This window comes from Canis lupus, chromosome 25 (assembly GCF_003254725.2).
Source record: "Canis lupus dingo isolate Sandy chromosome 25, ASM325472v2, whole genome shotgun sequence".
NCBI lineage: Eukaryota > Metazoa > Chordata > Mammalia > Carnivora > Canidae > Canis > Canis lupus.
In genome coordinates this window covers 29624704-29913061 of record NC_064267.1, presented here as the reverse complement: position 1 = coordinate 29913061, position 288358 = coordinate 29624704, and the positions used below count along the sequence as shown (strand labels likewise).

Here is a 288358-nt window from a genome sequence, read left to right as displayed (position 1 = left end):
CTGGTTTCTCTGCCTCTGGGCTGGCCCTGCTCTGACCCATTCTCCATGGTCTTTCACAATGGGGAAGGCTTTCTAATGATAATTAAATATCTAGAAACCGAAAAAGAAAAGATTAAGAAACTCAGTTATTGGGATCCCTGGGTGGCGCAGCGGTTTGGCGCCTGCCTTTGGCCCAGGGCGTGATCCTGGAGACCCAGGATCGAATCCCACGTCAGGCTTCCGGTGCATGGAGCCTGCTTCTCCCTCTGCCTGTGTCTCTGCCTCTCTCTCTCTCTCTGTTACTATCATAAATTAAAAAAAAAAAAAAAAAAAAAAAAAAAAAAAAAAAAAAAAAAAAAAAATTTAAGAAACTCAGTTATATAAAAATAAAAATTTTCCACATTGAAAATATCCTTTATGCAAAATCCAAAGGGAGATAAAAAAAAGTGGGATAAGGGTTTGCAACTTACATCGCAGACAGAGCTAATAATCTCCCTAGTAGCAGAGGTCCTACAGATCAAGAAGTCAAAAAGGTTGGGAACAAAGAGAAAACGAAATACAAATGGCCTGTAAGAGAATGATGAATTTAACTCTTTTTTTTTTTAATTTTTATTTATTTACGGTAGTCACAGAGAGAGAGAGAGAGAGAGAGAGAGAGAGAGAGGCAGAGACACAGGCAGAGGGAGAAGCAGGCTCCATGCACCAGGGAGCCTGACGTGGGATTCGATTCCGGGTCTCCAGGATTGCGCCCTGGGCCAAAGGCAGGCGCCAAACCACTGCACCACCCAGGGATCCCTGAATTTAACTCTTAACAAGAGAAATGCTCCCAAAGGGGTAATTTGGCAAATTTATCCAAATTACAGTGCACTTCCTTCTTTAAACCAATAAACCCCTTGTGAGAATTTATCCTGCAGATTTATCTGCACATGTGTAAAATAATGCTAAACAGTGTTATTGATCATTAATTTCAACATTCCAACAGATTGGAGTCAATCCAAGTGCCTATCTAAATGGGACTGATTAAATAAACTAAGATACATCTATAAAATGGAATACTATATAGATTTATTTTTTAAAGAAAGAAATATATTGGGATGCCTGGGTGGCTCAGTAGTTGAGTGTCTGCCTTCGGCTCAGGACATGATCCTGGAGCCCTGGGATGGAGTCCCCCATTGAGCTCCCTGCATGGAACCTGCTTCTCCTCCCTCTGCCTACATCTCTGCCTCTCTCTCTATCTCTCATGAATAAATGAATACAATCTTAAAAATAAATAAATAAGTAAATAAAATAAATAGGGGATCCCTGGGTGGCTCAGCGGTTTGGCGCCTGCCTTTGGCCCAGGGCGCAATCCTGGAGTCCCGGGATCGAGTCCCACTTTGGGATCCCGGCATGGAGCCTGCTTCTCCCTCTGCCTGTATCTCTGCCTCTCTCTCTCTATGTCTATCATGAATAAATAAATAAAATCTTTTAAAATAAATAAAATAAATAAAATAAATAAATAAATAAAATAAGAAATATATTAATAAGAAAGATCTCCAGGACATATTAATGAGAAATCAAAATGCAGGCCCATGTATACATATAAAGGGCAGACACTGGCTAGTTGTTTTCCCAAATGTTTCCTCTTTTCTCCTGGTACAGCTAAGCAACAGTTTTCAGCCTCCATTGCAACAGAGGTGCCTATTGATTCAATTCTGGCCATTAGAATGTAAGCAAAAGTGATTTAATGTGACTTGCAGTCCTGACCCATAAAATTGTCCCATGGGCCATTCACCATTCTTTCTCTTTTTGTACCTACTGTTCAGGTGCATAGGATCCTATAGAGCTTTCCAAAGTTTTAGTGGATGGTAGAAGTAATAATTAGAAGCAAAGTTCTTGAAGGCCTATATGATCTGCCAACCAATACCAGATTGTTGTGAGCAAAAAAATCCCACATAAAGCAAAACATATTTTTTGAGATGTAGGGACTTTTTGTTATACCACGCACCACACATTGATTATGCTACTATGCTACTAAAGTAGTTACTTCTGTGCATCAACTTGGGTAGGCCATGCTCCTCGGTTATCTCATCGAATACCTGTCTAGAGATTGCTATGCAGGTATTTTTTAGATTGATTAACATTTACATCAATAAAGACTGTGATTAAAGTAGGTTACCCTCCATAACTCAGGTAGGCCTCATTTAATCAGTTGAAAGCCTTAAGAGTAAAGACTCTCAAAGAGGAAGGACTTCTGCCTCTTGACTGCAACATAGAAATTTTGCCTGAGATTGCAGCCTACTGATTGAAAATTACAATATCAACTCTTTTTTGGATTTCTTGCCAGCCAAGCCCTACAACTGCTGAGCCAATTCCTTAAAAAAAAAAAAAAAAAAAAGCGTGTGTGTGGGTGTGTGTGTATGTGTTGGCTGAGATGTCTAGTAATGGTGAGCCACACAAAAATGGCATTAGAGCTGGTGGCAGGGGAAGCCCAGTGGTTGGCTACATGAATGGGATTTTATCCTAATGGGATTGAACAAATAAGCAAATAAATTGAGGACAATGGGAGTCAGCTTTCTAGTTGACAGAGACTGTAAATATGAAAAGGGGGAAAGGAAGAATGAACCCTGAAGTATAGATTGAAATAGAAAGTATCAGTGTGAATTCATGATCAAACAGATTTATCTTACAAGAACCAGATAGATAGATAGTAGATAATGGACATGTAAGGGATACGTGTGTGTATCTCCACTGAGAGGGAGTCCACTGCACCCCAGCAGAAATGAGCACATCTGGCTCTGACATCTAAATGGCCCTGACCTTTAAATACCTCTCTCTACTAAAATGAACAAGGAATTCATGAAAAAATGTCTGATTCCAGGGCTGGAGCAATGGAAATACAAGATGAGCCTGGAACTTAACTTTTCTTTTTTCTCTTTCTTTCTTTTTTCTTTCTTTCTTTCTTTCTTTCTTTCTTTCTTTCTTTCTTTCTTTCTTTCTTTCTTTCTTTCTTTTTCTTTCTTTCTTTCTTCTTTCTTTCTCTTTCTTTCTTTCTTTCTTTCTTTCCTTTCTTTCTTTCCTTCTTTCTTTCTTGTAGTACCAGAAATTAAGGAAATTCCCAAAGAACAATGGGAAGATGTAAAAGGACATGGAAACTAGCTTGCAGGGGCTCCTGTGTGTCAAATCTAGAACAATTTAATCATCAAAACAATGATATTAATAGATGTTTAATCCATTATTTAAAATAAGAAATCCACACTGATATATGTAAACAAACTAATAAATAGATTGCAAGAAGAGAAACCTCTTCCACATAATGAAATGCCATATAATACATACAAAGGAATAATGAAGTTTAAAAAAAAACCCACTTCACCTCCACCATAGGAATAATTAAATCAGACCAAAACAAAATTCTTGGATGTTAAAACTAGTAGGTGAGAGTGGAATAAGAAATAGAATAATCACATAGTCTCAAAGGATCACCACACCAAGTTTCTTTTTGGTACAAAGTAGGAAATATGTAGATTTCCAGTGGAAAAACCTGGCAAACACCATCTTAATTAAGTGATTGAAACTAACACCACCAAGAATGGAACAAGTCAACAAGTGAAATCAAATAAGGTGTAACAAGAACACAGCATCACTTCTGTGCTATTCCTGACCTGCAAAATGCATAATCTGTGTCTAATCCCAAGGAAATATTGAATGAATCCAAATCGCAGGATCTTCTACAAAGGCTGGCTTTATAATCCTAAAAAAAATACACTCCGGGTCTGAAATTCAAGGAGGACCTGTTACAGACTGAAGGTAACTAGCCAGGCATGACAGCTGGGTGTGATGTGTACCCCCGGACTGCACTGGGGCCAGTACTAGAATATCACTAGAGCAATTGGTTTAACATAAATGGGGGCTCTGGGTGACGTTCTTCGTAGCATTTTTGCAACTTTTCCATAAGAACGAAACTGCTTCAAAATAAAATAGAGATATAGTGTAGCTACAGATACAGGGATAGGTGTAAATGTAGATATAAACATCAGAATAATTTTTTAAAAACCCAAGTAAAAAGTGATAAACTAAGGCACCAGGGTGTGGGAAAGGGAATGGTTGGAGTCAGGGACAAGGACAAAACTTCTCAATGCATATCTTTTGATATAATTTTTATTTCAAACCATGCAAGTATTGATTAAAATAAACCAATTTTAAGAAGTCTGACCATGTCCCTACTCTGCCTAAACCTCATCGTGGCATTTAGTTTGGTCTGTCTTCCTATCTCAAGCAAGCTTCCTTGCTGTTCTCATCTCCAGTCACACCCCTTCTACCCTGCCCCCTCAGGCCGTCCCTCGGGTTCTATTACTACCATGAACACATGGGTACTCAGTAGGTACTCAGATTGTGCTGAGCACTCAGCAGGTACCTTATCTAATAGCATGTGCTTCCCCTCCTATGGCCTTCCTTCCATGAAGACCCTCTACCAAGAATGTTCTTCCAGAACTAGTGAGTTCTACTTTAAAACTAAGCTCAAACTCAGCCTTCTCTGTGGAAGCTTCCTTGGCCCATGCTGGTTAATCGCCCCCTCCCCTGGGCCCTCAGGGAACTTTGTCATTTGATCACTTGTCACTGTGGATGTGTCTACCTCCAGCAACTTCAGAAGTGTCTTTGGGGAAAGTTAGCTACTTCTGCAGATCCTCAAGCAAGACGGGAAAGGGTCAGATGTAGTGAAAAATTTACCTAATTCATTTGGATTGAGAAAAATGTTCCCCAAAATGTTAGACCAGCCGGGAAGATCTTTCTGGGCAAACAATGGATTTCAAACAAATTTAGGTCTATAGTTCTTCTACCTGAACAGAATCCCAGAGAGCTCAGAAGTTTAAGGAACTCTCACCAGCAACATTGTTCCCGAAACTTCAGCTGGACTGTTGGCATAATTGCAGGCCCACCCCTTGGGCGATGCAGGAGTATCTCTTGGGAAAAGTATCTAGAACAGTGAAATAATTCATTTAAGCTGCAAAAGATGCAATACACAAGTGTAAGCACAGCTTTTCATCAGCTGAAGACAGAAGGACTCTGGGTGGAGTGGGGAGATGCCCCACGTCTCCTCACCCTCCACTAGAATTCATCAGAATTTCACAGCACCCAGATGACTGGATAAAAGCAAAAATCTCAAGCTTTTACATTACATTCTCTCCCCTTCTTTGAAGTAAGGTGTCTATACTCCTATAACTAACTTCAGAAACACAGAAAATAATTCTTTTTTTAAAAAAAAAAAGATTTTATTTATTTATTTTATTTTAGAGAGAGAGAGAAAGAGAGAGAGAGGCAAGGAGGGACAGAGGGAAAGGGAGAGAGAGAACCTCACACAGACACCCGCTTAACCAACTGAGCCACCCAGGTGCCCCAGAAAATAATTCTTATGTTCTCCTGAAAGGGAAAGAATAATCATTTTCCCTTCCTCTTAAATCAGCTAGGCTCAGACACCCAACAGTCTCCAGACACAAGTACAAGATCATTATGTTTGGAATGTCACACCTTACTAAGTATTTTAATGCCAAGAGAAGCTAGTTCCCCTGCAAGAAGAAATGCAGGTTGTTCCACTCTGGGAGATTGTTAGGCAGTGGAGGTTTTGAAGACAGGGTTTTGAAGGGCAGCATGTGTGATCCTGTCCACACAGGGAGGACGGGGCGGGGGTGGAGGGGATGGGAGGGGGTGGTGGTGAGTGAGGATTTCTTCCCTGACTGGTAAAGCTCAGGCTGTGTGATGCTGAGTGAGTGGCTTCGCTTCTCAGGGTCTGCGCTCCCATCTGTTTAATGTGCATACTAGCAAAGGAGTCTTAAGGATTGAAAAACACTGTACCTGGCACAGAGGAGGCACTTAGTCAATTCCTTGTAATTGCTTTTTCCCCTATGCTTTTTACGTTTTTGCAGCTAAAAAAGCAAGTTTGGCCCTTAGCAAATGAATTGTCTCCATTCCCAACTGCCTTTACGTAGCCAACCCTCCTCACTTGTTTGAACTTCTGCTACCAAAACGTCTTTAGATTTAAGAGATAAAAGGCATAGTCCTTGCTTCCTGGGTACAAATAATTGATAACTATTTACTTTGAGAAGTGTGAAATATAGATAATTCCAGAAAACCAAGGAACACAGAGAAAGAACAGGTAACTCAGCCTGCAGCAGATCAGAGAGATCAAAGCCTTCAAGGATGAACAAGGCCTTGGCTGGCTCAAAGGATGGGAGGGCACCTAGAGGACCTAGGTTTGGGGTTATGGAGATTACAGAGAGAAGGCAGGGGGCTCCAAGGCTGGGTATCCTCTGGGTGAGAAAGTGCACCTGACCCTGGTAAGCTTAGGTCAAGAGGTGCTGAGCAGCCCTGGTAATGGAGGCTGGGTCTCCAGCCTTACCCAAGTCTCAGAAGATTCCAGGTGAGGCTGATGGTTTGGAGGCAGCAGAAGCTTGGTGGAGCCACGGTCACTGCCTCTGGCCCCAGACTTCTTTGTTCTTTGAGCATGAAGGTCAGGTCTTCTCAGCACCATATTACGGGGTGGAAGATGCAGAGGGAATAGGTGCCCTGGGCAGGACCTCATTCTCTCCCTGACTACCATCCCAGCCCACAGGATAGTTGGCTTGCCAAAGCCTACCCCTTCCCTTATCTCTTCAGCAACGCCAGAACTCATGCAGGAAAAGGAGGGATTTGTCCCCCAAACCACTCTATTTTCAACCTCTCGAATGAGACTGTTGCAGGTCCTTACTAAGCCATGGCCGAAAAATAGCACCTTTTGGTGAATCTTGTCTGTTCTCCAACTTTGGGCCCTGATGGGCCTGGAAGGTGGGTGGATCAGTCCTTTATAGATATGTGTATGGGGTGGGAGTGGGGAGTGAGGTAGGCCATTCAGTCTGTGCCCAAAACTGGGTGGATACCAATTTTGGGGAAGCCTGAAGCTGATACAATCTGTCAGGACGCACTTTTAAAGAAGAGGAACACAACATTGCAAATGCAAAAGTATAGACCTTAGGTATAAGTCTGTGCAAGTGACTTGACTCTACAACTTAAGCATCATTGACCTCATGCCCGCTAAGATGCTCACCACACCCTCCACCCACTGTGCGTGGAGCTGGTGGGGGGTGGGGGAAAGAGGGACACAGGATGGATGCTACAAAGAGAGTACAGGCTGTGGAGTCAGGATTCTGGTTCCAGTTCCACCTTTGCAATTCCCTGGATGGTGAAATCAGAGCACACCTCTGTCTCGCTCATCTCTAAGGCCCTTTCCAGCTTCATTCATTCATTCATTCATTCATTCATTTCATGAGCAAGCCCATTTATTTATTTATTTTTAAAGATTTTATTTATTTATTCATGAGATACACAGAGACAGAGAGAGAAGCAGAGACACAGGCAGAGGGAGAAGCAGGTTCCACACAGGGAGCCCGACGTGGGACTCGATCCCCAGTCCCCAGGATCACACCCTGGGCTGAAGGTGGCACCAGACCACTGAGCCACTGGGACTGAGCCCATTGAGCCCATTTAAAAGTCATCCAAGCCCCTGTTACTTTTTTAGAAGCCCCCTCCAGCCTCACGTTAAATACAGCAAGATGCATTCATATCACCCATTAAATATATACTCATATGTGCTGTAAAATTTAAAATATTTTTAAACTTTTTTTAAACTTAAAGCTGAACTTTTTCAACTTCACTTTTGAAAATTTCGTTCATTGAACAAATGTTTTATTGAGCGCCTAGTATGAGCCAAGCACTGCTCTAGATGCTGGGGTGCATGGTTAACAAAATCCCTACCCTTATGGAGCCTATGTGGAATCGAGCCCAATAAATAGACAAGAAATATATAATATGGCAGATGGTGATAAATGCTAGGGAGAAAAATAAAATAAGAAGGGAAAAAAGCAAAAAATTTAGAAAACTGAAGCCAGAATGGGGGCAAGGTTGGCTTATTGCCCATAAAGTTCCCTGGGTTTCAGGGGTTAGTGGCTCAAGGCCATGATTAATAATCATTGAAATTAGCCCTAGTGAGATAAAGTCTGTGAGACTGAAGGTCTTGCCAGGAAAAGTCAGGATCCTGGAGCTCAGCCTTGACCCAGAGATGATTCAGATGTTGTCTGGCTTTGATGAACTCAATCACGATTTCTCAATAATCGATGTGTATTGCTAAGTTACAAGTTTAAAATGGAATGTTTATGAGCGCTCAATCTAAGCATAAGGAAGGGATCCTAGTATTACATTTGTAGACATGAGTTAAGTAAATATATTAGATTGTGCTGGTTCCTATTTTAATCTGGATTCAGACACGTGTTTTTAAAGGTCTCACATATTTTGTATGCCCTGGAAAGCTCACCAGAAATCATCTTGTTAATGAACTCCGCATGCTGGGTAGCGGCTCCTGTGGGTGTTGGAGATGAGTAAAGACCCAGGCAGGCTCTGCTTGCAGGGCACTCATCTTTTATGTTCATATCTACTCTGGGCTGCTGCATTCATGAAAGAGAGATCATCTCCACCCCTCAGGACAGTGTGAGGCTGCAACAAGATCACTCCTGCTCCTCAACAGACCCGCCAACTCTCTGTGACTTCCTCTATATTATCCACAGCAGTTCTTCTTGAAAAAACAACCACCAGCTCCACTGCTAGGTCCTGCAGCTCCCCACAGGCCTCAGCCTCATTCTTGAAAGTCTGACTCCCAGAGCCCTGCCATTCCAGCTTCATTACTGTGAATTTCCATTTACTCTCAATGTCTTTCTCTCCTTTGCTCTTTTTCCTTTTCTTTAGTCAAAGTGGCTTTCCTCTGTCCTTTGGAGACATTTGGGGAACCCACTGCCATCACATTCTAGGGCCATGTGGGAAACTGCCTTGTTCCCTGCTACAGCATCCAGACCATTAACCCATTGCTGTTCCCCTGCTCCTCCTTTGAAGATCATGCCATCTGGCTCTGGAACTTTCCCTTTCATCTCCAGTGACTCTGGCACCTAGTATGTGGGCCTGGTGCCCTGACCGTCAGTGGTGCTCACCTGCATAGGGATGCCCCCACCTGAGCCTATTCCCACCCTCTTGACGTCTTCAGCAGCAGACAGCACCACTTCCCAGGCCACACGTCACCCTACTCTGTGCATCTCCTCCTCAGGGCCGTCCCTTTCCTACCATAACCAAACTCACCTCTCGTTAAACCACCAGTCACATAACCACCCCCCATCTTCCCCAGTTCACACCTCCCTTTGTTCCACCTGATTTCCATCCCCTGGGGACTGGAGTCCCTGATCGCCTCAGCCTCTTTGGTGTTGCCCCCACAAATGGCCTAAACTCACCTAAATTTCCCCCTTCCTTGCTGTATTGTCAGTCCTAGACTATCCTGTCTTCTTTCTCCTTTCCTGCTCCTTGGCTGGGAGTTGGCTGGTGGAGAGGGTTATCATTCCATGTTAAATAGACCGACTACAAAATCATCTTAACTCTACTATTTCCTTTTGGCAATCTGATGCATTTCTCATAAAAGCACGCTTTCATTACTCTAGTGGGTATTGCAACCTTGCTCCTTCATCCTTAAATTCTTAATCCCACTCATTGCCAGTTTCTGAAAATTACTTCATCTGCCACTTTCTGGAAGCTGATCATTAAGAGCTTTGTTCTCCTCTCTGTAATAAAAATGCCCTCCTTGTCCCAGCTGGTTACTCTCATCCCCTCCAAGTTAGAACTCCCTGGCCCAAGCAAATGACATTCCAGGTACTGAAACCTTGCAAAGGGAGGTCACCCAAGTGTTATTTGTGAACTCAGAACTCATGGAAGGCAACAGATTAGAAGGTGGAGTTCTAAATTTCTGAGAGTCTAAGGTGATTTCCTACAACCAACCATAGGTTTGGTGAGTTTGCCATCATCTCTGGCAGAATGACTACAGGGCCACTTTATGTGATGTAGAAAATGTTACAGCAATTACTAGGAGCCAGTACAAGTTCTCTAAGTCTCATTTTGACAAGGTTGCTGAATGAGTAAATCAGGAAAGTGTCATAAATCCATTTAATGTGGATTTCAAACAAGGTGTTTTCTGATACTCATGTGAGCAAGTAGAAAAATATGGTCTGTATTAAAGTAAAATTAAGAGGATTAGTTACTGGGCTGCCTGGGTGGCTCAGTGGTTGAGCGTCTGCCTTTGGCTCAGGGCATGATCCCAGGATCCGTGATCGAGTCCCACATTAGGCTCCCTGCATGGAGCCTGCTTCTCCCTCTGCCTGTGTCTCTGCTTCTCTCTGTGTCTCTCATGAATAAATAAATAAATAATAAAATATTTTTTAAAAATAAGAGAATTAGTTACTGGGAGGCTGTCTCCAAAAAGTGCTAAATAATTAATTTCAATCAGAAAGGATGGTTCTAGAAGTTTGCTAAAGGTACTAGCCTGAGACCTTCCACATTTTATGTTTTCCCAAATTTTTGGATTATAATATAGAAGGAATGTTTTTTTTTTGTTTTGTTTTTTTTTTTTGTTTTTTTTATAGAAGGAATGTTAACAAATATGTAGGTAATATTTGTAAAGGGGATTATTTTGGGGTAAATAATTAAAACCAGAAATAAGTGAGTGGACTCTCACAAGATATCTTTAATGGGGAAAATTCATTAAACACATTATATTAAGTAATGAAACAAAACCATAGGAAAAAATTTCAATAAGATTCCAAGTGATTGTATCTTTCTATGCACTCCTTTGGGTATTTGTTACGTTTTACAGAAAAAAAAAATCAATCCATCCAACCATGGGTCTAAAGTCTTCGAATCCAGATAAACTCCCCAAAGTCCAGAGAGTCTAATCATCATGATGTGTGGAAAAGACTTTGGGGACTTAGCTGACAGTGTCAGTCAAAGAGTCAAGTGGTTGAGACTACATGATCCACCCCTGCTTGGTCCAAGCCTCTGGGGCCAGGGCCATGAACCATGAACTGTTAGGAAGCTGCTCTTTACATGGGAGTTAGGCAAACTAGGGAGTGAGGGGCACTTGCCCCATGTGATGTGATGGGTCATCCTCTGTCCTCAGATGCCTGTTTTTTTCTGCTAATGGGATGTTTAGGCACAGTCACAGGGGGCAACTGACATGTTTCAACCTTTAAAGGCTGTTCATAGAAAAGGAATTCAACCTGGCCTGGGTGTGGCTCCAGAAGACAAAATGTTGGATAGAAGTCACCATGAGACCTGTTTGGCTTCATGAGTAACTTTCTAATAGATACATGGCTTTAGATCTTTTTTTTTTTTTTTTTTTTTTTAAGACTTATTTATTTGAGACAGAGAGCATGAGCAGGAGGGGTAGAGGAAGGAGAGAGACTCTCCAGCAGACTCTGTGCTGAGTGTGGAGCCCAATGCAGGGCTCAACATGGGGCTTGATCTCATGCCCCTGAGATCACGATCTGAGCAGAAACCAAGAGTCAGGCACTTAACCTATTGTGCCACCTAGGCGCCCCTAGATAAATGGCTTTAGTAAGTACTGGGCTTCCTGTCTCCAAATGCATTCATGCTGACACTGGAAGAGTTCTGTTACCGGATTTCGTAAAGGGCACAGAAGATCATAATCAGCTTAGGTGACCTCCAAGGTCCCTTCCAAACTCCACTGGCTACATTTCTATGAAAATCCATAATTCTATGAAACCTGTGCATAAATGCTCACGAGGGAAAGCTAGAAGCTGAATCCGAAACAATAGAAATCTGTTTTTAAGTGTAGGCATTAGGTTTTGACAGCCATTTTCTTTTTAAATCAATACATGGAATTGGTTTAGAAGATTCAGGCACCTTCTACCCCACATTCTAAGATTTCAATGACAAAGAGCTTTGAGACCCCTCCCTCCCACCCACCCACGCACCAAAGCATAGCTTTTCCAGATGTGCTTCGAAAATCTTGGTGCTGGAGGGATCCTGGAGGTCGTGTGTTTCTCCACCCATACAAATGCAAGAACACAGTACCGACTCACAAAGGTGACAGCTGGAACTACAACTGCACCTACGCTGAGACCTGTGCTATTCCCTCCTGCCACCTGCTGGCCCTTCCCTTCAGGTCTCTTTTCTGCAGGACACTGGTGGTGTCTGCCCAGGAGAATTCATTTCCAGGAGGCGTCTGGCATCCAGAAGTCCTAGAGGGGAAAGGAAGGAGTTTCCCCTGACTGTAAGAGGAAAGCTTGGATGACTTCCAGTGGTTCTTATTCAATCTAAAAAAATCGGAACTTTGCAGATGACAATGATTGGAAGAGACCCTCAAACCTGTTCTAAGCCAGCCCTCAAGTGAGAGCCCACAGACAGGCCTGGTTTGGCTCAGGCGTGTTGAATAATTCTGAGCTAACATATACAAATTTGACTTAAAAATCAGATGCATGATGTAATTTGCTATTGGATATTCACGAAGTTGTAAAGCTCAGAGCAGTATGTAGGTGAGTACACCCACATTTCAGTTACAAGACACTCCAATAATGAGATTACAATAGTACCAGTCACAAAAGGCCTGAACCTGTTTTATCTACCTTTCTAGCCTCTGCTAGATCCACTGAGATCACTTCAGCTTCTAAGAGCCAGCCTCTAGGGAAGAGAGAAGCAGCTGGAAGAGGTAGTGACCAGTCAGACCTAAGCTAGCAGGTGAGTTGAAGTTTTGAATTATATTTGGGATTCAAGTTTTGATTTAAATGATAACATTTTTTCATACCTAAAAGGAAGTTGTAATTTTGAAATGGAACGTTCCTATTCTGGGCATTTGATCAGAAAGTCATGGAGTCTGACCTATTGGTCCAATACGTCATCAAAAGGTGGACAAGAGAACCCAGAGTTCTGCTGAAGAAAGGCCTAGAAGGAAACAGCCACTTCTTGTTTCCTGTTCTATCAATTTCAGCCCCTCTGATGAATCCATTAATAAAATCTTGTTTCCCCCTGGTGATTGTTGGCCAGAGCTGAGAAGCAGCCACTCCCTTCAGAAGCTCACTCGTGGTGTGTGTATGTACTTGCCCGCCTTGCCGGCCCTTGTTCCCATCACCTGCCTGACCCCCATGCACTGGAATTTACCCTGCTCTCATCCTAGTTCTCATTTTCCAGTGGGCAAAAGGAAGCCCAGAGGGGACAGCTGACTTATGCTGGGTCACATAGAAAAGGAGCTGAGTTTTATCCTAAAACCCCCACTCCTAAAGGTAAAATCTAGGCATGGAGGGATGCCTGGGTGACTCAGTGGTTGAAAGTCGGCCTGCGGCTCAGATCATGATCTGGGGGTCCTGGGATGGAGTCCCACATCAGGCTCCCCATGGTGAGCCTGCTTCTCCCTCTGCCTATGTCTCTGCCTGTCTCTGTGTCTCTCGTGAATAAATAAATAACATCTTTTTAAAAAATAAAAAATAAACAAAATCTAGGCATGGAAATGGTGTACAGTTCCCTTTCCTTCACATTCCTGTGCCCATCCCCACCCAGACTAGATCTTTCCTCCCTTTCCTTCTGTCACAGGAGGAAGAAGCACTGGGATGCTGGGTAGTGAAGGTAGCAAGTGGTGGGGGCAGTCACAGGGGCATTGGGACAAGGACATCTTGAGTTGCTTGAGGCCAGTTTTGTCCTCATCACCTCCTCTACCACCCCAAACTGAGATGAAAGCAAGCAGATCTCTTCCTTCCTTGTGTTCCTTCTCCCCTGAGCTCAGATTGAACTAGAACACAGGAGTTCATCAAGAGACAATCTGCCCTTTTACTTGGTGTCCAAGCAGACTTTGTTTTGTGGGTGGGGACACCAAGGCACTCCTAGTCCTCTTGTTCCTCTCCATTTCGGAACTCATTACCTGGCCTAAGCCCCAGTAACCAGGTGTGATGTCTGGGAAGTGGCTAGGCATTTTGGATTAGGTGCCCCAGGAGGCAAAGGTAGAGAGAAGCCTCTCCTCCCTCCTTAGCTGGACATAGTCACCCAAGAAGTGGGCAGAATTACCAAGCCGGCCTGAGTCCAGACAGAGAAATTCTACCTTTGATAAAAAACAAAAAACAAACAAAAAACCACCCCAAAACTGGTAACATTGGTTGCCTCCAAGAAGGAACTGAGAACACATCACTCTGTACCCTTTTCTTCTCTTAAATAGTGTTTATTTGTTAGAGTAGTTTTAGGTTCACTGCATAATTGAGCAAAGATACAGAGCTTTCCAATTTCCACCTACCCCCACACCTACACACAGCCTCCCCCATTATCAACTTCCCACCAGAGGGGTACATTTGCTACCATTGATGAACATCCACTGACACGTCATAATCACCCAGAGTCCAGTTTACCTTATGGTTCATTCTTGGTGTAGAGTCTACGGGTTTGGACAAATGTATACTGACATGTATCCACTCTAGTTATCATACAGAGTATTTTCATTGACCTAAAAAAATCTCTGTCCTCTGCCCTTTTACACCTTTTGAATTCTGAACCCTGTGTACCTAATTCATAGAAATGCAAACATTTTTTAAAATATTTTATTTATTTATTCATGGGAGGCAGAGGGAGGAGAAACAGGCTCCATGCTGGGAGCCCGATGTGGGACTCAATCCCAGGACCCTGGGATTACGCCCTGGGCCGAAGGCAGATGCTCAACTGCTGAGCCACCCAGGTGTCCCTGAGTAAGAACATTTTAAACATTCTTCCCAACTCAGAATCCTAGGAGATCCTGGGGGTGGGGGGCCCTTCTCCAGTGGAGATCATTCACAGCGCCTGGAGGCAAGAGTGGGCAAGCTGAAGTGAGGGAGGGTTTGAGTTTCCTGCACTTTCTTAATCCCTGCTATATGAGCAGTTGTCTGAAAAGTGAGGAAGAAAAAGTCCAGGTAATCACCATGTTGTTCTGCTCACCAAAGTTTTACTCTATTACAAATCTTCAATCATTAACTGGTTTTAAACATGGCGGATAACGGTTTTCACCATGGCAGAAGAGGGACCAAGCAGAGCCTCACTTTGGGGGTGAGGGGACAGGAATATGGACCACCTTCTCCCTTCTTATTGAAAAAAGAAATATTTTCTAACTATGGGCATCCATAAAGCTTTCTCTGTGACCAAATTTAAGCTTTGTCTATTTGAAAACTTCCACCCCTTTCCAAAGACTTTTTTTTCCCCTCATGAAGCATTTTAATAACATCCCAGAGAAGGCCAGGGAGAAGGAATTTCACAGTGTCTGAGCAGAGAGCCATAACTTCAGCCCCTCCTGCAGCAAAGGCAGTAGAAAGACCAGGCTGACCCTGGGAAAAGGCAGGGGCAGCAAAGACCAGGCCTGGCAGGGTGGTGGGAGAAGCCACAAAACTTGCCACTTGCTAGGAGCTCCGGAAGCACCTTTGGGGAGGCTGGGACATGATGGTGGGTGGGGTTGCTCAGGGGATGCTTTCACATCCAACATTCACACCTCTTGACAGCAACTTTGGGAAGTCTCACGCCCATTTTGCATATGAGGAAATGAAGCCTCTCAGAAGTGAGGTGGATAGACCAGCAGACAGCAAAGGCAAGGAGAGGAGGGCCCACACAGTTTCATGTGAGGTCGGAGCAGAACTGTCAGCACAGGGGTCCCCACAGTGACATCCTCATATAAGCCAATGTATAGTGGCCGGCTGAAGATGGGCCGGTTGCTGTACTGGTTGATGTAGGTGATCTTCCCTTTGGCATAACCAACATGGTCAGGCACTCTCACTGGCAAAGAGGTCAAAGTCATAGTGGTGCACCATCTCAGTCCAGGGCGACAGCCCCCTTGATGTGAATGTCGCTTTCACTTGGACAGAGGGAGGGGAGATATGAGGTACTGGGAGTCATTCCCTACTGGTTATACCTTGAACATGCTGTCCAGGCTCAAGCTGCTAACTCTATACAGTCCTCTTCCCAAGGGCCATAGGGCAGGGATGAAGGAACAGTGGAGCTTAGAAACCCTGCCAGAAGAAATGGGAGTTTGGAGAGGTTGATTAAGCCACCCAAGGTCAAACATGATGTTGGAGGCAGTGAGGATAAAAGTCCAGGCCCAGCTCTCAGGCTGGGGTGCCTTCCAGGCTGAGGGAAGTGGGGTCAGGGCATCCCCTGATTGCAGCTCCAGTGCAATTTGAGTTACCAGAGCAAACAGAGAGGGTAACGCTGAGCACTCCAGGGCCAAATCCGAGTGGATACTGGCAGGTGAGGCCAAGCAGGGAGTTGCCCCGAGGAGTGGAGTTTTGAACTGGCTTATGAATGAAGGGAAAATGAACTAGAAGAGCTCCAAGACTTTTTTTTTTAACTTTTTTTTTTTTAAAGATTTTATTTATTTATTCATGAGACACTCACACACACACACACACACACACACACACACACACACACAGAGGCAGAGAAACAGGCAGAGGGAGAAGCAGGCTCCATGCTGGGAGCCCCATGTGGGTCTTGATCCAGGGACTCCAGGATCACGACCCCCGGCCGAAGGGAGGCACTAAACTGCTGAGCCATCCAGGGGTCCCTCCAAAGGCTCTTAAAGCAATTCTAGTTTAGGCTAAGTTACATACGTCTCACGTTAATACTGAGGACATTAACGATATAAAAGAAAAAGTCAAGTCTTAAAGGGACAGAGCAAAGCTGAGGGCTTCACCACAGAAGAAAATTCTGGGAAGACTGAGCTGGGTAAAGGGCACTGCCTCTAACAATATTTTTCTCTTGACCTTTTTCAGTCTGTGGTTTAGACCTGCTGACCCTGGATTTGGCCGAGGAGCTAGAAAGGTTCAAGACTAACGGACCAGCCTTGAGTGGCTGAAAGATCCTATTCTCCGAACAGATCCCAGGAATCAGAAGCAAAGGTTAGCTTGTTCTATGCAAGGCAGACTGCAGAAGCAGAACCCAAAATACCAGCAGGAGAGCGGGCGCCTAAGGCCTCAGCCAGGCAGGATGTGAAATGTCAGGCCATTAGTCTTACATTTTTACTGCAGTGGTTACAGGATGGGGTTGATGTGGGAATGAAAACACATACTGACCTAGGAGATTTTTTTTTTTCAGCCTTAAATATCGACGCCCACTCACCAGTTGGAAACAAGTAAACATAAGATAGGAAGGGTGAGCCTTCATTTCCCTTGGCCTCCATTCCTTGGCTATCGACAGACAAAGGCAGAAAATGCCAGGTCAGTGCCAGTCCGGTGCCTGCCAACAGCAGAGAAGTTTCTTATTTCATCTGGCTCCGGGGCAGAACTACAGTCACAACCACTAAGGTGGGAAGTTCCTCAAGTAAGTGATACTGTGAAATCAGAAAGAATGAAGCAATCAACGTGAGCCAGAAAAAGAGGTTAGATCTATTTTAATTATAAACTGCAGTTACCATATGGTGTAAGATGGGTATTTGTATTTTCAGTGGACTCCCGAGTCCACCAGGTATATGCATGGATCTCTACAGTTTGGATGTAAGAATTCTGGTTTCAACCTATATTCCCCGTATCAGTTAATTTACTCAGAAATTGAAATCCAAGAACTTTCATAGCTAAGGCAGTTACAACCAAAAGTAAGCATTGCCCCGACTAGTGAGAAATAGGACTCAAATGTCTTCTAATAATCATTTAAGAATTCATATATGCAGGATCCCTGGGTGGCTCAGCGGTTTAGCGCCTGCTTTTGGCCCAGGGCGCGGTCCTGGAGTCCTGGGATCGAGTCCCACTTTGGGATCCCGGCATGGAGCCTGCTTCTCCCTCTGCCTGTGTCTCTGCCTCTCCCTCTCTCCATCATGAATAAATAAAAAAAAATCTTAAAAAAAAAAAAAGAATTCATATATGCTTTTGCAGCTGAGAGCGACACTTGACTGTTTCTGCAGCTCCCTCCACCCCAGGACTTCTCCCTGCAGATGCATTCAGGCACAGAGCAAGCACCAGCACGGAAAGGGTGAATCTGTAAAGAACACTGGTCCAAAGCCACTACATTCTTTTTTTTTTTTTTACATTTCTATTTATTTTTTTATTTTTATTTTATTTTATTTTTTTGTTTTTTTAATTTTTTATTGGTGTTCAATTTACTAACATACAGAATAACCCCCAGTGCCCGTCACCCATTCACTCCCACCCCCCGCCCTCCTCCCCTTCCACCACCCCTAGTTCGTTTCCCAGAGTTAGCAGTCTTTACGTTCTGTCTCCCTTTCTGATATTTCCCACACATTTCTTCTCCCTTCCCTTATATTCCCTTTCACTATTATTTATATTCCCCAAATGAATGAGAACATATAATGTTTGTCCTTCTCCGACTGACTTACTTCACTCAGCATAATACCCTCCAGTTCCATCCACGTTGAAGCAAATGGTGGGTATTTGTCATTTCTAATAGCTGAGTAATAATCCATTGTATACATAAACCACATCTTCTTTATCCATTCATCTCAAAGCCACTACATTCTTTACGGGTACCATTTCAGGGCGCCTGGGTGGCTCAGTTGGTTCAACTTGGGACTTCAGCTCAGGTTATGATCTCAGGGTCCTGGGATGGAGCCCCACCACAAGCTTCCTGCTCAGTGAGGAGTCTACTTCTCCCTCTGCCCCTCCCCGACTTGTGCTTTCTCTCTCAAATAAACAAAATCTTAAAAAAAAAAAAAAAAAAAAAAAGATACCATCCCAGCAAGTCTTCACATATGTAGCCTCATCCTGGTTAAAATCTCAGCAGACCCCTAGGAATTCGAAGGCAGGGTATCAAGTTGTAAATTTCAAATAACAGTGCTCAATCCTGGCCCTTGAGCTCCAGGCTCTCTGCTTCTCTTCCTGGAACTCTTGGGCAATCTTCCCTTCACCCTGATGTATTCCTTTCCTCCTGCTAAGAAGCAAACCTGACCATTTAGAGGGTGTCATTTCAGGCAGCCACCAACCTCCTTCTTCTTACTCATCTAAAAGAAGTATGCACATCCCATCAGTGAGGCAGAGGCTTGGGGAAGCAAAGTGAAAAGTAAAATCACACACACACACTTGGTTCTACTCAAACTAAAAGCTTTTATTGTATTTTACATATTGCTCATCTCGGATGTGATGGATATGTAGTTGGCATCTTCTCGTTCGTGAAATGACAAGAGTGCACATAAAGCCTCCTGCCCCGTGCTGGGCCCACGGGTGCCGAGCAGAGAAGAGGTCTAAGTGAAACTGGAACGGGAGCCTGCTTGGGCGCTGGCAGTGGTGTCCTCATTTCTGAGCTGCCATACTTATTGCAGTTAGAGGGGTTGAGAGGAAATGTAGCTTGGAATTTCAGTTTCTAATTTTACACTTCCGATTATATTATAGTTTGATTGTTTATAGGCTTCTTTAAAATCAAAGTTTGCCCACTCACTTGACCATGATCATTCTGAGCATGGGTTTTGTCATTCACGATGCCATATTTGAAATCAAACAGAGAAAAGGCAGGCTTCAATATCACTAGAAGGGTGTTCTATTTCCCTGTCCTGTGAAGTTTCCCCTAGAACCTATTCTAGCCCAGAGACCAAGGGCTTTGCCTCTCAGAGGCGAAGATGGGGGGTCCAGGGGAGAGCTCTGGTCCAGAGCTGGAGGCTAGAGCTGATGTCTTCCTACTCCTGCCCTGTGTACACCTGACATCTTCCTTTTTTTTAAAAAAAAAGATTTTATTTATTTATTTATGAGAAAGAGAGAGAGAGAGAGGCAGAGACACAGGCAGAGGGAGAAGCAGGCTCCATGCGGGGAGCCTGACGTGGGACTTGATCCTGGGTCTCCAGAATCACACCCTGGGCCGAAGGCAGGCGCTAAACCGCTGAGCCACCCGGGCTGCCCCACCTGACACCTTCCTTTCTGAGTGGGGCAACCCCTGGCTCTGAACAGTTAAAAGGCTCAGCAAAAGCTGTGCTAGGAGAAAGAGTTAAATATAAAACAATAAAAATAAACAAGAGCTACTGCCTTCAGCTAGTTTGTTGCCTATTCTGCTAATGTCAAACAAAACCTTCCATACTTTGGTAAGTAAGCTTCCCCATATGCGTTTCAGCACCAGCACTGTGTCTGATCTCCTTCGGCCCAAGATCTTGACCCCAGATCAACAAAGGCTGATAAGAAATGGATTCTACAGCTGTTAAGAATAAAACAGAGGCGACTTTGTTTAACAAATTAAACGATAATGTGAACCTCACCCGCAGCCTGCAGATCTGAGTAGGGAAATGAGACACAGTTAAAAAGAGACACCCTCAGGACCCATGGATCTGATCAAGGGCACAGCTCATCAAAATAATGATTAGGAATTTTCCTATAGGAAGTATAGTTAACAGGCCACTAGGAAGAAAGATGGCTTTAGGGCCAACAGTGTGACCTGTAACGCCCTGTACGGAACCAACACCCTCAAGAGAACAGGTCCTTGCTTTTCTTTTTTTTAGGAACATGGGTGCTGGGGAAAAGACTGCCCAATACACAGAGCCACTCAGGAAGCTTGAGAGCTAGGAATTCAACTAAGAGAATGCAGAGGAGAGGCTCTGACATTTTAAACCAGTGTGAGGTGATAATTAGGATATGTTCAACATTTAGACCCCAGGATCTCTCACACTACACTAAAAACAGTCATCTATTTCAAAAGCTCTAACCATATCTGCTGTCATGGCGGGGGTGGGGGGGGCCATGGTACAGGGGAGTCCTTCAGCAGCAGTGGCAGGCTGAGGGGACACAGGTGATGCCAGAGCCAAGATCCCCCTGTTCTAGATGTTTGCCACAGTGTGAAAGATGTGCCTCTGGTGGCGGGCAGGGGCCGTGTGCGTTTCCACTCAATCCAGAGAGGGTTTGGGAAAGGTCATCCCCTCGGACCCCGTGGGCATCTGAGGGAGAGACACACGTGGCAGTGAGGGAGATAGAGGATAGCTTCTAGAAGCTGCCATGCTGAGCTAAGATGGATGAGGATTTTTTACAGCCAGGTCACCCCAGAACCAGTGTGGGGATGGGGATAAAGAGCACATTCTAAGAGTTCATATATTAATGTCCTTCCAAATAGAAAATGATTCTTTATTTTTACATTTCTAAAATCATGGAACTCCAGGCTGAATGTTATTAGACACAGACACACACATACACACATACACACAATCACTAATTTCTGGAGTCATCTCCCATATCTCCCCTCTCAAAATCTGGCTGAGGTATGCCTCAGGGCAATTTTCCAGTTCAACCTCACACACCAACTTGGGATAAATAGAAACACTGAAGTCTTTAGTTTTACCCACAGTTCCAAAGTGCTCTTACAGGTAGAGTATTTGTTGGAGAAGGATAACTTTTGCTGGGCTAGAATACAGTTAAGAATAAAAAGTTTGTGTAGAGTTCTGGGTGTGGTTAAAATATGAATTTGTATGCCTCCTGACCTGCAGGCTTTTCTTCTTCCCCTTTCATGTTTTGTTTTATCTCTTCCTACAGGGATTGCAATAAAAATACACCTTCTATTCAGAATCCCCCTGGAGAGTAGGTGGTTCAGATGAGGAGTCCTGTTACCTATTACATTACTGGACCTACAACTGAGAAATCTGAACTCTGGAGATACAACTCAAAGTAAATATTATTTCAAGGTAAATAAACAAGTTAATTTGTTGGCTCGTAAAATGCCTCATTCTTTCTAAAAGTATAACCCCAATGTGGGACTTTCGCTTTCTGCTGCATCCCCAGGCAAAAATCAGGTAACTTACACATTCTGAAAATGATTCAGATCATGCTTCCCCATATCTTCCCTTGGCGCTGAGACATGGCTCTGGAGCCTGAAGTTGTACGTATGTGGCTTGGGTTACTAGGTGCTCGGGTAAACACTGCTACATGCTCAACTTTGATTAAGGTGGACTACTTCTCTAAGCATGATGGTACCTAGGGGGAGGCCCTCGCTCAGAGAACGGATGTGCAAGACAGAAGCCAGGACAAAATGAGAGCCGCGGACAACTCTGCAAAGAGACTCACCCGGCACAATGGGACGAGAATGCTGAAGCCAGCAATCTTCTGAAAATATCACTATCACCATCAAAACCCATAAGCATTTTTGTTCTAGTCAGGAAATGAGGGTTGAGGGCAACGTTCGCATATATTGCTCACTGATACATTCTTCTTAACAGAAGTGAAGCTATTTTAAGAAATATGAAAAGTTTTTCAAGACATCTGTTTTCAGGGACAGATCACAGGAACAAATACTTTGCAGAGCTGGTTTGTTCTAAAGTCTATCCCAGAAATAGGGGCAGCCAACTTTCATGAGGTACCAAGACATGTTTCAGCAAAAATATTTTCACTTTCCTAAAGTTATATGCTGTTTTCAAGTCCAAATATATTATAAATATCTGATCCTTTTCTGTCAGCAAAAAAGGGAACACTTTTTTTTTTTTTTAACTCCAACGTTGGTAGTATTTGTGCAGAATGAAGGTAGAATTTGTTTTTTTTTGTATCTCTGAATACAGGTGAAATCAGACCATCTGAAACTGTCCTGCAATTCACATCTTTCAAAGGTCCTTTCCTCCATTCACATGAATTCATCAGAGTCATTGCCGTCCTGTAGAAAACAAAAAGGTGAAACTGTAAAAGCTTTCAAAATAAATAACTCAATTTTTAAAATGTACACAATTATTAAGTAACAAGCTTCCTTATGCGTAACTGCAGAGTTCAGAAAGTAAAATCATTACATGCACTCACCACCTCTCTATCTTAAAGTAGGAGTTGAATTTCTACGGTGTCCTAATATGGCCTGAATTACATATAGCAACAAGTGCCCGACGGTTTCCAAATTATGAAGTAAAGGTTCACCTGGCCTAGGATAGGGCGTAGTAAGTGTGACACAAAGAAAACGGATTGCTCCTTCAACAAACATACCAAAATATGAATCCAAGCAGATCCTGCCTCATATCCTTATGCCACCAATGCTGCCAATAGGCTAACACATTTTTTACCTGAATTCCATTATTTTGAACCTCAAGGTTGTCACAAAATGGATATTTTTCTTCTTCTTCTTTTTTTTAATAGAAAAAGTGATTAGGAAGCCATAGGCTACTACCAAGTTAGGTGGCCTGACAAGTTTAATTAAAAAATCTTACATGATATGTGTGTATATATATGTATATATACATATCATATATATATACTGATATATATACACATTATACACACACACACACACACACACACACACACACTGATATATATAATCAGTATAAAGGCACTGATTTTACTGTGTGGCTTAGAGACAAGTCCTAAAGACCAAGGACAAGAGTAGAGCTCCAGACTCCTTTCTGAGCTATTGCACACCCTGAAAAAACTGCTCTGGATGCCAACATTCACTAAATGTCTAAGTCTGGGACATTTGCTTGCAAATGAACTTATCCCTTATCCCTTGCTGCAGCTTCTCTTACCCATGGCCTGATACCTGAGCTGTTAGAGAAGGGGAGAGAGGGCTCAGGGTTCCAGATGTATACACTCTGCTCCTTCTTAATAGCTCTTAGTAAAGACAGAAATATAGGCAGGAAACGATGGTTTCTGAAGTCTGGTGTGATCTCCAGTTCCCTTCAATGAGCACAACGAACTGAGGCCACAGTAAAAATGCTTTTGATAGTTGTATGAAGAGCGAACTAATTGGTGTTCTATACAAGAACTGGAACTGTGACTGTCCTGGAGTCAGTCCTAAGCAGAAATCCTAGCATTAAAGATGTTCAAAGAGTCACCATCTAGCATGGAAGGTAAGTATTAGATCCCAAACACTGGGAAAAACACTCTTAAGATAATTTGGGTTGGTGACAATGAAAGTCTGTCACTCCCTAGGCTGTGAGTCAGATTTGCAGGGTGTCTGTCCCACGTGTCTGCTGGTAGTTGGGGATTATGGTATCTTTTAAATATACATTTGAGGGATCCCTGGGTGGCGCAGCGGTTTGGCGCCTGCCTTTGGCCCAGGGCGTGATCCTGGAGACCCGGGATCGAATCCCACGTCGGGCTCCCGGTGCATGGAGCCTGCTTCTCCCTCTGCCTATGTCTCTGCCTCTCTCTCTCTGTGTGTGTGTGTGTGTGTGTGACTATCATAAATAAATAAAAATTAAAAAAAAATAAATATACATTTGAGATTCAAGACTTAATGTGAACTCCTTTTTTGTTGTTGTTGTTAAGAAAGAGAGAGCATGTGTGAGAACAGGGAGTAGGGAAGGGCAGAGGGAGAGAGAGAATCCCAAGTAGGCTCCAGCATGGACATGGGGCTTGATTCCATGACACTGAGATCATGACCTGAGCTGAAATCCCAAGTTTAACCAACTGAGCCACCCAGGTGCCTCTATTTGGACAATTTTTACATTTACCTTTACTTTAAGAGTCAATATGTTTTTCAATACAGCAAGACAAGCTTCCTGTCATCCACCTATAAAGTGATTAGCAAATAAAACTGAATTGAAAGGAACTATTTACTAATACCAAATTTAGAAAGATTAGGAAGAAGTTACCGACTGAAGAGGATTATTCTAAATAGGAGAACAAAAGCTCAAAATTAAAATCAACTTCAGAGTGGAAGATTAACATTTTTCCTGATGATTTTATATAAGCCAAATTAAAACTCAAATCCTACCTTACATAAACACAAAGCTGCATCTGAAGATCAAGTGATCATGGAGGCAAACTGAATAAGGTCTGTATCCCCTAAACAGAAGATGGTTACAAGGAGAATTAAGACCTATCCTTTTGGGGATGCCTGGGTGGCTCAGCGGTTTGGTGCGTGTCTTTGGCCCAGGACGTGATACCTGAGTCCCAGGATTGAGTCCCATATCGGGTTCCCTGCATAGAGCCTGCTTCTCCCTCTGCCTGGGTCTCTGCCCCCGCCCCCCCTCTGTGTCTCTCATGAATAAATAAATAAAATCTTAAAAAAAAAAAAAAAAAAGACCTATAGACCTATCCTTTTGACGTATGGGGGAAAGCTGTTAAGAGTCCTTCCATTGCGAGAAAGAGTAAAAACACCCAATGGAAGACTTTCTTGGAAATGTGAATCTGATTGAAACCTGGAGCTCAGGAGAGGAAGAGGAAAGGTAATAGTAGTCCTTTGGTCTACAAAACTGACTTGCTAACCCTAGAGCTTTTAACATCTGTCGCTAATGAGATCATGTATTAATGTGTATACAGAACATGTGTGTGTGTGTATATATATATATGCATCTGTATTAATTCCAGAATGTCCATATTTTTAAAATCCACAATGATGGAAATGAATATGCCTCAGATTAACATAATACAGGTGCCAGATTTCTGCTGGAAAATAGCCTCTACATAAAAGAAATTCTGATAAGCAACAATAACCCACAACAAAGACATTAGACTGAGAGTATGTTAAAGAATTCTGCTTCACTGTGAAGCTGTTTTAAGAGTTCCAAGAAATCTAAGAGTAGTTTTCAGAAGGGATTAAATACATATCATCATTAATCCTGAAACTCTGTCCCACAAACAGCAACTAAAAACTATAGTGATAAGAAATAACAATGACCGTTTCTATTCAGAGATAACTTTCACATATACATCTTTGTTTATATTTTAGCACAGACCCAGGAAGTAACAGGTCCCCCTTCCACTGCTGATGAATAATCCCTCAGAGAGGTTAAAGAACTTTCTCAGGCTTATCTACTTAATAAACGACAGCTTAGGACTCTACCCTTCAAATTCAAGGCTGTATTTAATTATATAATGCTATTCCTGAATTTTTCAGGAATAAATTACAAAGCTACATCTCTGACTCTGACAAAGGAGCCTCATAAATTCAGAGATAGGAATAAGAATATTGTTCTTATGAACAAGGTAAAATCCTACTAACAACCCCAAGTGATGAATTACCCTATGGGGTTTGACTAGATGACCTTTAAGAGAGCTTAAATTCTGTTAATTATTTCTAAGCATCTAAGGCAGTAGTGTTTAACGCTATTTTCTGTGATGGTGGAAATGTTCAATTTCTGCACTGTCCAATATGGCAACCACTGGACCACAAGTGGCTACTATGACTGAGAAACTGAGTTTTTAAAGGAAATCAAATTTTAATTACATTTAAATGACCACATGTAATTAGAGGCGAGTATCCTGAACACCACAGATCTGAAGTGTATAGAGTTGACTCCTGAACAACATGTGTTTGAACCACATGGGTCTACTACTCACACAGCTTTTTCAATAAATATGATTTGGGGCTCTAAATGTATTTTCTCTTCCCTATGATTTTATGGTCTTTTCTCTAAGCTGACCAGATTGCGTGAATATGGTACACAGTACACATAACATACGAAATATGTGTCAACTGACTGTTTACGTTACAGGTAAGGCTTCTGGTCAATAGTAGTTAAAGTTCTGGGGAAGTCAAAAGTTATATGCAGATTTTCAACTGTGTAGAGGGGGTTGATGCCCAAACCCGTGTGTTGTTCAAGGGTCAATTGTATTTATAAACTATGCTACATGCAAAGTAACAGCAAACATATCCACCCAGTTTCAATTTTTTGCAGCTTGTTAAGTAATAGCTAAATTGTGCGCCATCCATTTCAAAATAGATTTTCAGAAGATAGTACTCTGGGACAGTAAGTCCCTGACATAGTTCCAATAAAATTATTAGATGCTGATGCTAAGAAAATTCCTTCAGTACTCTAATATGGAGCTCCATGTCTCCTTATCTGAGGTCCCGAAGAGCATGAAATCAATGCTGTCACTTAGGCTGCAGGTAAGATCTTGGGGTTAATATTTTGATTTTATCTTTTAATTGAAGGTGACAATTTTGTTTTCAGTTGTTATAATACAGAATTTACAGTCACATTAATATAGAATATTAATAAGGGCACTTCTGCATGTAGCACTAGAAAAAGGGAAATAAGGTTCAGGAAAGTGCTGGAACAGACCTGCACTCCACAACAAATTCCAACAGTCTTTTTCCATGAGATGACCTACTTAAAAACACGTGAGAAGTCCGCAGGGAAGGAGGGATGGTGCCTAATAGAATCCACTTGAATGTTTGATGGTTGCCAAATCACGCCAAGCCATCAGCAACATGTGAATCAGTATTGACTAGTCACCCAATTATTAAAAACTCTTAATTATTTCACAGCACAACACTGAAGCAAATAACGTGAACATACCTGATTTGAAGACATGTTCTCAACTTTCATCAATGATGAATAGCTCCTAGAAGAAAAAAACATTTACATTGTTTATCCAGAGGTGCCTGGGTGGCTCAGTCAGTTAAGTGTCTGACTCTTGATTTTGGCTCAGATCATGATCTCAGGGTCATGAGATTGAGCCCTGCGTTGGGCTCTGTGCTAGGCATGGAGCCTGCTTAAGATACCCCCCCAAAAAAAAGATTCTCTCCCCAAATCCCTCTGCCCTTCCACCCCCTCTCTAAAAATAACTAAATTAATAAAATAAGGCTGTCCAGCCAGAAGTATTTCGTGAACATGTGCCATGAATCCAGCACTGTTGAGGGTCTTTTGGAGGAAAATACGATCCCCGCCCTCAAGAAGATTGCAACAAAAAAAGGGTAGATATCTACGAACAGTAAATAAGATGTGTACTACATGTGATAGTCTACAAAGTGCTTGCTCATACTCATTTCATGTCACTTCCACAGTACCGTGAGGTAGATGACATTATTTAGATGAGGCAACCCATCTATGGTCAAGAGCAGACAGGATCCCTAGCTGGGGCAGACTGCCCAGAATGTAGAGGCTACAGGAACTCATGAGGAGATGAGTCAGCACCCAAAGGGAGCCTAACCAGTGTGGAGGATGATTGAATGATGGCAGAGACAGATCCAGAGAATGGTAGGAGTGAAGACAAAGAGACAGTATTTGTAATGATGTCTCAAATCAATTCAAGAATCTGAAGGCAAAGTACTGAGAAATTTGTCTGGATATGTGGGCCCAATTATGCTGTCCTATGTGTGAGCTAACACAATTGGCAAGAAGTTACAACATAGGATGGAGTAGAGAGACACGTGAGATTTAATACATATTTACTGAATATCTGGGATGTGTAAAGCCCTGTGCTAAGCCTGGGTGAAGGAAAGATGGGAAGAAAACAGAAAATGATGAATAAGACAGAGCATAGCCTCAAAGAGCCTACCAGGAGGGGAGATAGGACCTATTCAGCCATAACCATGCAAAAAATTCAACTAAAAACACACAGAGGGACACCTGGGTCGGTCAGTGGTTGAGAGACTGCCTTTGGCTCAGGGTGTGATCCTGGAATTCCGGGATCAAGTTCCACATTGGGCTACCTGCGGGGAGCTTGTTTCTCCCTCTGCCTGTGTCTTTACCTCTTTCTCTGTGTCTCTCATAAATAAATAAATAAAATCTTAAAAAACAAAACAAAACAAAACACAGAGACACAGGAAAGTGATCCCATAATACCAGTGTTTTAAAAAGAATAATCTTGGGGCGCCTGGGTGGCTCAGTTGGTTAAACATCTGCCTTTGGCTTAGGTCATGATCCTGGGGTCCTGGGATTGAGCCCCATGTTAAGCTCTCTGCTCAGTGGAGAGCCTGCTTCTTCTCCCTTTCCCTCTGCCTGCCACTCTACCTGCTTGTGCTATCAAATAAATAAATAATAATAAAAAAAAAGAATAATCTGTATCAGATAGAAGGGAGAGAGAAAGGAAATTAAGGCAAGGAGAGAAGTTAATAATAATAGTACCTACCATTTAACAAGCATCCTTTATTTGCTAGACCTGTTCTATATACTTCATAAATTACTGCTAATCAGGCAACTGCCTTATAAGGTGAGGGACAGTATCCGGCCTACTGAAGACACAGGAGGCAGTCAGGGAAGTTAGGGAAGTTGTCCAAGGTCTCCCAGCTAACTAGGGGGAGAAGCTAGCGTCTGAACCCACCATCGGACTCTTGAGCAGCTCACACTCCTGCCAACATGCCTCAGTCCGCCGCAATGTCCCCAGCAGAAGGCATGAATCCATGCTGTTAACAGCTGTCCTGGTAAGAAGGGATAAATCTAAGAGGAATCGACGAGGATATCAAGGTTTCTAGCTTGGGTGGTTTGAAGGAAGTAATGCTACAGTTGAGAGAAATGGGAAGGTGTTGCAAAGCAGGTATGCTTGGGTTGGGGCATGTCGCATATGAAGTAATGGCAAGACATCCAAGTAGAGAATATGAACTGCCATTTTACCAAGTAGAGAATACGAAACGGAAAACTGAGGAGAGGGAAGGAGAACTGTCCCATTTAGAGACAACCATCTGGGAGACATCTCTCTGGGAGAGATTAGGTGATGCTTGTCAGAGGAGGTGGTATCTATAAGAAATACACAGGTAAGATCGACAAGCTGCATGAACAGAAAGAAAAGAGGCATACTGAGCACAAAGTGGATAGAGCAGGGAACCTCAATCCTGGCTGCATTTTAAAACTGCCTAGTGAAGATAGGCATCCACAAGCCATGTTCAAGAACCACTAGGTCTGAGTGCTCACTTCAATGAAAGCAACATACAGATTTAGATTTAGCCTTGTTAGTCACACTTTTCCTCTGAGTGACCTGTCTCATACATCCAACTGCCTATCTGATGTTTTGGATACCTCAAGATATTTTCAGATTCATATATCCCCTCACAACTCATGGTCCAAAAGCAGTTTGGTTCTTTCCCAGTATTCCCTCAACTCAAAGAATGGTTCCACCATCCATTCCTGCTCACACACCAGAAACCCAGGAGTCACTCTTTTCCCCTGCCCATGGCCCCAACCCAACCTAGCTTCAAATCTTCTAACTATTCACACATTAACAATCTTGCTAAAGTAATCTTTGCCTCCAAATCAAGCTCATGTTACTGTTGAAACTGATGATACATTCAGTTGTGACTTGCCATTTTACTTGGGTCTTGTCCTGGTCTTGACTTCCATCACCTGAGTCTTGGGTTCAAATTCCGACCTCTCAGACTCCCAATTTTTAAATATCTCTATCTCAGGTAGCCATAGTCCCCACCTTTTTCTTTTCTGATCTGTTATTTACTTATCCTCTATTAACTGCCTTCCTCTATTATTTCTTCTGGTTTAAATACCCACATGTTGGAAGAGCTTGATTTTGATGTTGGTGCTTATTACACGATACCACAAAGCCCAAATAAATAAATACAAGATTGACCTACAGCAGGTGAGCTTTCATTTGGATCCAACCCCATGCATTCCACTGAGATGAAACAACAGGGTTAGAACACACCGAAGGGAGTCAGGGATGCTTTTCCCTAGCACCTGCCAATAAATGGTGTCTGTTGGGAGACTCATGGGTAACCTGCCTAAAAGATTTCTCCAAATGCCTGCTCTCTCAAACCAAATGTAGACCCAGCAAAAGCCCTTCTGCTTCTCTTGTTCTGCAGGAAAGGTCACACCTAAGACAAAAGACTACTCTGAAAACCTGTGTTGGGTCTCTGGTTATCTTGTCTTACTTAATGCATGCCTTACAGTGCAGTGGTTATGGAAAGGAAGGAATGTGTGAGATTTCTTCCCTACACCTGAACCCTACACAAAGACTCTCTAAACCAAAACCCCATGAGTTCCTGGGCTCACAGGGCATGTGTTAAGGAGCTAATGAGTAAGATGGGCAAGTGAGAATTAATATGTGAAGTCTAAGGAAGGGGAAATTTTCACAATGGTTAAATGAAGAAAATAAATGGTGAACAGAGGGTGTTCATATACCATCCTTCCAACAACCCAAATATTTCTAAAACCTATCGAAAAGGATGATCTTTACGGAGACCTATTTACATTGTCAAACAGATCGTTATGGTTCCTGCATGCTGAGAACAAGGAGTAAATCATCGGCAAGAACAAGATGGAGTTCTGTCTCCAGGTCTACCGCTCTTTGCCTCTGAGCAGAAGTTGTGTCTTCTAAGGGGTGGGCTTGGCTTTGTTCCTTGTTGAGCTGAGGGCTGACAAGATAGGGACCAAACTAGAGCTCAAAGAACTTGAGATTTTACAATGGCAATTCCATCCATTTTTTTTGTCACAGTAGACATTAGAAATGAGAAGCTTATTGCCATTCTTGCCCAAAAACTTGAGAAGAGAAAGGAGACTAGAGTGCAAATAATGGTTTTAGAATTGGAGGGAAGTTGGATATCCCCGGATATGAAGCTGTTGAATATTTCTTTGCTGAAATCATCTGCAAGCATTGCGGATAACTTCTGGGATGAGAATATCTTCTTGGCTTCTCTACAGAATCCCCTGCAGATTCAAAAGTCGTTTCTTAAGCAATCGCAGCAACTGAAGTGGATATATGCTACCAGATGGTCCAAATAAAAGAACTGACTGCTGGTGAAAGTTAATGAAATTTTCATTGTCAGAAAGCCAAGTGAAAGACTTGAGAATGAGAAGATTCCGTAGGCCCAGCATTTGATCTCTTGGGTGGGAGAGTCAAAGAATAGAAACTAAGGTGATAGATGCACCAGAAATTTTTTTTTTTGCACCAGAAATATATTAAAACAAATTCTAAGACAGGTCAGAAGCAAGCACTGGTAGCTGGAATTTCACAGAAGTTGCAGGACACAGCACGCAAACAAGCAAGTCCTTGGTCTGTACCTGCATGGGTTCCCCACTCTGCAGCTCTGCCTCACATCCTTCTAGCTCCAGGAGCTTAGAAAAGCAAGTCATTGTTGAGGCACAGGTCTCAGAAATAAACACATCAGTTGTTTTTGGTTTTTTGAGATCCATGATCATTTATTAAAAAGAAAGCAGCAGGGACAAAACTGTGTAGAAAAACATGGGACTAGAAAAGTAATTTTTCCATTTATTCCATTTACATTTTCCTTTTGATATATATGTACCAGAGCAATGTAGGATAAAAATTTGTGTCTGAGAAAACAAATGGAAAAATTACAAGGGACTAGGGACAGCTTAAAAAATAGGACTGGTTAGATAAATTTGTTTTTGAGGCAAATATTTCATTCAATTAACAATGAGATTTTTCCCCCCCTCAGCTTATTTAAATATTTTATGTGTTCTTGATACTACAAAAGAAAACCTGGGAAATATGAACATTGTGTTTTATTTTAAACTAATAGAATCACACATACAAAATCCCCTATTTACTAGTACGCAGCTTGATTTGAAACAAAAATGCATTTTAAGAAGATTACTCTATCTATAAATTACTTGATTCATATGGAATAAATTTTACTTAGTTTTTAAAAATATTTTATTATTTATTCATGAGACACACACACACACACACACACACACACACACACACACACAGAGGCAAAGGGAGAGATAGCCTCCATGTAGGGAGCCCAATGAGGGGCTCGACCCCAGGACCACCACCTGAGCCAAAGGCAGACGCTCAACCACTGAGCCACCCAGGTGCCCTGGAATAAATTTTACTTTAACGCCGAATAGACTGAGCAGAGGTAGAAGAGTGGTAATAGCATGTGTGAGCTTAAGACTCATACTAAACTATGTGTGACTTTGTACAAGCTACTTAACTGCTTGTCAAGCTGTTGCCTCTTCTGGAAAATACAAATAATAACAATATTTGTCTCATAAGACTATTGTTGGGATTAAATGAGATAATGCAGCTAAACACAGTACAGTGTTTGCAGATGACAAGTGTCCAAAATACTAGCTATTCTTTCCTGTTAAGTTTTTAAGTAAATTAGGTGGTATTATATTCCCAACATATGTTTCTAAATAAAACTGTTAGCTTTGTAAAGGGCACAAGAAGGTATGTTTTCAATCTTCTTCCCACACCACACAAAAAACAAAAATGAATATATTACTCTCCATCTCATATTGCTCAAAATTCCACACATCTTGTTGCGCTGAGTTGATAATTTTTCTTTCACTCACAACACAAAGCAGACTCACAATCTAGGTCAAACCCAAATCTGTAAATTTGTTTGTCTTGTGTTGACAGATAACTCAGGATAACATTTCCAGAGTTCTCCATTCGAATACTGTATTTTAAATGAAGCCACTTATCCCGTTTTCGCAGAACCCCCAAAGGGAGCATATGCATGCAGATAACTGAAAAATACCAGTACTTCATCATAATACCTATGTTCTGACCCAACAATCTAATAATTCAGTGTATTCCAAGAAAACTGAGTCAGGACATGGCAAGACAGCTCATTTTGTTCCTATATACTATTCGCAAAGGCACAACAATATATTTTCTTCTCCTCTTTCTTTTTGGTATACTTAACACAAATGGCTATCTATGGAGAATTGTGGGAAAATCTAGAAATTCAATGAGTAGAAACTGCAGGACTAAATTTCTTCTGTGACAAAGAAAACCTAGGAGTACCTTTAGGTATAACACTAAACACATCTACTACAGATTCACTATGGTGGGCAGAATAATAACCCAGAGATGTCTACATCTCCAGAACCCACAAATATGTTACCTCATCTGGCAAAAGGGACTTTGCAATGTGGATCTTAGATGGAGAGGTTATGGATTGTCTGGGTGGGCCCAATGTCATCACACTGGTCCTACACAGTAGAGAAAGCTGTGGTCAGAGATGGGACTGCAATTATGGAGGGAGGGTCTCAGAGATGCCATGTTGCTGACTTTGAAGATGGAGGAAGGGATGTGGGTAGCCTCTAGGAGATGGAAAAGTCAAGATTCTCCCCTAAAGCTCCAGAAAGGAACACAGCCCTGCTGACACCTTGATATTAGCCCAGTGAGAATCATGTTGAACTTTTAACATATGGATGGATGGAACTATAAGATAATAAATCTATGTTGTCTGAAGCCACTAAATTTGTGATAATTTGTTATAAAAACCACAGAAAACTAACAGAGTCAATATTCTCAGGATCCAAATTGTATACTAACTACTATTTATTATCTTACTTATTTGTATTTATTTTTCAAAGATTTTATTTTATTTTATTAAGCAGGCTCTACACCCAATGTGAGGATTGAACTCACAACCCTGAGATCAACAAGACTCAGAATGAGCCAGCCAGGTAACCTCTACTATTTATCATTTTAAAATGTAGTGCCTTTATATTACATTGGGGTAGGCCACATTACATTAATTATTTCCAACTTTCAAAATACTGAAAAAAAGGGGGGATTATTTTTTAATTTAAAAAAATATTTATTTATTCATGAGAGACACAGAGAAAAAGGCAGAGACACAGGCAGAGGGAGAAGCAGGCTTTCCACGGGGAGCCTGATTGGGAACTCAATACCAGGACCATGGGATCACAACCTGAGCCAAGAGCAGACACTCAACCACTGAGCCACCAGGAGTCCCAAAAGGGGGAGGGGTTTAAAAACAGATTTTAAGAATTACTAGCATTGGCCTTCAGAGCTAAGACAACCTTATTCAAATACCATAGCTAGTCAATGTTAAACCGCTAATATACCGCTTTTTCTTTTCCTGAAGAGGTTTACAAACTGAATGCTAAAGATAACCTCTGATGGTTTATCTAAGAATAAAATGGGCTCTTTTACTGCACACGCACTTATACCCTGCCTCTACCAAAGGGCATCAATTGACCAACACTCATTAGTACAACCACCTTCTCCGAGGCTACTCAGGCCCTGAGTGTGTCCTGCATCCCACCCTCCACCAGTATATCTTTCTATGGGCTGGTCCCTGATGAAAATCAGCAGCAAGGAGCCTCCAAGGTTGACACCAACACTGCAGCTCCGACATACCTTAGTTCGTCCATTTCTCGCTTCTTCTTCATCTCTTCCTTTTCTCTCCTTTTCATCTCCTGAATTTGGGCTTTTTTCTCATTCCTCTCTTCCCGGTCTCTGCATTCCTTCTCTGCTGCTAGGTCAGGGAACCGCTCCATTTTGGTCTTTTCCAACCGGTTCAGGATCTCATTCACTTTCTTCTCCACAGTCACAATTTTCACCTTTGAGGGGGCCAGGAACAATATTGAATCTTTATTGTAGATTTTGCCCCCAGAACAGAGGAGATGCTTTCTAGGGGCCAGAGCAACCCAGCTGAAAGGGATTTAGAAAGCAGGCATCATGCTGAGCCTTCAGCAATGCTGGCAGGAAACAGAAAAGCCCAGGACTCCACTCCACCTCCTCTGGTGGTACGCAACACTTACATCCTTCTGCCTGTGAAAGCCTATCTGTCCCACATCCATGTCAGCTGTTTTCTTCAGGTTAGCCCACGGTGTATATACCACATTAACGTTGTTCATCTTGCAGCCTGCCAAGAGAGACTATCTTCAACATGCAGGTAGGAGGATACTGAGTAATGCACTCCCTCACCCACTGGCAAATTACCAAAAGCCAATGAAGGGAGAGGCTTAGCACAAACAGTCATCCAATGATTCAAATCACCAAATACTTTTTTTTAAAACACACCCACAGGGATCCCTGGGTGGCGCAGCGGTTTGGTGCCTGCCTTTGGCCCAGGGCGCGATCCTGGAGACCTGGGATCGAATCCCACGTCAGGCTCCCGGTGCGTGGAGCCTGCTTCTCCCTCTGCCTGTGTCTCTGCCTCTCTCTCTCTCTCTCTCTCTGTGTGACTGTCATAAATAAATAAAAAATAAAAAAAAAAAACTTTAAAAATAAATAAATAAATAAAACCCACCCACAGAAGGAAAATGGTAAAGGTGACCAACACAATTCAAGCAAATGTATTACAAAGGAAAGCAGGAGTCTGTGGATTAGATTAGCTTCAGGGATTTCTGAGACTCCCAAATATTGAAGGCAAAATTTATGATATGCACTTTTTTAAAAGGAGAAATGAACCAAACAAGAAAGTTTCATCAGTTCCCAAAAGAGTCCTTGCTCCAGGAAAGACTAAACAGCAAGATAAAGCAAAAAGCCATGGTCTAGGATTCAAAAGTCCCACACTCTACCCTGGCACCAGCACAAACCAGCTGTGTCATTTAGGCAAAATCCCCATGGCTCCCAGAATCTCAGCTGAAACATGAGGAAATTGGACTAGTTCAGTAGAGTTTAATTGTTGTTGCTGTTTCTTTCTCACATGGAACCTTTTTACCAAAGAAAACATCAAAGTCATAAAAGTGGAGATGCTCTGGATGAAAGGGGTACTGGGTACTCCATTCATTCCTCCTCCTACCTCCCTACTACCTCCACCTCACATTTTCCCTCTGCCCCAGACTGCTGCTCAGACAGCTCTAAGAATTCCTGTTTAATCACTGGTCCAACACTCTTCAAGGCCCTTTTCAACATATTTCACAGTTTATTAAATCACAACATACACTGGAGAAATCTGGTGAACACCTCAAGTGATCAAAATTAATGTCAACAAAAACGGGGCAAAATGGCACCACATGCCTCCTGACTGTAATGCACAAGATTTCCCTTATCCGGTATTCCTGCCTGAAAACGCATGTGGTCCTTTCTCAGATGGAAGCATCAGACCAACCCAAATCACAGGGTATTCTACAACTGGTCTCCATTCAAAGTGTCAATGTCTTGAAAGACAAAGAAGTGTCTTTAGATTAAAAGAGACTAGAGACTTGATGTATATAACATATGTTCTTGGATCAGAAAAAAAATGCTATAAAGGGACAGTAGTGGGGCAATTGGGAAAACTTACATATGGACTATATAGCAAATAATAGTATTCTATTCATGTTAAATATCCTGAATTTGGTCACAGTAATGCAGTGACTCTTGTTCTTCGGACATGCTAAGGAGTAATAAGATCGAGAATTTTCCATCAAATGGTTCAGTTAAAAAAAAGTAATAATTAGATTGTTATATAGAAAAAGCAAATACATACAGAAAAATTGTTGAGGGCAGCCCGGGTGGCTCGGCGGTTTAGCGCCGCCTTCGGCCCAGGGCATGATCCTGGAGACCCAGGATCAAGTCCCACGTCAGGCTCCCTGCATGGAGCCTGCTTCTCCCTCTGCCTGTGTCTCTGCCTCTGTCTCTCTGTGTCTCTCATGAATAAATAAATTTTTAAAAATCTTAAAAAAAAAAAAAAAGAAAAAATTTTGAATACAGGAGTCATATTTTTCTTACAACTTTTCTGTAGGTTTGAAAATTTTATTCTCAAAATTAAGATTTTAGAAAATCTCCATGTGCATGCTGCTATGGGACATCCAAACATAGATTAGACAATGGGTCTTGCCTTCCCAGACTAAAGGAAGGCAGATAAGTACATAAGTAGTTACAGTGAAAGGCAGAACTCATCGGGCAACTGGGTAGCCCAGTCATTTAAGTGTCTGCCTTCAGCTCAGGTCATGTTCTCAGGGACCTGGGATTGAGCTCTGCATCTGGGTCCCTGCTCATTGGGGAGTCTGCTTTTCCCTCTCCCTGCCTCTGCTCCCCACTCGTGCTTACTCCCTCTCTCTCCCAAATAATAAAATCTTAAAAAAAATGCAGAACTCGTCAAATGATATTGGAAGGGTACAGATAAAGTGCTAATGTAGCTCAGAGAGGGCAGTGATCACCCATACTGTAAGAAGGGAAAGGCTCTACTGGAGAGGTAATACAGTTTAGTGGTAAAGATAGAAGACTTTCATGTCAGATTGTCTGACTTCAGATGCACCCACTGCCATAATTCAGAGCTCTGAGACCTTGGGAAGGCTCCTTAACTACCTTAAGCTGAGCTCCCTCATCTCTAGAATGAAAGTAGTAATGCACATCTCGGAAGGGTTGATAAATGAAATAATCTGTAGAGTTTTTAGCACGGTGCTAGGCATGTAATTAATGTTCAAGGTTAGCTATTAATGTTCAAGGTTAGCTATTACTACCATTACTACAACTACTGGGTAGGCCTTGAACCATAGCTTGCATCTAGACATGAGATGACTTGAGAAGCAGACAAACTGAGGGCAGAGGAGATAACGTAAGCAGAAGTATAAGGTAGGAAAACAGTAAATATGTGCTTTGGCTGGAGTGTGAAATATGTGATGGGAAAAGATGCCTGTAGTCAAAGCAGAGATGCTTAACTTCAGCTTAAGAAATCTGGACTTAATTGCACAGATAAGGTGAGGTGTGCCATAGAAAATATCTAAGTTTTAGAAAGTTTAATCTGGCAAGATTCTATGAATAAACTAACTGATCAGATTCTGTGATGACAAACAAGTTTAACCTAACTCCCATGGTTCTGAGAGTCAAAGGAGGGGAAATATTTTAACAGCGACGCAAATGTAGTATCCCCAGCATTCTCTGCTGTCAACTCAGGAGTGAGGCTCCTGGGCTTAGTTCCTTATTCTGCTAAAGAGCTCTCTCATTGTGAAAGGCTGAAGTGGAGAGCAGAGGAAGGCTGTGGCATGACTCTTCTGCCTTTTCTGTTTTCTCTAGAACTAGTAAACTATAAAGAGATTAAGAAAAAAGAGGCTGGATTGAGGATAAAGAGTCCAAAGATCCTTTAATAAAGCCACATCTGCTACCCAGGGGCATGGAAAGGGGACAAGAACATGTGAAAGAGGTTGCAACACACAAGAGGATAATGATTGTTTTAATTTTATTATTTTTACTTTAATAACTGAAGCTCTTAACTGGAAATCTTAAGAACCCTGTTCTGTTCATAAAAATGGAATGTCTTAAAACTAAGTGCAATTTAATAATTTAAGGAGTTGAAAATCAGTGACTCTGCAAGACCAGACTTCTACTTTCTTTGGCTAAGTATCTGACCCAGCTTTAATGAAAGCTGCCCAACTGAGATTTAGGAAACACAGTCTAAGTGATGAGGAAGGGATACACTGGCCAGCTCTTATCCTGTATTCACCAGCCCTATTACCTGTTATCAGCTATGTGTCTGCCCTCTCTCCAAACCATAATTTATTTCTAACCGTCTGGATCATCCCTCAACCTCACATCAAACCAAACTTACCTTTACTCTATCTGCTCTATGTCACACACCCCAAAATCCTACCTACTAGCTCAACCATTCTTAGCAGAACACCATCTCCTGGCTCTCCTTTTTTAACTCCTATTTCCTCCTCCCAAATTGTCTTTCTTGACCTATATCGACTAATGACAGATTGAATCTACTACTGACAGCAGAACTAAACAAATGCCAAGCCCAGAATTACAGGCCTCACCTAAAACAGGCCAATTGTTCTCAACGGTCTGTGTATATTACAATCTCCCAGAGAGTGCGGTAAAAATACTGATACTCATGGATCACCCCAGACCAACTAAATGAGATTCTCTGGGAGATGAAAAGATCAACAGATTTGTTACCTTCACAATACACAGAGAGAAAAAAGTATGAAAGAGAAGGAGAAAGATTAAGTAGGAAACAGGTATATAAAGACCTGAGTTCTAGAATTTAAGGATAAATGATAGAAAGACATCACACAATACTAAAAATAACCTACCCTTATTTCCAAAAGTCTTTTTTTAAAAACATATTTATTTGATAGAGAGAAGAAAGAGAGAGAGAGAGAGAGAGAGAGAGAGAGAGAGAGAGAGATGGCGTGCGTGCGCATGTGTGTGGGAAGAGCAGACAGGGAGAATATTCAGGCAGACTCCCCTCTGAGTGTGGAGCCTGACTTGGGGCTTGATCTCACGAAGCATGAGACCTGAGCTAAAACCAAGAGTCAGATGCTTAACAGACTGAGCCACCCATGAGCCCCCAAAAGTCTTTCAACATATAACATCAAGTAGGCAGATCTAGACAAGCTTCTAGTCCAGGTAAGGAAACATGATAGAAAGAGCTAAGAAAGGACCATGAACATTAGAGGGGTAAAGAGATTAGTTTTCAGTTCTTTCATAGGTAGCAGAACTGCCACCTTAAAGAACAAAACAGGGGAAAGGCATATTACATATTATTTGTCTGACTCAAGCCAAAGTCACTGACAGGTTCTCTAAAACGTATTCAATTTCAGACACAGAATTTGGTGTTAATTCTGAAAACACCTCTAGGAAAACTGACCTTGAATGCTATTCGCCTTCACAAGATGGGCGCAGTCCATCAGGACTTCCTTTGGAATGTCTTCTATCTTCTCCCCCTGAAACATAAAAATAAACAAGATGGTCCACCACCTTGTTACTGATCAATACTGGAGCACTTAGAAGGCTTTAGTGCCTCGGCACAATTCTATTAAAAGCAGAGGCTCTTCACTCTATCTCAGGACATTAAAAAATGAAGTCTATTATGGAATGTCTGAGAGAAAGCAGTACAAGTAATATGGAAAATATTAATTCTTAATAAGTGGGGAAAAGGGTATTAAGGGAAACCACCAAAATATTAACTGTAATTATGTGCCAGGAACTTTACCCCCCTTTCTTGTTACTTCTCTTCACTCTTCTGGAAACTTTGTGGGAAAATAGTGCCTATTTTTGATAATAGTCAAGTCTTCTTTGCTGAGGTCCCTACGACCTTCCTCTCAAAGAGATATCTTATTATCTTGGGTCTCAAACATCGTTTGAGGTAGGTCATTGATCAGCCTTAATTAGGAGCCCAGCTCTTGGCGTGTTAGATATATACTACCCACCCTAAGGGAAAAATAATATTGACTCAATTTCTGTGTAGATACTATAACAAAGTCAAAGCTGAATAAGCAAAGCCATTCCAAAAGAACAAAAATATTTCAAAGGCAGGGCAAGTGGGAATCACCTCAGTACTCGTCCCAACTAGACATGGGATTAAAGAAGCACTTCTGTATGGGAATGAAATGTTCTACCTACCTAAATAACCTGAAATAAATTAAGCTTATTCCATGATGTTTTTGAATTTTTTTGTGTGCTTTAAAATGGGGATCTCTCAAATAAACACATTTTGACCGCCCCCCCAAAAAAAGTGATTTAAGTTTTCCACTAATTTAATGACATATCTCATGCTGTGCAATTCCCTGACCACCTGCAGAAAGGATTCTGAACTTAACACCTTGATAACACAATGTCATTACTAAGAATATCAACCATTACACCAGGCCATATGGTGATAGTGATGCCTTCTGGATCTTCTAAAATACACAGAAACAAACCGACCCTATACTAAATAAATCAAAATGAGTAATTATAAAACAAAATAGCTATTGCTTTTTAAGTGCCCACTGTATGCCAGGCACTAAGTAAATAGCCATATAACATGGATAATATTATCTTCACTCTAGCAATGAAGGAAATGAAGCTTAGCAAGGTTAAGTAACGGGGCAGGGTCCCCTCAATCCAGCAAGTGACAGAGCTAGAGCTGAGAGATGAACCCAGGACTAAAGACTGTAGTAACTGACCTGAGTATGGTACTGATGGAATTCTTACAGAAACATAGTTTTTTGGTCCTTGATGTCAGGCTACATCCTGATATCCCTTACTACCTGCGTCTGTCACTATTCCTAAAGCAATCTCATCTCTCTGCTGGCTACTTCTAATATAATATGAGCAGACTTAAAAACAAACAACAATCATTCAACTTAACATTATGCATAAAGTCAGAGTGAACTCAATACATAAATCTCAAAATTGTGACTGTGGGCTTTGTGCCCTCTGTGTTAATGAAATAAGAGAGACCTCTAGGTAAGTGAGGTTTCTCTGTGGGTTTTCAAAAATCAAAGAAGCCTAGGAAAGAACACTGCTGAAAATCTATGATCTTCAAGGTCTGGGTTGAATTCAACTGAATTCAACAACCAAAAAGTTAACATATAAGATGCTTAGCATGTGCCAGGCATTATTCTAACTGCTTCAGTCATGCTAGCTTATTTAATCTTCACAATGGCCTGAGAAGATAGGTACTGTTAGCTCTCTTTTACAGAGGAGCAAACAGGCACAGCTAGGTAACTTGCTCAAAGTCACACAGCCAGTATGCAGGAAAGCCAGGATTCAAATCCAGCAGTTTGGGTCCCCATCCACTTGGTTTTACTCCATCTCTAACACTTACTTAGTACCTACTAACCACAAAAGGCTACGCCATTTACTGCAAATCGACCAGGTAAACGTTCCCTAAAGTGCACGTATTTTTATTGAGCATATTGTGTGCTTCCAAAAGAAAATGAAGTTAAACTTCTTTTCAAACATGGGGTAAATAAATGGTGGTAATATGGACTTGGGACAACCACTGTTATTTCCATTTTCTGACACAGCAGAGTCTAAAGGAAAAAACTTTAATCTGAACCAAAAGGAAACTTGGTAACACCATACTCTATTTTCTCTAAACTTAAAAATAGTTCCAATGGCAAAGAAGCTGCCAAGGAGAATCCAGACTTTTGTTTCAGCACAGAGTTCCCAACCTTCCTCTTTTCCTTTGCAACATAAACAGTATAAATAAAGATGGGGCACAGTGTTTAACCTTGCTGGTAAATTAAGAAGTTGAATATTATAATTATAATGAAATAGCATTCTATTTATTTTTAAAAATTGCCAAAAGGTTGCTATTTTTTTAAGTTATAAAGTCCTAGGAAGGGTTTGGAAAACCTGTGTATATCAGGTAGCATTTTAAACTAGTGCAATTATTTTTAGAGTGCAATCTGGCCTCTGAAACATTTACCAAATGTTTCTATCTTTTGGCTCAGTGATTCTATTTCTGAGAATTATTGTAAAAAACTTAATTCGAAAGAAAAACAAAGTGGTTGATAAAAAAACTTCTTGTTAGAGATTCATAACGCTGAAAACTGTAAACAACTTATATTCTGACAAGGAAGGTTTCGTAGTTAATTGTGGTATACTATCTTATCAACTCAAAGTGGCCAGTCAAAACAATAAATATGAAAATAACTACAGTAAGATTAAAAAGTCTATCAAACTGTCACTTTAAAGAGTAATTCAATTAACTAGGGGAATCATCAATTGTAATAATATAACACAATGGAATGTAAACTGAGACCAAAAAAAATCTAAGTGCATGGCATAAGATCACTGAAAGGTCATGAGGTTAAAAAAAAAACAGCTTACAAATAACTTTGGAAAACAGCATTTTGACTGGAAACTAAAAGGCAAAAAGATAAAAATAATTGCACATAAACACTGTACTTTAGTTGATAAAGTTGTTTTGCATGGGGAGACAGCTTAACAAATGTGAAACCACTTACACAAATAGTGGTGTCAAATAAGCAAATAGATGGTGAGTGGTGGGAACCAGACTTCTCAATGAGAAGGAAGTAATAGAGAAGCAAGGAGAAAAGGCTAGAATGGCCTCTGTAATAACAGATTTGTCATAAGACATTAGTATGAGCTCACATTAGCTTAACATAGATACAAATGGAGACACAAAAACAATCATTTCTATGAATTACTAATGTGTCTTAAGTATACATACATGTATTTCCTAGCTCTGTCTGCTGAAAAGGCCTAGAGGCAATGACACTCCAGGAACCGTGAACACACCAAGTCCAGATCTTGGCTTCTATATACCATTCCACCCAAAAAAGGAATCAATGTTCCTTGGTGAAAGAGTTGATTCTAGGACTGGAGCAGGGAAAATACAAGATGAGCCCACAGCATCTTAACAGTGCCAGAAAGTAAGCAAGTGCTCAAAAAACAAAATGACAGGAGCATATCAAATGACCACAGGAGCCAAGCTGAAAGAGCTCCAACCAAAGCTGGGACAATTTCAACAACCACATAATATAGAACTGGATTATATCCCAGAGTATAAAATAAATGAGTCCACAGTGATATAAATAAGCTACTGTATTAAATATATAGGGGAGAATGTGTAAATACTCCCCACTGTAAGAAGTGGAGCTTAATTTCATCCCTTCCCCCTTCAGTATGGGCCGGACCTGGTGACTTGTCTCCAAAGAACAGAGTATGGAAGGTGGAAGAAAAACAACATTCCAGTGGATAAACCCAGCAAACACTGGCCTGGCCAGGACACGAAGGTTAGCAACATTAGTGCTAAGTTCTATTAGTGCATGTACCCCTGACATGATGTGATGAGGAGGATGCTCCACTCTGCTATTCTTCCTCTAAAACCCTAATCCTAACCCCAGTCATGAGAAGAACATCAGATAAACTCAAATTGAGTGACGTTCTGTAAAAATATGACCAGTGCTTCGCAAATTGTCATGGTTCTGAAAAATAGGGAAAGTCTCACGCTAGGTAGATATGACAAACACAATGCGGGACTGGACAATATAAGACATTAAAAAACCCCCAGTAGGGATCCCTGGGTGGCGCAGCGGTTTGGCGCCTGCCTTTGGCCCAGGGCGCGATCCTGGAGACCCGGGATCAAATCCCACGTCGGGCTCCCGATGCATGGAGCCTGCTTCTCCCTCTGCCTGTGTCTCTGCCTCTCTCTCTCTCTCTCTCTCTCTGTGACTATCGTAAGTAAAATAAAATTAAAAAAAAAAAAAACAGTATACATAACAAGTATATACATCCTATGATTCAGCTGTATAAAATAAATGAACTTAAAGGCATTAGAAAAACAGTGCTTTTATGTTACTAGGAACCACTGCATGTTTTCCCTTTCTCAAAGAAGCCCCTGATAATGGGAATATCTGCCCTTAGTGAGGCAGGAGAATCACATGAGCACGAGAAAAAAGGAACCACACATGATTTCCACTGGAGAAGACAGAAGGTCCACAACTGTCAAATGAAATGAAAGGGAGAGAAAAGCAGAGGTGACCAACAACACACCTGAACTGGCAGGATAATTACGGCAGTGATGGCAGTGGTTCTAGCCATGGTATATGTACTATGCCCCCTTCCAAGTATCAAAAATCACCAGAATTTCCCTTAGTGATTGGTGGGGTCAGGGGTAAGACATCCCTTCATCAGCTAATTTTTTCAACTTTTGTACATAATTTATTACTTTACGAAATTTAAATCGCACAAAAAGGACAGGGGACAAGATAGGATGCTCATCATAAAGAAAAAGTTATGAGTCCATGTTTAAATCCAGTTACCTTATGTAATCGAAGGTATACATGAGCCGAAGAGAGTTTGTCCACATGAAACCTACAAAGAATGAAAACCACTTTTAGCAAGAGGTACAAGACAAGCATCTCCTCAGGCCCCTTGCATTTAAAGCATTCCAATCCAGAAAGTATTAGCTCAGTGCTTACCACATGCCAAGCATCATAGGGAGTATAAAAACACAATGATTGCCTCCAAAGGCAGTTATCAGCGGGAGAGGCAAGATAAACATGGAAAGCTCTGCAGCTGTGTGAGACTAAGTGCCAAGATGTAGAGACAATGGAAATGCCCCAGAAGGGGTGATTTTTCGAGTAAGAAAGAACCATCAGTGACCAAAGGCTTCACCAATGGACTGAGTTCTAGAGGGTCCCTGGCTGAAGCACAGGATTTAGAAAAAAAACAGGGAAGGGTATTTTAGGCGAGGAGAGAAGGGAATGAGAGAAGTCATCAAGACGGCAGGACCACAGAAAGAAATATTTTACAGCTGGAGAAGACACCAGTTTGGGGGGAAAATGAGAGGTTTGGTTTGGGACACCCTAAGTTTCAAGTGATGACAAAATAATCCAAAGAGAAGCACAGAGTTATACGAGTCCTGAAATGGGGCAGACCAACAATTCATCCTGCTTCACACTTGACAATGGCATCTTCTGGGAAAGCATGGGGGTTGACCTTTATGATAGTGTCCTGAAAACATGTGGAATGCCCTTCCATTCCATTGCCCCAAATTTACCTTTTATTAAGGCTCTCTCATCCACCAATTTAATGAAGTGTTTCTAAACTTAATTCCTCTCTCATCTAGTCTAACGTTTTGAGATATTAAGCTTTTCATATTTATAATTCACCAAATAAAGTTGACTTTCTCTTTCCAAATTCCAGAGATGGCCCCAGGATTCTAGGACCAAACAATGTAACACATAATGGTCACTTTGGGATTCTGTTAACTTTAGTCATCTCTTCTTTAGTCTCTTACCTTTCCAGGCTGAAGAGTTATAAGGAAAATCCTAAGGAGGTACCACTACATCCCATTATATGCTTCTCTAAACATTTTCTTAGCATTAACGTATCCTTTGGAGGTGAAAATGGTCACACAATCATACCTAGTTACAAGATGCAGACAGTGTCATTCTATATAAATATTAAGATTGTGGTGTTCCTAATGCCCTCTTCAACATGTTAAGCATCTTGTTAGTCACTGTGGATACAGAAAAATATTACACATTTTTGGCAGTCTATGATGACTCTAGGTTCTATTATTAACGATTACTGCTAGCCAGAAGTGGACGTTGATTTATTTTTCCCCAACTGGTTCATTTATACATTTGCATTTCCATATAAGATTCCTACTGATTATTGTCTTTAGCTTGGCCTTTTCCACCAAAAAAAAAAAAAATGTGTTTTTGCAAATCTAGAAATTAAATATCTCATTACCTGCTTTCAGGATCTAAGGAAAAGACTTTGTTAGGAAGCAAGTTCAGTTGAGATGTCTTCTCCCATTCCAACTTGTTTTAAGCCAGTTCTTTACTGACTACAACTTTTTCCTACATACCCACAGTAGCTCAACTATATTGTGATTTTTCTTAAGGTCTCTGACACACAATTTTGTCAAAAGAAATATACAAATAATTCAATGTATATCTAATGAAGTGATACATAAGTCATCAAAATCCCAAAACACACATGGGAATATCATTGCTGATACAGAGACCAACTCCAGGTTGGTAGGTACTTCAACAGGACACAGGGAATTTGGGGGAGGTATGGGGCTTTGGCTGAGCTGTAGAAACACACAAAAAAGCAAGCTCTGTAAATAAACTATCATGAGCAAGTTTCCTTAAGAAACCTTTACAAACCTTCCTAAATGTTTACTACAAAAAGTTCAAATTATGGCCAGTAGTTCCCTAGTTCCTTCTTGACCTTATTATCTTCCTCACTCTTCCTCACTACTTTATCACTGTTTTCTTTACTGAATGCAGAGACTAGAAAGCTCAATCAATGAGCATCAATGACCAGGGGATGCAGAGATATGGGCCCTCGGAAGCAGAGTCATTTAACTCCAGAAAGTGGGGTCCCTGGAAATACTGTTCATTAGGGAGTTTGGAGGCAGTAAACAGATACTATTTCTGTTTTCTTTTGATTAAAGATAAATTCAGTTCTATTCTCATTTTGTCCTGGGAAAATCCTTTGCTTACAGGTGCCTCAGAAAGTTTTCTGGTATAAACTGAGATGCTGATATTCACACACATAAAGTTCCAAAGTTTACCTCAGAGAGAAGCAGGATGAAAAATTGCTCTGGAATGTCAATCAACCAAATCATTCCTAGCATGCCCATGAACGTTTCCAGGATTGACAGAATGGTTTTGAAATTTAGGGCTGGCTACTCAACATCACATTAGGACTCGAATAGCTTCTGAAAATAAAAGTCAATCACTTCCAACAACAGTCATTAATCTCAAGAGTGTCAAGATGGGTATCAAAGTATCTGTAGACACTGACTTGGTTTAATAGCATTCCAGAAGACAGCCAACAATAATGAAATTAAAAAAAAAAAAACCAACTCAGAACATATAGGGTATAGATTAGAAATTTCTCTTCCACTTATTTATTTAAAAAAAAAAGTCAGGTAAAAGGCTGTGGTAAATTGACTTTCATGGTGCATCTGAATATGTAACATTTACTATGCAAGTATTTATGCCTCAAATCTGACATGTAAAAAATTCATAGCAGATAACTACATAACATATGCAGTCATCTGAATCTCCCTTGACAGGATCTGGAGACCTTTGGGTTTTAAGGACAACTGAAATAATCCAGTTCGGTGACAGGTGCTCCAAATGGAGATACCAGAATACAGTTGCTGTGAAGAAATGTCCAGTAGAGATCATTGCCAGTGAGGCAGAGAGTTAATTAGGAAGTCAACAAATATTTATTGAATGTATACCAGGTGCCAGATCCTATGGTAGGTAACGGGATGTGGTAGTTAACAAAGTGATCTGAGATGAGAGGGTACCAAGTAGCATCTACTTTGATGACACTTGATATTTGGGTTGAGAAGACAGATAGGCCACTTTACTGGAAAAGGGGGCTGATTAAAAAAAAAAAAAAAAAAAAAAACTTTAAAATTCCACAGGTTGATAGTGTCTCTTGGTTCCTGGAGTGTGGACTTTGGAGAGGGCAGACAGGAAAGCACTTCCTCTGCGTCATGAATTAGCCCTGCCACAATGGGGGCAGGCTGGAGCAAGAGAGGAGGCGCCCTTTAGTGGGTACCTGTGGCCAGGCTCGGGGGTTCTGAGGATGGCCACGTCTGGGGGGAAGCTTCAGTTAGTCTCTGTGCGATAGTCTTCCTATTAAATGCCTGATGCTGTCCACTTTACTGAAAATCAAGCAGCTCTTCTAAAAAGTGCCTCACCTCTGTCTCTGTAGGGAAATAGGTGAAGGATCCAGGCCCACCCTTGGAGAACAGAGGTCCAGAGAGAGCTGTGGCAAAGGCTGGAAAGGGAAGGAAGTCACCCTCAGCCAAGAGCAGCAGCCCAAGGGAAGAAAAACAACCGGTAAGTCAGAACTGGAGTTGACTGGGGGGCCAGCAACAATCAGAGCACATCTGTTCAGTTTCTTTTAGCTTCAGTTTCTCCATCTGAGAATGGGCACACCACCAGTAACTCTTTTACAGGACTACTGTTGAAATTAAATGTATCAATAAAGTGAACACCTACCAGTATTTGACATATAGTTATTCAGTAAGTGTTCACTGTTACTATTGTAAAAGCAAACAGGATCTGTGCACTTATCTTCAGGGATAACATGTGTAGGGGGGAACCGAGGGTAGAGGGGGAGGCAGTCTGGAGTTCTGGAGACCACACCCCGCTCTATATGTGGGATTCAGCTCCAGGAAAGACACATTACAAGAGCAGAAGCTGGAGACAGAACAAGAGGAAACTGAGCCCAAGAGTGTTACATCAAAGACATAGGAGTCTGGGTCCCCTAAAAGGTTTGAGGTCTGAGTGGTAGCAACACCCATATGGCATTCTAAGGCAGTTAGAAAAAGAAAAGAATTCAACTAAAATGAAGGGCTTCTTTGTCATTGTTTTTTTGGGGCTGGGTTTTGTGAGCAGCAAAAATTATCTTGGAAATAAGTGAAGAAAGTATAATTGTTATTTTTTAAGTTTCCAGAAAATAGTTTAGAAAGAGGGAGAAGAGGATGGATCACAACAGGGCTAACCTCACGAGGCAGCTGAGACGACAAAGGGAACCTAACTCATGTTTTCTTTCAAGCTGGACCTGGTCAGATGCTCTGGCTATTCCACGTACATGGAAGCTTCTATTTTCCTCACTGCTCCCTGTGAAGCCCTCATCCATTCTTTCTTTTTTTTTTTTCATCCATTCTTTCAAGAAGAGTGGTCTGTGTGTGTGAGTGTGGTGGTCTCACCAGCCCACTATAAGAAGACACACACAAGGTTAAAGAAAGCCTCTGGTTCCAGAGGCCTCTGTGGTCAGGCCTGAGATCCAGCTCTAAGACATCATCCCTAGTTTACATGGTGATTACAAATGAAGGGCACCGGCAGTCAGTTACTTACCACTGAATATTCATAAACAAAATGTAAAGCATGATCCCAGGTTTCATCACAAAAGTCAGGTGGTTGGCCAAATCTGAGAAGATAAATAATGCACAGAAAACAGAAGCAAAATTGTTACTCACCAAATATCTTCAGGCCAGCCATGCTTTATTAGATCTTCATCTACAGTGAGATACAAGGAAACAAAGAAAAGATTAAGAAAAAAAAAAAAAAAACCCATCAGGTGAAGATATATATGCCAGAGTTATAATAAGCTGGGGAGTGGAGAAAAGGTCATTCAGAGAAGCTTTGATGCTGAAAATAGGGAAAAGTTTTGTGTTTTTTTTTTTTTTTGTAAAAATGGTTTTTATATTTGGGCCATCATAATTGTTATTATTTTTACAATAATACTTACAGGAAACTTCAAAGATATTTCTATTAAAAAGTAGTAAAACTTCAAATTAGGGCAGCTGAGAAGTTGGATGAGGTCTTAGAAGACTGATATACTGTAAGAAACTTATTTGTTAAAATGGTTTTGCTAATCAGTGGACTGCATTTTACTTTTTTTTAAAACACCATTGCTCAATTATAAAATTGTAGAACCTTAGAAAATAAAACCACCAGAACTATAAAAAAGGAAATAAATATCATCTAAAATTCTGTCACATGTAAAAAGAAAAAGAAATGGCTAGAAGTTAAAAGAAACTATCTCTGTGGGATGGAACATTGGTGTTGGAAAGGATAGGGTGAAAAACTGATGTTTACACATTCTATAACTATTTCAATCTTTAAGCTATGTGTGTTAGTGTAAGATCAAAGTAAAATAAAAAATGAAAAAGGTCTTTGGAAACAATGACTACTTAATTCTATCATGTGAATAAACTTTTCTACTGTCTACATTTGGGTTGTTTTTACTTATAAATGCTTTGGTAAATATTTTTAAAGTAAATATATCCATTTTGCCTGATTATTTCTTTCAAGCATATTGATGAAAGGTGAATTATTAGATCAAAATGTATACTTTTACATTTTTAAGGCTAATAATATATATCACTACAGAAACTTAATATCAATATATACATCTAATAGTGACATTAATAATTAGAAAGTAATTATGTTTAATACAAAAGCATTATTTAAAGTATCAGATACAAAATTAAAAACTGTAAGGTAAAAAAAAAAAAACTGTAAGGTAAACAAAATGACTAATATGATGATTTAAAACATACCCAAGAAAGTATAATCTTTTTTTTTTAGAGAGATTTTATTTATTTATTCATGAGAGACACAGAGAGAGAGGCAAAGACATAGGTAGAGAGAGAAGCAGGCTCCCCATGGGAAGCCTGATGTGGGACTTGATCCCTAACTCGGGATCACACCTTGAGCTGAAGGCAGATGCTCAATCGCTAAGCTACCCAGGCATCCCCAAGAAAGTATAATCTATCTAACTTGAAAGGGGTATTCATTTTCCAGAAAAACAAAAGGATAATATACCTTGGATAAAGATACTCTCAGAAACTGCAGACACTATTAATTTTCTGAAGGGCTTTCTATTAGCTTAAACAGAAAGCTGAGCCAATAGCTAACAAGTAATCAAAAAAAAGTAAAGAGAACTATAAAAAAACCTATTTTCCTCAGTCAGACAATGCTTGGCTCTCCAGTGACACCTGCTGGCTAATAAAAAGAAAACATCTGAAAACTTTTTTGAAAGTAAATTGCTCATTAAAAAATCATTTATGTTCCACCCAGTCATTTGTCTGAAATCATCAAAGTTATTAGAAATAAGTATGAAGTGCTGGGAGCACTAGAGAACAGGGTGGTTTAAATGTGTAATACCTTTCTTACAAAGCAAACTAGGAAAGCTGACCTCTTCAAATGATTCCAAGAGGTCCTGGGGAAAAATGTTCTACACATAGATCTTTTTCCTACATACATTAAAAAAAATTTTTTTTATTTAAATTCAATTTGCCAACATATAGTATAACATCTAGGGCTCATCCAATCAAGTGCCCTCCTTAGTGCCCATCACCCAGTCACCCTACCCCCCCCCACCTTCCTCCCTTTCCTCCATACATTTTTTATTTATTTATTTTTAAAATATTTTCTTTACTTATTCATGAGAGACACAGGGAGAGAGGCAGAGACATAGGCAGAGGAAGAAGCAGAGTCCTCGCAGGGAGTCCGATGTGGGACTCGATCCCAGACCTCAGGATCACGCCTTGAGCTGAAGGCAGGTGCTAAACTGCTGAGCCACCCAGCTGTCCCACCTACATATATTTTAATGGCAGCAAAACACCACCCTAGTATTTCCAGTGGGCTCTGGAAAGAATCTAAATTTATACCTGTGGGAGGTAGCCCGGGTGGCTCAGTGGTTTAGCGCCAGCCTTCAGCCCAGAGCCTGATCCTGGAGACCCGGGATCGAGTCCCGCATCAGGCTCCCTGCATGGAGCCTGCTTCTCCCTCCCTCTGCCTATGTCTCTCTCTCTCTCTCTCTGTCTCTCATGAATAAACAACTAAAATCTTAAAAAAAAATAAATTTATACCATATAGACTGTATATCTAGATTTGTATCTTTAGACACAAATTTCTACAATGGACATTCAAAGGATTCTACAATCAAGCCCATCCTAACCCACTCCTCCATGAGGCCTTCTTGGTTCTCTTCAAATCACACTTACTCTCTGCCCCCTCTGTTTCTCCAGCGCTTATTAACATGGCTTCATTTCACCCATACATTTTTATTTTTATTTTTTGTTAAAGATTTTACTTATTTACTCATGAGAGACAAAGAGAGAGAGAGACAGGTAGAGGGAGAAGCAGGCTCCATGCAGGGAGCCCGATGTAGGACTCAATCCCGGGACTCCAGGATCATGACCTGAGCCAAAGGCAGATAGATGCTTTAACCGCTGAGCCACCCAGGCATCCCTCACCCATACTTTTTAAAATAGACATTATTTTTTGGAGTTTTTAGGTTCACAGCAAAATGACCCACTATTTGTTTTTGTGTACGCCTCTCTATCTTACATGCTGTGAAAGCACAGACTGCATCTTCCCCTTTGGATATTCAGAGTGGCTGGCATACGGCCCCACGCAGCAAAGTCCCAGCAGACGGTAAACTAGAATGGAAGGGAAAAAGAGACACGGTGGCCCTGGCACAGTTGCCTTAAGTCAGTACCACTGGGAGCCCATCAGTGTGAACCAGTATCAATGCAGTCCTTCACTGTGAGAAAGTTCCCTGCCCAGAGTCACACAGTGCAAAACCCACACAAGTGTATGTAGCAGCTCTCCTCTAGGTGCTTCTCAGTTACCTAAGTCTTGGGTTTGTATCCTTGATGTGGTAGAAAGTAAAGTAGGTTTGATCAGGTGTAGCTCTACATCTACTATACGTAACCATGACTGGTTATAACCGTGCCTCCTTGCTCAATGTAATACAAGGAGATAGCATCCCCTTCTCGGCCACATTCATCAAGAGAATGATATGAAAAATATACAAATCATCCGTGATGATGTAAGAGTTACTAGGAAAAATAGAAAACTCAAGTATTAATATATCGCAGACTGCTCCTCCTATTAAGTCACACCAGAGACAATGTCATAAATTCATTTTAAGGGAAAACTTTTAAAATTAGTTATTTTATTCTGCTGTGTTTTTCTCTCAGCTAGGATGTAATAGTTGTGCTTATTCTGATTCTGCTTTATGGCAACCAGTATTATTGCAAAATTTGAAACCATTTATATAGATCTGATTAATAACTATATATATTTACACAGCTATTACATATAGCACATTACATATTTTATATGTGTTACACTATGTTATATTAGATATGTGAATGTATTAACTAGAGTTATATATACCTATATATATGTACCTATACAGTTACATGTAACATTACTGTTCTTTGACATCTTTTCATTTTTTGGCTTAATTTTTCTGTTGGTGTCAAATGTTTCATACTGGAGACTATTATACTTGCCTCTTTTAAAATAATCAAGTTTAAAATGTTGTCAGTTTCAACCTGCACCTAAAACAAACACTGATGGTTTTGGGTGGGGGTGGGGGGAAAGCAATATCTGAAGGCTAAAGATAAATAACTACAGGGAATTAGCCAGCTCTCGGACTACTGAGGTGGTCATCCAGCCCTGGAGTTTTCCCAGGAGAGGGAGGAGCCAGCTCTGAGGAGCTAAATAAGCTCCAGCAGTGACCGCTACCATTGCTTAGAGCTCACCCTGAGCCAGGCACTCTAGTCAGGCTCTTTTATTTAACCTTCACACCCCTGCAAGGCAGATACTATCCTATGGTCCTCTTTTCACATCTCAGCAATATGAGGGTTGGAGAGGTGAAGTGACTAGAGCTATTCTGTTAAGAGCTGGGATTTTTTTTTTTAATACATATATATTTTTAAAGATTCATTCATTCATCATTCATTCATTCATTCATGAGAGACACAGAGAGAGAGAGAGAGGCAGAGACACAGGCAGAGGGAGAAGTAGGCTCCCTGTGGGGAGCCTGATGCAGGACTCGATCCCAGGACCCTGGGATCATGACCTGAGCCAAAGGCAGATGCTCAACCACTGAGCCACCGAGGTGTCCCAAAAGCTGAGATTTTAACCCAGATGGGCCTGACTTGAGAGCAGCCCTTTTCAAAACATTACACTACCCCTGTGAGAAGAGCCACTGTTTTCTCCAAGCTTGAGAAAGAGTGGTCCTGTGAGGTCTCCAAGCTCCCCTGTTGCAGATCTTTTCTCCTTCAGCTCAGTGTTCCACACCCCAAGGGCCAGTGCTGTCAATTCACTGCTCCAGAGCAAGAAAGCTCAACTTTGTCACCCTCCTCGCTCCTGTAGTCAGAGGCCATCCCCTAAAGCAGTTTTTCCTTTTAAACTTTAGTTCACACTCATTAGTGGGTCCAAAAATCAATTTAGCAGGTTGAGACTGGCTTTTTAAAAATAAAACAAACAGGGCAGCCCCAGTGGCTCAGCGGTTTAGTGCCGCCTTCGACCCGGGGTATGATCCTGGAGATCCAAGGATCGAGTCCACGTCGGGCTCCCTCCATGGAGCCTGCTTCTCCCTCTGCCTCTGCCTCTGCCTCTGTCTCTCTCTCTCTCTCTGTGTGCCTCTCATGAATAAATAAATAAAATCTTTAAAAAAATTTTAAAAAAAAAATAAAACAAACAAATGAGGGTATAGCAGAGTATGAGTATTTTTTTGGTAAATTTTTGTTATAGGTTGCATAAATGTGTACAGTATGGAATACTGTATTTCATTCTGTGGGGAGCTTATCTCCTTCAGATATGTCCTTTCAGACATTTTCAAAGTCTGAAAAAATTGTTAAAATTTCATGACTCAAAAGGAGCCTTCTCCAGCCTGAAAAACCCTAAAAATATGTTTCCTTTATTCATAAATGTGGTAAAATGTACAGAAAATTATCTTTTCAACCAAGTCACAGATTTCTACTTGACATAAATTAGTACAGGTTAACCTCTGACTGACATCGCCCTAAATCAAATGATTATGACAAAACTCTTAAAGTTTCTAAGTAGCAAAAAGTGGTCTAATAGGCCCCAATATTACTTAATATAACTAAATTCAAGGAAAGTTACTCACTGAAGTTTTGTATAATGGGCTTAAGTACTAGTAGTTAGTTAAAAACTCATAACCAACCAACCATGGGGGCTGGGGGAGGAGGCAATTAACACTTACCTGCTGGAAATTTCAAAATCAATGCTTTTGAAAACTTACTTTCATATTTATCTTTTCCCATGTAAATAGTGTAAGCTGATGAGTTAACTAAGACAAAAACAAAAATATAAAAAACAGTTAGATAACTTCACTCCCAACAAAACTGCTTCACAGGAAAAGCAAGTAACAAATGCTTAGATTAGGGGTAGGCAAGACATGGCTTGTAGGCCAGACCCAGTCAGCCTCCATGCTAAGAAATTACTTCTATATTTTTTTTAAGAGTTGAAAACACAAAATGAGGAAGAATAAAGCTACAGAGACTGGATGTGGCTCACAAAGTCTAAAATATTTACCACCTGGCCCAAAGAGGAAAAGTTTATTGACCCTTATTACAGAATAGCTACTTCTCTACTTTCATTAGGGATATAGTTCAATACAATTCCAGTCCTATACTTCTGCCTTCTTCAAAAGAGTTAAAAAAAAAAAAACAATCTTCACTTCCACCACTTAAAAATAGGTTCTTATACTTAGCTGAGTTTTTTCATAATTTTATTTAGCAAATATTAGTTATCGTCCAGTGTGCTGCATATTATAATGGACTCTCTATCCCATTCTGGGGAAACATGATTTTCAAACATCTTCTAAATCAGACTCTAAACCCTAATTATACATTAGAATCACCTAATTATGTCCCAGCTCCATTAAGACTAACCAGATCCAAATCTCTGGTGGGTAAGCAATGGTGTTTGTTTGTTTTAAGGATCTTCAACTATTTCCAATGTAAGGTAGAATGTTAGGAACCACAACTGAATATTCTAGGTATGGCTTACATTAGAAACGACATATGCTTTACTGAGCTAGTGTCTTTTAACATAGGCATCCTCCATCTAGGGTCAAACAAAAAGTTAAGTTTCCTAACTGAAATTCTTTCTGGGTACTGGGTTTCCAAGCTAGTCTACCAAAACTTGTTTGGCTCCATCTGCATCTAAACTCCTGAATTAATAGTCACCAGGCCCTCAGTCTGGACAGCTTATTGGCTATTGCTCCAGAGGACTAAATTAATACGTGTGAGTGAAGCTCTAAAGGCCAGGGAGCAGCACTTGTTCGTTCATAAATTCTTAAATTCTTCAATAAATTGCCTTGCACTTTCAGTACTGAGGAGCTCCTTAAATTATCAATTATAGTTGCCTCTCTTGGGAAGGGAAAAATCTCATTTCCTTCAGTCAACACTTATAATGACTACAACCCAAAATCACTTGGAAGTAGTTGAGGGAACTGGGAAGGAAAGAGTATTTGCATGGACTTGTTGAGAGAAATACTTGTCTATAATTGAGCATTACATTAGCTTGCTAAGCCTCAGCATAGCCAGAACAGCCATTATAATAAATGCCAGAAGTGCAGGAATAAAACCATTTCAGGTTCTCTCTGTACAACCTAGCATTCTATGTGTACGCTCTTTGATCCTGTAATACTATATTTTTACTATAAGTACATACTATAATTACTCAATCAAGCAGTAATGTTCTTTTTACAACTCAAGCACTCATTAATTAAGACTGGTTAAACACACTGTAGAACATCCGTAAACAAAATACCATGTACCCACTGAAAAGGCAGAAATTAAATAGCAGTATTACATACAGCAAGATTCAATGTGTAAAAAGTGAATATATAGTTGTACACACATTTACAACTATATGCTTAATATACGCACCTATTTTCTTTTTATGTTTGGGGAGCTAGACATATAACTGTTAACAATACTTACCTTGGCTAGCTTGCTTACCAGACATATAGATGGCTTTTGTAATCAGAATGAAAGTAATTTTTCAAATGATTAAAATAAAAGTGTCTGTGCAGGCTAAGCTGTCTAAATTACAGTCAAGAGAGTGACAGACAATTGTTTGGATAGGTGACCTATAAAATGAGGTGATTAAGCAAGCACATAACTCCAATGCAAACCGAGGGGCACTTTACAAAAAAATTCTTCAACAACAGTGTCATGAAAGACAAAGACTGAGCAACTGCTCCAGATTAGAATAAAGAGTAATGAGTGCCAATTGAACACAACAATGATTTGTAATGTTCCTTTGTTATAAATGTATTATTAGGACACTAATGAAACCTGAATATAAAGGCTGATTAGATAATGGTATTGCTGCGATGTTAATTTCCTAATTTTCATAATGAGGAATGCTTTTTGATAACAGAACATCTTTGATTTTAGGGGGGAAAAACCCTGAAGTATTTAGGGGTAAATTGTGACCTACCAACAAATGGTTCAAGAAAAAGATCTGGGGTTGGGGGAGAAGAGAGAGATGAAAAGAGGAAAAGAAATAAGTGAAAATGTTAGAATTTGGGGGATCTGAAAGATTACAGAGGAAATCTTTTATTCTTGTTGTAACTTTTCTGAAAGTTGAAATTAGTCAAAATAGAAAATTCAAAATAAAAAGGAGCATGACCGTGGAGCAAGAAGTCAGAATGAAGTTCCTGTCTATGTTAATAGGGATAAAGGAAACATAAATTATTCTAGTACTTTTGTTAGTTGTGCCCAAAAAATAGGGTTGATTAGTATGGGAACTAGTTATCTCGAAGGTACTGGATTCAGGTGTAGTGACCAATCCAACTTTAGTTGCTCTGTGATTAGTTCTTAATTTACATAACAAGCTATCCTGAGGTAGATGCAATTAAAAGGTACTAAAAGCACAGACGGACTTGATGGGCCAAGTGCAGATACTCTGTGGGTCCATAAACCAAAGGGTCTTGAATTTGACAGCAGCAATAGTTAAGGCTAATGTTTCATCATTCCATTAGGACAGAGCATGAAAGAGGTATAAAGCTGAAGAGATTTAGTCAGATACTAACTTTAAAAGGAAAGGCAAAAACTTTCTATTGAGATGTTCTCTCCATTTTAAAAATGTTTTCATACTGTTAAACCCTAAGTTGGTTGAAAAGCTTGGCTAGCTATATGAAGTCATTTCCTGAAAATTCTGCTTGTTCAAGTTGTTTTCTCTATAGGAATATGTAAAGTTTTACTACTATTTTACTGACAAAGTTATGATTTTTTCCATTAACTTTGCAATTTTATTTATTTATTTATTTTTAACTTTGCAATTTTAAAAGATTTGCCGCACAAGTGTGTTTCTGTTAGACTTAAAGGCCAAATATTTTTCCAACAGGAAGCAGTTCTGACCTTATAATGGAAGCCAATGAGAAAAATATGACCCATAATCTGCTGAACGACTGTTCAATTACAGGCATCTGTCTGTATGAAGAGTGCTCAAAGAATTCAGAATGGCTTCAAGAAGAATAAAGCAGCTAACATAAACTACATCTAGTACCATACATCCTGCCTGTATTTTTTATTCCATTGTTGGGTTTGTATGGGTATCTCTGTCGTTGGGAACTCTCAAGAGTGGAGAAGCTAAAAAGAGATGTTAGAGTTATGACAAAGTGAGCAAACAGAAAAGAGGGAGGATGAAAAGGCCTATTACGACTTTTCAGGCAAGTGTGTATATTGTTTCTGCTAATTTTAATAATACGAGTTAAGACAAACCAAACCTATAAAGGCAGAGAAATGGCTATGGCACACGGTGGAAATCTAGACTACTGATAAAAATAATGAGATGTGGGGATCCCTGGGTGGCTCAGCAGTTTAGCCTGCCTTTGGCCCAGGGGGCGATCCTGGAGTCCTGGGACTGAGTCCCGGGTCGGGCTCCTTGCATGGAGCCTGCTTCTCCCTCTGCCTGTGTCTCTGCCTCTCTCTCTATGTGTATCATGAATAAATAAATAAAATCTTAAAAAAAAAAGAGAGAGAGACAGGAAGGGTCGGGTGTGTGTGTGTGGTGGGGGGGGTGGTCTCTGGCTTACAAATTCCCTGGGCCTTATTGTTCTCATCTCTCAAGAGAAAGTATCACCCTACTCAAACCCACGCAAACAACAAAAGGGCTAACTTGGCATAAAATCTCACGTTTAAGGTGCAAGCAGAGAGAGCGGCAATGGAATAGTACCTGCTAAGACAAAGTCAAAAAAATACCATTAGTTTGTTCAACAAGCATTTATTAACTACTGTGGGCCAGGCACTGGTCTAAGGAAACAAGGAGATCCTGCCCCTGTCCTCAAGGAGCTTAGACCCCAGGTCAAGCAGGCAGCATTTAATATCCTATGATAAATGCAATACCAAAGATACACACGGGGCGTCAAGGGGGGGGTCCCCCAAAGAGGCCCAGCTAAGCAATCTCTGGGTGGGAGTTAATGGGACTGATCAGGCAAAGGGAACACATAGGCAGAAAAAACAGGGTCAAGACGTAGCACTTCCTGGGAACTAAATGCACCCCTTCCTTGGCTGCCAAAGACCAATCAGGAACACTATCATACGCCAATATTTGAGATATGGGACAACTCTGCCCAGCGAGGGGCTGCACCGCCACTCCAGGGTCCATACTGTTTTCTGTTGCATTCCGGGCCCTACGAGGCTATCCTAGCAGGGAAGGGCGCGCTTCCTGTAAGGCAGTGTGGTTGGCAGGTATCTCCTTTCTCCCTCAAAGTGGATCATTACCAGGACGCAGCCAGAATAAAGGCGAAGGGGATGAGGAGGAGTCTCGAGATGGGGATGTGAAGAAGCCCACGAACTCTGCCCACTTCCAGGGAGCAAAGGGACGTCTTTTGCCGAGGGAAAGGAACTCCCGGGTGCAAAGACGGCAGGGGTGATAGACGATCCACACGACCCCCAGGCCCTGGCACGAGCCAGACGGGGGCGACAGGGGCGGACAGAGGCTGGGGACCGAAAGGGCGCAGGAAAGAAGCGCCCACTGCCGAGGAGGCGCTTCAGGATCAAGTCCAGGCTGAACAGCAGCTTGGGAGCCCCGCCGTCGAGCAGGGACCGAGGAGGTCACGGCGCCCACTCACCGCTGCTGCTGGTGAAGTAGAACACCATGATCCCGGCGGCGGCGGCGCAGCGGCTCCAGGGCGGAACAGCAGCACTCAATTCGCCAGCTCTGGAGACCACCGCGCGGAGGCCTCCCGGTCCCCGGAACTCCTCGCGCACTTCCGGCGGAAGTCGGAAGTCGGGGCGCGTCATAACGCCGGCCCGTCGGCGCCATTTTTAATTCTGGCGAGGAGGAGTGTGTAGCCGGGCTCGGGGGCTTGGTTGGTTTGGGGGTTGGAGAAAGAAAGAAGATGGAGGTAGGACAATTCATGGTCGGGAAACGAAGCGGGGAAATTGTATCTTCCTAAAAGAAAAATGCCTTCGGCTGACCATTTTGAGACTCTCCACCGAGTGGGCGGTCTTATCTTGAAGTTTACCTGTTGGTTGTGTCTCCTACCCATCACACCCTGGTGGCGCCCCTCCCCCCCTCCCCGGACTGCAGGAACCCTTGGCCTTGTTCACAGATGGGCGTTCCCTGCGCCAATCACAGCGCTTCTTGGCACGTAGTAGGTGCTCATTTTATTTTAAAATGAACCCGAATTCTTCCACTCTGCACATCCTTACCTGGCTCCGCCACTTGTAAGGTACTTGTGGGGCACATTCTGTGCGTCCCTTCCATCATCAAAGTGGAAGATGAACAGAGCAGCTAACTCATAGGTTGTATTGTGAAGGTTAAATAGGTCAACAAACGGAAAGGGTTTAGAACCTACTGAGCGCTCAACTAAAGTGATTTGTTAACGACATTCCCCAGAGGCATATGCGTCTTGGGGTTTGGACTCTACATTGTCCTGCCTTTAAATCTAAGATCTGCCATCTATTATTATCTGTGTGATAGGGCACTTCCAAACCAATGGACCTCCGAAGTCTGCTTTTGTCAAGTGGGCATAATCTTACTCCTATAAAGCTCCCCAGCCGTTAATTTTGGCCTGATTGTTTCTCTTCACTCCGACAGACTAAGTTCTTTTTATTCTTTTTTAGGATTTATTTATTCGTGAGAGACAGAGACAGAGACACACACAGAGAGAGAGAAGCAGGCTCTTCACGGGGACCCTGATGTTGGACTCCATCCCTGCACCTCCGGATCACGCCCTTGTGCCCAAGATCGCGAATCCGAGAAACCGCCAATGCAATGCAAGCCGACACCGATGCAATCACACGAGGGTTTATTACAAGCCCGAACCTGGGTCCAAGTATACCCCACGCAGCGGAGCAGGGACTTGAACCCCGAGACGAAGAGGCTTAGCAACTTTATAGGGGCCAGTGGCCAATGGGATACGCAGAAAGTTGCACAGTCATGCTGGTCCGCTGAGCAGGATTTCCGATTAGGGTGTGCCCTGGTCTTTGATTAAGGCGGGGCAGTGCCCTAAGTAATAAGCAGGTCAGCACAAGGCAGGTGCAGCCCAAAATAGAGTCAGTCCTGCTCTGCTTGTCCAGGGGTAGGGGATTCTGTTAAATTTCCTGGGTCCCACACCCTGAGCAGAAGGTAGCCGCTCAATCATTGAGCCACCCAGATTTCCCTCGAGAGACTAGTTCTATGACGTAAAGTGAGTGCATCCCTTAACTAAATTTATTTAGAACTAGAAATGAACAAAGACTGTAGCAGGATCTGGTGACACAGAGAATAAACAGTAGCTGACAACCCGTGAGTACTTTAAGAACACTACGGCTTCCCAGAGCAAGAACTCAGCTATCTCCTATAAATACTAATTGTTTGCAGGCCCCCAGTTTTCATTTCAGTGAAATGAGAACGATAATCCATATCTCAGAAGTAAATGGAATAAACCTAGTAAAGCGCGTGAGACTGCCTGGCTGGCACATTACAGATGTTTAGTGCCATGATTTAATTTTTAAATTTAAGTTGGAAAATTAAAAAAAAAAAAAAAAAAGAACTAGGAATCTAATGAATAATTAATAAAAATGTTAAGCTGATGAACAAAGTTTCAAATGTGAAAGATAGCCGCCTGGAGAATCTTGCGGAGGCTACTTTACAAAAACATGCTAAGCCACGTGACCCCAGAATCCACCTCGACCTCAAGCGAGTACCTTTATTCTGCCGAAAACTACAATTCCCAGAATGCATCTAAACCAGACCTCGGGAATGGAGCCCGGCGCTGCCGCAAGGGATTATGGAAGGCGTGGATCCCTAGGCCAGGAGAGACCGTTTCTCCTGCCCAGGGCGGGAGAATTCTGGAGACCGCCTCCTGGGTAGGCGGGGCAAGTGCTAGTGAGCGACCAATCAGCGAGCCAGCCCTTGGAAGGTCCGAAAAGCGGCGAATCAGAACGCAAGCGGCTTCAACCTTCACGGGCGCGCGGTAATTTGAATACAGCGGAGGAGAAACTGGCTCCGCCGAAGAGAGGTTGCGGGCTTGGAGACTCAGGTAAGTGCTGCGCGGGGCTGCGGGGTGGAGGCGTGGGGCGGAAGGCGGAGGAGCACGGGGGATTCTGTGGAACGTGGGGGTGAACGTCAAGGAAAACGAGCTCTAGCTCAGGGCTTGGCGCCTCAGCAGCTCGAGACCGAAGCCACGCAAGGGATTCTCCGCACTCTGAGGTCAGCGGGTTTCCATCTTTATGATTTAGGATTGCCTTGTCTCTTTCTGCCATGACTGGGTTCGGGGACAGGCGCGCTTTTCTGCCACACATTTCTTCACTCAGCCTCACAAGAACCTTCTCTTCAGCCGCGGTTCGACCTTGAGTTCCAGAGACCCTGGTTTCCTGTTTAACCTTGAAATCATGCTCGTGAATAATAATAATAATAATAATAATAATAATAATAATAATTACTATTATTATACCTGCTCCGAAAGAAGGGGAAAGGAACGTACCAGGCTCTCTGGTGCTCGAGAATTAACGTGCAGGGTTGTGTTTATTTTCAGCAGCCGAAGGAGGTCCTCGTATCTCAGGAACTAGGAAACCTGCGGCTTGCTCTAGGCTCCTCAGGAGTAAGCTGGGAGGCGCTTATGCCAAACCCGTTTCCTTGCTGAACTCTGAAGAAAAAGCTAGAAACAGCCTCTGTCCTCATGGAGCATTCAGGCTGTTGAGGAAGACAGTTAAACCAACAAGAAAATGTGTCAAATGGAGCGTGAAGGAAGTGTAGGGTCTGCCGAGGGAAATCACAGAAAGATATCCCCGCAGAGTATTTGAACTTGGTATAAGTTAATCAAAGGGGGAAAATGTGCCCTAAAATCGAGTTTTTAAAAAAAATGCTTCCTCCTTGGTAAGATCATTTACCAGCTTGAAACAGATGTGCTAATTCTACTTTTATTTCTTGTTCTTCATTGCCATGGTAAAGTGTTTTTCCCTTTTTTTTTTTTTTTTTTTTTTTTTTACCTTCGTGGTTTAAATGTTTATTAAAGTGATTTGCTTTTTAAAAACCCTTCACTCGGGCAGCCCGGGTGGCTCAGCGCCTTTAGCCCAGGGCCTGATCCTGGAGACCCGGGATCAAGTCCCATGTCAGGCTCCCTGCATGGAGCCTGCTTCTCCCTCTGCCTGTGTCTCTCTTTCTCTCCCCCCCCTCCCATGAATAAATAAAAATCTTTTTTAAAAATTGCCTTCACCCATCTAAAAGCTTTTTCAGACTCTGCAAGTATAATTTGATATAGTGATTTTTATATGTTATTGGATAAATTTGGTTATTATAATTTTCCTATTGCTTTTAGGAGTTCAGTTAAGAAGATGTCAGCTTTTACTCTGAGAAAAAGGAAACAGCCTTTGAACTGTGACAAGTGAGTCTCATCCTGTGTGTAAAAACTCTTAAAAAAGAAAAATCCATCTCCTTGTGTTTCTTATATTCTCTTTTCTGTTTCTTAAAATTTCTGTTATTCCACTTGTCCTTTCTTGTGGTTATAGGAACATTTTATATTCTAATTCTAATCTGGAAATACTGTAAGCTTTCAACCTTAGTTATTTAGTGTCTTTGGAGAGAATCAGAAAGAGCTGTTTTCTATGACTTGGAAATGTATGTCAAATCTTTTATTACCTTGCTCCTTTTTCTTATATAATAATTTACAAAGTGTTTTTCATACAGTACTCCTCCTCTGTGAGCCATCCTAGATAGTGTGTTTACTCAGTGCTTAGTACATGTCCTAACAGGGTATAAATTATTCCCCACAGAACAAGCTTGAGGGAGTCAGTTTATTACTTAGAATTAATACTTTTAGGGGACTCACAGTAGCCAGTAAAGCCAGATGAGCTATAAGTATATGGCCAAAACTTAGAAATAGGTCTTAAAGCATATACACAGGCACATGCGCACATGATGTCAAAGGTTCTTTCTTAACAGTGTTTGTTTTGGCAAGCGTTGTTGGGACTTACTTCTGAAAAATATTTCATTGCTTCGGTATGGACACATTTTGAGAATCCTGGTAAACTAATAGAGAATGTGTATGGATGGATGTTTGGTAGAGAGAATGTATTGTTTTTAGTATGATCGACAAGTATGGTTGTTTATTAGTTGTAGATTGGCATAAAATTGAAGCAAAATGATACTAATGTACTTCATTTCTTTTCATAGCTTATTATCAGACATTCCATCGAAGAAATTAATTTTGGACTCTGCTGAAAATACATTTCCATCACCTGATGAAAATTACAGTGATAGCAATGAAAAGAAGGTTCATTGCTCTCAGCAAAGTCATTTCCTTTCAAATCCATCCGAAACAACTAAAACCAGATTGCCATCTGCAAGTCAAGGTTCACCACTTAAATCTACTATGTCTACTGTATCCTTTTATAAGAAAGATAAGTGGTACCTCAACCCATTAGAGAGAAAGCTGATAAAAGAAAGTCGACCCACTTGTCTAAAAAGTAATAATGAAGACCAATCTTTTCCTGTTGTGACAGAAAAAATTCAGGGAAAACCAGTCTGCTCCAAGAGGATGATTAAAAGGCCACAAAAGAGTTTAATTTCTAAATGTCAACCAAAATACAAATGCATCAAGCCTCAATCAAAAAATTCTAAAAGTTCCAAGCAAAATCGAGTGGCCTATAAGCCAATTGTAGAGAAAGAGAATAATTACTATTCAGCTCAAGATAATCTGAATGCTCCTCGGGTTCTAAGCCAAAAAGTCAAACCACAAGTTACACTCCAGGGTGGAGCAGCATTTTTTGTTAGAAAAAAGCCCTGTCTTAGAAAATTGTCTCTGGAAAACAAGCCATTACTGGAACTCACAGAAAAGAATATATCAAAAGTGATCAAAGATTCTTATGCAGAGACTGCAAGGCAAGTGCCAAAGAGCTTGTTACTAGAAAAAGAACCAAACATTGAGTTGCTTCATACAAGAAGTAAAAATGAAGAGAAATTAACAAAGGTAAAGAAAACCAAATATGTCACTTTAAAAACTAAGTTGACTATATGAATAACTTCAGTATACATAATACATATAACATGGTTAAAAACTTTTTATTTTCTTTACAGTCCAACGGACTGCTTTTATGAAGCCAAATACTATATTTTAATCACTATAAAGAATTTAGGGGCAGAGTGGGATAATGGGACTTTTCTCTTTTGGCTTAAGGAAGCCTACATTTTCTTGCATTAAGGTATGCATTTCATTAAAAATTACTAAAATCCGGGGAGGCTTAGTAATTTTTATTTGGTAGTATTTTAGAAAGTAGAAATAACAACACAAGTAGTAGTTTTTCAGTATATGAGCATTTTTTTTTGTTTGTTTCAGGTCATTATTTAAAGTACTAGATTATTTTGGAAATTTTAGAAAAATTTTAGAGAAGAATTTTTTTTTTTATATCTTGTTATTGCTGGCTAAGCCATGACATTCTGATTTTACTAATTCTCTTATTTTTTTCTGCCGAAAAACACCCCCATATCTTGACTGGATTTATTGGTATGAGTGTATAATTTTATCAAAACTAATCATTGTATATTTTACATCTGTGGATTTTGCATAAATGTACCTCAATTTTAAAAAATGCACAATTCATGCTAGAATTCTCAAATTAGTAAAAATGGCAGGGGGAGAAGGGTGTCCACATTTCTACTCATCCATCTCCTGGTTAGTATTCTCCCTATCTGGTAATAAAGATACAGCCTTTATACAGTGACATGATGAATTCTCCACTACACTCTCCCTCTGCCTTGTTTTCTTCTCTGAACTTCATTATAAGGGGCATGATACTGAGTTCTGTCTAGTTTTCAGTAATCTTTGAGAAGCTGGGCTTTTGTGCACCTTACGTTTGTGAAACTGAGCTCTCTGCTCAAGTTAAATATCACTACTAGGAGTCCTCTCTCCTAGCCAAGATGAATCCTGTCTTCTTTAGAGAGTACATCATCTTTCCTCAAATCCCTGTGGAGCCCTGAGAAATAATAGTAAACTGATGCATTGTCCCATCTCTACTGAGATATAATGGTCTTGAATAGGAGTTCTACTTTAGTTGAAAGGGGTTTTTGGGGATCCCTGGGTGGCTCAGTGGTTTAGCGCCTGCCTTTGGCCCAGGGCCCGATCCTGGAGTCCCGGGATCGAGTCCCATGTCGGCCTCCCCACATGGAGCCTGCTTCTCCCTCCTCCTGTTCTCTGCCTCTCTCTCTCTATGTCTATCATAAATAAATTAAATTAATTAATTTTAAAAAACTTTTTTAAAAAAAGAAAGAAAAGGGTTTTTTTCCTTTCCTCCCAAGCTATATGTATTTTCTGAGTCTTACCAAATTAGTAGTGTTAGTGAAATACTTCAAAATGTTTTCTACTTTTTCCCCCTTCCCTGCTGCTGCCCAACAAGTGGGATGTAGAAGCCTCTCAGCTACTCCAGAGAGTTCTTTTTCTTTCTTTGGCTGCCTGTTTTTGTTGTTGTTTTTTAAGATTTTATTCATTTATTCATGAGAGACACAGGCAGAGGGAGAAGCAGGGTCCTCATGGGGAACTGTTGTGGGACTCCATCCCAGAACTCCAGGATCACGTGCTGAGCCATCCAGGTGTCCCTGGCTGTCTTTTTTTTTTTTTTTTTAATTTTTATTTATTTATGATAGTCACAGAGAGAGAGAGAGAGAGAGGCAGAGACACAGGCAGAGGGAGAAGCAGGCTCCATGCACCAGGAGCCTGATGTGGGATTCGATCCCGGGTCTCCAGGATCGCGCCCTGGGCCAAAGGCAGGTGCCAAACCGCTGCGCCACCCAGGGATCCCCCTGGCTGTCTTTTTAAGGCTTATGACAGGCTGTCCCTTCCAGTTTGGTGGCTGCTCGGGAAATTTTTTTTGCCATTTTTACTTTTTTTTTTTTAATTTCATGATCATAGAAAGGATGCTTTATAATCGTCATTCTACCATCTTTATCAGGAAGTATATCTTATACTTCCTGATAAAATATAAGTATATAATATACTTCCTGATATTATATATTATATTTCAAACGTGTAATATGTTTTTGACAGGATGACAAATTACAGTATTTTTTTTTTTTTTTTTTTTTACAAATTACAGTATTAAATATGCCCACTCTCTTTTGAAAGGTTATGTACATTTAGGGGAAATTATCCTTAAAGTAGTTTGAAAATTGAGGATTTAAAATCAGTTTAGAAGTGTAATTTATGATAAACTAGATATTTTGTTTTAGAAATAGATCTATTGGGATTCATTCATGAGATAGAAAATAATTAAGAATTATAGGTTTCCTTTAATTTTCTCTATTCATTATTTCAGGACTCATTTGGTGGAGTAGTTTCTTTAAGAGAATGTAAACCTAATGAAAATGCGTGTTTTCCTTCAGAGGATTCTCTCAGTAAAAACAAGGCGGGTAAGTAAGAGAAAACTTCTCAAAATGAGTTTATTTATTTAGAGTGATAATTCATTACATGAGTCAATATGCAGTTATATACAATACTGTGTTGGTTTTTTTTTTTTATTCAAGTATGTGGTGTGCTTGTGTTTGTGTCTTTGTGTTTATCTCAGTGACACCTTTTTCTTTGATAAGCAACATGGTGCATTTTAAAAACAAGGGAGACAGAGGAGAGCCGGAGATGTTAGGCAGGAATTTTAAATACGGATGTATGATTGGTTCATGAGATGTGGTCAAGTTACTTAAGCTCCCTAAAACGCAGTCTTCTCATCACACCTAACCTACTTATCTTACCCAAAATTATAGGAAGGAGTAAAAACAATTTGTGTTACATATTTGTGATCAAAGCCTTATTGTAAGATAATTTACAAAGCCATAGAAAGGACACTGAATTGGGCATCAGGAACCTTGGGATTTTGTTTAGGTCTACCACTAATTAGTTATGTGATCTAGGGAGGAGAGCTCTAAAGTAAGAGGTTAGTCTTCATTTTTATATTTCTCTTCCGAAATCCCATTACTAACTTGTGGTATCATTGTTCGATTAAACAGTATTTACTAAACTATGAATATATAAAGAGGTTAATTAACATTTTGTTTTACCAACCAGATTCTTGGTCACTTTACTTTGTTGGTTATATCTGTAAGTTTGGAAATAAATGAAAATCCTAGGAGTATATATGTTGATTGAAGTGAGAAAACTGCAGTTCGTAGGAAGAAAACAAAGATAAAACTAAAAGCATAATCTGGAACAATAGTCCTTAAGAGGATCTAATGATATATATAGAAGAATTGTCAATAATGATAATTCTGAGATACACTGCTAATAACTAATATTTACTAGGTGCTGAATAGGTACCAGGCAGTGCTAAGTTTTAGTATGTGTCAGGCTTCACATGGGTTGTGCTATTACTGATATAATAGAACATGTAACAGAACAATAATGGCTTTCTCTTTACAGTATTTATAAAGTTTTTTTTTAATAAATTTATTTCACTACACTAAGTTCATTTAAAGAAAACTAATGAATAAAAAATAATACAGATGGTATAAGGATATGGCAAAATTGATAAAGGTAGTATACAAATGGCAAAAGTTTATTACTTAATTACAATTTATCTTTTCTCACAACAACCCTTGGAAATGGATTTGTATACGCATTTTATAGTAGAGGAAACAAACTTACGTTAAGTAACTTACCTACAGCAGATCAGACCTGTCTTGTCTTTATCTAGAGAACGGGCTCTTTTTCTTTTTCTTTTTTAAACGGGCTCTTATTTTTCAATGGAAAGTTAAAAGTTTGCTTTTTACCACATAACCCACTTGCAATATATTTTTCTCTAGTCAACTGCTATTTTAACTTTGGTCCTTTTTTAAATTTAAAAATTTTTTTATTTTCTTTTTAAAGATGATTTATTTATTTATTCATGAGAGGCAGAGACATAGGCAGAAGAAGAAGCAGATTCCTGCAGGGAGCCCAATGTGGACTGGGTCCTGGAACTCTGGGATCATGCCCTGAGCTGAAGGCAGACATTTAATGACTGAGCCACTGGTCAGGCATGCCTGGTCCTTTTTTTAAAATAGGCTTTTTATTGTGCAGTAATTTTAGATTTATAGAAGAGTTAAAAAGACAGTGCAGAGGGACGCCTGGGTGACTCAGCGGTTGGGTGTCTGCCTTTGGCTCAGGGCATGATCTTGGAGTCCTGGGATTGAGTCGCATATCAGGCTTCCTGCATAGAGCCTGCTTCTCCCTCTGCCTGTGTCTCTGCCTCTCTCTCTCTCTGTGTCTCTCATGAATAAATAAATAAAATCTTTAAAAAAAAATGCAGAGAGCTCCTGGATCTCTCTCACCCTATTTCCCCCCATTTTTTTTTTTTTTAATTTCCCCCCATTATACCATTTTCTATCTCCATGGCACGTATGTTAAAACTAAGAGACTGATGTTATTAGTACATTACTATTAACTAAATGCTAGCCTTTATTTGGAGCTCACCAGTTTTTCCATTAATGGCATTTTTCTGTTCTAGGATCCAGTCCAGGGTACCACATTGCATTTAGTTATGTCTCGTTTATCTCCTCTGCTCTGACATTTACTCAGTCTTTTGCTTGTTCCATGTTTTTCATGATTTGACCTTCTTGAGTACTAATTGGCCAGTTATCCTATACAGTGGCCCAAAGTTTGGTTTGTCTGATCCTTGTCTCATCAATCGACTGGACCTTCCGGTTTTGGGGAAGAATGCAACTAAGGGGAAGTACCCTTCTCACCACACTTAGTTGGGAGGGAGTACTGATATCCAAATGACATTACAGATGATGTTAACCTGTCATTTGATTAAGATCAGGTTTGCAGTTTTTTCCTATTCCTTTTCTTTCTTTCTTTCTTTCTTTCTTTCTTTCTTTCTTTCTTTCTTTCTTTCTTTCTGTCCTCCCTCCCTCCCTCCCTCCCTCCCTCCCTCCCTCCTTTCCTTTCCTTTCCTTTCCTTTCCTTTCCTTTCCTTTCCTTTCCTTTCCTTTCCTTTCCTTTCTTTTCTTTCTTTCTATTTTATTTATTCATGAGAGACACAGAGAGAGAGAGGCAGAGACACAGGCAGAGGGAGAAGCAGGCTCCATGTAGGGAGCCTGATGTGGGACTTGATCCCGGGACTCCAGGACCACACCACTGCTGAGCCACCTGGGCTGCCCTCATATTCCTTTTCCATACTCTATTCTTTGGAAGTAAATCACTAAGTCTAGCCCATCCTTTCAGGGAGGGGATTTCAAGCTCCATCATCTGGAGGGAGAATTACTTGCATATTTTATTTGGCATTCTTCTATAAAGAAATGTTTTCTCTTCTCATTATTTATTCGATCTTTAAATAAATGGACTCATGGATACTTACTAGTAGGGACACATTAATATTTTCTATTTTGGGTGATAATGGCATACTACATTATTCTACTGTTCAGATTGTTCTAGCTTTGACCATGAGAAGGTCTTTTCAGGTCCTTCTCTTTGGCATGTCCCATCCTTTTGTTTTTTTGAACGCTTCTTTACTTTCCGGCACTTCAGGGTGCTCCGGGCTCATCTTGTATTTCCCCTGCCCCAGTCCTAGAATCAGCCATTTCTCCAAGGAAACTAATTCCGTTGGGTTTCTATTTAGAAACCAAGATCTGAACTTGTGCTCACTGTTCCCGGTGTGTCATTGCTTCTATGCCCTGTCAGCAGACGAAACTAGGAACTAGATGTATATATACTAACCCATATAAACCCACGTAAACACACATGTCTGTAGCTGTTCTTATGTCTCTCCATCTGTACAGATACTAAATACAAGTTCAAACCTAATGTCTCTGACTCTAATCCAGTACCATAACGTGTATCCCTTCCTTGCTTATTTATCCATAGCTTCCCACAGACGGTGGAAAACCTGGTTCCTACTGTTCACCATCCACCCATTTAATTGTTCAGTCCCACTACACCTGCACAATAATTTCAGAATTGTTAATTTACACTCCTGTAAGAAATATATACCAGTTAAGAGTATATTTTCAGTCCTTTTGTCTTTAGCCTCCTAACTTCTAGTTAAAACACAGTTTTGTCAAGTCAGCTGCCCATTCTTCCCATACTTCTTTCATTGCAGTTATCCCATACAGTTCTGATACAGTTAGATTCACTTGTCACAGTCTGCATTTCATCTTGGGATCCCTTACCATCACGGCTAATGTTTAAATTTGATAAAGTTCAGCTTAATATTTTCTTTCATGTATTGTGTTTTTGATGTTATATGTAAAAACATACCCATAACATAAAAAAATCTTTGTTCATCTGGATTTTTCTCTTATTTATTTATTCTTTTATTATTTTATTTATTTATTCATGAGAGACACAGAGTGAGAGGCAGAGACAGGCAGAGGGAGAAGCAGGTTCCATGCAGGGAGCCTGATGTGGGACTCGATCCCAGGACCCCAGGATCACACCCTGGGCAAAGACAGACGCTCAACCGCTGAGCCACCCAGGCGTCCCTCTCTTATGTTTTCTTCTAAAAGTTATATAGTTTTACATTTTGCATATAGATCTGTGATCCATTTTGAGTTAATTTTTTTTTTTTTTAAGATTTTATTTGAGAGGGAGAGAGAGACGGGCAGAGGGAGAGGGACAAGCTGAGCATGGAGCCCAAAGCAGGGCTTGATGTTACAACTCTGAGATTATGACCTGGGCCCAAACCAAGAGCCAGATGCTTTAACCCACTGAGCCATCCAGGAACCCCCCATTTTGAGTTAATTTTTATGGAAAAGTGTTCCCAGGATTTTTTGCATATGACTGTCCAATTGTTCCAGCACCATTTGTTGCCCATCCTTTCTCTGTTTAATTACTTTTGTCTCTTTGTCAAAAATCAGTTGGCTGTATTTGCGGGGGTCTGTTTGGGGCTATTTTGTTCTGTTGATCTAGTCCTTTTGACAATACCATACAGCCTTGATTACTTGTTAAGTCTTGAAATGAAGTGATTGGGATATTTTTATCATATTAACCTTTAAAATTTTATGATTTAAAGTTTTGAGTTTATTTTCTAATATAATTATTGTCATTTTCCCCCTGACCAGTTTCTCCTGAGTCCATTGTCTATCCTATCTTCAGTGTGTCTTCAGTCAATACAAAAAGGTAAGGATGGCTCTTGTTTCAGTGTTTAAAGTTTACTTAATTTTGAGTTCTCAGGGATCCCTGGGTGGCTCAGCGGTTTAGCACCTGCCTTTGGTCCAGGGCGTGGTCCTGGAGTCCCGGGATCGAGTCCTGCATTGGGCTCCTGGCATGGAGCCCCGCTGCCTGTGTCTCTGCCTTTCTCTCTCTCTCTCTCTCTCTCTCTCTCTCTCTCTCTGTGTCTGTCTATCATGAATAAATAAATAAAATCTTTAAAAAAATTTTTTTGAGTTCTCTGGGTATCTTTCTTTCTTGCACTATTTAATTGGGAGAGTATTTTTAGACCTCCCCACCAAGGGGATATTGAAAATAAGATGAAATCAGGCCCTCTCATAGAAACTTTGTAAGAACCTAAGGGTTGAGAGAAGGGAAAAATCTTCATGGGTTTGAGCAATAATAATTGCTAAATTATTTTTTTTTTAAGATTTTATTTATTTGAGAGAGTAAGAGAGGATGAGCAAGGGGGAGGAGGAGAGGGAGAAGCAGACTCCTTGCTGAGCAGAGACCCTGATGCGGGGCTCATTCCCAGGACTCTGAGATCATGGCCTGAGCCAAAGGCGGAAGCTTAACCAACTGAACCACCCAGGTGCCCCATATTGCTAGCATTTTTATACAGTACCTAGCCCATAAGAAATAGTTTATATCGTTTATCTCATTTGATTCTTAAAACAACCTAGAAGGTAGATCCTATTAATGATTCCATTTTCAGTTAAGGAAACTGATAGTAATCCAGTTAAAATTGCACAGCTTTGAGGTGCAACAGCTCTTAGCAGCCATGACTAGAATCTGTATCTGGATTAAAGCCCATTCAGCTATATTGCCTTTACCGGGTGACTACATATTAATAATAGTTAATGTTTGACGAGCATTTACAACCTCCTGATGTAGGTACCATTATTATTGCCCCCATTTTATAGACTAGGAAACTGGTGAGAGGAGTAACTTATAGCAGCTCAGTGCTGTTATAAATCCCAGCTGAAGCTGCTGCTATCTTAGGAATGGGTGGGTATGAACAGAATAGATGGGAAAGCTCTGGAAAAGATGTTTCTTATAGCCTTAACATCTTCCTGAGTGGCTTTGGTCCTTCTCTCTCCACTTGATGATAAATAACTAGAGGTATTGAGCAAGGAGCTTGTAGCTAAGTTCTACTTTTCAGAGCACCTCACCATAAATTAACTGAGATTGGGTTGGGTGGGCAACTTTCCCTCTTTAAAGGCCATATTTCTAGGTTTTTGCACCTTTCCATTTTTTTCCAATTTCTGTCTTTCATAACTATTCATTGAGGATTGAAACCTACCACAATTACCTGATAACAGTGTATAAACTAATTTAATCTAGCCTAAGGAGATATTAGGATATGGTTGGTTAAATTATTTGAAGTTTCTCTTTATGCAGGACCCAAAGGTCAGATCTCCTCATTCTCTTGTGGATTAACCTATGACTTTTACTTTAGATAGGTTACAGATTCTCCAGGCTCTTTGTTTACTCTTTTGGCAGACATTTATAGAGAACTACACGGTATTGAACTATTACTGAGTTTTGGAGCTGTGAAGATAAAATATTGTCCTATCATGGAAGTTATTATGGTTGGAAGAAGACAGGCATTTAAATGAATGCATGTAATGAAGTATTAAAATTACTAAGATAGAAATAAAGAGATTGTGGTCATATGTGCAGGGATGGGAAGAGCGGAGTTCCTTAGTAAAGGAACAGGAGAGGGCCAAGCAACTAGAGAATGTGTTTTATATTATGGGCATGTACCATAGGTGGTTTGTCCAAGCAGTTTTAAACCATCATATCCAGAATCTTTAAAGTGGAATAATGCATCTCTCACAGTAATTTATTTACAGTAAATTATTTAGTGAAACTTCTTGGTTTTTAGTTTTATGTATATTTCTGTATTGGTCAAAATGTAAAATATATTTCTTACCATAATGTCAAGTCAATTTGAAAGACATTCTAGTCAAATACAGGATAGCTTGGCTTAGTCTTGAAGCACTGGACAGATTTTTTTCCCTGTGTGTGTGTGTGTGTGTGTGTGTGTGTGTGTGTGTTTAACTTGTTTTTTCTGAATCTCTTACTTTGGGCACCTTTTTTCCTTGCCAGTTTTCTTTTACCTTTACTCTCCACAGATTTTTTTCCTTTTGTCCTTGGAAAACCAGGGTCTTTGATGATAAGACAAGTTTATAACTCAGGGCCTTCAGAGATTGGGTGAAGAGTGGAACCAACTGAAGAATGTATACCTCATCTAAAAACACATGCACTGCTGTGTTAATTACATTCTTTGAAGAAAGAATGGTCTGGTGATCTTACAGTGGCTCTTGCAATATTGGAAATACACATATTTAAGTGAAATCTCTAGGTATTGAAATATTGGTAGCTAATCCAAAGTTTTGAACACTGTGTAAGCCAATCAAAACATACCTGCTAGCTGGATTTGGCCTGAGAGCCTCCAGTTTACAACCTCTGTAAGCCAATCCCAACATTCTTTCCTAATGAGAACAGGTTGTCTCAACACCATCTATCCAGCCAAAATATTTTTTTCCTAAGCATTTGAGACTAGTGGGGTGGTGCATTAGGTATGAGGACCAGTGAATATGTTAGCCTCACCCAGCTGCCCAAGTAGAGCTGTTGGATCATAATATTCCTGGTGGCTGATGTCCTGTGGAACTGTGAAGTTCAATAATAGAATCTACTTATTTGCTCTGCTGCTACTGGAATTTCTTTATGTCTACATGGGTAAACATTGCCCTAAAGTTGGCAAAGCAAAAAAAAAAAAAAAAAAAATCACTTTTTAAGAGAAGTAAACTTGTGACTGCATATGTGCATCTGGTAGTATTAATGAGGGTCCCTTGGACTTGGAGTTAGAAGATGAGGATTTGTGTCTAACTGCCATTCTTTACTAGTTAATTTACTTGGAGTAAACTACTGATCCTCTCTGGGCTTCAGGTTTCTTATTCTGAACCCTGTTACTTCAAGTTACTGTCAATAGAGCAATAAAAATTGCAAGGTGCTCTGCAAATATGTACATATCTATTCTCATTGTAATTCCTCCGACATTTTTAGTTTATCAAGTAATTAAATAATATAGTAATAGTTTATTAACTTTCATTTCAAAGATCTTTAGTTGAAGAACAGTCTTCTGTGGGATCCGTCATATCTGCTAACTTGAAACAGATCAACATGCAGAAAAGTACTAATGCCAGGGATACAAATAAAGAAACAGAAGACCAGCTCATCATTGTGAGTAAATTTAAAACAGCTTCTCTTGTGCATGTGGCTTAGACATGTTGTCTTACCATAGTTAACATGGTTTACAGACATTCTGAGTTTTGTAAATGCCAGCTTTGTTGTAGTGATAGCATTTAAAGATAGTCAAGTAGATTTTCAAACTCATAATGTTGGACAATGCTAGTAATTTAGTAAAATGTTGATGAATGAGTGGTCTTCATATAAGGACAATTCTTGTTGATCCACAGAATATTTAATGATAATAGCTACACTGTATTAGACTTGGGTTTGGCATATTATGGCCGTGGACCAAATGGCCTATAAGCTTAGAATAGCTTTTATGTTTTTAAAGGGTTGGAAAAAAGAAAAAGAGAAGAATGTGAGACAAAAAAAGCCTAAAATGTTTTCTGTCTGGGCTTTTGCAGAAAAAGTTTCCCAGTCCCCCTGTATTCATTCGGAACTTGGTATTTTCAGTAGCATTAAACAATACCTCATGAGATAGAATGGAAGTTAATAAGCCAAAAAATGGAATATTCCTGACTTTCCTGTATTCATGAATTTATGCTTTTTCTGAACTTTTATTATATATTATATTTTTTATCAACTCTTGCAGCAAATAATTTTAATATTCTTAATCACTTAAGGAAAAAATACTATATGATAAATATATAAGTCCTGAGACTTTTCCCCTGCCTCTTTGAAACAAGGCCTTTTCCCCTGCCTCTTTGAAACAAGACTTTTCCCCTGCCTCTTTGAAACAGATTTAAGATCTTAGTAAAGAAACTATTATTTATCTTAGCTATTATCTTTATGATTTAATTTGATTCCTTCTAAAATTGTGGGTCTGCCAAAGAATCTTCTTTTTTTTTATACCATTAAAATGGTATAATAAATAGAAATTCATTTCTTTCATCAAGTTCTCTTCTCATTCCATTTTGTTTAGGAGATGGGGGAAGAGGATATAGTAACCAGACTTTCATTTAGTATTTTACTCGTACCAGCACAAAAGAAGAATTAGGGAGAAATATGAATGAATGGTTACATGAACTAAATACAGAGCTATTTGTGATATGTTTAAGATGGACTTTTTCTTTTCCCAATTACAGGATGCAGGTCAGAAACATTTTGGAACCACTGTGTGTAAGTCCTGTGGCATGATCTATACTGCCTCCAACCCTGAAGATGAACTGCAGCATGTTAGGCATCACCACAGATTTCTGGAGGGAATCAAATACACAGTAAGTAAAAAATAGGCTTTCAATTTGTTCTAAAAGTAAAACTGCTTTAAAAGATACATTTCTTTTGCTTAAACATTGAAAGGTTTGTATATCCATAAATACCATCTGCAGTTGTGTTGTCTTTATACTTGAGGTTGATGATATTTAAAAGTTAACTTTTAATAAAAGTGCTATTTCAAACTTTCTATCCTAATAGAAGTATTGTTCTAGGTTGAGTGAACACCCTTCATCGTCAACTCTAGCCTTTTGAGCAGAGCTGAACAATTTAGAATACAAAACTTAAAGAGTTAAGGAGACTCCACTTCCCTGAACCTCCTCACTTTACTTTCTTTCTTGTAGATAGGATTAGAAAAACGCTTTTCTGTGGCTTCTGCAGGCTTTTTCTTTTCTGTTAAGAGAGGTTCCACCTTTTTATAAAGCACCTTTCTACTCCAATACATTCTATTGTTGGCCTTTGTGATTTGTGCCTGCTACTCAAGTGGATTATCTTTTTTCCTATATTTTAGTGTGGTTTATTAAAACTGCTTATCTTAGCCCTCTTCCACCTTCCTACTCCTAATAATTCATCTTTTTTTTTTTCCTATATATTCCTATGAAGGGCTCTTTAATTGATTTTGCTTTATTTTGTAGTGGAATTATGTACATATCTCCTTCTAGAGTGTCAGCTCTTGAGGACAGGCACTTTATTTTAGGCATCTTTTATTTCCCTTTTCGTATCCCTTTAGATAAATTGTGTCTTTTTTCATATCCTTCATTGTTCATCTTTTTGTTCTTTCCAGACTATTTAATGTTTCTCTCCCCCCTCTTCAAATTAAACTGTGACTTTTTTCCTTTGGTCAGGGCTGGAAAAAAGAACGTGTTGTAGCAGAGTTTTGGGATGGGAAAATTGTGTTGGTCCTGCCACATGATCCAAGTTATGCTATCAGAAAGGTATGGAGCATTTGTTTTTTAATCCTTGTTCTCCTCCTACTCCCTCTTTCTCCTCTCACCAAGAAATCAACGTAGTTTGACTTATAAAACACCTTTCCTGAGAGCTAATCCACTTTGGTGCTCATGCAGGGATGACTTCCATAGTGGTTTATATAAAACTAAATTTGGAATTATAAGACAAAGTGTCAGTCAAAGATTAAAGAAAACAGTTATCTGTTTTATCCTTTACCTTCATTTTTACTTGGAAAAATAAACTAAACTTTTCAATATTGAGACATTAATGGCCCCAGAATATATTTCTCTAGTGGTGGTGTTTGTTTCTTGGGCTAGATGTTGAGCCCCCAGTGAACATTGGATAAAGCTGAAACAAAATCTGTTTTGGCACTTTCCACTCCTAATTCCCCCAGGAGTCTGCATTTCTTTCTGTTGAAAGTGATCTGTAAAATATGTTTTTCAAACCCTGTTTCCAAAGTGGCAGATACATGCATCAATAGTAAAGTAATTTGAGGAGTGTGTAAATTTTAGGAAATAGAGGTAAAAAGCTAAAATGATAGTAATCACAAATTTTGTATATATAAACATAGATTTTTATATATTTATTAAATACATATATAGTTAGTTTCTATTCTTTTTAAAACAAGTTAATCTCTTTTGGTTTTTAACATCGTTAGGTAGAAGATGTCCAAGAACTTGTTGATAATGAATTGGGCTTCCACCAAGTTGTTCCCAGATGTCCAAACAAAACCAAGACTTTTCTCTTCATATCTGATGATAAGAAAGTAGTTGGGTGTTTAATTGCAGAGCCCATCAAACAGGTATGGTATATGTCTTAAATTATTAGTGTAATGTGTGAGCAAAAACGTAGTTGGGTGAAATCTCAAGCACTTAAGAATACTATTAATGACTTTTTCCACCTCCAAAAGTATCCTTGGCCATATCAATAATTGAAGTCATTTAGTTCTATTATATTTGGCATTTTGTCATATGTAAGAATAAGTCAGTCAGTCTTATGTTCATGTGGTCATTTCCATACCTGGACTATAAAATACAGTGATTTTAAATAAGCAAATCTATAGAGCCCAGATATTGTACATGTGATTTAGTGCAGGTTAATATATTTGGCAAAATAATTATTGTTCCTTAATTAGAATCTATATTAGGTGCTAATTAGCAATGTTCTGGACAAGGAGTTGGCAAACTTCAGCCCCTGGACCAAGTTTGGCCCACTACCCTGTATTATAAATAAAATTTTATTAGAACACAGCTATGCTTATTTCCATATCATCTGTGGTTGGTTTTTGTAACAGAGATCACATGGCCCAAAGAACCTAAAAGTTGCCAACTTTTATTCTAGAATAAAGAGATACAATTTTTGCCTTCAAGATGATTACAGTATAATCTTTAGCTACAGAGAATTATAGTTCAAGTGTGTTCTTTTTTACCTGACTTTATAGTATCACACACTGATGTCGTCTACCTTTTAAAAATATTGTCTTAAAATGTCTTAAAAAGATATTAACATAAATCATATACATAAATATGTATAAAGATAACATAAATTTATCTTACACCTTTGTGTAAGTGCCTCCCTTTCTCCTCTCACTTCTATCTTTTTTTTTTTTAAAGATTATATGTATGTATTAGAGAGAGAGAGAACAAACAAGTGGGGAAGGGGCAGAGGGGAGAGGGAGAAGCAGACTCCTGGCTGAGTGGGGAGCCCAAGACCCTGAGATTATGACCTGAGCCAGTCACATAACTGACTGAGCCACCCAGGTGCCCCTCATTTCTACTCTCTTTATTGCTCTTTCATATTTTCTCTTTTTATATATATATGTGTGTGTGCATATACACACATATATCACATACATAAATCACACACATATATATATATACACACACACACATATGTATGTACACACATAATATAGTCTCATGTGTGCTTATCAACAGTTGGGGCAAAAAAATAGCTGGTTTGTATTAATGATCAATTTGGCCTTTTATTTTAAAGAAGTAGACTGTATATGTAGTGATGATAGGCAAATATAGCCAACATATTCTCTTCTTTTTATTTCAAAAGCAGTTTTCTTGATGGTAAAAATTAAGTACCCAGCTATCAGAGCAGCTACACTAAAAAAATTGTGACAATACCAAATGCTGGGAAGGATGCAAGGAAACTAGGTCTTTTGGACATTGTTGGAGGGAACATAGAATGTTAAGACTGTAAAACATTTGGCAGGTTTTTTTTGTTTTTTTTTTTAAAGATCTATTTCAGAGAGAGGGAGCAGAGCATGTGTGCACACACAGTGGGAGAGGGGCAGAGAGAGGAGACAGTCCAAAACAGACTCACGCCGAGCACGGTGCCAGCGCAGGGCCCAATCTAACGACCCTGAGATCATGACTCAATCTGAAACCAGGAGTTGGAGGCTCAACCAACTGCACCACCCAGGCTCCCTGACTGTTTCTTTAAAAAATTAATCATTTAAATAGAATATTAAAAAATAATAATCCTATGTTTTTCGTATGACCCAGCAATCTTACTCCTGGGCATTTATCCCAGAGAAATGAAAACTTACTCCACACAAAACCCTATACCCTAATGAGGATGGCAGTTTTATTTGTAGTAGCCTGGAAACAATGAAAGTGTTTTTCAGTAGGCAAATGATTACACAACTGGTACATTCACTCAATGGAATATTACTTAGCAATTAAGAGGAACAAACTGTTGATATATGCAACAGCTTGGATATATGTCAGGGGCATGGTACCAGTGAAAAAAAGCCAATCTCAGAAGGTCACATGATGTATGAGTCCATTTATATGACATCCTCCAAAAAAAAACAGAATTATAGAGGTAGAGAACAGATTGAAGTTGCCAGAGCTTAGAGATGGTGAAGGGGGAAAGGTGGGTATGTTATACAGAGGTAGCAAAAGATCTTTGAGATGATAGAGTAGCTCTGTATACAGGTTGGCTGTGGTGGTGCTTAAATGATTATGCAGGTATGATGAATTGCTCCATGACATAGAACAATATGCCTATGTTAATACCTGTATTAATTTTGGTTTTGGTATTCTAGGTTAGTTACAGAGGAAACTGGGTGAAGGATACATTATTTCAAATAGGAAGTTTAAAAAAGTCCTTAAATGCTGACCAAATTTTATAGTTAATATGCAAAAATCTTCTTTAGTGTTATCAGTTTCTTAGGATATCATATAGTTTAGGCTGGAGAGAATGGGAGAGCTTTATGTACTATATTAAAAGGAAGAGTCTGATTTTTATAATTTTTTTAATCAGAAGAAGGAAGTTTCATAATGGTATGTAATACACTAGAATGTGGGAATATCTCAACGTCACTAGTATTTTTTTAAGCATTGTGTCACTATAAATGGATAAGAATTCAAAAAGCACCAGAATTTTAACATTTTTGGTGAAGGTATAAGATTAATTTTAGATACTTAAGTCTTGTTTAAGGAATGATTTTTAAAGAGAAATGTAAACTCAACTGTATTGCTAGCTCTATATGCATCTGTACATTATTGCAGGCCTTCCGTGTCCTTTCTGAACCAACTGGTCCAGAATCTGCAAGTTCTAAAGAATGTCACCGGGCTTGGCAATGTTCAGATGTGCCACAGCCTGCAGTATGTGGAATAAGTAGAATCTGGGTCTTCAGGTTGAAACGAAGAAAGCGCATCGCAAGACGATTGGTAGATACTCTCAGGTAACAAATAACATAAAATGGATCTAGGCCCAGATTAGCTTTCCTAGAACCTTTCCTGGCTCATGAGTCAAAGGGAATGATGGATGATGTTAAGACACTTCTGTTTAAGTACTATCAAAGTCAGGCAAAGGCAAGTGTTGGCACTTGAGGGGAAACTCCCCCCCCTCCCCACTAGATGTACTCACTCAGTTTAGGGCACAGCATTCCAAGTATGAACATTATAGCCCAGTGCTAATCAAACTACCTGCAGTGAAAAACTAGTTTAGTTATAGACCAACACTTTAATAAAATGAGATGAATTGCTAGAAAGTGAAATAGAAAAATAAAAAATGGAAGATACAAGCCCAAATTTTTATTAGACTCAGCAGATATAAAAAAGTTAACATGCACTAAATATAATTTATACAAATAAAATATAAGTTTATAAAAAGAACTACAGAAATTGCACATATTCATGAACTGGTATGTGATCAGGTAATTAGCGAAGACTTACTATAACTCATATATATAACTAAATATAAAACTGAATTAGTGAGGCAACCCACAAAATGGGAGAAAATATTTTTCAATTATTCATCTCATAAGGGTCTAGTATATCCAATATATATGAAAGAATTCTTACTGTGCAGCAATAGAAAGCCCAATTTCAAGATGGGCAAAGGATTTTAATACACAGTTTTCCAAAGAAGAAATATATATGGCTGCTATCGAGGATTTGCAAATCAAAACAATGATGAGATACCGCTTCACACTCACTAACGTGACTATAAATTTTTTTTTTAAAAAGGGAAAATAAGTATTGGTGAGGAACAAATATTGTGGAGAAAATTGGAATCCTTGTATGTTGCCGGTAGGAATGTAAAATGGTACAGCTGCTATGGAATAGTAGTCTGTAGTTTCTCACAAAACTAAACTGTTAACCATATGACCCAGTAATTCTACTCCTAGGTATATACTCAAAAGAAATGACAGCAAGTGTCCATATAAAAACTAGTACATAAAGTTTTATAACAGCATTATTTTTTTAAGAGCCAAGAAAGTGTAAACAACCAAATTTATGATTAGTGGATAAATACAATGTGGCATTTCTGTACAATAACACAATGGGATATTATTTGGCCATAAAAAGGAATGAAGTATTGACATCTACTACAACATGGATAAACCTTGGAAACAGTATGCTCATTGGAATAAGCCAGTGACAAAAGACCCTGCATTGTATGATTCCATTTATAGAAAATATCTAGAACAGAAAAATCCATAGATAGAAAATAGTAGTTTCCAGGGACTGAGGGCAGGGTAAATGGAGAGTGACTATTGATAGGTATAGGGTTGCTTTTTGGGATGATGAGATGTTCTGGAACGGATATTGGTAGTTCCACAGTTGTGTGAGTATACGAATAACCACAGAATTGTACACTTTTAAGAGTTTTATGATGTATGAATTGTATCTCAGTAAAAAATAAGTGATTTGCCATTTTAAACTCCCAGGTGCACACTTTCAACTAACATTTAATTACTTGAAGTTTCTTAATGTGACAAATGAACTTATTTCTTGCTTGTAAATGTACCTGATGTAGGTTTGCTTGAATGAGTTTCACACAACTTACTCTCTCGACTTCTATACATAAGAGGTTACAATCCAGTGACCACACTTTGAGTAGTGCTATTCTAGCCTTTTGAGTCCTATGCACTTTTTAAGAAAGAACACCCAAGACCATTGTGGGATCCAGTGTTGGGCCATAATCCTAGTCCCCTGTACATGCCTTATAAAGGGGAACAGTGAGAAAAATTAGTGTCTGTAAAGATTTTTATTTGATGGTTAATGATGAAATACCTCTATTTTCTATATTTTTTAAAGGAATGCATAAATTTGGCATGGGTAATACCAGTATCTAACCTAGTTCCACCAGTCTAGTCTGATGTTTCTCAAACTTAGAAGTCTGTATGAATCACCTGGGGATCTTGTTAAAATGCAGGTATGATTCAGTCGGTTGGGGTGGGACCTGAGATTCTGCATTCCTGATAAGCTCTGAGGTGATGAAGAATGTTGCTGGTCTGTAGATCATACTTTGGGTACCAAAGCAATAGGTTATCTATAAGCAATAATGAATAAAAAATTAAGTTACCTTTAACAGAGAAATAAAAACATTCATTTGAGAACACATCTCTTCTCACATCTGTGAGTTGGAGATACAGGTAATTGGCAGCAATCCTGTAATGAGGAGCCTTAGGTTCAGTTCTCTCTTGTCTGTACAGGCAATATATGTTTAATCCTCATAAGAGTAGAATATTGTTCCTAGTTGTTTGATATAGGCAACTGAGGCTCACCTGGGGATTATTAGTACACATCTATACTGACAGGCAAATGAAATGACAGGACTCGAACCCACAGATCTGAAATTCTTTCCATAGCTGCTATCACTTGTAAAGACAGTAAGATCTGTTTAATGAAACCAATGTTTTGCTTTGGATTCTAGGAAATTTAGCAATAAACTTTGTACAAAATTACATATTATCATATGCTTATATCTATCTTCTCACTGAATCCAGTCTTTAATTTTATATTTTTTGAAATCACTTCAAACCTATAAAAGAGTAGCAAGAATAGTAAAAAGCCCTTATTTACCTTTGCCCAGATTCATCAAGTTGTAACATTTGCTTTCTGATTTATGTGCGTGATGTCCCTTTAGCCCTTAGTGCTTCAGCGTAATTTCTTAACACCAAAGATAGTCTTTTACATAAGCACACTTCAGTCCTCATATATGGGATATTTAATGTTAATGGAATGCTTTTATCTGACATACTGTCCATATTTCAGTTTTGTCACTTATCTCCAATGTCCTTCATATTCATAGCATTTTTTTTTCCTGCCAGAATCACATTGCATAGTTGTCCTAGCTCTTTTGTTATCTTTCCTAACTTGGAATAGTTTCTTACTTAGTCTTTGTCTTTTATGGCATTGAAGAATCTGAAGAGTACTGGCTACTTTATGGAATTTCCTTCAATTTTGTTGAATTCTTTTTTTTTTTTTTTTAAAGATTTTATTTATTTATTTATTCATGAGACACACACACACACACAGAGAGAGGCAGAGACACAGGCAGAGGAAGAAGCAGGCTCCATGCAGGGAGCCCTATGTGGGACTCGATCTCCCATCATGACCTGGGCCGAAGGCAGCGCTAAACCGCTGAGCCACCCGGGCTGCCCCTGTTGAATTCTTTTTTTTTTTTTTTTTTTTTTTTTTAATTTATTTATGATAGTCACAGAGAGAGAGAGAGAGAGAGAGAGGCAGAGGGAGAAGCAGGCTCCATGCACCGGGAGCCTGATGTGGGATTCGATCCCGGGTCTCCAGGATCGCGCCCTGGGCCAAAGGCAGGCGCCAAACCGCTGCGCCACCCAGGGATCCCCCCTGTTGAATTCTTTTAACCGTTTCATTGTATTACTTTTAATCCTGGCTGAGCTGGGTCAGGAGAGTTGTGGTCAAAATGCAGGTTAGTTTTTGCCTCCTTTAAGCTCCGAGTGTGTGGTGTGGTTGAGGAGAATAGTTGTTGGTTAAAGTTGTTGATGGTGAGTTTTTGGTTTTAATGCACTATTGCTTTTAGTCAGCAATATTACCGCCTGTTTGTCGCTCATTACCATGGATCCTCTCGAGTCAGCTACATAATTTGAATGGTTCCTTTTGCATCTCAGCAGAATTTTTTTCTGGACCTCAGTGTGCTCATGTGTGAAATGGTATCATTAGACTTCCACCTCTAAAATCTAAGGCATTAAATCACTTTATCACTTACTAAAATATTTTTTATTGTAATCAAGAGAATTTAAAGAAATTGAAATTTTATATATGAATTGCTTTTTCTTGAAGGAGACAAAAATATATATATAATTAGAATTTTAAGTTGATTTCATTGTTAAATTGTCTTTTCTTTAGGATTAAATTGTCTTTTCCTCTTCTTTAGGAACCGCTTCATGTTTGGCTGTTTTCTCAGGACTGACGAAATAGCATTTTCTGACCCAACACCAGATGGCAAGTTATTTGCAACAAAATACTGCAACACCCCTAATTTCCTTGTATACAATTTTAATAGTTGAGCCCAGTGTCTACTATAGAACAGTTACTATGTGGATGACTTCAGACACATTTGTTAAATGTGAACTATTTAACAAATATCAAAACAAAAATACTAAGATGCACACAGAGACACATAAACCTGTATCAGTTTTGTTCCTTATGAATTAAAAAGTGAGAGATAAATTTGTTGAAAATTATCTGGGTATTCAAAAAAAATTCTGTCCAGCACTGGAATCCTTAATTATGAAACTTTGTAGCTATAACTGGAAAATGACATGCCTACTACATAAAAACATTGACAAAACAAGGTGGTTTCCACAGATATGTGACCACTTATCTTTTATAAAGCAGACTTTGGCACCAGGATTATCTCATGCCCAATCAGAGGCAAATAGCAAAATTTAAAGACAGGCAAATAATTTCCATGCCCTGCCTTTAAAGGTAATTCCTGAATTCTGTACACAAAATTCTCACTTTATAGGTGTTGGCAAGAGCAACTTAGTTTGAAAGTATTTAGAAAGTGTCTTGAATTTTTAATTTTTAAGAGGACTCTCCCATCTTTATTGTAAAGAATGAGTAAGATTTCCATATCCTTTTATGTAACACAATTCTGTAGCTTAGGGTTTTAATCCTTTTGAAAAACATACCTGTCTTCAGACTTAATTACAGTTAAACATAATAGTTGCACTATTGTCATTTCATGAATTTCAGTGTGTGAAAATGCTGATTGTGCTACTCACCTTTAGTGCGCTTGTCACTGAGGATCAGTGTCATTAACAAAATGGATCCCCAGTTGGATTAGATGATTCCTGTGGTTACATTCTTTAAATGTTTGAATGTTTAAGATATATCTTGCTCTGAGAAGTCTGGCAAACGTTCTGACAAAGCGAAGAGTAATATATAACTGAGGTTAGTAAATAAATGTATCTAGCCTGATGGGCCAGAGAATGTAATGACATTATATAAATACAGCTCAGTATGTGCACATTTTTCTAGTATAATTCTTGGATACTTACTTTAAAGAGCAAAGAATTATTCATATTGTTTTGATTTTAAAATTCATATAACTGCTTATCTGGCAATAGGACTCTAGGGAAATTTTCTGTGTTGTGACTCTGTAGAGTCAGTTCATCTGCATTCTTTTATTTTCCTATAAGTCAACATGTTCCCCAAGTTTAAAAGCCTGGATTCCAAAAAGAATGTGGAAGTGTTAAAATGTGTGTGATTATGCCAACATTTTAATGCTGTTTTCTGCACTGCTGTTTTTGTTTTAAATATTTTATTTAAAATTTTCTATTAACATTATTTTGCTTGCTCAGTGCTTTGTGATGAGTCGATTAAAATTCCTTTCAATTGTCTGTCTGTTCTTATATAACCAAATGCACTGATTTTCTTTCTAAAGTATTTTTGTGATTATAGAAACCGTATATGCTCTTTGATTGTAAAAACCAATGATGGGAAACATATCCACACAAAAACCTGCACACTGGACATTCCTAGCAGTTTTATTCATAATTGATAAATCTTGGAAGCAACCAAGATTTCCTTCAGTAGTTGAGTGTACATCCAGACGATGGGAAAAAAGGAATGAACTATCAAGCCCCCAAAAGGCACAGAGAAACCTTAATATTACTGAGTGAAAGAAGCCAATGTGAAATGGTTACCAACTGTGTGATTCCAACTGTATGATATTCTAGAGAAGGCAAAACCGTGAAGACCATAAAAAGATAAGGGGTTCAAGGGGAGAGAAGAATGATTGGTGGAGCACAGGATTTTTAGGGCAGTGAAACTACTCTGTATGACACTAAGGGTAGCTCCATCTCAGACGTTTGCCCGAACCCCTAGAATGGATAACACCGAGAATAATCCCTAATTTGTCAGGGTGGTTCAGTTGCAACAAATGTCCCATGTTGATAGGGAGTGTTGATGGTAGGGGAGGCTGTGCATGTGAGGGGGAAGGGAGTATATGGGAAATCTCTGCTTCCTCCTGATTTTGCTATGAACTTAAAACTGCTCTAAAAAAAAAAAATCTTACAAAAACAAAAAACCCAGTAAAGTCTGAAATATTATTATAGCCAAGGAGACATGACCGCTAAATGTAATGTAATCCTGCATCAGAAGAGGACGTTGGGTGAAAACTAGATAAATCTGAACAGTATATTTAGTTAATATATCAATATTGGTTTGTTGGTTTGTTAATTGTGACAAATATACCAATATAAAATGTTGATAATAGGGGAACCTAGGTGTGGGATATGTGGGAGCTCTCTTTGTTGCAATTTTTCTGTAAATCTAAAAAATTTTTTAAAGTTTATTTTTAAAAATGTACATAAACTTTAAAAAATGTACATCTCAGTTATCAAACACCTTCATAATTACTACCCAGGTTAAAAAAAAAAAAAACACTGCCAGCTCCTCAGATGTCTTCCTCATTGTTCTCTTCAATCATCATTTTCCTCAAATGTAACTACCTTTAAAAAAAAAAAAATTACAGAGAGCACCAGCAGGGAGGGGATGGGCACAGGCAGAGGGAGAGAGAGAAGCAGATCCTGCCACAGGGAGTAAGACACTGAGGCTCCATCCCAGGACCCCAGGATCATGACCTGAGCTGAAGGCAGACACTTAACCACCTGATCCACCCAAGTGCCCCAAACTACCTTTTGATGTCTAAAATTGTAGTCTGTTTTTGAACTTGATATAAATTGAGTATGGTGTCAAGATGCATCCATGTTATTCCATCTATTGGAACTGGTTCCATTTTCATCGCTGTATATTCCATTATAGGAATGTACCATAATTTATACTACTGGTGAGCATTTTGGGTTGTGACTACTCGACTCTCTTGCCCTTTTATCTATTTTTTATTATTGATTTGCTGCCTTTGTTCATAGATTGTGTCCAGCGTATGTCCAACCCACTAGCCTTGCAGGTTTTCCTCATGCCGGTACCACATTGTGTTATATTCTTGTTGTGTATTATAAATATTCCTACCTTTTTTTCCTACAGGAGTTTTGGGTCTATTCTTGGTCCTTTGCATTTGTGTGTACAGTTTACAATTCAGTTTAAGATCCTCCAAAAGACATCACCAATTCAAAAAATATCTGTTGGGATTTTGCTGCAATTGCATCAGATTTATAGGCCAGTTTGGGAAGGATTGATAGTAAAAGCCATTTTATCTCTTTTTCTGTGCACATGGGCACATGGTGTCTTTCCCCATTTATCTAGTTTCTCACTAATTCGGAGTGTTTGGCATGGAGTTCTTACATACTTTGTTTGGATTTATTCTTAAGCATTTGATACTTTGACCCCACTGGAAATAGTTAATGTTTCATTTGCTGATAATAAAACTGACCTTTTTTTTTTTTTTTAAACTGACTTTTCTATATTTGACCTGCACTCAGCAACCTTTCTAAACTGATTTAATTCTAAAGGTTCATAGGTAGATTCTTTTGGATGCTCAGTTTTGAATTAATATCTCATTTCATTTTTCATAGGAAAAGCTTTCAACATTTCACTGTTGTCTTAGGCTGCTGTAACAAAAATACTGGGTGGCTTACACAACAGTTTATTTTCTCAGTTCTCGGGGTTGGTAAGTCAGACCAAGGCGCTGGCGGATATGGGACCCGGTGAGAGCCCACTGTTTGCCCTGCAGCCTTCTTGCTGCATCCTCAGAGGGTGGAGAACGTATCTCCATCAGGGACACTAAGCCCAATCTGAAGGGCTCTCCTTCATGACCTAATCACCTCCCACAGGTGCCTCCCCTCCCTTCCAGATACCATCACATCAGGGATTGATTAGGCTTCAGCGTGAATTTTAGGAAGACATAAACTTTCTATCCATAGCAACTATAAAATGTTATTTATAGCTTGTTAGATGTGGATACCCTAGGGAAGTTCCTCCTCTCTGCTCCGAAGTTTCTTGGAGGTTTTTGTTTTTATTCTCTAAGAAGCTTTCAAACATTTTTAACTGGATTTTCTTCTTTTTTCTAATATATATTTTTTAAAGATTTATTTATTCATGATAGACATAGAAAGAGAGAGAGGCAGAGACACAGGAGGAGGGAGAAGCAAGCTCCATGCCGGGAGCCCAACGTGGGACTCGATACTGGGACTCCAGGATCTTGCCCTGGGCCAAAGGCAGGTGCTAAACCGCTGAGCCACCCAGGGATCCCCTAACTGGAATTTCTCAAAATTTTTCTTCTTTGGAAATTATTAGATTTTCTTCATTGGGTGATTACATTCAGTCAACCTAGTCTTACTGAAATAATCTCAACTTGGCCTTGAAGTTTTTATGTTACTGGTATTGGTTCACTAATACTGTTCATGAATGAGATTGGGTATCTGTAGGATATGCACCAGTGTCCTTTTTCATTCATGATAGCTTTTTTGACTCTAGATGACTCTTGTTAAGGCTTATTAGGCTTATGAATTTTATTTGTATTTTCAAACACAACCTTGGCAAAGCCTATTATAAATTTGTTGTTTTCTGTGGTAGATTTTTTTAAATTTATGCTCATTTCTTCTATTTTGTTTTTCCTATATTCCTCGCTTGCCAACTTTTCAGGATTTTAATAGCATTTAAGACTGTATAGAGCACAACTCTAGCTGCATCTCTCAAGCATTTATATATAATTATTTATTTAAAGATTTCTTCTAGGGGTGCGCCTGGGTGGCTTAGTCGGTTAAGCATTTCTTGGTTTCGGCTCAGATTGTGTTCTCAGGGTTGTGAGATCAAGCCCTGCATCAGGCTCCGTGCTCAGCAGAGTCTGCTTGAGGATTCTCTCAAATAAGTAAATCTTTGAGAAAAATCTCTTCAATCTTAATCTACAAATAGTGGATTAAGTAGGAAGTAGGAGGCAATAAATAATCCATGTTCCTTGAGCAACTACTGATCTCCATTTTCTAGAGGTGCAAACAAGCTCTTGGAGGCCTTACCCTGATATAGCAAAGGGAGATTTTCTGGGAGGTGCGAAAGCGACTTGGGATAAACCTGTTTGGATTTGTCAGTTATGATTACTTCAGCAAAAAGATTATTCCTGCTGTATCCTCCACCTAATCACATTACTGTTCTGAGAATAAGGCAAGTGGCCAAAAAGAAGGTAACGTGTGAGACTTAAAGAGCAAGTTCCAGAACAAGGTTAAAAAACTTCCTTGGAGTTGGCAGCAGATAGTCTGCAACTTCGTGTTGAGGACAAGGCCCTATCCAGACACGGGGAAAACATCCGGGAACATTTTACAATGTCTGCCATAACAAGTGCCATGAATTCGTTGACCTAGTTCTTGGGCATTAGTTTGTTCTCATTTAGATATTCCAGCTATAGCAACTGGAAACTTCTCAAGGAAAAAAGAATTACTGGATTGTGTATTAAAAAGAATGCAATTCAGGAGAGAATGGGCCAAGAGACACACTGCTTTGTCACCTTGGCAGACCTGATGAGATCATATAAAACTCATGTGAGGGTAACTAATGTCAACATGCAAAATTGTATGTAAGATTTTCCTACGAGTCAGCTTTCAATTTACTATGTCACTTTACTGCTATGCTGATAAAAGATACACCCATAAAGTACTATTGCTTGATACAATCTCATTCTAAAAGGAACCTCCGGTGAATCCTAGAATTGTTTAAACTCAGCGTATAATGGTTCCTCATCTTTCCAAGCTTTCCGAAGTGCCAGTAATTTTTAAAACTTTCTACAGTCAAGTCCAGGTATTATCACCTCAAGTCACAAACATAATTAATTAAAAATGCTCGGGGGATGCCTGGTGCCTCAGCGGTTTAGCCCTGCCTTCTGTCCAGGATGTGATCCTGGAATCCTGGGATGGAGTCCCACATCAGGCTCCCTGCATGGAGCCTGCTTCTCCCTCTGCCTGTCTCTGCCTGTCAATCTCTCTCTCTCTCTCTCTGTCTCTCATGAATAAATAAAATATTTTCAAAAGTAAAAAATAAAAATGCTTGGGGAGCGGGGGGAGCCTGATGGCTCAGTTGGTTAGGCATCCAACTCTTGATTTCATCTCAGGTCATGATCTCAGGATCCTGGGATCAAGCCCCACGAGCCTGAGCCTGCATCGGGCTCCCTGCTCTGCTGGAGATTCCTTCTCCCTGTGACCACCCCCCACCCTAAATAACAGACCTTAAAAAACAAATGCTGAGGCAGCTGTGGCACACAGAAATCACCCTCGTCTTATAGGCCGTTAAGAAACTCATTCACTCACATTCATTCAATACATTTAATGGTGACTCTCAAATTAATAAAATATAAGACACCTTCTGGTAACTGAAGTCTCCTTTATTCTATATCATCCTACTAGGATTTTATTTTTATGCCAGAACTACAAAATGCTTAAGATATAGATTACTAAATAAAAAAAATATTTCAAAACAGAAAATACATCTAATAAAGTGAAAGCCAAAGACCTGGGGAGAATGGAGAGAGCAAGATAAGCCTTAACCAAAAACATCTAAATACCCAGGGAAGCTAGTCTTGTGAGCCATATTCTCTCAGCTTCTGGTGACCATATTTAATAATAAGCACATCAGCCAAAAAAGGCCAGGAAAAAGTTAAATGGCTTAAAAGATAAGCAAACGTGTAGACTTCTTTTTGTATGGCATAAAGTGCTAATTTCAATAGATCATTAAGATAATATTTGAGAAACAGTAAAAGTGATGGGTCACTCGATCCAAATTAATGTTAGGCATAGAGTTTATAGCATTGTATTACTGCTAGTGTTTTATATATATATATATATATATATAAACGTTCAAATACATAAGTAGCTAGTTTCCTGAACTTAATAGAAAACCTATAATCTCAAAAAAAAAAAAAAAAAGAAAACCTATAATCTCAAATGCTTATCATCAGAAGCATATTAACAAATACAACTGTTTAAATGTTAACTAAGCGCTGTGGTCCTAAAGTGGGTCACTTCCAAAAAGTCTAAGAATTACAGCTTATCATAGTAACTCTATAGTGTATTAAACAGAACAGTTCTATACATGAGCCACACGTAAAGGCAGTAGTCATGAATATGCGGGGATCACTGGACATCTATTTCCAAAGCTTCCACGATGTGTGCGGCAGAAGGACGATCTTTAGGATCTTCGTTAGTGCATACAGAGAAAAGTTCAATTACTTTCTGGTACGTTTCATCCAGTTCTTCCATATTAACAGGTGGCCTCGTCCCCAAAGCTGCATAGTATGCTTCATCATCAAAGTCGCTTTCATCAAAAGTTTTATCTGTTTGTGAAGGAGTTGAAACAAACAAAATAACTAAGTCATGGAAAAGCTTAGCAACTGCTCAAACTCACCCTCCTGAAACAACTCATCATCCAGGATGCTTTTCATCATATATAGGTGGTCTCTTCAATACCCGGCCGTGGTGGAGATTAGCTATTATCATGGTTTATAGGTCATGAACCCCTCCCCTCTATGTCTATACAGTATACTGTAGGATAGCTTTCCAATCCTTTCCTTAGGTGAGGAGAGTTTTTAAAGAAACTTTTTGCTCTGCAGGGTCTTCTCAATTTATCTCCCTATTATTGTCAATTAACCTACATCTCATTTGTAGGAGATTAAACAGATATTGCACCAAATTAGTCAGTATAAATATAATCCATATCTCATGCCATAGATTGAAAAACTTCCTCAAATTTTAACAATAGAAAGATGAAATATAATTTTATCAGCTAATCTTTAGTTCAAACTGAAGAGACTGGGGTTTATGTTAAAAAAATATGGAGTGATACCTTCATCATCATCATCATCATCTGGAAGATTAATGTGTGGAATAGACAAAGTCATCATTTCCCACAGAGTCAGGCCAAAGGCAAATATGTCTGCCTTGTCAGTAATAATGCCATTCTCTTCCAAAGCTTCCTTGGGTTTCCAAGGCTCGGTGCCAATGTAACAGGCCTCAGGATCAGTCACTGAGACAAGTAAAACACAAGTAAGATGGTCATTAGGGCAAGCACTAGAAAATGGGCAAACGATTTAACAGGTAGTGTAAAGGTTAATAAAGGTAGGCAATAAACATGAAAATGCACTCAACGTCATTACTAAGAATTATTTTTTTCCTTATCCGACTATTAAATATTCAGGAAGCTGGCCAGTTGGCAAGAGTATAGAGAAACAGCACTTCTCTCAGAAGATGGCAGGGTGCCTGGGTGGCTCAGTCGGTTAGGCATCGGACTCTTGACTTCAGGGCAGGTTGTAATCTCAGGGTCCTGGGATGGAGCCCCACGTTGGGCTCCCTGCTCAGGGGGGAGCTGGCTTGAGATTCTCTCCCTCTGCCCCTCCCTCCACCCCTCTTTCCCTCTCAAAAAACAAAAAAAGGAAAGAAAAGAGGAAGGAATACAGACTGTGGATGTCAAGAGCACAGACTGGAGCCAGACTGCCCTGCCTGGGCTCAAAGACATTTGTGAGCTATGTGACCTCGAGCAGTTCACTCAATCTCTGGGCTTCAGTATGCTGTCATTAGGCTCAGAGAAGTACCATTTCTTTCCTTCTGTAATTGCTAAATCAGAGGAAAGGGAAGGGGTCAAATCACACATTGGCTCCAGGAGTAAGAGGCCCACTCACATTGTCACTTACATTACAAACAATTTTTAGAATTTTGACTGGGATTGTGTTGAATCTCTACATCAATTTGGGAAGAATTAACATGTTAACATGAGTCTGCCAATCCCCAATCATGATTACTCCATTTCTTTACAACTTATTTAATTTTCTCAGAGGTCTTAGACTTATTAGAATTACTCTTAAATATTTTATGCTTTGTGGTACTTGTAATTAAAATTTTAAAAATTTTCATTTTCCAATGATGTCCTGCTAACATAGAAATATAATAGCTAACTTCACTTATTAATTCTAGTAGTTTTATAGATTCCTCCAGATATTCTACCTAAACACTCAGGTCAACTACAAATATGAACAATTTTATTTCCTTTCCAATCTTGATGTCTTACTTTTCTCTTGCCTTACGTCAATGGTGGGACTATAAACAATGTAACACTGGCAAGAGCAGGCAAACTGGCCTTGTTCTCTTGGTTGTGGGGTTGCCTCAAAGTTCTCTGTATACATTTTCTGAGGCTAAGTTCTGTTCTGTGTCTAGATAGCAAGAGGGGTTATTTGTTTTTTTAACTATGAATGGAAGTTGGATTTTGTCAACACTTCCATCAGCTATTGAGATGACCATGTATTTCTCTCATCCATTAATATTGTAAATTCTGTTGACTTCTGAACATTAAAATAACTTTTCTTTCCTGGGATACGCCCTAGCCAGTCAGATGTACTACCCTTTTTATATATTGTTAAGATTCATTTGCTAATATTTTGTTATGGATTTTTGCATCTATGTTTGTGAGAGAGGTTTCTTGAAGTTCTTTTTTCATTATTTCTCAGGTTTTGATACTGGAGTTATGCTGGCCTCAGAACAAATTGGGTAGTGATCTTTACTCCTTTTCTGAAAAAACTGTATAAAATCAGTATCATTTCTTCCTTGGATGTCTGATAGAAATGAACAGTGAAAACATCTAGGTCTGTATCTCACACATTTTGATATGCTGTATTTTACCTTTTATTCAATTAAAAATATTTTCCAATTTCCCTTTTCATTTTCCTTGATGCTAGGTTATCTGAATCTGTGTTACTGAATTTCCAAATACTTGGGGTTTTCCTAGATTATCCTACTGTTGTTTTCTAACTTAATTCCATTGTGGTCAAAGATATGCTATTATTTCTTCCACATTCTTATACATTTTCCTTTTCAGATTGAAAACCTTTACTTCTGGGGCACTTGGGTGGCTTCAGTGGTTGAATGTCTGCCTTTGGCTCAGGTCATGATCCCTGAGATTGAATCCCACATCAGCCTCCTTGCAGGGAACCTGCTTCTCCCTCTGCCTCTGCCTTTTTCTGTGTCTCTCATGAATAAATAAATAAGATCTTTAAAAATAAATAAGTAAATAAAAATAAAACCTTTACTTCTGCTAAGAGTACAATAATGTCAAGCTCTTGAACATTTTACAAGGCAAAGGTAGATGTATTAACTAAAAATGGAAGTTTTCAGTATTTGATGCTATAACTTTCATTTCTCCCTAAGGTTAGTATGAAAACAAACTGAATTGATATAATTTGTTTTCAAACAATACATAGGAAAAAAACAGGGAGCATGTTTAATGAAAGAAGCTTCTCTTCAGAACTAAATGAAAACTCTGTCTTGAGGGCCTCAAGAAATGTACAGGGAAAGGAAAAAACAAAGAAACTAACATATAAAGAACAAAAGGCAGGAAAGGGAAGGAAATATGAGAATCCAGCAGTCAGGGAGGAGCCAGTAGACAAACATTAACACTAAGGTTGGGGATAGACCTAGTAAGTACGTACACTATGAAAACAGAGAACAAAGATGCCAAACTAGGGGAGTACCCAGCACTGGGCAGCAAGAACAAAAGCTGTCTCTAGGACAGCCTTCTTACTCAAATCTGCTTTAGGAAAGTAGTTTGGAAAGCAGTCATGTCCAGTATAAGCTCCCTGAAGGCTTTTCCCCATCCCATTTGAATTTAAGAGGCACCTAATGAAATGTACAAGGTAAGAGTATAGACATGGTTTTAACAGCAGTGATTCTGTGGTGGTAAGGAGGCACACCTCCCTCTAAGTCAGTCAAATTCCTACAGAAATGCACCAGGCCAAGTAGCTTTTTAGAACTCTGGATCTAATATATGAGCTCCAATTGGAGATGCTAGCCAAGTGCATTTCCTATATGTCTGCTTATATTTGTCCAAGTGTGAGATTAGAATTTAAACATAATGGAAGTGGTTCCCCCTCATATGTTACTGATTAAGACTGCTTCTCTGTGAAGATGGGTTGTTCTGACAAAAGTTGGGCATCATCATATATTGATAGGTCACTCATTCCTTTTTGTCAATACAGAAACAATTGATATTTTATTGTCCTTTGCTACCTTCAAAGACCTTAAGCAGACATTACCTTATATCTCATGGACACTATATCAAATTGAAAAATAATTAAACTGGAGCTTCTCCTCATCCTTCAATTTTTACCCAAAACATTATTTAGGGAGGCCTTTCTCAATATCTAGGGTGTGTTAAGTGATGCTCTCATGTTTACATAATCCCTTTTATCAAAATAGTCATTATACTTTAGTATGAATCATTCAAGAGCAGCTTTCAATCCTAGATATGAACCCTAAAAGGGTAAGAACTGAAAAAACAGAAGAGGAAGGAGAGCTTCCAAATATATTCTATGAGGTCAGCATTACCCTGATACCAAAACCTTACAGAGACACAATCAATAAAACTACCAGTCGATATCTCTGATGAGCATTAAGTAAAAATCCTCAACAATGTATTAGCAAACTGCATACAATGGTACATTAAAAGGATCATTCACCACAATCAAGTAGATTTTATTCTGGGGATGCAAAGATGGTTTAAGATGGACAAATCCATCAGTGTGATACACCACGTTAACAAAGGATAAAAATCATATGATCATCTCAATAGATGTAGAAAAAGCATTTGACAAAACTTGACATCTGTTCATGATGAAAACTCACAAAACAAAGTGGATTTGGAGAGAGTATACTTCAAAGCTACAATGGAGGCCATACATGAAAAACCCACCGCTAACATCAATCTCAATAATGAAGAACTGAGAGCTTTTCCTCTAAAACCAGGAACAAATAAGAATTTCCTTCTGTGCTACTTTTATTCAACATAGTACTGGAAGTCCTAGAGGTAGTAATCAAGAAAAAGAAATAAAAGGTATCCAAATCAGCAAGGAAGAAGTAAAGTGCAGATGACATGACACTATACCCCTATAAAGACCCCACCAGAAAACTATTAGAAGTAATAATGAATACAATGAAGTTACAGGAGATAAAATATACAGAAATCTGTTGTATTGTTGTGCCCAAGATCGCGAATCCAAGAAACCGCCAAGGAGCCGACACCGATGCAATCTACGAGGGTTTATTACAAGCTCAAGCCTGGGTCCAAGTGTACTCGACACAGCAGAGCAGGGACTTGGACCCGGAGACTAAGAGGCTTAGCAACTTTATAGGGGCCAGTGGCCAATGGGATACACAGAAAGTTGCAGTCATGTCGGTCCACACGCAGGTGGCCGATTGAATTACATCTTACCCTATAGTATCCATTTGAGCTGGCCTATTACTTTGGTCAGAATTGGCGCACAGCTTTGGCGGGCACAAAGCAGGGTTACACTGTTATGAGCCGATTTCCAATTAGGGTGTGCCCAGTGGTTTGACTAGGGTGGGGCAGCGCCTTAAGCAATAAGCAGGTTATGTGGGGGTCATACAGGAGGTGGCAGGTGTAGCACAAAATGGAATTAGTCCTGCTCTGCTTGTCCAGGGGTAGGGGATTTTTGTTAAATTTCCTGGGTCCCACAGTATCTCTATATGCTAATAACAAAGTAGCTGAAAGAGAAATTAAGAAAACAATTCCATTTATAATTGAATCAAAGAGTATATAAAACGGGGTGGCCTGGGTGGCTTGGTCAGTAAAGCGTCTCCCTTCAGCTCAGGTCATCATGATCCCAGGGTCCTGGGATGGAGCCCTGAGTCAGCCTCCCTGCTCAGTGGGGAGTCTGTTTCTCCCTCTGCCCCTCCCACCTCTGCTAGTGTGCAATCTCTCTCTCAAATAAATAAAATCTAGGGATCCCTGGGTGGCGCAGCGGTTTGGCGCCTGCCTTTGGCCCAGGGCGCAATCCTGGAGACCCGGGATCGAATCCCACATCGGGCTCCTGGTGCATGGAGCCTGCTTCTCCCTCTGCCTGTGTCTCTGCGCCTCTCTCTCTCTCTCTGTGACTATCATAAATAAATAAAAATTAAAAAAAAAAAAATCAAATAAATAAAATCTAAAAAAAAAAAAAAAAAAGTAAAATAGCCAGGAACAACCTTAACCAAAGAGGTGAAATACCTGTACTCTGAAAACTATAAAACAATGATAAAAGAAATCAAAGATGACACAAATGAAAAAATATTCCATGCTCATGGATTGAAGGAATATTGTTAAAATGTCTATACTATCCAAAGCAATCTACAGATTCAATGCAATCCCTATCAAAACACCAACAGCATTTTCACAACACTAGAACAAATAATAGTAAAACTTGTATGGAACAACAAAAGATCTCAAATAGCCAAAGCAATCCTAAGCAAGAAACAAAGCTGGGGATTCCTGGGTGGTGCAGTGGTTTGGCGCCTGTCTTTGGCCCAGGGCGCGATCCTGGAGACCCGGGATCGAATCCCACATCGGGCTCCCAGTGCATGGAGCCTGCTTCTCCCTCTGCCTGTGTCTCTGCCTCTCTCTCTCTCTCTGTGACTATCATAAATAAATAAAAAAAATTAAAAAAAAAAAAGAAAAAAGAAAAACAAAGCTGAAGTTATCACAATTACAGATTTCAAGATATACTACAAAGCTCTAGTAAAACAGTATGGTACTGGCACTAGCAGACAAACGGACACATAAAGGAACAGAACAGAGCCCAGAAAGAAACCCATGCTTATATGGTCAATCTATGACAAAGAAGGCAATCAATCAATGGTATTAGGAAACCTGGACAGCTACATGCAAAAGAATGAAACTGGGCCACTTTTTTTTTTTTGGACCACTTTCTTATACTACATAAAAATAAACTCAAAATGGCTTGAAGACCTAACTGTGAGACCTGAAATCATAAAACTACTAAAAGAACACATAGGCAGTAATATCTTAGACACTGGCCTTTGCAACATTTTTCTAGATATGTCTCCTCAGGCCAGGGAAACAAAAGCAAAAATAAACTAATGGGCCTACACCAAGACAAAACACTTTTGTACAATAAAGGAAACCATCAACAAAACAAAAAGGCAACCTACTGAATGGGAGAAGATATTTACAAATGACATATCGAATAAGGGGTGAGTATACAAAATATATAAAGATTCATAAAACTCAACATAAAAAAACCAAACTATTGATTAAAAAAAAAAATGGCCAGAAGATCTGAATAGAACTATCTCCAAAGACACACAGATGGCCAACAGGCACATGAAAAGATGCTCAACATAACTAATAATGGGAAAACTGCAAATCAAAATCACAATGAGATACCACCTCACACCAGTCAGAATAGCTGGTATCAAACAGATAAGAAATAGTAAGTGTTGGTGAGGATGTAGAGAAAAGGAACCCTAAGGTGCTGCTGGTGGGAATGCAAATTGGTGCAGGTACTGTGGAAGAGAGTATGGAGGTTCCTGAAAAAATTAAAAACAATTTCCTTATGACCACTAATCCCACTACTGTTTACCCAAAGAAAACAAAAACAAGAATTCAAAAAAGAAATATGCACCCTTCTGCTTACTGTAGCATTGTTTACAATAGCCAAGATATGGAAGCAACCCAAGTGTCTGTCAATAGATGAGTAAATAAAGATGCGGTATATATACACATATACATGTACATGTACACGTACACACACACACACACACACCATGGAATATTACTGAGCCATAAAAAAGAATGAGATCTTACTATTTCTGACAGTATGGATGGACCTAGAGAATATTGTGTTAAGTAAATTAAGTCCAGGAAAGACAAATACATATAATTTCACTTATATATGGAATTGATAAAACAAAACAAATGAACATACAAAAAAGCAGAAATATACCTATAAATTCAGAGAACTGATGGTTGCCAGAGGTGAGGGGGTTGGAGGGATGGGTAAAGGGGAGTGGGAGGTACAGGTTTCCAGTTATACAAAGAGTAAGTCATAGGGATGAATGGCACAACATAGGGAATAGTAAATGGTATTGTAACAGCATTGTATGGAGACAGGGGTAGTTATACTTGTGGTGAACACAGCATAATGTACAGACTTGTCAAATCACTTTTGTTATACACCTGAAACTAACATAATATGATGTTTAATTGATGTCTAGATGCTATAGTCACTAAAAAATACATATAGGGCAGCCCGGGTGGCTCAGCGGTTTAGCGCCGCCTTGGGTCCAGGGCCTGATCCTGGAGACCCGGGATCGAGTCCCACGTCGGGCTCCCTGCACGGAGCCTGCTTCTCCCTCTGCCTGTGTCTGTGCCTCCTCTCTCTCTCTCTCTCTCTCATGAATAAATAAATAAATAAATAAAATATTTAAAAAAAAATACATATAGAAATTTTTAAGACAGACTGTATCTATCCCATTTTCCTCTATATTCTTAGTACCAAGCATAGAGCCTGACTATTCAGTACTAAAAATATTTGTTCAATCAATCTAGAGATTATCACTGATAAAATCAGGCTTATCAGAGAACATCTTATATATATTATAGTTGTAAAATGTGAATGTATCACCTATTAAAACACAAAAGTTAAAAATACGTTTTAAAGATTTAGGTGTATTTTTTCCAAATGTTTCTTAATATGTACATATTTAAGTGTTATTTTATGATGTGTTCATTTAACTCCATATATTTGGATATACCATTCCTACAAATATACACCTATATAATTTTAATGATATTCTATTGTGTGGGGCTCCAACAAATTAAACCATCCTTTATTGATGGGCATTCACTTAAAGTTTCACAGACTGTTCTGCTACAAGGTGTATTTTTGTGACTAATTTACTGCATACACAATTAAATATAAAGAGATTAATTTTTTTTTCCCAGTGCCTGTTATTTTTAAGTGATCAGGAATAAACTTCCTCATAAAGAGAAAACCTTAGCCCAAGAGAAGAGAAATGCCTCCTAATGCATGGCTGGTTTGGTAGCTTTTAAGTACTACGCTGGGGAGCCCGGGTGGCTCAGCAGTTTGGCACCACCTTCGGCCCAGTGCCTGATCCTGGAGACTCGGGATCAGGATTGAGTCCCACGTCGGGCTCCCTGCATGGAGCCTGCTTCTCCCTCTGCCTGTGTCTCTGCCTCTCTCTCTCTCTGTCTCCCATGAATAAATAAATGAAATCTTAAAAAAAAAAAAAAAAAAAAAAAAGAACTACTACACTGACTAAAACCTGAGAGTGCCAGGAAAGGAGCTTCCCCAAGCTTACAAATTTTTTTTTTTATTGAGAAAGTCAGATCAAATTTTTAATTTTAGTTAAAAGTATCTATTGAGGGCAGCCTGGGTGGCTCAGCGGTTTAGCGCAGCCTTTGGCCCAGGGTGTGATCCTGGAGACCCAGGATCGAGTCCCACGTCGGGCTCCCTGCATGGAGCCTGCTTCTCCCTCTGCCTGTGTCTCTGCCTCTCTCTTTCTCTCTGTGTCTGTCGTGAATAAATAAAATCTTAAAAAAAAAAAAAGTATCTATTGAAAATAAATGCCCCCAGGGAAGCACAAACGCAGGGTTTATAGCCACACAAGATGGACTGATGCTGGGGGCCAGCGAAAATTTCATGTTGTAGTATTTTTATCAGGATTGTTATGTTTTTGTTACTGCTTCGTTTTCAAAGCTACATGGGTTTTGATTCTTCTGTCTCAATGCTGTTTCTTCTATAAGCCTACATCTCTTTGGTTTTGTAGAAATTAATGTATCAGGTTATTATAAAAAAATGCCTACGCTGCCCGATTATTTTTTGGAATATGTTCCTGGGAATTAATTATAGGATCAAAGGGCATTTTGAAAGGGTTTTATTCATTTTTAAAAAATACATATTTCCAAATTGCCCTACTGTAATACATATTTCCAAATTGTAACTACTGTAGTAGTTACCAGTGCTGTTCATCAATTAGTTCATCTTCTCTTCCTTCAAGACACACAGAAGGATTGCACTTTCTGGCCTGTCAAGTTTGGATGGAGCCATCTGCCTAGTTTGGGTCAGTGAGTTATGAAAGAAGTGACTTGTGTCATTTCTAATCTCAAGCACTGTGTCCGTATAAGACTTTCTAGAGCAGTACTTCCCAACAGAACTTTCTGTGACAATAGAATGTTCTCTATCTGTGTTGTCCAGTGTGGTAGCCACTAACCATACATAGCTACTGAACACCTGAAAAATGGCTGGCTGGAGTGGCTGAGGAAATGAATTTTTTAAATTAAAAAAAATTAAGTAGCCATATGTGGTTAGTAGCTACTGTAGTGACCAGATCTAGAGCCTTTTTTACCTTCCAAACATACAACAATGGCAATAGTCCATATAGTGGATGGTCCAGCAGCTTATGTCCTAAAATGAGAATGGCATGGAACATAGCCATATGGACCTGTGACTTGAATAAACCTTGGTTTGAGGTCACTGAAGTTTTTGCCACCACAGCAAAACTTACCCTAACTTGAATGATACACCAATCTCAACTTCTACTTAGCCTGTGAGAGTGCACGTAAGCTATCCTATTGCTCATAGTAGCATAGAGAAATTTTTCAAAGAATTTTTCAGCAGTCATGGCTTTTTTTTTTAACCGTTTCTAGCTTTTGTGCCCAATATTATGGAAATATTGACCTACAATTTTTTTCCACTTTTTTTTTTTACATCTTTAATCTACGAAGATGGAAGGAAGGAAAACAGCTTTATTTTTTCTAAAATGTCCAGACATCATCATTTATCAATTCAACTACCTCTAATACTAAACTACCTCTAGCACTAAAATGTCACTTTTATCATATCGCAAATTCGATATATTGGGGAATACCTGACTTCCTTATATTTTTCTGCCTATTTTGTCATGCGTATCACTGCTTTAATTACTGTGGTTTTATAATACTTAACATCTTCTGAGGAAAATTCCTACTCATCATTCTTTCATGAATTTTCCTGGCTAAGTTTGAACATGTATCAGGAATAAACTGTTCATATGTTTATGAACTGTTTTATGTGTTTATAAACTATGAACTTTGACATTTCTAAAATAAAATAGATCACATTGGGCTAATGCAGAATTTATGGGCTTTTTAATTCATTCACTTCTGCTTTCTATTTTTAAACCTTCATTTTTTTCTGATGAGCTGAATACTCAAACTTAATTTCACAGGGCTAAATAATGAAAATGTTTTCTTCTGTGTAATACTGACCATATCAAATAGGTTCGATTTGTGACATTCTCATATTGTCTAAATATTGTATTGGTGGAATTTAATTTCAGCTAAGAATTATTTACAAATATTTTGAATTTCTAAAAAATGTGAATGTCTTTGTTTCCAATGATGTCACTAATATCTGGATTTATAGCACCGAGGATAATGAATGTCAACAATTAGACTATTTCTATTTTTTGTAATCTGAGGTCTTCTCTTATAAATTAATATATGTTCAATTTTAATAAATACTTGGATATATAAAGATTGACTTATCTACTCAGATCTTCTCTTAGTTGTATCTATTTCATCTATTAAGGATTGAGAAAATTATGCTTAATAAATCTTAATTTTGTTTCACAACTTCGCCTTTTATTTTCAAAAGCTTCAACTTTGTAGCAGTTATATAGCCTAAAGACTCATAATAATCTTATCTTTATGAATGATTATAGACATCTCTATAAAGTCACTCTATTTTTCTTGGCTTTTTCCTTTGACTTAATTCATAGACTTTTACTTTAGCCAGAAATTAAAAATCCTAAATAGGGGATCCCTGGGTGGCTCAGCAGTTTGGCGCCTGCCTTCAGCCCAGGGCGTGATCCTGGAGTCCTGGGATCGAGTCCCATGTCAGGCTCCTTGCATGGGGCCTGCCTTCTGCCTGTGTCTCTGCCTCTCTCTCTCTCTCTCTCTCTCTCGAATAAATGAATAAAATCTTTAAAATAAAAAAAAGTTCCAAACAGCATTCACTAATGTTCCATTTACCTTATATTCATATAAAGAAGCAAATGTAAATGTTATTTATTAAATAAAATGTTGAAAGCAGAGGCTTTCTTTACAAGACTGGCTCTTGGTTCTCACCAAGATTTCAAATTTCCCTGAGGATATCAGTATTTTTATCAGAGAGAGAAGAATGAGTTAGTTGGTGCAGGCCAAGGAGCAAAGAGCAGCAGATCGGCTTTTATTACCATCCTGCTCTCCTACTTCTATCCCAGTTTTGTCTTCTACCAGTTTGCCCAGTCTTGTTCACTACACCATACTAAATGAATTCCTTTCTAAGACCTCATTAAAAGTTTGTTTTCCATTCCTAGATCTTTTACCATGCAAAAATCCCAATCTAGGTTAGAAACCATTCCTAAAGTTGTCATCAGTTAAGGTAGATATTAATAAAAACACAATAATTTATATTATAGGTATGGCAAGCGAGGGGGCTAGAGGCTTAGTGGAAGACAGACAGGAGAAATATTGTTTACTATATACTTTTCATATATAGGTTTTGATTTTTGAAGAAAACTTATTACTTATTTAAATATGAAAAAAATAGAAATTTTAAAAACTGCATAAAGTTTTAAAAATTCGAATACTACTTACCAGTCATATTTTCATCAAGTGGCAGAGAGACTCCTACATCACAGATTTTAATTGTTTCAAAATCACCTTTAATTACAACATTTGAAGACTTTATGTCTCCATGAAGCAGTTTCTTTTCTTGGTGTAGATACTAGAATAGTGGAAAATTTAAAAAAATATGAGCAAATACATAAATTAATAAAAAGATACGATAACCTTCAAACAAAACCAACTTGAACTCCCTTCCTGAACTGCATGCAGGATTTTATTTGTCCACCATTCCAGATTATTTGAAGTCAGACAAGGGAACATTTCATGTTACTTTGGTCTGCCACACTGACCAGACATAAAAGAGTCTTTGGAAATCAATATCTATTTACAGATAAGCTAACTTTTTATTTTCCAACCCATCTCATATTTTATAGCAAAAGGAGGATACTGCAGCTTTAAAAATGTATCACAATTTTACTCGAGGCTAGTAAATTTAGAAATAAATTTGGAATCTTCATGGGATGGCTGGGTGGCTCAGTGGTTAAGCATCTGCCTTTGGCTCAGGACATGATCCTGGAGTCCCGGGAAGGAGTCCCACATTGGGCTCCCTGTAGGGAGCCTGCTTCTCCCTCTGCCTATGTCTCTGACTCTCTCTCTCTGTGTCTCTCATAAATACATAAATAAAATCTTTAAAAAATAAACAATTAAAGTTGGAATCTTCACAATGAGGCACACATTTCCCAAATTGTCAAGATGTTGCAGAACGACAGATGAGTAGGGGCTACATGTAAGTCACAAGCAAAAGAGGAAGGAGAAATGTCATCTAAGACTATATTTTATTTTACATATTAGTTCTTAGTAACAATATTCATCCATAATCAAAAATAATCCTGCAAAACTGTTTGTTCATGCATTAGCATTTGAGCATCTACTCTGTGAGCTGGGCTTGAAATGAGTGGAGACAATTTTCAGTATATATTTTGGAACACACTGCTTAATTTAAATGTTGCTGATCATAAATTGAGTATGCTCAAGTATTTTTTAGTGAAATTTATTATTTTCACTATATACATTTAAAGTCATTATTTATTAAATCATTCAAATTATTAATTTAGCTTAGCCTACCCATTTACAATCAGTTTTTCTACATAAATATATATTTAGAAATATTGCTTTTATGCAGTTTCACATTTCATCATTCAATTTAACATGAGACTTTGACATCAGTTTCAATATATGATCCACTTTTGAGTCATCCAACAGTGTTCTAGAGCCATCATTACTTCTGTTTGGGTACCTATGAAAAAGAATTCTTTTCCTTTCTTAACACTATATCTATTCAAAGGCACAACAATTTATCTGAAAAACATGGAGAGGTTCTTCCTTTTTTTTTTTTTTTTCAGTCGATCTACATATATTGATATCCAAAACTTAACATCTCACAAAGCAATCTTTAAGAGGCTTGTTTATCAACACAGGATTAGGCTATACCCCCAGGAATAATTACTAAATTTGTGTTAAATTGATTAATCCTTTTAACTAAATCTAACATATGATCTCTATTAAACAAAACTACTTGACTTGGGTTATTTCAGCCTACGTAAAGGCCTCAAAAAATACCTTGCTGAACAAGATAAGGAAATAGTGCCCTCCGCAATATGAGAGAATCTATTGACTCTAACTTGGGGCAACTACCTCTTTCAGGGGGGAAAAAAATTCCACCCTGTAATTAGGTATGTAAAGTAGTTCTTTCATGTTCCACAAAAACCATTTAAAATATAATGGCAGTTACCTTTAACCCTCTTGCCATGTTCAAAGCAACTTTTAAAATTATGGCTGCTGGAAAAGGATCTTGGCTGTCTTTATTTCGTTCTTCTATTAAGTCATTTAGAGACTTTTCACCTCCATATTCCATAGCAAGACATAGACTACCATCACTGGCTTCAGTGAAGGCACGATAACCTTAAAGAAAACAGGACATTTTCTTACTAGAATAAGGAAGAATAACAGTATTTAAGTTTTTTTACTGTGATGTGACTGAAAACATATCTGGATTAACACTGACAAAATACAATGGGACAATTATTTATAAAGCTAATTTAGTAGCTATAATTTAAAATGACTTCAGTGTTTGCCAATAGTATTACAAATTAAAATATTTTTAAATGTTTTATGCCTTCCTAAATATAATGGTTTCACTAGTCCTATTTACATTAAAAATGAAAATAAGGAAATTATCTAAATGAAGATCATTTTATATTCCCAAATTCTCTACAATACCAGCATCATAATGAGTGTATCTACTCCCACGAAATTTTAAAAATATATAAGCATCAGGGGCACCTGGGTGGCTCAGTGGTTGAGTGTCTACCTTCGGCTCAGGGCGTGATTCCAGAGACCTGGAATCAAGTCCCACATTGGGCTACTCACAGGAAGTCTGCTTCTCCCTCTGCCTATGTCTCTGCCTCTTTCTGTGTCTCTCATGAATAAGTTAAAAAAAAAAAAAAAAAAACTTAAAAAAATATATATAAGCATCTAAAAATATTACATAATTCTTATTTTGGAACATTCACAATAATCTGATTCTTGCCAAACTCCACTACTGCCTTCATTTTTATTAGTGCAACTGGTCAAGAGATTTTATAAACTGTTTCTGAATAAACATACATACTGTTGTAAGATAAATTTAAACTTACCTACAATGTTTGGGTGATGGAGGTTTTTCAAAATCTTAGCTTCATCTATTAATCTCTTTTGATACATACTTTGGTAATGATCATTACATTTAGGGTTAATCTTTTTCACAGCCCAAGGAGAATGAGACAAGCCTCTTGGAGATCTTAAAAAAATAATCAAAAAAATGTATAGAAAGAATAATAACCATAATGCATTTCAAATGACTAACAACTTTCAAATTTTAAAAAGGGCTCAATAATACTTTGTTTAAAAATTTTTCTTTAAAAAAAATTTTTTTTTCTTTAAATATTTTCAACTACTGGGGCACCTGAATAGGTCGGTCAGTTAAGCATCTGACTCTTGATGTCAGCTTAGGTCATGGTCTCAAGGTCAGCACAGTGTCTGCTCAGGACTCCCTCTCCCTCTGCCTCTGCCCCTCCTCACCTGCCCCCTCCCCACCATGAGCACTCTCTCTCTCTCTCTAAAATAAATAAATAAATTTTTAAACAGTTTAAAAAATATTTTCAACTATCAACACCTCTGCTCCACATCCTTTTAATTGGAAGACAGATATATAGCTGATATATCTATTAATTCCAAGAGAAGTCTGGTATCTATTGCTGAAAGGGAGGGGTTAAAAAGAGACAACTAAAAGGAAAAAGATGAAACATTATAAATTTCAAACTTCATAATTACTATGCTGTTCTCTAATTTTTCCCATTTCAGCATGTCAGACTACCAACTCCCTATCAAACATTTAACTGTATGTACCAGAGGTAAGTTACAGAATGCTAAGTAATAAGTGTTTATATCCAAAAAGTTGAATTTAAAGAAAAGATGTACAAAAAACATTTGGCCCATATATGGTTGTGCAAAGAATGACAGATTCTTCTTTGCCAATAAATATTGTGCCTCTACAGTAACCAATCCATCCTATACCCTTCACCATATGCTCAAAGACATACATTTAAGAAGATAATAAACATAGAAGGATGCCTGGGAGGCTCAGAGGTTGAGCGCCTGCCTTCGGCCCAGGGCATGGTCCTGGAGACCCAGGATCGAGTCCCACGTCGGGCTCCCTTCATGGAGCCTGCTTCTCCCTCTGCCTGTGGCTCTGCCGTTCTCTGTATCTCTCATGAATAAATAAATAAAATCTTAAAAAAAAAAGATTTTATTTATTTATGAGAGGAACAGAGAGAGATAGAGAGGCAGAGCCACAGGCAGAGAAAGGCAGAGCCACAGGCAGAGGGAGAAGCAGGCTCCATGCAGGGAGCCCGACGTGGGACTCGATCCTGGGTCTCCAGGACCATGCCCTGGGCTGAAGGCAGTGCTAAACCGCGGAGCCAACCAGGCTGCCCAATAAAAATCTTAAAAGAAAAAAAGAGATAATAAACAGAAATGAGAAAAAAATGTAAACCATCTATTTTTCAGGAAGAATCAGACATTTTAAAACTATTTAAAGTATAGGGACACCTGGGTGGCTCAGCAGTTGTGCGCCTGCCTTTGGCCCAGGTTGTGATCCCAGGATCCAGGATTGAGTCCTGATCTGGCTCCCTCTGAGGAGCCTGCTTCTCCCTCAGCCTATGTCTCTGCCTCTCTCTCAATCTGTCTCTCTCATGAATAAATAAATAAATCTTTAAAAAAAAAAAAGAGTATTTAAGGTATAAACATTTTGAGATCTAAAGAAACAGGTAAAACAAAGTCAAGGAGAAGTTTACATGATAAGGTAGATAGTTATTCATCCGTACAGCAAATTAAGGACAAAATATATGCACCATATGGGCACAGAGGTAATGAAAGAATCTTGACAGAGATAAAAGTTTTACCATAAGATAAAACAATAGACTGAACTGAGAATCCACTTGGTTGTGCACTAACTCATGAATATTGGCTCTATGATGGCAGGACCCTTTTTTTTTTTTTAAATCAAAAAACATGCGCTCAAAGGATCACTAGATTTCTTAATTCACATACATCTATCACAAATAAGTTTATCCAAATTTTTTTTATTTTTAAAGATTTATTTACTCATGAGGCACACAGAGAAAGAGAGGCAGGCAGAGACACAGGCAGAGGGAGAAGCAGGCTCCATGAAGGGAGCTTGATGTGGGACTAGATCCCAGGTTCCTAGGATCACGCCCTGGGCTGACGGCAGCACTAAACCGCTGGGCCAAATTATTCTTAAACCTCCAGTTTTAGGTAACAACAGCATTTGGGGATGACCTCTTCCATGTCATTGTATTATGAAAAATTTATTTTTCAAGTTCCAAAGGGTACCCCTCAGCTCCCAAGTATTGAGAATTCAGTAAACATATCCACCTTCACCTTTCCCATAACATATCTCAATCTACAGAATGCCAAGAACATATTTATAAAATCTTTTTTTCTTTTTTAAGATTTTCTTTATTTATTCATGACAGACACACACAGAGAGAGAGAGAGAGAGAGAGAGAGGCAGAGACACAGGCAGAGGGAGAAGTAGGCTCCATGTAGGAAGCCTGATGTGGGACTCGATCCCGGAACTCTGGAATCATGCCCTGAACCAAAGGCAGACGCTCAACCGCTGAGCCACCCAGGCATCCCAAGAACATATTTATAAAATCTTAATAAAATATTTTGCCAAGCTAAAAGTTTGTTCATTGAAAAGACAAAACAGGCAGATTTTTAATGAGATTGCACAAGGAAAAAAAATATTGCCAACAAAAATAGAGACAATCACAGATTCATCAGAGAGAAAAAAAATTTAAGTGAATAAATACTACTACTTTTACCCTAATATATTTAAAGGACAAAATAGACAAATTCTTAGAAAAATCTAAGAAAACTGACAAAAGAGAAAATGGAGAAAATGTAATCAAGAGTTTAAGACATTCCATAAGAAACACAAAGCCCAAATGATTTTATAGGTGAGTTTACTGAACTTTCAAGGAATATATCATTCCATCTTACACAAACTATTCTAGGGAATAGAAAGAAAATGGGGTAGAGGTCTAATATAACCTTAATAGACAAATCAAATAGGGACAGCAGAAAAAGGAAAATCACAAGCTAATTTCACTTAAATCATAGATGTAAAAATCCTAAATAGCAAAATGAATTCATCGGTTTTATTAGAAAATAATAGTGTATCACAACTAAGTGAATCTAGGAACACAAATTTAACATAAAAAATAGACTTCTAGATTAGAATACCTCGAACATACACATTAATTTTGATCTCTCCCAAGCCCCCACTGAAATAAAAGCAAGTGGGTATTTTAAGACCTATACCCAATGAAAAGGATGTAAATAATGAAAAGGAAACAAAACACTTTTGGAAGCTTGGAAAGCAGATGAAAGTAACAGACTTAACAGACCTAGTGAACTTCTTGAAAGTCACTTAAAAAAGCAGGTGAACTCCTAGACACTCTCCCTGATTCTGCATCTCTAGCGCCTGTCTACCTCCTATTCCCCTTCTGAAGACTGGAGACTAGCTTTGGAAGGGGTTAAAGCAGAGGGTCTTTAGCTTTAGCTTTACTGGCATAGCTGAGAACCCATGAAGCACACAGGGAAGAGTAATTCATGACCATATGCATACTAAATGATGAATGTGTTTTCACATGTGTATATTCCTGTGTCACTAACATCCAGATCGGGATACAGAGCACTGATAGCACCTTAAATAAACTTAGGGTGCCATGTGAAAATGGAAAACTTTCAGATAGTTAATTAAAAACAAGACAGACAAAAATGAAAAAAATATAAGTTATCAGAAGATAAAGTTGGAGAAATGTCCCAGAAAACAGAGCAAAAAGAAAACCAGGCCAAAAAAAAAAGTAATAATAGGAACTCTAGAGAGAGAAGAGCATAATGGGGGTGAAAATTATCAACAAAGTAATTTAAAAAAGAATTTCCCAAAATTTAAGAGTAGGAATTTTCAGATTCCAAAAGGCTCACACCCATGTATGTCATTGTGAAATTTCAGAATACTGGTGACAAACAGAAGATCATAAAAGGTTCCAGCACAGTGGGAGGGACAGATAACCTAAAACAGATTACATAAAAAGCAGGAGCAATCAGAAAGGCTTCAGAAATCTCAATAGCAACACCACAGGCTAATAAACAATGGAACAATGACCTCAAAATTCTGGAGGAAAATTATTTCCAAACAAAAATTCTGACTCAGAAAAACAAAAAGGCCATTCAAGTATGAGAGTAAAATGAAAACATTTTCATAAATGCAGATTCTCAAAAATGTTATTTCCTGTGCATCTTTTCAATGGGGGGGCTACTATATGCCCTCAGTCAAAATGAGATGTAAACCAAGAAATAGTTAGATAAAAGATACAGAAAAACAGAGGATCCAATTCACCAGAGAAGTGAGAGACATCTCTAGGTTACCAGTAAAAGAAAACCCCAGGTTGAAAGTCCACATCAGGAGCAGTGGTGAGGTCAGTCAGTGACTACCATTTTTCAGTATCAACAACATGAAGCTTTCTAATTAAGTCTTACATACAATAGAACTTTGTTGGCAACATAATACATTAAGAACATTTTTTCAAAACGAGGAAAAAAAATGAGACTAGACAATGAACCTGTGAGAACCTTTTCTTTCAAAAACTTGTTTTTAGACACTAAAAAATGAATGTCTACAAAACAAATAGCACAGAAACATACAAAGGCGGTGTTTAAACTACAAAACTTATTCAATAGCCACACACATATAATTCTATGCTATTCTCAATTCATTAGCTTTTTATTGAAGAAAGCATTTCTATTTGGAAACAACAAAAACTTAGATGAAGCTAACAATATGCTAGTAGGATGATTCCAAGAACACATTAAGGAATATATGTTGACCTAAGTTGTTTGCCCACTTTATAACCATGAAACCAGGTACAAAGTAATGAGTAAAAGAAAAAACTTTTTAAAAAATGTCTGTTGACACTTAGAATTTTATTTTTCTTTAACATAATTTTCCTACTTTAAAATCATATATATGCCCTTCTTACTTAATAGTGTGACATAAGAAATAAAAAATTTCACGTCTTTAAATGAGAGAATGCTAAGAAGGCTACTCTCCAGATAAAAGAGGTTAGCAGTCACTGACATCCCCAACATCGGAGTCGACTCTGAGGTTTTCCTATTAAGACTCCTGCATTGTTACCACACAGGAAACACCTTCCCTCTGTCTCTTTCTCTTCCCACACCAAGGAAAGCCAAGGAAAAATCGTAAGGTAAGTTCCTTCTCCTTTAATAATCTATCAGTAGGAGGGTAGGAGAAAAGTATTACCAGGCAAAACTCTGGCAAAGTAATAAAAGGTTCTAGGACCAGAATGTAGCCGTCAGACAAGATCAGGAACATACCTCAAATCTAAAATATTTGAATTTTCATATTCTTTATTGTCTTCAAGTACAGAGCAACTATGGTTTCATGTGAAAAAGTTAATCTGGAATGTTATACTCACCTTTTCATAAGGTACACATTTACCCCAGTACCAAAGCCAAGCTTCTGCATAAATGGAGAGGCAGGAATATTTATACATGGAGTTGAACATAATGCTAAACGTCAGAAAGAGAAATAAAAAAATATAAAATTAGTATTTAAAAAGACCTCTAGGGCAGCCCTGGTGGCTCAATGGTTTAGCACCACCTTCAGCCCATGGCGTGATCCTGGAGACCCATGATAGAATCCCATGTCAGGCTCCCGGCATGGAGCCTGCTTCTCCCTCTGCCTGTGTCTCTGCCTCTCTCTCTCTCTCTGTGTGTGTGTGTGTGTGTCTCTCATGAATAAATAAAATCTTTTAAAAAAATTTAATTAAAAAAAATAAAAAGAGCTCTAACAAGAGCATCCTAGTTTTTTCAACATAGGAGTATTAATTGGCATAGTCTTCTGTAGAGCAATTTGATACTATCTACACTAATTTTAAATGGATACCCTTTGACCAAGTCTACTTTTGGAGCCCTATCTCACAGTAACCCAGAAGCAAGGATCTGCAAACAGTTGATTATTTTTTTTTTTTTTTGGCTCACAAGCTAAGATTGTTCTTAGATTATAAAAGTGTTGTTAAAAAATAAAGAAGAATATGCAACAGAGTCCCTATGTGGCCCACAAAGCCTAAACTATTTAGTTTAGTGTGTGTATGCTGTTTGCAAAATTGTGCACTATTGCATGTGCCCAAAGGCATTACACACACACACACACACACACACACGTATGCACACACATTTCAATATTGGGATTTGATTTTGTGACGGCAAAAAAACAAACAAAAACCTAAGTAATCATCATTAGGGTCATAATTATATTACAATGCATTATGTAGTCATTAAAAAAGATGACATACAGTTTTAACTTTTGTTCGAAAACAATTAAACTGCCTTCTCGCCAGTAATAACTAAAACACTTGACAAAATATAAGTTTTCAGACATCTGACAACAGGCAGAGCAGGGCTGTGAACTCTGAGAGAAGAGAAACAAATGATGTGAGCCCTATCATTGCCCTTACTTACTGCCTGAAGGCAATTTCTGGGCTCCAGCACACAGAAACATAGCCCAGAAGTCTTGCTGAATTCAGGAGAAAGAGATCAGAGGTCAAGGAGATCTAAGCATCTAGAATTACAGGGAGAGAACTACAGGGAGCCATTTGGAAGGATGGCTCCAGAGACCTGAAAAGAGGTTTTCCTTGGAGTGTTTGGTTATCTGCACATACAATGGATGGAACTCCCCAAAGTAAGCGAAAATACCAAACCCAAGTAGTAGACTAAACAACTGTTGGCAGAGCACACTCTAGGAATAGTTCAATTACCATCAGCCAGAGTGTGGTAACTCTGTAACACACAGGTAAGGAGTAAAGTCCTCTAAATGATCACAATTTAACAGTACCACTGTATTTTTGCCCAAGAAAAATGTTTACAGTAAAGCTTAAAACCACACCTCAAAAGAAACAAGCTAATGTGCAGGTAACTTAAGTGGACCATAACAAAACCACACACCCCCTCCACGGAATAAATCTAGCACTCCACAATGTAAAACATGCAGCAGCCACTTAAAGAAATTACCAGGCATGAAAGAAGAAATACAATCCATACCAGGAGAAAAATAAACCAAAGAAAGGTACCATAAAATGACAGTGATATAGAGTTAAGAGGTAAGAACCTTAAATCAGAAATCTTAAAAATGTGCTCAATAATGTAATGGAAAATGTGAGCATAAGTGAAAAAAAAATGTTAAAAAAAAAAACCTAATGGAACTTCAAGGAGTAAAAATAATACAACAAACAGATAAGAATAAGAGCATCTAAAGATGCTGTTAGAGAAGCATCTAGGGAAGAAGGTAACTGAATTTTAAGACAAAGCAACAAAAACCACCAAAAATGAAGCACAGAAAAAAAGATTTAAAAAAATACAAAGAAATAATCAGGAAGCTTTGGGACAATAGCAAAATATGAGATTTGATCCAACCACAGAGAATTACATTAAAGGTAGTCTAAACAATGTTGTCCAATAGAACTTTCTGTCATGATGGAAATGTTATATATCTGTGTTGTCCAGTATGGCAACCACTAGTCACATGTGGTTATTGAGCACTTGAAAAGTAGCTAGTACAACTGAGGAACTAAATTTGTAATTTTATTTAATTTTAATTCATTTGAACCTAAATTTAAATCACCACATGTGGCTAATGACTAAACAGTCCAATTAAAGGCAGAAATTATCAGAATGGATAAAAACAAAATAAGACATAACTACATGGTGCCTATAATAAACTCACTTTAAATATAAAAACACAGGAGTTAAAAGTAAAAAGTTGGAAAACATCCTATTCAAACAGCAATCAAAATAAAACTGGACTGGTTCTATTAATATCACATAAAGTGAACTTTAAACAGCACAACACTGGATAAAGAAAGACATTTCATAATAGTAAAAGGGGTAAGAAGTCATCAAAGAAATAATCATCCTAAATGTAGGTATCTAGTAAAAGCTCTAAAACACATATAGCAGTCACTGCAGAACTCAAAGGGAAAAGTAGATAAACCCACAATTGTAGTTGGAGACACCCCTCTCAATAACAGAGTAATTAAAATTAGTAGAGATATAGAAGACCAGAACAAAACAACGTAAGTCAGCCAGCTTGACCTAAATGATATTCATCAACCACTGTACCCCAGAACAGCAGGAAGTATGATCTTTCCAAGTACCTGAAACACTCACCAAAATAAATAAGCCTTAAGTCAAGAAATGTAAATACCAGTATCAGACATGAATAAGGAGGTATCACCACAGATCCTACTGACATTAGAAAGTTACTAAGAAATATGAGCATATCATGGATAACATTTTGCCAGTATATTTGACAACTTGAAAGTGAAAAACTTCCTTGGAAAACACTAACAAAGTTTACACAAGATGAAATAGATCATCTGAAGAGCCCTGTATCTATTATCTGTGAAGTCACAGTTAAAATCTTCCTCCTAAGAAAATTTCATCCTGCACGGCTTTACTATCATCAAAGGAAGAAAAATTAGTTAAGGAAAAAAAAAAAGCTCTATCAATTCTATATATACTTTTCAGTAAAGGAAGAAAAATCAGTTAAGGAAAAAAAAAACCCCTATCAATTCTACATATACTTTTCAAGGAAAAAGAAGGAAACCCTCCCCATATTACTTTAAAAATATAGAATAAGCTTATATCAAAACAAGAAAGATATTCCAGGGACAGCCCCAGTGGTGCAGCGGTTTAGTGCCGCCTGCAGCGCACGGTGTGATCCTGGAGATCTGGGATCAAGTCCAGCATCGGGCTCCCTGCATGGAGCCTGCTTCTCCCTCTGCCTGTGTGTCTCTGCCCCTCTCTCTTGCTCTGTATCTCTCATGAATAAATAAAATAAAAACATCTTTTTTTTAAAAAAAAGAAAGAACGATATTCCAAAAAAAGAGACAACTACAGTCCAATATCCCTTATGAACACAGAAAATATTAGCAAACTGAATTAAGCAACATATAAAGTACATTATGACCAAACTGGCTTTCCCCCGGAATGAAAGGTTGGTTTAACATTTGAAAATTAACATAATTTACCATATTTAAAGACTAAAAAAGGAAACTATCTCAATAGATTCTGAAAAAGCTCTTGACAAAGTTCAATATCCATTCATAATAATGAAGGATAATAAAAGGAAATCCCTCACCCTTATAAAGAATAACTGTGAAAAACCTACATCTAACATAAAACTTCACTGGGAACAAGGCAAGTATGTCCACCCACATCTCTTCTATTCATTTTTAAGATTTTATTTATCCATGAGAGACAGAGAGAGAGAGAGAGAAAGGCAGAGATATAGGCAGAGGCAGAAGCAGGCTCCCTGCAAGAAGCCCGATGCGGGACTCCATCCTGGACCCCAGGAACATGCCCTATGCTGGAGGCAGGCGCTCAACTGCTGAGCTACCCAGGCATCTCAATATCTCTTCTATTCAAAAATATACTAGAGTCAGTGACATAAGGAAAGGAAAAAGAAATAAACTAATACAGATGGGTAAAAAAAAAAAGTAACACTGTCTTCATATATCCATCTATAATAGTACCAACTATGTATATAATAGCCTAAGGAACCCATAAAAAGCTAATAGAATAAGTGACTGTAGCATGGTTGCAGGATACAAGGTGAATATATGAAAATCTATATACTAGAAATAAACAAGATTAAATTTTCTCCTCTATTATCTTCCAGAAATTTTATAATTTTAATCATTTTTGTAAGTGATGTAAGTGATTTCGGAGAGAAATTTGCATATGAATATCCAAATGTTTTTGTTGAAAAGATTATATTTTATTCATTGATTTGCCTTGGAAAAATATCTTTCTCTCACAAGAGCAGTGAATGTATGGAAAGGGGAAAGGTAAAGTAGTTCATGGGTCAAACTGATTCTTTACTAGGGAGAATCTCCAAATCTGTTAGAATGTCAGTAAGATTTGCCAAAAGATGGCCAAACCCTGGCCTATAAAATAACTCTTAATTGTTAAAATCAACATTACAAAGAGGACTTATGCTGAAATTATGTATAAGTAATAATTAAAGGATCAAACTCTAATAATGCTAAAACATTTCTAAAAGCGGTAACAATGAAAAAAGATTTTATATCTTACCAGATTTCTTTTTTTCTGATAATTTGCTTGGTGTCTTGAAATTATTGATTTCTTCCATTGTAATAAACACTCTAGGTGATGAAAAGAAATTCAAAGTTACACTGCAGTTATACAGAATACAACTCTAATTCATGAAGAAAAAAAATCCCATAACTCCTTTTCTCATATAAACATAAAATTTGAGAACAGAAAAAGACCATGATAAAGATTTGGCCTAATTTTACTTACAACGAGAAAACTGAAACCTAGAGAAGTATAACTACTTACCCAATGTCCTACTACCAGTGATTAGGTTTTTGTTTATTTGTTTGTATTAAAAAGTAATACACACACTTGGAGAAAAAAAAGTAATAAAAGCAATTGGTTAAAAAAAAAAAATCACCTAGTACAAAAGGTAAAGATAAGTTTCCTTCTCACATTTCCCAGGGGTCTTTGTTAACAGGTCTTTTATACCCTTTAAAGAAACTGTCTATGCAAGCAGTATTTACTCAGAATAGCCAAAAAGAGGAAACAAGTATTCATCAGATAATGAATAAACAAAATATGGTATACAATACATACAACAGATTATTCAGTCATAAGAAGGAGTCCTGATATATACTACAACATGAATGAACCTTAAAAACATGCTAAGTGAAAGAAGGCAGAAGCAAGAGGACACATATATGACTCCATTTACGGAAAATGTTCAGAATAAGCAAATCCATAGACAAAAAATAGATTATCAGTTGCCAGGGACTGGGGAGAAGGGAGAACATAGAGTGATTCCTAGTGGGAGTGGGGTTTCTTGTGATGATAAAAATGTTCTAAAATTGGGTAGTGATTTGATATATTCACCTCTGACTACCCCTAAAGTCACTACATTATATACTTACTATCAGAGTGAATTTTATAATATGTGAGTTGTATCTCAGTAAGTTATGTAAAAATTGTTTAGGAACAGAAAATTTACATACTGCATATACAAGCAAGTTATTCAAGCTCTTTATTTCTTCTGTAACATAACTGTTAAATAATCCTTTTTAATAAAAGTTTTATTTTATTTTAAAAAAAAATTTTTTTAAAGATCTTATTCATGAGAGACACAGAGCTAGAGAGAGAGAGAGAGAGAGAGGCAGAGACACAGGCAGAGGGAGAAGCAGGCTCCATGCAGGGAGCCCGACGTGGGACTGGATCCCGGGTCTCCAGGATCACACCCTGGGCCGAAGGTGGCGCTAAACCACTGAGCCACCCGGGCTGCCCTTAATAAAAATTTTATATATTACTTTTTCTTTTTTAAAAATAGTTTGGTTTCCTATTAAATTTACTGTAAAGCAAACTGTTACTACATGTCTGGAAGACTGGTCTATTAAAAAAATGGGAAGCTGACAGAGTGTTTGCATCCAAAATATATAAAGAACTTATACCACACACACACACACACACACACACACACACACACAATCCAATTAAAAATGGGTAGAAGACATCAACATTTTTCCAAGGAAGACATACAGATGGCCAACAGGCACATGAAAAGATGCTCCACGTCACCCCATCAGGGAAATGCAAATTAAAACCACAAGGAGACATCACCTCACACCTGTCAGAATGGCTAAAAACAAAACCACAAGAAACAGCAAGTGTTGGTAAAGAAGTGAAGAAAAAGGAACTCTCATGCACTGTTGAGGGAATGCAAATTGGTGCAGCCACGGTGGAAGACAGTATGGAGGTTCCTCAAAAAATTGAAAACAGAACTACCCTATGATCCAGTAATCTCACTACCTGGTATTTGCCCAAAGAATACAAAAATACTAATTCAAAGGGATACAAGCACCCTGATGTTTACTGCAGCAAAGTACAATAACCAAATTATGAAAGCAGCCCACGTCCATCAACGGATGGATAAAGAGGATGTGGACATACATACAGTAGATTATTCATCCATCAACAAGAATGAAATCTTGCCATTTGCAACACAGGTGGATCTAGAGAGTATAATGCTAAGTGAAATAGTCAGAGAAAGACAAATACCATATGATTTCATTCATGTGTGGAATTTAAGAAACAAAGTGGGGATGAAACAAAGACAATGAAAAATAGACTCTTAACTACGGAGAACTAATTGATGGTTACCAGAGAGGACGAGGGTTGTTAAAATGGGTGAAATAGGTTAAGGGGATTAAGAGTACACTTATCATGTTGAGCACTGAGGAATATACAGAAGTGTTGAATCACTATACTGTACACCTGAAATAAATATAACACTGTATGCTAACTACAGTGGAATTTTTAAAAATAAAAATTGGCAGGCAGAGAGAATATATGCTTAAATTTTGTATAGCGCTCTCAATAAATAGCATTTTTAAAAACTCTGCCAAGAAAAATTGCCTCAAAGGCCCAGCTTTAATTGTCTATCGACAAAAAGTTTGTTTTTTTGATGTAGCTACAATCCCCAGTCTTTAGAACACCAAAGATCTTTTTGTCATGCAAAAATACACAAATTTGGGCAGCCTGGGAGGCTCAGCTGTTTGGCGCCGCCTTCAGCCCAGGGCATGATCCTGGAGACCAGGGATTGAGTCCCACGCCGGGCTCCCTTAATGGAGCCTGCCTCTCTCTCTCTCTCTCATGAATGAATAAATAAGATCTTTAGAAGAAAAAGACACACAAATTTGATCAAGTGAAACATTTAACTAAAATGAAGGAACACGTTTTTCTGGAACAAGTTTCAGGCCTTTCCGGAATGATAAACTACTTTAACAGAGTGGGTGAAGGAGTACTTCTACTTTGGAAATAACTTCCCCACATGTGGTTCTGATTGCCCTTCTTCCATCTTCATTCACCTACCCTCACAGGAAGCAGTGAAGGAGCACCTCGAGGAGCTTTCTACGACTTCTACCTACCCATGGGAAGCCACTCTGCATTCACTAAGTCAACATACACTTACTGAGCGTGTACCATGTGTTACGCACTGTTCTAGGCACCGGAGGGAGACCCAGCAGTGCACACGACCTAAACAAACAAGAAGATGCATACATAAAATAGTATACGCCAGTACAGGGAAAAACAGGCCAATGAAGTGAGTCGGTGTTGGGAAACGGCTTGAAGTTTGAGTTGGGCTGGTCGAGGGAGGTCTCCCTGAGATGTCATTTGAAGGAAGTGAGGGAGCCAGATCATGAAAATATCTAGGGGGAAGTCTGCAGGACAAAAGTAGTAAAATAGGGGTACGCCCGGGTGGCTCAGCGGTGGAGCGTCTGCCTGCAGCCCAGGGAGTGACCCTGGAGACCCGGGATCGAGTCCCACGTCGGGCTCCCGGCATGGAGCTTGCTTGTCCCTCTGCCTGTGTCTCTCATGAATAAATAAATAAATATTTTAAATAAACAAATAAATAAATCTTTTAAATAAATAAAATCTTTTTTTTTTTTTAAGTAGTAAATGCAAAGGCCCTGAGGCAGAAACGTTCAAGGGAAAGCTAAACTGGCAGGGCTAGCACAAGGGAGAAGGAAAAGCAGCCAAAGAGCTTGAGGATGCAGGATGGCACATCACGTAGAGCCCTGAAGCCATAAAGACTTTAGCTTTTATTCGCAGACCTTTGGCCACAGTTAAGGATTTCAGCTCTTGCTGAGAAAGGAGAAGCTACCGGAGGATCTTTAACAGCCTGTCCTTTGTAAGCTCCCGGGTCCAAGGAGAGACAGTCTGTGCCTCTACCTTCCACCTCTTTCCTGAAATCCCCCCGCCCCTCCCCCACCCCCACCCTAAGATTCGGACGCGCCCTCGGGCTGGGTCGCAAACGCTCTTGCGAGGTAACTCCCAGCCGAACGCCACACTCCCAACGGCGCCACCTCGCCCTCTGGGCCCGGAGCCGTCACGGAGCCAACGCAGAGGCCGCGGCGGCGGGGGTCGCTCGGCCCCAACCCGGGCCCGCCAGCGGCCAGGGGTCCACTGAAAGCTCCCCTTACCGGAGCCACGCCGGGGAGGAGAGGTCTCGGCCAAGCCGGTCTTGAAATCTGATCCCGAGCGGCCCCCCCACCGCCACCCGCCAACCCACCAACCCACCAACTCACGTAACAGTCTTTGCGACCGGACCCTCCCCACTTTCAAAACCGGCGCGCGCCGCTACTGCGCAGCCGCGAACTACGGAGTGGCGAGAAGGACAGAAGAAGCCGATTCGCCGTTTCTGCACCTTCTCGCTTCTTTCTCTGTTTCAAGGATCCCACCTTACTACCAAACGGGGATGCCTTGAAGACCAATAAAAGGAGCTCAAGAAAGGATAAACTGATTTTTATAGCCACTGTCAGCCTTTCAAAATAGACAGCTTCGGTAAAAAAAAAAAAAAAAAAGAATATTTATCCATGTACTGAAGGCTGGAATTCTTCCCCAATTAAAAACACCTTTCTCAAAATGTGTGGTGACTATTTTATGAATTTGTACTACAGATTTATTTGGCCTTGAAACACTCTAAACATGCATTGGCTAGAGTAACAATCATTTTTTGGCTACCAAGAAAAATAGATATTTGGAAATTTTGCTGATTCTTGTAATCACTACATTCAATCCAACATTTGTTCATCTATATCTGGAGCATCGTTGGTAGAGCACCTACCATTTGCCAGGTGTGTATTGGATGCCCCCTGCATAGGATGGACTATAGTAGTTACTACAAGAGGTGCAAAGATGATTAAGTCATAGAATGACCTACCGCTCAGGAGAAGCTTGGACTCTAGGAGGTGGGAGAAGGAGGAGAGGGATGAAGATATGCCCTAAGAACACACACATACATGCAAACGCACATGCACACAACATAATACCAAAAATACATATTATACATATTAATACCTAATACCAAAAATATCTATTTTGTAGGTTATTTTGATCATAGATCAATTTTTTAAATTTAAAGTCAATTAAATAACAGTGTATCATTAGTTTCAGAGGTAGAGTGTAGTGACTCATCATTGCATATAACACCCAGTACTCATCACATCAAATGCCTTCCTTAATACCCATCACCCAGTTACTCCATCCCTTTACCCACCCCACCTCCAGCAACTGTCCGTTTATAAACCCAATTTTTCAAATGAGGACAGTATGGCACAGAGAGGTTAAGTCATTTGCCTAAAGTCACAGAGCTAATAAATGGTAGGATCAGAATTTGAAATCATGTTGAGCTTAGACATCTTTTTTTTTTTAAGAGTTTATTTATTCATGAGAGACACAGAGAGAGCGGCAGAGACGCAGGCAGAGGGAGAAGCAGGGAGCCCGATGTGGGACTCGATCTTGGATCCCGGGATCATGCCCTGAGCCAAAGGCAGACGCTCAACCGCTGAGCCACTCAGGCATCCCAGAGCTTAGACATCTTTAACAAATGTGCTCAAAATCTCTTCCAACACACACACACACACACACACACACACACACACACTCTTCTACCTTCTCATTTGGGCATCCTCTCCTAAAGCATAGATGGTCTCATTGCACCTTCCCTCTATTTGCTTGCTAATGTTTTTTCTACAGGCACAACATAAACCTCATCATCTTTTTAAAAAAATCTTTAATTTTCTTTTTTGGGGGGTAAAGATTTGTTTATTTATTTAGGGAGAGAGAGTGAGAGCATGCAAGGGTATTTGGGGGAGGGGCAGAGGGAGAGGGAGAGAGAATCCCAAGCAGACTCCCTATTAAGCACAGAGCCTGAGGTGGGGCTGGATCTCACCACTCTGAGATTATGACCTGAGTGGAAATCAAGAGTTGGATGCTCAACCGACTGAGCCACCCAGGTGACCCCAAGTCTATAATTTTCTACACTTTTAATTAAGTCCTACATTTTTACAATTCTCTATTTTCTATTCTTACTGGTTAATAAAATCCTGCCTAAAGCCCGAGACTGAGTGCTTCTTAAATAACCAGTGCTTGTGAAAAGGAACTCGAGGGAGAGGGGGTGTTGACACAGGTATAACACAAGGCAGAAAATATTCACAAGAAAGAAGGCCCTTGGGTAAAGACTTAAACCATCTTGTTCCCCATCTTGTAACCAAAAAAGTATCTCCAGAGATTATTCGTAGAAGCATCTGAACTTCACAAGCTTAATGTTATTGCCTGTGAAATGGAATCATTAATCTCAAAGTCTTGCATACCAGTCAGTTGTAATGGAAGCAGCTGCCAACTTGGATTGGCTATTTCTTCCAGTGTATAAATGGTCTGGAATCCTTGGTTTATGCAAAAGAACTGCAAACCCTATTTGGCTCTCGGTTGGTTGTGCCCAAAGGAATATCTGCATTGTCAACTTTTTTTATGACATAAACTCCAACTTCTGTTCCAATCAGGGCCTCTCCTTCTGGCTTTCAAGAGCCTAATTTGAAGGAAAAAACAAAGAATATTAACATTTTTTAAATCTTTTCTACTGCTGTTACATTTGCATTCTCTTTGAGGCCATATGGATCTACTGATTGGCTAAAAGATTTGGTAGGAACGTTTTGGGAAGAGGGAGAAAAATAAATTACAACATTTCATCTTGTTACATCCGTACATCCAACCAGTCAACTTCACATGTGCCTGGGGTGCTGCTCAGGCATCCTGAAGGGTTTGTCAGGCTTCTCAAGATATGGAAATGCCTCTGTGTCACTCTGTTCCGGGGGGAGGACTTCAGAAATGCCAAGTAGCCTGTTTGTTCTCATGCAGCACTAATTTCCAGGAAATTCTTTTCAATTTGGGACAAAAGTGGACATATCATCACAAACTCTAGCCTCATGAAAACATTTAACTAATATATATTTTTAAAGTAATCTCTACACCCAATATGGGTTTCAAACTCACAACCCCAAGATCGATAGTCACATGCTTTATTGGCTGACCAGCAGGGTGCCCCCTTAACTAATATTTTTGATGCAACTACTGCATGCCAGCCACAGGGGTACATACTGGGGAGTCAGCATGGGCAAGGTCAACAACTTGTCCCCTTGAAGAGTTTACTGTCTGCTGGGGAAGGTAGACGATAAATGAGTCATTAAAGCACTTGCGAATGTTGATCAAGGCTTTGCAGGGCATATGCAGGCTGCTGTGACAGAGAATGATGGGCAGTTGTGTAGAAGGTTCTACTTTACAGGGTAGTTGGAGAAGCTTTATCTGAGGAGATGATTTTAAATTGAAGTTTCACGGAATAGAAGAAGCCACTCTCGTGTGGAACCAGGAAAAGAGTCTTCCAATCAGAAGGAAAGGCAAGCACAAAAGCAATTGGATTGTTTAGGGGGCTGAAAGCAAGAAAAGCTGACTGGTATATAGTGGGAGGTAGGTGACAGTTGGCCCAGGATGAGATTGGAGAGCTAGGCATCCTCTTAGTGCAGTGAGAAGCCACTGAAGAGTTTTCTTTTTTCTTTTTGTATATATATATATTTTTTGAGTTCAATTTGCCAACATATAGTATAACACCCAGTGCTCATCCCGTCAAGTGCCCCCTCCCCTTGCCACTGAAGAATTTTCACAGGAAAAGGGCATGGTCTGAATTTTACTTTAGGGGGATCACTTTGGCTAGAACACCTGTCCTGCTTTTTCAACAAATGATGCTAGAGCAAGCAATTGGACATCCATAGGCAAAAAAAGAAAAGAAAAATCTTTACCCAAACCTCATTTTATTAAAAAATTAACTAAAAATGTAGCATCATCATGGGGCATGTGGGTGGTTCAGTGGTTGAGTGTCTGCCTTTGGCTCAGGTCATGATCACAGGGTCCTGGGACTGAGTCCCACATCAGGCTCCTCACAGGAGCCCACTTCTCCTTCCTTCTGCCTATGTCTCTGCCTTTTCTCGCTCTGTGTCTCTTATGAATAAATAAATAAAATATTTTTTAAAATGTAGCATCATCCACCCCTACTTACATATCTAACTGAAATGCACATGAGTACACCAAAAGACATGTACAAAATTGTTTATAGCAGTATTATCTGTCACAGTCATACTGGAAAACCACCCAAATGTCCATCAATAGTAGAAAGGCTAAATAAATGGTGATATAGTTATATTGTGGAATACTATACAGCAATGTCACTATCTGCACTACCTAGGATTCACCTCACAATGTTGAGCAAAGAAGCTAAACACAAAAATATAATATGGAACAATTCCATTTATAAAGCCCAGAAACAAGCAAATGAAACCATAGTATTTAAGGGTATGTATTTAACTGGCAAATATATATATATATATATATACACAAATATATATATACATATATATTAAAACCACCAAGACAATGGCCAAAACAGTCAGGTTTGTTGTCATTTAGGAGGAAGGGAGCAGAAGTGATTGGGAGGAGGACAAGAAGGACTCCATAGTGCTGACATTCTAGCTCTCACCTGGGCTATGCTACATGAGGATTTGCTTTGATCAATCATTGAGCTCAAAATTTTGTTTTGAGTACATTTTTGTCATCTTTTATGATACAGGAACTTTGAAACAGAATAAAGGAAGGAAAAGAAAGTGCATGGCGGAAGGTGGGCCTGAGAAGGTGGACAGTGTGAATGGGCTCTGATTGTGCATTTGACTCTGCTGATGAGATGTAGCCATTGCAGTTTGGAAGGCAGAAGTGAGATGGATCCTCCTTCCTGCTCCTTCGCCTATACCCCCTGGCAAGCAGAATTGTGGCATTTGGAAGTTTCGGCAGCTGTGTTTAGTGTTTAGTCACTCACTCTCGTGGACATTAAAAGACATCTGAATGGCCATGGTGGTGTCTTCACTCCTGGATTACAGCTACAGCAGATATCCTTGAACCTGCCACTCCCAGTCTCAATCTCCTGCCTGGCAACAGGCACAGATATCAAATATTCCCAAAGGGCAAAGGGAGAGGGAACAATGCAAGCAGCAATATGGTTCACCATAGTATCCTAGAAATCTTCATAACTGTGTAATAAAGTTCATCATGGCAAACAACAGGAAAAACACGCATTCAAATATAAGACATAAAACCCTAAAACTTCTAGAAAAAAATGTAAAACGTAAAACCATAAAACTTCCAGAAATTAACTGGTGCTACTTGGGGGAAAAATTCTGAACCAAGGGCTAGGTGAAGAGTTGGTGGCCCTGACATTAAAAGCATGCTCTGTAAGGAGAAAAAAAAATGATAAATTGAGCCTCATCACAATGATGAGCAAAAAAACTTTTGCTCTGCAGAAGACCCTGTGAAGGGAGTGAAGAGACAAGCATGGCAAAAAGAAATATTTACGAACCATGTATCTGCAAAGGATTTGTATCTAGACTGTTAAATAAAACACTCTCAAAACTCAACAGTAGAGAAAACAAACAATTCAGACAGAAAATGGGCAAAAGACATTGTAATAGGCTGAATAATGGCCCCCAAAGACTGCAGGTTTTAATCTCTGGAATCTGTAAGCGTGAGCTCATTTGAAAATCAAATCTTTGCAGATGGGATTAAGTTAAAGGATGCTGAGATGGAGAGTTCATCCTGGATTATCCAGAGAGCCCTAAATGCAATCACATGTGTCCTTACATGAGGAAGCAGAGGCGATTTCACACACACACACACACACACACACACACACACACACAGGGGAAGGCAATGTGAAGATGGAGCACAGAGCAGAGATGTGAAGATGTGGCCCTGTGGCCACAGACCAAGGAACCTGGCGGAGGCAAAGCACAGATTAACCCTCCTCCCTCGCACTGTATTCCACAAGGATCCACAAGCCTGCCAAAGCCTCCTGCTGCCTCTGAGACAATGTTTCTGAGGATCGTGTTTGCCCTTTGCACTTAATCTCACAAAGAAACCACCTTTGCCTAATTTTTGGGCATCTGCCTCACAGAGCACCTATGAGAAGTGGGGAAATGGTAAGACATCGGGCAAATATAGCATCTTAATACAGTTTTAATTACGTTTGGCTTCATCATCTGCCCCCCTCCCCCGAGGACAGTAAAGGCCACGTTAGTTCAGATGGATTGTGATCAAGAGACGGAAACATTGGAGCCTAGAAAAGAGAAGATGGGAATGGGAATATCCGTGAACTCTAAGAGGAATGCCGCTTGCCTGGAGCAGCGTCCTGATGCTGGGGATCTGGGAGAGGGTGCAGCTGCAGCCTTGGAGTAGAGCAGGAGCTGGGAAGCCCTCCACGCAGCTGCCTGCCCTGGTCCTCCTGAATACCAGCCTTTACTCATCCTCAGTGGCTAAAGATTTCCACTTGCAGCTCTCTGATTTTTCCTACCGCCCAATAAGAAGGGAAAATTTGCTGGTTCTGGGAACATGGAGCTTGAAAAACAAGAAATGCTTTGGAAAATGTGCTGGGATCCGAATGGCCTGTAATTGATGAGTTCCTTCCTCCACTGTGGTCCAAAGAACTGAGAAGATGTGACAGAGAATTCTAACCTCCCTCAGGGAAGCCGCCTACTTAATGCCTAACAAAGATGAATATTCCAGCCTCTGTGATTGTGGGAGACTTCTGGGCTGGCCCTGACATCTGGCCACATTTTGGGCACCCTGACATTGTTTTTGCTCCACAGTGTTCCTTGCTTTCTAATTCAGCCAGAAAACATTTTCTTGATTCTCAGCTTCTTGGGATAAATCAATACAGTGAGTAACAGGAAAGAGTTTTTAGTAGTTTATATTTTAAGTACTCAATTCCCACCTGGAATGTATAGGGAACTTGGAATGGAAGTCCTGCTCACTTCATGCTACTGGAAATTATCCCACCTCTAAGGCAACAACATCTATTGAACAGATTGTGTGATGAGAAATAGACCAGATGATCTCAAGACATCTGAAAATCATAGGTTCAGGGCCTTTTCCCCAGGAAGATAGTTAAATGGAGAAGCTGGTCAGGCTGTACACATACGTACCATATATTAAAACCAATGAAGCAGAGCCATAAAAACAAGCTCAGAGCTTATTACCACCAAAATACCATTAACCAGAGATCGCTTTTCCAGTAACATGATACACCCAGTTTTTAAAAATAATTACTCCTCAGGAACTGTGAAGAGCTAAGCAGATATCAGAAGGGAAGGACCCCCTCCCCCACCAAATCCCCAATGCTGTGACCAGTCATGTACCTATTGACATTCCCAGCACAAATCAGCAATCCTGAATCAGAGAACAGTCCTAAGCTAGGTATATAGCTTCTTAAGAAGTGGCTGTTACAGTGAACAGGAGCTATTCATTTCTTTAAATATTTATTTAAATTGTAAGGGGGAACTAGGTAGACTTTGATGAAGCTCTTTCCTGAGTGTGGGAAGAGAGATTACACTTTGACAATCATTCATGCAGGGGCACTTACGTGGCTCAGTTGGTTAATTGCCTGACTCTTGATTTTGGTTCAGGTCATGATCTCAGGGTTGCCAGGTTGAGCTCTGTGTGGGGCTCTGTGCTCAGCAGGAAATCTCCTGGAGATTCTCTTTCCTTCTCCCTCTCCCTCTGCTCCTTCCCTGACCCTACTGCTTGCTGCAGCACAGGCTTTCTCTCTCTTTTAAGTAAATATATCTTAAAAAAAAAAAAAAAAAAAACAACGAATTGTTAATGAAATATCCAGAAGTGGGTGAACTCATTCATCCCCTGCCTCCTTCTCTTATTCATTTCATTTCTTCATTCACATGATCCTGAGCCAGGTGCTAGAGATTAAAAAGATGAAAACAAAAACCAAAAATACCCTGTCTTCAGGGAGCACACAGACGAATTAACAAATAGATATAATACAATGTGTTAAGCAAAAAAGTGGGAGTCTCTGTACTTGAGACCTCACCTCTGTACTTGAGGTGTGGGGAATGGAATATTTCACTGATGTGGGTCTTGCAGGATGAAAAGTTTGCGTGACTATCCTACTGGTGGGTAGAAGAGGCTGGCAGGGCTCTCCCAGGAGAGGACAGAGTTTATGGAGGCATGAGAAAGAATGTATAGTCTTAGAGCAATAAATAGCAGGGAAAGTGACTGGGAAAATAGGTAGAGCATGCGCTTTTCTGATGGTAGGAATTTGGATTTTGTTTTTGTTGGTAGTGGGAAACCACAGAAGGATTTAAAGCAGGAGAATTGTAGGAACAGAATCGCCTATTAGATGGAGAGATCTCCTTGGTGTGCGCTGGTTGGGCAGACGACGAGATATTGCTTCAGAAGTCCAGGGGAGAAATCAAGAGGGTTAAACTGGCCACTGAATGTGGGGGGGGGAGGGCTGGGTGGACAAAATTAATCTGAGCAGTATTTGCAGGGCAGAATCAATTTGCAAGACTTGGCTTGCAGAAGGTCCTGCCAAAGCAAAAGGTTAGTCCCTCAGAAAGAGTATTGGAACATGGTTAAAAGAGGGAAAGGGCCAAAAGGGCTTTCCCAGATATTGCTCCCCTGTGGTAGGAAGACAGAAAGCTGAAAGGAGAGGAAGCTAAGAAAGGCGTCCACCAAACTGAACTGACATCACATTGAGTTCCCCTTGTGACTTAGGTCTAAAAATCCATTGGTATATAGTTAGACATTCCAGGCGGGATTAAGACTGAAAGCATGCCTTTTTGCATCTTCTGTTACGTTTCTTTCTTTGTATTTCTCCCTTTCTCTTTTCAAAAAAAAAAAAAAAAAAGACTAATTTGAAAAATGCATTTATTTTCATTCATGTTGAATCAAAATTCACATACAATGAAACACATAGATTTTATATGCACAATTAATAAGCTTGACTTATCTCACACACAAAATGCAAATGTATACCTCTGGATAACAAATACTGCAATCAAAATAACATATATTTCCATCACCCAAAAAGTTCCCTCAGCCCCTTTCCTGATAATCCCCACCACCCGTAGGTAACCATTGTTCTAATTTTTATCATCAGATTAGTTTTACTTGTCTTTGAGTTTCACATAAAGGAGTTATACAGTATTTACTGGTATTTTGTTTCAACGGATATATAACAATTTGTTTCTGTAATTTTCTCTTGATGGATATTAGAGCTGGTTTCAATTTGGAGCTATTATGAATATAACTGCTATAAACATTCTTGTACAAGCCTTTTTGTGGATATATGTTTCATTAGTCTTGGATAAATATTGAAAGTGGAATTTCTAGTTCATGGAGTAGATATGTATATTTAACTGTGTGAGGACTTGCCAACTCATTTTTTCAAAATTGTGCCATTTTATACTTCCACTAACAATGTATGATTTTATTTCTAGTGCAAAGTAGTACCGTGTTATGGTTTTAATTTCTATTTCCCTGATGACTAATGATGTTGAGCATCCTTTCACATGTCTATTGATCATTCACATTCTTTTCTAAAGTGTCTGTTAAAGTATTCAGCCTATTTTTTTTAAATTGGTTGGTTGTCTTTTATTATTGAGTTGTAGGAGTTGTTTATGTACTCTGAATACAAATCCTCCATTGGATATATGTAATTCAAATACTTTCTCCTAGTCTTTGACTTGCCTTTTGATTTTCTTGACATCTTTCGAGGAACAGATTTATAAATTTTTGATGAAATCCAATTTAACATTTTTTCATGGTTAGTGCTTTTTATGTTCTTTATAATAAGACTTTGCCTAACCCAAAGTTGCAGAGATATTCTAAGTTTTCCTTTAGAGGCTTTATAGTTTTAGCTTTTAATTTAAGTTTATGATCATCTCAATTTTTGTGTATGGCATGAGGTAGGGCTCAAGATTCATTTCTGGCACATACATATATATCCAGTTCTTCCAGCACTGTTTACTGAAAAGACTTTCCTCCATTGGATTATCTTGGTGACTTCATTGAAAATCAATTAGCAGTATATATGTGGGTATATTTTCTGAACTTTCTAATATGTTTTGTTGATCTATTTGTTGTCCTTATGTCAAAATCATACTGTGTTGATTATTATAATATTATGGCAAGTCTTTAAGATCAGGTACTGGAAGTCTTCCACTTGTGTTTGTTCTTTTCAATGTTGTTTTGACTATTCTATGTTCTTTTCCATATAAATTTTGGAAATATCAATTTAAACAAAAAAAAAAACCTCTTGGAATGAGATTACATTGGATCCATAGATCAATCTGACATCTTAGTAATATTGTATCTTCACAATCATGTGAAGATTTACTTCACAAAGTAAAGTATTTCACATTTATTTAGGTCTTCCTAGCAATTCATTATAGTTTTTTTGTGTGTAAAGGTTCTGCATATCTTTTGTTAAACATGTTCTTAAGTATTTTATGTTTTTTTGATGCTATTATAAATGATCTTGTTTTCCACTTTAGTTTCCATTTTTTGTTGCTAGTATAAACTATACAATTGATTTTTGTATGTCAAGTTTATATCCTGCCATTTATTTTATTTTTAGTTCTATTGGTTTTTTTTGAGATTCCTTAATATACACAAATCATATACATGTATTTCTGAATTTAATTTACTGATATTTCATTAAGGATTTTTCTACCAATATTCATGAAGAATATTGGCCTGCAATTTTCTGTTCTAGTAACATCTCTACTGGGTTTTGGTATTCAGGTTACGCTGATCTTGTAAAATATTGTGAAAGTATTCTCCCCTTATCTATTTTCTGAAAGAATTTAAGATTAGTATTACTTCTGCCTGATTTACAAATTATAAATTTAACTCTTAACAGATATGAACTATTCAGATTTTCTATTTCTTTTCGATATCTTAGTATTATTGATTTCTAATTTAATTCTATTTAGTTAGAGAACAAACTTCATAAGATTTTTTTTAATTTATTGGGACTTATTTTTATGACCTAAAACTTGGTCTGAGTTAGAGAAATTTCCATATTTAGAAACAGTATATTCTGCATTTTGGAGTGTTTTACCCTATGAATGTCAATTAAATCAAGTTGACTGATGTATTTGTTCTAAATGTAGAACAACATATATTCTATTTATATAGTGGCTTCTATATCCTTAATGATTTTCTGTCTACTTATTCTATCAATTATTTAGAGAAGGGTGCTAAAATCTTGAATTATGATTGTAGATTTGTCTTTTTTTTTTCTTACTTAGTTCTATTAGCTTTTGCTTTATGTTTATTAAAACCTAAGTAGTTGCATGTTTTTTAGACAGGCACAGAATATGAGTGGCTCAGTTGGTTAGGCATCTGACTTGATTTTGGCTCAGGTCATGATCTCAGAGTTGTGAGATCAAGCCCCATCGAGCTCTGTGTTCAGTGGGGAGTCTGCTTGAGATTCTTTCTCCCTCTCCCTTTACCTCTCTCTCTCCCCCCACCAATAAATAAATAAATATTTAAGAGGGAAGAAAAAAAAGAGGCACAGAATGTATGGTTCTGTCTCTGTTACGTTAGTAGTTATTGATGCTCGGTCCCTAGATCCATTAACTTCTTGGAAGTTAAAGGTGATATTTTAATTCTATCAGTTCTTTTTCATTCAGTAGTTTCTTCTCAGCTATTATTTTTTTTATGTAGTTATACCATTTGCATAAGTGCTTCATTATTTCCATTTATTTATCAATTTTCAAAGTAATGAATTGGTTGAAATCATCCTTCTAAGGTGACCACTTAAGGTTTTTCTAAAAATATTATTATAATTTATAATTATATATTATAATTATATTATTATAGATTTAAACAGATCTGATGGCTTTTTAATCCACTGCAACTGTTGTCCTGACTGACACTCATACTGTAACATCTTTGGCTTTATGGGAGCCTCTTCAACTTGGCCTCTGAATCTTGTTTACATGACTTTAATAGTTTTTGGTTACTTCATCTTTAACTGATGTAACAAGATATTTCAGATTCATCTTGCACGTTTCTCACCCAAGACTTGGTGTTGGCCATTGCTCCAAAAAGCCCCCATGTTTTTCTTTTTATTATTCTTTTATTTTTTAAAAGATTATTTATTTATTTATTCATGAGAGACACAGAGAGAGAAAGAGGCAGAGACACAGGCATTGGGGGGAGCGGGCTCAATGCAGGAAGCCGGTTGTGGGACTCGATCCTGAGACCCCAGGATCACATCCCGAGCCAAAGGCAGACACTCAATCGCTGAGCCACCCAGGCATCTCGTGATTTTCTTTTTAAAGTGGAAAATGAGAGGCACCTGGGTGGCTCAGTTGGTTAAGCATCTGTCTTCCACTTAGGTCATGATCTCGGAGTCCTGGAATCGAGCCCTACATCGGGCTCCCTGCTCAGTGGAGGGGGCGTCTACTTCTCTCTCACCCTCTGCCCCTCCCCCTTGCTCTTGTTTTCTCTCTCACACACATAAATAAATTAAATCTTAAAAAACAAATAAAGTGGGAGATGATATTTCAATTCCACAATCTGGGTGCTAGGGATGATCTTTTGATGTGGTTCTTGTTTCTAGGTCTGTTTCTTTTTCTTTTCTCTCTCTTTTTAAAAAGATTTTATTTTTAAATAATCTCTACACCCAACATGGGGCTCAAACATACAACCCCAAGATCAAGAGTTGCATACTCTACTGACTGAGCCAGCCAGGCACCACCTAGGTCTAACTATTTCTTCAACAGACATTTAAACAGTCCTCTAGTTTTAGCTACACTTTTATCCCCGCTTCCAAAAGTGGCTACTACCACTGACTCCTAAGTTTTCCGGGAATTCTGTAGCCTTCTCTACTTCATTCAGCCTTACATTCAGCCTTTTCATGTCTGTTAAGTCATTCACCACTCATCCATCAGCTTTCCAGTTTCAAAAATGTTGTTGCTTTTGTCTCCCAACTTGTTAACCCACTCTTATAGATTTATGCCTAAAAAAGACAAAATAGCTTTATTCTTATCTCTTTCTCTTTCTTAAAAGATTTTATTTATTTATTCATGAGAGACAGAGAGAGAGAGAGAGAGAGAGAGAGAGAGAGAGGCAGAGACATAGAAGGAGAAGCAGGCCCCATGCAGGGAGCCCGATGTAGGACTTAATTCCAGGACTCTAGGATCACACCCTGGACTGAAGGCAGACGCTTAACTGCTGAGCCCCCTAGACGTCCCACTTTATTCTTATCTCACAATTGGGGGAGAGAGTAAAAGAAGGTACATATGTCCAACCTACCATTTTTAGTTCTGAAAGTCTCTCCTTCACCTTCATGCTCCTGGTCCAAGCATAGGCTGCACTACTCCTTGGTAAATATTTATAAATAAAAACTACCCTCTCACAAGCCTTTCTTGTGACAGGATAGGTCAGTCCAAGACATGGGACAAGTTGTTCCTAGACATTTTTCACTTCAGTCCCTGACTTTGTCTTGCATATTCCTGGCCAATCACTTCATCATTTAGGTTTTAGATCCTAAACTGTGTTGCCCCAAGGACTCCTAGTTTAAGCACATGTCTGGTTGATCTGGACTTTCTGATTCAGTCAGGGTCCTTTCTTGTTTATTAACCTTGCTAGTGACTGTCTGACCACCAAATCTTGACCCACAGCTCTGATTCTCAAGTAAGTTGCAACAGAAAGCCTGACGGCAGAGCTCTGCTATGACTGCCTGATTATACTGACTTTTAAGGCAGTTAGGCCTTCTCAAACAGAAAAAAACTTTAGGAAAGGACCATTCTGATCTGTCTATGAAGTATGGAATATCATCAGCCTAGATCTCCTTTTGGCTTGATGGAATCTGAGCTTTACTCTCCACCCTACAGTCCAGGGAAGAGACTTTTTTGCCAGAATTATTTATTTCAAAATATTGTATATTCTGAGAAAGGGCAGAGAAAGACACTTACATTGTTTGTTTTGGAAGATATTTTGCTTTGCCCCAGGTTATTTCTCATCTTCCAAATAATTTGTGGGATGAGTGGATTACCTGATTTCTCTTGTGAAAGGGAAAAAGGAAGAGAAAAATAACTCATAATTCTCCGGAGAAGCAACATGGAATTAAAAATGGAAAAAGAGGCACCAGTTATACATTCCATTTACCTCCAGCAAACACTGTGTAGGGGATGCCTTGACCACAGAATCCACAATGCCAGAAATGAATGCCGACTTCTTTTTTCAAATGTGACATATTTTCCACAGAATTTGATTCTGATCTTTGCTATGACTGCCTGTGGCCACTCAGTTACTGGAAACCTACAATGCCAGTCCTTTGCTAAGTGGCTTTGGCAAGGCCTTTCCTAGCATTTAATCTCAGTAAGAAGGCTCCAGAGACTTTATTAGCTGTATAAAGAATTATAGAGATATTAGCCTAAGTTGGATGAGGCCCAGAGCAGCTGTACTGCTCTTTAAGTACAGGAAAATTTCTCAGAGATATATTATGCTAAGAGAAAAGTATCCTGGGATTTAACCATAAATTATGTAAATAATGAACATAAGTATTCCTGAATTTTACAAAATCGCTATATTCCTGAAAATTGTTGTGTTAAATCTAATGTTTCATACTCAATCCTGATTCCCATTTAATACCTTATAATTTCAAAAATTTTTAATCTCTATTTATGGTTGAATGTCACTCTTATACTGTCATCTTTCAATCCCTCTATTCTCTAAGTTTCTTTGACAAGTACTTGAATATAAAAAATGTAAATATAGTATGATGGCCATGTATTTAGAAAAGAGTTGTTAAATATTTTGGTAAAGTGAATATTCAGTCAGTATTTTTTTTAAGATTTTATTTATTTCTTTGAGAGAGAGGGAGTGAGAGAGCATGAGTGAGGGGGGAGGGTCAGAGGGAGAGGGATAAGTAGACTCCCCACTGAGCAGAGAGCCCTACATGACACTTGATCCCAGGACTCTGGGATCTGGACCCAAGCTGGAGGTAGAGGCTTCACTGGCTGAACCACCGAGGCACACAGTATTTTGGTTTTTATATATTGATTGGAGTTAAGTCTTGGCTTCATCCAAAATGTACAAATGGGAGAGGGGTAACTTGTGGAAACAAAGTTTGCCATTTTTATTTGTTTAGCTTACAGATTTTGATGGTGCCAAAATGCCAATTTTCCAATCTGTCTATAACAAATTTCCTACATGTGTACCATAAAAGGAGTAAAATTAGGGAAATAAATGATATTTTAGAAGGCTAAATGCATTCAATTTATAAGATTTTGCTTCATAATCCTGAGATTATTACCTTCTTTCTTTATTGATGCTTAAATGCCCTCTTAGATCTAAAATTGTGGCAGTTTGTATAGATGGTTTTTCAAAGATGTCCTTATATGACAAATATTAAAAATAGGCAATATATATAACAGTCTCCCAATTTGGAGGGAAAAGTAGCTGGTCAGTAAAATTCCATAGTGTGGAATCTGCTGGCTTGCTTAACCTTCTGAAATGTATTTTCCTGTAATTAATATGTACTGGCATGAGGTGGTGATAATGCTTTGACCATGCATACTTTATCAAATGAGATAAATATCCTCTTCCTTTTAAAATCCTATATAAATTGCATTTCCTGTTGAAATAGGTATAGTCTATATATTTTCCATTAATCATTAACTATCATCATTCTCATCTTACTCTATTTCTCAATTTACTCCAATGCTTGATTAGCCTATATCCGTGCTTTTCAAAATAAATTTTCAAAATTTTGTACAGCACTAGTTCCTTGTATAATAGTTTTCCATGCTACATAATAAATTACCTCAATCCTAGCAGCTTTAAACAACAAACCTTTAGATTTCAACTTATGGAATGACAGCATGAAGAGTTACACAGTCTCCAGCAAAACAAGCATAACTAGTGAAAATTATTCTTCAAATCTAATATTTAAAGCCTCAGGAAATTGTCCTTAAGAGTATAACAAATAAAGAAATATTTATTCAAGAAAATCTAGTAAAACTTGGTAGAACAGTGAGAGCATTTGAGCAATGACTCATTGCTTCCCTCCTAAGCCCCAGCCCAATGTGACAGAAACTCCATTCCAGGCAGGTAAAACCAAGAACACAGGGCTCCCTCTTCTCCTAGTTTTCACTTAAGGGATATATGGATCTCCCTGGGAGGGGCAGACCATCAGAATTTTTCCAGCACCCCAGCTACATATTGGCAAGGATACAGAGAATCAGAGCTCTTGGTAGAAATGTAAAATGGCACAGCTGTCTTAGAAAACAGTTTGACAGTTCCTCAACAGTTTAATCACAGAGTTACCATATGACACAGTAGTTCTACTCATGCATATGTTCCCAAGAGAAATAAAAACATACATCCACACAAAAACCTGGGCATGAATGTTCACAGCAGTACTATTTATAACAGCTAAAAGGTAGAAACAACCCAAATATCCATCAACTGAAGAATAGATAACCAAATGTAGTATATCTATACAATGGAAAATTATTCATTAATTTAAAAAAGTTAGGTATTCATCCATGCCATAACATGAATAAACCTTGAAATGTTATGCTAAATAAAGGAAGCTAGTTGCAAGAGACCACATATTATATGATTCCATTTATATGAAATGAAAAGAATGGGCAAATTTGTAGAGACAGGAAGTAGATTAATGGTTTCCCTAGGGCTGGGGGAATGGGAGAATGACAACTGACTCTTAAAAGATATGAAGTTTCTTTTGGGAGTGGTCAACATATTATAAAATTGATTGTGGTGATGGTTTCATAGTGCTTGAATACAAACTATTGAATTATATACTTTGAATGGGTGAATTGTAGGATATGTGGCTTGTATACCAATAAAGTTGTTATCTTTACCTACAAAAACCTACACTTATTATTTCATATTTTCTATGGATCAGGAGTCTAGGCATGGCTTAACTAGATACTCTGTTTAGGATCTCACAAAGCTGCAGTGAAGATGTTGGGCAGGGCTGGGATCTTATCTGAGGTTGAGATCCTCATCTAAGTTCACTTGTTGGCAGTATTGAGTTCCTTGTAATTGTAGGACTGAAGTCCTCAGCTTCTATAGGCTACCCTGTCATTCCCTGCACATGGCCCTCTCTGTAACATAACAGTTTGCTTCTTCAAGGCCACTTATTAGCTTTTGTGATTTTGAACAATTGATCTAACCTGTATATCCTTCATTCTTTGTTTGAAAATGGTAATAATAATAATATCTTATTATTACGGTGGTGCACTACCTTCAAATAAAAAGCCAGTGCATGTGTGCCTGGCTTTTTCATATCCAGTCATTTAGTCTTAGCTAATACAATTAATAATATTATATATTATACTATTAATAGGATATTAATAAATGTTGCATAAAGAGTTCTACTTTTAAAAAAAGTTTGAAGAGTCCAACTTCTATAATGATCTACAAAAACCTACTCCTCCATAAAGCCATGAAAATTGAGAAAAATTGCCAAAATCAACTTTTTCATAACTCTGAATATTGAAGATTTGCAACAGGCTGAAGAGCTTTTATTAAAAAAACAAAGACAGCTGAATCTTAGTAAAAAGAGTGAACTGTGTAGCACTTTAACTTACCCTATCCCATTCCCTTCTCCTCAGCTCTATGGTAGCCCTGAAAACCAACAACCTCACAATAATGGTATCCATGAATCAGCAGGCTAGCAACCACTAAAGGGGAAAATATGTTTAAGTTCCCCTGAAAGTCCCATTCCCAGAGCATTGTCACTATTTGACCTGACTGGAAGTTCCCTGGAAACACTCATTTGCAGGGCTTCTCTTTATTTGATCTGACTCAGAGTTTGCTCAGTGTGATCAGCCTTTTCCCTAGGGCATTTGTTGAAAACAATTAGTGGCAATTGCTTAACATCACAGCTGGTTTTGGCAGCACTAAGAGTTGGGGCAAACAAGCAGCTGACCAAAAATTGTAAAAAGAAAAGCTGGGAGATGAAATTTTCATAGGGGCTTTGAAAAGCTCTGACACATTCCTGGGAATCTAGAAAGCCACATATATTTGTAGGACTGTGAACATGTTCAGGAAACTCCCATGAAGGTTGTAATCTCTCACCTCTGCTTGACCCTGAAGCTTCATGCAAGCAGGGAGTGAAGGCCAAGGCAGTGTTGCAAACTGCTTGCTAGATCACTGAAGGCATTTCCCGAATGAACTCATTGGTTCAAGGTATTTAAGGAAATCACTATCCTTCATTAGCTGACCACTAAGATAATCTACTTTGGTGGCTACACACTGACTGCAGACTTTACAGATATCACTTAGGAAAGTCACTAAACAAACCAATACAACAAACAGCAACAACAAAGAACCCTGTGGAATGTAAGGAGGGGGGATCTTGTGAAAGAGTTTCAATTTAAAATAAAACTAACAAATATAAAGTGGAGAATCTCACTCATGTGCCCTCAGAAAGACAAAAGTTAAGGATTAAGATATTGATTTACTGTAAATGCCTGATTTACAGAAAACTGATAGTGTTGGAATTTTTTTGGATAATGAGACGGCAATCAGAAGTTATCTTAAATTGGGGTGCCTGGGTGGCTCAGTCAATTAAATATCTGCCTTCAGCTCAGGTCATGATCTTATAGTCCTGGGATTGAGCCCTGAGTCAGGTTCCCTCCTCAATAGAGTCTGCTTCTCCCTCTTACCCTGCCCCTCCCCCCTGCTCATGCTCTCTCTCTCTCTCAAATAAAGAAATAAAGTCTTAGAAAAAAAAAAAAAAAAGGTTGTCTTATATCATATATCAACCTTGGGAAGTTCCAAAGGCATGAGTGGTAGATGACCCAGGTCAGATTAATCTCCCAAAACGGGCTGAACTGAGTTTTGTGTTTGGACTGATTCTGGCTGCTTGGGAAATTTTCAAGGATGGTCTTCATTTGTTTTTGATTTTTAGCTGACTGTAAGTGGAATGTTCCTTTATATTCCCTGTCTATAAATACAACCTATCTCAAAGCCTTAGTAGACTCAGTTATAGCTTGCTACAATTCACCTGTTATGAATTGCAATTCCTCTGCAGTCCCTGTATAAACTAATCTTTTTGAGTTTGCCTCAGTTTACCTCCTTATTTAGGCCAACATCGATTTCCAGGGTTATCACAATATATTACTTACATGTCCCATTTTCAACAACAAAAAATTGTGAGGAATAGCAAAGAAATAGGAAAATGTAGTTCATACACAGGGAAAAAAATAGCAGGCAACAGTAACCCTGAGGAATACCAGATGTTGGAATTACTGGACAAAGACTTTAAATCAGCTATTATAAATATTTTTAAAGAACTAAAGACAACTGTTTAAAGAACTAAAGGAGAATATGATAAAATGCCCAACAAATAATGGACATTAATAAAAAAGATAGAAGTTATAAAAAGAATGAAAACAGGAAGCGAACAAATGTGTTCTTTAAGAAATACTAAAAGAAGTGAGTCCTTCAGGCTGAAATGAAAAGCCACCAGAGAGTAATTTGAATAAAGAACATTGGTAAATACAACTGCATAGGTAAATATAACATAGCTTTTGTTCATAAGCCTCTCTTTCTTTTATCTGATTTAAAACAATTGTATAAAGCAATGTAGTTGGCCCTTGAATAGTGTGGGGGCTAGGGGTGCAGTTGAAAATTCACGTGTAACTTTTGACTCCTCCAAAACTTCACTACTAATAAGCCTACTGTTGACTAGAAGCCTTGCTGATAATGTGTTAACATATATTTTGTATATGTATTGTACACTGTGTTCTTACAATAAAGTAAGCTAGAGGAAAGAAAATGTTATTGAGATAATCATAAGGAAGGGGTGCCAAGGTAGCTCAGTAGGTTAAATGTCTGACTCCTAATTTTGGCTCAGGTCATGAAATCAAGATTCTGGGATCAAGCCTGTGTTGGGCCCTGCACTAAGTAGGGGGTCTGCTTGAGGATTCTCTTTCTCTCTCCCTCTGCCCCTCCGCCTGCTTGCACTCTCTCTCAAATAAATAAATAAATCTTTATAAAAAATCATAAGGAGGAGAAAATGTATTTACAGTACTGTATCAAATTTATAGAAAAAAATCTACATATAAGTGGACCCATGCAGTTCAAACTCATGTTGTTCAAGGGTCAACTATAATTATAAATTTTTAGTGATGAGCACACAATGTATAAAAATATAATCTGTATGGTGACAATAACAATACTAAGGAAAGTGGAGGAAATGGACTGGGGCTGTAGAGGAGCAAAGTTTTTGTGTAATACTGAAATTAAGTTGGTATTAATTCAAACTAGATTGTTATAAATTGAGATGTTACTTATAATTTCCAGAGCAACCACTAATCAACTTTTAAAATATAAACATTTTTAAAGGGAATTAACAAAAAAGGGAATTAAAATAGTATATTAGAAAATATTAAAGAAAAAGGCAGCAATAGAAGAATAGAGAAACAAAAGATATAAGATACAGAAAGCAAATATAGCAAAATGGCAGGCATAAATATTGTCTTATTAGCTATTACATTACATGTAAAAGGATTAAAACAGTCCAACCAAAGGCAGAGACTGGCAAAACAGGCCCTTTTTTTTTTTTTAAGTTTGGGGAGTAATGGGCAAAATAAAATGAAATAGATTTCTTTACTTTTCAGAACCTTAAACAAGCTGAAGGATATGCTGGTTTACATCATTCTAATGAGTAATAAATCCTATCTTGAAGTCAAATTTCTATGCACTTTTCGTCAATTTTGTGTCAGAAGTGGTTTGTACATAGTATTGCAGATTTTGTTGTCAAAATTTCCTTAGTTTCTCTAATATAGTTGTTTGGTCTGACTTTTTCTCTTGCAGCTCCTTCATTTTAGCTATTAAAAAAATATCTCCTTGAGTGGAACACATTATCACTTTTTAGTTCTCCTGGATTTCTTTCATGTGGCATAAATTGGAAGGCAAAGAGTCAGTTAACAGTGTAATACTCCTGTTGATGAAAATAACCTGGAGACAATTCTTTTCAATTCTTTTCACGTCTCCACTATGAAAAGGTATTTTCAATGTCAGCTATCAAGGTGTTACTTGCACATGAAAACATTTATCTACAGTTCACTGAGACAGGGTATTAGACTAGAAGCCGCAAATGTTTTATTCTAATTTTGTTACTTACCAACTGTCTCAGTTCATTCAGACTGCTATAACACAGACTGGGTACCTTATAAATAACAAAACGTTATTTCTCACAGTTCTGGAGGCTGGATGTTCAAGACCAGGGTGCCAGCCTTCTTCAGGGGTGCAGACTTCTCATTGTATACTCACATAGTGGAAGGGTCTGGGGATCTCTGAGGAGTCTGTTTTATAAGAATACTTATCCCATTTGTGAGGTCTCCACCCTCATAGCCTAGTCACTTCCCAAAGGCCCTACCTTCTAATGCCATCACATTGGACTTTATGATTTCAACATGTGAATTTGGGCAGGGCAGTGGAGCACACAAAAAAATTCAGACCATAGCACTAATTATGTAACTTTAGGGAATTTACCTAAACTTGCTGTGCCTCAGCTTCTTTACATAATGGAGATCATAACTGCCTTAAGAACCTCACAGGGCAATTATGAAAGCAAAATTAAATAATACATAAAGCTGCCTTAAATTAGGTTATACTATGCAAATATAAGGGTTTATTTTTATTGATGATGATAATCATGATGATTAATCACTGATTGACTACAAATGATTGGTAGTTTAAGAAAGCCTGGTTATTCAAGTGATTTATCCTTTTTTTAAAAAAAAAATATGGGGGGACCTGGGTTGCTCCGTGGTTGAGCATCTATCTGCCTGCAGCTCAGGTCATGATCTTGGGGGCCTGGGATTGAGTCCCACATTGGGCTCTGAGCATGGAGCCTGCTTCTCCTCTGTGTCTCTGTCTCTCTGTGCCTCTCATGAATGAATAAATAAAATCTTTTTAAAAATGAAATTAAATTTTAAAAATTATTTATTTGAGAGAGAGAGAGCATGAGCTTGGGAGTAAGGGAGAGGCAGAGGGAGAGGGAGAAGCAGCCTCCTTCTGTTCCCTAATGCAGGGCTCAATCCCAGGACTCTGAGATTATGACCTGAAGGCAGACGCTTAACCGACTGAGCCACTCAGGTGCCCCAAGTGAGTTATCCTCGATTAAACAGGTTTATTTATTCATTTATTTAGAGAGAGAGCTGTTAGCATGCCAACCGAACAATGGTGTGATGTTCACTGCCTTAGAGAGAACTGAATGGCAGAGGGCCATTGTGTGATGGTGGTCATGCATAGTTGTAGATCCTAGATTCAGTTTTGGACATACTATATCATAATTTTTAAAAACTGACATACAGTAAAGTTCAGGGATTTTTTGGGGGTAGGCAAAGAATATACTTTTCTATGAATCTTGGCAAATGCATTGATTCACATAACCACTATTATCAGGATACGTACCAATTTCATCTCCAAAAATTCTCACATGCTGACTTTTGTAGTCAACTCTTTCTTACTCCCACAACCTGGCAATCTGATATAGTCTTGGGCCTTTTAATTTTACCTTTTCAAGAATATCAGATAATTGGAATCATACAGTATATAATCTTTTGGGTCTGACTTCTTTCAGTTAGCATAACTAGTATTTGAGATCCATCTGTGGTGTTGTGTTTATCAATATTTCAATTTTAAAAATTCCTTTTTTAAAATATAAGATCTATACTCAGCATGGAACCCAATGCAAGGCTTGAACTCACGACCTGTGATCACGATCTGAGATCAAGAGTTGGATGTTTAACCATATGAGTCACCTAGGTGCCCCTAAAAAAAAAATCATGAGTAGTATTGCACTATATGGGTACACCACAATTTGTTTAGTCACTCACCCATTGAAGGACATTTGGGTTTCCAGTTTAGGGCATTTATGAATAATACTGCAAGAAAGATTCATGTACATCACCAATGTGAACATAGGTTTTCATTTTTCTAGAATAAATGTCCAGAATTGGGGTCGTTGCCTTGTGTATGTTTAACTATAAAAATACTGCTAAGCTAGGGATGCCTGGGTGGCTCATGGCTGAGCGTCTGCCTTTGGCTCAAGCTGTGACCCCAGGGTCCTGGGATCGAGTCCCACATCAGGCTCCCTGCATGGAGCCTGTTTCTCCTCCCTCTGCCTGTGTCTCTACCTCTCTCTCTGTGTGTCTTTCTTTCATGAATAAATAAATAAAATATTTATTTTTAATATTTTATTTATTTATTCATGAGATACACAGAGAGAGGGAGAGAGAGGCAGAGACACAGTCAGAGGGAGAAGCAGGCTCCACGCAGGGAGCCTGACATGGGACTTGATCCCGGATCTCCAGGATCACGCCCTGGGCTGAAGGCAGATGCTGAACTGCTGAGCCACCCAGGGATCCCCAAGAAGATAAAATATTTAAACAAAAACTGCTAAGCTATTTTCTAAAATGGCTGCACCATTTTGTATCCCAACTAGTGAAGTATGAGAGTTCTAGCTACACCACATCTTCATCACTACTTGGTAATGTCATTTTTTGCTTTATAAAAATGTGGCCATTCTAATGGATGTGCCTTGGGGTGGTTTTTATGGCACTGAATGTGCGTTTATGCATTTATACCTATGTGTATATCTTCTTTGCTGAAGTGTCTGTTCAAATCTTTTGCCTAATTTTTAATCAGGTTGTTTTCTTATTGATGAATAGGCCAACTTTGTGATATATGGGTGATAATAATGTAAGCCATTGGAAATATAAGCTTGAGGTTCAGGGGAGATGTCTGGTCTGAAGATACTCATTATGGAGTCAGGGGCATATAGATACCTGAAAGTCCAAGGAGTGCTTATAGAACTGAGTCTTGAGGAATTCCAGCACTTAGTGGCCAGGGGGAAAAGGTGAGCCTACAAAGGAGAGTGAAGATAAGCTGTCACAGAAGTTGAGGGAAACCTGAAATGTAAGTGTGGTGTGAAGGAAGCCAGGTGAGCATGATACAAAAGGAAGATGGTAAACAACAGAGCTGAGTGCTGGTGAGTGATCATGCATTATAAACACGGCAAAAGGCCCATTTGGTTCACCAACTCTACTCACAACCTTTCTGACACCAAATGTGTGAGTTTTTCACACCACCCATTTCTTCAATTCTTTGTAGACACCAACTGGATGTCCTGCAATTTAATTCAATTCTGCTAACTATTGGGAGTTAACACAGACACCACAGGTGAGGGGCTCAGTCCTAGAAGACTGCCCCACAAAATGCCAATCATAAGTCTGGATCTCCTATATTTCTAGCCAACTGGCTACATATCTGGGCTTCCCATGAGTCTCTCCTTTGGACTGATCATTTTCTAGAATGGCTAACAGGACTCAAGGAAACACTTCATTTATGATCACCAGTTTATTCTAAAGCATAAAACTCAGGAGCAGCCTGAGTGGAAGAGATGCATGGATTAAGATATAGTGAAGAGGCATGGAGCCTCCATGGTCTTGCCAGGCATGATGACCTTCCAGGACCTCCAACCCAGAAGCTCTCCCAATCCCATGTTTAGGATTTTTATGCAAGTTCCATTATTAGGCATGATTGATTAAATCATTGGCCATTAATGGTCGATTCAGTCCCCACCTCCTCTGCCCCTCTCCAGAGATCAGAGTGGGGTTAAAAGTTCCAACCCTCACATCAAATGGTTAGTTCCTCTGGTAACCAGTCCTCATTTTCTAAGAGTCACCTCATTAGCGTATACAAGTATAGTTGAAAGGGACTTATTATGAGTATCTAAAGACTCCTCTTCTTGTCCTTATCACTCAGGAAATCACAAGCACTTTGGGAGCTCTGTCCCAGGAACCAGAGACCAACACCAAGTTTGCATATTTCATAGTATCATACCAACTTGGAAGTCACTGATAAGCTTCAGACTATTTCAGTGTCCCTAAAGGGATAAATGATGAGAAAGGGAGTAGGAAGTGAGGAAATGGAGTTAGCATTTTTTAAAAAAAATTTTAATTTTTTAATTTTAATTTAAAAAAATTTTTTAAATAATTTTTTTTTAATTTGAGTATAGTGGTACACAATAGTACATTAGTTTCAGGTGTATACCATAGCAATTCAACTTCTCTATACATTATGCTATGCTCACCACAAGTGTAGCTACCATCTGCCACTATGTATCACTATTATATCATTGAAGCAGGTCATCTTTTGAGATTTGGTTTTGAAGAGGAGCGAGAGGACAGCAACTGGAAGTAGATCAAGGAAATTGTGTTCTTATACTTTGCCAAAATTTTAGAATTTCTAAATTAAGACTTGATTCTTTTCATTCATTTACTAAACACATATGAGTTCCTGCTATGTGCCAAACATGATGCCACTGATGCAGGCAGGCAAGTCTGAGGATCCATAGGGGGTCCCACAGGATGGGTCAAGAGGGTCCTCAGCTATGCTCGGGATAGAAATCAAACACGAGTCAGCAAGAAGTGAAAGCAGAGCTTATTGAAGATATATAGAGAGCAGATACATAGAGAGCATCTGGGAGATGCAGAAAGGAAAAAGAGAGTGAGTCTCATCTTTGTTTGGGGCCTGGGGTTTTTACTGATGATGATTGTGCTCCAGTGCATGTGTCATCTCAGTCATCCAGAAACTGGTCAGAACAAGGTGAAATGCTCAAATGTCCATCCCAACCCCACCGCCTCCCAAGTCACTTATGCCCAGGAGCCGGGGATCTTGGGTCAAGGTGGAAAAAGTATGTGAAGACCTCACCCAGTCACTCCTTAGATGATATCTATTGGGCTGGAAGACTCCAAAGAAGTCATTAACTCCTTGATCTCTACAAGGAGGACATACATTATCGATATGATAAGCTATGTGTAGGGCAGGGGTGCAGATCCCAGCAAGAACAGAAGCAGGAAAAGGAGCAAAAGACCAGTTTTTTCATGGGACCCCTTCAGTTTCTCTGTCTCATTATTTGCTGAAGAAACAGCTACATATGATCAAGATCCCAGATGACAGGCAACTAGCTGTGTAGATAGCTCCTGAGAAGAACAGACAGTTCCGTGTACAACATTAAGGTACAAGTATATTCTTACCAGCAACATTTTTCTTGTGTAGATACTGTGAATTGTCTCTTGCAGGTTTTGAGGTCATAAAATATTGGGGCTGGAAGGGAACTGAGAGATCATATAATACAACCCCTTCACCTCACAAATGTAGACATTCGAGTCCCAGAGTGGCTAAAGAGCTTCTTGCCCAAGGACACATGTCTAATATGTGGCAGATTCATGGAAATTTCCATTACCCTTGCCAGATGGTACACACAAGTGTCAATTTCTGCATTTCCGAATTCAGATAGCTTAACCATTACTTTAAATGATAATGTTAATGAACTCCATGAGTCAGTGCTTATGTCCCATATTTTGCCAATTAATTGTGGTCTGGGGGTAAACCATTCCAAGGTCCTGGATTATAAAGTGCAGTGTCAGTTGCTTTTTCAAGGTAATTCATTCCAAAACTTGGACCAATTACACCTAATACAGTTGAGACTTAGCTGAATTTGTTTCTAAATGTCCTTGAATTAAAAATCAATAGTCCTGTTTATTTCCTCAATTGCAAGGCTAGAGGGAGCAATTGTGACATCGGTTGGGGCATCCACAAAACCTGGAGAAGAGAATACTCTGGCTAATGTTAAGGGTCAGGCTTGAGGCAACCCTGCTGGACCTGGTGGATGATATGCTACAGTGACTATTTTGGGAGTTGGCCTTTCTTTGTTGTTGTGGTCAGATGACAGCAGGAAGAACCTATGGTGATTTCTGACCTTGACTCCCCTTCAGCAATCTGGACTGGGCTCTTACCATCTGGGAAGCATCAATTTCATTTGGAACCAGGAGCATCTTTTACCTCATCTAGAACTGGTTACTACCCCAGCCAGCAGCACGTCAAAGAGAAATGGGGAAAAAGCATCCGTTGCGCAAAACAGCCATTTTCATGTCTAAGTGGTGTAGCTCTGGGCAAGTGATATCGTCATTAAATATTAGAGCTGGAAAGCCTTTCTCAGCTCACAGAATTTGCTGGTACAGACAAGAGAGCCAGGTTTAGAGAACTGAAACATCTTACATTATTCACATTTGTGGTGCTGCCCACCTTGTCTCTCTGTTCTCAGCTTCCTCACCTGTAAAATAAGGAGGTTGAACAAGATGACCTCTAATACCCTTTCATCCCCTGACATTCAATACTCTGAAAGTTCCTTGGAGCCTTGCTACTTGACATGTGGTTGTGGCCAATCAGCATCGTGGCGTTACCAGGGAGACAGACCTGCAGAATCTTGGGTCCTGCCCCAGATCAACTGAATGAGCATCCAGGTTTGAACAAAACACCCAGGAGATTCATGTACACAATATGGTGGGCTTTAGAAATCTAGTTGATTTTGGCCCTAGACGTGTCTTTCCCTAAAGCTTCCAGTTCTCATTCTCTCATTAGTCTGAAGATGTCACCAGAGAGCCAGCAGTGGTCTTACTGGAGAGGAGGGAAATACACAGGGCATTTTTCTCCATTTACTTGCTATCTACTCTACCCTCTGGCCCATCAGATTCCCTTAAGCTCTTTGGCCTGTTACCCAGTAAGCTACAGAGAAATGGACTACAAAGTGTATTCTGAAGCTGTCCACACTACAGATTCCTCAGTGTCTGCTTTTCCAGGAAAGAACTAGGCCCCTAGGGTAGGCTCCCATGGAGTGATTAAAAAGCTCAAAATCCTATGTTTGCTTAACAATTCTGGTAAATATGTGATTGCTATCATCACTCTAACAATGTAATACAAGGAAATATGGCTTGTTTTGGTACCAGAATTTATTTAATAGGGGATTTGTATTGTATCACATTATCAATCAATTCTTATAATTTTAAAATAGAATGTCTCCAGTAAACCAAAGGCCAAAGTCTTTCAAGTTATTGCATAAATGTCATGATTTGTATAGCCCTTTAGATTTTGTAAAAGACTTGCAATTTAACACATATTTCTTAATCGTCGTAACATAAGGTGTGTAAGAATATCCCGGCTTATAGATGATGATTCTGAGGCTGAGTTCCTAAGTTGAGGAACTAAGACTTGGATCCAGGTCTTCTAATTCCATATTCCATAATCTTTCTATTTTACCAAATGGTCCCCCACATTATAATCAAATTTCTGCCCAATGAATGATGTCAAACTATAGTTACACACCATTGAGATGTGTTTTTTTTTTTTTTTGGGGGGGGGGGGGTGGAATTTTAACATTTCTGCCTACTAATCTTTTTTCCAGCAATGCAATTCACCAGTAATAACAGATTAGAGTAGTGGAATTTCTAGAGAAGATCCCATTATGTCTGTTGCTGGGAAGCTGCTACTGGGCAACATGGACTTCAGAAATAATAATATTCTAAAATACTGTGGGATGGGGATGTTTCCCCAGAAAGTAAACTCCACACCAGCTTCACCTCCCAACCATCTGCCTACCCAGCCCCCAACATACAAGTTCTCTTTCTTCTTTCTTTAGTGCAGAAAGGAGATTTTTCTTCCTCCCTATTTCCCATTCTTTCTTCAGATAGTAAGCCTCCCATATTTGTCAGGCCCTCTAGCAGGTGCTTATGACATAGTGGAGAACTAGTCCCTGCCCTCGTGGAGTTGACTGTCTACTGAGGGAATTAGACACTGAACAAACAGGAACAGTGATGTGAAAGGGGGAGAGCAGGGAAGCATAGTAGATGTTTATAAAGGAGCATACTCTAGTGTGGGGCTCAGGGAAGGCTCCTCCAGAAGTAGTATATTGGCTGAGACCTGAAAGACAGTACAAGTGAAGTTTAGGAGAGGGGCAGTGGAAAAAAATTAAAAAAAAAAAAAAAAAAAAAAAAAGGAGAGGGGCAGTGGGAGGAAGGACTCTCTCTGCAGGGGCAACGGCATTGGGCCTGTCAGGTAAACAGAATGGAGGAGGGCAGGAGAGTGGGCAGTGGACTATGATGCAGCTAGAGAGATGGCCTGGGGCTGCATGGTCCAGGGCTTGGTGGGCCCCAACACAGTGCTCTGTGCTCCATCTGTTTAAACACTTCATGGAAGCAATTGGCTGTTATTCATATCTTTTGAGGAGCTTGAAAATTAACACTGAAAAAAAAAGAAAATTAACACTGGATTATAATTTTTCATTTTTTTAAAACTTCAGAATTAGCAGTATACCTGAAGGTGAGTAGATATCAGAATGAAGGACTGCATGTTTACATCTCTTTTTCTTTCCATTTAACTTCCATATTAATTCTAATAATTCATCCATATTCTCAGTTTTCTGTGTGTAAGATCATATCATCTGCAAATACTTAGCTTTGCTTCTTTCTTTCCAATCCTCACATTTTTTATTTCTTTTTCTTTTCTTACTGCAGAGGCAAAGATGTCTGTTGCATTGCTGAAAGTTTGTAGAGATAGCTAAACATTTTTACCTTGTTTTTGATGTTTAAGAGGAAAATTGTTGATATGTGCATTCAGGTATATGTTTTATAAGCTTTTGATCAATACAGAGGGAAAGGGAGAAGCAGGCTCCTCTCAGGGCAGGGAGCCCAATGCAGGGCTCCATCCCAGGACCCTGCAATCATTACCCGAGCTGAATCAGACACTTAATTGACTGAGCCACCCAAGCAACTCAAGTACTGAATTTTCTATCATCTATCCAGATAATCATACACATTTTCTCCTTTAATCCATTGATGTGATGATTACATTAATAGATTTTCTAATGTTAAACCAAGTTTGCATTCCTAAGATAAATGCAACTTGGCATGATGTAGAATGCTTTTTACATTTTGCTGGATTCCATTTGCTAATATGTTGTTAAGGATATTTGTGTCTATGCTAATGGGTGAGATTGACCTATAATTGTTCCTTATTCATGAATTTTTGTCTTGTTTTTGTCATGAAGGTTGTTCAAGTTTCATCAAATGAGTTGAGGGAGTGTTCTCTCTTTTTCTCTTCTCTGGAATTACTTGTTTAAGATTTGCAAGCTCTGTTCTTTGAATATTTGTTAGAGCTTACCTATTAAACCATCTGCAGATTCTATTTCTTTAGAGATCATTGCACTGTTCAAGTTCTTGATGCCTTTTTTGGCATTGAAAAATTATCTCTAATTTCACTTCAATTTTCATCTAAATTTCATCTGAGTTTTCCAAAAACCATAATACAAAGGCAAAGAGTCTGTACTATGTGACTGCACTCTGTGGTTGGCTCCTCTAGCTTGGCCACAGCTGATTAGACCAAGTAATGTGTGGCTGGCATGCAACTTTTTAGGTGAGCCAGTAAGAGTGTGTCTCTTTTTTTTCAATCATTTGAGACCCGGCTGGAACAGACTGTCAACTTATGTCTCCAGAACCTAGCAGAGTGCTTGTCTTAATGAAAAGTTTCAACAAACATGTGGACATGTTATTTCCAGCTATTGTACAAATTAAGAAACTTAAAAGCAGGCCATCATTCAGTTTCTTAATATAAATTAGGCTTCTTAATATAAATTAGGCATAACATATATACTGTTTGGAGGGAGGAAGGAGAAACAAAGAAGTGTAATTGTCAATCAACTAGGTGGAAGAGGTCCAAGGAGCCCTTGTTATATACCTTGAATATGTATCTATATGACCTTGAATGTACTTGTTCAGAAGACTGCTTATTTACCAATAGGCCTGCCTCATCTAAATGCTTCTACTGGAAGGTGGAGTTTTTAGCACCTTCATCCCCCTTATTCCTCCCTACTTTCCCTTCTGGCAGGGAGGGGATCACTTAGCATGATACCAGCATTATGTTCTGAGAGGCAGTCAAGATAAACAACAGAAATTTGTTGGTATTTACATTCCCTGCAAGCATTAGGAGTGACCATTGCTTCCAAGATAGGCTTGGTCCATGCAGCAGCAATCAGATGAAGTGAAGACAAGTTTTGCAGCAATATTTGGATTCAGGGTGTACTCACGATAGGTTGTAAGAGTGGGACAGACATACCATAGATTGATAGACATACTATTCACTATTGTAAAAGGAGATTTCAAAAAGAAGCAAGCAAGCCCAACTAAGAGTCTTTTTAAAAATAGGGTCAGGAGGCCATATGGGAAGAAGAATTTATGCACATCCTTGTTGGAAGAGCTATGAACTTTTAGAGCTTTTAAGCCAGCCACAAGCCCTCAGCCTGGACTTGACTTCCTCCTTACTATGGCAATTGGATCATCCCCATTCTTCACTTGGAAAGGGGTCAGTTCAGTTTAACAAGCTTCAATCCCTTATTTGCATATTACCCCAACCAACCTCACTTGATCTAATATCAATCTCTGTTTTGCATAGCAGACCTAAGTGAGAACTACTCTTATAACCTTTTTCCTTTATTACTTTGCTTCTCTCTGTGTTCCTCAGACAGTTTAGGTTTCTTCCTGATTTTATGTCTCCTGAATTACAATTCCGATTGCCCAAAAAAATGCCTGTTTGCTTAAATTTTCAGCAAATTCTTTCTTAATCTACACTCCAAAACACTGAAGAACAGAATAGGCTCCCCCTCCTAACACGGTAGCACAAATGTCAGCAAGAGAATGAATCTAATTTTCTTACCCTAAGGAATTCCTATCTCCTTTCTTTGTGAGCTTCAATAGTGTGTTGGACGCATAGATGAGGCACAAGATAGTTGTTTATAAACTTATCTTTCATTTTGCTTTATGGAGAGCCAGAAACATCAAGGATAAGCATCATTTCCTAAATCTTTCAGTTCCAACATCTTGTCTCCAGGCCTGTGGCCCTGGCCTTAGTCAAGACAGGAACTTAAACCCTAACCCTACCCCCTGAATAGCTACATACACTAGGCAAATTACTTAACTCCTCTGGGCTTCCCTTTTTACATCCATAAAATGGGAATAATAATAATTTTCTCCTCATGGAGTAGCCATGAGGATTGAATAAATCAATGTATGTAAAACATGGAGCACAGTGTCTGGCAAATATTAGGTAACCAATAAATACAGTTTCCTTTCTTTTCTTAATTTTTTTTCTTTTTCTTTTCTTCCCCTCTCACATTCCACATTCTTGATATTCCACAGCAGAGTCAATTACTGACTGCTAAAGAAGAGCTAATAATGACATGTTTGTTCAAGGATCACTGTTCATAACACCAACCATAAAAGAAAGGTCAGTTCTTACCCATTGCAATTTTCCCCACTCCTTAGGGTTGCACTAATTAAGACCACATTGGCATTATCTTGTCTTTTCCACTAGAATGAGAGCTTTCTGGAGGCAAAGAATGCTGCTTTCTTCATTTTTTAAAGACCCACTTTCCTATGTTCTAGTACTGTACCATATGTATTCAGTTTGAATTAATTCATTTCCTTTCCTTTGAGAAGAGATGGATCCATGCCATCTAGCTTGTGGAGGCAACATGGTATGCCTTTGGGTTTAGATCTGAGCATAAATAAGTCTCACCTCTGCCGCTTATTGGTTGTCATCCTGGTTTGCTTATGGTCTTTTCTCGAGGTCACTCTATCTATAAAATGGGAATACTTTTCCCAGGTGGCTCAGCGGTTTAGCGCCACCTTTGGCCCAGGGTGTGATCCTGGATACCCTGGATTGAGTCCCACGTTGGGCTCCCTGCATGGGGCCTGTTTTTCCCTCTGCCTGTATCTCTGCCTTTCTCTCTCTCTCTCTCTCTCTCTCATTCTCTGTGTCTCTCATGAATAAACAAATAAAATCTTTTAAAAAAATAAATAAGATGGAAATACTAGCCTACAGAACTGTTTTAAGGCTGTCACAGGTAGAGTACCTTACAAATTTCAATTCTACTTCTTTGAGTCCAAATGAGGGGAGAGCCAATTTTATTTATTGATGTGTTTCAAAATCTTGGGTTTTTTGCTTGTTTGTTTAAGTGCTTAAAAATGTGACCTAGTCTAGAAAAAAATGGTGGCCTTTGGTGGCTGTCTTTAAAGGAGAGAGTTCCCTGGCAATGATTTTTTTTAAAGCTTCAATTGCTGTATCCATCAGGGTCCAGCCAGAAGGCAAAACCATACCAGTTATTTGAAAGAACATTCAATATAAAGAGCTGTTAACGAGAGAACTAAAAGTGCAAAAGGGGAATTCAATGAGACCATGGTGGTAGCAGCTGTAGGAAGCAACCATCATCCATGTAGCTGTGAGAACAAGAAAAGTCCTGTAGAGGTGCCACGCAGAACCTGGACAGGATACTGGAGGTCGGTGCCAGTGTCTCTGAGAGAGCATGAGGAGGCTGGTTCCACAAGCATTGGGAAAACTGCAGTCTGAATCCAGCTGATGCTACAGGAAGGCACCTTGGATGTTACAGGAAGATGTCATGCTGGTGTGATGTTTACAGAAACCTCAAGCAAACAAGGAAAGCTCACAGAGGGAACAGCTTTCTCCCTGGAACAGCAGAGGAGCAGACAGGATCAAGCCTTTCTCTGTTCTCCAGCCTCACAGTCTCCCTCTGGTGCTGCCTACATGAAGAGTGCAACAGGGAGCCCACAAAGCAGTACAGTTTGTGAAGTATCACAGAGTATCTCAAAGATGAGTATTACAATGGGTTTGGAGCTAAGAGACAACTAACTTAAACATTGACACAGATGTTCAGAGCAGCCATTGCATAGGACAAAGGAACACAGGTACAGGGCTTTGGGCTCTAAAAGAAGCAAGGAATTACAGTGGAATCTTTGTAAAAGGTTAGAGTTTGAATGGGCATTATGTCACACAGACAAGTAGGTATGTGACTGGACAACTTATCAAATGTTTGTTTTGGTCATCATTTTAGTAAAATGAGCAAATATTATATGTAACTGTTCTAATAAAGACTTCTGGCTTGACATTTACTGGAATGAGTAGAAAGTTGATGGCTCTAGGTTTTATATTGGCTGTGCTGTTCCAGCAAAAGCCTATATAAGGCAGCTGGTGAGAGATGACCCTAAATGAAGGCACAGTGTCCGAGGAGATTGATCAACTAAGTATATGGAACAACTACCAAATCACATACTCAAACGTCTTGTTTCTTAGATGAGGAATCTTGCTGTCAGAAGATACTAATGCCTACAATTGTAGATAAGAAGGTGACTGTAGGAGAGGGACTCCCACTATTTATAATAAGAGCCCCGATTCCAATCGCCTTTCTCTGGGCTTGTTTATATCACAGAATCTGAAGTTTCTGGTCCCCAACTTGAAACTCTAATTCCTCATAAAAAGCTCCAGAAAAGTCGGTTTCATTGGTTTACTTGCAAAACATAAATCATCTCTTTTCCCCATCATTTAACCTCATGTCCTACTCTGACCCCACTCTCTTCTGACACACCCCTCTCTCTGCAAATAGGGAGACATCCCATCTGCCCTTTGCCTTCTACTGCCCAGTAATAAGCTACTTGTGAAGGACCTCAAAAGACTGTCCTTTGAGAAAGATTTCTTAACCTTCTGGTTTTCTATGCTTGTGTATAACTATGTTTCAGAAACACATGGAAGGAATAAGATATTTGTCTGATTGGAACTGGATAGCTCAGGAAATCTGTTCAGTGTAAATAGTAAATGGCTCTTAATCTTGATTCGGGAAATGTTACCCCATTTGCTATGATTAGCGTGTACTGTGGTGGGACCCGCCTGACATTCTTCTTTGCATAAAGTTATACAGCTCCAAATGTCAAACAACTTCCTTTTCACTCTGATTTGTGATACAAGAATAAATAAATATGTCAAATGATTTTAGAGAGGGAAGAAATTATACCCAAAAATGATTTGAGTTGAAATCCTTAGCAATGAGGGAAGATTTTAGGAATCATTTCAGAAAGACCAAAGGTGCTGAGTAGAATGGGAAGAGAAAGAAAGACACCAAAAGTATTTGGAATCACAGATGGACTCATTTTACGATGTAGCAGGAGAACAGACCCTGGCAACTCCATAACTTCACCCTTGTCTAACTCCTTTAAAGGCTCTGAAAAGCTGAGATCTCCCAGAATTGGCCAGAAAGAAAGAGCCTGCAGCCTCTTTAGGGAGTCCATTGGGGGTCAGAGGGAGTCTGTGATTGTTCTGTGTGGGTTGGTCCTTGTTGTTGTTGCTTTTAAAAGACTTATTTATTTGAGAGAGAGAGCACACAGAAGGAGAAGGAGAAGCAGACTCCCCACTGAGCAGGAAGCTCGATGGGGGGCTCAATCCCAGGACCTTGGGATCGTGACCTGAACTGAAGGCAGACACTTAACCAACCTGAGCCACCCAGGTGCCCCAGGTTGATCCTTGTTAAAGGGCCTGCTGTGCATTCACTCTATAAGCAATGCATCAGGATCATTTCAGCATAAATAATGGAATACACAACGGTTTATTTCAGTAAGCAGGTTAACAGGACTCAAGGGATGAAATATGATGTATTCATAATTGGTCTATGGTCTCCATTTCCCCCTTCCTCAGATTAACCTCCTAGAATTCTAGTACCATGGTTGCTTGTGTTATGTACGGTGATAGTTTAAGATTTCTTGGATTCAAGTCCTACCTTCTCCACTGTATGATCCTCCCAGGACTTGAGTCTCCTCCCCTCCACCCCTACAGAATTGGGATGATTAGAACAGAACCAGTGGTTATAAAAATTCAGGGAGTCCATTCTCGTCTGTCACACAGCAAGTGCTCAAGGGGTGTTAGCCGTGGTATCTGTCATATGATTTCTGCTTATTTACTACTATTTTGAATGAATGGGCATGTATACTTACTGTTTAATCATCCCCATTTCCTATTGATGATTATTTGCATTACCAGAGCCACTTGTGCTACTGTCATCTCACTAGCAGGAAGATAATTTTTTAGACAATTGGGCTATTTGTGTTTTGCATAAATAGTTTGGCAGGCAACCACTGTCCCTTTTACCTGTACATTTCTTGCTGTGGGACATTATTATTTTCTTATGGTTAATGTCATGCTGAAAGCCTGTTAAAAGGATAAAAGCTAGAATGGAAGCTCAGTGAGGGCAGGAAGCAAATGGGTCTGGTCTACCACTCTATCCCTTTTACGTAGTATGGGGCCTTGCACACAGTCGATACTCAGTGAATACTTATTCAATAAACATGCACATGATAGAAGGGAAGAACTTTGTCAGAACCATTCTCCTGTGGGTAGAGCATGAGTTTCCTCAGAGAGGAAGGTGCTTCACTGTGCCTGGTAAAACTGGTCTGGATCCATCCATCACAGGAGGGAGAGTTCTTTCCCTCAGACCTAGAACAAGCTCCCAGTGACCGAAGCCCTGGTAGACAACAGAGCCAGCACACTCTTCTGCTCATTGAGGAGAACACAAGGTGGGATTAAGAGAGCATCCTGGTGTGGACACAGGTGAGGCCTAGAGGGAAGTGAGCCATGCAAGGAGCCAGGGAATGTTTATTAAAGATGTTCGTTATTTTTCTGGAATTATTTCTTTGTTGCTCATCCTCAGCTTAACTCAGCCAGTAGTAGGAACAGCCCTCATGGAGAAGGACAATGACTCTTCTTTTTCTGCCCTGTCTAATGTCTATAGGGAACCACTGTCTCACTTCAGATGCTGGTGAGAACCAAACCTTGGGGCCCTTGTGTGCTGTAGTTAAACCAACCACCATGGTGGACTTGATATGTGGAAAGGAGCCCAAACTTTCTCTACCATAAGCACCCTTAGTTTCTCCAGTTGCATTGTTTTATGACAGTCACATTTATATCAAATAGATCTATGGCAGGGGGGGCAAGGTGGCGGAGGAGTAGGGGTCCTCAACTCACCTGGCTCCACCAACTTACCTAGATAACTTTCAAACCATCCTAAAAACCTACGAATTCAACCTGAGATTTAAAGAGAGAACATTTCTAGCAAATGTTAAATGTGTGAATCACTTGTGTTTCTCTTCTTAAAATGGTTCTCCTTTCAACCCTTAGAATACCCCTCTCCCTTCCCTCCTTTTCTTCTCCCTTCCCTCCACCTTCCACTCTTTTTTGGAGCTTAGATGGGGTTTGACTATAGCTCTATTTATCCCTTTCCATCAGCTCACACCCCATCCCCCCAAGTAGAATAGGCTAAAGAGCTTTCAAGAAGGATTTTCAGTCCCCTAGGTGATTCTCCCACTCTGCCTGGAGGGAACTTGAACAATTCTCAGCTCTGCCTGAGCTCTGATAATGATACTTTCCTCAGAAATTGTTTTAGCTGGCCGCATAGGGGTTCACACAGATTGTTATTCAGCTGACAAGTCAAGGGAACCCGTTTCTGGAACTTTCTTTGTATAGTTCTCTACTCTTGAGCACTGTGCCCTGCAAATTCCAGCCATCTTGGCCTCCTCTACTTTCGATCTTTGTTTCTTTGCCTTAGTAATATTTCTGGACTCAGAGCTCCCCTCCACTGTGCCACAGTCTGACAGAGAGCCTAAGCCAGGGTAAGCTCACTTCACCATGTTGCCTTTTCTCAAGTATCACAGTCTTGTGTTACATGTTGTTCAATGTTTGAAATTATATGTCTCAAGCACTTTGGACGATGTTCTGGTTATGACAGAGGGAAGATAATTATAGGAAGCACTCTTTCATTCCCAAGTATGAACTCTGGAGATGTGAGTAAATAAATAGGTGTTCTTTCCTTGATTGAATAAAAATAAAATTCTCTTATAAGCTGGGCCTTGATTTTTCTGTTGCCTGGGACTCTTTCCTTAGGTCACCTACTAAGGCTTGAGATGTCATGTTCCACCATGTTCTTGGTCTAGACTGTGTTTTGTTGTCCTCCAGAAGTATGAAGACAGCTCCTCTCTCTCTCATTTCCTCTCTCTCTCTTTCAGAGATTGAGTGGGGGAAAGGGGCAGAGAGAGAGAGGGAGAGAGAGAATCCCAAGCAGGTTCCACATCCAGAGCAGAGCCTGACACAAGGCTTAATCTCACAACATTGAGATCATGACCTGAGCTGAAACCCAGAGTAGGACACTTAGCCAATTGAGCCAACCAGGTACACTTGAAGGCAGCTTCTAATAAGCTGCTCATTCTAACAATCCCCAGTGACAAATAGTCAAACCATTAAGTTTTTACCAGCTCACCCCACACTCACCAGAATTTCAGGAGAAAGAATGTGATGCAAAACTTGTTAGTGACATATTTTTAGCTTTATTGAAATTCTTTCTTACAAAAGGTCTGATGTATTTTAGGCCAGGCCTAATTTCCTTTAGTCCCTGAAATCCAGGTCCATGGTTATTTCCATGTCCTCTTAATATGTAAACTAGTAGACTTTTTGAGTAAGGTTCAAACACTTATCATTGTGATTTTTATTTGATGTAAAACAAGACTTGTGAAAAGACCAAGTAAGAAAGTTATGTGGGTCTCCATCAATGGGATAACTGGATTCTTTGCCAGAACTGACTCGGAATTTATTTCCTTCAGTGTGACATCTCTCACCTTCACTATTTCTTTTTTTAATGCAAACTTTGTAATGCTCTGAGCTATGTAGTAAAGAGTGCCATGTTTATATATGCATACATATATTGGTTCTGGGAAAAGATGCATGAGTACATGCGTGTTATGTAAACATAGCAATTGATCAGGAGAGTCTCTGATCGTTAGGACATTAATGGATAACAAGCATATTGTAAGCAAAAAAACACCAATAGTACATATTGGTTTAGTTGTCAGCCAGGAGCTTTGCTGGTCCTGTACCTGGAGGGTCCCAGGTGTCACTTCCCCCAGCTAAGCCGATGCTCATCCCACGTAACAGGAATTTGTGTATCCAAGGCTCGACTCAGTCTGTGACTCCCCCAAAGGAGGTAAGTCTGTGCTCACTTTCTACCACGTACTTTCCCCAGTCCTAGAACATGTATATGGTCTGGTTTGACTTCCTCCTCATGTCAAAAGCTGAATATGATCCCCCTGTTGCTAGGAGAAGGGTGCAGATTGAGGACTGGCAGAGCCTTGTGGCTCCTTCTTCTGCTAGAGGTTATAGGGAATCCTTACTTCCATACAGGATCCATCAGGACATGTGTTCTGATCACAGGAGCACACTCAAAGAGGTCTGGAAGGTTCAATATCATCACCTCCAAACAGCTCTGAGACACAAGTGACTTGGTCTTAACCTTGACTGCCAGGTGACTGAGTGTTGGTCTCAGTTTCACCGGACAGACCCCTTGTCATCCTCCAAATCAGCTTTCCTCCAATATGGGTGGTTGGCCTGGAAGCCGGTCCATATCTGATCTTATACTCTGTAGGTTTGAAGTATGGAATCTTGTAATCTCACATGTCGTGTACCCGAGCTCCTTGCCCAAGTGTAGTAAAGACACACTAGGATTCGGGTAGAAAAAAATGGTTACAGTCATTCTCAGTCTTCTGGCTTTCTGGCCAGGTGAATGGGTCAGCTGAGTGCTATCTAGAGGTAAGGTCTTACCAAGCTAGCAAGCCTTGTAGGAGTGCTGCAAAGTAGATAAATGAATTTAGCAGCCAAGATGCTATGTAGTACACACGGTAGTCACTTAATGAATGTCAGTTTTACTCCCCTTCTCCAAACCCAGGCTGTCTCCTGCAGGTGATGTGCATTTCCCTCTCACTCCTACAGCTGGCCCATCCTCTATATCACTTCTCCGAATTAACAAATGGTGTACAGAGGCAAAGAGGGAAGAATGAATCGTTTGCTGGGAAGGAAGATGTCAAAACTCATGGCCTAACTAAGGGAATTATCTGAAGAGTAAATGACCTGTCAGGCCTCCCTCTCATCTCCACCTGTTGCATTTCTCTCCAGCATACTCTCAGCATTTAACTGACAGACCAAAGGGGAGCATGGATATAGAGTCCTGATGCGTGGTATTTAGAAGGCTGAGCAAAATGACGATCCAGTTGACCAGGGCTTCACATGCAGGACCCCTGGTAGAAGGGAGAGACAGGCAGTAGATCCCAGAGTTGCACTTTGGAGCTGATGTCCAAGAGGAGAATGACGACAGGCCACTATGGGCCTGGGACAGGGATTTGGGGCTAGGGAGGTGCTGGACTGAGCAGGGCAGAGGCAAGGTCCCAAGTGATGCCCCCACCCCAGGAATGCAGAAAGGAGGCTCGGCGGCAGGGTACTGGACTGTGGACTGTGCCCACTTTCAGTGTCTGTTGCACGTCACGCCAGCATCCTCAGCGTGCCCGCAGTTTGTCACCCCCCATTTGGAGAAGCTGCAGCGGAAAATGGTATCTTCTGTGCCCTTGCAGGCGACATCATCCATCCAAATTCTCCCTGTGCCTGTGGGGACAAGTCCACATGGTTTCTTAGCAGATATGCAGGAGAGCAGGACAGAAGAAAACAGAGTATTGCTGTGTCTGTTCTTGACCAGGCTGTCCCAGGCTCTGCCGGCAATTCTCAAATCTAATGGTTCCCACCTGCCCTCTCCACCCCACTGAGACCAAATACTCATTTTCTAGGCCCAGTTTCTTGAGGGCAGAATAACTATAATGGTGGTGATGGCAGTATTCATTGGTATCTCTTATGTGTCAGACATCTCACATGTGTGATCTTCCATCCTTATCATGGTGCTGTGAGATAGACATTAATACACTCATTTTTATAGATGGAGAGCTGAGGCTCAGGATGCAGTCAGTCCAAGGTTGCTCAGCTTGTAAGCACCAGGGTCTGAACTCAAGACCAAGTTGGTCTTGGCCCACACTTTAAATGAGACACCTTGTGGCTTTTGAGACACCTTGTGGCTTTTGAGATATAATGCCTTTCAGTCTTTGTTGATGAGTACTCAAGCGTGGCCTAATATGAGGGACAATGTCTGGCAGGTCTTGGATGGTACAGATACAGTGCCCCATAACCAAGTATGTCAGTGCCAACATTACCTCCAATCTTATGAAATTTAAAGCAGATGGTTCCATTCTATGAGCCCAAAATAGTTGTGCTGGAATGGCAAGGGACCCCAGAATTTAACATTATAGCCAGACATATATTTAATGACAGGCAGAAGCATCCCTAATTATAAGTAATTAGGTCAGTTCCCAAAGCATAAAGTCCCTAACACAATCTATCAGTCCTGTTTACCTGATCTTAAGCAAACAAACCTGCTGGTCTGCTAGTAGGCTTTAGTTGGCTTTCCTAGGATTGTCCCAGAGCCCTGAGAGATACAAACTTGGCACTGAAATTCCTCAATGAATGTCAGAGGAATAGGGCAGCTGGGTGAGGCTCCAGGAGGCAATAGAGAGGGCTTTTCTGGGGTCAGAGGGGTCAGTGGAGAGGGGAGTGGGCTGCACCAGAAGTCACCTGGAGCCCCCACTGATCAGTTGGCAAGCCCATCACCCGTGGTGCTGGTATGCTTTCTGTGCTAATGGTCAGGCCAGGCCCCAGATGATGGGAGCCCATTTAGGAGGCCTCTGGAAGCATGACTAAGCCTTAGGACATTGACAGAAGCAGTGGCTTAGAGCCTGGTCACTCAAAGTGTGGTCCTGGATCAGCAGCATCAACACTACCCAGAGTTTATTAGAAATGCAGAACTTTGGGTCTCACCTAGGACAAATGAACCAGAATCTATATTTTAACCAAGAGGTTATGCATTGAAGTTTGAGAAACACTGATGTAGCAGAAAAAGTAAGGATTTACAACAGGTGGGACAGATCTTGATTCAGGTCTCAGCCCCCTCTTGGGGACCAAGTTTTAAAACTTGGCAGGGGCGGGGGGGAAATCCCAGGATGTGAGATTTTCGGTGCTAAAACCAGGTACATTCTGGATAAACCAGGATTGTTGGTCACTCCAGTACCCTAGCTTGTTAGGTCTATGAACTGGCCCCAAAAAGTAAGGGGTTAAAAGTCATAAACTATTTTGTCAACCTGAGCAAGTCAGATGAGGTAATAAATTGTTCCTGATTTTTAAAGGGCTTTGAAATTTACCAAAACCCTATAAAAAAGGTAGCTCAGGGACTGGCACCATGTACTGACCCTAGCCCTTCTCCTCCCTGTCCCATCTCTCAGCATCCAAACAACTTCTTCTTTTAGAGGAATTGTGGGGCACCTATAAAAAAAAAAAAAAAACCTTCAAAACCATCATTCACTCTGAACTGCATGGGAGAAATCCCTTTACAAAGAATGTCAAGGGAACATCTAAACCATTTTGCTGCCCACAAAATGGCCTACCGCATGAGCTATGTGGTTTAGACATATTTTCGTTATGCAGGGATTTTGAGTGTCTGTTGTCATGGGATGGCTGAGTAGTGAATGTGGGGACAGAGCTGGGAGGAGAGGCTCCCTTCCACTGGCTTGGCTCTTGCTTCTTCACAAGAGCCTCTTCCCTGGCCAGATACCCGGTGCCTCTTACACAATAAGCCTTTTGAGGCCCAGCAATAATTTGCAGATTAAATGTCTCCTGGAAAACACATCAGTTTACAAATTACCCAGGAAAAGCCTGCAGGCCCAAGAGCTCTGTGGGATTAGTCACACCCAAAACAAATAAAGAAGCAAATAAAGGAAGCTGACAAATACAGAACAGGCCCAAGGTAACCAGCTCAAATGCCTATATAGGATCACGAAACTCCATACTCTAGCTAGTGTTTTGTCCGGGAATTTTAGCTAATAAAATAAAGGTAGGGTCATTAAATCAGCAGCACAGTATAATAGCAGCATGGGGGCATTGCTGAACGGCCAGTTAACCCGCTGCTTACCATGTCCAAGAGCCTAGAACTCCCACTCTGTGCACCAATCATCACTTTAGCCTTAAAACGGACATCTGATGACTGGAAGTGTGGCCCCAAGACCGGGAGTGTCAGCATGACCTGGGAGCTCTTTAGAAATGCGGAGGCCTGCATCCACCCAGACTTGAATTAGAATCTGCATTTTAAGAAGATCTCCATGATTCATGTGCACATTCAAGTCTGAGAAGCCCTTTCCTAGGTTAGGTCTGCACTTCCACACGGGTGTCTCTGCAAGCTCCCTCACAAAGCCCTGTGAAAACCAAGCAGGGTAAGGTACTTTGCTCCCCCACTGTCCGGATCATTAAAAGGAAGCAATAGGATGACATTATATCTTGGGGGTCGGGGGCAAAATCGGGACCAGAGGCCAGGTCTTCGGACTCTTAGACACCAACCAGGGTCTGTCTGAAGGTGATATTGTTGGGACGAGTAAGTGGAGATTTTATTTTATCTGTATCATTCATTTGTTTGTTCATTCACTCATTCAACATCTATTTGAAGGCCAATTCCATGCTCAGCACTATTCTGGGTGTTGGGACTCGATCGGTGAACAAAAAAAATAATGGAACAACAATAAAAATCTCTGCCTCATGGAGCTAACGTTTGAGCTTCTACATATTTATTTGGAAGAATATTAATAGGAGGAATAAGCTACTCTGACTCCTCCAGGCTCCCATCAGAGCCTCACACAGAGGTAGCCAGGACAGTGTTTCAAACAGATATTTAAGAGATGGGAAAACTCAGAAAGATTAAGTGACTTGTCCCATAACGACTAAGGGCAAGAGACATGGCCCACACGTCTGACGGGCAGGCAGTTGGGGGGCTTGTGACTCACGGTCCACAGTACACAGCATGAACATTAGCTGGGGGTGGGAGACTCTGGGCCATTCGGCCCACTGTCTGCTTCTGTAAATAAAATCTTATGGGAACACAGCCCCACTGTTAGATAATGTTTTGTGCCACAGAGCAGAGTTGAGTAGTGAGAGAAACCATTGGCCCACAAAGCCTAAAATGTTTACTCCCTGGCCCTTTAGTGTTTGCTGACTCGTGCACAAAGCCATCTCCCAGTATTTGGACTTTATCTTAGAAAAGAAGGGCAAAACCCAGTAATAATAGCATGATTAGAAGTGACCACTTCCAGTTCCATAACTTGCACTCTCCCCTGCAAATCTAACTGCATTTGGACTCATCCTTACCGCCTTTTGTCTGTCTATATGTCTGTCTGTCTGTCTCACAGAAAGATTTTTCTCTGCAGATCCAAGGCTACCTCCCAGCTGGGCTACACTGGGCTCCTTCCATCTCTTCCTAGACCTCCTTCTGTCCATCACCCGCCATCTGCTCCATCTACATTTCCTCCCTCTCTAGCAGCTCTTAGACCAATTTAAATTTTAAAAACACCTTTAAGTCTCTCCCATTTGGCTCTTTCCTTGCTTTTTCCCAGAGAAACTGATACTTTGATGATTGAGCCCTGTCCAGGGAAAATTTTATGGTGCCAGAGCTCTAAGAGAACTGCCAGGGATTGGCAGTTTCTTGTATTCTACTGGGGAGGACCCACGTTAGGTCGACACAGAAGTTCCTTCCTTCCTCCTTTCCTCCGTCCCTAGTCCCCACCACCCACCCTCCCACCCTTCCCTCCCTCTCACATTTATCCAGTATCTATTATATCCTAGGCACAGTCTTGGGGTTTGGAGCTGTGAAGGTAAAGCCCTCAAGATATTCACACACGCATCCGAGCCCAGGAGCATATGAAAGGTGCCACGATACAGACATGACACCAGGGGAGCTCAGAATGGGGCGAGGATGGAAGCAGCCAGCAAAGTTCCCTTCAAGAGCTGATAATTGAGCTGACTTTAAAAGTTGAATAGGAATGAGCTAGATGAAGACAGACGGGTAGGCATTCCAGACCGAACCTGAGAAAATAAGGAAACACGAAACAGCCATGGGAGCTCAGAGAAAACAAGTGTGTTCAGCATGTGGCTGAAGGGTGAGAGGGATATGGGAGGCAGAGTAGGAGGGGTCTTGTTGCAGAAAAATTCCAGCAGCCACGAGGAGGAAGGTGACAGAAGCCAAGCTGGAGGTGGAGGTGAGGCAGTGGCATTTGCCATCATCCTTCAAAAGTGGAAGGTTTAGGGACGGCTGGGTGTCTCAGAGGTTGAGCGTCTGCCTTCAGCCCAGGGCATGATCCTGGAGTCCCAGAATCGAGTCCCACATCGGGCTCCTGCATGGAACCTGCTTCTCCCTCTGTTTATGTCTCTGTCCCTCTCTCTGTATCTCTCATGAATAAATAAATAAAATATCTCTTAAAAAAATACATTTCCAAAAAGTAGAAGGGCTAAGGCTAGGGGAGGTTATACGATCTACTCCAGGTCACCAGCTAGAAGCAGCAGATTTAAGATTTTTTTTTTAAAGACTTTATTTATTTCTTCATGAGAGACAGAGAGAGGCAGAGATATAGGTAGAGGAAGAAGCAGACTCCTTGTGGGGAGCCCAATGTGGGATTTGATCCCAGGACCCCGGGATCATGACCTGAGCTCAAGGCAGACACTCAACCACTGACCACCCAGGTGCCCCGAATTGAAGATTCTAACTTGGGTTTGACCCACAGCCTGAGCTCCTAAAGCACTGCTCTACCCTGCTTGGGCTCCTAAGGCAAGAGCAGTAAGAGTGGGACAGGTTCAAGGGACAGCAGAGTAGACACTGGGAAAATCTGTGGAACCCACGGACTGGCCAGATGAAGGGATGGGGAAGGGAAGAGAGTGAGATGGGGGATGGGCCGGCAGTCCTGGCTGGCAGGGCGGGAAGCACATCTAGAGGGCACAGAGAGAAGCTCAGCCACGGAAGGAGGGGCCAGGGCTTGGGAGACTGAGGCTGGAGATGAGCAGACTGGGATTAGGAGTCGGGGCCCTAGTAGGGAAGGGGGCTGTGGTCCGAGGGGCATCCCGATCTGCTACACAGCCCCACCACTGCCCAGAGAGGCCACATCCCCTTCCCTCTGCCCCCATAGCCATCACAACATGAGAGCCTTCACCATGCTGTTTAGAGTTGGTAAACACACCTGCCTTTCCCTCTACCCTGGACCTGCTGAGGTTGGAGAGTAGGTTTACTCAACCCTAGTCCCAGCACTGAGCCTAGTGCCCACCAATGGGAGGTGCCTAGAAGCTGCTGAGGAAAGCAGACTCTGTAGCCTGGATTAGGAGCAAGGGCTCAAATGAGCCTCAGCTAGGCCAGCCCCTTCTCTTACCCTCTGTGATATGAGCCCATTAGTGACACCTGGCCAGCTGACCTGTGGAGGTCTCGTTTATCACATGACATAAGATATTCGACCATGATGGGGAAATGACAGTGCAAATGTGACCTGCATGGGGGAGGGAGTCTGGATTGGCATTGACTGGTTTAAAGTCATGATTTCGGTGGGGCCTGGGTGGCTCAGTTGGTTGAGTGGCCGACTCTTGGTTTCAGCTCAGGTCATGATCTCCGGGTCCTGGGATCGAGCCCCATTTAGGCTCTGCACTCAATAGGGAGTCTGAGATTCTCTCTCCCTCTCCCTCTGCCCCACTCCCCCACCCCGAATAAAGAAATGAATCTTTAAAAAAATAATAATAAAGTGGCAATTTCAGAGCTTCCCCACACATCACATGCTACAAAAATCAAGGAGGAATGAAAGAGGCCACGGAGTCTCAGTTTGAGACGAACACTGCTCATGACAGTCAAACGACTTGTTTTGGCTTCTTCAAAAGAGATGTCTGATTTTTTTTCCCCCACAAGGTTTTACTTCCACTTGCTAGGAAGGAGTCTTCACTGAAGCCAAGAATGGAAAAGAAGGACTGTCCTGACAGTTCCTATTGCTCAGGTAAACAGAAATGACATTTTCCTTGAAGAAAAGAGGCTGCCATGAGGCCCAAAGCTTTAAATGGGAGGAAAGTGCTCTCTCCCGGTGGGCTGCCCTCCGAGGAGCTGGACTCTGTGAACTCCCCATGCGCCCTGGCCTTCTTCGGTGGAAAGGACAGGACGGGTGGGGCCGGTCAGCTGCTCTCTGCCAGCTGTCACAACAGATTTCACCCCGAGTCACTTTCTGTGAATGGGATCATCTTAGCCTGTTGAGACGGCTGTAACAAAGTACCATTGACTGGGTGGCTTCTAAACAACAGACATTTATTTCTCACAGCTCTGGAGGCTGGAAGTCTGGGATCAGGGTGCCAGCACAGTTGGGTTCTGATGAGGGCTCTCTTTTGAGTTGAAGACCACCTACTACTCTGTGTGTCCTTGGGGAAAGAGCAAGAGGGAACTGTTTGGGGTCCCTTTTATATGAGCATGAGTCCCATCATGAGGACTCCATTGTCATGACCTAATCACCTTAGGATTAGGATTTCAATATATGAATTCAGGGGAGATACACACATTCAGTCTGTAACAGTGACTGAGGTCTATGGGATGAGATTCAGAAGCAGAATTACAGCAGCTGCTGGTGGGAATGAAGGGAATAGTGACACTGAGGAGTGGAGGGGGCCACAGCCAGTCTAGATATGACCTGGCTCTGTTTCCCTATCTGGAGAGGATGCATCAGCCCCTCGTCTCACGCCGCACCACGAGTCCCATTAGACATTCAGCACGATGGGTCGGGTAGCTGCGGTGTCAGGCAAGACAGCGAACACGCCTGGCTCCACTCCATGACACAAGGAGCCCCCACAGCAGGGCCAGCTGCTCCTCCGTAGGTCATCAGGGGGACCTGGCAACTGAGTGTGAGTGGGTCAGTCCAAATCCCTCCCCACACCTGTCAGAACTTAGGTCCTCTTGACAGGTGAGCAAGAGTGTTTCAGATCCCAAGGGGCTCAAGCTGGAAGGCACATCACAGAATCCACAAGTCCTTTTAAGTTACAGATGGGGACGCCAAGACCCACAGTGAAGAAGCAACAAGATCACAGAGCCACGGGTCAGCACACTTTAATATGGGTGTGGGGAGTACTCCATTTGTGCACGTGGGACTATTGTTTTAGTTGTGAGTCCACACAGGTTTCTTCAAGTTCACAGTTTGATGGAGGAAAAAGCACGTGTGCATGTGAATGCTATATTCGAGTGTGGAAGTGTAGGTGGTGCTATGGATGTTTTCAGTGCATGCCAGTGGTGTGTAATAAGTGATCCCATTTTGTGTGTAGACCTTCCTATCAGCTTGGGTGGTGGTCACAGCAAGCACGCCAAGGTATAGAGAGTGCCATGTGCTGAATTGTGTTCCCTCAAATTATTAAGTTGAAGTTCTAAGCCCTGGCACCTCAGAATGTGGCTGTGTTTGGAGACAGGCCCCTTAAAGAGGTGATTAAGGTAAAATGAGGTCATGGGGGTGGTGCCTTGATCTGATAGGACTGTGTCCTTCCAAGAAGAGGAGGCAGAGACACACAGAGGGAAGACCATGTAAAGACATGGGAAGAAGACAGCCAAGTACAATCCAAGGAGAGAGGCCTCAGGGGAACCCCAACCTGCTGATACCTTGATTGTGGACCTTCCAGAACTGTGAGAAAACAACTTTCTGTTGTTAAAGCACAGGTCTGTGCTATTTGTTTTTGTTTGTTTGTTTGTTTGTTTTTGTGCTATTTGTTACAGCAGCTGAGCAGACTAATGCAGAGAGCTGGCCTGAGGGACAGATACAGTGCCGTGGAAGGGGCCGCAGCTGGGGTAGAGCTATCCTCAAAGCAGGAAAGGGATGGATGGTTCAAATCAGTCGTCTGCCTGGAGAAGGTCTATCTAAGCACTCACCCCTCCCTCACAGCGTCTTATACCACCTGTTGAAAGGAAAGCAACCAAAATGGTGAAGGCTTTTGAGATTATGTCTTGACATGAAGACCAGATGGAATTACTGGAGATGTTCACCTGAAGAAGAAAGAACTCAGAGAAGGTCAGAGGCAGCCAGCGCAATGGATAAGAGCCTGGCCTCCTAAGCCACCTGCTAGGGTGTGAATCCAGGCTCTGCCACCTGCTAGCTGTGTGACCTCGGGCAAGTCATTCAACCTGTCTGTGCCTCTGTTTCCTCATTTGGAAAACGGGGCTGCATCTGTATCTACTTCCTAGTGTTGTAAGGATGAAATGAGTGAATATGAGTAACGTGTTTAGAACAGAGCCTGGACACAATGGGAGCTATCTAAGCACTCAGCCCTCGCTGTGCCCCATCACAAAAATGTCAGAGGCAAGTGGGAGAGGGTTTGTGCCTGAGTCACAGGGCTGCCAGCGAGGGCCTGCAGGGGAGTCTGATGAGACGAGAAATAAAAGGAAGTCAATTCGAGAAAGGGGAGACTGTTCTAATAATCAGAACAGTCTGTGTGTGGGGACATACCAGCTTGCCTGGGGGACAGCGAGCCTCTCACTGCAGGAAGTACGGGGCTGGAGTGCAGGGGCCAGGTGACACTTGGCGGGACTGCCGTGGAGAGGACTCGTGCCAGGATTCCTGGGCCCTCTCCCCGTGTCCTCCTCCCCCAGGGGACTTACCTTGCCCAAATCGAGCTGTCCGGTACACCTCCTCCACACCACGGAAGCCCAGCATGCGGCACACCACGTCGCCATCCTTCTTGTCCCAGCCGTCGTCACACACGGTGCCCCAGCGCCGCTCGTGGTACACCTCCACGCGGCCCTCGTGTGGCCCGGAGCCGTTCACCAGGCGGATCATCACGGCCTCCACGCTACCTGCTGGGAGCAGCCTGTAGTCACTGTTGTGCTCTGGACACACCGGGGCTGCCCAGGGACCTGCCCTGACTTTCCTCTGCCCCCCACTCCACCCCTGCCCAGGGCAGAGGGGACCAGGACCATGGCCAGCAGAAACCCTGGGCTCTCACCCCTGTCCTGGATCTGCCTGCTTCTCTCTACCCTTTCTTTCTTTTTTTTTTTTTTTTTCCTTTTTTCTTTCAATAGACTTCCTTTTCTGGGGCTCCTGGGTGACTCAGTTAAGCCTCTGACTCTTGGTTTTGGCTCAGGTCACCATCTCAGGGTTGTGGGATGGAGCCCTACGTGGGGCTCTATGGTCAGCACAGAGTCTGCTTAAGATTCTCTCCCTTTCTCTTTCCCTGCCCTTCCCCTTTTGCTCCTCTTCCTGCTCTGGTATGAGTGTGCAAGCTCTCTCTTTTGCTCTCTCTAGTAAATAAATCAATAAATAACATCTTTTGAAAAAGATAGACTTCATTTTTTCAGAGCAGTTTTAAGTTCACAGAAAATTTCCCATATCTGTAGATGGAACTAGAGGGTGTTATGCTAAGCAAAATGACTCAATCAGAGAAAGACAACTATCAGATGATCTCATTCATATGTGGAATTTAAGAAACAAAACAGAGGATCATAGGGGAAGGGAGGGAAAAATAAAATAAGATGAAATCAGAGAGGGAGACAAACCATAAGAGACTCTTAATTATAGGAAACAAGCTGAGGGTTGCCAGAGAGGAGGTGGTGGGGGATGGGGTAACTGGCTGATGGGCATTAAGGAGGGCATGTCATGGAATGAGCACTGGGTGTTATATACAACTGATGAATCACTCCTCTACCCCTGAAACCAATAATACATTATATGTTAATTAATTGAATTTAAATTAAAAAAAATTTTTTCCCAAGTCTCTTTGCCCCTACACAAGCACAGGCTTCCCCACTATTAATATCCCACACGAGAGCAATGTATTTGTTATAATCAATGAACGTACACTGACATGTCATTGTCACCCAGAGTCCACTATTTACCTTAGGGTTCGTCTTGGTGTCCATTCTATGGGTCTGGACAAATGTCTAACGACATGTACCTACCATTATAGTATCATACAGAATAGTTTTATTGCTTTAAAAATCATCTGTGCTCCTCCTATTCATCCCGCCCCACTTCCCAGCCCCTGATGACCACTGATCTCTTTACTGTCCATAGTTTTGCCTTTCCTAGAATGTCACACATTTGGAGTCATATAGTATCCAGCCTTTCCAGTTACGCTTCCTTTACCTAGTAACACGCATTTAAGGTTCCTCCATGTTTTTGTGTGGCCTGACAGCTCATTTCTTTGGAACACTGAATAATATTCCATTGTCTGGATGTGCGACAGTTTATTTATCCATTCACCTCCCACAGGACATGGGCTTCCAAGTTTTGGCAATTATGAATAAAGGTGTTATAAACCCTCCTGTGAAGGTTTTTGTGTGGACGTAAGTTTTTAACTCATTTGGGTAAATCCCAAAGGAATGTGACTGCTGGATTTCTCTCCACCTTTCGGGATCTGGTGACCAGCAGTCATGCCTGCCAGGGAGGAGGGGGAAGCAGGAACAGAGAAAAGCAAGAGAGCATCCAGACTGTCCTAGCAGGTGGCCCTGCTATGCAGCTTGGTAGGATGGGGAGGTCCCCAGGAAGTGTCTCAGCCTAATTTCCCACTGGGCTGTGAGCATGAAAGTGTGAAGCCAGACTGACCTGGTTGAGAATTCTACCCTGCCACTCACTATCTATAAGTGGGAGACAGTAATTCATCAAATCAAAGATGCCATTTTTTGGAAGGCATGTCACTATTGTACATGCGACTAAGAAGGAAAAAGTTCTGCTAGTTACAGTGGCAAATTACGTCAATTGCTAGATGCTTCTAGGCTTCAGAGATGTGAAATTGTGTGTCATAGAATCAGTGAGACGTGGCAATACATGAAGAACTTAGAACAGTACCTGGCACATAGAAGGCTCTTCTTTCTACATGAATGACTTTATGAAAGACTCACACTCTCTCTAAGGGTATGTTCCCAACTGTGGCATGCGGACAACACATAGCACTACCATGCAGACTAAATGAAATCATGTGGGGGCACCTGGGTGGCTCAGTCGGTTGAGTGTCCTACTCTTGAGTTCGGCTCAGGTGACGATCTCGTGGTTGTGAGATTGAGCTCTATATAGGACTCTGTGTTCAGCGTGGAGTCTGCTTGTCCCTCTCCCTCTGCTCCCTCCCGACTCATGATCTTTCTCTCTCTCTCTTTTATTTTTTTAATTTAATTTTATTTAAATTCAATTAACATTTAGTCCATTATTAGTTTCAGAGGTAGAGTTCAGTGGTTCATCAGTTGCATATAACACTCAGTCCTCGTTATATCATGTGCTCTCCTTAATGTCCATCACCTAGTTACCCCATCCCCATAAAATAAATACATAAATAAAATCTTTTTAAAAATAGATGAAATCATGTGTATTGGGCTCTAGCATGGTGCCTGGCTCACTGCTGATCCTCAGCTAATCCTAGGCTGTTTCTCCTTCTCTAATGGCTGAAACACTACCACATTCATATCCATAAAGTCCACTTAGCACAGAGCCTGGCTCTAGGAAATGAACAGTAAATGTGCTACACAGATGAATGAATGAAGATTCATTCCTTTTCAGTACAAAGCATTCTGTTATTTCTCCAAGGGAATATTTGGGGGACTCGAAGAACACGAGAGCAGCTGAAACAAGACTTAAGATCATCTCAAAGCCAAGGTCTGGCTGGGAATTTATAGTATCAGGTCATACTCGTTGTTAGTGTCAGAGGAACAACGGGTCCCCTCATGTTTCTTCCAAGGTCCTTTCACCATCCAGTGACAAGGTAGTAGACTTCAACCCTTGGGAACCAGAACTCCCTCACTTGACAAGATACTGGAGGGGTCGTTGGGTCTTAAATCTGGTCACACATCAGAGTCATTAGGAATGCCTGTGACATGCAGATTCCTGGGCCCACTTGGACCTACTGGAACAGAGTCTTGGTGGTGGGAGTCAGGGATCTGTGTTTTTTTTACAAGTGTCCCAATGACATGGACAGGCATTTGGGAGTGACAGGAGTAGATGATCTGTAAGGTTTTCTCCAGCTCCAGTGTTCAGTGATTCCAAGGCCAGGAAAGAGGTGAAAGAGGTCAAAGTCACCTCTCTCTCTCTCTCTCTCTCTCTCTCTTTCAGTCAGAAACCACCTGGGACCTGTAGGGTGGCAGTGAAATCACCGTACTATGACATGGTGACAAGCAAGTGACATGATGCAGAAAGACCCTTATGGGAACTGCCAGAGAAAACAGCAAATCAGATCAGGTTCTGTGCCCACTAAGTACTGTACCTTTGGACTATGTTTTTCTTTTTTTGGGCTGGTGGGCTAGGAGATCCCCCCTTCTAATGACTGTGACCTTCACAGGTCCCTGGAGAAGATGGCAGAACTGATAAAGCCCCACATCTGTACCACACAAGGAAGGGCAGGAGTTAGAATTGGCCACAAGTCTGTTATGTGTGGCCTGGGCTGGGGAAACCCCAGAGTTTTCTGCACTGGGGAACCAAAGAAGTCACCAGAAAACCACACCATCCTCAAGGCGCTGAAAGATCACAGATGGATGACTTCGAAAGGCTTCTTGAAATGTTAAATGGCATTTTCTACACATTCTTCATCCCTGACCATTCTCCCCATATGGATTCGCTGAAAACACAAGCTCCTACCAGGCTGTCAAAAAAGGCTGAGGATGAGCAACAGAACACAGGAATCCTGGAGAAGGAAAACATGGAGAGAAGCTGGAAGGCAGAGACTGGGTCTGAGACAGAGGAACTCCCCAGGGAGCGGTAATGACAAGCTAACCTGGAGCCAGCAGCAGCAAATGAGGCCTGGCCCCTGGCTGGGGGCTTGCCCTGGGTGGGTTGGCCGAAGCTGAGATGTCAGCCCTGATTTCTCACAGACCTGCCTCGCCTCTGTCAGCAGCCTGTCACGGTGGCAGTGGGCCACACCAGGCTGGCCTCCAACAGAAACCTCAGTGTGGGGTCGTGAGTAGAGAGAGAAGTGAGACTGGAGAATGTTGTGGGTCTCCAAGCAAGCCAGGCAGAGTCCAGGGTGTCAGGTCAAAATAATAGGAAGGGGCTGGCTGTGGCATAGGAAGCCAAGGCTGCCGTTCAGAGATTCCCCATATCCGCTCTGCTCGGGCCAGCCTGAACTCACTTCATTCATGCCTTTGTTTAGCTAAATAAGTGACTAACCATCTGTTAAAGGCCTGGTCCTGTTCTAGGGGCTATGGATACATCCATGAACAAAGTCTCTGCCCTCAGGGGCTGGTATCTTAGTGCTAGTCAGCAGTAAAGATAGGAAACAAAAATATAACTCTGGCCAGGTAGTGATGTGCGCATAGAACAGAAAGGGAACAGAGAATCAGAGGAGGTGTCATCTTGGATGAGGAGTCAAGGAAGGAGATAGAGAGTGAGCGGAGGTGCCATGTTGGGTGAGGAGATAAGGAAGTGAATGAAGAGTGAGGGCAGGTGCCATCTTGGGCAGGGACACAAGGAAGGGAATGGAGAGTGAGGGAAGGTGCCATTTGGGATTGGAGGGAACAAAGGCGGCCCTGAATAGAGACCTGAATGAGCTAGAGGAGTACATGGACTCCCTCATCTCAATAAAACCCCTCTCTGTGCTCTGGCCGAAGTGTTTCTTGTCCTTTAAACCCCAGCCTACAAGGCCCATCTCCCACAAAAGCCTCTCCGCATCCCTCACACCTGGCCAGGGCCTCTTCTTTTTTTTTTTTCTTTTTCTTTTTTTTTTCAGGGCCTCTTCTATGAATGTATTTATCACTTCATCGTAATTGTCTATCTACCTTCTTAGGACACCGTGCACATTCAGGGGACAGGTCAAATGGCCGGATACAGTGCGTATACACCAAGATGCCCAAACTGTACAAAATGAAGGCATTAATGAATGAATGAATGAATGAATGAACTCAGAAAACACAGACCCATGTGGGCAAGTCCTGTCTGTTGGACGTAGCTTCTCAGATCCTAGGGCTTTGGTATGAGCTTGAAGAATTAGCCATCAGAGCATATCACAGCTCCCAAACCCCCTTTATTACATCACAGCTCCTTCTACTGACTCATTCACTAATGGCTTCTTTGGTGGGACAGTCCTGGGTTCTGGACCCCAGGGCTAGGCTATCGGTACAATGAACATACATTCCAAATGAGAAAACGGGATGTGGTCTGTCATATGATTATGGTGGGTACTGGAAAAAAATCTGGAATATGTCATCTGGATGCTGAAATATTGGAATTCACAGGAGGCTTCAATGTATATGGAAGTGGCAAAAGAATATTTGGAAACAGGACAACTTCAAAAAATTGGACACATGTGGTAACCACAATTATGGGACTCACAGCATCAATTTCAAGGATGTCCCTCTGGTTTATGTCCCATGATCCCCATAAACCAAGCAAAGTTATGGCCCCAAGACTACCATGCCTCCCAACCCTAGGTTGGCTCATTGAGTACTGGAACCTGTTCCTTATAAATCTTCCCAGACCCTCCATATTTAGGGTTTCTCCACACAATGGAGGCTGAACACAGTCATCAGCTCATGGGATGCTGCATGCCCCAAAAGAATGAAAATAATTCTGAAATCCACATTACCTACCCTGGACTCATCCAAAAAACATGGCACATTCTATCCTAGTTCCATCTTATAGAACTTGCCACTCAGGCTGGTTTTTGCATCTTTTTCTTTGCCATAATAAAAGCTCAACTCTGTGGATCATTCTCTTGGAAAGACATAGGCTGGTTTGACATGATGATGATGAGAACTGCACCAATGCAGGGCCAGGGACAGTCCAAGGAGCTATTCCATGAACAGTATCCCTGGCCTTCTGAAGAGCGGCAGGGGAGGCCACAGGCAAGCATTATCACAGGCCTGAGCAATGGTGCCTTCTCCTACAACACATTTGGGGAATCACAGAATGACTACAACAGTGCCTCCCTCTCTGGCCAGGGAAGGACGTCAGGACTTGTTGGAAGGTTGGGGTTTCTGTGGGCAGAGGGTTTAAACTCTTTTTCCCATCAGCTTCTGCCCCAGGGCAGAGCTTTCCCACCAAGCAACCAACCACCACTCGGAAACACTCTCCCCCCACGGATGTGTCAGCCCCCACAGAACCAGATGCAGTTGAAACGTGAGAAGCGGTTTCAGCCTGGTTTGTGACACCTCCCCCCACCCCAGGGCACTTCTTGTAAGTCCAGGGAGCTTCTTCCTCAGACACCCCCCTAGAGAGGGGTCTGGACAAATGGAAGGTCCCCAAGGACTATGTGGGGCCACTTGAGGTCAAGGAGATACCTCCCTGCACATGACAGGAAAGGCGAATGGCAGACAGAGATTTTGGACTGCACGAAACTCAGGCACCCCTAGACTGATGGAAAGAGGGCTGGCCCAGTTGGAGGGCAAAGGGCAAGAGTGCTCATGAAGACCTGAGGCTGTTGCAACCGCAGGTGACTTCCCTGAAGAACTGCCTTTGCATTGTCTGAGAGGCCCATTGACCTCTTTCTTTCTTTCTTTTAAATATTTTATTTATTTATATATTTGAGAGAGAGTGTGTGTGCATGATCAGGGGGAGGAGCAGATGGTAAGGACCAGGGAGAAGCTGACTCCCTGCTGAGCACGCAGTCAGATGCAGGGCTGGATCCCAGGACCTTAGGATCATGACCTGCGGCAAAGGTAGCCGGTTGCTCTACCGACTGAGCCACCCAGGCACCACCACACCCTGCCCTTAATCTCTTTCTTTGCATCCCACCTCAGTGAACCCTGGAAAATCTTTCCTGAGCAAAATGAAAATCAGCAACCCTACCAGAAACCCTGCCCCTCACAGATCCCCATGTGGATATCTGATTTTGATTCATAAAGGGAACCCTCTGGGTAAAGAGAAAATCACATTCATTCTTTTGTTCTGGGGTCTCTATCCTGTAGACTGGAATCTACCTGGACATGTGCCCACGGCTTGCAAGGGGAATATAAACAATAGTGAAAAGGAATATAAGGGAAGGGGGAAGAAATGTGTGGGAAATATCAGAAAGGGAGACAGAACGTAAAGACTGCTAACTCTGGGAAACGAACTAGGGGTGGTAGAAGGGGAGGAGGGCGGGGGGTGGGAGTGAATGGGTGACGGGCACTGGGGGTTATTCTGTATGTTAGTAAATTGAACACCAATAAAAAAAAAAAAAAAGGAAAAAAAAAAAAAAAGGAAAGGGCGGGAGTGACTGCAAGGCTGGCCCCCGCCCAGCTCTTTGTAAAAAGAGCACTGTCTGGATGATCTGAGGTTAACGGAAATCCCAAGGAACTATTTCTCATCAAAAACCTGGAGGACAACCTGGAGAGTTTTCTGACTTGATAGCCGGGCCAGTCCCTGGCCTGCTAAGTCTTGAGCAGAGCTTCTCCTAGTACTCTCCACAGCAGTGACATCCAGATGTTTACAGGATCAGGCGTCTGTTTCTATTTGCCTTGGTACCCCAGATTTGGAGTCAGAGGGGCTCCGCATTTATTCAGAGGAGCAGACAGAGAAGAGCCCTTTCAAAAAAGCTTACATTAGAAGTGGTCACTTCTTTGCCTCACTGTGTAACCCTAGGGGAGGAGTCTGATGAACCAAACCCAGGGCAGAAGACCAGCCCTCTCCAGCTGGGCAGCCTTCCTGCCCTCTCCCAGATCAAAAGGATCAAGCATTTCACCAAAAAATTTTCCAGAGCATCAGTGGTTCTCATCTCTGCATGGAACTTTCTGCCTAGCTGCAGCACCAGACCATAGAACCTACCTCCTCATTCCCTGTCCTGCTTCTACCCCCAATTCATAGGAACAGTTTGGCTTCTCCTAAGTCTTATGGGAGGACCAAGAATGCAGTGATGCCCTTGTGAAGCATGGCTATTGCTGAGTTTGTATAGGAATATGAACGTGTCTCTGTTTCTGGGCAGGGGAAAGATAAACCAACCTTAGCTTTTGACAGCAGGGCTGATATTTATTGAAGTCCAAGGTGATTCTACTTCCTATGCAGAGATCTGGGGTGCTGAAGATGCATTATCTTTATTAATTCTTTATATACAAAGATATATATATATATATATATATATATATATATATATATATATATCTTTATCAATGTATGTATTTCTCTTTTTAATTATTCATGTACTTATCCATCCAGATGCACTTACGGAATCCTACCACATTCCAGAATTGTAGTAGGGGCTAAGGATGAATAAGTGTCATCTTCGCCCTCAAAGCCATCTAATGAACTGACAGCCCACAATGGATAAGAGCACAGAGTGTCAGACCTGGTAGAGACGTCCTCAGTCCAAATCCTCACCTAGGGATGAGGGAACTGAAGTTCAGAGAGAGGAAGTAACCAGCTGTCACTGGACCCCAGACCAGATCCCTTTCTTCTTCTTCTTTTTTTTTTTTTTTAAAGATTTTATGTATTTATTCATGAGAGACAGAGACAGAGACAGAGAGAGGCAGAGACACAAGCAGAGGGAGAAGCAGGTCCCATGCAGGGAACCCGACATGGGACTCGATCCTGGGTCTCCAGGATCACACCCTGAGCTGAAGGCGGCGCTAAACCGCTGAGCCATCTGGGCTGCCCAGATCCCTTTCTTTCTAGACCACTGCTCCTTCCAATGTGGGCCACTTTCAGTGTTGCCTCAGCCACAACACAGAGTTGAGCTGGTCTGAGGTTAAACCAGTAGGGGGTCAAGATGACGGCAGACTGGCACTCCTCAGACGGGCCACTGCTTGAGAGAGCTCAAGCAAAGCCAGCGATCTCTGAGCATTATGGAAAGACAGCCGATTTTCCCTTGGGCACAGGAATGGTGTTTTGTTTGTCCATGATCCCTCGATACTTAATATCGTGCCCAGTTGGCTGAACATGCTGATTAAGTGTTGGATGGGATGGAGGGCAGATGGGTGGATGGATGCGTGACTTTGTTAGTGGGTATGATCGGAATCCCCAGCTGAATGCCTCATGTTTCCTCTATGTCTCTGGATCTTTCCTGTATCTCTGGTTCCAGTCTTAACCTTCAGGGCCTGACTGTTCAGAATGCACACTGTGCCCTTCCACTGATCCCACCAGCTCAGGCAGAAATGATGTTACCCCGGAATAGAGACCATGCACACCCTATGCACGTAGTGACTAGGGCACCAGACCCTGGGTTGCATCTACTTGGGCTGTCTTTCTGTGGTTCATTCTAAATTCCCTATTGCCACTTGATCTCTAATCAAGTATTGACCCAGTCCTGGGGACAGAGAGGTATATAATCATGTTTTTCCTCTGGACCCAAAAATGTCACAAGGTGATTCCAGGCCAAGCGCCACAAGAGGAGATTCAAGGCAGGTGGTGTGGCACGGTGAGGAGAGCAGCCAGTCTGTAGGAGGGGACTGGTGGGGGCTGGTCAATCCATACTGCCAGTGTTCTTAACTCTAGAGGCACTAAGATACTTCATCTTTTCACTTGTCATACTCATTTCCCGGGGTTGTTGACGGGATCAGTGACGAAGATTCTCTGCTTGACCAAACCCTAGCCAGGCTCCTGAGCCCTCTCAAATAGGCCTCAACTCTGACCCATAAAGTCTTGAACAAAAAATAACATAATTTCTAATACCTCAAGGCCATATTCCCAGAATGACCCTAGCCTCCCTTCATGTGCCTGCCTGAGAAAACTCAAGGCTGTCAAAAGAATTTACTGTTTGTTCCTGCCAACACCTGAAGATAGGGTCCTGTCTCCCAGCCTCTGTGGGAGGGGAGGAGCCTAAGGATAAGAACCAGTTAGCCAACCCAGATGGGTTTCACATGGGCCAACCCCCTTCCTGCTTTTTGTCATTTCTCACTTTTCTGACTCTACCAAACCTCACTCACTCCCCCCTCCTTCTTCCCTCACTCTCCCTTTAAAACACCCAGTCAGTCACCTCTGTACGGATGGAAGTTGCATTCAGTTCACACTGGCCTCTTTTCCCTATTGCAAGCGTATGTTACTAATTTAACATCTGTCCTGACCACTTTAACGAGCATCCAACTTTGTTTATCTTTGACATCAGATGTGATAAGACTGACATTAGACAAGGTCAAGGTGTACGCCACGCTCCCAGCCTGTGAGTACTTCCTTACACATGGGTAATGCCATGAATGATTGGTCTGGCTCAAGAGCTCGAACCACTATACCACTATGATGATGATTATAGGACCACCCAGATTCCCTTAGGAAGGGGGGTTGGGGCCATATGGAGATAACTGGGCAGAAGCAGACTCAAAAAGAGGCAGAGACAGTGAAATTAAAGAGCCTAGGTGGAAATAAGACACTAGACTGAAGCATGAATCCCCACTGCTGTAACCCCCAGAACTGCCTGGGAATCTGGATGACCTTTGCATCCCAGGCTCTGCAAGGCCCATATGTATTATGAGTCCTGGTCTTCCAAAGTCTTCCCAGTGTCCTTACTATAAGCCCCCATTACTTGAAGTGACCCAGTGAGTCTCTGGTCCTTGCTACCAAAAATGCCCAAGAAAGGATCTGGGAGTACCATCCATCAATCTAAGGGCTGGTTAGCTACTTACTTCTTGGGTGCTGAGTAGATTTGGGAATTAGGATGGAGGAAAACATGGTGGTGAAAATCCCTGTGGGGAGGCAAGTAGAAAAGGGGGGCATAGAAAGAGGGGAAAGTAGAAAGAGCTGGACTCAGAAGCGGTGTTCGAATTCTGACCCCACTATTAGCCAGATTCAACCTCTCTACACCTACCCTCTTCTTAAAATGTGTATAATAGTGGTGGTTGGGAGCAATAGCACATGTTAAGGACTTGGTATATCATGGGCACCCACCACTGTGATCTTGGGCACCCACCACTGTGATCTTCCACCCTGCCTGTCCAGTACTCTGTCCGGGAACTTGAACAAAGGTCCAACAGAGGCCCACAGGTCCACAAGTCACCTCTGACAGGTCTTTGTGTGTTTCTGAGGATGGCTGGGATACAGTCGCCTGAGCAGAGATCATCTCCTTGCAAGCTTCTTTGCAAAGTAATTCTGTTGTGTGGGGATTGGGGGTAGGGGGGCTCGCCCCTGCCATTGGATTAATCTCCTGACTTCCTCTGCTCTCCCCAGAGCACAGTTCCTGGCTCAGTATATTAAGGGAGAGGACAAGGGCGTGAGCAGAAGACTGGCTCCTGCTGTCAGCAACTTTCTGCTCACTAATGTGAGCTGAATGTGACTCTTTAAGCAAAGCAGCTCCAGAATGGTCCAGGAATGTAGCGCTCTGGCTGAGGTCGCTCTGGGGCTCTTAGCACAGACCTTACAAATCTAATATGTGGTGATTCTCTTCTCGGAACAAAAGTTTCTTTGCTCTCTTTGCCTTGTAAATATATATGTAGGAAAAGCAAAGTCCTAGACAAAGCAGGCTGGGTCTGTCCCAGATTCCCCTGGCTCTGAATCGCTGAACCCCAGAACTGGAAGGAGCCCTGGATGTCAGTCTTGAACGCCCTATACCACCGTAAACCCAGGAATCCTCTCCACTCTGTGCCATGCCTGACAGCTGCTCATCCTGCCTCCTTTGGGAACCCACGCCAGGATTTTACAGCCAGCATCTGGTTTCATTTACAGGGCGCTGGCATCTCTGGATGGCCCCACTGTTTTTTCATCAGATTATTCCTTACCTTGTTTTACTCTATATGCTTTGGGCTTCGCAGTTATTGGGAAATGAGATGCAGAATATCTTCCTCTTTCTCCAGCATCCAGTAGGAGTACAACCAAGGGAGTAGCTTCATTATTGGGTCCTCAGTGGGTCGGAGAAGACAGCTTAATGGCCAATGGCTACCATCTCAGAACCGGTTTCCAGGGCTTGGCTAGCCTTAGAACTGTCTACTGCCCTTGGGGCCTGTCCACATCTGGCTCAGAACTGCCCCAAACCCCAACTACAGCAAAGCCATGCTCTGGACACCATCCAGGAGATTTCACGTCAAGGACAGGCACCAAAGACAACTAATATATAATCAGTTCCTACTCCACACCAGACACCATGCAAAGTATCATACATGCATTCTCTCATTGATTCTTAAGGACAGATCCTTATCTTATCCTTATGGGTCTCACTTAACAGAGATGAAAAATGGACCCAGAGAAGTCAAGCAACTTGCCCAGGGTCACACAGCTGCTACCAGGTAGAGCCAGGGAGAAGAGCAAAGGCCTTTTGTTTTCAAACCACAGAGCCACCCATCAGTCTGAATACTTCAGACAAATATTTCATAAGGGCTCTCTGCATGCAAAAAGGGCTTTTCACCTCCTGCCCAACAGCCCCATGGGCGTCTGCAGGAATTAGTGTCTTTAAGAGTAAGGGAAGGAGCCTTGGTGTTAAGACCGTGGTTCTCTGGCCTGGAATGCATGGAACAACCACCCGGAGTGCTTTAAAATCTAGCACTGCAGGGGACACAGCTTTGACCAGCTCACGGGTGATGTCAATGCCCATCGGGGCAGAGAAGCATTGCACGAAGGGACAGATCAGGGATCAAGCACCAGCTACACAACTTACCAGTTGTCGGGCCTTGTAAGACATGTGGCGGTCACCTCCTCTGGGAGGGTTCCCCTGATTTGTCGCTCCAACATGCGCTCCCCACATATGAGAAATATTATACCATCGTTCCCTCTTTCAGGTCTGTGTGTACTCATCATTGTAAGCTCCGTGAAAGCGAAAGCCATCCGGCACCCTTCTGGTCCCCATCTGTGGGAAATGTGGTCGGTCCTCACTTGCAGGCAGTCTGGCGGGGCCCAACAGATCGTACCGAGTGAGTGAGTGAGTGATCGGCTGTATGAATGGGATTCACAGCCTTCTGCTGGGCTCGAGGAACAGAACGGATCCCTCACTATCTCACAACCTGCTTGGCTGTGCATCAGAAGGACCCCCAAAGCCCAGGGAACTTTGCCTCTAAAGAATAGGAGAGGAGGGAAACCCAGCCTAAGCCCGAAACATCACAGCTCCTTTCGGTTTGTTTATCCTGCCTTCCAGGCCAAAGCAAAACAAGTTAAAAGAAAGGAGGTTGTGTAGAATAGAAATAAACACACGGGGCTGGGAAAATCGGCTCTGATTTTCTGCAGCTGCAGAGTAGAGCCCCGGGGATAATTTGGACCATCTGCCCATTAAGGAAGTTGAACTTTTCATTCTCTTGTGAAGAAAGAACTCCCCGTGGCCCCCGCCGGCCCGCAGCACAGGGGCTCTGCACCCCACCTCCCCGAGGTGGGGGATGTTGGGCTCCATCCTTCTCTAGACATGACACTTCTCTTTTCCCTGACATCTGTGGGAAATGTGGTCCATATGGGAAGGACAGAAGCCATCCCACAAGCAAACGAAGGAATTTCTGGTCAGGCTCTGCTGGAGGGCATTGCTTTTAAAATGTGGTCTGGCCTGTGGGTGCGTTTTATAAAATGCTACTTCCTAACGGTAATCTGCTCTTAACTTAATATGGTGCTTTCTGCCTCTTCAAAGCACTTTTGTTAGCCGGTTTCATTTTGATCTTTGTAGCCCTCCGCTCAAGTGGGTGGTACTTATTGTACCCATTTTACGGGTGGGGGAAGCTGAGAGTCCGGGAAGGAAGAGTTGCATGGTAAAGTGGTCCCACTAGGGTCGGGCTCCAGCCCCAGAGGCCACTGTACAGTGTTTCCGATTGGGGCTCACATGGGGTATTGGGCCTTTGCTGGGTAGAAAAAGGAGCACAAATACCTCCCATGTTAGCACTGTACTTACACACTGGATTTTTTTTTTTAATAAGCTATTTTTAATGTTGGTCGTCCCAACATTAAAACTCTATTGCCTATTCTTTTGGAAACTGGGAGTCTTGTCTGATTTTGCTTCTCCAATGCTTTATTCGTGGCTGCCCAACTACTCGTAGAGGTTCCATAAAAATGTGTCGATAGGGGTGCCTGGGTGGCTCAGTCAGTGAAGCATCTACCTTTGGCTCAGGTCATGATCCTAAGATCCTGGGATGGAGCCCCACATCAGGTTCTCTGCTCAGCAGGGAGCCTGCTTCTCCCCCTGCCCCTCCCCCTGCTTGTGCTTTCTCTGTCTCAAATAAATAAAATCTCTTAAAAAGATGTGTCTGATCAAACAATAAATGAAATGCTTTCCCTGCCCAGCCCTGAACCAGGAGCTTCCCATCACAGTGGGAAGATGTTGCTAATGTTCAGAGCTAGATTTGTAGGAATTTACTGGGCAGTCCAGTGGAGAGGTGGAGTCCTTTGCCTTGCTTTTGCTCTTGGGCCTTTCAAAGATCAGTGAAGGGTCAGTGAGGCAATAGGCTTTTAAGAGTAGAAAGAAATGCACTGGAGCCAGAGGAAGTCAAAGCCACTGAATTTTCATTTTATCATGCATGTAGGAGGCTCTGAAGTTTATATGGTATCACTCTAAAGTCTTTGTGGACCTGCCTCCTTTACTTCTGGGTCCCCTGTCCAGGATGGGTGGCCTTTGTTAAGAAGGCACTTTCACCCTCTGTCCTCTCCCACACTGTCCCCACCCTGCCCTGTTTTCCTCTCTCAGTTCCAATCTCCTTTAAGTTCAGGATCTGAGAGTCCTTGTCTAGGAGCCTCCCTAGCCCCCCATATTATAACTTCTTAAAGGCAAGACCTGCCTCCAGGTACATAAAGCATGTACACCACTATCTAGATCTGACCTTGGGTAAGTAATTTAACCTCTCAGAGTTTCCCCATCTGTTAAATGGGATAATGACACACACCTTAGAGAGTTATTCTGAAATAAAGGGCGAGCTCAGTGACTGGGGTGGTCGGTTCTCAAGAGATAGCATTGAACTCAACATAAGCCCCAAGGCTCGCGATGGGGGATCGGGGGCCCGAGGCACTGTGGCAAGGGACTGCCCCAGCATTTGAGTCAGGGAGGAAACTAGCCACGACCCTTCCACCACAGCATCCACAAGACCTCCCAGGATGTCCACAGGCTTGGCTTCCCGCTTTCATCTTCTCTTTCTCCCATCAGAATTCTACAACAGCGGCAGACAGCACTCGGGGCACTCAGTCCATCTCGATAACTGGTTCCAAGGACACCCCAACAGTGTTTACCATTGTCCAAAGACAGGACAGGAAATGGAGCCATGCATTTAATGTGGTGGTAGCTAAAACTGATCCAGTTACGTCAAAAAGACCGGGTGGGGACCTCCTGGATTCCATCTGCAGTGCCTTCAGCACACTTTACCTCCAACAGAAGGGGGCGTGTAGGGTCATGGGGTTTAAGAACAATCCCTAAGTTTGCTTGAGTTGCTTCCTAAATAAACAGTTTAACCATGCCTGGTTGTAATGTATGTCTCAACTGAAAACTTCCTTCATACAAAACCCACATCAAAGACGACAACTTCAGTTCTTCAGTGGTTCCAAGGTGTTGTTTTTATAGAAAAATACCCTGTTCACCTTCAGCCTGAGGTCTGTATACTAAAAAGAGTGTTCTTCAGGGGTGCCTGGATGGCTCAGTGGGTTCAGCGTCTGCGTTTGGCTCAGGTCATGATCCTGGAGTCCTGGGATTGAGTCCTGCATCAGGCTCCCTGCTCAGTGGGGAGCCTGCTTCTCCCTCTTCCCTTCTCCTCCCCCCTCTCGTGCTCTTTCTCTCTGTCTCAAATAAATAAATAAAATCTTAAGGAAAAAAAAGTTTTCTTCGGGCAAATCCCAGAAACCACCATGCATTTGCCAGGGAACTGGAAATGCCAGTCCTTGTGGGAGCTGCCTCTAGACTCCTCTTGGAACAGTGGGTAGTAGAGCATGTCAGCTAAATATGTCAACTAAATGAGAGAAACGAAGGCGTAGCATGTGACACATGCCCTTGCTCACTCACCGTAGAAAAGAGTAGGTGCCTAGGGGACAAGCTGATTACCTCTCCTCATAGGGCGAAAGAGCCCTCCCCACACATGAACAGTTAAAAGAAGCAAATCTTCCCAAGTTTCGCTTACATACCTCACCCCAAATTCTTAACATTAACTGTAAACACTGGCTTCCTTCTGTTCCAGCTAGCCCTTGGCTTGGGCCCTCGGTTGGCTCCTGCTTTGACTTAGCATGTGTATAGAATTTGGGTACAGTTGACCCTTGAACGACACAGGTTTGAATTGCATGGGTTCACTTTTACGCAGATTTTTTTCACTCATTACAGTACCATTCAGTGAATACACGTATATTCTCTTCCTTATGAGTTTCTTAATAACATTTTCTTTTCTCTAGCTTACTTTACTATGAAAATAAAGCATAGTGGGGCACCTGGGGGGCTCAGTCAGTTAAGCATCTGTCTTTGGCTCAGGTCATGATTCCAGGGTCCTGGAATTGAGCTGTGCATCAGGCTCCCTGCTCAGGGGGGAGTCTGCTTCTCCCTCTCCTGCTGCTCCCCCTGTTTGTGCTCTCTTTATTTTGTGCTTTCTTTATTTGTGCCAAATAAATAAAGAAAATCTTAAAAAAAAAGAGAGAGAGAGAGAGAGAAGAATATAGTAATATAGAGCTCCTGCTCATGACCTCTTAGCATCCCTCTGCTTCTCTGAGAGCACCCATCCCCCACAGGGCTCTGTTCCTCTTCACCTAACCAGGTTTTCCTCAACAGGCCCACACTGCAGCTCTTCCTCCCTTCCATTTTATAAGATACCAATAGCTCCAATACCTAGCAAGGCTGCCCCTGACTCTGGGGCAGCTGCCCCCCACCCATAACCTCCACTCTACCACCTGGCATCTTAAAGGAGCCAGGTCTTTTGTTTTTTTCCAGGCTCTTTTGAATCTATTTTAAGCTGTTACACCAAGGGCAGCACGGATTAATCAGAGCTGAACTGTTTTCTGCACATAGCAATTTAAAGCTCTCCTGGAAGGGGTCACTAGGAAGCTTTCAGGAAAAGTCAGTAGATTTGTTTTTGGAAGGATTAAGATAAACTCTTGGCAAACCAGATCGTCTGGTATGCCAGATCCCATCCTCTGCATAGAACAGGAGGTAAAAAAAAAAAAAAAAAGAGGAAATTGCAGCAGGGGAGGCAGAGGGCCTGGCCTCCATGCCATATCACCAGTAGGGTCAGAAGGGGACTTGGCTCTAGTCTTGCTACTCCACGGCTGATGCTGCTCCTATAGAGCTCACATCTCATCTTCTTCTCAGGAAAACTTTCTAAAAGAAAAAACGCTCAGCCAAGAGAAGGAGGAAGAGCAGCAGAGAAATGTGAACTTGGGATATAGAGCTTTCTATGGGGAGGGAGACAGTCTGCCTACTGGGTGCCTGGCCTTGGTCTCAGAGCTGAGGGTTACTAGGGACAGCTGAGGCTCCCTATGACCTTGGCTCATTACCCTTTGGGCCCAGCTCCAGCCTGCTTCTCCCCCAGTCAGTCACCTCTTATTGCTGCCATGTCACTCCCTGCTTACAGCCAATCCCGGCTTCCCAGGGCCCAGAGGTCCTCTGGTCCTCTCTGGCCTTATTTTTTTGTTTCTTACATCCCCAAATCTCATCACACCAAACTATTTGGGTTTATTGGGCAATGCTCACCTGTCTCCTGCAGGGTTTCTTTACCTGGAATTCCCTTGCCTTCCACACCTACCTATCAGACACCAATTTGTCAAGACACCCCATCAAGTGACTCCCACAAGGGCAGGGAAAATTCGCCTCTGTACATGCGTCTGTGAGAGCCCTCATCACACTCCACTGGGATCGTGTGTTTCTGTGTCTTTTTCACCTGCTAGAAAGTGAGCTCCTCAAGATGAGGCCAGGCCTTACTCATCTTTGGTTTCCCAGCCGTCAGCCAGCACCTTGATACCAGTTTGCCAAATAAGTGAATAAAGCAACCCTCTCCTCCCTCATGTTTTCCTTCCTGCCACATTTCTATCTTGTCTTTATGACGGAAGTGAGGGAGGCCAATCTGTCGGGCCTCTGCTCCTTTCCCCGGCCAGCTCCATGGCATCCCGGGTTCCTGACCCATAGGCTTCTGGCCTTTGCTGTCTCTGCTGCTCCTGCCTGGTTTCCATGTCCACCTGGTTCCTGCATCCCTCATCTACCATGTCCTGGTGCTCATTTCTGGCCTCAGCCAGGACTGGAAGCTTCGTCTGCCACAGGACAACTTTTCTGAGTGAGCTCTGTCTCCCTGCATATTTTCAGCCACTAGACATGAACTTAGGGGAGGAGACATCTGAGAGACCCTTGACTGTCTCCACATAACCTCTGGGTCTGTCTTTGCATCTGTCCTGCGCTCGCTGCATGAGGATAAAGAGAAGGAAGGAACAGATGTCTCAGAGTGTGCTTCCTTTCACTGCACCTTGGCTGCCTTATGCTGCTATGGCTCCATGATAGGCCAAAGCCAAGTGGTTCACACTTGGGTGAACTCTGCATCCACCAGCGAGGCCCTGCCCCAGCCTGCTTTCCCCACCCTGGGTAAACTGAGTCCCCTGGCTTGACCAAGATAATGTATGACACAGCAACCCCCGCACGTACCTGGTTGTGTTCACTCACCACCTGTGTGTACTAAACAGAACTAGCACTTTCACATTAAACCCATCGAGAACAGACAGTGACCCCCAAAGACCCCATGTTGTCTAAGGCTGGAGAGAATAATAGGTAGTCTCAGGATATGGCAAAGGGTGGAGAGTGGGCTCGAGGCCAGCCAGGCCTGACCTGTAACCTGACTCCGCCCCCTTATGAACACTGGTGACCTTGGGCAACTAACTTCCTTCTTCTCTGCCAAGAGCTTCCCTCACCCCTCTAAGATGGTCACAACCGTGCCTTCCGAACAGTACTGGGAGAATTGAGTAAAAGAGTGTGCACAGAAACTTTACTCCTCGTAATACCACTGTACGTTTGTTAATAGTAGTATTGAGTGGTTCATTTTTCTTAGAAGTGTGGTTTACTTTTATTTTATTTTATTTTATTTTATTTATTTTATTTTATTTTATTTTATTTTTTGTGGTTTACTTTTAGATCGTGCTGTTGCTGGGGTATTAAAGTTGTATAAGGAATTACAGATATATACACAGTTAGGTTAGTAAAGAAATATATTTGCATATAAAAGGTCCAGTAGCTCTGTCTCTTCCTGCCTGCAAGAATGCTAACTTCTGGTGCCAAACAGATTCCCTGGGGCACCTGGTGCAGCTAAGGGCAAGTGCAGGGATGGGAAGAAGGAAATCCATGCATTCTGAAAGACTCTTAGCATTCATTCCTTATTCTAAAACAGAGATAGAAACATTCTGGCAGCTATGGAAAAAGCTGTCTAGAAATCACCTCCCTGATAATCTCTAGTGAGCTTACACTGAACAATAGGCGGCCCACTGCTCTTCCCCCACTACGAACTTACTCCCTTAAATATTGAAAACACACACAAGGTGTTAGACATATTTCAAGTTTTCTGAGATGCCACTGAAAACTATCAACAAGCACTGGCTTAGAATTTACCCCTGGGTCAGTCTGCATATTTGTTTTCCATGTGAAACCAAATTGAGGAAAAGTTTTTAAACAATCTGAACTTCTATCCTGCTTTAAATTCATGTTGTGGGATTTAAACAAAACTGGATCCTTTACCCGCCCCTGAGCTGCAAAAATGCTATTTATTTTTCCTGCAAATGGACCATATATGAGGGTAAAACAAACATCTTTCTGTCTTGAGATATGTATATGTAACTTTTTTTTTCTTAGCCAAACTCCCAAAAGCTAAACATGCAACAGAATGACTGATAATCACTCTGTCCTAAAAACAAAAGAAAAGAAAACTTTACCTCTTGTCCAGCAGAAATCAGATCTGGATTCTAGACTCAGTTTGAACCATGACCTGGCTGTGGGACGTGGGGATTCTCTCCAACTCTCTGTTCTTGGTCCCTGTTCAATGAACTGAGGGAGGGGGCGGGGTGGGGTGGGGTGCGTGGGCTCAGGAATGGGAGAGGAGTCGGCCTGAAACCCCATTCGACTCTAGAATCGGATGACTTCAGATCAAAACACGGGTAAGCGATTGCAAGATCCTATTCTGAAAAGGATTTTCATATTGACTCAAAACACGGGTCCCAAGAAATCCTCTGTGATGCCCTCTTCAAAGGAAAGCCCCCAGTTTCTGATTCTGACCTGAGGGGTGTGGAAGTCATGTCCCTTATCAATCCCTTTATGTAGTAATATCCCCACCTGCTGGAACTTTAGGTTTTTGCTGCTAAAGGTGGGAGGTGTCTGGTAAAGGCTCCTCAAGGTGGGTTCCTGAAAGATGACCCTTAGCTTCCTCCTCAGAGCCTACGTCCCAGGGATCCAGTGAATGCCTCTCAAACTGGAGCTTCTTAGAAACTGAACCCGGAGTCTGAACACAGCATGGGTTTGGTGTGGTCAGGGGCAGGCCAGGGGGTGAAGGCCGTGGGAAAGCAGCGCCCCTCATGGGGCAGCCCTGAATTGCTTCAGTGGTTTCCTTAAATCCATACTCCAGGTGAGGGACTCACTAGGAGTTTTAAGGAGCCCAGACTGATCCTTCAAGACGGGGGGGCCTAAGATCTCATTCCAGAATTAGAGAAGCCAGAGGCCTGGCTGCTTCTACTCCTGCCCTTGGAGAGTCAGCCTCCCACTGAAATTCTTTGAATGCAGGAGATGAGTGGACGGCCTGCCAGTTATGTCCTACAGCTCCTGTGAGTCTCCCATGTTCCTCTGCACGCTGTACGGCCTCCCATCTGCGGAGCCGGCACTGCTGAGCCAGCTCACTTTCCGCGTCCATCACTCATGAAGATATTTTTTCGAGTCTTGTCAGGATACTGCAAGGAAAAGCTTAGAGCTTTGGGTAAAGGCTACCATCTGAGCTCTGGGCTCCAGGGAGGGCGTAGCCTCTTCAGGGCAGGAAAGAACTCTGTCAGTCCCTGGAGAGAGGCTGTCCCCAGCTGACATCAGCCTCTTGTGGTGCAGTCCAGAGACTCCAGGGCCGAGTGCAGTCGATGCCCTTCCCCCATGCTCCTCACCCACACCACGGTGGCCCAGCTCCCCACATGGTGCCTTCAGCCTCACAGCCCAATCCCATTGCAGAGCCCAGCCAGCCTGGCCCACAGAAGCAAGGTATACAGTAACAAAAGTGTCCTTTGTATTACTGGTGACTGGCAACCACCACCTCTTCCCAGGCTAGCAGAGACCTCCTCTCTCCTCTCAAGTTGGCCAAGGAATATTTGCCAAAGAGTTCCTGACAAGAACCCCCTGGTATGTGGGCAGCATTTCCGATCTCCCTCTGAAAGGTCATCTTTCCACAGCTCCTCCCTTCCTGCCATCCCATCAGGATTTTTTTATTTCACAGAGCTAAATGCCACAGTCCTTCTCAGCTACGTTGGCAGCATTCCATCAGAAAGCAGTCAACGCACAGAGCCGAAGGCAGCACCCAGAAGATGTAGTGCCCAGTCCATTAGATAAGTGTGACTCAGATCTCTCACAGATGTCCTAGATCATGTCCAGACTCCCTTCTTTTTTCTTCAAACTCTCCTTTTGGCTCCTAGCAAAGTCCACCAGGTCTCCTCATCTAGCCAGGACACTCCCAGTTAGACCCTTGGCAGCCTGAGAAAGGGACTATCAACAATGCTAGAAAGACTGAACCACATAAACTGTTTTGTGGATTATAGCATCTAAGGTAAGGTGGACGTAGTGAGGCCAGGGTAAGCATAGGCATAACCTGTCCTCGGATATGTCTATCATGTTAGAGTGACAAAGTGCTATCATATACATTTTTCCTATATGATCCTTTTTTTAAAATTTTTATTTATTTATGATAGTCACACACAGAGAGAGAGAGAGAGAGAGAGAGGCAGAGACGCAGGCAGAGGGAGAAGCAGGCTCCATGCACTGGGAGCCCGACATGGGACTCGATCCTGGGTCTCCAGGATCGCACCCTGGGCCAAAGGCAGGCGCCAAACCACTGCGCCACCCAGGGATCCCGATCCTTTTTTTTTTTTAAGATTTTGTTTATTTATTTGGGAGACAGAGAGTATGAGCCGAAGGGAGGTGCAGAGGGAGAGGGAGAAGCAGACTCCCCACTGAGCAGGGAGCCCGATGCAGGGCTTCCAACTCAGATCATGACCTAAGCCAAAGGCAGACACTTAACCAATGGAGTCACCCTGTTTGATCTTGAATCACTGTCCTGGGAAAAAGAAGTCCAGAGGAAGTAGGAGACAAGTTCAAGATTCAGAAGACCTTGGAAAAGAGCACTACTTAGGAGAGAGGTCTTCTGGGTCCTGCATGATGGCGATGGAACTATCATTTTACTACTAGAACCAAAGATCAAAAGCCCTTGGTCTGGATCCAGTGTGTGAATCTGCAGTGGCATCTGTCCCTGTGTGTTAATGGCAGAACCTGGGCGCAGGTGCTCTTTCCCCAGGCCCGATCTAGCTAGTGAACCAGGACCGGAGCGCAGATGCCCTAGAAGGGGATAATCTGCTCATGGCTTCACATGGAATGGTGGCATTTCAAAGTCCAGGAGATATTATATGCTAGTATATTGTTGAAACTTGGCTGGGAGACTCATTCTTCTCTGACAATCTCTTTAAGGTTCTACACGTAGCTCTTGGGGGGTAGGAGGAAGAAGCCCCAGAAAAAAGTATCATAAATAGTCTGGCTTCCCTTGTTAACACTTTAGGGAGAAGCCTCATGAGAAAGATTGCCATTCCTAGACCTGGTGCTCTACCCAATAATGAGATCTCTAGCATCACTGCTCAGTTCACTGCAAAAGAGGAAAACAAAAGGATTTCTGTTTTGCCCGTGTAAGCACCAGGGAGGTCAGTAGGTCTGAACTAATGTAGCACACAGAGTAATAATATCCAACACTTACTGAGTCCTAACCAGGGTCAAGCACTGTAATAAGCACTTTATATGAATGAACTCATTTAATTCTCACAATGATCCTATGAGGTAAGGATTCTTCTTATCCTCATACCGTAGATGAGAAAACTGAGGCAGAGAGATTAGCTAGCTAGCTAGTGAGGGAGCCCAGGCAGTCTGCCTCCAGATCATCCCCTACAACCACTGGGCTTATACCACGTCTGGAAGTGTGGATTGTGTCCTTGGATATAGCTGTCTTGTGCTGGACCAGCAGAGCCTTGAAATAGGGAGGGAGCTCCTCTGACACTGGAGCCCTGGCCCACAGCTCCAGCCTCCAGTCCCCCAAACTTGCTAGGAGGACCGCTGACACAGAATCCAGGGACCCCAGTAGAACATCCTTACCCGCATCCCCTGCTCTGTCTCCTTTGTCTCCTTTCTCTCCTTTTGGGCCTCGGTCACCTGAAACAGAGGAGGAAAACTGGCATTAGAAGTGGAAATAAATCCTGACTGTGAATAAAATATTATCTGCAGGAGCTGTATCAATCTGAGACCTAAGAAACTCTCAGCAGGAGCCCCCAGCACTGGAGGGCCTGGCAAAGCAGGAAAATAAGAGCTTGAGTCAATGACACTGTGTGTTTTGCTCATCCCAGAAAGGAGGAGGGTGGGGAGGGGTCCAGCTGAGAAATTTTGTTCCCTCCTAACTAAAGCATAGAAGGGCAGCATCTATCAGCACAGACTAGCATAGGTGGCATTCAGCAGGAAGAAGACAGGGCAAAGATATGCCCATTACATAGTTCGAAAGTGCACATCTGAGTTTGCTCTAATAAGCACAGGAGGAAAAGATGGGAGAGGGTCTTTAGTTACTTAGGGAGGACAGAGGTTATATGTCAGGCAGATTTACTAGGGGGCAGGGGGGGAGGGGAGAGGCTACATAACATGAGGGAGAGCTTCCAGGGAAATTATAGAAAGTTCTCAGGATATGGTTGAAAGAGCAGGACCCTTTTTCCAGCTAGCATCTCAGCCTACAAAGAAGTAGAAGGTCCTGACTCCACTTGAGGCAGCTCTAAAATGACCAGGGAATTCTATTCCAAGTGCCTCCAGAAAGATACCTGCAAGTCAAAGGCCTATGGCATACTGTCTTGTGCAAAACGCAAGCCAGCATGTTCCAGGGAAGGATGCCTAATGTGATCCAGGTTTTGAAAAAAAAAAAAAAAAAAACCAACAAAAACCAAAAAACCCCAAGGTAACCATATATGTAAATACGAATACGCTTAGAAAAAGATCTGGCTGGATATGCCCCAAAGTGTTTATAGTAGTTACTCTAAAGAGTAATAGCTGAGGGGGAGGGGACTCCCTTTCTAGTTTATACTTTATGTACTTCTGTATTCTCATCTTTTTTCAACAAGCATGTGCTGCTTTTGTAGTCTGTTTTAAAGTCATTAAAAAAAAAAAAAACCGTAGGTCATAAAAGGAAGGAAAACCTCAGCCTGTTTAATCACTAGGAAGTAGCATAAAAGTTCCCAGTGATCCAAGACGCAGAGACCATCCGAGACACGGGGTGGGAATGATTAATGGCACTTTTTCCTCGTTTTCATTTTCACAAGTGAGGAGGTTTAACACAGCAGAACCAGCCCCAGATTTTCGCGTCTTGTGCTGCGGTTAGGGTAGAAGTCTGCACACTCTCAAAGGGAATGTGGAAAGCCAGGGCCTGACTAATAAAGTGGATGCCCCTAAAAATGAACAAGGTGGCTGTCATCAGGCAGAAAAACAATTCATTGCTATTGGCAATGGAAGTCTGAGAACTGAATGAAAATGTCACATATTGGGGGAATCATAAGTGTGGGACAGGCTGTTAGGAATCCGGCAGTCCAGGAAAGGAAGTGAGTGTCCTGGTCCTGCAGCAACCCCCCACCCCCATTTCTCCCGAGAGCCTATTCTCCTGGTGTGGCTTCCTCTGGCTACATCACCGAGCCACAACCACTAGTGACACTCCCTTGCTCTTCTGCAGCACTGTGGAGTTTACAAAAAGTTTTCACGCATATATGACCCACTTAATTCTCACAACAGCCCTGCAGAGTCTGGTATCCTGAGGATTTCTGGGTTGGGGACCAAGAGACGAAGGTTTAACAAGACCAAGTGCCTTGCCCAAGGTCACTGAGCTAGCTGGTCAGTGGCAGAGCCAAAGGCCAAACCCTGTCCATCGGCTCCAGTGTCCGTGCTGGTGCCTAGGGGTTGGCGCTAAGAGCAAGCCTACAATGGGGGCTCTGAGATTCATTCTTACCTTTGAACCCACGTATGCCCATTGGTCCTGTGGCTCCCATCTTCCCCTCGTCGCCCTTGGGGCCTGGCAGTCCTGGGGTGCCTCTCTCCCCTGGCAGCCCTGGGAAGACATAGGGCAGGTTGTGGAGCATCAGACTCAGAACCGGAAGGGCCTCTAAGGGTCATCATCTGGCCCAGCAGTCAACCTCAACCATGTGTCCTCCTGCAGCTTTTCCTTCTTGATTCTTCTCAGTCAACCTAAAGAAGGTTCTTGACCTTCTCAGTTAACTGCTGCGAAAGCAGTGTCCGAAAGGTCAGCACAAAACTTCCCCACCAGTACCCTTTATCAGTTAGGCTGGACCCGCCACCCCCCCAAAGGTGAGTGATGGCAGTGGTGCCCACTCCATTTGGGAGATGTCCCTTTACCTCTAGCTATGCTGGAGATTTATATTCGGCAAACATTTGAAAACAATTTTTTTGAGTCTTTTCTATGTGTCAGACACCATTCTGGATTCTTCTCATAAAGGATCCCACTTTATCCTCACAATAAACTGAGGTATTATTTCACCTATGGTACACACGGGGAAACTGAGGCCCAGAGAGGTTAAGTAACCTGCCCACGGTCACGCAGCAGAGGGTGCTGCTGGGGGCAGGATCGGAGCCCTGGCCTTCCTGAACTGAAAGCCTGTGGTCAGTCAGCTTCATCTCACGCTGGATGAAAAGTGCTTACTGGTATTTAGGGCAGAAGGAAGATGAGACTTCATCCTCTTTAAGGAAAAAACCCATGAAGATCCTTTCCCTGCTGTACATCCAGGGAGGTAGAGCAAAGGGGGTCATAGGCTGAGGAGGAGGGAGAAAGTCAGCAAGGCCAGTAAATGAGATGGGTGACCGGTGCCAGAACAGGCCCCAGGGCTTGTGGCCACGAGGCCCTGTGGCCATCGCCTGCATGTCACCACGGAGAGCCAGAATCAACAAATGCTTTCACCCAGTGAGAGCCCTGCGCCCCCAGAGGCCTGACCTAAGCCCAGAGTTATCTCTGTAAAGCAGAGAACTCTTAATTAACTGATTACTTGTTCTTTCCTGCTTTGAATGTGAGTTGGCTTTCTCTGGTCTTTTTCCGTGACTTGGAAAAACCTGTCTTCCAGTAATTATTTCTCCAGAGCTAACATCAAATGTCTGGAAGAGGACGATGGGCCCCAGAGGATGGTGGGACCAAGGAGAAGGGAGGATTGGTTTCTTTTTTTCCTCCCTAATGCAGGGTACCTGTTTGGAGTCCAAGTGCCCCGTTGCCACAGAATTCTAAATCTGTATGAGATATGCCCAGAACTCCCCATCGTATAATTTAATAAGGCAGAAAAAGAGCTTTCGCAGCCCTGCGAGTGTCTAGGCATCCTCAGTTCTGAATTTGGGGAGTTCCTGGGGCGGGGAGCCAAGGGGGGTGGCCAGGCCATGAGCTCTCCTCCTGCTAGCGTCTGCCCACTCTCCTGTTTGCAACCTCTTTAGGATTTAGGAAGGGGGTGGTTTAGAGATATAACTCCTGACATAAACAGACATCTCTCCCCAAATAAACTTCCCCCTTTCTTACATCATTTAGAAGGCTCCGCACTCTCTTAGAAAAATGCTGCTCACAGCAGAGGCTCAGAAGGGAACAGACTGGGATCAAAGTCTGATAAAGCAGCAGAAGAGGAACTTCCGAGACAGTGAATCTAAGAAGAACACACTCTTTCCAGAAGGCTGCAAGCTCCCCTGCCCACCAGCCACCGGATCTTCAGAGCTGTCTCTAGTGTGTTCACTGATCTGGGCAGAATCAGCAAGGAGGAGGGAGCATCAGGTGTCTGGTGACTCCGGAAACGCTGCAGAGGAGCGACCTACTTGCAGAACACGTTCCATTCCTTCTGACCCTGATCCTATGAACCCTGACCCATGTGGTGGGAAGTAGGCCTCAGGGAGCAAGGAGCCGCTCATGCATCCTCTTCCTTCTGATCCTGGTACTTTACAAGAAGAAGTATTTGCTCCATCCTTTTATTATACAAACAACCAATCGGTCTCTTGACAGAACAAGGCGTTTGAAGCTGGGCGGATTGGGCACCCTCCCAGGGAGAAAGTAGGGGGTCAGAGATGGATTGGGGGCACTCTCCCCTTCTTGGTATGTCCAGGTTCCTCCCGGGTCCTCCCAATTACCTCGAAGTCCAGGTAATCCAGGGATCCCAGGCTCGCCTTCCTTCCCTTCATCTCCTGGATCACCTTTGGGGCCCGGTGGTCCTGAAAGGGTTACAAATGGCACCAAGGTTAGAAGGTAGCTTTCTGGAATGGGCTGCCTGTAGAGGAAACAAAAACTCCCTCTTAAAGACGGGAAGGGTCAGCATTGATGCTTTGGAAGCATGTAGGGCTCCACCTAGCCCAGCCTTGTATGTATGGGAGAATCAGGGAAAGCTTTCTGGAAGAAGTAATCTCCAAAGTGGAAGTCAAGGAAGAACAGAAGGCAGCTAAGGCAAGGGAGGATGGAAGTGTGTTACGGACTGATTATCTCTGATTCTCCATCTCCCCCACCCCCCGCCAACAAATGCATGTGCTGAAGCCCTAATTCTCAGTGGGATGGTATTTGGAGGTGGTGCCTTTGGAAGTGAACAGGTTTAGATGAGCTCATGAGGATAGGGCTCCCGGTATGAGGCACCAGACAGTCCTCTTGCTCCCTCCCTCATCATGCTTGGGTGCTCTTTCTCCCTCTCCCTCTCCCTCTCCCTGTGCCACGAGAGGACACAGCAAGAAAGTGGCCATCTGCAAGCCAGGAAGAGAGCTCCTCAGAACCCAACCATGCCGCACCCTGATCTCAGACTTCCAGCCTGAGGAACTGTGAGAAATAAATGCCTGCTGCGTAAGCTGCCCAGTCCGTGGGCATTTTATTACAGTGGCCTGGACTGAGACAGAACGAAAAGCAGAGCTCCAGGCAGAGGGAACAATCCCTACAAGAGCTTAAAGAAAGAGGTATGGGAGCCACAGTAGGATTAGAACCGGGGGGGCACATGATAGGATGAGAAGGGTGAGGAAGCGGGGGGTCTTAGAGGCCTGGCCTAACTGCTCTACTTGATCCTGAGGGCACCTGAAGCCACAGCAGGGCCTAAAGAAAACAAGAGTGTGATCAGAGCAGCACACGAGGAAGAGGGCTCAGGCTGCTATATTGGAAAATGGCTCAGGATGGGAGGGAAAGCAAAGGCAGGGAGGCCATGTGGAGGCTGCACTCCAGATGGGAGCCCTGAATTAGGGCAGTGGTCATCTGGAGGGATGTGAGCAGCTGTTTGGAGGTAGGACAGACAGACCTTGGCTGAACACAGGTGAAGGTAGGGGAGAAGACCAGGATCAGGTTCAGATTTCGGGCTTGAGCACCTGAGGGGAAGAAGGGGCGTCTAATTGCTCCCAGGCTGGGCTTTCTTCCAGAGCCAGGCTCCACCATGGGATTCCAGCATATGTGACTGGATTCAGTCCCCACAAGGCTGGGTGTTGAAGTTACTTGTCTGAGGCCACACAGTCAGGTAGTGAGGAAAGGAGTCCAGGTTCCGACTCTGGTCTGTCTGGCCCCATCCCCTCTGCCTCACTTGTCACACTAGATGGCTCACCGTTCCCAGAATACAGTTAGACCTTCCTGCCCCCCAGTCAATCTCCCATGTTGTCCTGTCCCCACCTCCACCCCAAGTGGCTCATGGCTGCCCTCCTGGCCAGAGCTTCTCTGGACCGGCGCTCCTGCCAAGGGTGGACACAGCCCAGCTGAACAGACATACGTGGTGCCCTTTGACATTTATCTGGCACCGCTTTGTCCTGGACTCCTAGGTGTATGTGTTCTCTCTTCCCTAACAAAATTGCTGTCCCAGCTGGGAAGATCCAGACTCCAAGCTCCCCACTCCTGCTGCCTTGTGACAGAAAAAGACCGAGGAAAATACCAAAACCATATTGTAGTGAATTAAAAGAGTGTCCTTTCAAAATTCATGTCCACTTGTGACCTTATTTGGAAATATGGTCATTTGCAGATGGAATTGGTTAAGAGGGGGTGATCCTAGAGCGGGGTGGCCGGTGTTCTTATAAGACGATAAAGCACAGACAGACACACAGGGAAAATGCTATGTGACAAGCGAGGCAGAGTGTCTACAAGCCACGGTATGCCAAGGATTGTCAGCAACCATCAGAAGTTAGGACGAGGCCAAGAATTGTCTCCTAGAGCTTACAGAGGGAACATGACCCCGTGGACACCTTGACTTCAGACTTCCAGCCTCCAGAACTGTGAGAGAATCAATTTCTGTTGTTTTAAGCCAATCAATTTGTGGTCCTTTGTTATGGCAGCCCTAGGAAACCAAAACATGTACACTCACAGCATAGCAGCGATGGATTGCACAATAAATATTTGATGAATGAATGAGATCAGAGGGTGTTAATACATACAAAACAACCGGGCAGCCAAGACCGAGATGTACTGATACATTCCAAAAGTTGGCACCGTCCTCAGACCCTAACCCAAGCTGACAGCTGAGTAATGATTCAGTGGCACATACACAGGGAAAAATCAGTCAACAATTTAAAAATGCATGCGTTACACACAATCATTTAAAGGGGACCGGGTTCTGTGGCCATGTTCCTCTCTTCTATGAAGAAAAGCAAAGTGAGACTGATCATGTTGACCCCAGTTTTCAGATGACTGCACTAAGAGCCAGAAACTGCTTAGAACACAGCTCAGGTTCCACGGCAAAGGAAAGGCTTGGTGGAAGGAGCCGGGGAGCTTTCCACTCCCATTCCAGCCATCTCGGCAGCTCGGCAAACAGGGCTGCCTGGATGTCTGCACTCCACGAGCTGTCCCTGGGAAGAGCCTCCTTCTCCCTGTGCCCAGGACACTCCCTTCCTTGTCCCTCTTCACTGTCCCATCCTCCCCACGTGGAACTCGGTGCTTCCAGCCTGGAGGGAGTCTAGGAGGCAATGAACTGAACACTCCAATTTGTTCTATTTGCTCTCCTATGACTCAATGTATGGATCTTCCCAAGAGTAATTCTCACAAAGGGAGGATGTTGCCCAGGGAATGACCCTGGTGGTGGTGCCTCAGGGTGGCGGATATCATTTGGAAGGTAGGGGTTGAGTATGGCTATGGAGTGTCTTGGGTTCAGGTCCTGGTTCTAGAAATTCTAAGTTAAAGTTCCTTCCCCAGACATTTGAGGAGTAAGTGATTACATGCCATGCTGGATATAAAGGGGCTGGGTAACTTTTGATTGGGCAAAGCCATCCTGACCATCTATCCCCCCACTTTCATAATGCTTCATCAGAACTATTCCAAGATCACCACGCACAGCCATGCTGAGCTGCCTGTGAAATCACCTTGCCAAGCTTGGCTGGCTCATTCAGGGAGAGGCAGGTCTGAAGACATCCTATACGTGGGTATAGTTTTTAAGACACAGATAAGTGGTTATTGGGGGGGCTTTACTGGAGATGAACTGGGAGGATGTTGGGGTAGACAACATGGTAGAGGTGGATGCTGATTTCCAAGCCTTAGTCATGCCCTTAGATGGAACTGGCCCTGCAGACTTAGGAGGACCTAAAACGTGGCCAGTGTGAGTCTCACGGGGCCGGGCTCCAACTTAGGAGCTCCAGCTACTGAGTGCTTCTTCAAATCACTGCTGCCTGTGGGTCATGTGCCCTTGAGGGTCTGACTTTTTTATCATTTCCCCTGGAATCTGGGCCAAAAGTCTTGAGCTTGCATTAACTCCTCCCTTTTCTCTGTCCCCCATGCCCCCTTACTTACCAAAGCTCATCATCGAGGTGATTCTTTCTCCTGTCATGTCTCTGCCTCGTTCCTCACGGCTCCCATGCTCATTGAGGTCTTGCTCCCAGTCTCTTTAAAGATCTCCTTGTCTGCGGTCTCTCTAAAACCCATTGTGCACATGGCTGCCCCATTAATCTCGTCAGAATCTAGAGACCTCACAGCCTCTGAGATCCTTCATAGCACAATGGGCCAACACCCCTCTATCGGAGACCCCTGCAGATCATCCCCCATCTGACCCCTTCTGCAAACTCACAGTCGGATACTTCTGGAAATAAGCCCTCCTTTACCTCGACAAAAACATTATCCTGTATTCCCAAACATCCATCAAATCTCTTCCTTTCCAAGAGCCCTGTCCCCTACAGGCCTGATGCTTACCTCCACACACACCGTTCTGACCTCTCAGGGTATCTGAGCAGAGCCCCCAAATCTCAGAGCTGGAAGGCCCCTCAGACATAACCATGCACCAAGTCCTCATGGGAGCACCCCTGAACCCGGGCAGGCCACCTTGGGAGCTACTCATGGGGCCTTGTCATTCATCTTGTGTTGCAGCAGTCCCCAAAGAGGACAGGCCTGTCCGTAGGGCCGGAACCCCACCTTCTGTGGCCCTGTGCCTCACACGGCACCTGGCACATCGTAGAGATTCTACGAATGACTTGTGGGCACTTGTAGAAGCCGTCATGGTACCAGCAGTCCTAATGGGACCCAGCTGAGCTTTTTAAGATCTTGACTCTTTATATTGTGACTTGTGACTCGCTCATCTTTTCTGTCACTAGAGCAGGCCAGAGCATGGAGGCGGTCTGGGACAAGGAGAAGCAGGGTCTTTTCTCCTCAACTGTGAAAACAGGTCCAGAGCCCTCATCTACTCCGCTTCTAGTCTGGGGTGCCAGCTTCTCTTTTAGCCCATGTTCTACATGGAAGCTGGGGAGAAGGAAGAGGAGGATAGAGAGAACCCTGCACCCTGTGCCCAGCCTCCCCCCACACTGTCCCCAGTGCGGCTCTGCCCCCAAGGGGGCTGCCCATGAACTGTGCCAGCTGGAAACATATCCTGAACAGGATGAAGGATATATGACTGAATATTTGGGAGAAATACCAGGGTTCTTCTGGGGACCAGCCAACAGGGAGGGAGAAGCAATCCGTTCTCTCTTCCTGGATCCTGGAATGAGTGATGGGGTGGAGGACCTGCCTGTGCTGGAATCAGGACAGGGACAGCTGATGAACTGGGCCTGAAGCCAGCAGAACAGCAACCAAAATCGTAATATAAATACCACCTCCTGCACCACGCTAATCCAAGGGCGGCTGACCAAGGTGGAGTCCCTCAATTAACTACCCTACTTCCACCCTCGACGTCACCGGGGCACTGGGCTGCTAGTTTTACCTCTACAGTTTTGCACGCTCTCCCATGTCCTTCGCTATGTGTGTGGGGCAGAGACTGTCAGCTGTGTTTCCCAGCCCTGGGGACACTTGATCCAGAGGCATAAGGGGCTGTCTCCAGCTCCCGCCCAACCTGCCGGGGTGGCTTTCCTCTGGGCCTCCTGGGCTAAGGGGTGGTGGGCCAGGCTGGGTGGCACTGCTAGTGCTCAGGGCCTTCCGAGCAGGGAGGCTGATGCAGAAGGCCACCAGACAGACTGCCGTCCAGCCCACCTAGGGAGCAGCCACCCGGGCTGTGCTTCCTAGTCTTCAGTGAGGTACAAACACTAGTTACATATGGCCCAGTTCACAGAGACACTTGACGCTTCCAACATGTCCCTGTGCACTAGAGGCCAGAGTTGGAGCCCAGGCCCCAAGGCCTCGCTCCATCACGTCATCCCTCTGTAAACACGGCTGGGCTCTCTACTACATGGTATGTTTTCTTGAAAAAGCAGCTCACAGGTAAGTCTGCTCTGCCAACTCGTTGTCATGAATTGAGAGATGTATTTTTGAGACCCAGCTGGGTCCCTGGCTTGGGATTTGAGTCACCTCCCTCTCTGGGCCTCACATCCTCAACTGTAAGGCAAGAAGAGAGGACTAGCTGATTGCAGAGCCTATTACTACTGTGATTCTATAACCATCCATCTAGCAAACAGGCCATCTGAATATGGCAGAGAGTCCTGCCTTCCTGCCTGGTTCACTCCTTCCCCCTCCTGGAGGCCTCCCCTTTCTGGTTATTTCCCTCCTCCTGGTATGCCCTCCTTCATCTGGTTCTCTCTCCCTTCCTGATACGCCTCCTTTCTCTGGTTATCTTTCTCCCTCCTGGATGCCTTCTCTCTCTGATCATCTAAGTTCTCTGCTTCTTTCAAACCACAGACAGATTTCAACGGATGTGATTAATACTGAAAATCCAAAGCGGAAAACAGAAAGTACTGCTGGGGGTGTACATAAAAGACAAACCAGAGACAAAATTCATAGAAAACTGTGTAACGAAGTGAGAGAATGAAAACCATTTGGGGTCAAGCTCCAGAATAACATAAATAAGGTCATGTTTGAAAAATACACATAGTTGAGTATTTTTGGATTCTGCACCAGCCAAGGGCAAAGAGTGGAAGAGTGTGAGTATATGTGTGAGTGTGAATGTGGGTGCATGTGTGTGTTTAAAGGCTAAGAGAGGAACTGGACAAAGTTAGGGCAGAAAGGCCATTCCAGAGAGCAGTACGGAAATGCACAGAAGCTTAGCTGGTAAACCATCTCTTATCCAAAAGCCAGGGTAGAGTTTTGTCTCATTAGAGTTGAATGGTAATTACATCAGATATGTCCAACAGAATCCTTGGGAATCATCCCAGTTGGGTCCCTGGCAACCATGAGAGAAGGAGATGGGGAAGGGAGGTGCCCAGTGCGGTGGTGATTCTGGGAGCCAGAGGGACTGAGGGGCGTTCATATCCAAAGTACAGTGGCCCATCATGAACCTGAAGCTTGAGGACTGGAAGGCAGGCCTGGGCAGCATTGACACGAAACTTCCAGTTCCAGGGAACAGAGTGTGAATCTTTTGGCAAGATTCTTTGGTAAGAACCTTTTGGTAATCTTTGGTAATGACCAAAGAAAGACTACTTGGAGAATCCCACTGGAAGAAACTTCACAAATGAATGCCCAGAGCAGCTTCAGTTCAAGCCAAGGAGAGCGCACTTGCAAATTATAGAAGCAAGGCAGGATGTGAAATCTCAGAGAGGCCCAGGAGGAGGCACCAGCCAGAGGCCTGGTGACCTCTGCTGACTGCAAGAGGAAGGAAGCGGGAAGGGGCTACCCCCAAGGACCCTCCAAATGGAGTCCAAGGGATCCCCCCCCTCTTCTCCCTTCATTGCTCAGAGCTGGCAACTTTCCACCCTAGAAATCAGGATGGTCAGGTGACAAGAACATGGTTTCTGAACCAGGAAGACCTATATTCACACCTTGACTTGGCTACTTGCCAATTGTGTAAGAAACAGTGAGAAAGTTATTCGAGTTTCTCATCTATAAAATAGGGACAATCATACTGTTTGGCAGGATGTGAGGAGGAGTAGTCTTTTGATGTCTATTGAGAGAATTAATGTCAACACAGCATCTGGCTCAGAGTGGGTCATAATTCAGTAGAGTTGCTATTATCAGTAACTACCTGACCGACTGCTATGAGCAGAGGAGACCAAAGAAAAGAGAAGATGGGAAAACGTAAAATCCCAGGGGTGTGGATCTAGAAGAATGAATTCTACCTCCTGTCTCCCTTTGATTTCTGCGAAGTGAAAGCCCGAGTGACCCAGGAGAAGAAAACCAATATTCTGACTGCTTAGGTTGAAGATCTAACATTGCTTCACAAACATTTATGGGATCCTAGTTATGTGCACTGGACTGTCAGGTGTTGGGGGGAGCAGGGTGGGGCACAGGAGGGCGGTCTGGGGTGTAGTGCACCGGGCAGTGGGTTCAGTATCCTGGCCTGATCGTTGAATTATACACTTCAATGGGCGAATGCCGCAGCATGTAAATTAAACCTTATTAAAACTGTTTGAAAACAGAAAATCCTGGGTCAGATCATTACCAGCTGCATGGCCTTGTGTAAATCAGGCATTTCCTCTGGGAGCCTCACTTGTTTTTCTGCAGGAGTCCTACCCTGCCCCCAATAACAAAGTCTGCCTTCAACCAACCTCACAGTCAGTCATAGGGACCCACTCTAAAATGAAATGATGTACCCCAAAGCAGTCTGTGGACTGGAAAGTACTATGCAAATGGAAGGCTCCATCATTACTCTTTTCTGCCCTGAAAAGAATGGAGAAGCTCAGAGGAGGGAGACTTCAGTGAGCTAGAGGGGCCAGTGCGGTTCTTGCAGGAGGTTGGTTTGAGTGAGATCTGAAGGATCTGGGGATCTGGATGATAATGAGGAAAAGGAAGGAGGAGGCACCAGTAGGAGCGATAGCTAGAGCAAAGGATGGCAGTGGGAAGGGCGGGCTATGTCTCTGGGGCAGTGACGAGACGTGTCCCACTGGACTGGATGCTTCTCACAGGGCAGGGGGATGGAAACTGGCTGTTTATGGACAATACACCACCTACAGAATTAGACAAATAAAAGTTACTAGAACATTCCATGTTTCTGGTTTCTTGTGAAAAATGGAAAGACTTTGTGTATGTCAGGTCCATATTTCAGCCTGGCAGAAATCGAGTGGACCTGCCATAAGCCGCTACTACTCCTCTGACACTAAGATCACTTTACTCATTGACATTGCTCGACTTGCTCCTACAGACGGTTCCATTTGTAACCTCGGGGAGCAGGGAACAGTCAGAGAAAAAGTCAGGGAAGACAGGTGGGGGTCGGGTGTGCAATAGCACACCAGCTCTGGGATCAGAGCAGCTTGGGTCCAAATCCTGGCCCCACCACCTCCTAGTGTGAGGCTGTGAGCAACTTCCTGAATCAGTGCTCTCACTGCTATTTTTAAAAGACATCATCCGGCCATAGCTACATTTGCAGTGAACAAGCATTAGGTATAGCATTTTCTAATCACTATGCTGTACACCTGAAGCTAATGTGACATTGTGTGTCGACTATACGTCATTAAAAATTTAAAAATAAAAGACATCGTACGAGGCATGCTTCTTAAGAGGCACAGTACCTGACAGGCGGAGTCCACCGTGGTATTATTATTATTATTATTATTATTATTATTATTACCTACTGCCTAAGGAGTATTTATTGAATCTGGCAGAAACTGGCGAGCCATGGTGGGGTGCTGAGCAGGAGGGTGATGTGGGAAATGTGCATTTCACGATAGGTGCCCCTGACAGTGATGTGCAGGGCAGACGGTAGGTAGCAGGAAGGGGTGAGGGATAAGGGAGGAGGGGACCAGTTAGGTGTGGAAAAGAGAGAAGCTGGCTCTAAAGGCTCTAGAGTTCATAGGCCTGGGGCAAGAGTGCCAATGGAGGCTTACACATTTTTGGCATTATTTTTAAGAGTTAGTTATACATGCAGCTAAGAAACTGTTAAATAAAATATGTTCTTGGGCGGCCCGGGGGGCTCAGCAGTTTAGCGCTGCCTTCAGCCCAGGGCTTGATCCTGGGGTCCTGGGATCAAGTCCCACATCAGGCTCCCTGCATGGAGCCTGCTTCTCCCTCTGCCTGTGTCTCTGCCTCTCTCTCTCTCTGTGTATTCTCATGAATAAATAAATAAAATCTAAAAAAAAAAAAAAAAGAAACTATGTTCTTCTGTCTGGATGCATATAGTTCACAACAGCCGCGAAGGTCAAGTTCAAATTTGGGATTCTCCAATTCATTGTAGCTCTAGCATCAGGCCTGTGGCCAGACCCCTCTGCTCTTTCCACAGCCAGAAATGCTGGGAGGCTCCCGCTGGTACACCCAAGCTCTGACTACCCGCCCCCCCATTAGCCACCCTTGGGCATTCTTATGCCTGGGGGGGTGTGGACCCCGAGTGTCCTCTCTGGGAGGTAGAAGGGAGGTTAGGTCCTCCAGGGGAGAGACCTGCACAGGCTGGGGAATGGGCACAGGCCATTTGGGCAGAAACTTCCAGGGTCCCCTAGGGCACGATCTAGCAGAGGCATTGGAGTGTTCCCAATGGCAGGTGGATTGAGGGAGCAGCAGGGGGCTCCCGAGCCCTTGGGGCAGAGGGAGGGGTCCCCAGGAAGAGGGGCCTAACAGGTGGGGCGGGGGCAGGCGGCTACCTTTGGCGAGGGAGATGTTCCTCAGCGCGATGGAATGCTCCCAGTCCTTGAGGCGCAGGTCCTCGGTGACCGTGTTGAGCACGGCCAGCTCCTGCTTGAGCTGCAGCTCCATGCCCATGTGCACCAGCCGCATGCGGCGCGCGTCCTCGCTGGCGTTGCTCACCAGCACCTGCAGGTCCTGCAGCCGCGTGCTGTGCAGGGCCACGTCGTAGGACAGGCTGTGGTTGAGGCCGCGCAGCGCGCCGCCCACGTCGGCCAGCTCCTCGCCCAGGCCGCCCACCCTGCGCGCCAGCCCGTCGAGCAGGCCGGCGTGGCGCCGCAGCAGCAGCTGGGTGCGGTTGCTCTCTACCTGCAGCTGGTAGAGCTCCAGCTGCGCCGCGTCGCTCTGCTGGCCCGTGCGGTCGCGCAGCAGGGCCACCGCCTGCTCGGCCTGCGCCGCCTGCGCCTGCAGCCCCCACAGCGCGCCCTCCAGCCGCTGCACCGCCCCCGCCAGCGCCAGCAGCGAGTCCGACTGGTTCTGCAGCGCGTCCTGCACCTTCCACACCTGCTCCGTCAGGTCCGCCTGCAGCGGAGCCTGCAGCAGCCGCAGCTGCAAGTCCCGGAAGCTCTCGTTCAGCCGATTCACGTTCCGAGTCAGCGCCTTCAGGTCGTCGGGGGAGCTCCGGGGCCTGGACACTGCGGAGGGGGGAGGGGAGAGATGAGCTCCGCGGGGCAGGTGCCCCGGGCCCAAGAGGCAGGCCCCGCCACAGCCTGGCGTGCAGGAGGTGCTCAATAAACGACAGATGAAGGGAAATTAGAGGGTGACTTTGTTTGAGTGCCCTGGTAGATCCCGGGCACTGCGCTAAGTCGGTGGTCCCCAAACTTGGCTGCCCGTTAGACTCACCTGCTCACGTGTCCCGCCCACAAAAATTCTGATTTTCTTTCCTTTTTTTTTTTTTCAAATAAATTTATTTTTTATTGGCGTTCGACTTGTCAACATACAGAATAACACCCAGTGCTCATCCCGTCAAGTGCCCCCCTCGGTGCCCGCCACCCAGTCACCCCCACCCCCCGCCCTCCTCCCCTTCCACCACCCCTAGTTCGTTTCCCAGAGTTAGGAGTCTTTCATGTTCTGTCTCCCTCTGATTGAACTGGTCTGGGGTGTGGCGTTCTTAAAAGAGCCCAAGATAATTCTAAGGGGCAGGCCAGTTGTACTCATCTAACCATCATGCATGAGGTCTATCCATATGGCATTGTCATTTCTGTATGTTGAAGATGACTGGCTATCAGCAGTTGCACCTGTAGCCCTAAGATATTGAGGGCTAGCCTCTCAAGGCTGGGAGGCAGGCACCATCATTAACCCCCCTTTAGGGTGAGAGCTGTTGAAGTCACCCAAGGTAGCACAGCAAGGAAGCTCAGAAGCCAGGATTCCAACACACAGGCCTGGCTTGCTCCACAAGTGGGGTGCTTCCCTATAAGGCTGCTCCAGAATTGTTTGAAGAAACCATGCCAGCAGCAGACTCAGCCAGGCTCGAGGTAACACTCCCAGCTTCCTGATGCCAGGGTCCCACCCCACCCCCCACAACCCCCTTATTGGGGAGAGAGTCCCTCTGGGCAGGTACGGATGCTTTTATATACTCCCTACTCGGCCCCCTCCAACACTTTTTCTTAATCCTCTAATTCCTTCCTCAAGCAAACAACCCATCTCAGTGACTTCACCCTTTCTCCTTAGAGAAGTTTCCTTTTCTTGGTTTATAAGCAGCTATTTTACAATACTAAGGGGAGGGATGTGCATCTTAATAATTCCAATCCAGTGTCTCCTGGAAGCTTGTGGGCTGCACTGACTCAAGTACACCACAAACCCTGGTGCTGGGAGTCTTGGGTGCTTGTGATCAGTTTGTTGTGCATTCTCCAGGGCCGTACCCACCTCTGCTCTACACACTAGAGAAATGGAAACAAACTAGTAGTAGAAGTGGGACAGAGTCAGAGGTGGAGGTAGATGAGGCACAGGAGGAGCTCTGCCTTAGTAGTCTTGAAATGGGGAGAGCAGGGGCCTTCATCCACAGCCTGTTCGAACAATGAGAAATTGGGATAGGATAACTCTTCCAGAACCTCAGGTTGGGAAGGGGGGCAGATAGCTGTGTGGGTGCTGAAGCCACTGGAAGACCAGCTGCTGCCGTACTTTGTGATGCTTCTGGAGGAGCCAAGTCATTTCAAATTAGATTCAGAGACTCATAGCGCTAGGTGGAGCCTTGAAATCCCCATCTCAGCTTCCTGCTCACCCAGAACTTTAATCTCCAAGAAAATTACATGCCAAGTGGTCACCCAGCCTCTGCTGATACCCGCCTCTCCGCCTTCAATTACTTCTAACTGTTGGAATGTTTTGCATTCTGTTCAGACTGGAGATTTGCCTTCCTGTAGTTTCTATCCACTAATCCTGCCCTTTGGGAGTCATATAGAGCTCGTGAAATATTTTTTCCACAAGACAGCTCTTCACAATTTCAAAATTTCTGGTTGAAAATCTGCATTTCCTGCATCTGTTCTCTCCTGACTAGGTTTTAAACCTCCATACATCCTGGCCACCCTCCCCTGCACATTCTTGAGTGTGTCAACATCCCCCTAGAGGTGGTGTGTGATCCAAGTGTGGTTTTCCAAGATGTGGACAGACTGGGCAGATCATGGTAGCAGGATCATCTCCTTCACTATGGACATGAGACTCCTCATGTGGCCCAAACTGCATTCTGTTTAGCTTCAGCTGGGCTTTTCAGACTTTGGCCATTGGATTTGGTTCTATGCAGTCCTTGGTGAATATTTCCCACAACTTCCAGAAAAAAAAAAAACACTGAGGCCAGGAAGAGTATAAGCGAACTGCCTAATGGCATGATTTAGGCCTCCTGGTCTAGTGGTTCATACCACTGCTGCATTGCTCTGGGAGCTTAGCTGAAGAGTTGTCAATAGAAGTAGAGGTTCTGGGGGAATGAATCTGTGACCCAGTCACCACCTAAGTAACCACAGGAACTGTCTGCTGAAGAAATCACCATAGGCCGGGACTCAATTTTAAAACCAGCATGTTTGTCCAATATTCAACCCAGATTGGATGGCAAGTATTAGAGACGGAGCAGTTGGAACACAGCCCGATAATTTAGTGCCAATCCCTGCCCACAATGCCCCTGGAGTTCAAAGAGACACCGCAGCTTATCAGATGCAATAAAGAATGCTCAGAGCTTTGCAAGTTCTGCTTTAAAAACTGGGATTTGTGAGTGACTCAAAGGAACAGGGCAACCTCCTTGCTTTCACCTCCAGGCCTGCCAGTGGCAACATCATGAGGTAGGCAAGCTCCCTTACTCCCGCTCTCTGTGGGCTCCCCACCCCCTGCCCTCCACAGGCGGTACCCATGCCCAACTGGTGCCCTGTGCCCTTGGGGAGCCCTGGCCTTGCCCATCAGCTCCACTCTCAGAATCTGGCAACTCTTGGGTCCCCTCTCTCAGTCCAGGCAACTGGGCTGACACTAGCCCACACGAAAACGATGGACAGTCGGCTACTCCTTCCCTGAGAGTTCATTTGGGTCTTTTATTATTGTTCATGGCACAACCAGTATTAACATACACCCAAATAAAAGCAAGAAAGAAAAGTCTTCCACAAAGCACACTGGCTCTCTTTCTCTTGCTCCATCCATACACATCCCCAATCTTTACAGTTTGATTTCTGAGTTGCTTGTTTTTCCCCCCTAATATGACTATTTCATAAGCATGTTCTAATCCTTCTCTCTGTCTTTTACAATTATAACTTGGGGTGGTCCCGTAGCATCCATCAAAGGGATGTGTTGTAATTTACCCATTCTCTTACCGTTGAATTTTTTTTTCTATCGTAGACAATAAAGGCAGAAAGGTCTCTCCTTGTCTTGAAAATATTCCTAACAATAAGTTCCCAGAAGTTGGATTAGGGAATCAAAGGGTATAAACATTTTTGTGATTCTAAAAAACTCCAGCCAAATAAATTCCCCCAAAGTGATGTCTATTTATATGCACACTTATAGATGTTCTAGTGTGCCAGGTTAAACAGACCAGATAGTGCAACAAGTGCCACAGTCCTCATATTGTTAATGTCGCAGATATAAGACAGTACCTTGTCATTTTTTAATGTTAATATATGTGCATTTTAGAAGTGGCCTTTTCAAGGTAATGCATTAGCTCGAAGGAATGGTTTTGGCATATTAGGTACCCAGGCTAATCAGAACAGAAATTATTTGGAGGAGTAAAGAGTCTCTGGGCATCAAATCATGCTGTATAAGCCCAGAGCAACTTCCCTTTCTTCGGGAATCACTTACCCACCCCAAAAATGAATTATCTCCTTCCAACAGTCACAGTATGTTCTCAGCCCACACCACCACCACCACCCACCCTCTTCCCCCATTTAATTCCTTCCAGATGTTTGTTGTCCTCAACAGGGAACAATTCTTCCTTGAGTGTGACTCTCCTAATTCATGTTTATGCAAACAGTTCATTTATCTCTCTGCGTGGCATATTTTCTTTTAATGTGCTTTCATTATTCTTCAACTTTTATACTTCCACAAAGGGGACGAGAAATCAGAGAGTAACAATAATCACTGGCATTTCCCGAGGACTTGCTATGTGCTTGCAATATTCTAAGGGCTTTTCACATGAACACAATCACTTACCGGCCCTATGAGATAAGTACTACTATGACCCCATATTCTGAACGAGGAACCCGAGGCACACAGAGATTAAGTAATTCATGGGGTCACACAGCCAGTAAAGGGAGGAGACTGACTTTGAGCCCTTGGAGTGTGGTTCTAGGGCTCCTGGCTCTTGGCTACTCTGCAATACCGCTAAAGGATAGAAGGCACAGAACAATTTTTTTTTTTTTTAACAGAGACATGCAGATATGGAATAAACTCTGAAGGTGGTGAGCTCCCCATCATAAACCCAGGCCGGAGTCAGGCTGCTCGGCAGGAATCATGTAGGCATTCAAATTTGGATTCTGATTCAGTATTGAGTGCTGAGTCTTAATTACGTGTAACTGCATGTGATTCTGTAATAATATATGATGAATGCATTAGGGTCTGCCTCAGGCTGTGCCCGGGGCTGGGAGGCTTGCTCACACACCTCTCCTGCAGCCCTCTTACCTGAGCAGCAATTGAACCTTGCCTTCCCACCCACACCTGGGCCTCGAGTTAGCCCTCTGACCCATAGTCATCCTTTATATTCATGAAAACAAAAATCACGTGCTGGTTAAGTGAAGATGCTCTGGATGTGACTGACCACGGGGGCTGCCTTCCCCAAATGCATCTGGCACACCTGTAAGGCCAGCAGGGCAGAGGATCCATGTGGGGGGGGGGGGCGGGGAGGAAAAAAGCTAAGCATTCTGTTTGATGTTTCATGGCCTAAACCTTGGGCAGTGGTGTTCATAACCCTTTATCCTTGTATAAAAGTTCACATCCATCACCTCACTTAATTTCCAACATAATTCTCCTTGGGAGGTAGGCAGGGCAAGTATTCATAATTTCACGTAAGGAGGGGAAAAAAAGAGTCTCAGAGAAGTCAAAAGATTGCCAGAAGTATAAAATACAGATGAATCGGGGTCCTGTGTCCCTTAGTCTAGCAAACCATCCTCTAACACCTTCTGCTGGGATTTTCAGCCACATGTGGAACTACAAAATCTATAAGGGAAAGCAGGGCAGGAGATGACATTTATTAAGCACCTGCTGCATGCCAAACTCAGTTCTTATAAGAGACTCTTTCTTCCCGACGAAGTAGGAGTTACTATGCCAATTTTTCAGATGAAGAAGCTAAGGAAGGTGGCAGAGCCTGAAAGCAGGCTCAGGCTGCTCTGTCTCTGAAACCCTGGGGGCTCTCCCACTTTTCCTCCCTTGCACAAAACAGCATAGGGCATCTGTCCCCCATCTTTCCAAGGGAGCACTGTTGGAGTGCTCCGGCAGGCCACCTGAGCAGAGGCCCTACGCCAGCCCACAAGGCGGGAGGACTAGTTAGTGGCTTGGGAGGGCGCGCAGGGAAGTGGCATCTGAGCAGTCTGAGGGAGGGTGGGCCATGGTGTGGGGGGATGTGGGTTGGGGACAGGTGCTAGAACACTGCTGAATGCCATGCAATTCTCCTGTGGTCCTCCTAAGTCTGCGGGCAGATAGTGTCACCATTTTACAGAAGAAAATACCAACACTAGAGAGATTAAGTAACTGGCACAAGGCCACCCTGCTGCTCGTGGGAGTCCACTCTTCTTCCATTGCACCTTGCAGTCGTACTGGCTTGGGTTCATTTAGGCCCGTGGCACTGAGGGAAGGCAGGCAGGTGGGTATGAGAATTCATAGATCATATACAGGGCACCTGTGAGCAAGGATGAGGTTGAAAGTGAGGATGTTGACCTAAGCACCAAGAGGCAGAGAGGGGGCCTCCTTTCAGGGGGTCTGTAGAGCTGGCTGGAATTTGCTGAGCTCTGGATACATGACTTTAAGAGAAAATGAACTTAAAAGTGGAGCTCCACACCTTTATTAGGGTTCCCCTGACTCCAAGATGCAGGAGAGAACCAGGGCCAGCCTCAGGGCATTACCCGTGCAGGCCCCCAGGGCTCTAGGCTCAGAAGGACACCGTGTGGAGGGCTTCATACTCTGCGGTCACCAGCTGGAAATTTTGAGAATTTTTTCTTTGAGTTTGTTTAAGTGAAGTCTGATGGGGCCCTGGCACCTCAGCTCACGTGCAGCCCCACTCCCACCAGCCTGGGATGAGGTCTCGGCCTCTCACTCCCCAGGGGGGCCCTGCCATCCTCTCTTCTACCCCCATGAGGATGTCAGGGTCCAGTCACTTCCCATGAGGATCTGTACTCATGCCTGAAAATCCTCATGCCTGTTTTTGTCATTGTAAACAGCAAATAAAAACCTACACAACAGGTGGAGAGACAATAGGAGGTAAAAAAACCAGCTTTTTTTTTCTTGCTTCTGAACCAGAGAACCCTACATTTTCATTGTGCACTGAGCCCTGCTTATGTAGCTGGTTCTGGAGAAAACTAACAACTGTTTATCCTCTGGGGCCCATATAGCAACCCTATGAAGAGGCAAATCCCAGGCAGGTCTGTCTTAGCTGCCTGGGGCTACCATAACAGAATACTGGAGCCTGGGTGGCTTAAACCACAGATATTTATGCTCTGGTTTTGGAGGCTGGAAGCCTAAGATCAAGGTGCCAGAAGGGTTGGGTTCTCCCGAGACCTCTCTCCTTGGCTTGCAGATGTCTGTCTTCTAGTTATATCCTCATGTGGCCCTTGCTCTGTGTGCACATCCCTGCTGTCTCTTCCTCTTCCTATAGGGGCACCAGTCCTATTGGATTAGGATCCCACCCTTATGACCTCGTTTAACCTTAATTACATCCTTAACGTCCCTATCTCCAAATGCAGTCACACTGGGTGGGTAGGGTTTTGACATATGACTCTGGGGGCAGGGGCAATTCAATCCATAATGGTGTCCTTTAACACCCCAGTTACCAGGAGCTGCATAGGCATAGAGAATGGGTTTCTGCTGCCCTCTTGGGGGTACAAAGAGTAACATTTAGGACTAGCATATGTAATCGACTCTTCCAAGCAGTTGTGCAGTGAGAAGTGACCAGAACAAGGCAGATTTGTAAGATGACTGTTGAGGGGAGCAGGTTGTTCATACTGTTTGAGGTTTCTTTTTTCTTTTTTTTTTTAAGACTTTATTTATTTATTCGTGAGAGACACAGAGAGAAGCAGAGACACAGGCAGAGGGAGAAACAGGCTCCATGCATGGAGCCTGATGTGGGACTTGATCCCAGGTCTCCAGGATTACGCTCTGGGCCGAAGGGAGATGCCAAACTGCTGAGCTACCCAGGGATCCCGTGTTTGAGGTTTCTAAGGCACCTCCAGGGAGAGATATCCAGAAGGCTGTTGGAATTGGAGAGAGTCTAAAGCTGGAAGTGCCGGTTTGGGAATCACCAGTTGTACATAAATGTTGATGTCCTGCCAATGAATGAGGTCAACCATGATGGGAGGACAAGTCTTGGGATGGGGTGGGTGCCTCAAGGATAGAGGGGAAGACCTGCTGCTACTGATGAGCATTAACAGATATTCTGTAACGTCACCTCAGACAATGAGGCAAGGGAGGCACATGGTCTTCCAGTCTTCTCCATATCCAAGCGCTGAGTTTAAAGCACTCAGTGAAGGTTTTTGCCAACCCTGAAGAAATAGCCACGTAGCTAAATATCCTCGCATTTGTGGCTGGCAAAGAGAGAGACAAGCCAGGAAACGATGCTCGGCCTTCCAAAGGGCTCTGCATGGCTCTCATTCCCTGGGCCATTTGCCAGGGGCCAATCACTTATAGATGGATGGGACAACTTCCTGGCAGCCCCAACCCAGATACCAGGTGAGCTGTTTACCTCTATGGGAAATCTGTAAGGTCCTATAAGAGATCCTGAAATGACTGCCTCAAGTATTATGGTCAAACTGATCTCTCTTCCTGGAATGTCTTGTTTTTCCATAACTGTCTTTTTTTAAAAATATATTTTATTTACTTATTCATGACAGACACAGAAAGAGAGGCAGAGACACAGGGAGAGGGAGGAGAAGCAGGCTCCAGGCAAGGAGCCCCATGTGGGACTCCCTGGGATCAGGCCCTGAGCCGAAGGTATATGCTCAACTGCTGAGCCACCCAGGCATCCCACTATTTGTCTTAATCATCACTCAGTTCACATTTCTTCTAAGAAGCCCTCCCAGATGGGCACCTGGGTGGTATGGTGGTTTAGCTTCTGCCTTTGCCTCAGGTCATGATCCTGAATCCTGGGATCGAGTCCCACATCAGGCTCCCCTTGGGGAGCCTGCTTCTCCCTCTATGTCTTTGCCTCTCTCTCTGTGTCTCTCATGAATAAATAAATAAAATCTTAAAAATAAAAAAAAGAAGCCCTCCTAGAGCCTTCTTTACTCCCAGTTGGATAGAATTTGTTACTTTTATCTTTATTATACTAATAATTACCATAAAATGCAATTCCAGAGCTAATCATACCCATCAGCCACTCTCATTATCCTGAGAATTCCAGCAGGGCAGGGACCTGATGTATTTACATAACCTTGGCATTTGTTCAAGGAATTGAGTGTGCAAAGCACAGGTAGGATTTAAAACAAAATAACTCTTTTTTTTTTTTTTTTTACTATACCTTAAAATTTGAGTATTGTAGTGGATTGAATAGTGTCCTCTCAAATTTATGTTTACCTGGAGCCTCAGAATGTGACCTTCTTTGGACCTATCTAAAGATATAATGAGTTGAGATGAAGTCTTACTGTTTTAGGGTGGGCTCTAACCCCAGGGACTGGCATCCTTATAGAGGAAGAGGATACACAGAGACACAACACGAAGCAGAAGGCCAGGTGAAGATGGAGGCATAGATTGGAGTGATGTAGGCACAAGAGTAAGAACACCAAGGACTGCTGGCAGCCACCAGAAGCTTGAAGAGATGCATGAACTGGAATCTCCATCAGAGCCTGCAGAAGAACTCAACCCTGCTGGTGCTGGAGTCTCACACTTCAAGCCTCCTGAATGGTGAGAAAGTGTGGTACTTTGTCAGGCAGCCAGAGGTAACTAATATAGGTGTCCAAAGCTTAGTAGTTCTTTTGGTGTCAAGGAACAGATCGAGGCAGGAATGAGGTGTCATTGAAGGGAGGGAAACGGTCAATAGGAGGTTTACCAAGAGAAGAGAACATGTGCTGCTATGAACTGAATGTTTGTGCCCTCCCACCCCAAAATTCATGTGGGAGCCCTAATCCTCAATGTGATAGCATTTGGAGGTGGGGTCTTTGGGAGGTGATTAGGTTTAGATGAGGTCCATGAGGATGGGGACCTCATGATGGGCTTAATGTCCTTATAAGGAGAGAAAGAGACCCCATGAGGACATAGCACAAAGACGGCCATCTGCAAACCAGGAAGAGAGATCTCACCAGAACCCAACCATGCTGGCACCTTGATCTCAGACTTCCAGCCTCCAGAACTGTGAGAAATAAATGTTTGTTGTTTCAGCTGCCCAGTCCATGGTATTTTGTTATACTAGCCTGAGCAGAGTGAGACAGGGCTTTCAGCGGGTGGTCTGAGTGTAGCACCAAGGCCACGAGCAGGCAGGGTGAGTCTTGAGCAAGCCACATGGGTGTCATCCAAAAGGCCCGCCTGCAGGATGAGGGCATCTCAGCCCCGAGATGAGTCAGCGAAAGGAACAGTAGGGCACAGCCTCAAGGGGAAGAGCCGGGAAGGGCGGGTGCTATGCAAGCACCAAAGCAGAAGCCAGGGCTGGAGCTAGAGGCACAAAGGAATGGAGATAGCTGAGACTGAAAGAATGTGAGTGGGTCAGGATCCCAGGACAGCTGGTGGTACAGAGTCAGGGTGCACTTAAGAACCTGGGCCTGCAGGGACGCATCTGGATTCTAGAACTGGCCATTCACCAGAGGGGGTGGGGTGGAGTAGGGTGGGGTGTTTCTCAGTACCACCTGCTCTCGGCCACATGTGGGCATGGGAAGCACTGAAGCAGGGGAAGTGAGCAGATGAGGAAAGGGAGTATTGGGGGGGTCCTTATGACCAACGAGGAGGACAACTGATCAGTAGACTTTTGGTGAGCTCGCTCTATCTATTATCTATCTATCTATCTATCATCTTTAAGTACCATACACCCTTGTTTCTGGCTCAGCAGGATGCCCAGGATAAACATTTCCAGGTTGGACATGAAATTCTTCTTTGCTTGTGGCCCCACCAGCCCCTGCAGTATATGAGGGGGAGCCAGGAGCTTTGAGCTACAGCTCAGAACAACATGAGGCCCCTTGAGAAAGAAGCCAGACACATTATCTTTGCACAGGTGGCCTGTGTTTTCTGATGCCCTGTCAGGCTGGAGACTCATCAACCAATGGCTCCCAGCGTGAGACAAGTTTTGCCAGCTGAGGTCTGGTATCCTGAATGCCTACCTGCATTGGCCTTTATCAGCTCATAGACACGCAGGTGTCTCTAACTGAGCAAGCAAAGGTAGCCAATTCTGAGTCTCCCATGCAAGGTCCAACAAACAGGCAAATGACAGGGACCACCTGCCCACTGGAATTGGCTGCAACCAAGATGCACAGCCTTTACAAATAGATCCTGTCTCTGGCACACTGGTTAGCCCAAACTGTGAACTGGGGGATCCACAGAATGCATGCTGGCTAGCGGCCATCTGACGGCCATAGATGCCATATTAGGATGCCCTGGTACAACTTCAAAGGAAGAAAAACCCTACCAATGTATTTATTACTTTCTGCAAAGATGTGTCTGGATACTCTGTGATCCTGGCACAAAGGTTCCCTTTGGTGGTCCAAGCAGAGAGTCTCTAATAATTCACTGCGGATTACTGTGGAAATAAGATCCAAGATGAATTATAAATCAAAAGGCTGAGGGGACTGTCCCCAGGATTCCCATTACAAGGCTAGGGCATCTGAAATCATTACCAGAGATGTCAGGAAACTCAGCATTTCGATTACATGCATAGGTCTAATAGGAAAGAGACTAACTCTTTGTGAATTCACAAGTGGAATTAGGGACATGCTATTTAGACCAACCTAGTGCCTAACATAGAACCTTGAACCCAGTATGTGGTCAGTGAATAAGTTGTCAATGACTAAGCGAATGGTTCAAAATGGAGAGCATCTACCTGCATCTCTTTTCAGAAGTAGAGGGGCTTGGCTGAGCGGATGGAGCAGCCCTTGGACCTTGCCTCACACTGTCAGCCTACATTTCATCCACCCAGAGCCACAATGATCCACTTCCAGACTGGTGAAACCTAGTAGCACCTCACTTCATCTACACTCTCATCTCTTGCTTTCTACCTCCAAGGCATCTATGACTTCTCAGAATTGTGGAAACCACCTGGATCTCATCCATGCATGGCTTTGATCCTGAGGGGAAATCTGACCTATGGGGTCAGGGTCTGGTGGATAAATGTTCTTCACAATGACAGGCAATTCTGTAGCTCCTACGAATAGCTCATTAGAAGTCCTGACAGGACTGACCCCCAGTGGCTAGGACACATTCTTGTGTTTGCTTTCCCTACTTTCAGATCTTCTTCATCCTCCACTCCTGCTTGCCAGGATCATTTCTCACAATAAACTTCCAAGCCCATGTCTCAGGCTCTGATGTCCGTATTCCAGAATAAAACAAGAGGCATCCTTTTCTCCCTCAGCACTAAGGGGCTGGCTCACTCCCTTTCTTCTTCTTCTTCTTCTTCTTCTTCTTCTTCTTCTTCTTCTTCTTCTTCTTCTTCTTCTTCCTTCTACTTCTTCTCTCCTCCTCCTCCTCCTCTTCTTTTTCTTCTTCTTCTTCTTCTTCTTCTTCTTCTTCTTCTTCTTCTTCTTCTTCTTCTTCTTCTTCTTCTTCTTTTTCTTCTTCTTCTTTTTCTTCTTCTTCTTCTTCTTCTTCTTCTTCTTCTTCTTCTTCTTCTTCTTCTTTCTTCTTCTTCTTCTTCTCCTCTTTGCTTCTTGATGCCCCATTGTCCCAAGAGGCCACAGATAAGTTCAAAATTAGGATATTCATTTTTCATTCATGCATTCATCCAATACATGTGTGTGAGGTACCGACTCACTGTTGGGTCTGGGTGATAATAAATACAGAGAAGTCTAGAATACAAGCTTTCCTATCAAAAAGCTTATCATTTACTTAGGAGAAAACAACACACCAAAGGAAACCTGCTTAAAATTATTCTGTTCTAAAGCATCTTAAGATGTTCATTGGGAAAAGAACATGTTAAACCCAACACTAAGATTATCTGAAGAAGGTGGTTGCGATTAGTGTAATCCGTGGACATTCTTCAGTAGTCAGGAGGACAGGGTTCTGTTTATATTTTGTCAGATGCCTCTATCAGCAATGTAGAGAAGGAACTGGGAAGGTCAAGAACTCAAGGAGGGAAGCGGGGTAGGGACAGAAGTGGTCCTGGTGACAAAAGAAGGTCTAGAAGCAAGTCAGGATGGAGAGAAGTGACACACACAAGGCATGATAAAGAAATAAGATTGTCAGAACTTGGTGGCCTTTTGGAATTGTACACTGGCAAAGAGGAAGGCTTCAATACCATTGAATGACATGGCATCTGGTGACATGCAATCCTCAGCCCTGTTGAGTCAATACACAATTGATGACTAACAGCAGAAGACCAAAGCTGGTGAGAGTAATTTGCAGATGGCAAAATCAAAATTCATGGCAACCTCTTGGGTTACCTCCCTCTTCTGGAACTTTGTACTATCACTTTACTATCACTCAATAGACTTTGCTTTGCTAAATAAAAAAAAATCAAAATTCAAAATTACCATAATAGATGTGAATTCTCAGCTGAAGGTAAGAGGATTACATGTAACAGAGACAAATGGTCTCTTTTTACAGTCAGACTCTGAAAGAGTCTGGATCCCACATTAGTTAGCTTGTATTTGTCAGGTTCCTACCTATACCTTAAGCACTCCTTACACCTCATGCCACTTAATCCTCAAAACGACCTGTGAAACAGGCATTGTTTGTTATCCCTATTTTAAAGTTGGGGTAGCTAAAGGTTATAGAAATTAAGTAAATAGTTCAAGGTCTTAGAGCCAGGGAGGCAGAAACTCAGAATTGAGAGCCCAGGTGTTCTGATGCCAACTCCAGAGCCTCTTTCTTCACCAGAATCCCCTCTTGGCTTCACATCATAGAGGAGGGAAAAGAAACAGGCACCATGAAAAAAAATGGTACGATGCTATAACCAAGTGTTGTAAATAAGATTACTGCTTGTGGTTATCCTAAGCTGCACCTTAAATCACCCTGCAAGCTTCAGTGGGTCATCCAGGGACGGACAGGACTACTAAACATTCTCCTCATGGATGATTTTGTTGTTCTTTCTCTCTCTCTGGTCTTTATTTTATTTATTTTTGGCTGGGAAGATAAGTTTTTGAAAACACAAGTAAGTGGTGTAGTAGTCTGCTTGGGCTGCCATAACAAAATACCACAGGCTGGGTGGCTTAAACAACAGGCCCTTATTGTCTCATGATGCTGGAGGCTGGAAGTCTGGGATCATGGTGTCTGTGGGGTTGATTTCTCCTAACGTTTCTCTTTTTGGCTTGGAGATGGCTGGGTTCACCCATCTTTACATGGTCTTCCCTCTGTGTATGTCTGTGTCCTCATCTCTTCTTCTTTTTTAATATTTTATGTATTTATTCATGAAAGATACAGAGAGAGAGGCAGAGACATAGGCAAAGGGAGAAGCAGGCTCCCCAAAGGAGCCCGATGGGAGACTGGATCCCAGGACTCTGGGATCATGGCCTGAACCAAAGGCAGGTGCTCAACCACTGAGTCACCCAGGCATCCCCCTAATCTCTTCTTCTTATAAGGACACCAGTCATATTGGATTAGGGCCCATCCTAGTGACTTTATTTAAAGACTGTATCTCCGAATAGAATTCCATTCTGAGGTCCTGGGATTTAGGGCTTCAACATAGGAAATCTTTAGGGAAACACAATTTAACCTCTAACAAGTGTTCAGTGAGGCCCTTTAATGGAAATGAACTGGAGGATATTGGGGTGGACAGTAGAGGTGGGCATTGATTTCCAAGCCTTAGTCATAATTTTAGATAGAAGAGGCCCCACAGACTCAGGAGAACCTAAAATGTGGACAGCATGAGTCTCATGGGGCTAGGTTCCAACTTCGGAGCTCCAGCTACCAAGTGCTTCTTCAAATTGCTGCTGCTTGTGGGTCATGCGCACTTAGGATCTGACGATTCTGCTTAGAAATTTTAAAGTTTTTTTGTGGGGAATCTTCTCCACAGTCCAATGAGGCTTGTTGGTCCATTCTTGCAGTTAGTGGGAGGAGTGGCCTTCGAAGACTTAGTCATTGAATGTAGTTATAGAAAAAATAAAAACCAAATCCAAAGCCAGTTTTCAAAGCACACATGGAAAATGAAGTCCCTTTTAGAGAAAAGTGACTTGCCCAATGATATGCAGGTTTTTCCTAGTGTATCATTTCAGCTATGTCGGCATCTAAGCTAAAGTCTTCATTGATATGCAATATGATAAAGCCCCTAATCTGTAATGACACAGCACAAGAATAAGGAGTGTAAATACCACTCTTCTAGGGCTCAGAGTTGATCTTACCCTGGCAGTTTTCATCCTCTTTGAAAAGTAAAGGGAAAAAAACCCTAACTTGCTGGATTTCACTTCACCCATGACCCTTCTATATAAACGTGGTGACTACCCATCACAAAACAAAAGTTCCTTTCTAGAATCTCATCCCATCTGAGCTAGCAAATTGACCATTTATGTATTTTTAAAAACAAATACATGGCTTGAACTTTATTAAGAACAGACATGAGATAACTTCAGCACTTATTGCAGAAATATCCTCTGCCTATGTAATAATCAGGTCCAGAATGATTAATAAGAGGGGAAACTTTCACTGATTCAGCACTTACTGACCACGAGGCATTGTGCTGGACACTCTACCACATACAGACTATTTGATACACACCCAGATCTTTTAATTTTTATAGCATTCCTCAGAGATAGATGTCATGGAGAAACTTATGGTTTTTGATCTACAGGCCAGCTACTCACATCAATGTGAAAATTCCATGTATAGGGGCACCTGGGTGGCTCAGTTGGTCAAGCATCCAACTCTTGATTTCAGCTCAGGTCATGATCCCAGAATCATGAGATTGAGCCCAGCATCATACTTTTCACTGAGCATGGAGTCTGCTTAAGATTCTCTCTCCCTCTCCCTCTGCCCCCAGCCCTGCTGCTCATGTGCTCTCTCCCTAAATAAATAAATACAATATTTTAAAAAATTATATGTATGTGGTGGAACCGGCATTTTTTTGTGTGTGTTCCACTACCTTAAATAGCATGCTTTCTCTCTGCCTCACCCAAGACTGGGCTCATGGTTGGACATTGGAGAGATTACTTCTGTGGCTTTACAAAGACTATCCAGGGGCAGGCCACTGTATCAGAGCTGAGGTCTGTTCCTGCCAGGTGTGGGCAATCTCTTTCTCAATCTGATAACATCGTTCCAACCTCCAAGCTCCCTTTGCTGCGTCCCCCAGTGGGACCTCTTATCCTTGTCCTTCTGACCCACAAAGGTACATTGCAGCTCTCGGAAGGAACCAGACAAGCAAGTGGCAACATCCGGCATGAAAGTTACCTTGGTGAGCACCTGGATACCCCTCTGTACTTCACAGTTAAAAATGGAGTCCTGGACAGAAGAACCTTCTTGCCCTAGCTCAAGACAGAGGTATAGATGGGCTATCTGTTGAGCTGGATGGAAGAAGAGAGAAAGCTACTATCAATGGGTGTCTAACCCAGTACCAGACTGTGGACTGGGTATTTTCATGTATCTAATCCCATGTGATGCTCTGAGATCATTGTTCATATGTTCAGTTTTAATGAGAATGTGTTCTGTATTGTAGAATATATATATTAAATTGTATTATAATTATATAAAAATTATGTGTTATATGTAATACATAATATATGTATACATTGTATATATATGTTGTATATATCATATATAATGTACACACATTATCTACACACAATGTATATAGTATACATCATGTAGATATACTATATAACATATATGATGCATAATATATACATCATATTTGTTATACCTGATGTATACAAATGTTATATTTGTTATAATAATGTATACATTATTATATGTATGTATATAACTGTTTCCTGTAAATTATGGTTTGACATCTTAAGAAACCTTTCTAGCTGGGAAGAAACTGCTCCTCCTGGATCTAGGCAATTCTTAGAAGTAGGAAAGGCTCAGCTGGGAGCATACCTTTGATACCCAATCTGGAGTCACCTCTCCTCTACCTGGCCCCAGAAGCAATCTTTCTCTGCATTCCTCATCCTAGGGCCAAGTACGAGGCAAATAGAGACCACCTCTGTAGCCTAAAGTCCACCAAAATTATTCAAACTAGCCAATCCTAAATTATTTACCCTGCCCTGCCTTGCCTGTCTCACGGAAACCGCAATAAAGGCCATCCTCTAAAGTTCCCATGATTCTAGTCTTGCGCCTCCTGACCACAGTGGTGTCTCCCCTCGAGGCCTTGTGTGGGCTCCACACCTCTTGTCTCAGGGACCTGTTGCATACACTAAACTTTGTTTTCCTGATCTTCTCCTCTGCCTCCTCTTGTGGCATCACCTGACTGACCATTTTGTAAAAAAAATACAAAATACGTTCACATGTCCAGCTTTGCAGGCGAAGCTTGTAGAGATTGAGTGGCTCGCTCAAGATGACACTGCCAGTAATGGCAGATCCAGCCTGAGCCCCCTGCTATCTGCTTTCTGCCCTACACCCAGTACACGGTCCACCCCTCTCGCTCTAGCAAGAAGCTACTCCAGGAGCCACACGAGTCTAACTCCATCCGTCTAGTCTGCCCCCAGCCATAGTCACATGAGGCCCTAAGCCGAAATCAGCAAGGACAGCAAGTGTGTTTCTCTATCTTTCCAGACAATTTGTTCCACAAATGTTTGTTTTCAAACAGCTCAGTATCAGTCCCCCAGGGTTTCCACGCAGCTCTCTGGTGGAGTGGTGTGAGCTTCTCCCTGTTGGACGATTTTCTCAAATCCATCTTTCTTCGCTTGTTGAGCTTGTCATAAAGTATTTTAAGGAGGTTGGAAATCATTCTCACTAATAGGCATGTAAGGAATCTGGGCCACACTTGCCAGGAATCTAGGCACTTACTGGGTTTCCTCTTTTCCAAACATGAGGCTGGCTGCCCCCGTGTCAAATCTCTCACATTGCTGTTCCTCAAAAATCAGGCTTATGGTGCAGTAAGATGCTTTGAGCTGAAAATGTCCTTAATGAACATTTACTTCTCATTTTCAGATTAGGAAATGAAGGCTGAGAAAGGTGATATGAAATGTTCCAGGTCATTTAGACGGTGGGTGGCAGAAGCAGGTCTAGTATGCATATTTCTTGAAACCCAAGTCACATCTCTATCAGACCATACTGCTATCCAGGACACCAGAATTCTCATCCATCTAATCCATCCATTTACCACCCATGAAAATCATCATTGACAATAATGCAAGAAGCATTTCCACCTAAACAGAGAGAGTTTTTCCAATTAAAAACCTTGACACTAAGAGTTACTTTGAAATATTAATTAGTTCCCCAGAGCACCTTGAATTATTAGGTTGGATATCCCTAGTATTGCAAAAGAGATCTATGAAATCATACCAGTGATAATCATCAGTCACAATATGATATTATGTGAATTCACAGCCTTTCTACAATAGGGAAAAATTTTAATGACAACTTTAAATATACTATAATAAAAAAAAACACTGTCTACATGTCATGTTTACAATCTCAGTTTCAAAAACTAGCAGCTTTGTGTGAAGTACAAAAGATTACTTAAAAGTAGAAAAATTAAGTTTTTCATAGATTCTAAGAATTGGATGGGCCCTTTGACACATTAGAAAAGAAGGAGTATTGAATTTAGAATCCAAAGTACTGGGGCACCTGGGTGACTCAGTGGTTGAACGTCTGCCTATGGTTCAGGTCATGATCCCGGGGTCCTGGGATCGAGTCCCACATGGGGCTCCCTGTGGGGAGCCTGCTTCTCCCTCTGCCTCTCTCTGCCTCTGTCTCTATGTTTCTCTTGAATAAATAAATAAAATCTTAAAAAAAAAAAAGGACTTCAAGGTCCTGCCCATCACTCAACTTGCTACTCTCAGACAAGGGAATTCATTCTGAGTCTCTTCCTTTTCATCTAAAAATAGAAATAATGACATCTACCACAAGAGGTTGCTGCCACTACTAAAGAAAAGAATAAGCTTTATTTATTTTTTTAATAAGCTTTAATTGAGCATTTACTATGGGCAATGCACTGGGTTACGTGTTTTATGCCGATACTATTTGAGAAAAATATGTGGGAAGAAAACCCCACATATATTGCAGAGCCCTGTTCAAATTCAAACTGTTGGTATTCCCATACACCCTCCACTCCAGCCATGCTCCCTTTCTTCACTGATTATCAGGTCTGTGGGCACGCATAATCATCATGGAACATGGAACAAGGGTTTACATTTCACAAAGCACTGTTAGGCACTTTATCATTTTCACGTTTGTTACTTTCTGGCAACCTGAACACACAGCTTTTTACCTTCGTCCGCAGTGTCTCCCAGTACTGTTCACCCTAGACCTGTAATCATTTGGTGCTTTGAAAAGAGATCCCAGAACATTGATTCCCCTCTTTCCAAACCACCACTAACCTTGTTGGCTCTCTCACTGTCTTCAGTAGGCAGATCAATCCTGGTAACTTGCCCTCTCCTCCCTTTGCTCCCCGCTCTGGCTATACTCCAAACACTGTCATACTGGGACTCAGAGCTGCTTTCACACGCCCCAAGCCTCTGAGGGAGTTTACCTACCTCTCCAGACATCAATGTTAAACCCAATGCAACTGCTTCTACCTCCTGCCTTGTGGTACCTCTTGGACTGCACAGTAGTGCTAAAGAAGTGTGCAGGCTTGGCCCATTCTTTTGCTATTTGAATATACCTGCAGTTGAACTGCTTTGAGTGGGTTGGTGGGCTGGGGAAAAAAAAATCCCTTAACTGTCATTCAAAACCTTCCTCAAGCCCCTTAATGCCCAAGTTTGCTTTATCCCTTACTCTTTGAAGTAAAGTGGTACCTACTTTACCAAGACGATGAGAGCCACTTAGCATGAACTCTATATCCTCTGTCCCTCATATCTCTCTGCATCCACATTTTTTCCTCTAGGACCAGTGGGGGAAGCATCCGGGTCCCTTCTCAAGGTAACCCACAGCCTCTGCATTCTATGCCACCCCTGCTAGCTCCCCACAGGAAGCCTGTAGGGGGAGATGCCTGTGATTTCTTCAAGGACTCATGCACAGCTGGGGTGCCCAGTGGGAGGTAAGGCAGGATGTGTTAAGGAATTATCTCCTAACTAAGGAGATTGCCCCAAATTTAAATATTTGAAGATAGATCTTCTTTCCTTAAGATTTCTAGACCCTCCATTAATAAAGTTATTTTTTGAATGTGTTTCAGCTTGTCTGCATCCAGTGGTAAAGATTTAACAACTGGTCCTCCAGGGGAACAACGAAAATCCCACTCTGTAGCATTTGCCAATTTCTGAGGTGTAAATACTCTCACTGTGGTCGATTTCAGGCTACCAAGGTGACATCACTAAATATGGAGTTGGGAAAAGATGCATACAGTTGGAGCCAACTCCAGCACTCCACGGTCTACATCCACCTGTAACTGTAGTACCCAGACAAGAAAACAACACTGAGGATGGTTAGGAAAAAACCTCACCTTATGACCAGCTGTGTAATAACAGGAAAGCATTATCAACGAATGCTAAAATCATTGATTGAAAAAAATTGTTAGTATCCGCACAATAGCAAAGTGTCTCCCATAGACCATTTCTTAATTAGAAAAGGAATAAAGATACCTTTACAGTAGAAAAATACCTTAACCAAGTGACCATATTTAATGTTACCAAATAAAGGGAAAAAAATGATACAAAATATCCCCTGATGTGATGCACCGAGCAGGATTTATGAAGGATTTTCCCCAAGAATACTTAACCTATATCTAATCATGGGGAAACCATCAGACACACTCAAATTGAGTAACATTATAGCAATTAACTGATCTATGTTCTTCAAAAATATCGATGTCTTAAAAAACAATGAAAGGCTAGGAACCATTATAGATAAACGAAGACTAAAGGGACATGATATAACTAAATGCCTAATACTGGATCAGATCCTGAATCAGGGTAAAAAAAAAAAATACTATAAAGGACATTACTGGAGCAATTGAAGAAAGTTAATTATGGAACTATATGTTTGTAATTGTATTGTACCAAACTTAAACTTCCTGAATTTAACAACTGTAAGGGGTGATATAAGAGAATTTCCTTGTTCTTGGAAGTACATACTAAAGTATTTAGGGGTGAAGCTTGCAATTTACTCTCAAATGGTTCTGCAACAATAAAAATAGTAATAACAACATGGAGGGGGGATTCGGCGGGGTGTGGAGGATGTAGCAAAGTGCTAACAATCGATGGACCAGGTAGAAGGGTATATGAGTGCTTATTATACAATGTTGGCAATTCTCTGTAGGTTTAAAATGTTTTCAAAATAAAAAATGGAAAAGAAAAAAGACAAATACTGAGGGTTTGTGGAGTTGTCGAAACCACATTGGGCTCCACAGGACTATCACCTCCCTAATTTTCCATATAATACCTCTATTAGTTTGACTGCAATCACTTTTGGTGAGCAGCCACATCATTCAAGCTGCCAACCTCAAACCCTTAACCTTGCTTTAGAATTGCTATCAAGTGCATCTTCCCTCTGCTGTGCATTAGATTCTAAAGTCTGGGCTAACTCCTTGGATCTAAGCTCATTTTGGATTCTGATTCTGCATTCCTTTGAATTGAATGCAGATCTCTGTGAACCACAAAGAACATAAACATGTTATCTGGGATTGAACTACATTCAATAAAATTTATTGAGCACAATGTGCAAACCAGTGGATCGGGTACAAAGAAATCAGCAATAACTAAATAAGATGTGATCATTGATTGTAGGCATCTGGAAGGTAAGAACTAGGCCTTACACTTCCGTGGCCACCCATAGCACCCCATGGTAGTGAACAGGTGGTAGATACTTAATAACTATATGTTTTGGCCTCACATATGTAAGCAGACAAAGGGCTTAGAGAGAGTTCCCTTAAGAGATGATATAATGAATAATCAAGTATATGAAAAACTTTATGAGATCATTAGTTATCAAAGAGATATAAAATAAATGAAATCTCTCTAAAAATAATGGCACAGTGCTACATCATGCTGGCAAGAGTACGGTGAAAACTAGTATGTTTATACATCGCTGATGACAGTGTAAAATGCTTTTGGAAAGCAATTTGGCAAGATGTATCAAGAGCCATAAAAATGTTCACATCCTTTGTTCAATAATCTCACCCCCGGGAATTTACCCTAAGGAAATAATCCAAAAAAAAGGGAAACACTATATAGCACAGAAACCCAGTGCCCTTTTATTTGCAGAAGTGAAAAATGGAGAAATCATGAATGAAAAATTCAAGAATAATTAAATCATGGGTACATCAATTAGATGGACTGTGATGAAGCCCTGTAAATGATAGCGATGAGGTCTATCATGCAACGGTGTGGGAAACGCATATGCTAATATTAAGCAAACATGTATACACACACAGGAGTGAAAGAAAACTGGGATTGTAGGGGCACCTGGGTGGCCCACTCAGTTGAGCATCAAACTCTTGATTTCAGCTCAAGTTAAGATCTCAGGATCCTGAGATCGAGAACTGCATATGGCTCTGCACTTGGCATGAAGTCTTGAGTCTTGCTTGGGTCTCTCTCTCTTCCTCTGCCCCTCCCCCACCCCTGCACACATCGTTTGTGCGCTCTCTCTCTCTCAAAACAAAAAAAAAAAAAAGAAAAAGAAAGCTGAGACTGTTGAAAATAATTGATTTTTTTTAGAGCAGAGGAATTATGAGTAACTTTTACTCTATTTCCTGATGGTATTGCTTTGTTTGAGCCATACAAAGAATTTAAAATAATCAAGAAAGGGATGAAGGAGGAAAAGACTGTGTTATGAGCTAAATTGTGTCCTCCCCTGGCAAAAAAATTTTGTATACTGAAGTCCCACCCCTCATTACCTTAGCATGTTAACAATATTTGGAGATAAGTTCTTTAAGGAGGTGATTACATTAAAATGAAGTCATTTGGGTGGACCCTAATCCAATATGACTGGTGTTCTCATAGGAAGAGGAAACGACATCAGGCACATGCCACACAGAGAGGCAGCATCTGTACATGGAGGAGGACGGCCTCGGAGGAAATCAGCCATGCCAGCACCTTGATTTTGGACTTCTAGTCTCTAAAACTATGAGAAAAATTCAATTGCTATTGTGTAAGCTACCCAGTCTGCGATATTCTGTTATAGTAGCCCCAGCAGACTAACACAGACTATGATCATCAACCTAGCCAGGCAGGGCTAACCCCACTACATCCAAGGATCTGACGACTGGATGTGCTGGAGTGATCCCTTTTGCCACCTTCATCCCAGTAAGTGGGATGTCCAGTTCACAGACAATGGCTCTGAAACTTGCTACAAGTCAGAAGTACCCAAGTAACTTGAGGATTATAGCCTGGAGATTCTGATTCAGGAATGGGTGGGCCGTGGCATTCTGCATGTCCAGTAACAACCCTGCCCCATTCCTCTTTTAGTCACAGAGTCCCGTGAGAGCTGGGGATGATGGAAGCTCATTATCCCCTGAGTGCTTTCTTTTCTTCTCTATTCTCTCTCAACCTCTTCTGTCTCTCCCAGGAAACAGGTCTCAGGTGGCCAGAATGTCCTATGGAAGTTCATGTGTAAGCTGATTTAAAAATCCGAAAGGCAAGCAAGGCCACTTCTGAGTATGCACCCAACAAATTGAAAGCAGGGATTCACACAGGTATTTACACACCCATGTTCATAGCAACGTTATTCACAACAGCCAAAAGGTGGAAGCAACCCAAGTAGTTGAACCAAACCACTGATGGATCAATGAACAAACAAAATGTGGTCTATACCTATAAAGGAATATTACTCAACCCTAAAAGGAAGGCAATCCTGTTACATGCTGCAACATAGAAGAGCCTTGAAGACATTAATTATGCTAAGTGCAATAATAAGCCAGTCACAAAAGGAAGAATATTGTATGTTCCCCCTTACATGAGGTACCCGGAGGAGTCAAATTCATAAACACAGGAAATGGAATGGTGTTTGCCGGGGGTGGGAAGGGAAGCAGGAAAGAATGGGAAATCAGTGTTTAAAAAAATACAGTGTTAGGGCACTTGGGTGGCTCAGTGGTTGAGTATCTGCCTTTGGCTCAGGTCGTGATCCCGGGATCTGGGATCGAGTCCCACATCGGGCTCCCTGATGGAGCCTGCTTCTCCCTCTACCTGTGTCTCTCCCTCTCTCTGTGTCTCTCATGGATAAATAAATAAAATCTTAAAAAATACGAATACAAAGTTTCAGTTTGGGAGGATGAAACGCGCTGTGGATGGGGATGACGGCACAGTGTGAATGCCCTTACCACCACTTCACTATACATTTAAAAAATGGTTAAAAAGGTAAGTTTCATGACTATTTTACTACAATGAAAAAAATTCTAAGGGAGAACTAAAGAGAGGAGCTGGGGTGGAGTGGAGACAGGAAGATGGACTAAGCTGGGGCTGGGGCTGGGGACCCCCTGGGGTGAGGGTGGGACCTGGGGGAAGAGTCTGGCTGGGTCCCCACAAGCACTCTGGGCAAGCGTTACTCAGACTGCCCAGTCCCACCCAAGGCCGCATGATAAATGGGCCCACTGAGAGCCACTCTGGGCAGCCCTGCTCCGCTTTCACAACTGGAGTTTCAGGACCTGGCCTGGGGCCCGGGGGCTGGAATCTTCTTTCCCTTCCCCCACCGTCGCAGCCATCAAATGTAAGGTGGAGGGGCCTGGAACTGGCCCTGCTCTTTGGGGACATCAGGACTGCCAGCCAGCCTTTCAGCCACCGGGAGGGAGAACGCATCCTGTAGGGCTCATGTGTTTGGGGTTTGTGCGTCTGGAGCTTGAAGGCTCTTCAAACTGCCCATTCCTCTGGGGTTTGGTGGGTAACGTTCCCAAGTCCCTCTCCAAGGAAGAAAAACAAACAGCTGAGAGCTCGCGGTTCCAGCTGTGGGACATTTTCCAAGACACAGAGGGAAAAAAAAAAAAAATCCCGGCCCCAAATGCCTCATTAAATGGAAAGCAATGGGCTGCAGAAAGGAATGGGAACTTCTCCATAACCTCCAGTTTTATCAAGGAAATTTAAAAATCCATCCCTGCCTTCATAATGTGCAATGTGGTACTACAGCCCTGTCCGTAGATGTTTGTATAATATGTACTGTGGAGGCCAACATCATAAAAAGCCACATGGCCAGGCTGTGGGAATCAGTGCACATGGGTGGAATGGAGAATTAGCTCAGAACTAGCCTTCTTGGGTGCCTCGGTTTCTCTATCTCCTTGCCCCGAGGCCATGAGGCAGACAGGACAGGGAGCCTTCGGATGACTTAGTTTCAAGCCTGTTTTGATCCCGTGGGAGCAGAGCCCTCCCTGCACGGCCCAGAGCTCTGGTTTCAAGCTGACCCGCATTCCCTTGGTGGGAGCCAGGTGGAAACCAATCCAGGGGCAGTGGGGGCTCCTGGCATGAGCTCTTGACTAGGAAACCAGAAGCTGAGCCCCGGCTGAGTCACTAGCCACCAGTGCCAATTACATTTAATGAACAGGTTTAATGCACCTGGGAGGACTATCCGGCTCTTTGAGCCTCAGTCTTCTCACCCGTAAATGGGGCTCACTGTATCTGGCTCACAGCATCACAGGAAAATCAGGTGACATAATGAATGTGCAATACAACACTGCATGGTGGCGGCGCCAGTGGGTGGGAGCCAGTGGGTTGGCAGCTGCCACCTGTGGGAAGGTGGGGGCCTTGGACACTGCACACCTGGGGAATCAGGCCCTGGGGCCACACGATAACTCAGAGCGGGAGGAAGGCAAAAAGGGTGCAGATTAGCTATAGTATATGATTCACCCCCAGCTGACCTTCCGCCTCGACCGCATCCCATTAAAAGAGCTTCTCCCCGTGGAAACTGCTGTGCTCACAGTGAGTGGAGCCAGATGGGAAAAGCCCCTGCCTGACAGACAGTGCTCCGGGTGTGCGGCCTGCCCTGCAGGTGGCCTGGACGAGGACAGGGCGGTGGACACGGGTGTGGCTCCTGAGGAGGAGCTGGGGGCTGCGGAGGGGCGGGATGCCACAGACGCTGCCCCAGCCACAGGAAGGAAGCTGCTGGAAGTCCTAGGGCTGGAGTGAGCTGGTGCCACGCAGGAAGGAGAGCCCAATGCCTCTGGGCTGGGCTGGGGAGCATGCTTTGATATGCAAACTAACCAGTGACCCAGGCTCTAAACCTCTAAGTGGGTCCCAAGCAGAGAGCCTGGAAGGCACAGTATGTGCAGCACACTGGTGTTCCCACTCCTCTGGCAAGACTTGGGCCAAGAGCAGCGTCGCCCCCTGGCTGCCTCTGAGATGAATCCTTGCAGCAGGGGGAGGCCCAATGCCCCCAAGGAGGGAAGAGCTTAGCACATTGCCACTGCCAACAGGAGGCCACCACCCCCCCCCCCCCCCGCCCCCATCTGAGGCAGTGACACCAAACACATTCATCGCTATTATGCCTGGGCCATGTCTAGGCTTTGACAAGAGCCAAACTTCAGGGGTACCAGAAACACAGATGCCTACCCAGAACTTGGTCCAGCCTCCCTCCCATCTCCTGTGCAGTCCTGCACCACAGTGGGCCTCACACCCATGCTCAGGGACACCAGGCACGACTGCATCTCCAAAGTTCCAACCCTCCCACCCCTGACACCTGCAAATAGCTCCTGCTTTGCTGCCCTCTGGCCAGCAATGTGATTTGCCCTCAGCAGGATGATCCAGTGCCCTGGAAGACAGCCAGGCCTGCAGAACAGCAAATTCCACAGTGCCAGGTCCCTGGAGCATGGCCCAGAAGAAGGGGGTCACAGGCTCTGGGAGTGCACGTTCTTTTAGTCCCAAGGGCTCCTCACCTTTTGGAATGGGATGTGGCTGGCTGACAGCCTGAGTGGGGACCTCTAAAGTATGAGGAGAGGACAGGGGCTCCAGTCCATTTGCCTGGGTCTCAAGGCAGCACTAATCTCTTCCATTATCGGGAACCTCAATGCTGATTTTTCCCCCTCAAATACATGTGCACAGATACCATCTATGCACACATTCCATCAATTTCATTGAGGTTTGTTATAAAAAGCCTGTTTAAGGGCTCAGCTCTATGAGAAAAACATAGGTTAGCATGGACTAAGCCACTTATTATGTACTTCCCATCAGGAATTACCATAAGATTATCTTGCACTGGAGTTCTTCTCCAAGAGGAATGGTGGCGCTTGAATGCACTGTCTCATTCAAAAGCCACCATATTCCTCAGAGGATGGCATTAAGACCCCCACTTCACAGATAAGCAAACTGCAACTCAAAGAGCTTAAGTAATTTGCCCAAAGTCATAGAGTGAAAACGCAACAGTATGAGCTTGGAACCCCAAGGCTGTGTAATTCCAAAATCTAGGCTAGTGTGGATGACACAAAGGTATTCAAATATGGTCCCTGCGCTCATGGAGGTCATAGTTTCTTGGGGAGTCCAACACAGAAACCACCGGCCTTTGTACAAGACCAAGATGAAAAATGTGCTAAATGCACACAAAAGGGAAATGCTGCAGGGTCAGGTGCCAGGGGTACTTTCTAAGACCTAGAATTTTCACAGCTGATGGGACTTCAAAAGTCCAGTTCAGAAATTGTCAACCGGCAGTCCCTGTATAAACCTCTAAAGAGCCCCAAAGTAGAAATGGGTTTTGTCAGAGGCCAAAAACTCGTGACCACTGGTGTGTCAAATAATCAGGTCCTAAGGCTCTCAAGAGGCAAGACCTCCTGCCTGGGATCACATAGCCAGTGGCAGTGCCTGAACCAAGAGCCGAAGGCCGGGCCACTAGTGTGGGGACCTGTCCTCCCCATAGCCACTGACCTTCCCGTGGCCATAAGGTAACGCGGGAGATGAAGTCCCATCCAGAATGTGAGCACAGCCTGCCGAATGCCCAGAAGACTGCATTAGTTTGTAGGAGCTGGGGACCAAGAGAGCCGGATCCTTCCTCTTTCCCATGAGAATTGGACATATTTTTAATTTTCTTGTATATTCTGTTTTGACATCTTAAAAAACTTTCATGGCAGGGGACAGACTGCCTCTTCCAGGGTTAGGCAATTCTCCGAGATCACCAAGGACCCCACCAGGAGAGTGCTTTTGATATGCAAACTAACCAATCCAGAGCCACACCACTCCTTGTTGGGGGGGGGGGTGCTGGAGCACCCCAGGAGGCAATTTTCCTCCATCCTAAGCATCAGCAGGTCCAGGTCCAGGCACCTGGAGAACACCCAGATAGCCCAAAGCCCACCAGAATTATTCAAACCAGCCAGTCCTGAGCTGTTCATCTTTTGTTACCTGCAGAAACCCCAGTGGCGGCCATGGCCTAACTCCTTCTCTGGCTCCTGTCTTCCAAATCCTGACCCCCTGCTGCTTCTCCGAGTGGCCCTGCACTGTGTCTCTAAGACTGGTGAGTACAGTAAACTTTATTTCCTGAGCTTTTCTTCTGCCTCCTCTGTGCTGACTGACCACATCATGAAAGAATACAAAACAGGATGGTTCCTTGAGATTCTGCAGGAGGAGGGGAAGCCCTAAATGCTTTCTTCTTTCAAAGCTTTCACCAGGAGGAAACGTGTACTTCCCCAGTGAAAGTACTTTCAAGTGCCCTTTCATTCCCTGGTGGACTGGACTGAATATTTCCCCCCACCCCAAATTCATGTCCACCTAGAACCTGTTGGTGTGGCCTTTGGAAAGAGGGCCTCTGCAAAGGTAATCCAATTAAGGTCATACTGGATTAGGGTAAACCCTAAGTCTAATATGACTGGCATCCTTACAAGAAGAAGGGAATTTGGATGTAGAGACACAGACCCACAGGGAGAAAGCCATGTGAGGACAGAGACACAAATTATAAAGATGTATCTTAGAGGCCAAGAAGGACTAAGGTTGCTGACAACCATCAGAAGCTAGAAGAGATAAAGAAGTTTTCTCCCCTAGAGTGTCCAGAGGAAATACAGCTACTTACATCTTGATTTGGGACTTCTTGTCTCCAGAACCGTGAGAAATAAATCTCTTTTGTTCTAAGCCACTCAGTTTGAGGTACTTTGTTATGAGAGCCCTAGGAAATTAATACATGTGGACAGTCATTTTCTGACCAACCCAAGTTTAAATATGAGGGTCTAGGATATCAGTTTGTACAAGCTAACTCGTTGGAAAAGTAGTGAACAGTGACTCTTTCTGCCTTTGCTGCCACCACCTAAGGGCATGGGCTGCAGACCCAGCAAAACAAAGCTGACCCTTGAGCCCTCAGGCCGGTGCCCATTTTTCCAGAATACGGTCTGATGCACATAGATATCTGACCCCTTGAATAAAACTAGTGGGGGATTTTTTTTTCGTCCTTGTTATGGACTGAATTGTGTATCTCCTAATTCCCACTGTGACTGTATAGGGCTTTTGTGGAAATAATTGAAGTTAAATGAGGTCATAAAGGTGGTGTCCTAATCCAACAGGACTGTGACCTTATAGGAAAAGAGAAAGAGAGATACCAGGGATGCATGCGCAGAGAAAAGATCATGTGAGGATTTAGTAAGGAGGTAGTTGTCTGTAAGCCAGTGAGAGAGGCCTCGGGAAAGCAAACCTGCCACCATCCTGATCTCAGACTTCCAGCCTCCTGACTGTGAGAGAATAAGTTTCTGTTTTTTAGGCTGTCTGGTTTGTGAGATTTTGTTATAGTAACTCAAGAAAACTAATACGATCTTGTCCCCTCTTTCAGCAGCCTAATCTGGAGGGAAACCAGATGGCCCAAAGGTATCAGGACCAACGGCTATGAGGAAGCAGTAATAAGAGAGGGTGGGATGGTGGAGTGGGCTGCCAAAAGGAGGGATATAAAAGATCTAGGGAGAAGGTCCCATGGAGCCAGATAGTCAAAGCAACACAGAAGCTCCCACAAGGGTCAGGAAAGAGACCCTTCAAGTGGCCCCAAAGTCCAAAGTGAAGGGGTGTGGGTGACATGATGCAGGAGACCTTTCATCTTTCCACACAGTGGAGACCCAGGGGGCCACCGGGGCCTGAGCTCAAAAGAGCAACCCTGCACCCTCCTGGACTTGGCCAGCCACAGAACAGTATCTTCATCAACCAACCGTTGTGTCCCAGCCCTTACGCCGAGTTTGAATCTTGAGCATCCAACAACAGGAATTTAAAGAAAGGATAATATAGACATAAAGTGGACTTCAGTTTGGGTTTGAACGTGTTGAATCGAAGGTGCCCAGGAGTACTTCACAGAGAGCTCCTGAGAAGGCAGTTGCCTGTATGGAAAGAATTTAGGGACTCAAAGTCCTCAGAACACACTCGAGATGGCAGAAGCTGAAAGCAGGTACATGTTAGGGGTTATGGGTCACAGCCCTGAGCTGTGTTCCTAACAAGGAAGGAGGGGGGCATGAGTCAGGGGAGGGTGGGTAGTCAGAGAGAAACACTTTACCCTGATGGGAATGCAAACTGGTGCAGCTGCTATGGAAAATAACTTAGGGGGATCCCTGGGTGGCTCAGCGGTTTAGCACCTGCCTCTGGCCCGGGTCGTGGTCCTGGAGTCCTGGGATCGAGTCCCACTCAGGCTCCTGGCATGGAGCCTGCTTCTCCCTCTACCTGTGTCTCTGCCTCTCTCTCTCTCTATCATGAATAAATAAAATCTTAAAAAAAGATAAAAAAAGAAAGGAAGGAAGGAAGGAAGGAAGGAAGGAAGGAAGGAAGAAAGAAAGAAAGAAAGAAAGAAAGAAAGAAAGAAAGAAAGAAAGAAAGAAAGAAAGAAAGAGAGAAAGAAAACAACTTAGGGAGGTTCCTCAGAAAAATTTAAAAATAGAACTATCTTTTAGGTCAACAATCCCACTTCTGGGCAAACACCCAGAGGAAATAAAGTCAAGAACTTGAAGAGATAGGTATTTGCAGCCCCATGCTCATTGGAGTATTATTGACAATAGCCAAGACATGGAAATAGCCTAACCCGTATCTGGATAAAGAAGATGTGGCACAGATATTCAGTGGAATATTGTACAATCATAAAAAAGGAGATCTTGCCATGTGCCACAACATGGATGAACCTGGAGGACATGATGCTGAGTGAATGAAGTCAGACACAGGAAGACATACTGTATGATCTCATTTATATGTGGAAGCTAAAAAACTCAAACTCATAAAAACAGAGCAGAGTGATGGTTCCCAAGGAGTAGGAGTTGGGGGCACGGGGAGATGTTGGCCAAAGGGTACAAAAGTGGGGTTATACAAGATAAATAAGTTCTGGAGAGCTAATATACGGCCTGGTGACTATAGTTAACACGACGTAGCGTATACTTGAAGTTTACTAAGGCAGTAGATCTGAAGCTTTCTCACCGCATGCACAAAAATCCTAATTAGGCAGGGTGATGGTTATGTTGATTAGCTTGTTTGTGGTGATCATTTCATAATGCATATGTAAGCAAGACATCACATGGTACGCCTGAAGTATATATACTTTTTATTGGTCAATTATACCTCAATAAAGCTGGGGGGAAAGAAAAAAGGAAGGAAGAAAGAAGAAAACCAGTTTAAAGAAAAACTTGGAGCATTTGACTTTATTTCTGTTACCCCAGAATAATGACTTTACCCCCAAGAAAGGTTAGAAGTTATTAGAAGAAATAATCTTTTAGCCCAACAGTGAGCTTCAAGAACCAGGGGAAGCTCCAGAAAGCCTATGTCTTGGGGTAGGTGACAACTGGGACCCCTGAAGAGGGTGCCCCGGAAGGCAGAGCCTCCCAGAGGATCAGGAATCTGGGGGCCTCTGAGGCCTCAGAGGCAAGTTCCCATCAGCCACTGAGGCTAGGGCAAAGCTGAGCAGGACACTTCCCCACCCCAGCCTTGGTCTCATTTACAAAGTTGAGGCCAGGACTAATCCTTCCCAGCTCTGGTTTCCTTTGTCATTCGGCCTCTCCCTTCCTGCGTGCCCCTGGGGCACTCACCCAGCTTCTCCATCTGCAGCTGGAGTGTCCTCTTGTCAGGGACTCCAGGGAGCCTCTGCTGGCAGCCCTCCAAACCCAAGTTGGGGCAGCACATGCACAAAATCAGGAAAGACCTGCTGGCCCCACCTGAGGGTAGCTCCAGGACAGGCAAAACTATGCTAGGTGCCATGTTCTCAGGGTTATAGAAGGATTCCTGTGGCTTTTTAAAAGGGTGGCTTTATTAAAACACCAACATTAGAGGAAATTGAAAGAGAAGAATGTGTACCAATAAGCCTCTCACTCCAGCACAGTGGTTTCCATTCTTCCCAGTCTCCTCTCCCTCCTTCTGGATGCATGTCTGCTTGCACATTGCACTCGGAGGGCACACAGGCAATAGGGCAGTTTCTTTTCCCCTGAACATTTCATACACACTCTCCCATGCTGCTTATTAGCTAGCATTTGGAATGGCTATATAATATTCCTTCGTGTTGTTTTGTCATAACTTAACCCGCTAAGGTTGGACATTTGGGTTTTTCCCAGTTTTGAGTGATCCGGAATAATGTTGCAGAGAGTTTTATATACATGTCATTTTCCTTCATTGTAATCATTTCCTTAAGGCCAATGGAGTAGGATTTCTGAGCCAAAGGATATAAACTGCTTTTATAGATCCTGAAAGGATATTGACTTCCTTAAGGCAATCTCCTTGTTTATTCATGCTCAATGGCCCCAGCTAATGATCAGAGGACAAGTGTTAATGGGTAAATAAGAGATGCCTTTCCTCAGACTTCTCCCAGAAAGATGCAGTTTTTCCAAAACTCTGGCAGATAATATGCTGAAATGTTTCACAGAGGACAACTGGCCGGATCCCGTCATTGTTGACAATAGCAAGAAGGAGAAACAAAGCAGTGAGCAGAAGAAACCCCTCCCAGGGTGACTCAGGGTGGCTAGGGCTCTGATAAATCCCCTATTTCCCATCCTGGGAACCGGCACCATTCCCTAGGAGTCACTTTGGACACCTTCTTCACTGCCATCCCCATGTTCATGCAGGTGCTAGGTAGGTGCTAGGGTGTGGGGCTCCAGAGCCCCTCTTAGAGATAGGGATCTCTAGGGAAATGGGAACTGGCTCCAGCTGAGCTCAGACAGTGCTCTCGTTAGAGAGAAGCATGGTGAGAGACCATTGGGTGAGACCACCTATGCCCTCTGACCTGGAGCAGAGCCCGGGCCTGCCTGCCTATTTTCTGGGACTTCCCTGAGATGGGGAGGCTATGGGATGAGACTACAGGAAGGGGCTGTAGAACCCACCCCAGCTCCCTGTATCCCCTGGATTGCTCTAAAAAGGATCACAGGGAAGGTGGGGCTCTCAAAGTTGCACAGAGTAGGACAGGAGCCCAGGGATTCCTGGTAGCCATCAGGCCACATGGCACTGCCAGCTGGAAGGGCAGTTGGGGCCAAGAAGGCAGGCTTCCCATCTCTGAGGGACTTCTCAGAAATGGAGGGCATGGTTTGAAGCTGGACATTATTCCAACAAGACCAAACACACCATCTACCTGGAGGCCATAGCAATGGGTTACCTCAAACAAGAGAGATACAGGGAGGGTCACCACCCACGACCACCCACCATGACCACCACCGTTGTCCCCCACAGACTTGAGACTGGCAAAACTCTCTGCTTTGTTATCCTTCCTCCTGGGCCTGTAAAATCATTCACCATTCATCTGAAATTTGAATTTATCAGGGCATCCTGTATTTTTATTTGGTAACTCTCCACAATTGGGAGGTAATCGGAGCAGTCCAGGTGAGAGATGATGGGGTCCATCAGGGTGTGCTGATGAGGTGAACATGGGAGGCAGGTGAGAGAAATCTAGAAGGATTCCCTTGTTTTTGGTTAAGACAACCAGATAGACCATGGTGTCATTTACAGAGATGGAGGAGAATTGGGGAGAAACAATTTGGGGAGGGCAAATCAAGAGTTCTGTTCACATGTTGAGTTTGAGATGTTTATTAAATCATCAGGTGGGAATGGTACAAGTAATAGTTGAATATATTAGTCTGGGATTCGGGGCAAAAGTTAGTGGTGAAGACAGAAATGAAATATGATGGAATTTAATGAAAGGCACCAGCAAGAGAGCTCAGTTAAAGAAGGAAAGAAAGCCAAGGACTGAACTCCTAGTTACTCCAAGATTTAGAGGTGAAGCAGGTGGGAGCAGAGTGGCATAGGAGACCAATGGATTGCTTCCCTGAATTAAATCCGAACTTCTCAGAATATGTCAGTACCTCTTTTTTTGAGATTTACAGAGAAACATTTATTGACTCCCTGGTGTAAGCCAGGCATTGTACAAGGCACTTTATGTGTTACCTTGGTCACAATACCAGTAAGTGATCATCGTTATTCCCATTTTAATGTTTTTTTTTTTTTTTTAATGAGGATTAAATAATTTCCCCAGAGCACAACTCATAAGTGATCTAACTGATATCTGAATTCAGGTTTGCCTGATTCTAAAACACCTGACTTTTTTGAACTGTACCACATTTTATAGGGTTGCTTTGTTTTGATTTTTTTCATATCTGCTCTTCCGGTTGGTAAGATCTTTTTTTTTTTTTTTTTTTGGTTGGTAAGATCTTTATGTTAGGGGCCTTTCTTTATTTCTCTTCATATTTCCCTGTACCTCAGTACCTCAGTGCCAGGCACATTGTTGGCACTCAACAAATGCTTGCTGTTTTGGATTTGATGCAAGAGGGCTCAATGCCTACCAATCCTCACAAAAATTCTATGAGTTTATAGCTTCTCTCCAATAGGGCGGGGAACAAAAGCTTGTTACTTGTTCAGCTTCAATCCCAGCCCAAACTCAAGGCCATCAGTTAGTGACAAAATTTACTTGATAGCTCTGGCACGTGCAAGCAGAAGCTAGAACTACAAGGCAGACCGAAAGGTAGGTTTGGAAAATACACAAGTTGAGCCATGAAGAAGGAAATGTGAGCTGCAGAAGGAATCAAAAAGACTAACTCAAGCCCATTCCCATCTATTTTTGCTTAAATATGAAAGCTCATTTTCTTAACAAAATCTGGGTGCTGCATTCACGGTGCCTCTAAAATTTCCTCCAATCTTGGCTCCTTGGACAGAAATCAAAGCCATTGACAAGTGTCTCTTGATGTTTTCTGTATAGCATGGGGAAAGGAGGGCTGGATTATGGTACAGTTGGAGGGAGTTATACTCGATTATAATCACCTAACAACCACTGTAGGAGGAATACTACATGCCATGGACTACTGTAGGTAGTTTCCATGGATGAACTCATTTCAGCCTCATCACGATACTTAGAAGTGGGGAGTGTTAGCCTTTCTGCTTTACAGATGAGGACTCTAAGGCTCAGGTAGCTTGAATAACTTGCCCAAGGGCACACATTAGGTAAGAAAGTCAAGATTTATAACCTGGCAGGCTGACTCCAGTGCCCAGAGGCTTTGCCACTGGGCCATAGATAATGCCTCCAGCAGGGTGAGAGGGTGAGAGGAGTGCTGACTTCACACAATCCTGTCATCTGTGGTCCAGGCTCCAATCCCCTGCTGGGGGACCATGAGCCAGCAGCATGCACAACTTCTCTGAGCCTGTTTCTTCAGTATTACATTATGAACTCCTTTCTGGATTCCTTCGATTGTTAGGAGATTTAGATGACATATCATTTGCAAAAATTCCTTGAAAGCCATAGAGCACAATCCACAGGCGAAAGATTAAAGGGCTACTTAGTGGTCAGTATAAGTCTAAAGGGGAGTCGGCAAACTTTTTCTGTAAAGGGCCAGGGAGTAACGATTTTTGGCTCATTAGGCCATTCGATCTCTGTTAAAACTACTCCACTTTGCCACTGCAGCGTGAAAGCAGCCATAGACAACACATAAATGAATGAGCACAGCTGTGTGCCCATAAACCTTCGTTGGCAAATATAGGCAATAGCCAGATTTAGGCCTTTGCCTACAGGAAGGATTCCAGGGAAATGTAGCTGCGATAGGTCCTCTGTCCTATCTAATTTTGTAACAGTTTGACTAAAGACCCAGAGAGCATAATGTCAAATTTGCAGGTGGCTGGCTTTCCTTCATGCCCACTTCTCTCACCTTAGGGTGAGATGCCACCTATAGGAGGCATCCATGTAAGGAAGAGAGATATGACAGGTCCTTCCCCCTGGGTCATGGAATCTTTTGTGGCGAAGTCAGGATGTCAAAATTCTCTCTTTCCCTCCCGCTCACCTAGAGCTAAGGAGAGTCTGGGGTGCCTTCTGCTGGGGAAGGTCTGATAGCTTGGGAAGGCTCACACAAGGTGGGATGCAGGGGGCAAGGGAGTGTCTCAGGTAGGGGGGGTCTAGGTTTCAGGAAAGAGGCTGGTGGGGGGGTCTTTGAAGTGATCCCACCTCACAGGACAATAAAGTGTGTACACAGGCTGGTGTGCCCTTGGTCATATCCTCCTGGGAACTGTACACGTGGCGGCAGGCTAGGGAATGGAGACTGCATTGGGATACTGGCTTAGATGTGACCGATGACACAAGCCTGAAAAGGAAAGCTAAATGACAGATGTCCAAATCCAGATTCAAACTGATCCAACGGGCTGCAATACTTGGCAGAAACCAGTGTGATGACATTTCATTGGGATTACTAGCAAGATCTGCATTTAAGTTGAGGCAACAACAAAATTAACAAAATCCAGTTGTACTGACTACAGGGGATTCAGGAGCTCCCACTAGGCAATATCTCCTTTGAAAGAAATCTGGGGTTGGCAAACGGACATGATAATTAATGGCTTCACAATATCCCATCATTTGGATGTGCTATCATGTATTACTATGAGTCACAATGAGCAAGGCTCGTGCAAGTGTGGGCTACGTCAGCATACGTGCAGTGTCCAGATCAAAGTTAGCCACAGCCCAGCACACCCTGCCCTGGCCAGACCACACCAACAGTGCTGTGTCTAATTTTGTTTTCCACGAAAACCTGGTGTTTGTTGTGTGGGGATGGCCATTACGTTGAGGCCAAACATTAACTAAGCATCTATTGTCTATAAAGCATCATTCCAGTGCCAAGAGCACAAAGACAAACACAACACAGTACCTTATCATGAAGGAGCTCTGTTTTGGACTATAAAGGGGTGCAGGCACATAAACTGATGATTTCAACATCACCTGGCAAGTGTGAAGGCAGGCACGTGCGTGCACACATAGGCACACACACACACAGACACAGGTCTCCTAATCAAGATCTAAAGGGCCTATTTGAAAGAATGAGGATTGCTTAGCCTATTTTCACCCTGCTGAAGAATGATCACAAGAATAAGGAGAAAGCCTTGTTATGAGCTGTTCCTACAAGAGGAGCTAGGAACAGCATGCATGAGATAGTCAAGGAGGATTGGGCAAGAGTTGCTGTCACTTGTGGCTGTTCTTCAGTAGAAGTGCAATATCTCATCTGTCTGGGAAATCAGGAGGGAGGTTCTTGCCTGGGAGGGAGGAAGTTTGTACAAGATGTCCTCTGAGACTCCATCCAAGGCTAAGCTCCCAAGTGTTGCGGGTGGGAACGGCACCATGGAGCTGGCTTGCTCTCCCCTAAGGAGATACAGTGCTAGAAACCCTATCCTGTTTTTTGGCACACTGAGCCCTGCTCTGTCACGGCAACTCCAGGATCCCTCAAACAAAGTCTCCAAGGCTTCCCCTGTGGGTTTATTAGAAACGTGTGGGCTATGGGTGCATACCCTCCCACCACAACAAGCACACCAAGTTCTTTGTTTATAAACAAAAACCACTGGGTGCTCAGTCTAAACAAGACTTAGCATCTAAACTACTTGGCATGTAGTTTTTACATGCCAACCACTGAGTTTTCATGTATACATTAATCCTTACAACAACCCTATGGGGTAGGTACCATTGTCATCCCATTTGACAGATGAGAAAACGGAGGATTTGAGAAGTTAAATTTTTTGCCCCAAGATTATAGAACAAGTCAGTGGCACAGCCCAGATGTGAACCCAGAAGTTTCCCCTCAAAGCCGATATCCTATAGCTATTCACTTAGAGTGTTTAAAAGACACATGGAGCCCATTGTTTTTCAGATTATGGTTCATAGCCCATTCATGGATCATGACACCAATGTATGGATTGTGGATATATTTTTTTTAATGAGCTGTATAGAATAGGGTAGAAAACCATTGGCATCCATTACACATTTAGGATTAGTTCGGTTATGGGTGGATGTGGGAACTAGTTGTGATTTAAATACGTTTATTAATGTAGGCTGTGGTCAAAAAGTCTGGGAAATGCTGACCTGGTCCAACCTGCTCACTTTACAAATGAGTGTACTAAGATTCAGACAGTGATTTTTCCCAAGATTACAGAGTGTTAATGGGTGAGCTAGGACTAAACCCAAGTTTTTCTGACACTCAGTTTCCACTATCAAGCTTAACTGACCACAAAGAAAACCAGGAAAAAACAGGAGTAATAATACTCATAGCAGTGGTAGTACTCCTGCTATAATAACAATAGTCTACCTCTATCATGCTTGCTGTGTGCCAGGAGCCACTTTTCTAAGTGCTTTCAATGTATTAACTTATTTAAATCTCAAAACAATCTAATGAGGTAGGCATACTTATTTTCCCCATTTTCAGATGATGAAGCTCAAGTACAGAAAGATCAAGTAACTTGGTCAGTATCTCATAGCCGGTAATGGAGAAGACGGGATTCAAATCCACACAGGCTGGCTTCAAAGTCCATGGTGCTGGGATGCCTGGGTGGTTCAGTGGTTGAGCATCTGCCTTTGGCTCAGGGCATGATCCCGGGGTCCTGGGATTGAGTCCCACAGGGAGCCTGCTTCTCCCTCTGCCTATGTCTCTACCTCTCTCTGTGTCTCTCATGAATAAATATATAAAATCTTAAAAAAAAAAAAGTCCATCATGTTACCCAGTATAAGGTACTGCATGATGCTGCCTGTCTTACTATTCTCCCTAAATGCCATAATCCCAACAAGTATGTACTATGATGTATGTGTAATAATATAATTAATTACACACTCATTTCTTCCACCAGTCACATGTCCTTGAGCGGTGATTCTGTATTTACTGTGCCATTCAGATACTTAACTAAAACTGAAATAATCCTATTTCCCCTGACAAATAAGATCCCCTCCAAGGTTCCATGTCTCTGTCATTTATTCATTCACGCACACATTCATTCACTTATCATCTGCATATTTAAAAACATCATGTCCTTGTAGAACTGAAGAGAAAAGGCAGATTTTTTTTTTTAAAGACAAAATTGTGTCTTCCTTGTTCCAAAAGGATTAAGGTGTTTACGTAAAATACAGTAAGATAACAGCAGATGAGAACAAGATAAAAGAAGAATGAGTAAGAGATGCTAAATGGACGTTGGGACAAGAGTAACAGAAAAATGTTTTCTGGAAAGTCTATACAGTAGCTGTGGGTGGACCACAGATCTGTCTCCAGGTTTTCATTTTAATTACCTTCAAATTCATACATCTTGAGTGGGATGACAACTCACTCTCAGTTTGCATTAATTGCCTCTTGAAAGCAACTGTAATTACTTTCAGATTCACAATCTCCTTTAGGTGAAACCAAACTAATTCCTCAAGGCAAGCATACCTCCTTCTGAGACTCAGACAGATAATTTCTGCAGGCATTGACGTTGGATAGTGGAATGAATAGACCCCTCAACAGCACCCCTACAATAAGCACAGGGTGGAATTTCATGGCACTATTTCCAACAGGTTGTCCCAGTAAAGTGCAAGAGCATCACACTCTTAATTCCGAGATGCATAATGAAATCAATAATCTGCCATATAAATGGATACGGGCTCTGAGCACACTGTTCTCTGATTGCAGAGTCAAAGACAGACCTGTTTGGAGTGAGGTCATCAGAAAAGGGGTTTATTTATTTATTTATTTATTTATTTATTTATTTATTTATTTTACAAATTTATTTTTTATTGGTGTTCAATTTGCCAACATATAGAATAACACCCAGTGCTCATCCCATCAACTGCCCCCCTCAGTGCCTGTCACCCAGTCACCCCCAACCCCCCGTCCACCTCCCTTTCTAAGACCCCTAGTTCGTTTCCCAGAGTTAGGAGTCTCTCATGTTCTGTCTCCCTTTCTGATATTTCCCACTCATTTTTTTTTCTCCTTTCCCCTTTATTCCCTTTCACTATGGGTGCTCGATTTAAATGACATTCAGATCACTTGGAGGTTAGCTCTTCCCATGCTGAGCCTCCCCAGCCACTCCAGCTCTCAGGAGTCAGACCCTCCTTTGCATAAGCAGACTCTCTGGCACAGAGCATTCCCTACATCATACTGTCCTAATGTGTATGTGTGCTTATGATTTGAAACCCCTCCCAGAATAGGAATCACATCTCATGATTCTTTTTAGTCCCATGCTATGGATTGAATGTTTGCATCCTCCCAAATTCATATGTTGAAATCCTAACCCGCAATACGATGGGATCAGGAGCTGGGGCCTTTGGAAGGTGATCAGGTCATGAGGGTGGAGCCCTCATGAATGGGATCAGTGTCTTTATAAAAGAGACCCCAGAGGGCTCCCTCACTGCTTCCACCATGTGAGGACATAGAGACCAGACAGCTATCTGTGAGCCAGGAGGTGGGTCCTCACCAGACAACAAACCTGCCAGCACCTCAATCTTGGACTTCTCGGCCTCCAGAGTGATGAAAAATAAATGTTTGTTGTTTAAGCTGCCTGGATTGTGGCAGTTTGTTATAGCAGCCCCAGTGGACTAATTACTAGGGCTTGTTCTATTGTCCTGTACCCACTAAGCACTCGTGTACACGTCAAGCAGTTATTAAGGGGATGATGGCCACGTCTAACTGTTGCTGTTATGTTTTTTAAGGTTTTATTTATTCATTCATGAGAGACACAGAGAGAGAGAGACAGACATAGGTAGAGGGAAAAGCAGGATCCCTGTGGGGAGCCTGATGTGGAACTCAATCCCAGGCCCCCAAGGACCATGCCTGAACTGAAGGCAGATCCTTAACCACTGAGCCACCCAGTTGCCCCCTGACCATTGCTGTTAAAAAAAGAATTCAAGTAAGCTGTGAGAGAGGAGCCCATTTCACCAGGAACTCTCTCTGTTATAGTTCCCTAGTCTATGTTGCAGTAGAACTCTAGCTTCCCATGAAATCAGATGCCGAGATATTTGCACTTCCCCTGTCTGATATTACATTTTCACAGTGGGAATTCAAATTCCTTAGTTGTGGCATGACAGAAGGGAGGAAGAGGTCGTTCTTCATGACCACCCTTTGTCACCAAAGTGATGTCCCAGAATAGTCATGAATAACAGCGGACCTCCTCTAACACTTTGCCTCCATCATGTCTTCCCTAAAGTGCTGGACCAAGGACCTCACAACACCATGACCATCCAATCTCAACTCTCCTGTTCAGGAACTTAAGCCTGATGGTTGATACTGTCCAAAACTGAACATGGAACAGAACGAAAACATACTATGCGACCATTGGTCCAGGTAATGAGCAATGGGTTGAAGAGATAGAAAGTCAGAGGAATTTGGGGGTGGCAAGAAGGGACTAATGCAGCCTTCTTGGGAGACGTTGGAAGGCTGGGTGGATAGAACCTGGCAATACTGTGGAAATATCAGGAAAGTTCCCAAGAGGATGCTGGTCAGGAATGGATAGTTAGATGGTGGGTAGAAAGCCCAATTGAGATAATAGTTCGGGTGAAAATAATTTAAATCCGGATGGCTGGTTGAGATAATAGTTCGGGTGAAAATAATTTAAATCCGGATATGAGGTACAGTATTTGCTTTTTATTTCAAATACTTGGATAAAGAGATGAACTGAGAGAAGTGTCATGTGAGGTTTTTAAGAGTAATATTTTTATGTAGTTGGATTATCATTTCGCAATGTTGAAACACAGTAGAAACAAGCATTTGTACCCTGGTCATTTTGTGTCAGTCAGCTACTCAGACACGGCACCTGGTTGCAGTGGGTGGTTTTGTCAAGGATGTATGAGCTTTGTGTCAACAAGGAGGTTTTGAAGTCTGAGAGTGGTTCCGACAGGACTCCTGCCTCAGTCTGCTTGGACTACTCTAACAAAACACCACAGGCTTGGTGACTTAAACAACAGACATGTATCTGTCATAGCTGTGGACACTGGAAAGTCCAAGATCAAGTTGCAGGCCAATTTGGTTGTTGGTAAGGGCTGTTCTCCTGGCTTGCAGGTCACTCCTTTTCTCTATGCCATCATATGGCAGGTATCTCTCTCCCTCTTCCTCTCTCTCTTTCTCTCCCACCCCCTTCCTCTCTCCCTCTCTCCCTCTCCTCTCCTGTCTCTTCTTATAAGGGCACTAATCTCATCAGTGAGAGCCCCACTCTCATGACCTAATAACCTCCCAAAGGCCCCACCTCCCAACACCATCATATTGAAGGATAGGGCTTCAACATATAAATTTGGGGGTGGGGCACGATTCAGTCCTTAGCACCTCTTGTGCAAGGCAACCTCAGCAGGGCAATGAAGAACATGTTCCATCTAAGATGAGGAAGCAGCCACAGCAGAACTCCTTACAGAAGGGCAGGCAAGTTCTGGTTTACACTGAATCATGGATCTCCCCATTGTCTTGGTATTTTCATAAAAGGAGCATCACCGGAGATCTTCAATCAGGGTAATATGAAGAAATATCCTACCTAAGGTCAGGCAGGAGCTCCTTGAAGAACCCCAGACTTGTCCACCACATTCCTAAGTCCCCTCCTGAGGGGAGAGGCAGCAAGTGACTATATTTTTCATTGGCCTCCCTCACCTAACCCTTCCTAGGGGCCAGCATGATTTTCCAGGCAAGAACCTGGGGAGGAGCCAGTGGCCATGCCACAGATCCAAGAGATAAACTACAATGCTCTGTTTCATCAGATTAATTCAAATCCACCCCAAACTGTCACATCACACAGGCAAGCTGGTACTCACTCAGAAGCTTCAGGCACAAAGGTGATCATATTGATCAACATCCTCCCCAGGTCTCCACACACAACAACGAGGAAGCACGGCAACATTTTGGTTAGATTGGAAAACCACATTCCATCCACCCTTCTGAAACTTCCAGGATGTCATCATAAATCCCATTCAAACTCCAAGTTGACTTAGCCAGGAGAAAAGTCTTTCTGCACCATGCCAGGCAACAGTACTTGTTAGGAATTCTCCTCTGTTTTGAATGGGAATCTATCTCCTCACAAAATCCACCCATTTGTCTACTTCTGAGGCCACACAGAATATGTCTGCTCTTTTCCACATGGCAACCCTCCAGGCACCAGAAGAGAACCTTCCTTCCCTGGCAGGTCTTCTCTCCCTAAGAGATGATGGTCTTCCAGACCCTCCAGGCTCCAGAGACCTGCCCGAGGGTCTCCATCATCTGACTCTCCTAGACCTTCTTCTGTCACCTAAAAGTTCCTATTCAGCAGAGAAGTTGTAATACCATAGCCTAGCTTTCCTGCTGGGCTGAAACGGTTTCCAAAAATTCTGGAAATTTGTTATGGTTGTGGCTGCCAAGCCCACAAAACCCAGATCCCAATCTCCCACTGAGCAGCCCAAGAACATGTTCAAATCATCCTCTGGCTGGACATTATCCCTGGGTCCTTGAGATGAATCATGAGTTTCTCTCATTGTTGCTGTTGGCCGCCCCTCTACCCCTAGGTCAATGTCTGTCCCTGCCCCTCTACCCCCAGGTGTCTGTCCCACCACCCCTAATGATGCCTTTTGCCCTGAGCATAGAACCCTGAAGGTGAAGGCAGCATTTAACATCCCATCACAGGGCCCAGCTGACTATGCTCACTCGACAGAAAGTGAGAATAGACCAGTGATGTCCTGGGCATCTGCCTCACAATTTCCAGCAAAGGGTCATCTGCAAGTGCTTAACCTCCGGATCCCTGTCCTAGAGTTAACTCAAGGACCCCACCCTCAACACTCTAAGTCATCCCAGCCTGGCCAGCTGCCTTGCTCTGACCAACCTCCCTCCATGCAACACCCATACTTCCACTGCGTGTGCTCCTCTAGATTACCACAGCACTTGTGTCAACATAGAGTCTCCGTCATCATCCCCATCACATTCTGCTTAAAGACGATTCTATCTCCATGCCTCTGCTTCATCCCCCAACTGGAAACTCCTTGAAAGAAAGCCATGGGTCTTACTTAGCTGTATCTCCAGTCCTAGCATGGAATCTGACACAAAGCAGGTGATCATGTAGGACAAGGGAGGTTGAAATAAACTGATCCCTTGGCTTTACTTTGTCAGCACTCACATATCTCCACTGAGAAAGGTGGGAATTGTGCACCTCTTCCTCAGGGTGGGAGTCACGAGAGACCATCATAACCTCTCTCCCTATCTGCTTCCCCATCTATATCACAGTGGAGTAATCTGTGAGTGGTGAGCTGGGCTTGGGGTAAAGCATGGGGATCCTCCATTTGATCCCTTTCTAAGCCATGAGATCTGCTTCCTCCTGGCTAGAGAATGTGCTCCCAACTCCAGCATATGACTGGCCCATCTTACAGATGGAAATTGGGACAAGGAACCCTGCCGGACTGGGGCAAACCCATCCCACACCCAATAATTGCAAAAGGGCAGCAGGTTTATTATGAGTCTGATTAGCCTCAGCAGCAAAATGTCTCATGACTATTTTTATCATCACCAGGAAAAGGAGCTTAGCCTACTCTGTGTAAAACTCTGCACAGAGCTCCAGGGAGGGCCAGTGAGATGCACAAGTCACACAATGATGTGGGGAGAGTCAGAAGTCACTCAGAACAGCTCGGTCTCTGCTCCTGGACTCAGAGATTTCCCAAGATCACATAGCCTCTGCCAACTCCGCATCCCACATGAAATGGGCAAAGCTGCCAAGAGTCTTGCCGGTCTAAAAGACCAGCCGACTTTCTCCTTCTTGGTTTCCATGGTGACCAAGGTGGTGTTTGGGCTTATGACTGTGGAAATGAAGAGCAGAGGCTCCAGCTCTCCAGTTCCCACCTGCCCCTGCTTCCTCGCACACTTCCTGCTTCATGCTTAGAGGCCAGAATAGGGAAGGGTGCCCTTACCTGCTAAGATGAAGATGCCCACAAGAATCAGGAAGACCAGCAGGTAGAGCCCCAGGACAGCATGCTTCAGGGCTGACAGGGAGCCCAGCTGAGTGCAGCAGCCTCCTGCTCGCCGTTTGTGGCCTGGACCTAAACAATAAGGGTAAGAAGAGGAGGGAAAATCAAGCACGTGAAAACCCCACAAGCATTTTTTTTTCTTTTTGGTCTCATTGCTCCCCATGTAGGCAGATGTTCAAATGCAGCCTCTCACACCTTCTGCACATCTGCATTGCAGCTGTAATGATGGGGAACTTTCCAGAACATGACAAGCTTTTGAGTTTCTGGCTCTCCTCCCATCCTCTGCATTCATAAACAAGCCAGATAGCCATGTCTACAGCTCACATGCCCAACAAACCCACCCTCCTGGAGCCAGCCCAAGCAGCAGAGAAAGCTCAAATAGGCTGGAATAGGTGTCCTTTACAAAGCATCATTGTCCCATGTGACCCAGAAAATATGGAGAAAATTTAAAACAGAGGTTGCAAATTTTAACTTCTACAGTGGCCCAGGAGGGATGGAAATGAGCAAAGTGGGCCACGTGGGCCTGGGGAACCTAACCGCGCACTCACAGTCTGGAAAAGGTTGCGGATGTAGGAGTAAGGGTCAGGTGTTGCCAGACACAGAATTTTCAAGACGAGCCAGACGTGATTTTGAGAAATTGCCCTATTTTTAAAGTGTTGACAACAACAACTAATAATAATAACAGACAAAAAAGCTTACAAAACACTGGGGAGTGTAAACAAAACACACTTCCATGCCAGATCTGACCACCAGTTTGCAACCACAGGTTTAGATTTGCAGGAAGACATAGTAACTTCACTCTGTGAAACTACACAAGGCTCTCCAGCTTCTGGCCAATACAGGAGAGCAAAATACTCATGCTCTACTGGACCTCATGGATCTTTTGGTCCAACCCCTTCAGATTACAGGTGCAGGTGTCAAATGTTAGTGGCAAACCCTAGGTGAGGACACAGGTGCCCTGACTCCTGCTCATCTTTTAGCTAGACTCCTCCTTCAAGGCAGTCTTCCCAGATAGCCTGTGCAGAGGCTGGAAAGCCACTAACCTCCATCTGCTTCGTCAACTGACAGTAGAAAGGAAGAGATGCTATGCTCTCCTGCCCTGACTCCCAGCAGGGCAGGAAGGAATCCAAAAGGGCTTTTTTTTTTTTTCCCAAAACATACATGCCCCTATTATGCTTATCCCCTTTCTCCTGTGAGGGACAATGTTGCTAACTTACTACAGTGTGCTATACATGGAGGAAGGTGTGGGAGCAGAAAAAGGTTGAAATAATTGATACTCCAAAATGTTTCTAAAGATGGTGCGATATTTGTAATTCCTTGGCTACTTTGGGTTTGCAAGGCAGTTGCTTCAAGGGATACTCATTACCTCTCAGGTACCATGATCACCTCTGGGCCTTGGGGAGGTTTGGTTACTGGGAGGGAGAGGATGAGTGACCACACTGGTGTGCTGGCCCCCAAGAGGGAGGAGGAAAAATGAAGAACATTTTCCCACTCATTTACTCCATTTCACTGAAAATACTGCTGTTCAAACAGCCAAGTAGAATGATTACATAATATTTTCACAAAACTTTGGGTACAATTTGGAGTAAGTTTAAAAAAAAATACAAATTTAATCACCATTCTCATCAACCCTTAACTGCTAGCAAATTTTGAAAAGTTAATCTGCTTTTCCACTAAGACTTGAGCAGAATACATCTTTTTGAGTTCCCCTAAGTATTCTTTTCCAGGATTTTCTATCCCTTTTACACAATAGACTCTATGAGCTGTTTTGCTCCAGAAACTAAAGGCTGTTGTCACATTAAAAACATTTTTTTTTAATTTTTAAAAAGATTTTCTTTATTCATTCATGAGAGACACAGAGAGAGAGGCAGAGACATACGCAGAAGGAGAAGCAGGCTCTGATGTGGAACTCGATCCCAGGACCCCGGGATCGCGAAATGAGCCGAAGGCAGATGCTCAAATGGTAAGTCATCCAGGCATCCCTCTTTGACACATTTCATCTTTTTTTGTTGTTGTTCTCATGAGAGCCACGGGCTCTCTGGGTGCAAATGACTAGAGACAGGGCTGTTTCCCTAGAAAGACAGAATGGTAGGCATGGCATTGGATACTACACAAATATGAGTTTGGGTGTCATGACGGTTGTTCCTGCTCTACACCCTGCTTTTTCTTTAGATGATGACAATACTGCTGCTGCTGACAGTGGCCACCCAACTGCGAAGGGTCAGAAGATGCCCATGCTGAAATGCTATTATCCTTATGTTTATCCCAAAGCAGTCTTGGGCTTTTCTTTCATTGCCTTTGTTTGATCCTCTTCTTATTGAAATATGGATGGATTTCAGCCATATTCTGTTAACTGTTTCAATTTTAGTGGAATCTTGCAGATCTGGTTCGTTATAACAAGAAATCATTCTCTCAAAAAGAAAAGAGTTGACATATATATATATTTTTTTGCATGTAACTTTTTTTTTTTAAGATTTTAATTTATTTATTCATGAGAGACACAGAAAGAGGCAGAGACACAGGCAGAGGGAGAAGCGGCTCCATGTGGGGAGCCCGATGTGGGACTCCATTCCGGACCCTGAGATCACACCCTGAGCCAAACGCAGATGCTCAACCGCTGAGCCACCCAGGCATCCCTTGCATGTAACTTTTTCACTGAGATCTAACAAGTCATTATAACTTGCCTGAACTTGAGGCAGTCAGTTCAGTCAGATGAATGTTAACATAGTTAAGGACTAAGTGCAGCAACATACATTTGCAGCTTGACTAGCAAGGTTATGTCACAATTTATCAAGTGCCAGATGAGTGCTAATTGTCCTTCAGCTTGAAATTTTTCATGTGGGGAGGAAAGCAAAAAAGGAAGAACTTCTTCCTTTCTCTAGGAATGAAAACATTTCCCTAAACTAATCAACCACAAGGGCAAGGACTGCTTTTTCTTCAATTCCACCAATTAGAACACCATCCCTTTCTTGTCAAGTGTGTGCTGACCTTTAATTACGGCCGAATAGGAGGAGGAAAATCATATAGCTAACAATACTGCCAACTGGGTCCTGCCTTCATTGTGAGCACGTGCATTGCTAACTCACTGTAAAAATGGGGCAAACTGCAATGATATAGCCATATACCCTACTTTTTTCAATTGAGAAAGAATGGCTCCCTTCCCCTCTATCTGAGGCTTCTGTTTAACAGCCAGTACCCCACTGAGACAGGTCCCTTCATCAACTAATACACAACACAAGCCTTCTTCTTAGCTTAGTTTTTTTTTTTCTTTTAACAAGACTCAGCTATGTACATTAGACAAAATCTATCTTAAGTAGAACATATAAGAATTTCAAACAGAGGTTTTCCATAAATGCAATAGACAAGCAGAACATGAATGAATCTGGCAAGGTAGCTAGAGAATGTGATTGCGAGGGAAAAAAGACAATTTAGGGGAAAGACAAGTTACTAAGTCTGCCCAAAACACATTTACTGACTTTTTAATTTAATGTGGCAGCAGCATGTTAGCTGGGTAAACCATTCAAATTATTTAGGCTTAGTGGAAGATTAAAAACACTCCACAAGGATACAGTCAGTAAAACCAAGGCAAAAAGTATGTTCACTTATTTGTTAAAAAAAAAAAAAAAAGTAAACAAAATGAGCTATCAAGCCATGAGAAAACACGGAGGAAGCTTACATGCATATTATAAGTGAAAGAAGCCAACCTGAAAAGGCTACACGCTTTATGATTCTATATGACATTCTGGAAAAGGCAGGGGTTACGGGGAAGGAGGGATGAATAGAAGGAGCACACTGGATTTTTAGGGTGGTGAAATTATTCTATATTATACAATAATGATGGATACAAATCATTGTATGTTTGTCCAAACCCATTGACTACACAACACCAAGAGTGAATCCTTTTTTTTTTTTTTTTTTTTTTTACCAAGAGTGAATCCTAATGTAGACTCTGGACTTTGGATGATAGTGATGTGTCGATGTAAGTTCATTAATTCTAACAAATGTATGACACCAGTGGGGGATGATACTGAGGGAGGCTGCGCATGTAGGGAGACAGGGAGTATACAGGAATGCTCTGTACTTCCTCCTTAATTTTGTTGTACGCCTAAAACCCCTCTTAAAGATGGTCTATTTTTTTTTTTAATTAGAAGTTTTGACTTACGGATTATTGGGGTAAAAACTTTCACCGGCATTTATCAAACACCCACTATCAATTGCCCTACTGTGGTAGCCAGCCTTCAAGATGGCCCCCAACGATCTCTGTCCCCTTATTTAATTTTTTGCACTGCACCAGGATTTGGTTGGTGTGACCCATAGAAGTGATAGTGTGTCACTTCTGAGATTAGACAAAAGACACAGCAGCTTCTCCTCACTCACTTTCACTCTCTTGGAACATCAGTTTGGGGGTAAGCCAGCACTATGTCATAAACACCCTGTGAAGAGGCTAATTGATAAGGAACTGAGGCCTTCAGCCCACAGCCACATGAGTGAACCTGGAAGCAGATCCACTGGCCAAATCAAGCTTTCAAAAAACCACACTCTGGCCAAGATCTTGACAGCAGTCTCACGAGAGATCATGGGCCAGAACCAATCTAAGCTGCTCCCAGATTCCTGCCAGATTATATTATACGTAAACATATGTGTATGTAAACATATAATTCTGATCTGAAAAAGTAGACAAAATCTTGGCTTTCCTTGCATACCCATGGCTTCCTCAGAAACTGGGAAGATTGTAAATCTTTGCTGCTTTAAGCTGCTATGTTTTGGGTTAACTTGTTATGCTGCAATAGATAGCCGATACACTTAGGACAGACACTGTAGCGGGCAAAGACAACAAGCTGCGTGAGAGACAGCCGGTGCCAGCCTGTTCACCTCCCACCTTCCCAGATCCTGCCCAATGCCTGGCATGTAGTCGGCATTCAAAAATATTTATTGAATGAGAAATTAAAATGTGGCCACAGCCCTTCAGATGTGAGCATCTGAAGGGAAGAAGACAAGTACACGGGGATCTGTTACGCAGGTGTGAACGAAACAGGTACGTAATAGAGACATGGCACAAGTAAAGTGCTTCGTAGCAGAGATGGTGGTTCATTCTGTGTCAGGAAGTGGTCCCAGAGTCTGAATGAAGAAGGCAGCAGCCACTCAGCAGCGCTTATTAGGAGGACAGGCCTCTGTAGAGGAGCTAAAATCCATTCTTTCTCGTCAGTGTCGTCATCATCTGAGTAACAGCTATTATAAATCTGAAAACTGTGACTCTAAGCAGAAAAATGTCTTCCTCCATGTGAGAACAGTTATGAGGAAAGCACCAGGCAAAGCTGTTAGTTATTAAACATAGCTGTTGTTTGCAGACATGGTCGCACACAAGACCAGATCGAGGGAGAAAATGGCGCACACACAAAACAAACAAACAGAAAGCTCTTCCAAGATCTAGAAGAATCGAGGGAAAGGTTTTTCCATCTTGCAGTGACCTCCAGAAGTGAGGGTGGCTTCTCAGGAGATCGGAAAGCCAGGGGAAGGAGGCTTGGGGAGGGCAAGGCCAGTGGCTCCAAGGACACAAATAGAAACCAAAAAAACAAATGCAAAGTGACTCGCAGAACGCTCCCCCCTCCCCAGTGCCAGGCTGGAAGATGTTTCTCTCAGCATGGGGCCTATGGCTTCCTGGTCAGCTGGAAGCAGATAGATGGTTTCCCCACCTCCAGACATTCTGTCTGCATGAAACCTGAACAATTTTGCCACAGCCCAGGATTTCTGGGCTATTCTTTAATTTGTCACTCTTTTTTTTTTTTTGACTTTAACTTATTTGAGAGGGAAGCTTTATATCACTGCAAGTGGAAAATGAGTATCTTCCTATTACACATTGAGATAAATCCTTAGCTATTAAAATAACAAATTTATACCTGTATATCATTTAAAGTCCTCTTGAGTATGACTACAGTTTATATAGCCACTCTGAGGAACACTGACTTCAGTAAAAGTAATTAAATTAAAATACAACAAATTGCAAGATGAATTTGATTTCATATATCGAGAAGCAAAGCTAGACTTTTTAGAGGTTCAAGATTAAGAATATTCTAGGGGTGCCTGGGCGGCTCAGTCAATGAAGCACCTGCCTTTGGCTCAGGTCATGATGTCAGGGTCCTGGGATTGCACCCCATGTCAGGCTCTTCACTCAATGAGGAGTCTGCTTGAGGATTCCCTCTCTCGCTCTGCCCCTCCCCTGCCCCCGTTTATGCTATTTTTCTCTCTCTCTCTCTCTCAAATAAGTAAATATATCTTTAAAAGAAAGAGAATATTCCAGAAGGTAGAACATTAGGGATTAGGTATCACTGAAAGAAAGATGCCAGAACCTTGCACACATCTCTAGCACTAACCTTATTATTCACAATTGTCTCTTTACACTTCTGTCTGCCAACTTGTCTAAAAAGTCCCCTGGGGACCAACGTGTGTCTCGTTGACTGCTCTCTACCCATCCACCCGCACACAGCAGAACCACAATACGGTTCTCTGCAGGAATGAAGACATGTGTAAGGCATTTATTTTTGCTGCAAAGCTCCTCTCTCATATTGGTCTTATGTGAATAGTTGATACATTTCTGTTGGCTGTGAACACATATTTTTGAGCAAAATTTTGCTCTTAAAATTAAATTAAATTAAATTAAATTAAATTAATTAAATTAAATTAAATTAAATTAAATCTTGGCTTGCCTTGCTCACCCATGACTTCAGATTGCCACATGGTACCCATACAGGTAAACTGTGAGAGCAATTCACTAGAACTCAAGAGACACTAATTTTGGCTGAGCAGTATAGTCATGCATGGAACTTCTTAGCCATCCTGAGGCCTGAGCTCCACCCCTGGACATACTGATTCTGATTCAAGATGAAATCCCACATCTATGGCACAGAGATACACAGTTCTGGAGTAAGACATTTGTCATACCAAAAGAGAATGTGAAGACACTTTCTTGGAAAATCAACGAAAAGCCTTACTATTATAAGAGCTTAGTTTATTTTTTTTAAATTTTGATTTCTTTTTAATAAGACACATTCAAATGGGGTTCTCTTAAACAATTTTATTATTCCCAGGTTAAAATTGTGAAGGGTTCCTTTTATCATGGAAACAAGAGTTCCCCCCACCTGCCAAGAGTTTTTGCTAAAGTACTGTCTGCTGGGGGTAGAGAGGTACATGGGAGCAAGGGTTAAAGAACAGAAAAGCAAAATCTATCTGTAAGCCATTCAATCCGAGATAACTGGGCTGAGGATGCCTCAGGAGATGGTCCCTGGTGTCAGGGCCACTCTATGGTGGCAGCCTGGGCAACTCTGAGTCCCTGTTTCCCCACACTGCCACCAGGCAGGAGGAAAGCTGGAGTTTGGGTCTCTGCAGAGGTAGGTTTAAAGCCTGCCTCTGTCTCATGTTAACTGTGAGACACAGGAAAACATTCTGAGCTATCCTGTCATCCGTCTAGCCTCTCCTTGAAAAAGTAAGTTTCCAAATTCTTAATCATATGTTTAGAGCACTTGGGGAGTTATCTGTTTGAATTTATTTTCCTCCCATTAAAAAAAATACAAATTGATAAAAATGAGTATTTACTTCTTCCCAAAGAACCGGAATCTAAACAACATAGAAACCAGGATGCAAATAATCCAATTGTCACCTACTTCAGTTATACCAACAACAAGCACTCAGTCATTTTCCTTTTGTTCTTTGGTCCCACAGTTTCAGAAACAGCAGGTGGAAATAAGGGCTCATTGCTGGGAGGGACCTCAGGGCTCATCTCATCCAAGGATCTCTTTAAAACCACCCAAGGTTGACATCATCATCCTCACTCTGGTTACTCACCACTCACATTGTTCATTGTAACAGGCAGCCCCAAATAACCTCTTTTTTTTTTTTAATTTTTTTTTAATTTTTATTTATTTATGATAGTCACACACAGGGAGGGAGAGAGAGAGAGAGAGAGAGAGAGAGAGAGAGAGAGAGGCAGAGACATAGGCGGAGGGAGAAGCAGGCTCCATGCACCAGGAGCCCGACGTGGGATTCAATCCCGGGTCTCCAGGATCGCGTCCAGGGCCAAAGGCGGGCGCCAAACCGCTGCGCCACCCAGGGATCCCCCTCTTTTTTTTTTTGAAGCTGCTTGTCCCTTTATGGCTTTAATGGGCAGCACTGTTTACTTCCCCTAAGTAAAGGGAAGAGGAGGGTGTGAGGCAGGGAAACTGCAGAGAAAGTCATGTGCTTGTACTTTCATCTGACCCAGGTCTGGGAAGGTCCTGAACCACCAGCTGCAGTACAGTGAACGCTGGTCACCTGTGCCCTGTGGCACCACAGACCCAAGTCCTGGAGGCAGATGACCCCATGGGGGTGGCAGGCAGAGGCAGCCACTGGCTTCTGTGTGATTAGATGAGTCTGAGACTTTCACAACCATTTCTAGGAAAGGAGCCGGGTGAAGGCAGGATGGCCAGAGGCAATCTGGTTTAGCTGTTGTGAGGATCTAGGACAGTTTCTTCTGGTACTTCTAGAGATATCTTGTAATTTTTTAATGTCCCTGCAATATCTGTTACTCTTCTCAGCCCCTATCTATTTCCCAAATTACTCGGCATAAAAGTTCTTGAAAACAGTCAAAGGCTGTGTGCTTATTTTCAGCAGGAGGAAAGTGGGAGGAGGAAGGGACTCTGGCTGATGTGCATATTATTTTGCAGCTGGGCTGAGGAATGGAAAGAGAAAGCCAGGTGGGAGGAGAGATGAGGGCAGTCAAGGTGAGCTGGAGGGTCACAGGGACCCAAGAGCAAGAGAGGGGCCATGGAATCCCAAGGAAGAAGAAGTGAGTCTTGGGTGGGTAGAAGATGCCTATACTCTTGCCCAACATGGCAGGGCATGGATTGAAGAAATGCTGTCAGTGCAGACACTCAAACAGCAGGCTCAGGCTTCTGCCTAAATTCAGGCCCAAAATGCTCCTCCTAGAGTGGCCCTGGGTCCCTCTCAAAAAGATTCCCAATCCTTCTCCTGACCCCTTCTTGCAGGATATAAGCCACCTGATGATATGTTTGCAATGTAGAAGCCAGAGCTTAGCTCTGTTCAGTTTTAGATCACTACTCTTCTCAGGCCACTAGGGGAACCTCTCTCCATTGCCTGGTCGCCTTGTTCTGGTGAATTGATCTAGCCTCAGCACAGGAATGGATAAATTTAACACCCCTTGTCTCTTCTCCCCAACTCCCCCGGTAGAGTTGGGAGGGCCAAATGGGTGTCTGGGTTTAAAGAGGAAAGATCCCAACCAGTATGGAACTGAGCTGGAAGTGTCCTAAAGCCTATATAGGCTCGAAACCTCCAGCTGTTTGGCCTCTGCTGGAAAGCAGAGTTGGCTGAGCCACAGAAGGGGGTTCAGTGGATCTGAGTGAAGACGATGGACCTCAGATCCATGGAATCTTTGTCACCTGGTAAGGCCTGGAACCAATCAATAATAGTTATCATGCATAGAGCTTTGTTGGGAACCTGTGGCCAATTATGGTATAGGTAATAATGAGAAAAGAATTGTACCCACAAATCAATTAACAAAAATACAGATTTGTTGATGGTCAGCTCCCAGAGGGCAGGGTCTGTGATTCATGCCTGTATCCCACAGGTCCTGGCCTATATAGCAGGTGTTCAATGAACATTTATTGGCTGTTTGTTAAATGAGACTAATAAACTAAATGCAAATCTCCTGGATACCCCAAATCATTATTTAGGCTTTTGTAATAACCGTGTTTTGTAGTTTCTATATTTGATGTTTCAACATCTTGGGGCTTTGCTGATTCTGGAGACTGGCCCTCCCAGGGACAGCCCCAATTAAAAAACTCACCTGCAAGCAAGCCTTTCATGTGCAGACCACCCAATCAGTAGCCCATACTACCATTACCTCCTTTATCACTTCCTCCCTCCAGGCCTCTATCCACCTGCCCTATCATCCTAGGGCCGGGTACCGGACAACTAGGGACAGTCTATGGCCATCAAGCTATTGGATCATTTAAACTATTATATCCCATGCTTGCTCATGCTGCCTCACCCACATAACCTCCTCCCGTGGCATGGGCAGTGTGAATGACAAACTATCTTTTTTTTTAAGAGTTATTTCTTTTGGGATGCCTGAGTGGCTCAGCAGTTGAGCGTCTGCCTTTGGCTCAGGGCCTGATCCTGGAGTCCCTGGACTGAGTCCCACATTGGGCTCCTTGCATGGAGCCTGCTTCTCCCTCTGCCTATGTCTCTGCCTCTCTCTGTGTGTCTCTCATGAATAAATAAATAAAATAAATTTTATTAGAAATTTATTTAAAAAATTTATCTTAGAAAAAAAAGAGATTTTCTTTTTTATTTTTTTAAAGAGAAAGAGCACACATACACAAGCAGGTGGAGGGGCAGAGGGAAAGAGAGAATCCTAAGCAGGCTCCCAGTGCAGATCCCCAAGTGGGGCTCAACCTTCCAACTCTGAGATCATGACCTGAGTTGAAATTGAGAGTCAGACACTTAATCTACTGAGCCACCCAGGTGCCCCACAAGCCATCTTTTCAATGGCAGTCCTCACCTGACCTGTCGGCCTCACCATACATGAATAATAATAAAGCCTACATTTCAAATGCATTTTTTAAAGATTTTATTTCTTTATTCATGAGAGACACAGGGAGAGAGAGAGGCAGAGACACAGGCAGAGGGAGAAGCAGGCTCCATGCGGGGAGCCCGACGTGGGACTCAATCCCGGGTCTCCAGGATCAGGCCCTGGGCTGAAGGCAGCGCTAAACCACTGAGCCACCTGGGCTGCCCAAAGCCTACATTTCAAAATTGTTTTGGAACCTCCAACAATGGGACACAACAGAATAACAGCTGCCACCTCCCAAGCACCTATACTGGGCTGAGCGCTTCGATAATATTAATTCTAAGGCCAACAATGATCACGAAGACAGATATTATTACTTCCATTTTATGGATGATACAGCTGAGCCTCAGAGAGATTAGGTGATTTACCCAAAGTGGCAGGGCTGGGATGTTTGAGCTGCCTAGAAGAAAGGAGGAGATGTGAAGTCCAGGGTTGGGATCCTGGTGCACATAATGGGGAACTCAGAGGAAGAAACCTAAGGATAGTTCATTCATTCATTCAGCAAACATTTCTTGAGCAAGATGTAGTGGCTAAGGCTGCTGATTCCCTGACTCTGTCTCCTTGGACCAGCTAGTCCAACCATGGAAAGGGAAGTTCTCTCTCCCTCAGCTAGCCCGTGCCAAGACCAATGACAAGAGCATGCTGGAGAGCACGGCTCCAGGCAAGGCTCGGGGAGGAAGCCACACTCCCTGCCTTGTCTCAGCTTTACCCCAGCGTAGGAACTGCAGCCAGGGAGCTTGCCATAGGAGTCATCGTTTAACCACTCAATTCACCTTGGTATCCAGGTGCTGTTCTGTTTCTGGGTTTCCTTTGGTGATGGAATTTTGCCCTTCAAAAAAAAGGGCTCATCACCTTCTGGAATTTAGGATTTAAAGTAGCTACAAATGAGACTCTGGAGCTTTGAAAACTTACCTAGAAATAGAGTAGTGAGAACAACATTTTTTGTTGTTGTTTTTTTACTCCTGACCACAAAACAGAACTCCTTTGCCAGGAGGACCATCTGCAGAGGGCAAGGAAAGGGCACACTTGAGGAGCCAAAGGTCCTAGGGGGCTGCCCTGGGCTCTTCTCACATCCACATCCACCCACTGGCAAGACAGTGCCCAGCTTATCTTTAGAGTGTCAATACCTTTCAAGGACCACCCCCCCCAGTATAAGCCTACATGTTAAAAAAGCAACTCCCCCTGGATACCCTGGAAATACTTAACATACTTAAAAAATTACATTTATGTCTTAATAGATGTCCTTAGGTCAGGGCTGGGGGATTGTCAAAACTCTGGAGGGAAGGGATGAATTCCCACATTTGGCAGACTCTGAGGTCGAACAAGACTGGACAACCAAGATGCCAAGATACAACAGGGCAAGGGGGACGAGATCAAGCTCCCTTTTACTCGTGGACAAACTGTGAGATCACCTTCAAACAGAGACCCTTTTAAGAGCAAATTGTGCGGCAGCCCGGGTGGCTCAGCGGTTTAGTGCTGCCTTCAGTCCAGGGTGTGATCCTGGAGACCTGGGATCGAGTCCCACGTCGGGCTTCCTGCGTGGGGCCTGCTTCTCTCTCTGTCTCTCATAAATAAATAAATAAATAAAATCTTTTTTTTTTTTTTTTTTAAAGAGCAAATTGTGCTCTACTAATTACTATGCAGAAAGAATGGGCATAGACCAAGACCATTCCTGCAAACCATGGTGTATGGCCCTCATCCGGAAAGCTTGTCCTCAGTTTCCCTTGCCCTGCGTAATTCTCTTCAGTCTGCCCCTCCAGATCTGATTACTGCCAGTCCCCTCCTTGCAGCCTCCTCTCTTAACAGGACTTTTTACAGACAAGGCTTCCATGTGGGTACTCTGAACACCTTGGGTTTCTTGACTTGAGTGGATCTGAAGCTGTAGAGCAGGAAGTGGGAAGGCAGGGGAGCAAACAGGCCCCACGACCCTGGGAAGGTGGGGCCCATGGCAGGCCCCCATCAGTTCTGTGAGCCTTATGTTAACCAGCAACCAAGTCCGCAGGGCTGGGCCCCGTCCTCACAGCTGTGTTTATATCTCCCAAACCCTGCTGCATATGGAAGTTAGACTCGGGGCCAGAAGTCCCAGGAGGTGGTGGGCGCAGGGCTGGTGGGGAGGGGGGGGGCACCCCTGGGGAGGGGGGGCACCTCTACTCCGACCTGAGGTCTGCCTTGAGCTTTGAGTCCCAGGCTTCCCTCTGAAGCCTTGTAAGACCCTGTCTCTGTGCTCTTGTCCAAGCCTAGTTGCATTTATATCTATTTCCTGCCAGCGTCACCTCTTGCAATAATTCATCCCATCTGTCTCCCGCATTGCAGCCATTTATTCCCACAGCCCCACCCTGGTTTCGTCATCACCCAGAATGTGTCCACCTCTGAAACCTTAAACTCCAAGAATCCACGCTCCAGCCACCACTGCCACCAGCTCAGCTCCTGATGGTAGAGGAGTCCCCAGGTCTGTCCCAGGAGGGAAGGCCGGGAGCTGCGCAGAGGGGTGGGGTTTAGGGACCAAACATCAGGGCAAATCTGAATCCAGGCTCTGCCTCTGGCTGGCTGGGCCACCTTGGGCGATTGACTTCACCTAGGCCTTCACCTTCTCATCCACAAACTGGGGATAATAATATATACTGAGGTTGAATGCGGACAATATACTGAGGCCCAAGTACAGTGCCTGCCTGGGCCACTTGCTCACCCAAAGGGAGCCATTGTATTATCACTGCATTAGGATCACTTCTCACCACCTGCTATGGGCCTTGCCACCTCCCCTGGCCTCCCCTGGCTTCCTCACCTCCACAAGAGCCCAGATGAACTCCAGAGCTCCTGAAGCTGCAGGACAAGGCCTCCCTCCCCTGCCCACACACCACCCTGGTGGGCAGAGAGGTTGCCCTAGGACATGTGTGCTCCTGGCAAGACCCCTCCTATAAACCCAGCCTTATCTGCCCTGAAACCGGCCTAACCAGTCTCACTGAGCCCTTGCTCCTGGCTTCTTGCAGCCCCACAGAAGCCCCAGGACTCTCAGGACAACCCATTACCCACAAAAATCCCCAAACAGCCTTGTTTATGCTCCTTTGACCATTTCCTTCCCCAGTTACTGAAACCTTCCCACTGGGCAGCCCCTGGACCTCCCAGCAGGTCATCTTAAAAAAAAAATCCCTTATTTTTGTCGATCTCAGCTCTGAACATTTCTTTCACATTCTTCTTGTTCTAACTGAACCTCTCTCCCTTGTCTTCCCAAGTGTGGCTTTCTCCCTCCCACTCTCAGACAACTGGCCTAAAGATGCAGTAGGTGTTTTTCTTTGCTCTTTGCTGCTATTTCCAGAACCTTCTCTCTCTCTCCTCTCCTCCCCATCTTGGACTCTCACATCACAACTGCACACTTCTCATTGCTAAGGGTCATGTGTTCACCCTTCCCCTCTTGGCGCTCACTCTGGCTCTCTTTCAATCTCCGTTTCAAACTCCTCCTGACCTCCTTCCCTCTCTTGATTTCAACCTCCGCCCTGACGCACTTGACATGTGGCTGCGCCAAACTAAGGCCGGGCTTGAAACGCAAAATACACACTGGATTGGGAAGGCTCAGCATGGGAAAAAAAACAGAAATACTTCAATCGTCTTTTTATAGTTATTACATATCAAAATGATAATATTTTGGATATATTAGAGCAAATAAAATATATTATGGTGTCTAAATTAGTTTCATCTGTGTCTCCACCTTTTTGTGTGGCTACTAGAAAGTTTAAAATTGCATATGTGGCTCACATTCCATTTTTGTTGGCTTTACCAATAATCGAAACCCTTTTTTAATCGCCTGTTTAAACATCCCACATTATTACCACCTCTCTCATCTTCCTGAGGGACTCCCTCAAGAACTCTGGACCCTACTGCCTCCCACCTCCTGCACCTCCCCCACCCCACCCCACTCCCACTTGTCCCACTTACATTCCATGATTTGCGTTATTCACTCTCTAGACACACCCTCAATCCCCTTGCCCCTCTCTGGAGTCCTCACGCCTGGCAAACTAAATCTCATTAGAGCTAACTCTGCAACTCTGCATTTCCATCCAATGGAAATGGAGCATAGTCAGAAATGGGAAAACCACACCACCATGCTTGCTGGGCTGACTTTAAGCTCATGATCATTATACCCGAGTGGGCCCTGATCCTATCCAGTGGGCTTGCTACCTGTTCCTAGGCCACCTGCACACTCATCCCCAGACATCTGTCTCCTACCTCCGCCTCCACCTGCACTTTTGGTTTCCCAGTTGAGGAAACAAAAGCAAGGAGAAGGGAGCTTCCTCAAACTCCCCACTCCCCACAGTGTGACCTCTGACCTGTGTCCAGGCCCTAGCACTTTGCCTCTCCTTTTGTCATTGTAGTCAAACCATCTGTGCTCTTGCCTGAGGCAACACCCTTGACTCACATCAGATTCCTTCTGTACTTACTCCAGGATGTAATTCCAGCACTTCTTCTTAGCCAATGTTTCCCTCTGCACAGTCTCGGTCCATCAGAATAAAGCATACTATTTTTTCCATCTTAAAACAAAAATCCTTCTTGACCTCTATTCCCCTCCATTTCTCTGTCCTCTCATACAGTAGCACTTATTGAAAGAATTGCAGGTACCCACTGCATCTGATTCTTCTTTTCCTATTCTGTCCTGAACCCACTCCATTTAGCCTCCTCCCATCCATCATCACTGAGATTGCTTTTGCCAGGTGTTATGGGCTGAATGGTGTCCTCCTCAATTTCCTGTGTTAAAATCCTCACCCCACTGCCTCAGAATGTGACTCTATTTGGAGATAGGGCTTCTAAAGAGATGATTACATTAAAATGAGGCTGTTAGGCTGGGCCCCAATCCAGTTTGACTGGTGTCCTTATAAGAAGAAGAAATTTAGACACAGAGAGACACTGGGAATGACATGTGTGCACAGAGAAAAGAACATGAGAGGACACAGCAATATGGCAGACAATTACAAACCAAGGAAAAAAAAAAAAAAAAAAAAAACCAAGGAGAGAGGCTCTAGGAGGAATCAACCTGCCCAAACCACGGTCTTAGACTTTCAGTGTCCAGAACTGTGAGAAAATTAATGTTTGTTGTTGAAGCCATGCAGTCTGTGGCATTTTGTTACATGGCATAAGCTGACTAATACATCAGGTCACCTCCAATGGCTCAGTCTGATGGCCAATGCTCAGTGCTCCTCCAACTGACTTTTCAGTAGCACTGGCTCAATTGGTCACCTTTCCACTTCATTGCATTTCTGGGCCTCAGCACTCATGGTTATTCTTTACTAGTTGGTCCTTCTCGGCCTCCTTTGCTGCCCCTCCTTATCTCTCGACCTTGTAGACCTTTCAAGCATGGTGCTCAGCAGAGCCCCTTCCCTGAATCTCATCTCATTTCTCACACACTGCCAATCTGTCAGTACTAATCTAAACACACACACCAGAACTGAGTCACCTCTCATCTCCTCCACTACTTTCACTTCTTTGGAGGCACAGCATTTCTCACCTAGGTTACCCTAACTGGATTCTACCCAGCATTCCCCTCTATCACTACCCTGCATCTTAGCCCAACCCTAACCTCACCAGGCACCTCCAAAGTAGAGTCTGCATTGGGTCTTCACCTTCTCTTTCTGGCCAGACTTATTCCACTGTACTTTGGCTCCTCTCCCACTCCACTGAAATGACACAGCAGAGGTAATTGCTGGAAAATCAAATGTTCTACTGCAGAAAGACTGATCAAGTTAAACTGGAAATTAGACCTTTGAAACCCTTTGCTGGCTTCCTATTGCCCCTAGAGACCCAAATTCTTGTGGATGCTAAAGAAGACCTTCCACAATTTGGCTTTAGCTTCAATATAATTCAGAGTGTAGGCTGTACAATTAGGTAATCCTAACTCCAACTGAATGTTTGTATCCCCCCCCAAATTCATATGTCGCAGCCAATATGATGATAATTAGAGGTAAGGCCCTTGGGAGGTGATCAGGTCATGAGGGTAAAGTCCTTATGAATGGGCTCAGTGATCTTATGGAAGAGATACCAGAGAGCTCCTTCGTCCCTTCCACTATGTGAGGACAATAAGAAGATGGCCATCTATGAGCCAGAAAGAGGGTCTTCACCAGACACGGAATCTGTCTGTGCCTTGAACTTGGACCTCTCTCCTCTAGAACTGTGAGAAACAAATATCTCTTGTTTATAAGCCACCCAGTCTGTGGTATTGCTAGAGCAGTGAACAAAGACACCAATCCCTTCTAACTGTGAGCGCAGGCAAGTTACCAGGTCTCTGCGTCTTGGTTTCCTCATGTGTCACTTGGCTGTAATTACAGCACTCATCGCACTGGTTGATGTTAGGATCAGGTGAGCTCATACTTGTCACATGCTCAGAGCAGGGCCTGGCCCAGCAGAGTTCAATAAGTGAACGTTCATGACCTCCCACCACTATCCTTCCTCAGCGTGGGCTCTGTGCTCCCTTACTTGGAAACCCTTCCCTGCCCTCTCTAGTGGACACACTGCTATCTGCCCTTCCATATTTCACTCCAGTGACTATCCCTGCAGGATGCCTTCCTTCCTCCCCAAGTCAGACTTAGGGCTCCTTCTTCTCCTCTCTATCGATATGTTGTACCCAATTTCATTAGAGCATGAATTAAATTATAATGCAGGATTGGTTTACCTGTCTGTGTCTTTAGGGGACTTTAAGGAACCATGACCTTCTATTTCTGCACTCACCGGCAGCACCATAAAACCTATCATCTTTGGATGAATGAAGTCTCCATTACTTTTGTCTTTTAAACTCACCTCTTTAAGCATTCCTTCACCTGGTACTTATGGATTTGGTGCACGAGGATGTGTGCATTCATTCAACAAGCAAAAGTGCCTTCCATGTGCAAGACACAGTGCTAGGTGTTGGGAATATTAAGACAAATCCAAGGCAGACAGCATTTGCACTCAAAGAGCTTACGGTCCAGAAGGACTCAAGGGCACACAGCTGCAGCATAGTGCAATTGGAGGCACTGACAAGGACCAAGGAAGCCAGGCCAGAGACCTGGGAAAGAGAGAGAGAAGCCAGAGCTTCTAGACTCAGGGGGGAGACTCACACTGCTTATTGTCTGACACCAGGAATCAACACCAGATAAACCTGGGAATGAGGTAGGAATGAAGCTCACCGTTCTAGAGACTGAAAACAAAGAATATAGAGGAAGTAGGGCACCTTGGGCAGGCGCCAGGGTGGAAGCAGACAGCAGAGGGATGAAGCCATACTTCTCCTAAGATCAAACATGGATGGAGTGCTCGGTACATATCAGGCACTGTTAAAAAGACTTGACATGGACTAACTCAGGTAGCCCTAAAAAAACACTGAGTTGGGGGCTGTTGACTCCTTGTATACAGGAGGGGAAGCTGAGGCTAAGAACGGACTCAGGGTTTCCCAGCCAGCACTTAGCGGAGCTGGAGTCAGAATGCAGCCTGTCTCGCTCTAAGCCTATGGCTTCACCACCATGCAATGCCACCCCCACAATGGACAATACTGTTAAGGATGTTAAGTTTGGACTAGGGTGCCTGGAGTGAGCAAGGCTGTTACGTGCGCTGCACCAACTGTGTGATCCAAACCCTGAAAATATCCTTCCCACCAGATCACCTCCAGGAAAGTAAACTTTGCTTGTGGATCAATGTTGTGCTGGAGGAGAGAGGGCGACAGACTAACCACAGTGACAATGAAATGACAGTGACATGTCTCATGCTTTCTGGCACCTCTCCTTGCACATAGCCAGTGCAATGCACTTGTAGGAAGCATGCAAAGCAACTTTCTTATTGAAAGATGAGAATGAAAAAATGAATGAATGAATGAATGAATGAACGAATGAACAAGGGAATGAGGACCAAGAGCCACCAGAGCAAGGTTCCTGGGTGGGGAGAAGTTGGTGATGTGAGGAGGAATAGCCATTTCCTGACTCATCACCCCTCCACTCAGGGCATCTCCCTAAGCTTCTTTCCCATTTATGGCCCTGCTTTCCCTGCAGACCTCCTCCCAGCACTCCCACTCCAGACTGTGCCGGGCCAGTGGTCAGGTCAGTGCCATTCCCCTCATTGGGAAGACCCCTTGGGGCATCTGGACTCCTCTCACTCTTCCCTCCACAAGACACCAGGTCCCACTCAGGGACAATGAAACTCATCCCTTGACTCTCCTGGTGGCACACCGCAGGAAGGCCCTTGGAAGGTACTACCTCTGATCCAGATGGGGAATGGTTAGACTCACATGTGCCCTAGAACCAGGAGCCCTTGGGTCCAGGACATGTCCTACAGATTCTGCTATTGGGGACCAGGACTAAAAAACTTTGTTTGATTTCCCTGAAAATTGAGGCTTCGTGAGGGAGCCCACTAACCAAAATTCTGCTTTCCTTAGCAGAAGGTAAAAACCAGCCTTAAGACACCCTAAGAAGTGATGTGGGTGTTTCCTGGGAGACCCTGGGGGGACAGCAGTTGCTCTTTCGTTCTCCTTCTTCCTCATTTCCCCAGGACTTACAACGTACTCCCCAAGGGCAGGGAAGTGAAATGTGCACTGTACACAAGTTGCTTTCTGTGGGTTATGTCACCTGATCCTCCCCCAGCCCTTGTGAGGTAACATTATTCCCATTTTGCAGATGGGGACACTGAGGGTTGGAAAGTCAAGGCCCCAGTGAAACAGATGGCTCGCTCAGAATAAGACACTTTACGGGATTCAATAAAGGAATATGGGCAAAGTGCGGCAAGGGTGTGAAATGCCCACAAAGGCTAGAGTGGTGCCATCTGGATGTGACCACCTCAGTCCCAGGGTCAAGGAGGGGAATGGTTGCTGGAACCTGGAAGGAGAAAATTGTGTGGAGATGGTGGCTTACCAGAGGCTGTGACCTTGTGGGGAAGGACACGGGCAGCCTGAGATGACCCCAGAAGGCAGGACCGCGGGAATAAATATTCCAACCTCCCTGTCTCCCCCCATCCCGCCCCCCATCTCCTGCCAGGGCTGCTCCCCAGTGGCCCAGAGCAGGGTGAACGGTGGCCTGTGGGCATGGGGGTGTGGGGGGGGGTAAACACAAGACTTCCCAGCGCAGAGCCCACCCAAACTGGCCAAACTGCAATGTCCAGGCTCTTGTCACCTCCCCAGGCTGCTCCGCATCTTACAGAGGGGACAGTCCATTGGGCAAGGGAGACCCAAGACCGCCCCCCCCCCCCACCGTGACCGCGGATGGATGGAGCAGCCTTTGCTGCCCGCTCCCCGGGGCTACACCCTGAGAGCGCCCCGCGCCCCGCAGCACCAGTGAACACCCCCGCTCTCCTGCTCCAGGGCCCGGGTCTCCAACCTGTAGAGGGCGGTGGCCCTCCCGTGACGCCCCAGCCAGGCCCTCCCTGCCCTTGGGGGAGCGGCTCCAAGGCGAGCCCCGGGGATCTGATTGAGGAGGAGGCAGGATGAGGGGGTTCCCCGAGGAGGATCATTTAATTTTATGGGGAGGGAAGGCAGGAACCAGGACCGGGGCTCGGCCTGGGGGCAGGCGGCGGGGTGGGGGGCCGGGAGCATGTGCAACCATCACCTCCCGGCCTCCCATCTGCCGCCGCCGCGTGCCCGTGTCTGAGGCCGCGGGGTGAGCAGGGCCACAATATTTTTCTGACACTAACACCTCTCTCTGGCCCTCAGGAAGGGCGGTGGAGGAGCCAGGCCCCGCCAAATACCGCCCACAGCCTGCCCTCCGCCTCCGCCTCCTGCCATACCCCAGAGGCCTGCAGCTAAGGCAGCTCCGGGGAAGGTGAGAGGCGAGGGGAGGAGGGAAGGAAGCAGGGAGGGGAGGAGGGAGGGGAGGGGGAAGGGGAGGGGAGGAGGGAGGGGAGGAGGGAGGGGAGGGGAGGAGGGAGGGGAGGGGAGGAGCCCCCATTTGGCTTGCTGTTCCAAGGGAAGTAGAAGTGGTCCTGGAGGTCACAGGAAGCTGGGCTCAGGGACCTTGGAGGTCACAGTGTGCAATGAACCCTTCCATGTAATTCCAACAGGACAGGTGGAACGGAAGCTATTTGCCTTGGTGGCACAGAGAGGAGGCCGCCCTGCAGTGGGGCCTTCCCATCAACAGGGGGGCTCTGATTGGATGCTAACAGCTTGGATGCAAGGGAGGAGGCAAGATCCTGAGACATGGCCCAACAAGGGGTGCAGAGGGAGAGGCCCCAAGAGGTCCCTGAGCAGGGCGTGTGGGCCTGAGCCTGGAAGGATGTGGGGGTGCACCATGTAGGAGATGGCCCCTTGCCCAGGGGACAGAGGAACCAAGGCGGGTAAGAGCCCCTTCCTCCCCCTTCTCACCTGCTACATGGAAAAGAAGGTGATAGATAAAGACAGGGTGGAAGGGAAAGAGGAGACAAGTTAGGAAAGGAGGGGGGAGGGGAGGTGCGGAGGGAGAGGAGAGGAGGCTGATTCTCAGCTCATCACCTCTGAAATAGCAAGTTTACGCCCTAATGTGTTTAAAATCCCACCTGCATTAAAGTCCAAGTCATACTGTAATATCTGGGCTGCAGTTTCTTGACTTTGCTTCTCCAGATCCTAATAACTCCAGAGCCAAGAGGAGGCACCCCTCCTCCCCATCGCCTTTCTGTCAAGGGGGAAAATCCTGGAAGGGACCCCGAGCCCCTGCAAGGCCTACCAGACGGCACAGTTTAAAACTCCTCAAGGCCCGTGGGGCTCGGGCCTCCCTCGCTTTACCCATCTCTGTCCACCCTCTGTTTTCCCATCAGCCTGCCTCTCCCCTCACAACCCTTCTCCCTCTCGGGTTACACTCTCCAGAGATGAGGATCAAAGAACAAAATCCTGGGGAAATGGATCAAATCTGGCTTGAATTTCCCCAAGTCAGAGCTCATGGGTTTCCTCTTAGAAATGAAAGGGAAAGGGGAAGAAGTCAAACCAGAAACCCCTGAGCTTAGGTGGCTGACTTTATCTCAATACTCTGATCTCTCTGGGTTCCTCACACCGCCCGCACCCCCACCCATGCCTGGAGGCCAGGTCATTGAAGAGTGGGGGACACCCAGACAATTTAGAAATCGGGCTTAGAATGTAGTTGCTTTGCCACCTTTAGATCTCAAGGACCCAATGTTCATTCATTCATTCATTCATTCATTCATTCATCCAATAAATAGTTAGCAAGCACCTACTATGTGCCAGGCTGAAGCGATAGCAGGTAACAAAACAGAGGTGCCTGCCCTTGTCGAGCCTATGTTCTTCCCACTAGGAACGGACAGTAAATGATAAGCATGATAAATAAGAATTATATCATGTGTTCAGGGGGGAATAGGAATATGGGAAAAAGACAAAAGAGAAGCCAGGAAAGAGGCTGGGAGTGGAAGGGGACAGGAAGCTCAATGGGGAAGGTGACATTTGAGCAAACACTGGAAGAAGGTGGAAGAGCAACTTTCTGGGGAGCAGAGGCCCCAGGCGAGTATGCCAGCACGTCAAGGTGAATGTCAGCAGTCTCCCTGGCCGCCGTCAGCACCTGGGTTATCAGGTTATCGCTCTTATTGAGCGAGGCAGGCAGGATGCTTTGAGGGATTTGCTCAGGGCAGCAGCATGTTCTGACTTTAGGTTTTCAAAGGACCGCACCCTGAATGCAATGACCAGGTCTGTTTCTACACATAGAATTTTAGAATTGGACAGAACCCCACAGAGACCCCCACCTGCCCCCATTTGGCAGATGAAGACACTGAGGCCCAGAGAAGGATGTGACCAGGTCACATGCCCCTGGAGGGGTGAGTCAGCCTCCAGCTCACATCTTCCAACCTGTCTGCACTTCATGGGGTGCCGGACCTCAGGTGACCCCCCCCCCCAGGACTCTTACTAGCAGGTCTCTAAAACTGTCCTCTGATCAGATCTCCTTGCCGCTGGGAGGCCTAGAAAGCCCAGTGGCTGAGATTACCTCTATTTTCAATCTTTCTGATCCAAATGGTCTTTTTGAATCTGGGGTTCAGAAAAAGGGACAGCCAGATGATGTAAGGGGAAGAGGGTATGATGGCCAGGTGACACTTCACACCCTAGGCCTCTCCCTGCCCTGCCCTGCCCTTCCCCATCTGGTACCTCAGGCTCCCCCACAGTGCTGTACCCCAGTTCTTTCTTGCCAAGCCAGTCCTCTTTCCGGAGGGGCTAGCAGGGAGAGGGTGGGGCTAAGGATGCGAAAGCAGCTTGGCCTTTGCTGAGCACTGGCCAGTGACCTGGCCCTCCCAGGTGGCGGTAACCTACCAGAACTGCTGGCCTGGCTTTGTGTGACTCCGCTGGTGATACCTTTCCCCACCTTCCTCTTCTCTTACAAAATTGTGTTCAGTCTTTAAAGCCTTTTCTGGGAAGGCTTCTCCTAATTTCAGTGCAGTAGTCTCCCTATATCCAAGGGGGATACTTCCAAGACCCCCAGTGGACACCTGAAACCATGGATAGCAGTGAAGCCTACATGTACTATGATTTTTTTCCTCATATATACTTACTGGGTTGAAGTTTAATGTATAAATCAGGCACAGTATGAGTTTGACAACAGTAACTAATAATAAATAGAACATTTGTAACAATATATGGTAATAAAAGTTAGTTGAATGTGGTCTTTTTCTCTCTCTCCATCAAAATATTTTATGACACTGTACTCATCCATCTTCTAGTGATGTGAGGATAAAATGGCTACATGAGGAAATGAAGTGAGGTGAATGACAGGCACTGTGACGTGGCATTAGGCTGCCACTGGGCTTCTGATAATAGGTCAGAAGGAGGATCATCTACTTCCAGACCACAGTTCAGTGCGGATAACAGGCCGTGGAAAGCAAAACCACAGATAAGGGGGGAGACTACGTGCTCACATGTATTTTCACTTACTTTATGTTATGGGTAATCGTTCCCAGGCCAGTCCCTTCCACTGAGATCATAGCCCTTTGAGGGCAAGGATGGTTCAATTTCTCTTTGGGGCATCCTTGGCACCCAACGCATAGCTTGACGCATTGTAGATCCTTAAATTTGTTTGTTGAACGGAATTCAGAGGAAGAGTTACAATACTAGAAGTTTACCAGGACAGGGTGAGGGGGCTTACTGGTCAGGAGCTCAAAACTCATCTCTTCTCCCTGCTGAGACTGTCCCTGATCCCTGCATCTCTGAACTATCCAACTTCCCTTCTGGCACTCAGCAGCTTGTGTGAGGAGAGACACAGTTAGAGCAGGATGGGGAGGCATTTCTCTTTTTGAGTAACTTCGACACAACGGCAGCTAGCAGAGTAGAGAGAAAACACGGTGTCTGAGAAAAGCCTTGAGTAAAGGCCTGCGTGGTGGTAAATTTCTGTCAACTCGACTGGTCATGGGTGCCAGGTAAAACATCACTTCTGGATGTTTCCAGATGAGACCAGCATTTGAATTGGTGGACTCAGTCAAGCAGATTGCCCTCCCCAGTGGGAGTGAGCCTCATCCATCAGTTGAGGGCCCAAATAGAGCAAAAGGCAGAGGGATTTGCTTCTTGCTTCCTGCCTGCCTGTGGAGTTGGGACATAGTGTCTCATCTTCTCCAGCCCTCAAACTTCTATTTATACCATTGGCTCCTCTGGTTCTTGGGCCTTCTGACTCAGACCGAATTACACCACCCACTTTCCTGGGTCTCCAGCCTGAAGAAGCAGATCGTGGGACTTCTCAGCCTCCACAACCATGTAAGCCAATTCCTCATAATAAATCCTTTTATATACATATATATCCCCCTGGTTCTGTTTCTCTGGAGAACTCTTTACAGCCTGTCTCCACCTAATTGGCCACAGGTCTTTATGAGGCTCTGCTGTAAGTTTCATTCTATTCGGCTCTGAAGTAGGGACAATGATCTCCTCCCCTACACTCACTACAAAGAGGACGGTATTCATTCGTGTAGAAAGCATTTATTAAGCACCTGGTAAGTGTCAAGCTCTGTGCTGCACACACAGGATCCAGTCTGTTGGCAAGGTGCTTTGCGCTCCTTTGGAGGAAACATCAGTTGAGTTCCCAGTTTTAGCAAATAACCAGCTCCCAAAGATGCAGTGCCATCTGGGTCACTGGGATGGGGGACTACTTCCTGCGGTGTGATCTGGGGCCTCAGACCCAGGGGGAGGATGAGCACCTTGACAAGGTGTGTTCTCTCCTCACAAATGCTTTGAGAAGTGGGTTGGGGGCTCCTCACCTGAGAAGGTCTGGGTTCATTGGCTCAGATGCCTTTGCCTGACCCCAGCCTGACTCAGAGGAGAGGAAGGCAAAGAGGCAAAAGGCCTGTTCTAGGAATCAGGAGACTAAGTGCTCAAATGCCTCTATGGCTGATGAGCTGTACAGTCCTTAATGCTTTCTCAGCCTCCGGCAGCTCATCTGTGAAATGGATACACATCTTGCAAATTGCACTAATTTGTAGAGATGCATGAATTAAAAGACCTTTCAAAGCATGAAGTTCAACATAGGAAGTAATCAATGGGGAGACTCCCCAACCGCCGCCCTGGGACAATGCCGAGGTTGGGTAGGGAAGCAGGGCAGGTCTTGTACTGCAAGATGAACCCAGAAGCACTCACCATCCTCACACAGGTTCAGCTTGGACAGGCTCCTGCCATCAAAGGGCTCCTCAAAGATGGAGCTGGTGTCACGATCACTCACAGTGTGCAGGTACATGGCTTTGTTCTCCATTCTGACCTGCAGCAGAAAGAACAGCAAGGGGAGAGAAGAGGGAGAAAGGAGGCAGGGGAGAGAGAGAGAGAATAAACTATAGGTGGACACAGAACTGAGTGGGCAGAACAAGGCGCCCATCCCCAAGCCTTGGAGCCTGAACACTGGTAGCCCCTCATGGACAGGTGCCAGCCACCAGGTCCTCGGGATCCTGACTCGCCTCCCAACCTCCTCGGTGCTTGGGAAGGCCAAGGCCCTTTGGACCATTCTGATGACAGGATGGGTCCATTCATTCCAACGGCCCTTGGTTGGGGCCAGAGCCTGAGCCAGAAGGGCCCCAAGGGTGATGCTTGGTGGGGCCTGGAGAAGCTGGTCCTCCTCACCCCAGTGGAGTGACTTCCCGGCCTCTGGAGCTTTGCGCATATTAGAGAGACTTGGGCTCTTGCTCTGTGTTGGAAGCGTGCTGCCTGGAGTTGGGTGCTGTGGGACCAAAGCAGGGATCCGTCTCTCACCAGAACCAGAGGAACAGGCAGCTGCAATGGGGTCCCCCAGACATTAAGACCTGGGCAGCCCTAGGCCAGGCGAGGGGCCCATGTCTACAAGGCCTCCTGAGGCTGGATTGCTGGGGCTCTGGGTCTTCCCCGTGGTTTTCCAGGAATGCACCCATTTACTTGGGGAAAGGGCATGCCATTTGAAGTAAACCAGCGCCATTTATGTAAGTGCGTACCTCACTCTCCCATTTTGTAATATACACACGTGCCCCGAGTACATGACAGGAAAGATTATATTTGGAGATGTTCTGGGTTGCTCTGGATCAGAAGACTCTGGTGGGGATTGTAGGGATTTTGTGCTTATTTTTGTTTGCCGGATATTCTGGGTTTTCTACACCGAGTTTGCATTCTTCGTGTAATAAGAAAAATCTACTTTTTCAGCCAAATTACAAAGTATTTATTTACATAAAACACTTGCTATTCCTTTCTTACATATATGCTCAGTGATTTTACAAATTATGTTCTAATTTCAGCTTTGTTCCAGCCATAAGTTTAGCTTGACCTTTGGCCCTGGTGCTCTTGGACCGTCTGGATATTGAACCAAAAAATCCACTTTTAGAGAGCAAATTCTTTGGAAGATAAAAGCCCCTGGGAAGATGGATGGGTCGCAGGCCAGGCATGAAGCAAACTCAACTCTGAGGCCTGGAGAGCTGAGGCAGGGGTCTAGCACCCGGGAGGACATGACAGGGGCCTGGCAGGTGGCATGGGGGCACCTTCCAGGTGAGCAGCCAATCAATTTCTCTTCGGAGGCAGAGTGGGAAAGGAGGCATCAGCATCGGGTCAATAGATACGGATAATGAAAGAGGAGCCCGGATGAACCGTCCCGGCAGACAGAGCAAAACACAAACCCTTTATATTCATGGCTTGACCTTGGTCTCCAGAGACCTCTGACTTCAGGGCTGAGAAGACGTCAGAACTGGCCAGTTGCTACACAACTGTCCTTCTGATGTCCCTGCTGCTCTCGTCTCTCCAGCAATGAGATGCCACATGCCCTGCACGCAGGTGAACACATGTGCATGCGTGCGCGCACACACACACACACACACACACGTGTGCATATATGGGCAGGGTGTTCACAGCCTCTGCAGGCCTTTCTTCCAGCCTGCAGGAGGAGGGGGCCAGAGGGCAGCCCACAGCTCTGCCAGGATCTCTCCCCACTCTGCCCCAGGAGTTCCTTGGAGCCCCCAAACTGCTCCCAGCCAGCTTCTCTGTGCCGCAGTTATGTCCGATTTGCTAACGTCGCAACACCGTGCTCCATCCAAGTCCTCCACCCACTCTGGGCCTCTAGGTGGGGCCCCGGAGCGACTCCACTGCTGCTGAGCTGCAGGGGACCCTCCCTTGTTTCACAAGCACTGAGTGCAGCATCCCTCCCTCTGGCCTCCATCCTGGGGAGCTGCAAAGCAGGAGGCCAGTGTCTCTTCTGCAAGCCATAATCCTCTCTCTGCCAAAGGCAACAGGCGCTGTGTGACCTCTGGGCAGCACTCGATGGGGTGCCGCCATGCTGGCCTTGGGGCTGTGGAGATGAGCTCAGGCCAGGTTAGCCCCGGCTTCATTTCCACCTTCCCCACTGCCAGTCACCTCCTGGATCAGAGCTGGAACACATGGCTTGTTATCTGGAATGTGTCTATAGGGTGGCCCCTCCTCTACCCCCTCCCCACCCCAGGGCTGGTGGAACAGGAGCCCTGGGGAGCCTGTTGAGAAGAGGGGCTGGGGTGGAGCAGAGGCCAGATGTGAGATGAGGTTGGAAATGCTCAGCCAGCTCCGTTAATGTTTGTTACTTGGGAAGGAAACCTAAGAATGTTCTGACTGCCCCAGGTTTTATTTTCAGCTATTTTTCCTTCTTGGGAAATGGGGGGCAGGAATTTGAACCCTTCAATCATTGGTCTCATAGCCTTTGGGGCTAAGTTTGTGCTCTCAAGCAAGGTGCAACTCACTGCCAAGTGCGATGGTAATAGAATTGATATGCACCCCTTGCGTGTGTACACGCCCCATAAGCTACAGACCATTTGCCATCTAGGATCTCTCTGCCCTCGCAGGACCACTGTGAGGGGGGCAGAGGACATCAGTGTGTTGTTCCCACTTTAGACATAAGCCAATCTAGGCCCACAAAGGCAAGAGCCAATGGTGTCAGTGAGGCAAGTGTGAGGCACCAGGCAAGGGCTTCCCACCCAGGGCACTGACCCTGCCACAAGGCTGCTTTGTCCAGGAAGTAGGTATTCATCCATCATGGTAGCTACCTTTAGGGTCACAACCAGGCAATGAAGAGGGTCAGTGGAGGCCCTGGGGCCAAGCAGAGGCTCCAAGAGCTAGAAGGGAGGGGACCAAAATCATGGAAACATGAGCAGGGTGTGGAGGCCAAAATGACATAAGGATAAAGCCGGAGGAACTTGGAATTTTGTGTTCAAGTCAAAGAATGAGGCCTTCCTCCCCCAGGGACAGGACATACTGGCCTCTTAGGGATGTCTGGATGCTACATTTTAGAGCTGAAGCATTCAGGCATCCTGCTCTACCCCAGGAACCTCCATGCAGGCCAGTGGCAGGTGGGGAGCTCAGGCGACGTGGGATCCTGTCCTGGGGCCATTTCCTACTACTCGGGATCCTGGCCCAATCAGCTGAGCTTGTTCAGCCTCAGGTCATCACCTCTATGAGGGAGAGAAGCACATCTGCCAGCCACTCAGTTATTTCAAGGCTCCAGTAGAACAGTGCACATGGAAGGTCTTTAGGAGCAGGGGCAGGCAGGGAGCTGGTGGTGGAGTCTGGAGAGAAACAGCCCCTACCCCCACACCCCGCATCTTCAGATCCTACCAAGCAGTTAGGTGAGGGGCGCGGGGCGCGATCTCTAGGTTCCTGAAGCTTCCCTCAGGCCCGGAAACAATGCTCTTTGGGGTTCCCTTTGCAAAAAAGCAACTGTGAATACAGACCAGAGCCAAATCCCAACCCTTGCTTGAAGGGTTGCCTCTCACTGCCTGTCACTCTCTGGGCAGCAGAAGGACTCAATTGATCCTTCCTGCTGAAGGGGCATGAGCCTCACCTGTTGCTGCGAAGACCCGTGGTCTGGGTCCCAGCATCTAACTCTGCAGGGCTCGCACCTTCTCTTTGAATCGCGAAGCTTATGGAAATCGAGTCCAAAGCACCATGAATACGGCCCTGTCCCGAGGGCCCCCTCCTCTAACTGTACTTAGTTCACTCAAATTATAACCCAAAGCTGGAAAGGTGCAGATGTTTTATAAATAAGCTCTCCCTTCATACATTCCACCACTGACACGCACATGTGCACACGCTTCACGCACCTAGAGGGACAATCACTTGTACTATCTGCTCCCAGAATAGGCTCCCGAGCTGCGACACGAGTTGCTATGAGGCAAGAGCTTCCGCCAAAGCGGGCTCATACCAGCTCGATGCCCCCCGACCCCCGCAGAGACCCACCGCAGGGACCTCCCCACCTGGCGCTGCACCTCGGCGCTCTGCATCCTGAGATGCCCAAACGCGGGGCCCTGCTCCCTCGGCCCCCTCTGCGTCCCCCAGCTGCCTCTGGGACACTCTGCTCAGGTGCAGGGACGGAGTTAGTGCAGGACTCACCTGAGTGTCCCCGCTGAGTCGCCAGAAGTACCTGTCTGCTCAGCTCCCCGCATTCGCCGTGGTGCCCGAGGAGCCGCCTGCTGTCACCGCAAGGAGACCCAGGCTGCCCCGCAGAGCTCGTCCCCACGGCCAGACCGAGTCATAGACGGAGGCCGCCCCCTGCTCAGTGACTGGTCTCAGGGGTCACTTCTCCAGGAGGGTCAGGTCAGCAGCAAGACTGCACCCTGAGCCTGACCCAGGCCTGCGGCCGGGGAGCCCCTGTCTTGGTGCCTGGCCTCAGTCGGCCGCGGGCAGCGCTCAGGACATGCTCCGGGCAGGCACCAGCGGCTCCGCTAGCACCGACTGCGTCCTGAACTGCAGCTGCTCTGGCCGCCAGGCTTTATAAATATAAAGTTCTTGGAGCAATTGCTGGAGCTCCCTTGGGGTCTGGAACACATCCCCCCTCTGGTGGCCAATCTCAGCATTACAGACCCCCCCCCCCCCTCCTTCTCCCGCCCAGTCCGGATCCGAGAAGTCAGCCTTGCCCCGGGACCCCACACACCTCATCTAAAACCCCACGCAAAATAAGTTTTGGAAAGCTGCTGCAGGAATGACCGCTGGACCTGGCTCAGGGGCCACCCGAGAAACCAGTCTTAGAAACTTATTTATAGGACAGAATTTGCATTGCTCAATTCATTCACCAAACTTGGCTTAGAATTAATTTACGCGTTTTTCTGAAGTCACATCCACCCGCAGAGGACACAGATTTGGCCACGCTGGAGAGGTTCAGAAGAGCCTTCCGTGAGCACTGAGGGAACCTCCCGAAGACAGTGTCAAAGCGACTCGGGAAGGCAGGAAGCGTTGATGGAGGGTTGGCCCTGCACCAGGGCCCGGGGCATACAGAGATGGGGAGACGGGCTCCCTGACCTCAAGGGGGCTGCAATCCAGGATGAGAGGTGCACTCAGGCACAAATAACTGGAAACCTAAGGGTCATCGAACACATCTTCAATTGCGATCTCGCCAAAATGTTAAGAGAGTAATTACATTCAGACTGGGGAAAGGCGTGGGGATAATTCAAAAAATAGCTCGAGCCAGTGGCCGGCACTGTCAGTGTGCAAGCACGCCCCCTGCCCACGAAGACACACCCACTGACTGGTTAAAAACTCAGACTCAATGCCAGAAGGTCAGACCTCGTACAAGACAAGTTTGCCAGGGCTCAGCATCTCCCCACAGTGCAGGTGCCAACCCACAACTGAGTCAGAAAGGTCTTACAAACATTATATGGTCTCATTCATTTGGGGAATATAAAAAATAGTGAAAGGGTATAAAGGGGAAAGGAGAAAAAATGAGTGAGAAATATCAGAAAAGGAGACAGAACATGGAAGACTCCTAACTCTGGGAAACAAACTAGGGGTGGTGGAAGGGGAGGAGGGCAGGGGGTGGGGGTGACTGGGTGATGAGCACTGAGGGGGGCACTTGACGGGATGAGCACTGGGTGTTATTCTATATGTTGGCAAATTGAACACCAATAAAAAATACATTTATAAAATTAAAAAAAAAAAAGAAAGGTCTTAGTCATGTTCAGAGACTGAGCCTCCTGACCATCTCTGGGAAGCAGTTCTAGTATGAGGCTCCATTTCACAGAGGGAAGACACAGTAGTAGTCATAGTAATAATAAAATAATAATAATAGCAGCAAGGAGGAGATGAGATGGAGAAGCAGGGAGGAGGAGCGGGAGGAGGGTGGGAGGAGGGGGCAGGGAGAAGCAGGAAGTGGAGGAAAAATACTTTCTAGTCTATACTATGTGCTAGGTGATTCCGAGTGCTTTTCATATATTAAGTCACACTGACAGCCCTGTGAGGTTGGTCCTATTACTATTCCCATTTTATAGAGACAGAGGCTTTTTAGTAACTTGTCCAAGGTCAAGCAGCCTGTAAGCAGTGGAGCTAGATTCCACCCTAGGCAATAGGATGCTACACTGTGCCCTAACCGTGCCCCTACACTGTCTCTCATGAAAAAGTGTTCTTTAATCACCCATCAATTCACCAACATTCCTCGGAATACAATCTTAAAAATAGCCAGAGTCGGGCTCAACGTGTTCTGTCCGGGAGTCTTTGTTGCAGAGATGTGTATATTAGCAAGAAATGCCAGTGGGTTAATAAAACCCTGGTGATGTCCTCCTTCACCCAATACAAAGAACATTTTATAATACTCCCACACTGGTGTGCCCTTGCCTGGAGGGGAAGGGAAAGAGGGGGACCCAAATGCAGTCCAGGCTATTGGCTGAGCCTCTCCTTATCATTGATAATTAATGATACACAAATGGCAGAGTCTAGTGTCTGCACATGAGACCCACAAGTAGGCATAGAACTGTTAAAACTGTAACATTTCAGGAGAAGCAAAGCTTATCCTTTTAAAACCCATAGCTTCAGACAAAGGATCACTTCTCTCTCTTGTTTCTGGTTCACCTCGCTTCTTATAAGATTGGTCGTATTGCTGCATGCAGCAGTCATTCCTTCTTTGATTTTTATTTTGTGCCGAGTAACGTTCCATTATATGCATTTACCGCAATTTGTTTATTCACCTGTTGGAGGGCATTCGGGCTGTTGCCAATCTTTGTCTGTTATGAGTAGAGCCACCCGAACAGGTAAGGGCACATTTGATAGCAAAGTATAGGAACGACCTGGAGGCCAGGTTTTCTAGTGGATGAGAGTCCTTCAGGCAGCTGGGAGCTCAGATGGCACCTCCTTGTCACCTAAAACCAGAAGGGTCCAAAAAATGGTTTGTTTCCATTCAATCACAGAAGGCATTTGTCATAGGTGTTTCTCCCCAGGTGGTATTATGAAAATGCGGTCGTGTTGAAGGAGAGTTGGACAGACTTCCAAAGTAGCTCATCTATGGATGTGGAGGCCGGTCGGGCACGCCTGAACACAGCCCGTGTGCTCAAGTGCTTCCTGCTTTCTTTGAATGATTTCTTTTGACTGTCCCAGTGACTCTGTACGGTGCCGCTGGGGAGGCAGTTATCATCCCCAGTCTCTGTATGGAGAAATTGAGCAACACCGAAACCAAACGTCATGATGCTGGGCTCCTGGACACAGTACCTACAACTGTCCTCTGCTTCCAGAGAACATCTACACCTGCAGGGATGCCCTCCATACATTCAGTTATTCATTCAACAAACATCTGTTGTGTACCTCTATGCAATATATTCCAAATCTTCTTGCAAACATGAATTAGATCCAGCCCCCATCCTTCGGGATCTGGCCCAGGGGGAGAGGAGGCACCAGGGTGGGGAATCATAGCCCGGCACCTCTCAAAGGGCTCCTTGTGGCTTCATGTACAGCTTTTGCTGGATGAATTGCAAACCTTCATCCTCAGCCCTGACTTTGTTTCCTGCCCCCAACAAGAATCTTTCTAAAAAGTCTAACATACCTAAGGAGAAAAGCACAAACTGTTACTACCCACTTGTGCATTGCTCACCAACCGCATAGGCCTGATGAACCACATCTGGATCTGGGTCACCAACAGAATATTAGAGCCACCCCAGAAGCTCTCCTTGTGCCCCTTCTGGTCCATAATCCTCCCAACCACCAGGTAATCACTATGTCACATGCCATCACCTTGGATGATTTTGCCTGTTCTTGAATTTCATAGAGATGGAACCATGACCGTGTGTCTGGCTTCGGCATCATGTGAGTGAGATTATTCCCTTTCCTTGGGTTTAGCAGTTCGTTTCTTCTTGTGGCTCTAAGTAGTCCATTGTGTGAATTGACCACAATTAATCTGTCCTTTCCACTGTTGATGGGCATTTGGTTAGTTTCTGGTTTTTGACCATTACAAAGAGTCCTGCTGTGAACATTCCCGAGCACGCCTTCTGGTGAACGTACAGGTGCATTTCTCTCAGGGGCATCCCTTGGAAGGGAATTGCCGGGTAATAGGGTGACATGCTGTTCAGCTTGAGCAGATAATGCCTGTGAATTTTCCAGAGTGGTTGTACTGGTTACTGGTTCATCCTCCCGCCAGCAGCATGTGCGAGTTCCAGCAGCTCCTCACCCTCCTCTGTGTTAGTAACTTCATCTTGAATATTTTATCCATCCTGGTGGGTATGGAGCATCATCATACTATGGTTTTAAGGTGCATTGTCCTGATGACTAATGAAGTTAAACACCTTCGATTAGTCACTTGCTAAGTCATTCTAATATTTTTTATCTGAAGTCTGAGTCTGTAATTCTCACTCTCTGTGTCTCCATTGACCCCAGCATGATGGATTCGTGTGGACAGTTCCATGGGCCTGGAATGGCTCCCCCAGGTGTTTGCAAGACTAATTCCTTTGCATCCTTCCAACTATTTCTCCAATGTCACCTTCTCCACAAAGCTAACCCTAATAATGATCCAGTTTCAAATTGCTATCTACACGCCTCCCCGACCCACACACCGGACTCTCCTTACCTTGCTCTACTTTCTCTTTTCCATCGCCCTCATTGACTTAACTTACTATGTAAATCACTCTGCTCATCAGTGATGACTCATGTACTGCTTACAATCTGTAGAATGTCAGCTCCAGAAGGTAGCTCACGTATGCCTCTCAAACACCTAGAACAGTGCCTGGCACATAGTAAGTGCTCAACAAGTATTTGTTGGATAAAGATGTGGGGAAAGTGCATTCTAGGTACTGGGAACAAGGAAGTTCTAAGACCCTAGGATGGAAACAAAGTGGACATGATGGAGGGGCAGAAAGGAAGCCCATGTGGCTGGAGCACAGGAAATGCAGTGAGCCAAGAGATGAAGGCAAAAAGCAGGGAAACCTGAATCTTCTTTTTTTCCTCTCAAAGATTGTATTTATTTATTTAAGAGAGAGAGAGCACAAGCATGGGGAGCAGCAGGCTACCCACTGAGCAGGGAGCCCCACATGGGGGTTCGATCCCAGGAAAGACCCTGAGATCATGACCTGAGCCAAAGGCAGACACTTAACCATTTGAGCCACCCAGGCACCTGGGGCTTGGATCTTATTCTGGGTAGAGCTAGAAACTAGAAACTGCTGCTCTTTCTATATGTCTCCCTCTTCTCCCTGGGAGCACAGAGGTCTATAGTGCATATTTATAACTTTTTAAATTATATCTTCCCTATAATTTTCTAGTTTTTAATTAAAAAATTTTTTTAATTGTACTAACATACACATAACATAAAATAGAACATCTTAACCATGTTTTAGTGTACGGTTTAGAAGCACATTCATACTGTTGTGCAACCATCTCCCCCACCCATCTCCAGAATTCTTCATCTTGTAAAACCACAGCTCCATCCCCACTGAACACTAACACCCCATTTTCCCCACCTCCTGACCCCTGGCAGCCCCCATTCTATTTTCTGTCTCTACAAATTTGACTGTCTAGTCACATTACTGTTGCTTCATTTGTGGCCTGCTCTACAAAACATATATTCTTTAATTTTTGCCCTCTAGAATTTTCTTTTTCTCTAGCTTTTAACTAAGTTTATGTGACATATAAATATTTCAAAAACAACTTTTGTCCATTGTTCACCATCTTTTTCTGTTGTTCAGCTTTGTAGGAATATCCTGATGAAAAAGTATGTCATCTCTCAAAACTGAGAATTTGGAGTTACTGTTTTTAAAAAGTAACCCCTGTTTGAATATAAATAATAGTGAAAGGGAATATAAGGGAAGGGGGAAGAAATGTGTGGGAAATATCAGAAAGGGAGACAGAACGTAAAGACTGCTAACTCTGGGAAACGAACTAGGGATGGTGGAAGGGGAGGAGGGTGGGGGGTGGGAGTGAATGGGTGACGGGCACTGGGTGTTATTCTGTATGTTAGTAAATTGAACACCAATTAAAAAAAATTAAAAATAAAAAAAAAAAAAGTAACCCCTGTTTAATGATACAATAAATCTCATAACTTAGGTCTTGTTCAGGATATAGTTTTGGTAAAAGTGGTTATAGTACACATGAAATGATAGTGGAATTTGGCTTTTGTGGTTTTATAAAATTTTGTTTGATCAATAATATAAGTGCTTTCTGATTTACCATCTTATTGTTTATCTGAAATCACTCATCTGATCTCAGCTGGAGGCCACCAATCACCCCAGCCACCAGCCCTCCACCCCCCTGCCAATAAGAACTAAATGTGAGAGAGGGAAGACAGATCCAAAGAATGGGGCTTCCAAGTCAGAAAAGAATCCAAACCTCTGGGAGAGTCTACACTTGATCGGCTTTAAGTCATTCCTGAGGATTCTTAGTTCCTCTTCTATAACTCTCTGTATCTTCCCCCCCAAAAAAATAATTATGCATACTTTATTAATTAGAAAAAATACAATAACCTCTTTACAAGATGATTCACACTTTGTAAGGCTGAATTAGAGACAACACCCATAGTGTCAAGTCCAGACTTTAATTTGACCATTCCCAGTCACATGTCCTTGGGCAAATCACTAAACTTGATCTTACTGGACGTCAAGATAATCATGTCTTATTACAGGGTAGTTGTGAGGATCAGATAGGATAAGGCAGAGATTATGAGCCCAGTAGTGTCACGAGATGTTTCCAGGAATGCCCTGAAAAAGGATTCTCTGGTCAAAGCAAAAGGTGTTCCTTAGTTATAGGACTTATCAGAGCCTTTAAGATGCTATTGAGCACAGTGACTCTCCACAAAAGTGGGGGTGGGGAATGTAGTATTTACGCTTTTCTTTTTTTTTT

General features: G+C 43.0%; 4 protein-coding genes and 3 long non-coding RNA genes across 19 annotated transcripts; 3 read left to right on the top strand and 4 right to left on the bottom strand.

The window, feature by feature from the left end:
* Window positions 1–20828: 20828 nt before the first annotated feature.
* CCDC25 (coiled-coil domain containing 25) lies at window positions 20829–59855 on the bottom strand. Of its 7 annotated transcripts, none has more exons than XM_049100799.1 (10): window positions 59697–59855; window positions 54849–54896; window positions 49252–49291; window positions 44549–44600; window positions 39637–39712; window positions 34874–34977; window positions 34470–34672; window positions 26948–26993; window positions 24418–24488; window positions 20829–22371 (listed from the first exon to the last, which is right to left on the bottom strand). In XM_049100799.1, the coding sequence occupies exons 1-9, from the start codon at window positions 59722–59724 to the stop codon at window positions 24456–24458; spliced, it is 630 nt and encodes a 209-aa protein (XP_048956756.1). In that variant the 5' UTR covers window positions 59725–59855; the 3' UTR covers window positions 20829–22371; window positions 24418–24455. The 7 variants fall into 7 exon arrangements, with proteins under 7 accessions (XP_048956756.1, XP_048956755.1, XP_025318793.1 ...); XM_049100798.1 differs by lacking the exon at window positions 49252–49291 and adding an exon at window positions 49130–49202; XM_049100797.1 differs by lacking the exon at window positions 24418–24488 and adding an exon at window positions 28695–28791 and having other exon boundaries at window positions 22268–22371.
* Window positions 47811–58121, top strand: LOC125753587 (uncharacterized). The gene is made up of 2 exons (XR_007405717.1): window positions 47811–48106; window positions 57968–58121. It is a non-coding gene; the product is annotated as an uncharacterized LOC125753587 (long non-coding RNA).
* An 835-nt stretch (window positions 59856–60690) lies between the features above and the next one.
* ESCO2 (establishment of sister chromatid cohesion N-acetyltransferase 2) lies at window positions 60691–88725 on the top strand. 2 transcript variants are annotated; one of them, XM_025463005.3, is made up of 11 exons: window positions 60691–62093; window positions 63372–63437; window positions 64226–65021; window positions 67360–67453; window positions 72074–72131; window positions 75287–75410; window positions 76505–76636; window positions 77477–77566; window positions 78238–78381; window positions 81107–81282; window positions 85242–88725. In XM_025463005.3, the coding sequence occupies exons 2-11, from the start codon at window positions 63388–63390 to the stop codon at window positions 85372–85374; spliced, it is 1797 nt and encodes a 598-aa protein (XP_025318790.1). In that variant the 5' UTR covers window positions 60691–62093; window positions 63372–63387; the 3' UTR covers window positions 85375–88725. The 2 variants fall into 2 exon arrangements, with proteins under 2 accessions (XP_025318790.1, XP_025318791.1); XM_025463006.3 differs by lacking the exon at window positions 60691–62093 and adding an exon at window positions 62115–62263.
* Window positions 88726–91622: 2897 nt separating this feature from the next.
* Window positions 91623–121611, bottom strand: PBK (PDZ binding kinase). 3 transcript variants are annotated; one of them, XM_025463004.3, is made up of 8 exons: window positions 121552–121611; window positions 117509–117579; window positions 112831–112924; window positions 107404–107546; window positions 106500–106669; window positions 104738–104867; window positions 93101–93280; window positions 91623–92591 (listed from the first exon to the last, which is right to left on the bottom strand). In XM_025463004.3, exons 2-8 carry the CDS (start codon window positions 117564–117566, stop codon window positions 92392–92394), a joined length of 975 nt encoding a protein of 324 aa, XP_025318789.1. In that variant the 5' UTR covers window positions 117567–117579; window positions 121552–121611; the 3' UTR covers window positions 91623–92391. The 3 variants fall into 3 exon arrangements, with proteins under 3 accessions (XP_025318789.1, XP_025318788.1, XP_048956752.1); XM_025463003.3 differs by having other exon boundaries at window positions 121447–121589; XM_049100795.1 differs by lacking the exon at window positions 121552–121611 and adding an exon at window positions 120335–120358.
* A 1345-nt stretch (window positions 121612–122956) lies between these two features.
* Window positions 122957–148537, bottom strand: LOC118355847 (uncharacterized). The gene is made up of 3 exons (XR_004819087.2): window positions 148320–148537; window positions 144988–145064; window positions 122957–123833 (listed from the first exon to the last, which is right to left on the bottom strand). It is a non-coding gene; the product is annotated as an uncharacterized LOC118355847 (long non-coding RNA).
* A 10692-nt stretch (window positions 148538–159229) lies between these two features.
* On the bottom strand, window positions 159230–282119 carry SCARA5 (scavenger receptor class A member 5). Of its 3 annotated transcripts, none has more exons than XM_049101194.1 (9): window positions 281669–282116; window positions 277448–277565; window positions 252249–252377; window positions 207449–208123; window positions 197726–197806; window positions 195567–195665; window positions 193688–193744; window positions 170259–170456; window positions 159230–161353 (listed from the first exon to the last, which is right to left on the bottom strand). In XM_049101194.1, exons 2-9 carry the CDS (start codon window positions 277557–277559, stop codon window positions 161217–161219), a joined length of 1488 nt encoding a protein of 495 aa, XP_048957151.1. In that variant the 5' UTR covers window positions 277560–277565; window positions 281669–282116; the 3' UTR covers window positions 159230–161216. The 3 variants fall into 3 exon arrangements, with proteins under 3 accessions (XP_048957151.1, XP_025318787.3, XP_048957152.1); XM_025463002.3 differs by having other exon boundaries at window positions 170259–170453; window positions 281669–282115; XM_049101195.1 differs by lacking the exon at window positions 159230–161353 and adding an exon at window positions 162982–163111 and having other exon boundaries at window positions 281669–282119.
* On the top strand, window positions 236726–248680 carry LOC112669686 (uncharacterized). 2 transcript variants are annotated; one of them, XR_003142444.3, is made up of 3 exons: window positions 236726–236882; window positions 236979–237578; window positions 248549–248680. It is a non-coding gene; the product is annotated as an uncharacterized LOC112669686 (long non-coding RNA). The 2 variants fall into 2 exon arrangements; XR_003142445.3 differs by lacking the exon at window positions 248549–248680 and adding an exon at window positions 245806–246043.
* Window positions 282120–288358: the final 6239 nt, after the last annotated feature.

What these genes read in the sequence shown, in the direction of transcription:
- ESCO2 (XM_025463005.3), top strand. Translation starts at nt 63,388, where the DNA reads ATGTCAGCTTTTACTCTGAGAAAAAGGAAACAGCCTTTGAACTGTGAC. An exon ending in TCTTCAGTCAATACAAAAAG is followed by an intron (nt 72,132 to 75,286) that starts GTAAGGATGGCT and finishes TTCATTTCAAAG; the next exon opens with ATCTTTAGTTGAAGAACAGT. An exon ending in CGATTGGTAGATACTCTCAG is followed by an intron (nt 81,283 to 85,241) that starts GTAACAAATAAC and finishes CCTCTTCTTTAG; the next exon opens with GAACCGCTTCATGTTTGGCT.
- SCARA5 (XM_049101194.1), bottom strand. Translation starts at nt 277,559, where the DNA reads ATGGAGAACAAAGCCATGTACCTGCACACTGTGAGTGATCGTGACACC. An exon ending in GCTGAACCTGTGTGAGGATG is followed by an intron (nt 252,378 to 277,447) that starts GTGAGTGCTTCT and finishes CTTATTGTTTAG; the next exon opens with GTCCAGGCCACAAACGGCGA. An exon ending in GGGCATACGTGGGTTCAAAG is followed by an intron (nt 193,745 to 195,566) that starts GTAAGAATGAAT and finishes CCTCTGTTTCAG; the next exon opens with GTGACCGAGGCCCAAAAGGA.
- PBK (XM_025463004.3), bottom strand. Translation starts at nt 117,566, where the DNA reads ATGGAAGAAATCAATAATTTCAAGACACCAAGCAAATTATCAGAAAAA. An exon ending in ATCAGAAAAAAAGAAATCTG is followed by an intron (nt 112,925 to 117,508) that starts GTAAGATATAAA and finishes TCTGACGTTTAG; the next exon opens with CATTATGTTCAACTCCATGT. An exon ending in ACTTGATGAAAATATGACTG is followed by an intron (nt 93,281 to 104,737) that starts GTAAGTAGTATT and finishes TACTTGTCTCAG; the next exon opens with TGACTGATCCTGAGGCCTGT.
- CCDC25 (XM_049100796.1), bottom strand. Translation starts at nt 59,724, where the DNA reads ATGGTGTTCTACTTCACCAGCAGCAGCG. An exon ending in TATACCTTCGATTACATAAG is followed by an intron (nt 39,713 to 44,548) that starts GTAACTGGATTT and finishes TTTATGTTTCAG; the next exon opens with GGGGAGAAGATAGAAGACAT. An exon ending in CGAGAAATGGACGAACTAAG is followed by an intron (nt 28,792 to 34,469) that starts GTATGTCGGAGC and finishes CCTTCTTACCAG; the next exon opens with GACAGCTGTTAACAGCATGG.